This window comes from Coturnix japonica, chromosome 1 (assembly GCF_054131305.1).
Source record: "Coturnix japonica strain WE chromosome 1, WE-NBRP24, whole genome shotgun sequence".
Taxonomy (NCBI): domain Eukaryota; kingdom Metazoa; phylum Chordata; class Aves; order Galliformes; family Phasianidae; genus Coturnix; species Coturnix japonica.
The window spans coordinates 156,767,243-157,055,600 of NC_140663.1; the positions used below are offsets into that span (position 1 = coordinate 156,767,243).

The 288,358-nt window shown below is 40.9% G+C and overlaps 6 protein-coding genes and 2 long non-coding RNA genes across 47 annotated transcripts; 5 read left to right on the forward strand and 3 right to left on the reverse strand.

Annotated features, from left to right (window-relative positions):
* Window positions 1-49,403: 49,403 nt before the first annotated feature.
* Window positions 49,404-78,156, forward strand: SUPT20H (SPT20 homolog, SAGA complex component). Of its 36 annotated transcripts, none has more exons than XM_085554770.1 (23): window positions 49,404-49,576; window positions 51,689-51,786; window positions 53,193-53,228; window positions 54,578-54,636; window positions 54,735-54,801; window positions 56,642-56,771; window positions 57,338-57,441; window positions 57,948-58,064; window positions 58,170-58,223; window positions 59,145-59,284; window positions 60,021-60,177; window positions 60,265-60,321; window positions 61,156-61,227; window positions 61,831-61,988; window positions 63,585-63,617; window positions 64,706-64,823; window positions 66,784-66,892; window positions 68,176-68,343; window positions 70,177-70,489; window positions 71,357-71,511; window positions 73,783-73,838; window positions 76,082-76,187; window positions 77,601-78,156. In XM_085554770.1, exons 2-23 carry the CDS (start codon window positions 51,784-51,786, stop codon window positions 77,705-77,707), a joined length of 2,319 nt encoding a protein of 772 aa, XP_085410896.1. In that variant the 5' UTR covers window positions 49,404-49,576; window positions 51,689-51,783; the 3' UTR covers window positions 77,708-78,156. The 36 variants fall into 36 exon arrangements, with proteins under 36 accessions (XP_085410896.1, XP_085411009.1, XP_085410925.1 ...); XM_085554883.1 differs by having other exon boundaries at window positions 70,420-70,489; window positions 77,604-78,156; XM_085554799.1 differs by having other exon boundaries at window positions 56,645-56,771.
* EXOSC8 (exosome component 8) lies at window positions 78,077-85,043 on the reverse strand. 2 transcript variants are annotated; one of them, XM_015851950.3, is made up of 11 exons: window positions 85,006-85,043; window positions 84,621-84,657; window positions 83,418-83,481; window positions 82,648-82,721; window positions 82,217-82,262; window positions 81,720-81,825; window positions 81,592-81,637; window positions 81,255-81,351; window positions 80,434-80,554; window positions 78,892-78,998; window positions 78,077-78,293 (listed from the first exon to the last, which is right to left on the reverse strand). In XM_015851950.3, exons 1-11 carry the CDS (start codon window positions 85,020-85,022, stop codon window positions 78,178-78,180), a joined length of 831 nt encoding a protein of 276 aa, XP_015707436.3. In that variant the 5' UTR covers window positions 85,023-85,043; the 3' UTR covers window positions 78,077-78,177. The 2 variants fall into 2 exon arrangements, with proteins under 2 accessions (XP_015707436.3, XP_085411095.1); XM_085554969.1 differs by having other exon boundaries at window positions 84,956-85,043.
* Window positions 85,044-85,102: 59 nt separating this feature from the next.
* On the forward strand, window positions 85,103-104,677 carry ALG5 (ALG5 dolichyl-phosphate beta-glucosyltransferase). 2 transcript variants are annotated; one of them, XM_085554952.1, is made up of 10 exons: window positions 85,103-85,246; window positions 85,995-86,166; window positions 87,181-87,227; window positions 88,181-88,249; window positions 89,448-89,540; window positions 91,733-91,846; window positions 94,117-94,176; window positions 96,082-96,233; window positions 102,347-102,432; window positions 103,242-104,677. In XM_085554952.1, the coding sequence occupies exons 1-10, from the start codon at window positions 85,169-85,171 to the stop codon at window positions 103,352-103,354; spliced, it is 984 nt and encodes a 327-aa protein (XP_085411078.1). In that variant the 5' UTR covers window positions 85,103-85,168; the 3' UTR covers window positions 103,355-104,677. The 2 variants fall into 2 exon arrangements, with proteins under 2 accessions (XP_085411078.1, XP_085411081.1); XM_085554955.1 differs by lacking the exon at window positions 94,117-94,176.
* A 15-nt stretch (window positions 104,678-104,692) lies between these two features.
* Window positions 104,693-124,944, forward strand: LOC146762803 (uncharacterized). The gene is made up of 3 exons (XR_014948844.1): window positions 104,693-104,902; window positions 120,203-120,363; window positions 124,515-124,944. It is a non-coding gene; the product is annotated as an uncharacterized LOC146762803 (long non-coding RNA).
* Window positions 124,945-127,869: 2,925 nt separating this feature from the next.
* On the forward strand, window positions 127,870-163,840 carry SMAD9 (SMAD family member 9). Its single transcript, XM_015851952.2, has 7 exons — window positions 127,870-128,006; window positions 142,762-143,384; window positions 148,842-149,099; window positions 152,090-152,227; window positions 153,635-153,856; window positions 158,137-158,393; window positions 162,913-163,840. The coding sequence occupies exons 2-7, from the start codon at window positions 142,973-142,975 to the stop codon at window positions 163,054-163,056; spliced, it is 1,431 nt and encodes a 476-aa protein (XP_015707438.2). The 5' UTR covers window positions 127,870-128,006; window positions 142,762-142,972; the 3' UTR covers window positions 163,057-163,840.
* A 1,657-nt stretch (window positions 163,841-165,497) lies between these two features.
* Window positions 165,498-168,693, forward strand: LOC146762804 (uncharacterized). Its single transcript, XR_014948851.1, has 2 exons — window positions 165,498-165,630; window positions 168,523-168,693. It is a non-coding gene; the product is annotated as an uncharacterized LOC146762804 (long non-coding RNA).
* Window positions 168,694-171,469: 2,776 nt separating this feature from the next.
* On the reverse strand, window positions 171,470-207,937 carry RFXAP (regulatory factor X associated protein). Its single transcript, XM_085538401.1, has 4 exons — window positions 207,882-207,937; window positions 176,231-176,903; window positions 174,907-175,014; window positions 171,470-173,021 (listed from the first exon to the last, which is right to left on the reverse strand). Exons 1-4 carry the CDS (start codon window positions 207,935-207,937, stop codon window positions 172,911-172,913), a joined length of 948 nt encoding a protein of 315 aa, XP_085394527.1. The 3' UTR covers window positions 171,470-172,910.
* A 7,926-nt stretch (window positions 207,938-215,863) lies between these two features.
* On the reverse strand, window positions 215,864-231,389 carry SERTM1 (serine rich and transmembrane domain containing 1). Of its 3 annotated transcripts, none has more exons than XR_014948860.1 (3): window positions 231,207-231,389; window positions 225,122-225,222; window positions 215,864-218,514 (listed from the first exon to the last, which is right to left on the reverse strand). XR_014948860.1 is itself a non-coding variant. In XM_015851957.3 (3 exons), exon 3 carries the CDS (start codon window positions 218,327-218,329, stop codon window positions 218,006-218,008), a length of 324 nt encoding a protein of 107 aa, XP_015707443.1. In that variant the 5' UTR covers window positions 218,330-218,514; window positions 225,122-225,222; window positions 230,835-230,930; the 3' UTR covers window positions 215,864-218,005. The 3 variants fall into 3 exon arrangements, 1 of the variants encoding a protein (XP_015707443.1); XR_014948861.1 differs by lacking the exon at window positions 231,207-231,389 and adding an exon at window positions 225,492-225,625; XM_015851957.3 differs by lacking the exon at window positions 231,207-231,389 and adding an exon at window positions 230,835-230,930.
* Window positions 231,390-288,358: the final 56,969 nt, after the last annotated feature.

A 288,358-nucleotide genomic window follows, 5' to 3' on the forward strand; every position in this document is an offset into this window, starting at 1 on the left:
GAGCAGTACCGAAAAAAGCAAAGGCAAAAACCAAGAGGCATGAAGAAGAGACTGATGATGAGGAGGAAATCACCTATTGTCGACCTCTGAAGCTGACTGAAATCCAAGGCTCAAGAAAGGAGTTCACACGGCGTCAAGATGAAGGTATCCTTGCTTGGTTGCTTCGCTGCTGGGACAACGGGGCCAACAGCTTGTCTCTAGATGGTAATGAAGCTCGCCAACTAGGAAGCATTGCCCAAGATGCAGGTATCGACAGAGGGATTAGCAGATGTTCGGATGGAGCTGCCACTCTCTGGTTGCGGCTGTTAGAAGCCGTGAGAGAAAGGTACCCCTATAAGGATGCTTTGAAGCCTAAATTTGATAGTTGGAATACCGTCCAAAAAGGTATTCAGCGCCTGAGGGAATTGGCCATGGCGAAAATGTTGTACAGCCCTGATCCAAGCGAACTTGACCCTGAGAGAGTGAGGGCCGATCCTGACATGTGGCAGAAAATCACAAGTACAGCACCAGAGAGAATGGCACAGTCATTGGTATCAGGATCTAAAGGGTTCGTGGACAGATGGCCCCGAGTTGTTGAGCTGATTATAATGCTTCAAACCACCGATCAGCAGCTCCCTCAACTGCATGCCGCAGTTTCTGCCATCTCACGGCTAGAAAACCGAGTAGATGAAATGTGCAAGAAATTGTTTCCATCAACTAATCGTAATGATGATCCCGTAATAGTATCAGAAACAACTGATGAAGGTCAATCCTCGTACGGGCCACCAGGTCTAATGAAGGATCTGATCAAAGTATTCCAGTCCTACTCCTCACCTGCATCATCAAAAGTCTCAGCTGTTAAACGCACACGCTTCCCAGCTCGAGCAAAGAACAACAGTACGATTGCACCGCGTGTTTCCATGTGGCGCTACCTACGTGACCGTGGAGAAGACATGAGGAAGTGGCATGATCAGCCCACTTCTGCACTACGAGCACGGGTGAAAGAACTACTAGACATACCAACCACCAGTGGAGTTGCTCCAGTCATCACAGGTAACCAATAGAGGAGCCCTGCCCTCAGTCAGGGGAGGGAAAGGGATAATAGAGTTTATTGGACTGTGTGGATTCGATGGCCTGGCACATCAGAACCACAGGAATATAAGGCGCTGGTGGATACCGGTGCACAGTGCACCCTAATGCCCTCCAGTCATGAAGGGACAGAATCAATCCATATTTCTGGAGTGACTGGGGGCTCTCAAGAATTGACTGTGCTGGAGGCTGAAATAAGCCTCACTGGCAAAGACTGGCAAAAACATCCTATTGTGACTGGCCCAGGGGCTCCATGTATACTGGGTATTGATTACCTCAGAAGGGGGCATTTCAAGGATCCTAAGGGGTATCGATGGGCCTTTGGGATAGCTGCTGTAGATATGGACAACATTAAGCAGCTGTCTGTTTTGCCTGGCCTGTCAGAGGACCCGTCTGTTGTGGGGCTGCTACGAGTAAAAGAGCAGCAGGTACCGATTGCTACAAAGACAGTGCACAGACGGCAGTATCGCACCAACAGGGATTCCTTGCTCCCCATTCATGATTTGATTCGCCAGTTGGAGAATCAGGGAGTGATCAGTAAAACTCACTCACCTTTTAACAGTCCCATATGGCCAGTGCGTAAAGCCAGTGGAGAATGGAGGCTGACAGTAGACTACCGTGGCCTGAATGAGGTCACACCCCCATTGAGCGCTGCTGTGCCGGACATGTTGGAACTCCAGTACGAGCTGGAGTCAAAAGCAGCCAAATGGTATGCCACCATTGACATTGCCAATGCCTTCTTTTCTATTCCTTTGGCCGCAGAATGCAAGCCACAGTTTGCCTTCACCTGGAGGGGCATTCAGTATACTTGGAACCGTTTGCCCCAGGGGTGGAAACACAGCCCAACCATTTGCCATGGGTTGGTCCAAACTGTACTGGAACAAGGTGGTGCTCCTGAACACCTGCAGTACATTGATGACATTGTTGTGTGGGGTGATACAGCAGAAGAGGTTTTCACAAAAGGAGAGCAGATCATCCAAATTCTTCTACAAGCCGGCTTTGCTATTAAGCGAAGCAAAGTAAAAGGACCTGCCCAGGAAATTCAGTTCTTAGGTATAAAGTGGCAGGATGGACGTCGTCACATCCCAACAGATGTGATCGACAAAATCACTGCCATGTCTCCACCAACTAGCAAGAAAGAGACACAATCTTTCCTGGGTGCAGTAGGCTTTTGGAGGATGCACATTCCAAACTACAGCCTCATTGTAAGCCCCCTTTATCAGGTGACGCGGAAGAAGAACGATTTTGCATGGGGCCCTGAGCAGCAGCAGGCTTTTGAACAGATTAAACAAGAGATAGCCCGAGCTGTAGCTCTGGGGCCAGTACGGACTGGACAGGATGTAAAGAACATCCTCTATACTGCTGCTGGAGAGAAAGGCCCCACTTGGAGTTTGTGGCAAAGAGCCTCAGGAGAGACCCGAGGCCGACCCCTGGGATTCTGGAGTCGATCATATAAGGGGTCTGAAGAGTGCTACACTCCAACTGAGAAGGAGATCTTAGCCGCGTATGAGGGGGTTCGGGCTGCTTCCGAAGTAGTCGGGACTGAAACACAGCTCCTTTTGGCACCTCGACTGCCAGTGCTGAACTGGATGTTCAAAGGACAGGTTCCCTCCACCCATCATGCTACCGATGTCACCTGGAGCAAGTGGATTACGCTGATTACACAGCGAGCGCGAATGGGAAACCTCAATCGTCCAGGAATCCTAGAGGTAATCATGGACTGGCCTGAAGATAAAAGGTTTGGAACATCACCAGCAGAAGAGGTATCACGTGCTAAAGAGGCCCCAGCATACAACGAATTACCAGAAAATGAAAAGAAATATGCCCTATTCACAGACGGATCATGTCGCATTGTAGGGAAGCATCGCAAATGGAAAGCTGCTGTGTGGAGCCCCACACGACAGGTTGCAGAGGCCACCGAAGGTAAGGGAGAATCAAGTCAGTTTGCAGAGGTAAAAGCTGTCCAGCTGGCCTTAGATGTTGCTGAACGGGAGAGGTGGCCAATGCTGTATCTTTATACTGACTCATGGATGGTGGCAAATGCCTTATGGGGGTGGTTACAAAGGTGGGAACAAAACAACTGGCAACGGAAGGGTAAATCTGTTTGGGCCGCTGAATTATGGAAGGACATTGCTGCCCGAACAAAGAATATGGTTGTAAAGGTGCGTCATGTGGATGCACATGTGCCCAAAAGTCGGGCTACTGAAGAACAACAAAACAACCATCAGGTAGATAAAGCTGCCAAAATTGAGGTGGCTCAAATTGACTTGGACTGGCAGAATAAGGGTGAATTATTTCTAGCTCGATGGGCTCATGAGACCTCAGGTCATCAAGGAAGAGACGCGACATATAAGTGGGCCAGAGACCGAGGGGTGGACTTAACCATGGACGCTATTGCGCAGATTATTCATGATTGTGAAACATGTGCCATAATTAAACAAGCCAAAAGGATGAAACCTCTCTGGGAGGAAGGGCGGTGGCAAAAGTATAAATATGGGGAGGCGTGGCAGGTTGATTATATCACCTTGCCACGATCTCGCAGTGGTAAGTGTTATGTACTCACCATGGTAGAGGCAACCACTGGGTGGCTTGAAACATACGCAGTACCCCATGCTACTGCTCGAAACACCATATTAGGTCTTGAGAAACAAGTCCTGTGGCGACATGGCACCCCAGAAAGAATTGAATCTGATAATGGGACACATTTTAAAAATTCCCTTATAAATACTTGGGCCAAAGATCATGGCATTGAGTGGATTTATCATATTCCCTACCATGCACCAGCTTCTGGTAAAATTGAACGATATAATGGGTTGTTGAAAACTATGTTGAAAGCAATGGGTGGCGGAACATTTAAGCACTGGGAGAAGAATCTGGCAGAAGCCACTTGGTTGGTGAATACTAGAGGATCTGTCAATCGTGATGGTCCTAGTCAATCTAGCCCCCTACACACTGTAGAAGGAGATAAGGTCCCTGTTGTACATGTAAAGAACATGTTGGGAAAAGCTGTTTGGGTCCTTCCAGCTTCTGGAAAGGGCAAACCTATCCGTGGAACTGTCTTTGCCCAGGGACCTGGGTGCACTTGGTGGGTAATGCAGAAGGATGGGGATGTTCAATGTGTGCCACAAGGGAATTTGATGCTGGGAGAGTGCAGTCAATAATTTTATGTATTTATATGTATATATGTTTGCATGTGTAGTGTATTTTAGTTATTATAGTTGTACATTTAGTTATGTTACATGTAATTCTACTGTTTAGCTATCATAATTTTACATACGTGTATATATATGTATATATATATTTACCATGATGTAATAATGTAGAATAAGGGGTGGAATGTCATGGTTTTGTAATTTTGCTATCAGTATCAGTATTCCACATCATAACATCATGTAAAGTATGGATACTTCTATTGAATGTGCAGTCCACAGAAGAAGACTACATATCCCAGAGAACAACAGGGTTAATGATAAGTCACGGGACCAGGACGCTGTATAATCTCGTTCCCAGGCTGGAGTGCCCTCCTTCTTCTCTTGAACTTCTCGGAGAGTGGGAAGCGTTCCAGCCGTGTCGCCTAGAGTTCACAGTAGGCCTCTCGGTTTTCGGGGACTCTCTCTCTCTGTTTCGTTCAATTTGTTAGCCTCAATTATATTATATTGTGTTATCTTGTATTTCGGTATCATATTTAGTAAAATAAGTTTTTCCTCCTTAGATTGTCGCTGTTTTATCCCACTCCCTTTTTCCCCCTCCTTTCCGGGCCCCGGGAGGGGGGCCCACGGGGTGGCTTTCCCCTGTCACGGGCATAGGTAAATCTAAGTAACCCGTGACACTAGGCATGCTCAGACTATATTTAATGGGTGAGTTTTCACATCTGTTTTCAGTAGGATGAGAAGAGAGCAATGAAAACGTAAGTTTTCCATAACCTACTGTAAAAATACAAAAATTAAAACTAATATATATGTATTAAAGAAAATTATGGCAGATGTTGCATTCTAGAAATAAGACTGTACAGAAGGATGGTAGGATGGAAATTATATTGCATACTGTGGGTTAGTGGTAGTGATGGGCAACAGAGCCATGTGAGTTTCTTACAGCATAATAATGAATATGACAAAGCAGATTGATATGATTAAACCTTTGGCCCCAGCGTGCAGCTGGAAGAAGCAACATGCACTTCTTTGTTCTTTCTCTGAGAACACTCACACCACCCACTTCAAACTGAGCATGAGCATGACAAGGCCCCACTGCTTGGTGTGTGCACTCTGGTCATGAAACTATGCCAACAGCATTACTACAGGATGGTGAGAGGGAACAAGATGTGTCAGGAATGCAAACTGAAGCCAGTAGAGCCAGCAGGATGACAGAAGGAAATCACACATACAGATGAGAGGCTTAGCAACCTGCCTATTTCCAGCAAAACTAAGTAATATCCATGGAAAAGAAAACTCACAGGAACAAGAATAATCACACAATCAGGACAAGGAATTAACACTTGTTATTCAATCTGTTTATGAAGGCTACGTGCATCACATTTTAAAGAATGCTCATAGTTGCTACCTGCTAGTTTTTATGCAGCTACAACACAGAGCCACATCTGAGGCATCCAAGATATTTTTTAAATTCAATATTTCCAGTAATGGGCATCTTACATTTTGCTGGGGAAAGATCTGACCTTTTCCTTATCATAACCATGAATCAGCCTTTCAAGAAGCATCAATTTATAGCCAAAAGATACTGCTTATGCTTTCCCATGATTTACAGTCATTCATTCCTGTAGGCACAAAACATTTCTAACAGTACAAGCCAAAAGGACAAGCAAAACCATAAGAAAGAACCAATATCAATTAACACACTCTAGATTTTTATTTTTATTTTTTTAAGTTTTCTTATTTTCTTTCTTGAGGGAGATTTAGAAAAAATGAAGGAAGGTCTATGCATACTACTCACAATTGCTATAATACACAAATAAGAAAGTGAGTCAATACTAAACCTGTAAAGAAGTAGAAATCATTCCCAATGGGAAAAGAAACTTGTTTGTCTTACATCATTCTCCTGACATCCACTTGACAATGGAGAGCTATCAAACCCAGAATAAGAATTCACGCCATTTTCAGAAATATTACTTGGAGACATGTAGACATTCTTCCAGGCAGAAGTTTTTAATGCAGTCTAGAGAGAGCAATCTTTGTAGAGGCAGATGAAATGAATTAAATACAGAAGAGCTGTTTTGAAGCCGATCAAACTCTAGGAACAGACTCCTGCAAATGAATTCTGTAGAATTGCTTTGTGTGTAGTTTTCCTACAGAACAACAGATTACATTGCAACCTCTTCCGTGATGTACAGACCTGTGCTATTTTTATTACTAATAAAGTAATACTAGGAATTCTTCACATGCAAATTTCTGTAAATGGCTCTGAGCAACCTGATCTACCTGTAGGTGTCCCTGTTCATTGCAGGGGAGTTGGACTAGATGGTCTTTCAGGATCCCTTCCAACCCAAACAACTCTATTGATTCTGAGATATAGGAGGTCTCATTTTAAGTTTTTTGTTTTGTTTTGTAGTCATCTAATTAAAAACCATTAATATACATTATGGTTCTTTATATATATATATATATAAATAATTCTGAAATTGTACAAAAATTACATATGAAATAGATAATATTTTATATAACACAATTACTAGTTGTCACTATTTACTTGATACTCAGGAAGGCTCTGTTTACTCATAAATCTGCGATCTGATATAGCTATTAACTCAAGGTCCTATTCTTTCACAGAGTTTCTGAAAGTTTCTTCATGCTGACACTCTCCTTCTTGCCTTATCACTGCAGTAAACTGACAGCTTCTGGCTTCTCACCTATCCCTGCTCATCCCAGAACAGAACTGGAGAACACTCTGCTCAGACAGGACTTTCTTGGCTGACAGCTGGCACCGTGGATGCTTCCCACATCTCCCCATGGTTGCACAATTTGACCCTGTGAGGCTGACTAGGCTTTGCCAGGGGTCAGCCCTGCACCTTAAGCTGCACATCGTTTTCTTATAATGTTCTGAGACATTACCTGCATTCTTCAGCAACAGTATTCCCAGGAATCTCTGTGATTGCCAGCTGTGAAAATGTTCCCAAGTAGACAAGTCAGTGCAAAGAACTGCCAGAATTGTTCTGCTTTGTAATCCAGAAATACTATGCGGCAAATTGTGGAGCAGGGGTAGGAAAGAGTGGGTTCATTTCCTCAAGATAGGTGAGAGGTATCTCATAACGAATCCTCTCTACTATCTCAGTCATATTTAAGTATTAAAAATCTTTTTCTCATAACTGCTGCCTTTACTTCATCTTGCATGGCAAATGCAGTCCCTTTATTTGTGTTTTTATTCACATGAATACTTACCAACCACCAGCAGATGTCTTCTGCTGAGTGCTCTCCATAATAATACATTCCAAGCTGACAGACAAAATATGTGGTTTCCACAGGGACAAATATAATAAATCAAAGGAAGACATCCTCTGAGAAACCATAATTTCTAAGGAAGTCTTCCTTACTCCATGAAAAAGGAGATTACTCACAGTATGACAAATCTGGAAGAACTGTTAAAGGCTTCACTACTACTTGTCACCAGTAATGGACACTCCGGTTCCAAACATATAACAATTTACCTAAAATTTTCTTGGAAAGACCTTGCCAAAAATGAAAAACTCATTCCCTTCTCTTAAAACATGAAGAATTCAGCACAGTTTCTCATTAGCATTCTTTCACCCTGATGTCAAAGGAACAAGGGCCTTGATCCAATAAAGCACTTACGCACATGCACAACTTCAATGAGATTAATTACCTGTGTAAGATAAACATATCCCTAGGTACTATTAACAGATAAGAGCACATTTGTTCAGATCCATTTCTGAAGTTTGTTTAAATACAACGTAATGCCATTGTACAAAGCAGTGATGTTCCAATTGCTGATGCCTTAAATAAAAGAAAGAAATGTCTCCTCCATGTGATCACATTTCTAATGAATATTCAGAAGCTGTCCACAAAGGAATAAGCCTGGCAGAGAGGAATTAGGAAGAATAAAATGGGCAGGATAAAACTCAGTGAGGCTTTCAAAAGAAACACAACTTCATTGCTTTACATAAGAAATATTACACTACTGGGTAAATTCACCAAGTCACTGCCTCCATAGGTGTACGAATGGGACAAGAGGACAGCAGATTTCTGACTGCAAAGCATGAAACTGATGAGTCAACAGAAAGCAAACAAGATACAGAAACAGAGCTTGTCAGCTACAGATTCATGGAAAACTGCTGCAGTTCAGATGCAACTAACTTGTAAATTATGAATATAGAGGAGAAAAAGGAGCCTAATGGTTCCAGCATACAAGCTGTCCAGGATTAAGTTATGGCATGTCAGTAATGCATCTTCCTGAACACTTCAGCATTATGCCAGAAGCTAGGGCAGGTGCAGGAGGAAATAATCCCTGACTACTCAGCCCCTGTCATTTGAACACCTCTTAATTAGCCTAAACCATAAAACTTCCATGGCCTCTCAGACAATTGCAAGAGCTATTGGAGTTTAAATACAGCATACCAAAACTGCAGGAAGTCCTCCTGGGAAAAAAAGAACTAGGGTAATATTTTATTTGCATAACATACTTTCCTTTTCCCATCCTAGCAGTTCATAAGTGCCTCCAGGAGAAGGGTCAGGAAGATGTTTACAAAACCCCTAAGACTTTCCTTCGAGTCTCTTGCCTTCCCCTTTTGATGGTGAACAATGTCCTAAATAAAGACGAGTTTAAGATTTTTCTCCATTTTTGCAAGTAGTTCATCTCCATCACGATGTATCCGACAGCATATAATCGCAGTTTTATTTCTGGTTATGTCTTCAATAAAACTGTTTTAGAGCACAGATCCCCCAAATCTACTGGAGAATGTTCAACAGACAGTGCAGTACTGATTCCTAAGAGGCACGTTGTTCTCCAATTTATCATAATCTGCTGCCTGAAGACCAGCAAGTGACCACGACTGTCATGATATATGGCACTCTTCTGTACTGTTATATGTGAACATAAAGACTGAAAAGAAAGCAAGACAGAACTCCTAAAGAACAGTGTACTTGGTTTCTCTTTTGAAGAAATTCTCTGGCAGCCACACAGGAAAACTTTGTGCCTGAATCAATACCTGCAGCCTCTGACTCATTCATCAGAACAGAAAATGTCAGAGGTCAAGAGGGGCCAAGATTTGCTAGAGATGGTTGAATAAGGCCTTGCCAAATTCTACTGCAAGCAAATACGTGAAATGGTGAAAAATGATTAATTAAGCACCAGAAAGATACGACAAACCATACAAAAAATGGAGATTCCATGGCACTTAGGGATTTGGAAATGGACTATGACTCCAGATGTAAAGTTAAAAAATAATAATTGTTGCAATTAAAATGAATTTGTGCAAATTGTGCCCAGCCTGGACACCTGCCAAGTGTTAAGATAAACGAAGATGTTTAACACAAGTTAAAATAGGAAAAGGAAATTTTCTACCTACAAACAAGGCAGCTACACACTGGGCTGCAAATTAGAGGTGCTCTGCTAAGTGAGTCTATCAATCTACCTTTGTACATCATAGAATCATAAAATCAAGAATGGCTTAGGTTAGAAGGGCCCTTTAAGATCACCTAGTTCCAACCTCCTGCTGTGGGCAGTGCTGCCACCCACTAGCTCAGGATGTCCAGTGCCCCATCCAACCTGGCTTTCAATGCTTCCAAGCATGAGGCATCTACAACTCCCCCAGGCAACCTGTTCCATTCCCTCACCACCCTCTGAAGAATTTCCACCTAATATCTAACATAAATCTCTTTTACTTAAATAAAAATCTCCCCATGTCTTATAACTATTAGAACGTATAAATGGTTGGTTCCCCTCCTGCTTGTAAGCTCCCTTCAGGTACTGAAAGGTCACAATGAGGTTTCCCCTATGTCTTCTCCAAGCTGAACATGTCCAGCTCAGCATTCTCCATAAGTGATTCAGCCCTCTGATCATCTTTATGGCCTTCCTCTGGACTCACTCCAACATCCCTATATCCTTTCTGTACTAGAAGCTCCAGGCCTGGACACAATAGTCCAGATGGGGCCTCACAAGGGCAGAGTAGAGGGGACAACCACCTCTGTCCTTGCTGTCTGCCACTCTTTTGAGGCAGCCCAGGATGCTGTTTGTCTTCAGGGCTGTAAGAGCACACTGCTGGTTGATGTTCAGCTTTTCATCCATCAGGACTGTTCTCAATGAGTTCTTCTCCCAGTCTGTATGCATATATGGGATTGCCCCAACCCAGGTGTATCACCTTGCACTTGGCCTTGTTAAACCTGATAGATTCTTTTATGCTCACTTTTCAAGCATGCCAATGTGTCTCCAGATAACTTCCCTCCTTTCTATTGTGTCAGCTGCACCACTCAGCTTAGCGTCATCAGTAAATTTGCTGAGGGTACAATCAATCCTATTCTCTAGGTCATTAACAAAGACATTGAAAAGTACCAGTACCAAGATGGACCTCTGAAGTACACCACTTATAACTGTTCTCCACCTGCACATAGAGCCACTGAACACAACCCTCCGGTCACAGTGATCCAAATAATTCTTTATTCATCAAATAGTCCACTTTTCAATCAGTATCTCTCCAATTTAGAGGTAGGAATGTGAGGCACTTTGTCAGCGTAAAGGTAGCTGACATCAGTTGCCTTTCCTTGGCCCACCAATACTGTCGTTCCATCTGAGAAGGCCACCAGATTGGTCTGGCATGATCTACTCTTCATGAAGCCATGCTGGCTGACTTGGATCACCTCCTTGTCTTGCATATACCTTAACACAGCTACCAGGAAGATCTGTTCCATGCTGTTCCCAGATACATAGATGAGGCTTCCCAGCCTGTAGTTCCCTTTGTCACCCTTTCTCCCCTTCTTGAAAATGGGAGTGATCATTCCCTTTTTCCAGTCACCAGGGACTTGCCTATCCCTTCTAAAAAGCTTTTGAAGGGTGTTTTATGTTTTATCCTTGGCTATTGGACACATAACAAATAAACCAGCAAAGCAAAAGGAAAGTAATTTGAGACAGAAAATACACAGAGCTTAAATTGAGAGTGAAAAAAAAAAAAAAACTCAGCAATTTTAGATGCTGTGGCAAATAGCACAAACCAGGAATGGCTCAGCCTCTGCAAAAACAGTCAGATCACAACAGATTACACATCTTGCAAGAATCTGCATGTACCACTGGGATGAGAATAGCATGGGCAAAGAAGATGACAGCAGAAGCCCAAGCAGTGGATGGAAATCCTTTCCTAGTATCAGATGAGCAGGAAGAACCAATATAATTACACCTTTAACCTAGACATATACATGTCAGTCAGTGAGGCACAAAAATGAAATCAAGCAGAGATAGAGGAGGAGAATGTAGAAGGAACAGAAGAAAAATCCCAGACTTAAAGTATCAATTTTGCCTTGATAGAGGAATATAGGAAACATAGGAGGGAGCAAATAGCAAATTGCAATGAATACCATGTGTAATAATATCCCTGAACTGCTAAAAAACATGCTTTGTTTTTGTTGTTGTCCAGAGGAAGTACTAGAGATTGAACAAAGATATGTGAGTAAGAGCTTGACATCTCTAAGAGGTAAGGAAGCTCCCAAAAGAACACAAAATAGAATGGAATAACCCAGTAGCCTCACATAATGTCAAGTGGAAAGTCAAACAATGATAAAAAGTCAAATAAGGTGATTTCTCCAGAAATCATGGTCAAGCATAATTGCCCATAGGGCTTATACTCTCAAATGTTCATGGTAGAAAGTAAATATATGTAAGCGACTATTTAGCATAGACTGTAAAAGATTAAAAAAATACCAAAATATATTTTCCAGTGATGTAGTAAATGTTTAGATATTTTCATTTTTTATGTTGTTATTGATAGGAAAATTTTCCATGAGTGATAAGTCATGAAGGTTCAAAAACAGTGCTTTTGTGCAGTCAGAACATGCTTTGATATATACTCATTCCTTAGACTGTATCTGGTTAATTAAAATACCAGTCTTCTAGAGAAGATAGTAAAGTATAAGTAAATTATGTGAGGAGCAGACAGAAACATGACTGAGTCTTTGTGCTGCTTTCAGAGGACATGTGCCTCTTATTTTTTTAAGGCTATATGAAAGCAAAATCTACAAAGAAAAAAAAAAGGCACAGTAAGTAATGCTGGGCTTGTTGCCCACATTCTATTGATAGGAAACCATTACTTTAGAGAAATAGGATCTCAGGATCTGTAAGTAGTGCATAAGACACAAGAGTAATATGACTGGTCTGTGAAACACGCAAACCAAAGCATACATGTTCTCACCATGTAAAAATGCAAAGTAGAAATGTCTAGTAAATGACCATTAAAAAAACATCAGCTGATTATAAATGAAACCCAGTACACTGTATGAGACGAACAGCAGGATTGTTTTTAAGAAAAATTAGGATACTTCTCATTAAAATAAATAAATAAATATTACAGAATCACAGAATTACCCGGGTTGGAAGGGACCTCAAGGATCATGTAGTTCAAACCCCCCTGCCTAGCAGGGCCACCAAACATACACCTTTACTAGATCAGGTTGCCCAGGGCCCCGTCCAACCTGGTCTTGAACACCTCCAAGGATGGGGCATTAACACAGCATTATCTGAATGCAGCATGAAGTGAAACTTGTATGGAAATTCTGATCAGGAAATATGAAGAATGTCATTCTGCCTTCAGTTTCAGACCTTGGCCAAATCAGCTTCAAAGGACCCTAGAGTCTGTGAAGTGAATAGCCATAAATGTAAAAGACGTTAAAAGAAGAAGCTGAGAGCCAATACAGGTCATGCACTGGCTCTAGATGCTACTGCTCTTCACAGCTGCACACTTTGCTGACTTGTTCATGGTTAAGATAACTCTCTTCAGCATTCTGTGATTATAGAATCGGAGGGTATATAAACCACTAAGCATGGTGAATCAACTGATCGTTCCCTTAATAACATAACATTCAAAATCAGTTGCTGACAGCAGTAGGAACATCATCTGCTGGATGTCCTTTATACTCATATGATGGCCAGTCTTCATCTGACAGTTCTCCCAGATTTCTGATCTACTCTGTATACATGTAAATGTGTTCCAATGAAACCATTGGAGAACCTGCAGAAGCATTTTGATTTATTTAGTTGTTACATATATTTAGTTGTTACATATATTTTAAGGATAACAAAGAGGAAGACACAAGCTTGTGCACAAGGTTCTGTGGTTGTGCCTTTAAATAGTCCACATTTTGAGTCCAGCTGGCCATTTGCAAAACGTTGTGTCGTGCCAGACTCACACGAAACAAAAAGTCTGAAAAGAGAAAATAAAAACTGAGACTAAATGAAATTTCCTTTTATTTTGCCTTCCTGAACAAATGGGGATTTAAAAATCAGTAACTTAAGTGCATTATGTCACACATCATTCACAGGACATGGCATCAGTATCTGTTTATGTGGCTCATATTTTTTATCAGTGCATAAGACTGTTCTTGAAAAATCTGTACTCTCCAAAGGACAACTGACTTATGCAACCAGCCCATAAGGTTACATAAATTGCACAGGGTCCAGCACAATAAATCCAGCGGATATCATGTGTACAAAAGCACTTCAAAATCCATACTTGTTTTTCATAATTTACTGCTGTAACCACAAACAGCTTAAAATAAATAAATAAATAATCTGATTCAGAAGAAAATGGTAATAATAAATAATAATAATTAAAAAGAAAAAACTCAAAGTACAATCCCATACATAAGCAGTCTATGTCATTCTTTTATTTTGTATTTCAAACCTTGGCATCTAAGTGTCAGAATTTGAGAACACCTATAGGCTAACCATTAGAATAATGTACAGAGGCTCAAAAGAGCTGAATGCTCATGTAACCCAAGCTTCACCACTGACTGCTGTGTGAACTTGTCCCAGGCTGTTTGGGGTTTCTATTTCACATTTCTCCCTCTATTTTCACTTTTTGGTTAATGGTCCATATTTGTACTATCAACCTTCTGGGATCCAAGAAAATAGGAAAAATAGATACAATGTTAAGGTGAACTTGAATTCAGTTATATTTTAACAGTCTTTTGGGAAAGACTGGTAAATAGACACCACAATCCAGGAAAATAATGGACTTTAATTCTAAATATTATTGGGGCAATATTGAAAGTAGCAATCAGATTACACATAAATTGGGATAACAAGTGTCCAAGTCCTCAGAATAAAGTTAACTCTTTCTTCTCAGTAATCCCTTTCCTCCTTCAGCTGGATCCTTTGTCCCAGCCTATTCTGCAGCCAGTCTTTGTACTCCAAAAAAGAATGTAGCATGGTGCTTTAACTGTAATACATCTACATGAAACGTCTGGAAGTGTTAGTAGGCTCCTAGTCATGCCTTACCACAAAGGAGAGAAACAGATGCTTCTCTTCCTGATCTCCTTCCAACTCTCCTTTGCACTGATAAGAAACTTGGACACGTTCCTCCAGTAAGAGTTGCAAGGTCTTCCAACGGATGAGTGTGAGTGTGAACTATGTAATCCTCTGCTTAAAATCTCGAGGAATTATGTGTGCTCTTGCTACCCTAAGAGGAAAGAAGATAGAGAAAAGTTGAATCTAGTTCCAGCTTTGATTTCAGTGGGGGGAAGCTCTAAAAAGCAGACTTCAATTGCAGAGATGTTTGTGAGGTTTTTTTTAATAATTCCACATTTCCATAAATAAAGTGTCAGAACTGTATGTCTACCTGTGGTAGGCAGAGCTGGTAGCAGTACTGACGAGAGCTGAAGTCTAATAGAAGTGCAGGACATTCCCAAAACTATCAGTGAAAGCAGTAATTATGAGATCCGTCTATTACTGGCTTTGAATTGACAGGAAAAATTGTGAGACTAAGGAAAATACAGGAGCTCTTTCCCTGGCACTTTGATGGGTGGCCTTTCAAGCTGTTCCAAGAGAACACCCATAATCATTCATCTGTGTCCACTTACACAGGCATAATCACAACTGTGTGTCACCAGATATTAAGCTCCACTTCCCATTGTTAGTTAGGCCAGTCCACATATTAATTTCATATTTGGCTTATCAGGTTGCTAAAGTGGTTATTGTAGCTTTTCTCTTACCTCTTTTTCTTTTTGTCCAAGAACTCCAGGAATTACAGCTCTTCCATTTTTCTGTGTTATATTAACTGAGGCTCCATGGCTCTACACCAACATCTACCACACTCAGCTTTAACAAAGTTATCCAATGGCATCTACAGAAGCAGCCAGAAAGCTAAATCATAAATTATCTTTCATTTCATAGAGTGGAACAAGAATTATTTTATCCTTTTACTGCTACCAGAAGTATTAGATATTTTTAAACACTAACAACAAATAAAGTAGATTTACAAATAAAGGTGTGGAATAGATACTGATTTTGGAAAGACAGAGGAATAACAGAGGAACAGGTAGCACTCCTGAGGCATGGAGATAGAATTCTGCTGGGGAATGGAAGAAAAATAGCCCACTACACATAGTAACTTGTGTGTATTTTCATAGTACTGGAGCAAGTATTGTGAATTCTATTTAGTTCAATACTGACGGAAGAAATAATAAGCAATACATTTCATGAAGATATAATGTAAGCAGTAGAATGGCCTGAAATCCAATTTTGAAAATAATTTGAAATTGAATAATTTGAAAAAAAAGTTCAAATAATTTTTCATCAAAAAATAAATATTTGCTATTTTCTTTGCAGAATAATTGACAGGATCACTTACTTCATACTTTCCATTAGTGAAGCATGAAGTAGAAACACACTGTATTTCCAATCTGCCATTCTAATCCCATTCTATAGTCCTGCCAAGGCTTTAGCTTAAACTCAATGAAATTATTTCACACTCACTCTGCTGCTGCAGAACAGTTCTTAATTTTGACAGTATTGCTGTGCCTTTCTTTATTCCTTTTTCACAGTGCTCCGGCATCAGGCAACTGAACGGGCACTCTTTCAGGCAGCTAAAGTTGTACAGACAGAATGCAGTTCAAATACTTAGGAGGAACTATAAGAAGAAATAAAGAAAAAAAAAGCTGATCACCTTTAGGTTCAGCAGAAGAAAGACGCAAACAATAAACAGTCTAATCACAGTCTAAGGTTTTTCACTACTCAGGCAGCATGGATGTACTGGTCCATTAAAATCAGTAACAATTATAATAAACCTTCAAAGAGTTTTTGAGTTTGTGTGGTAACATCACACAATAGGTGTATATGTACCATGGATGGGCAATGCTCAAACCTCCAAGATTACTTGAAAGCTTATGCCAGATTCCTTTAAATTTATTCCTGCTTTTTATAATACATGCTGGATCACACCTTCCATTGGTCTAAATCAGATTGGTTTCCCTGAAGAATATTAAGAATAAAATAAATTAATCACACATGTGATTAATTAAGTTAAAAATATGACATAAAATGTTAGACTTTCCAAGTTTTTCATGGCATTTAGACTACTAGACAGTGCATCTGTATTGTACACTGTATTACCTCAGTCTATTCTGTTAGATTTGTGTCCTTAGCTCAAGAAGATATTCAGTTTCTGATAACACTGCTGATAAGTCTTAATCTGCAGTTTTAGTCAGGTCCTGCAAAACTTCTCCATGGATTTTCTCCCATTATGAAAAGCCACTCATTCTATAGAAGGCACTTCCACAATCGACAAGAGTCAAAGAAGAAATGTTTTGTTGAGTGCAAGAACATTGAGTGGGCTCCTGCGTATAAATTGGATGCTCTGCTGACTGTAGAGAGCTCCTCTGAAGATTACAGAATCACATAATCATCACATAATCATCACATAATCTAAGAATGGTTTAGGTTGGAAGGGACCCTAAGTTTGTCAAGTGCCAGTCCCCTGCCATGGACAGTGCTACTACCCAGCATCTCAGGCTGTCCAGGATCCCATCCAACCACGCCTTGAACACCTCCAGGGGCATTCACAGCTTCTCTGAGCAGCCTGTGCCAGTGCATCTTTTTAAATAGAGTGGGTAGTTTTGTGTCAGCTCATGTGAGCTCTCCTGGTCACGTTAACACACAGTCATACACACAGTGAGAGCCCAAGGGGACAGAGACAAGTATGTGAGCTTGGCTAACCTAAGCCAACCTAAGCACGTGAGACATGGCCAATAGGTGCTTCACAGGAATGACAGCTTTCCAGTAATCTCAAAAGCCTCTCAGAGGTTCAAAACCTGTAACAGCTTTTCTTATATTAAAAAATGAATGTACCTTCTCTTAGCTAAAATCATCAAGATGACAAAACATAAAAGCAAACAGAATAAAAACAAAACCAAAGATCTCTCCAAGTCAACAGTTCTGAAATTCACACTTTGCCCATAACTATCAGCCTGACCGTGCATATGTCTTTCTTGGATGCTGGCTCTGCCGAGAACTGGATACTGAACTAACAAGCAGCCCTCCTTATCTCACAGATAAATAAAGTGTTCCTGCTATTATCTCCGGTGCTCACAGGTATTTTCCAGAGGCCTCCCAGAAAAATAACATACTTTGACTTACTCCGTACCATGCCATTCCTTGTGGCTCCTGAAGACATTGTGCCTCATGTGGTTTCTCAGTCCATCAGCTGACCCTGGAGGCTCCAGTGAGGTGTCCATAGTGCAGAGCTACAGCAGATGTGATAAAATCAGTCTGCAGGATCTCAGCCTCTTTCTCACCCAAGGACTTGGAGGGAAGGACCCAGCAGAGTGGTCTGAACTTCACAGGTGTTCAGAAGAGCTTCCCAAGATCTGATGGAAACCGAAGTACGCTGCAGAGCAGCAGTATGCCAGAATCATACACACAGGGCCACGTCTGTGCTAAGGAAATGGGTCCAAACCAAAGCCTATTTGCAAACTAGCAGTTATGGAAAAGTAAGCTTCTGTGCTAATGATCCATCTCCTTACCAAAGTCTGTGAATTGGGATTTGAATCAGACACCGTGGGCCGGGTTTATGTTTAAAATTTAGTCATATGGTGCTTACTGTATCACCTCTTGAAGGTCAATGTTGCCTTGGAGAGCTGCTTTTTTTCAGTTGTTCCACATCATGCTGTTGGATAGAAAACAATTTCTATAACGTTAGGATCTCTGATTTCCTATATATATGTATGTATACACATATATTTATCTTTCATTTTGTGAAAAATTAAATTGAACGAACAATAGGTAAAAGAGTATTTTCAATAAGCAAAAAAAAATTAAAATTAAAAATAAAAATAAAAAAATAAAAAATCAAAGCTCTCACTTTCTATTTCCTAAAGGAATAAGAGCCTGGAAGCCTGAAAGATGCAGTCATTACTAACTTAAGCTCCTGAGATCACGGAGAGTACAAACAATTTTCCAGCAAGGGAAGCATTAGGCCTCTCTGTACATGCATGGGCTCTATCCTCCTGAGGAGCTCAAGCTGAAAATGCCAGCACAACTTTCCCAGAAATACACTGTGCTTCACAGCAATGTTCCAGCCTGCAGGAGGGACAACACCAGAAGGCCAAAGGAAAATGAGTTTAATGGCCAAATGATTTATAACATCCACTGAAGGCAGTGTTGTTAAAAATGAGGAAAACGGCTCCACTTTCTCCACTTTCAGCACTCAAGTCGCTTGGTGTGATGTAGTTATGCCAAAGCTTCTCACCTTTGCATGTCGCATTGTCTGCTGCTTTCCCCATTGAGCCTCCCCTGATAACTGAAGGATCCTTAGATATAAAAGCCACTAATGCTGTGAAGTTTGTGCTACTCTTTTCCAGTTTTTAATTGCTTTCAGTACCAATTCAGAAACTCTGTAATGCTGCATTATGAAGAAACTATTCTCTATAAATTTAAATCCTGATGGGTTGCCCAGACTTGTCTCCGGATGAAAAAGCCTACTAATAATTAGCTCCAGAACATGAGTCAGCAGGTTAACTTACATAAACATCATCAGTAAGCCTGGTAAAGAGTCAAGAGAAAGTGTATCAATTCATCATCAAATAATTTTTTTGTAGTGAAAGTGAGTGTCACTGGAGTGCAGAAAGAACAACTCCTGAACTGCTCTTAAATGCCAGCAGAAAATGTGTTACTGCAATTACAAATGTCTTGCAGAGATTTCATGTCACTGATGGAAAATTAGACAATAGCAACTAGAAAGACTCTCAGCTTACATTTCAAAACCTGCAATACTGAAAAGACTGGTGGATAAATATATTTAGGTTGCTCCAAAAGTAGTGCCTTCTGTTTTTTTTCTGTGGAAAATGCAATAAATAAAAAGAGAACAACACTACCTAATAGAGCAAATTCTCAGCTGCAAAGCACTATTTATCAGCATGGTCGCAACCATTAGGTATGCATTTCACCAGCAGTGAACAAGAGCCTGCATGCCATGCTTGTAAAAATCAGCACCAGTGAAGGTGACCTACTGTCTCGGTTGCCGCTGCTGAAATGCTCCACCCACCGCCCTCAGAGCTCACATCCACTCCATACACATTCAGCAAGTGGCAGTGAACGTCAGTGGGGGCCATTTTTTCTGAACGGAGGAGTTCAGTTCCACCCTTTACCTTGAGACACACTTCCATGTGAGACTCCATTCTGTCAGACTGTCCCTCTGTTGCCTTCTGTCACACAGCAACAAAATGTAATGGAATATTGTTGGGAAGGTTCAGTCTCTACAGCCATACCATCTGCCTCTGACACTGTGGGCCAACATAATAAAATGAGAGGCATTACATTCAGAGCAGCCCTCATATATTAATGTATAAATTTGGCTATTCATTGTTTGATATGACACAGAGAAACAGACGCATAAGGTCACCCCGCAAAAGACCTTGCACCCAGTGCTATATATCAGTACTGTGGTAAGCAGAAAGGCCCATTAAAATGCACATTTGGCAAACATGAAAGGACAGCTCAAGTACCAGTGTAGGATAATAACTGCTTCCTCTGGGTATCCTAGAAAGCTCCTGCTGAACCTCAGACTTACATGATGAGAAAAGGAAATAAGACCCATTTCAACCTTCAACTTTTTTGCAAGAGGAAATATTGTTCCAAGCTTTCCCAGAGACCTTGTATTTCCATGAAATCATGTTTTTAAAGAGCAGAAGATGCCAAAGAAGTTCTTGGAGGTGCAAATACACAGTCAAAGTCTCCTGTGATAAGAGATTCCTAGAATGACATCGAGTCAGCAAGTTCAGTTCCCTGGCTAGTTAACTCCTGCTGGTCTACGTTATGTAGATTAGCAAAGACATGGTCTGATTGGTTGGTTGTCTGGTTTTTTTTCAGGGAGACCAATTTCACCTTACCTCAGAAAAAAAGAACAAACATGTTTTATGGAGTTGTGGTCCATCCCTGCCTGTGGATGTCTCAGGAACGTTCTTGCTGGAGAGGTGATTTAATGACAAGAAAACACACTTCTATTCCAACCCAAAGCAAAGAGGCCAAGAGCTGACCAAACTTCAGTCGTAGTGGAGAGGTGTAATGGGGCAATTTTCCCAACCATAACAGACAGAAAGAAATAAATGAATTATATACGTATATATATTTTAATTTAACTGTGGTAGAGATTATCTGCTAACTGCCTTTTCCAAAAGCTCTTTTCAGGGCTGTATGCAAGAAAACAGAGAGTGGTGAGGTGCTGGAACAGGCTGTCTAGAAAGGCTGTGGATGCTCAATCCTTGGCAATGTTCAAGACCAGGTTGGATGGGGCCCTAGACAACTTGGTCTATAACCAGATCTGGAGGGTACTGGAACTTGATGATCCTTGGGGACCCTTCCAGCCAAAGCCATTCTATGATTCTGTGAAAACAATTAACAGTGTTCTGCTTAGCACCATCTTGTGCTGACTCGTCTACTGCCAACAAATGCAGCGCAAGGGAGAGAAGCACACTCAGTCTCATCAAACAAATGCACAATGCACTGAGTAACATGCTCCGGTGTTTAGACTGGGTTGTTAGATTGGTTATCTCAAAATGCTTTCAGAGCATAATCATTCAGAACAGAAATTGTGAGAACAAGTTATTCATTAACCAAAACAACAAAAAGCTGTATCGGCAACAGTGCAATTAAGTGCATTTTGAATAGGAATGAGAGGAATAGCAAAAGTATTATAATCTGTGGTTACATATTGACAAAGTAAACAGATTGCTATGTTCACTATTCTACAGTCTTGCAAAGCTCTTTCCAACCTTAGCCACTGCAGGAAGCAAATACTGAAATTAGAAATGTTGGCTGTGTAAAGTATCTTGAGTTTACTTCAATTATCTGCTTTTGCAAAAATATGAGAGGATAAAAATTTGTGTTTGAAATCCAGCCACCCCAATGGCTGTGAGGCTCTCTATCTCAGCCCCATAGAGTACTATCTGTGATGCCAACAGTCCTGCTCCATATATAGCTTACAGCTACACACTGTTCATCCTCAGCGCACTTCTTTGCAAGTGATGTCCCCTCTCCTTACCCCTAAACAGGCAATATGCCTTACTCCTTGCCCACAGTTGTTATGTAGCACAGGGATGTATGCTATTATTCACACCTTCAGGTGGAATGGCCACCACAAGACACAGGGCTCCATGGCTATGCTTGGACCAACACCTGATGCTAAATTTCATCTTGGACTGAGCTCCTAACACTGTTTCTGTACTCCCAGCTCAGAGTAAAGACTGACAAAACCATAGTAACTTTTTCCATTTGCTTTCCATGGTTCTTGGATTAGAAGCTGTGGGAACAGATGAGGTTTCAAAAAGAAAAACTCTGTATCCTGCCAAAAGCCCTCTCTCACCAGAAAAAAAAAAAATAATAATAAATTATAAAAAACAAAACAAAACAAAATTAAATTAAAAAAACACAGAATTAAACCATTTCAGTGGCTTCCAAGTGTTCTGATCTTCTAATGATTCTAATTTTAGTGAGCAGTCTTTTCAAAGCCTCTGGGTAGTCATGAACTGAAGCAAAGAGCAGCATTTCCCCCTATATTCATTGCAGTCTGAAGCCCAGAGAGAAAGAGACAGGTTTCTCCAATAAACTTTGGTTCTGTCCATAAACAAGTTCCTACAGCACAAGTGGGTTACACAAAGGGCTGGTGACTAAGACAGCTTGTGGTTTTCCCAAAGCCAAACCTCCGCTGTCTGCCTCGACAAGGTGGTGAGGGATTCACATCCACATATGAAAATGCACTCCTGGAATGGGCAGAGATATATGCAAGAAGGGAAAGTATAATGAAATAATCCCCTGGAGAGGATGTGTTTTCCCTGTGCAGATGTGAAGTGAGTGCTGCTATGAGAATGCCTGTGGACATTGTGCAACTTCTGGGGAGGAAATCATTTACAAATGCTACGAAAGAGTCACACAGCAAGTGATCTACTTGAGAATATATCCAAAGAATTTTCATTACAACAACAACAACAACAACAAAAGGTTTTGTGATCAAAAATTATTAAAATAAACATTTCCTGTTGTGTTGGGGTTTTTTTACCACTTAAGTCCTGTCTAGTAAAATATGCAATGATCTGAAAACAGTCTGTGTCAAATGACAGCCAAATAAAGCAAGAAGAAACAGGTAAAGGAAAGATAGATTAGCTTAAAATGAGTTTAAATCAATTCCTCTCTATTAGTTAGAACTGTGTAAGTCAACTACTTCTAACATGCATAAGGCTCCTTAAAGAGAGCTTTGTGAAAACTTTCCTTTAAGGGACTTTATTAATCTTGAGTGTAATTCACAGCACACAGATTTGTTGTCCATTTTACACTTGCAGTTCCCTTAATGTTCAGTACCACCTTCTGGGAAATGACTCAGGCCTCCTAAAATTAGCACCTGATTATTCTGGAACATCAGTGGAAAGAAGCAACATCTCAAGAACTCTGGAGGAATATCCTGCTCCCCTGCTCTGTATTCACTGAAATTGATACCTATATCCACTTCAAATCCAACCTATCTCCCATGTGGGAGTAAAGATTTGGTGGCCACATCTCTCACCTTCTGCAGATGAAAGTGGGAGATGCTTTCTTCATCCAGGAAAGACTCAAACCTTTTAGTAACTGAGCCAATCTTCAGGACTGAAAGTCACTGAGGAAAAATTTCTTAGTAGGATCAAATGATTTTCTGCCTGGATGTTTGAATAAAAAGGCATGTATTTTTAAAAGAGAAATTCCCAGCAGATTTACCTTCCAGTAATTTTCCCACAGCCCACCCAGACTTATTCAACAATGCTGCTCATTTAAGAGTCACCATAGACTTTAGTACTTCAGTGTAAAAGCTACAATTTTTAAGTCAATGATAAGAATTTACATGGCAATTTTCTCTGCTACCTTGTATCAGAAATTTTCACATGGTTTGGAGAAGAGTTGCATTTTTTCGACATCAGTGTGCTGAACCCTTGTTCTGCACATTTCAAACAGCCCTGCAGATTTTTCTGAGCACAACATGCTGTTTGTTACTGGCAAAACATAATCACGTAATGACTTACATTAAAAAACAGTGAAGATTTACTCTATTAAATAGTGTTATTATTGCCTTTGCTTGTCACCCGCTCAGCCGTGAAAATTACCGTATCTGAGGACACAGCTGGATGAGAACAATTGATTCAGCATCCTTCCTGCCACACCTAGGTAGATTTCAAGCTGTCTCTCACTAGCCAAAAACTAGTACTTCTCATTAGATCATGTCTAGACATAGTCTAGACCAGGCCCAGTCCCCACAGACAGGTACTCACCCCAGTCCTCAAACCCACGTGTCCATATGCAATCTTCTCATCCAGATGGGTATGCACCCACCTACACCCCTTTTCCTCCCACATGCCTTGTTATTCTCATAGAAGAAACCTGAATTCCCTGGGCAGAAGCCTTGCCGCCCCTATAAGCTGAAGATATGTGACTGAGAGAAAGGCCAGGACTCTGGGGAGAGCTGATCTGGCCAAGATCAAGGTTACCAAACCAGATTAATGAGATGCAGGGAAAAAGCAAGCCAAACTGATTTAGTTACCTGGTATCTACTGTCATTTTTGATTACTTATAGTACTGAAGACACAAGGCTGACAAATACAACAAGAAGCTATGGATGATCCAGAGTCTCTGACACTCTACTAGATACCTAAACTAAGGCATTCAATGACATATCATAAATGGAGCGAGGTGAAATGTCATCATTTTTTTCCTTTTGAAAACTAGCTAAAAGCTTTGCAGAATGGAAAAGAGTGTGAAGTAGATTATCTCCCCTAATATAAAGACTAATAATGCTCACTCTTGGTTCCTCTGACAAACATGCCCCAAACCTATCAAGAAAATTCTCAGCCCACAGTTTACTGTGATTTATGTGCATGCATGTGCATACACCTTTATTCTTTCCCATTCAGCACCCCAATGCAGCCAGGATCACTTGAATTCACTTCCAGTCAAAACTGTGAAGTATCAATGCCCAGCTAAAGGGCTGTAAGATATGTAAAGTATAGCATTTATGATAGGTAAAATTTAAACCTGTTCCTCTAATACGGACCATGGTAGATTCTGGGACAGAATACACAGTGAAGTTACAGATATTTAGTAGCAGACTTCTGTCTGAGTCAGGCGCTAGCCTTCAGTTCAGTCCTTGCTGATAATGATCTATACTTTGGGAGTACGTAATTCTCTAGCAACTTAAGTATATAAGGGCTGCTCTGAAATTAATGCCCCTTTATTTTATTGCATTGGCCTACAATATCAGAGGCAGATATTGGTATGGCAGTGGAGGTCAGTATCCCATTACATTTTGTTTCTGTGCAGTAAACGGAAGCAGAGGGGCAGTCTAACAAAACTGTGTCTGATGTGGAAGCAAATATGAAGCAAATGAGTGTCACTGAATTCCTCCAAGGAAGAAAAAAAATGTCATTCATTGGTATTCCATCAGTGCTTGCTGAATGTTTATGGAAACCAAACAGTGGATGTGAGCACAGTGAGGCAGTGGGTGGCGCATTTCAGCACTAGGGACAGTGAAAGACAGTTCATGTTCTGACAGACATGCAGTGTTGTCACACCAAGAAATGAAGAGTGCCGTGATCACCTCATCAACATGAATTAGCAGATTATGAACAGGGAACTGTGTGCATAGCTGAATATTGACTTCAGTGAGTTGGAAAAGATGATGGCAACATTGGAATACTGTGAAGTTTGCACCAGGGAAGTTCCACATATGCTCAGAGAGGAACAGGAAGAACACTGTGTGACCATGGAGGACATTGCTAATCTTGGCTGAACTATCTGTATAGTCTGGATTTGGTGCCTTCTGACTTCCATCACTTTTCTAAAACTGTGACTGTCCTTGTTTGAAAGTCTGTTGTAAAGCAGCATCACATGGTTCAGTGCTTACTAGATCAAGCATGTTGAATGCGTACTGAATACATACATGCCTTAGGTTTGAGTTGTCTTTTTATTGTTGTTGTTTTTTCCTAGCAGAAATGGAAACAACTGTGCAACAGTTAGCCAGGCTGGATTATTTCAGGTTCCAATGGTTAAGCTAGAAATTATGATGCAAAAAGGAAAATAGAAGTATGGCTTTTTCTTGAGCCTCTACAGACTCCATTTCTCCCTCCAAGAGATATCAAGGGTTCATTGCTGGAGAGATGCAAGTTTAAGAAAAATACATCCTCAGAGGAAGCTGAAATGATGCAGATTTATGCTTTTGTTTGTTTGCTTGTTTGTTTGTTTTTTTAGCATGTTCATGCATATATCTTCAGATTATTTTAGTTGATGATCTAGCCTGATAACAATAATACCATTCCTTCTACAAACAAAATTAGAGGAGCAAAATAAATTTTGGAAAAGTGAAATAGAAACTTGAGAGATATATTCACAAACAACATGGTAAGAATATAAAAACGGACCATAAGCAGAAGTTAAATGGCTTAGAGAACTGCCACATTAGCATTTTGGGTCTACAGTGGACTGCCAAATGTCTCTGTTGATTCTTCCTTAGAAGGAAAAGAAGGAAAAAAAATAAATAGTTATCGATTGATTGAACATTATGTAATGACTTGTTTTGGCATAAACCATGGCATCCATCCATTTTTATTCTTGCTCTCTTGTGTGATTATTGCAGTACAATCTGAGCTGATTTCACTTGGACAGAAAGAACCGTGCAGTGTTTTGTATTTTTCTCATCAGTTCTCCAGGAGCAGGAAAGAGCAGAGCCAGAAACAGGTCAGTTTTGTCCTATTTGACTTTGGGTTTTACTTAGTTTGACATTTGAATTTTCTTAGGGGGTTGTTTATTTTCATGTTGTATTAGCTTATTCTTTAAAATACATGGTGACGTGTTTATCTTAGAAAATGCTCATTTGAAAGAACAAAATATACTGAGATTGGTAATGATCCTTAGTTCCCCAGTGACTTCTTTCCAAATCTTCAGACTGCCAAGAAAAGTTCATGAGTGCTGCATTGTGCAGAGAAGTACATCATTGACTTAGAGAGTTAGGACAGCTTTTAGCTATCCCTGGCCTGAGTCACTAAGTATTTCAATGAGCTCTTGAAACCAGTGACAAATGACATCAGGAAGCCAGGGTTTGTCTAAAGGACAAGTTTGATCTTGGCCCCTCTATAACTGAGGAGACAAGCGGCAGTAAACTTTATTATTTCAGACATCCTAAGAGCTAAAAAGACTCATGTCCAGATAAGTAACATTGCTGTAGTGAATAAAAAATACAATAAAGTCATGATTAACTGCCTTAACATTCAAACTGCTTGAGCATTATTGCACCATGTAACAAATATGTCTGATTCAGAGAGAGATTTTTTTCCCTGGCATAGCATCCAAGCTGCTAATCAACAATGGTTTAGGATGTACCTGAGCCAAATATCATATTTTGATTATGAATTTTATTAGCTATCTGAGGATTTATCCTCCACAGGCTAGTTAAACTATTTTTTTTTTCCAATGTCTAACTTAGCCTTCTGTCATTTCAAGCATTTTGTGATCTACTTATTCATTATATAAAAAGTGACTTCCTTCTGTTTATCTTGCAGCTACTGCCTATTAAGAAAAATTTAAAAAAGGAAGATACTGTGGCTGGCAATCTGTACAGAGGGTCTGGAGAACTGGTTGATACTCAGCTAAATGTGAGCCATCAGTGTGTCCAGGTGGCCAAGAAGACCAATGGAATCCTGGCTTTTATCGGAAGTAGCACAGCCAGCAGGCGGTGATCATCCTCCTGTTCTCTCAGTCAGAGGTCAGTTCTGAAACTGTGTTCAGTTTTGGGCCCCTTACTACAAGAAGATTATCAAGGCCCTGGAGCGTGTCCAGATTAGGGCAACAAAGCTGTGAGGGTCTGGAGCACAAGATTGATGAGAAGTGGATGAGGAAACAGGGAATGTTCAGACCAAATGCTAGAGCAGTAGCTAGTGCTACTCAGATCATAAGTCTTTCAAAGAACACTAATTGAGACAAGATACCTCATAGTTAGGACTGTCAAAAAGCTTAAGATAGACCTGACAGATTAGCATGAATACCAGTCCTCTGCTCATTATTAGGAAAATTTGTCTGTTTCATTCCACATAGATGGAATCATTTCCATGAGACAAACTGACAATGAGCTAAAAAATAAGCAATTTTTACAAGAATATGAAAACGGTGCTCCGCCAGTTACCCTGTAAAACTGTTGAAGAACAAAGTATGTTATAGAGATTGTCAGACAGCTAGAAATTACATAACTAAGATGGGTTTCTATAGTGTTTTTAGGAGATTCACAGCCCTGTCACTTTTTAATCTTTTGTCAGGCAAAACTTACTAGTTGAAAGAACTTTTGAAGGAGTTCAAGGAAAACCTCTTGCTGGAGTGGCTAAATCATTATAAATTTAAGGCCTTTCCTTTGGATGTGGAATCTTACCTAAGTGAATAGTCCCAAGATAGTATACATATCCATTGTAAGACTAGGAGAATTGTCTTTCTTTTCTAATAAGTCATCTGTAAACCAGGTGGAATATAGTAGATGCAAAACAAGACCTAAATATTCTAAACCTTCTCTTGAGATTCAGTTTAAAGAGATTCTGTGTATCACATTATAAGAAAGGTCTACTTTCAAATTGAAATATGTCCTGATGTCCCAAGCTCCACATTCCACAGTCTTCCATGAAAAGCTGAGGGGAGGTTCCCTGTCTCTTTTGACAGCAAGTTTCCATTATTCTTAACAGCATAGAATTTAAAAAGAACACAGAGGGAGGGAAGATGGGAACAGAGGGAAAAATAAGTTGAAAATATTCCATTCTCATTAGCTTGGATGTCTAGAAAGAGAAGGTAATAAGTTATTGGCAGCAGATAAACTTAACAGGTGGCCGTTAAGGATTCACGTGCAAGTAATGAACATGTTTTGTATTCATCCTACTCACTGCCCTTCTAAGTCAATGCCCGTAGATAAGCATCAGGTTTGCAAATATCTTTGGCATTTTTATTTTACTTTTATAGCTTCTCTGCTTTTTACTCTGCTTCTTCCTTTAAGACTTCTTTTATGTCTGAGGAAAATGAGAACTTTCTGCATGACTCCTTACTTTAATTCTGAAGAATCTATAATTAAAGATGCTGCTGACTACATATTTCAGGTTAGACTTAGTAGATGATGTATAACTCCTGGAAATCAGAAATAATAGAAAGCTTGCCTAAATCTCTTTGGAGATTTTCTGTTGTAAAGCTGGCCATTGGACAGAATTTATGTTTTTATAACTTCCTTGGATCCAGAAGATGAAATGACCCAAGAGGAATTTTATGTGTGAATGAGACAGAGTAGGCTGAGGTGGAAATAGTTATCATGTTGATAAGTGATGAGTACAGCAAGGCAGACTCTTTCTATTTCACAAACATACACAATGCATATCACTATGTGAACAAATAGGGAGGGAGGTCCATCATAATAACACTAGAGAGGTCCATCATAATAAAACTAGAGCTTTACACAGGAAAATACAGCAGGGGCAATGGAGACAAATTCCTGTGTCTAAAATATGAGAAAGGACATCAAAATTGTGGCTGACTTCAAGACTTGATAATTAAATCCATGCATAGAAACATATATATGTGTGTTCACTTTCAAAGAAACTGAAGAGTATCCGTACATTTAAGGACTTACCAAAATGTCAGCGCCCAAACTTGCTTTAAGCAAAGTGGTAGTTCTGACACCTTAGTAAAAGGTTAATGTTGGCTTCGCTGCTATTGTCTGGCCAGGCCCCAAAGTAGTTTGTGTAGTACTGAAGGAGACAGGCAATAACTTTATAAATAGGAATCAAATTTCTTAGTAAGAATTTAGTGTTTTAACGGAAAATGTGGTTTTCTGCTCATAAGAACTGGCATCTGCATTTCTTCTGACATTTAACTTACAATGACCAATTCTTGTATTAAAAAGCTTACTCCCACCCTCATTCCTGATCTCACCACCTTCTCTTTTGCCTGAATTAGTCTTGCAGTCTGACCACCACGAGAAAACAAATATTTTTTTGAATAACTGAAATCATGAGGACTAATTTTTTTTTTTTTAATACCTAGACAGATAAGTATTTTAAGAATGCAGACGTATGCTTTCACTAGCTGGAATTATTTTTAAGGTCATACTGTGCAAAAGAAATCAGGCAAGAAAAAATAATACATAATGAGGATGAGTCACATTACTCTGGAATGGTCTAGAAAGCCATCAAACCTCATTACTCTCCACTGGTAAATATTTTGTAGTATACTTCATATTTGTCTACCACAGTAAATTCAATCTATGAAGCACAATAACTTCTTAATTGTAACTTATTTATCCTGGAATTAGTCAGAATTTTGAACAATTACTTGCTGCAAATATCCCTTAGGGCTATATGAAACTAGTATTTTCCTCCTTTTAGTGAATAAAAATGAATCTTTCAAACACAGACTATTAGTCTATCTGAAAAAACAAAGCAACACATTACAGCATATGTACATCCTTTGCTCACATGATAAAAGCAAAATAGAAAAGGTAGCACATCAATTAAAGCTCTTGTTAGATACAGATCAGTAACTCAGTATATAGCTGCTGCTGCGTGATTCACGTTTATGTATGTATACTCTTTGCATCTGTAACATCATTTTCCCCACAAAAGTAGGTTAGCACCTCCCAGAGAGTCTTCTAGATATGACCGAAACTGGGTCAAAAACCAGTATCCAAAGTCCATGCTGTTGGTTACCACAGAGAACCGGAAGACCAGCATTTGGAAGACATCCTATCCTTAGGGCATATAATCAACCCAAATTTTGCTGGTGAAAGTAGTCATAACTGAGTCAGCTCCACAGAGCAGGGACACTCCCAAGCCCCACACTTTGGCTTGTTCTGAAAATAGACTAATGAGATCTCTTCTCTATTACCCTGTTACGTAGTGCCTTCCTGTAATCATGCACAGATGTTCATTAGCTTGTTATTGTCTGTATTCTCATAATGATCGAAAGTCCCAGGCAACATGCAGGGCCTCTTATGGGAGATAATATATTAATATTCATTATGAGAGAACAATCCAGCTCTGAAGGTCTGAATTAGGATTTAAGCACTGTGATTCCTAAAGGAACACAGCACAAAACAGTACTACTGTCAAAACTTCCACCCCAGAGGTCTACCTTGTCTCCAGCAGAGTGAAAAAGCAGTGCTAAACTCACAAGTCTCCCTCTAAGCTGGTCCAGTAAAGGTTGTGGTATTTCAGGCAGACCAAAGCTAGTGATGCTTTACTTTAAAACATGACTCCACAAATTTTGCCACTTCAACAGCTGGTAAATAACAAGTCCAGCTGTCCTCACTTCAGAGAGGGCGTGAGGAAACAGAGGGCAACCTCATTACCCATTTTGCTTACTGCTCCTTTCTTTATGAATTGAGGCTCAAAGTAGAGCAGACTGACAGGCAATGGAAGGAAAGACAGTTTTCCTGCTTTCACAGCTGGAGTGCGTCAGTAGAGGCAACATTTAGAATCCAGATTTTTAGACTGACATCTCAACTGGTATCAGAGCATCCTTCTAGAGCATGTGGTGTCCTCATGAACATTTAAGTTCTGCTCTGTTTAGAATTATGAATTATGAACACTGATGAATGGTGAACATTCATCTCATTTAACTGTATCTCCCTAGGTAAGTAAGTACATCAGTACTTTGAGTTTCTGTTACAGGCAGTATAATTCTCTTCATGCATTGTTAAACGTGGCTAAACAGGTGCTTTCATGCAACTGAAACCTAAACTGCCACCAAAAGGGTTCTTTCCACATTCCCCCATGCTCCTGCATACCCCTATGGAGACACAAAGGATACTAGACCCTGACCCGGTTCACTCCAGTGGCTGCTAAAAGGGACAAAAGGAGCAATGGAATGAATGAGGCATGAGGGGTCACCTCCTTCAGCAGTAGACAAAAGGTATGCTAACTTAAAGCAGGATTCTACTATGACCTCCACCACTACTCTGCACTGTCTTCCAAGGAAGTTTAAGTAACTAGTTTGTACTAGTTTGTCTGCAAGGCAGAAATTAATCCCTTCTGTTGTAATTAAATGCATTTCATATTAAATCTGATCAATCCATCTGTGCTTCAGCCAGTGGCAAAACCCTGCAATCTTCAGTAGTTTAAAATCATAAGTAAATGCAGGACAAGGGTGGACAATGATAAGACAAGGGGGAATGGTTTTAAACTGCAACAGGGGAGGTGTACATTAGATATTAGGAGGAGGAACAGGTTTCCCAAGGAGGTTGTGGATGCTCCATCCCTGAAGGCACTGAGGGCCAGGCTGGATGTGGCTCTGGGCAGCCTGGTCTGGTGGTTGGTGACCCTGCACATAGGAGGGGGGTTGAAACTAGATGATCTTTGAGGTCCTTTTCAACCCAGACTATTCTATGATACAACAATCAAGTTTTGTGTACCTGCATATAGTTCCAGTGGTGAAAATGTACAAAGAAAAGGTAGAACTGTATTTTTATTTTTGGTTAGATATTGTGGCATAGAAAACTAAACACATAGCATAAGAATAACAAAGAATGTGCAAATTATCAAAAACTATACTAAAACAGCTACACACTGTATTTATGACAATCATATGAGTCACAAAAACTCTCCTAGACGGCATAAGAACAGATTCAGTTCATTTTTAATATGGTGATTTTTCATCTGTTCATTGCTCTAATCACTTCAGCTTTACAGGTACAACTGTACCTGTAATTGCATTTAAGATTTACATATTTAACTCACTGGACATCTGTCAGTTTCTTTCAGTTTAGGTTGTCTGATACACTCATGTAAATGTTTCCATATGTCAATGACTTCATGCTAGTAAACACAGAAACAGAATTACAGTGCCAATGAGTATTGCTAAGCTTCTTCCATAACAAAATTTCTGTAGCACAAAAAAATCAAATATTATAAAAGAATTACTTGGAATCAGTCATAAGAAACAGCTGCATAGTTCCACAGAGCAGATTAAAGCAACATAGCTAATGCTGGAACAACTTGAGCTATGACTCAATGGAGAAGCAGACTGTTTGTGAATGTTCTGACTACTTCTCAGCCTTTGCTTTCAGCATTACACATAGTAGAGTTTATAGCAGCAGCCTTCCATCCTACTGCTCAAAGCAGTTACCTACTGTTGTACATCCAGAAACCCTAGAGAAATACATACACACTCAACATAGTGCAAGGGACACAAGAAACCAATAAGCATTTCCACACTCCAAGGCAAAAAGAGAGCTTAAAACAATCCTGCCATAATTTTCACCACTTCTCTGCCAGAAATATAAACATCTGCATTCACAAAAGTGAAGAGCTGAAGAAGCTATGCAATATCTTCTTGAATACTCAAAATGCTGATTCATCTCAATATTTGGCCATGTCTCAGCCTCTGTCACTATGGATTTTGATATCAGTATGTAGACATTGGATATACGATGTCAACATTAGCTTAGTTTATTGAATGTTGATTTTGTAATAAATGTGAACGTGAAAAATATATACACGGGATCCACTTCACTTACCTTCAGACCTCTATACAGAAACAGTAGGTGGTGAAAAAATAGATATTTCTACAGCATGGTTTATCTGTCATCTTTGATGAACAATCGAAGATGACTGAGTCCTTTTAGGACTGATTTTTTTTATACCATTGAGCAGAGATGTATCTCATTGTCTTCCACCTACTCAAAAATGTACTAATTTGAACTAATCTATGTGAACAGCCAGGTGTCCTCTACATTCAGTGGGGAAAGACTGTACTGGGGCCTGATCCATGTCAAGTAATCCATTGTAACAGTGTTCAGAAAGATTGCTCTAATGGGTGCAATCAGATTCCTCTTCGAAAACCTCTCAGTCCCAGAAACATCTACAGATCCAAACCACCAGCATCCCACAGCTTTCAGAGGCAAGCCCAGAAGGGCCAGTACTTGTTATTTCCTTTATGCAGCGATCAGAGAGAGGCAGATCACAGCCAGTCTCTGAAATACCAAAGGGTAAAAAAATGGAAATTATATGCATATCTTTGTCTCTTGGTTAAACGTTACAGTCTCATCTATTATCAGAGCATCTCACTGCCAAGAGAAAAATAATGGATGGATGGAAAGAAGCTGCCTTTGAGGAAAAAAACATTTGATGGTATGATACAAAGAATTATTTCTAATATATTGTGGTATTGAATCATCAATCATGGTTCTATAATTTCTCTTAAGTAAAGCAGCACAAAACCCAGGACTCATACAGGTCCTTCACTGCTACACAATCTGTATAACAACAAGGAATGTCTCTTGATTCTGTAGCTCGTCAAAGAAACTCAATTTCCATGCAAGAAATCTGTGACACAGTGTCTTGTTTTGCAGCTTTGCTTATATGTTACGCTACTTCAAGCCACTGAACCAATAGCTGTGTGTGGCTGCTGTATGAACAGCCCATTCAAGGAGCTAGAATCAGTTTAATTAATGACAAAACTAAGTATTGCTGTACCACCTCCATGAAGTAAACTCCACTGCTTTCCTGCTTGCTTCTGCCTCAAGACCTGACAGTAACTTTAATGTAAGGCATTATAGAAATAGAACCTGATAGACTCAGTCCAAAATGCAAATGCACAATCTGCAGAAACACAGCAAATGGAAAAATGCCTTTGGGTAGACTGCAGAAAACAGGATTCTTGGTGGTAAGATTGCATGCGTTACAACAAGCTCCAGTTTTCAAACACATTATTAAAAATACATAGCCCTAATTTACTGAAACTTTCACAACAGTGTAAAAAGAAAGAAAAGCAGAACTTAGGTACTGAAGTGGAAAAAACAGGTATGAAAGGAAGAGGGTATGCATTGGTGTATACATCGCTGACACATGCATTAAGAGGCTAAGTATGCTCCCACCAAGAGAAAACCAGGTCTTAGTCTTTTATTAACTACTAGCATATATACTATATTAATTATTAGTTTGCATATTCATTATTTTTATATTTATACTTGTATTAATTAGTTTTTTGATTGGCAGGTTTGTTGCAGGCAGTTCTAGAGATACAGGTGTTGGAAAACTGCAACGTTCAGGTGTAGCAGCTAATTTTATACCCTGTAAATCAACAAAAAGAGCATGGGATCTTCCTGTCCAAATTACAACCTGCAGATTGTCTTCCACATGCTGACAGCTGCTACAGAAACATATGCCCTGCCAATGGCAAGAAGACTAGGTCACAGTTTTAGAATCATAGAATCATTCTGGTTGGAAAAGATCTATAAGGTCATCTAGTCCAACTGTACACCAACACTGCTCATTAAACCATGCCCCTCAGCATCTCATCTACATGTTTCTAAACATTTCCAGGAACAGTGATTCCACCACCTCCCTGGGCAGCCTGTTCCAGTACATCACCACTCTTGCAGAGGACAGGTTTTTCCTAATATCCAACCTGAACCTCCCCCAGTGCAACTTAAAGCCATTCCTTCTTGTCCTATTGCTCTCACCTGGGAGAAGAAGCTGACCCCCACCTCATCACAACCTCCCTTCAAGCAGTTGTAGAGAGCAATAATGTCCTTCCTGAGCCACCTCTTCTCCAGATTAAACAATCCCAGCTCCCTCAGCCACTCCCCATAAGACTTGTGCTCCAGACCCTTCACAGCTTTGTTGCCCACCAGAGCTGAGTACAGGGGTACAATCACCTCCCTGCTCTTGCTGGCTATGCTATTTCTTATACAAGCCAGGATGTTGTTGGCCTTTTGGTCACCTGGGCACAGCACTGGCTCATGTTCAGCCAAGTGCTGACCAATACCCCCAGATCTTTTTGCCCCAGTCAGCTTTCCAGCCACTCTTCCCCAAGCCTGTACTGTTGCATGGCATTGTTGTGACCGAACTGCAGGAATGGCCTGTGTTGCTGAAAAATGATTTTCTTGTGGTCAACCCTCATCTGTTTTTCCTAGTTTTTCACATCATGTTTTTTCATCATACACAGTACACAGAACTATGTCTGATGTAGTTTGGCCTGCAGCCAAAATAACTTCCCACTCAAACATGAACTCACTAGAGGATGAAAAGACAGTGAGAAAGTCATACAGTGATTCAGCAGGAAACACACAATACACAAATGAATGTGAGTCAGACACAGAGGCTTTAGTGACAGGGTTGACTTCTCCCCATCTCTCTGGGACAGATAATCAAAGAGTGTGCTCAGACGCATCCTATTCTCACACTGAAAATATAAAATGAAGAATGACGTTTCATTCATAAGACAATATGCATGGAATTAAAAATGTAATATTACTTAAAACAGTTGCTAACACATCAAAATACCCTAAAAATGAGAACAGTGTAGGCACCTAAGATCGTAAGAACTGCCATTCCAGGTATGGAGGCAACTTCACGTAACCTTCTAACCTCTTTCCATCTTTTCCATCAGCATTTTTAATCCACCTCTTGCTGGGTTTGCAAGATAATTTTAGTTGGAAAATATATCTGTCCAAAGCATAGCTACTGCAGTGAATTAGCAGCAAATTTAAGGAAAACAACAGGAAATGCTTAAGTATAGAGAGGTCTTTTTTTAATAATATTTTCTTTGTTCCCACTGTCAACATTCCAGATATAAGCTGGACCAAAGCTTATATTTAGACCACCACTTCTAAAAGTTAAACAGGACATCCTTCATCCATTTTACTTATGAGGTCTGTTCACTTTAACTCTTTTTGTTTAATGTTAAACTGTGCAAAGTCATTTTGTACTCAACCTCTCTACCAAATGGTATTCAGAAAGCCAAACAGTTAATAACTGGAAATGCCTTTTCCTCTTTTCAGCACTGAATACAACTGACTTAGTAAAGTTCAGAAGTTTCCCTCTGTGTACAGATGTATTTTATTTCTTCTTTCCACTTCTTTTTTGCCATCCTATCGTTTTTCCAGTGAAGATGTTCTAAAACTTACGGAGGAGGAGAAGGAAAATAAAAAATGCATGGAAAAAAATTGCTTCTTCTAAGACCAAAAGGAATAAAGAAAAAATAGTTTTGAATAAAAGAGCCCTGAAGTATTTAATCCACCTCTTGCTGGGTTTGCAAGATAATTCCAGTTGGAAAATTTATCTGTCCAAAGCATATCTACTGCATCTGTTATGCAAGCCATACATTATTTGCACAGTGCTGTTTTCTGGGAGCCAGGAAAGGAAAATTTATCAGAGGCAAATCAGATATATAACAAGCGAACAACTTAATCTGCTTTTTACTGAAACCTCTCCCCTCCTTTCATTAACTTTCGGGCTTTCCATTTAAGTGCTTGGCTAACTTTAATCTTTCTCCACATTTACAGCATGTTTACTGTTCTTATATTGAATTGATTGGAAAGTGATCTTTTTTTCTTGAATACCTACCAGAAATATGAAACAACTGTCCCTTACTGGGTACATTTTCAATTGCTTTTTCTTTTAATTAGAACAACTCCAAAGCAATGATAGTAACAGACAAAATTTACGACTTGATTGAAGGTAATTATATATTGTATGTACTATTGACCAGCTGCAGTAGTCATATTTCTTTTACCTTGTATTTCAGTGTAGTCATTTCAGCATTGCTTAGCTTTAAAAATAAAATGCCTAAAAAAATAGTTAAAAAAAATACAAACAAACAACCTGCTAGCAGGGCAAGAAGTATTAATTTTAGCTAAACTTTTTCTCATCCAGTTACATGGCAATTTTTCTTAACTGTAGCAGTAATAAAATTATTAGAGTACAAAGTCAGTGAAAATTAGAGGAAATATAGAAATAGCAAACCTAATATTCACTAAGCAATACAATAAAGAATATTTTTAAAATCTTCTATAGATAGATACTGTGAAAAAAAAAAGAAAAGAAAAAAAAAAAAAGTGCATTTTACACACAAAAGAAACCAGGAACTGTGTGATGCTGTCTGGATACCACGTGGACAATGGGCTTTCCTCAGCCATAGCTGCAGGAACAACACTTTGAAATGAATACCCCAGTCAGTATAGCAGTGAAGGTGACTTCAACTACAACCTGAGTTGTGATTTACCAGATCATGTCACCATTCATTTTCTGTCAAATTCTTCGTTGCTCTCTCTGCACACAGACCTCTGTGTGAGTGTCCAGCTGTTCAGTGGTTGGTTTACTCCATGTTCACGCTCATGCATTATTTACCATAGGCTATTCAAAGCTATTCTGAAAACATCACTGAATGTTTTTTGGATAATTTTTCATGGCTGTTTAAGGTAACTGAAATTTTATCTGTCTCCTGGGTGTATTAAGCGTTAAGTGACACTTCAAAGGATAGCTCTCTTTGACTTTCATCCAGCCGTGAGTCCTTAGCACTTCTACAAATTTATCTGTAAGATCTCAATCTGGGCAGCAGTATACTGACTGTTTATTGGCCACCAGAAAACGATTTGTCCAGTGGTTTAGCAAAGCCATGACAGATACATAGAGCTCTCCACAACTGAAGTCATACATGCAATCAATAAAAACCTCTTCCTTTTTGGTAATATTTACTGAGAAACCTCCCAATTTCAATAACAAGTTATGAGTCCTTCATGCTCCTGCAAATAAACCTAAATTATTTCCTACATAGGATGGTGAAACACTGCAAAAATAGTGGTATGTAGCATGGATAGCCTGCCCCACTAGACTCTGACAATTAGTTAAATAGAGACTATTGGGACAGTAGTGGGACAGCTAGTGAATAAAGCTTTACTTCTAATGACTTAGCCACAAGATGGCCTTCACTGTGAGAATGGTATCTCTTCAGACTTCTTGTTTGTGCTGTCAACAGTCTTCTTTCAACACCTTGGACTGTAAGCGATTCAGCACTGAGACACTATTTGAGTGTTATCAGATATAGGTCAATGAGCACTGAACTAAATCTTCAGCAAAATGATATTAAATATAAATATGTAAATATAAACATATATATAAAGGTGGCTTTATTTGTCAAGAATTGCAACCCTATATTTAGACACTGAAGCCCAGGACAGCAGCTCTACTACCTGAATAAGAACCAGTTGAGGCATTTCTTTTAGTTGCTTATGTGGCTTTCTCCTCATTATTGTCATAAAATGTATACTTCTTTATATATTCCACAGTAAACTCTGCATTTGAAAGAGGTAGCTGATTGAAATGACATAAAGCTTATTTACTGTAAAAGGCACTGGTTTCAGACAGAAATGACAGTGCCAAAGACTTCTCCAGCTTACATCTGGACCAACTTCAACAACTGATTTTTTTGTCTAGCAATTCAGAATATTCTTTGCTGAGGAGAAGAGTGAGGTATTATAATTAAGACTGTTCATAATGTCTGCAGGAGTGTCTAGTTGCTGTCTACATCAGAATTGCTCAAGTTGCTTAAATAGTGAGAGTCAAATGAAAGGACATCCAGTATTTATAACTCCATCAGACAAATTGCAATGGTGGTAGAATCCTTCTTGAAAGCAAGTAACAATGACATTAATTACACAAGTTTAGAAAGATCCCAAACTGCAAATAAGAATCACTTGTTAATCAACTGAAAGACAACATGGAGTGATACTTTCGATGAAGTATGTTATACTGTTCATAATGCATTTAAAATAGAAGAACATAAAATTATAGAATATACGATTCAACTTTCTAACTAAAAACTTCATTTTTAACATTATATTGTCTGAATACGACCATTAATGTAAAATAGAGTTGTTTGTATGACATCAAGTTTAAAAGGTTGCACAGGACCAGTGCCCAAATTTTGGGCATGACACAAAAATCAAAGTGGATCAACAGAGAGGTGATTAGCAGCAAAATGAAGAGTAAAGGCTGGAATCAATTTCATATTGTAAAGACTACATTTTGGTGTTCCTATATCAGGTCTAGGATAAGATTTAGTGGCCTAAAGAGATTTGCATTGTCATAGACATTCGCACAGTCCTACCAGCTATGTCAAGAAACTTGCAGGAAAGTGTCTATATTCTAAATATTTCGTTCTTGAAGGTACAAATAGAAAAATGCTATATGAAAATACATAAGATTTTCAAACAGAAACAGCATGAGTGGTCTGGAGCTCCATAGAGATTACAAATGCAGTGAAAGATAACAATGGAAGTGGTGTTCTTTTGTATCACATCCACTTCAATGCAGTCATAGGCCAACAAGTCCTAAGCAAGAAATATCCGTTCCTTACACTTATACACACTGGAAGCTATAACACACGTTTTATTTTCCATATTGAATAGGATACTGTTAGTACAGAAGACAAAAACTACCATGACATGTCAAGGGTTTAGACTACAATTAAAAATACCATCCAGTTGAGAAAATACAAATGTGTATAACATGAGACAAAAATATGCTACTCCTCAGACAGCATTTTGCCCTATACATATTGTTTCTTCAGTAAGTCTGCCTGGTCATATAGCATTCCAAGACTGAGCTGAACTCACTATGAAAAAGTCTTTAGAATCATGAGGAGTGTGTGAGAGTATTGATAAGGCACTTATTTTGAAACATAAGAGGAAATTACAAATCAATCACAATGGAACAAATTGGCTTTGGTCGTGTAAGAACTGGCCAAATACTCTTGAATTTAGAATCAGCTCAAGGCTTTGGATTCTTTATCATTTACAGCATACTGTAAACCAATAATAATGAATGAGAGAAAACAAAAAGCCAAATTAAACAGGAAGCAAATTCCCATAAGAAAGCTTTCTGGATTATCTACACAAAAAGAAGATGCCGTGATTGTATTCTAGCTGGAATGCAACAAAAAGAAAATGGCTTTGAATCAATTTTCTTCTTAATAGACACACATGAGGCTCATAAAGCTGAAAAGCAGAAGCTTCCAATGGCTGGAAAGAAGAATATTCTCAATCAAAATTATGAGCTGGTATGTAAGACAAAGATACATCAGAAGGATACTTGGCTTTCTCAACAGGTGATTTTTTCCATGCTATGTCAGTGTAGCAATATTTAATCTGACTTCTTTTCAGAACTACTTAAAAAAAGAATGCACACCAATATTAATCTTACTGAATCAAGTTTGAAATTGACTTAAAACAGGTGTTTTGAAAAAAAATATCATTCTGTGGGACACAAAGAGAATCATAAAATACTGGTTCTTTCCGAGCTTGAGAAAACAAAAGGGTCCTGCTTTCAAGTATCACTGATCATTGATTAATTTTACTGCACTTAAATTTAATAATAAAAATCCAGATTTTCCTTAGGTGCCTGAGTCTCAACTGCTTTTCTAGATGTGTTAATTGGAAGAGAAGCCCAGCAAAATCACCATTCAGCATCTATTCAGTCTGGAGGAGAAAACATGCGTCAGGGCAGCTTTCTGATACCAGAGTTCATCTGATGCCTAGAATGCTCCATCTGGGAATCCTGAGAAGAAATGCAGTCCTGACAGCTATGAGAAGCTCAGCACCTATTTCATGTATAAACCAAATAAGGTGCCTTTCCAATTTCTGGTCTCTCTTCTGTTTTGTTGCGAGGGCTCTACCTTCAAAGCAGTTAATAGGAAGTAATTCTGCTGCACAAAATGTGGGAAGTTACAATTAATGGTACTATTGTTTTCAGTATTTTCAACAACAGAGCAAAGGTGATTTCCCAATCAGTATATCAGCATTCAGGGTAAACAGCTTTAGCTACTCAGATACTTAGCTCTGTTCAATTTGGACTTAACAATATGTTTATACTAGTAAAATGAATATGCCAAAGCACTTGCTCTGCCATCTCCAACAAGCTGGCATAGCATGATGGACTCACCATCTTCTTAAACAGGATGGTCTCATGACAAATACAAAGTAGGTGGCAGAGACCGTGGAATGTAACTTTGAAGTTGCCCATACACCTGTCTAGCATATTCTAAAGGGAACATACCTCTTCATTTGCCCAACATTGCAGACAGCTTCACACTACAGCTGCTCTCTCGTAAGCAGTTATTAAGCACAGTGTGTTTTAGCATACTGCCTTTGGCTGCTTTCATTAAGCCTTCTGATGCTTGTGTTCCCAGTGCTCTTACTGCTTTGAGTTTTTGTTATGTATATTCATAATAGACAGCCTCTTATGCTTTCTCAGGCTGTTTGAGGATTACTTTCTTGGCTGAGGCCAACAGAAATGTTACTCAGCATAGGCTCTATAACACCAGCCTATCATATCTTGTTCTGGGGTTGGCAATGCCCAAAATAAAATGGATATTGAGGCCCAGGCCTCCCTGTCGAGGCCAATAGCAGCAAGGATGGTCCAAGGCTGCTACATGTTACCATTTAGAAGGAAATATCAGGCCAGGGAGACTAATACCTATGGTGACATTATGTAGTGATTGGGATGACCAGCAGTGGTGAGAGGACCATCTTTCTGCAGCTGTCTGCAGAAAATCACCTCTGGATGGCCTGAGACCATCATAATGCATTAGCCCATCCCTGTAGAGAAAAAGATCGCCTTTCTTCCCTCTTTGCAGCATTGTTAACCCAACTCTTGGCAACTAGTGAGTAACAAAAGCACCACCCTTACCTTAGAAGTGTTTTTTCTTACATCTAATCTAAGTCACCTCTCTTTCAGTCTGAAAACATTTCCACTTGCCCTATCACAAAAGTATGCTAAAGAGACTGTTCCCCTTCTTACTTATAGTCCCCCTTTAGATAATGAAAGACTCTTTGGATACAATCTTGCAACCAATTCCTCATCCAACTAACAGTTCACCCATCAAATCCATGTTTCCAGTTTGTGAGAAGGATGTTATGGGCACCGTATCAAAGGCCTTATTGAAGTCCAGATAAAACCAGTGGCTCTCCTCTTGTCCACCAATGCAGTGACACCATCATAGAAGGCCACTAGGCTGATAAAGCAGGACTTGCCCTTGGCAAAGTCATGCTGGTTGTCTTATATCATCTCCCTGTCTTCTTCCCAGTGTCTTAGCACAGCTTTCAGAGGGATCTGTTCCAGGATTCTCTGTGCCAATAGTTACGTGGCCATTGTAATTAACCATTTGTATACAGTTGCCATGAGCACTGGGGCTCTCTTCTACATGAACAAGTATTACCCAAAAGAAATATACCCAAATATTACCCAAAAGAAAACATTAGAGAACAGAAGAAAATAATATTAGCAAAGTGATTGTGTGCTATATTATCTTCATTGATACTAAGACAAAGTAAGTGTTATAACCAGACTGGAGGTCAAACCAAAATGTTATTTCAAAGACCCTGCCTACTCTTTGGATTACAAATCATTTCTATTGTAACCCATTCTTTCAAAACATCACTAAGAATCTAGCCCTTGATCTGAAAAATATTCTTTAAATCTGTCTCAGATCTTCTTTAAGTCTATGCTTTCATTATCAGGGTATAGAATACAAACACAGAGCTAGAAATAAAGCTTCAGTAACATTTAAATAAAATTTTGGGGATATATAGGTTACAAAATATATTATTAATATCCTGTCATTGCAAAATCAGCCTATGTAGCTTCATATTAATGATAGATCTGCTGAAGGAACCTATTTTGCCCATATTTAACATTGACTAAATAGTATGTATAACATTACAAGTATCTAAAATGCAGAAATCACTGACAGAGTTTTCACTTCTGGAAACATCTTGTTAAAGTTCTTGTATCCCCACATTCTTGCTTGCTGATTTTTTAACTATCCACCTCAGCAGTACAGCCCTGACCTCTAGTGGGTTGAGTGAAACAGTTACTGCAGGCAGGATAACTTGTTAATTGGGTTTCATAATAATTTTAATTTAAAGCTAGAATATGTAGGAGTTCCAGCAAAGCCATACAAGGAGCCAAGGGCAATCTATTTTATTAAACAGATGAAAACTAAGCACAGGCCAACAGCAGCACTGTGTTTGCTTTATGGCAAAATCCATCTGATTGATGAAGTGTTTATGAGACTCAGCAGATGAATTTTGATGCCTGCTGGGAGCTCTGTGTTAAATAAAACCCATTATTAGCCTCTTAGTTATCTGCATAGTTTGGTTGACTTATCTTTTTTGCTTATCTTTTGACCAAGAGATATCCAACATTGTATTTAAAAAATAAAAATTAAAAAATAAATAAGAAAACAGACAAGGCAGGTTTGGAATAACCAAATTGCATTTTTTGTATAATCTAACCTTACTTGATACTTGAGAAGTATCATCAATTATGGCATTCAGTGAAAACTGATGGCCCTTAACACTTCCATGATACACAGTAGATTGGGGATCTTTGATCTTTGGTTTACTGCTATTTCTGTCCCACAGTGAAAATTAAATCCAGAGCTCCAAAACGACTGCTGCAATGATTTTCAAGTAAAATATGGGAGATTTCCACATGAAGACTGCAGAAAATATACAAGATACACTATTTTCATACATAAAGCCAAAGAAAGACACAAAGTGATAGGAATGAGGGCAGCCTCTTTGAAATTCTTTGTATCTGGACTTTCTTAACAGGATAGCCACAGCTACTAAACTATGCTCCACCATCTATGTCCTTTAGTCTCCATTACAGTAATGCTAATGAAAGCATCCATGCAGTTAATTCTCTTAGTCACATATCCACATTAATGTAATGTTGCTCCGATTTATCATTAACTAAACAGAAGTGAATCAGACCAAACTAGACAGTGAACAAGTGCATCATGTATAAAAAAATAAAAAGCAAAAGACAAAAAAAACTCTTCCAAAGAGTTACTTATGTGCCACAATTGCACATCTGCATGTGATCAAAATCTAAATATGCAGATATGTTTTCCAGATTCTGACCACTTCAAGAGAAGACCAGAAAATGTGTTGCCAAAGCACTTCATCTAAAAATTAGTTGTGTAGGAATAGTACATTTCTTTGCTTATTTATTACAGAAGCAGTTCAATAAATAATGCATTTTTTTAATCTTTGAAGGAAAACATTATCTTGCTATCATTATTATCAATTAATTATCTCAATATCCATGCTGTTTGTTCATTATAGAAGCATGTATATATATATATATTGACAAACGAAGAATAATTTGATTAAAAAATCAAGGGATTCCTAAGTTTCTTCTACATTTTTTGACTGACAATCTTGCATTCAGACACCATAGCCTTAATTAGAGGATTTCATTTTATTCTCCCAGTGTAGTTTATCATGGCAACCTCATCGTTTAGTAAATCCAAGCTGACCACTGTGATCTGTCATGATGTACTAACTGGTACTGCCCTTTGAAATAGCCAGTGTAAGAGGTGGTTTAAATGTATTCCTACTTTCATGTACTTGTATGCTACCATCTATTACATGAGGTTGGCATTACAGACTTAACCATTTGGCTGTATTTACACTGCCCTGAGTTCTCCTCAAAGTGCCCTAAATGCCAAACTCTGCATCTCTCCACAAGGCTCTTTCTACAGCACAAGCAGACTCAGTCTTACAGTGCACTGGCCCTGAATTGCTTTGCAGCACAACTTCTCAAGCACTGCACACCTCCACCCCAGTGAACTGCTTTTGGACAGAGAAAGACAGCAATCCAACAGCAAGCAAAGTGCTGCCAGGTAGCACGTTTTGGCTTAGAATTCAGACAGAATCCTGGAACTATCAGAAGCACACTTGGTCAGTCATAACTGTTTCTAGGTAAGCATGAAGCAGGAAAAAACTAACAAAGTGGCTTTTCTATATAAAATGCAATCTGAACTGCATAGCTTCCTTACTTTGGCCCCAATTAGCTCTGCCTGCCTGCCTGCCTTCAAATAATTAGGGAGCTGATCTACTCTGACTGTTCTCCATTTTCCACTGCTTTCACCTTCCTTTTCTTAAAAAAACCCAGGAAAACGTACATCCAAAATTCAGTCCTAGTAACCTCAGCCACCAACTCACCTTTCAAAGCTCATCACGTTTCAGATTTACCATTGGTCTGCTGTTAAACCTTCTTGCTTTGTTTATTATCCTGAAAATAATGTTAGCTCCTAAATTCAGACTCTACTATTCACCCTCCTGTGCACAGAAATCCCAGCAGGTCCTTACATATTTCTTTAACAGAAAGTGTAGTGATAGAATGAGGTGTAATGGTTTTAAATTGAAAGAAGGTAGATTTAGATTTGATATTCAGAAATTCAGAGCGTGGAACTGTTGGTCCAGAGAAGCTGTGGATGCTCCATTCCTGGAGGCATTCAAGACTGAATGGGACTTTGAGCAGCTCTGGCTAGTACGAGGTGCTCCTGCCCATGGTAGAAAGGTGGAACTATTTGATCTTTGAGGTCCCTTCCAGCCCAACCCATTCTGTGATTCTATGATTTCAACTCCTATCAAAGTTTGTTCTGTGTCTTCTGAAAGCCACCAAGTTCAAGTAAAGGGAAAGCAATGAAGAAGAGACAGCAGTTAGATATTCTGAAACGGGACTGATTGTCTCCTACTGCTGTGAGACACTGCTAGGAGTGAGACAGTCTTTTGCATCAGACAGTAAAGTAAAATATTAAAGATGCAAATAATTCAGGGCAAGAATAGAACAGAGTGATGACATAGAAGAATTTAAAATGATCGCTATGATAAAGGTTGCCTCCAAATGTCCCAACATATCTGCAGAATTAACATCCTATTCATGCTCCTAAAGCTCCATTGTCCTGCAACACAAAGTAGTCTAGCTTTAAGTAGCTTTACTGCAGCTGCCATCCAAAGAGCAAATTCAAAACAACACATGCAGTTGGAACTGATTGACATCAGCTGGCATATTTTCTTCCAATAGAAATCACAAATAAATCTTCTATAGCCATCAAGTTTGAGATCCAACAAAAAATGCTTAATTAATTGATTGTAAGTCAAAACATTCTGAAAATCACTGTTTTGAAGGTGTCTCTGGCTGAGCTTCTCAAAACTGAGGCACCAGAGCTCTTGGAGAAAGAATGAGTCTGAGATGTAGACAAGAATTTCAGGTGTCTGCATGTGTTGATGCTCACATGGTCTGTGGAGAAGTCCAAGAACATGATTCAGCTGACAGCCACAGACTAACTGAAGAGTCTAGATATTTGTAATCAAGCAACTAAAGCTTACTCATACCTTCTTTAGAGTGAGTTGTACTGATTTCTAGGTTTTATTGAGTATAAAAACACTACATTCCTAGATACCTGATGTGTATTAGTTTTATACTGTACTCCTATCAATAGTCACTTCACAGAATCACACAGAATCACAGAATTGTAGGGGTTGGAAGGGACCTCTAGAGATCATCGAGTCCAACCCCCCTGCCAAAGCAGGCTCCCTACACCACGTCACACAGGTAGGCGTCCAGGCGGGTCTTAAATATCTCCAGAGAAGGAGACTCCATCACCTCCCTGGGCAGCTATTTCATGTTTTCTTCATCTCTGCTGTCTGAAAACAAATATTTCTCTGTATTTTCATGAAGAAAAAAAAAAGTTCAGATAAATTGAAAAGAAACTGAATAAAAAGGTTCATATTTTTTTCCAACTATAAAACTCTGTTTCAACAGCCAAATTACGAATATGTGCTAACAAAAAATAATAGATAATTGTACTTGAAAAGGTGTATCTGACCTTAAAAATAAATAGAAACTGTGGGTCTTCAGCATATCTGCAAATCATTTGAGACTCAAATATTGATGTATATACTCAGGATAGGAAATATTAGCCACAAAGATTTATGAGAGCTCACACAAAAAGTCAGTGACATAACTGATTCAGAATTCAGGAGTTCATGGTTCTTTGCCCTAAGTTTAAGTCACATGCCCAAAGTCTGGCTGACTTGAATAAGAGTTTTCTACTCGTGAGCATGCTGTCATTTCTCTTTTCATCTGTACTCAGATGAGAGGGCCATACTTGAATCACTGTCTCAGCTCTGCCTCAGAGCACATAAATCTGTCTCAGATTGGTATGCCTGCATGTCATTTCATTTTGAAACAGCACGGGAAAATGAAAAACAGCTTTGCAATTTTTGTGCTGGGTCAAGAGCATCACCATGGCTACAATAGTCTGAGACTCCATTCCCATTAATGCATCAAACACACTCAACAAGCAAATCTGTTTGTAGACAGATAAGCATTATTAATGAAGGCATATTGTTGTTGCTATTAAAGAATAATCCGATTTAGACAGATGAATAATGAGACTGACTTCTCAGCTGCACAAACATGTTTAAAACTCTTGCTCTCCAGGAAAGAATCTGGAGTTGCATGTGCAGGAAAGTACCTTCCTGAGTAAATGGGTTACCTTTCCTTCAGACTCAGAAGGCAGAAAAAGATGCATTGCAAATACTTCTTTTGATGTTCACCTTCCACTACAGCCTTGCAGCAGCACAGTCAGTCCCTATTCCTTCTGGGTTTTACAGCTATAGGACCAGATGATTTCAAGGCAAAATTCAGCCAAGAAGAAATACTAAGAGAATTAGAAGTTTTGAGTGTCAAGTGTTAGGTGTCAAATGTCAGGTTCTGTAAGTACAACAGAACAAAACCCATTTTGCAGACCCAAAGCAGAAAATCCATACCACACTACAGTAGAAAGGAATGTGGGAGGAACAGACCTTAAAGGGAAGTCTGTTTAAATATGAGAGCTCAAAAGCAGCAGTAACACAACTGTTATTATCTTTCTGGATTCCAGAAGTGTGATGGATCTACACTGCAGTCATTTATGTAACAAAGCAAATTGGCCTGTAGAAGCACAAAGCAGATGGAATCTAATCAGTTCATCTTTTCTGCTACACCAGACAGAATATTTGACTCAAATAGGTGAAAGTCTGAGGTCTGAAAACGGGATGTTGCTTTAAGAAACTGGGAGACCAAGTTGTGGATGGACAACTCTCATTCTGTTGGATGACAGAACTCAAGTTGCTGTGTTACTAAAGGCTAGGAGAGGGCCTTGTTAGTGCTAAGAAGCCAGCAATATAGTAAATGGTGGGATGCAGGTGTGAGAATACAGATGAATCAGTGCTAAAAGGGTTTATAGGAAATGTTTCATGTAAATGTAGAGTGTTTATTTTCCTCAAGGCCTTCCCTTTAAAGTGTGTAAACGTCAAAGTGAAGCTAGAGGCAAATCTGCAAACAATATGCATGCATTTGAAATGACCCATCCAGAAATACAGTATTGGGTCTGTTCTCAGTTTATGAGTTTTAAAGGATGGCTTTTAAAATGATACGTGGTTCAAAAGAAGTAGGATATGAAGGCTTTATGATCGTTAATGACTTTACGATCGTGACTCCCTAGAAACTCGCAGCTAGGCCAATTACTGAAGTGACACCAAGGTGGTGAGCAGTAAAATGGCGATTTATTGAAGCAAACACACACTTACATAAACTATGCCTTTCATGTATGCCTACTGCATTACATGTCACCGATTCTTCCAGAAATGGGGAAGGGCCTGCCACGTAACATCCCAATAAGCTCCCCATATTTCGCCTAATACAACAGAATAAATCTGAAGACAGACTGAAGTAATTGAAAGGCAGTATAGATGGACTATCAACCCTCAGGACTGGTTTTCCAGTTTTCTCACAGAAAAGCGGATCGATTCTGTACTTCCAGCTTTCTTTGAACACCTAGGTTCAAAATCTTTAGGCTTTTCAACACAGAGAGAACAGAGAGAACACAGAGATAACTGGAAGAAGCTGAATGAAATCAAGAAAACATGGTGCAAGGCAGATGGCAGCCACAAGACACGTTGGGTCAGGATGTAGGTTGGACACGCCTACTCCAGTGTTTATATACATGGTCTGAATGCAAGACTTGAATACTAAGTTTGCAGATGATACTAAAATGGGAGGAGCTGTTGGTTGCTGTGAGGGTAGAGAGGTCCTTATGTATCCCTTCCTTCTCACGATACTCCAGGATCCCGGGATTCTACAACCCCTCCACAATCAGCTGCCACCTTAATCCTAATGGCGTGCCGGCATTTCGTCCCCTCCCACTCCCGAGCCATGGTGACTGTGCCCGCCCCTTCCGACAGCCAAAGGAAGTGGCGGGGCGGAAGCGGCTGTGGTCGCCGCCGTGGGTAGAGAAGGGGGCGAATGAGCGGGCGGCGGGGGTCGCAGTGCGGGGGGCAGAGCCCCGTGGGAGGCCGGCAGGTAATGGAGCGCTGCGCCGCGGGGATCTCAGCGCCGGGACGGGGGTGGCTGAGGTGGGAGGCGGGGCCTTGGCGGACCCCTGCGCCCTGGAGGGAGGGACGGGGCGGGATGGGGCGGTGCCGGGATGGGGTGGGCCGCGGGAGCGGAGGGCTCGGCCTGGCGGCTGGGCTCGGCCTGGCTCTTGCGATCTTTATCTCTGTCCTTTAAAACCATCTAGTTTCAACCCCCTGCTATAGACAGGGACAGCTGCCTTACTTGGTCTTGTTGAACTTCATGAGGTTGGCATGGGCTCACTTCTCAAGTCTGTCTAGGTCCCTCTGGATGGTATCCCTTCCCTCTAGTGTGTCAGCTGCACCACTCAGCTTGTCTGGTCCACAAACTTGCTGAGGTTATGCTCGATCCCACCGTCCATGTTGCTTACAAATAGCACCTATCCCAGCACCAGTCCCTGAGTAACACCACTTGTCACTCATCACCCCTTTAATATTGAACTGTTGACTGCAACGCTCTGAATGCAACCATCCAGCCAATTCCTTATCCAGTATGTGGTCCATCCATTAAATCCATTTTTTCTCCAGTCTGGTGACAAGGGTGTCATGCAGGATGGTGTCAAACACATTGCATAAGTCCATGTAGATGACATCAGTTGCTCTTCCTTTATCTACTGATTCTGTAGCTCCATCATGTAAGGCCACCAAGTTTGTCAAGCATGATTTACCCTTGGTGAAGCCATATTGATTACCACCAATCACCTCTTTATTTTCATTCCCATAGTAGGGACTTAGGAGCATCTCCTCCATGATCTTACCAGGCACAGAGGTGAGACTGACTGACCTGTAGTTTCCTGGATGATATTCTGCTCCTTCCTGAAATGTTTCCCCTTTTCCAGCCAGTGTGAACTTCACCAGACTCCCATGATCTGTCAAATATGATGGATAGTGGTTTGGCATCTTCGTCTGCTGGGTCCCTCTGAAGCTGTGGATGGGTCTTATTGGGTTCTATAGACCTTCAGGTTCTTTAGATGGTCACAAACCTGATTTTCACTTACAGCAGTCAGATATTCCTTCTCCCAGTTCTTACCTTTGCTTTCTGAAGCTTGGATGGTGTGGCTAAAGCACTTGCCAGTGAAGGCTGATGCAAAGAAGCCATCGAGCACCTCAGCTTCCTCAGTATGTGACCAGGTTGTGATCAGGTATCCTTTTTACTTTCAAAAGGGGCTGACATCTTCCGTGACTTTCTTTTTATCACTGATATACCTGTAGAATTTCTTCTTGTTCTCCTTTATGTGCCTGGCTAGATGCAATTCTATCTGAGTTTTAGCTTTCTTAATCTGGTTATCCTCTGAGATAACCTATTCCTGCTTCCACTTCCTGTAGACTTTCTTTTTGTGCAGAAGTAATTCCAGGACCATCTTGTTGAGCCACAGAGGCCTCTGGGCAAATTCTTACCCACCTTCCTCTTCCTCAAGATAAACTGTTTCTGAGCTTGGAGGAAATGGTCCGTGGCCATTTTCGTGGTCCTCTTCTGGACCTGCAACAACAGCTCAGTGTCTTGTTGGGGGCCCCAGAACTGGACACAGTTCTCCAAGTGGGGTCTACTTTCTACTGGTATAAAGTAGAGAAGCAGAATCACCTGTCTCAACCTGCTGGTCACACTTCCCTTGATGCAACCCAGGATATGGTTGGCCTTCCTCAAGCCATTTCCTGCCCAATTTGTATCTGTGCTTGGAATTGCCCTAACTCAGGTGCAGGGCTTTTGCACTTGGCCTTGTTAAACTTCATGAGATAAAAGAAAAAACATAATAGGGTATGCTAAATATTCTGACTAGTTCTAATTAAGTATATGAGCCTTTTGTGCTTCTCTAGTTTTGGTGGTTGGGGTGCCTGTGACAGAAAACTGTACCTGGCTGTTTAATTTCAGTTGTATGAATTCAATTGTGTGAAGGTGTTCAAGGCCAGGTTGGATGGGGCCTGGATCCCTGGGCAGCTTGAACGGATGCTGGATTATTGATTGGCATCCCTGCCTGGGGCTGGGGGGTTGAGATAGTTGATCTTAGAGGTCCCTTCCAAACTAAGCCGTTCTATGTTTTAAAACTTTGTATCTGAACAGAGTTATTATTTAGTTGTGTAGTGGTATTTATCTTTTTTTTCTCCCTCATCTTTCAGTACCCCAGGTGTGACCATAAAATATGATTCTTTGCCTGCTGCACCAAACTTCATAACTACTTATCTCACAACTTAGTCACCTGGCTTCAATTATAATGGTAAGTTATAATAATATATTAAGATAATTTATTTTCCGATCTTTTCACTGGAGTCTGCTAGCTCTGGCTGATGAAGATCAAGTGATTAACGTTTGATCTCCTTAAAAAAATTGGTCTTATTGCTCTTGAGTTCTGTCCTTTTTCTTTTTCATTTTCTTTTTTTCAGTTTTCCTTTGTAGCTCATCTTAGATGCTTAGTCATTGCTCAGAACATTGTGGGAGAATCACATAAAGATAGCAATGTGTTGTCAGTCGTGTGTGACATTAGACAATTGAGTGCAAAGTGCAAGTCCTTTTTCTGCTCTACCTTTTTTAATGCTTTTCTATTTGCAGTTACTCATTTTGTCGTGGATTTTATCTGCTGTCAAGCAGGTTAGAAGCATAGAATCATTAAAGTTAGAAGACACCTCTAGGATCATCTAGTTCAATCATACACCTACCAAATACATACACTTATGTATTGCCTGCTAAACCATGTCCCTAAGTACCACATCTACATGCTTTTGAACACCTCCAGGGACAGTGACGCAGCCACTTACCTGGGCAGCCTGTTCCTGTGCCTCTTTCAAAGAAGATAATGCAGTCTGAACCTCGCTAGTGTAACTTAAGGCAATTTCTTCCTGTCCTATTGCTTCTACTTGAGAGAAGAGGCTGACCTCCACCACATTACTACCTCCTTTTAGGTAGTAGAGAGCAATAAGGTCTCCCTTGTGCCTCCTCCAGCCTGAGCAATCCCAGTTCCCTCAGCTAATCCCTGTAATATTTGTGCTCCAGATCTTACACAAGCCAGGATGTTGTTGGCCTTCTTGGCCACCTGGGTACACTGGCAGGCTCATAGTTCAGGCAGGCACTGATCAACACTCCCAGATTCCTCCATATTTAATACTGTGTCATAAGAAACTTCCCATATTTTTTTGTGTACAGGAATAATGTTCTGAGTGCAGGATCTATGTTCCCTTCTTGTAGAAGAACTACCATTCTTTGGAATTAGTATCTGAATGTTAAATGTTTTCTGCGTGGGCTGTGCTGCTCAGGAAGACTTTGGCTTAATATTGAGTTAGCAGCCAGCTTAAAGGAGTACAGATTTTCTACTCTTTGTGATTGTTTTTATTAATATTTATAATTACCTTTCTGAGGTATAATTTCTGTTTCCACTTTTAACTCTTGTTCTTTGTAATGTAGCCAGAACTTTACAAATGTAGACACTGGGTAAGTGGTATTAATTGTTGTTAATGTACTTACTTGAGGTTTCATTTACAAAGTTTGTTGGGGGCCAAAGAATCTTTGATACCATATTCTATTAATTCATATCAGTAGTAATTGAGGGTTTTTTATGGTGACTTTTATGTACAAAGTTGTTCAAACAGTTAACATGCTTTCTAAAGAAGTGTCTTTATAATCTTGCAGCAGCAAGCTTTAGAGCAGGCATTGGATCGTGCAGAGGTAAGCAATAATGACTTGCTGGAGCACAGTATATTGGGGTCACACTTAAAATATAAGAAATGCAATTGTGGAAGGTAGTGTGGGAAGACAGAGGGTGTGTTCATGTAAGTGTGTGTGTATAAATAATGACCCATACATCTCGCAGTGGATTTGCAATATTCTACAATTGCTAAGCCAGCTGTCTGTCTCTTATCCGTTGTACTGAGAACATCATCTAATGCAATGATTATAGACTTTGCAACAGTTTAGTTTTTCCCTTTTTAAAAGCAGCAAATCTGTGAGCAGTGAAATAAAAAGTTTTAAGATGGTGATTGTGGATAGCAGAAATATATGACAAAGTTGTGGTTAACAGTAGCCCAGTTGGAATGAAAGGACAAGTGCCCTTATATTCATGTTATTTCGTGTTGGTGTAATGGTTTCCTACACAGAATCACAGAATCACAGAATGACCCGGGTTGGAAGGGACCTCAAGGATCATGTAGTTCCAACCCCCCTGCCTGGCAGGGCCTCCAAACATACACCTTTACTAGATCAGGTTGCCCAGGGCCCCGTCCAACCTGGTCTTGAACACCTCCAAGGACGGGGCATCCACAACCTCCCTGGGCAGCCTGTTCCAGGGCCTAACCACTCTCCTAGTGAAGAACTTCCCCCTAACATCCAACCTAAATCTTCCCTCTTTTAACTTAAAACCATTTCCCCGTGTCCTGCTATTGTCAGCCCTTTCGAAGAGTTTAAGTAGTGCTCATGGCAATAATTTTCCCCATAGAAACACATTTTCACTGAAATACTGTTAATCTAAACTATTTTAAGAAATACTTTGGAGAAACATTTAAGCATTTGGATAGAGTTTGTTACAATACTAGTTGCATTTAATGAGATTGTTGTTTAATCTATATTCTTTTCTAATTAAAATCTAACATGAATGCAAGAGACCAGGGTACAATTACATTTCTGTAAGTTGGCTATGTTGGAGAATGCATGATTTATAAACATTGTTGAGCCAGGACACATGAAATTGATTATCTTAGAAAGTTATCTTCAGTATGTTGCTGTGTTAACTTAAACAAATATTTATTACTGTAATTATAAAACATGGATGTAAAATTAAGTCTTGTGTGCAGCTTACACCATAGCTGTGTAATGCTGTATTTCTCTGCTAAAACTTGAGATGGCTTCTTGTTGAGAAACATAGCATATAGTAAATATCCTTTAGTACATTTTTAAACCATTTATTGTTAGTTTCTTACTGTACATTTAGAATAAAGCCCATTAATGACTAAAATCACTTGTTAACTAGAATTCTATTTCTATGTAGGATTTATACTATTTTATTTATTTTTCTCTTCCAGTATATCATTGAAAGTGCTCGTCAGAGACCTCCCAAAAGAAAATATTTATCCAGTGGAAGGTAGTGAAAGTTTCAGACTTAATATCTTTTAAATAGCATTTATTTGATTTTGTTTTGGTTACGATTTAAGGTGTTGTTCTTTTCTTTTTTTATTTCAGAAAATCTGTATTTCAAAAACTCTATGATTTATATATAGAAGAATGTGAAAAAGAGCCCGAGATAAAGGTAAGTGAAAATTTCTCAGCAGATTTCCATTGCTGTCTGAACTGGCAAGTTCGGAATAGAAGTTCAGAGTGGCAAGAAAAGCAGTTATAATAATGGTAAAATCAATTTTTGTGCAACAGTGATGTATTGTGGGGAAGACTAGAATATTAAAGTTAGTGTTTTAATTGTAGCCAAGAATGGGGAAGTAACAAGCATAGCATAGAGCCACTGTGTAAGTCTTGTTAGGCAGAAGTATTCAGTGTTTGTGTGCTCAGGGTGTTTTCAGGATGACAAGGGTGCCACTTTTCTGCAGGTGATGTCAGAGAGGGTTGGAAGTATTAGCTGATGTTTCTGCAGTATGACGTGGTTGTTTTGTGTCCGAGTTCTTGCATTATACTCTGAATGTTTGAGAAATTTAATCCACCTCAATCCACATCTTAAACATAAAAATGTTCCCATACATCTGAGCCTAACATCAGTCCAAAGCTAGCAACTGCAGTAGCCAGCTCAAAGGAGAAAGCTGATTCTGTGGTTACAGACATTTTCATCTTAGTGAGAGGTAACTGCCTGCTTATTGAAATTGCTGTACTTAAAATGCCAGTTTACTCTGATGGCTTGGAGAGGTTTTGTATTTTAAAATGTGCTTAGCATTCATCTGAAGAAGTTTAGCTCACAGATCACAGAATCACAGAATAACCCAGGTTGGAAGGGACCTCAAGGATCATGTAGTTCCAACCCCCCTGCCTGGCAGGGACACCAAACATACACCTTTACTAGATCAGGTTGCCCAGGGCCCCGTCCAACCTGGCCTTGAACACCTCCAAGGACGGGGCATCCACAGCCTCCCTGGGCAGCCTGTTCCAGCTCATATAGATGAAGTGCCAGGAAACTTCCCAGGTGTGTTTGCCCTCTACTCTTTCCTTTCAGTCTTTTCTCATATCCCTCAAAAACAAACAAAAACACCTGCTGAGCTGTAATTGGTTAGCAATTACTGAACAGAAAATAAAAACTGAAAGGTAAACCTAATGTCTTTCCCTGAATAAATTTAAGTCATAGTAAAGCGATTAACTCAATTTAAATACTTCTATAATTGAATCAACATTGTATATGTTACTTACAAGATGTAGTACAGTCATTTTCTTTGAATATATTCAAAACTGGGATGCCTCCTGTACAACCTGCTGTAGGCAACCTGCTTTAGCAGCGGGTTGGACTTGATGATCTCCACAAGTTCTTCCTTTAGGACTAGAGGGGATGGTGTCCATTTGCTCCAGGCAGATTCATGTTGGACAGTAGGAAAAATACCTTCTCTAGAGGAGTGGTCAGGCATTGGAATGGGCTGCACCAGGAGGTGGTGGAGTCACCACCCTTGGAGGTGTTCAAGAAACATTTAGATGTTGTACTGAGGGATGTGGTAAGTGGGGAAATGCTGTAATTCAGTATTTTAATCTGGGAAATGGACACTCTTTCAGAGTAGTAAATACTTTGTTGTTGGTATCAAACAGTGTAAATTGTATTTTATAAGTGCACACAGTAACATTACCAAAGAAAGGCATTGCCATAGATTTATCACATAGTAATTTTTAGCCTAGGGCCATTCTTGCTAACTGTGTTACCTGTGGACTGAAGATTGGTTTTTTTTCTTATTATTGAAATGAGTGATTAAAAAATATGTGTGCAAGTATGTAAAATAATACATAATGACTATAATCTACTGAATACATTCAAATTAAATTTAACTGAGCTTATTTAGATTAATGTCAAAGCATGTATCTTAATAGTATTCTGATTCTGGCAATTGTTTTTAATGCTACTAATTACTTGATAGTATTATGTTCATGAGCAATGTTTACTTTTAAAGCAGAAGCTGAGGCGAAATGTGAATTTACTTGAGAAGCTGGTTATGCAGGAGACGTTGTCATGTCTGGTAGTGAACCTCTATCCGGGAAATGAGGGTTATTCACTTATGCTCAGGGGAAAAAATGGTTCAGGTAATATTACTGCTATTTAATTTTTTAAACTATTCAGAACACTCTATAACTGTGTTTCTATTGCTTATATTTAACTGTTTTGCTTCTAACATTAAAAAACCCCTGTACTTCAAATCTTCTCTAATAGCATAGCATATATCAGTAGATAATGATCTTTCTGATAGCCTATCGCTCTCTTATTTCCCCATAGCTTCATAACTGTTCCCTTTTTCACTTATTTAAGTTTCCTCACTTCAGGTTCCTTCTCTTAAATAATTTGTTTCATTACCTCCTATATCTGCACCTGCTAAAAGTCATCTGCTTTCCATTTTGATTGCACCTTCATGACACCTGGTACTGTGGCATGCAGTAAAAACATGCAGTGTCCAGTGAGATATAAAGAAGCACTGTTTTCTAGCATAATAAGAATAAAATCATTCTCTGGGAACAGAAATGCATATAAAAATTAATATAGTGGAAAAAAAATGGTGATTTTGATAAGCTTCTACCCACCCTGCTTTTGATTTCACTTTGTTAAAGTCTGAATATGAAAGGCAAAAGATAAGCAGTGTTCTGTTTAAATTCAGATTCTGAGACCATTCGACTGCCTTATGAGGAAGGAGAGCTGCTTGAATATTTGGATGCAGAGGAGCTGCCACCTATTTTGGTTGATCTCTTAGAAAAATCTCAGGTTTGAAAGTTTTGTTTTCAAAAAATGAATTGCTTTGTACCTAGATAGACTTTGAAGTGTGAATGCTTCACATAGGTGATGCCAAAAAGAAGGTGTAAAGTGCTTGTGCATTTGAAGCTGATATACTGGATGCCTCAAATAATTTATTGATAACTAAAAAGAAAAAAAAAATAATAGCAATGAGGGAGAACAGGATAGAAGGTTTTGCTGTTATTTCGGCTGACAGGCAACTTAGACTCTGTGCTTAGCAAAACATTCTTTGTTCTTTATTGTAATGAAGTATTTGATATGAGAAGATCTTAAACCTATGTTGCTCACATGTGAAAGAAAACGTTTGAAGCTTTTATATGACATCTGTGGTAACATCCCTGATCTTGACAAAATTGGTATTTTTATCCGTAGTATCAGTAAATACCAAACAATAAGTAACATACTTATTGAGTCTGGGATTGAGTCACATAAACAAATATTTGGGTATTTACAGGGTTGTTCTTTGTTTTTACCAGGTTAATATTTTTCACTGTGGATGTGTCATAGCGGAAATACGTGACTATAGGCAGTCTGGTAACATGAAATCTCCAACATACCAAAGCAAGCACATTCTTTTGCGTCCTACAATGCAGGTAAGAAGCGTTTCATCCATCTCTCACTGTTACGGTAGGTACAGCTCTTACTGAACATATATTAGTAACTCACAAAGCTAACTATAATTATGCCTTTCTCATCAGACTTTAATTTGTGATGTTCATTCTATAACAAGTGACAACCACAAGTGGACACAGGTGAGTCAGCAGTTATGTTAATACTTTGCAGTGATGTGGTGAATAATCTTAGCTTAAAAAAATCTGATGAGCATAACTCACAAAATTTTGGATTTACTCAAACTGACAATGATGTGCATAGAGGTGCATGCTACATGCTCCTCGGAACTGCTGTATTAACTTGTTAATAGTACCTTCCCCTAAGATGTCACAGAAAATAGTAGGAATTGCTAATAGAATCAGATCTTATCTCTTGATAATACAGAATGGCATTATTGGAATTACTCTAACTGGTTTACCTTACTTCAGTAATCTTCAACATACGACTCTGGAGCAGTAATTATAGTCTTATAATACAATTCTCCCTCAGCAGCACATTGCTATTGATGTTATTACAGTAAAGAGAATCTTCAATAATTCTGATTGTATAGTTAAAGTTAGTTAAATGTTGAAAAGCAAGCAACCTCTCATTTGTTTTTCAGAGCCACAGTCTTGCTAAACTACATTTCAGATTGTATTCCAAAGTCCTATGCAGCCCAATGAGGCTGTGGATGCCCCTTCCCTGGAAGCATTCAAGGCCAGGCTGGATGGGGCTTTGAGTTTCCTGGTCTAGTGGAAGGTTGGAACCAGGTGACCTTAAAGGTGCCTTCCAACCCAAAACATTTTGTGATTCTGTAATCCTTATGTCACTGATTGCCAGTCAATCAAGATAAAATTCTTCATTACCACTACTGTGATATAAAAATAAAAACGGAAAGAAAAGAAGCCATGCTACAGTACAGTAAGTTCTCTTTTCCTGTTAGAAACTCCAACCAAAGCTCTGTAATTTTTAATGACTGCTAACATAAATATTGGGTATTTTCTCTCCTTGAGTATAGGTTGGTAATGACTTGATGTTAAAGTCTTCATTTTTACGTTTACTAATAGCTATGTGTATTACAGGAGGACAAACTCCTACTTGAGAGCCAACTTATTTTGGCTACAGCCGAGCCTCTGTGTCTTGATCCGTCAATAGCAGTGACCTGTACTACAAACAGACTCCTGTACAACAAGCAGAAAATGAATACTCGCCCCATGAAACGGTATTTTTTCATTGTGAAACATGTTAAGACTTTTTCAAGTTTTTATGGGTGTGTTCCAAAGAAAACCAAGATGTACTTTACTCAAAAACTTGGCCTTCTGTTATGCAGTGCTCAAATTAATGTCTACTTAAATATCTAGAGTGTAGAGAACAGTTGTGAAATTGGAGATGCATCCACCCTGTGGAACTAAAAAGTACTAATGATCGTTTCAACTTACGGAGCTATATTTAAAACATCCAGTGCTGCTGATTAAATGTAAATAGAGAGATCAGCCAGGTTGCTGTTAAAATTAGAGCATGATGGTCAATGAGTGTTCCATCAGAAGAGTACGCAGGTGTTAAATGAATGTCCAGGATAGCTGAATATGTGCTGAAGGATTGGGTGTGACATAAAGAATGAAGGGTAGTTCCTGTTCTTATAATTTTCTAGATTCACAAGTAGTACATGAATATTTTGGCAGAACTGAAATCTTTGATAGTATGCTAATCTTAAAGTATGGTACTTGTTTCGACAATTTCATTCCATGTTTCAAAACCAACACCATTTTTAGCATGAACAAAATACTGGTAATCTTAAGAATCAGAGATTGAGTTTGAATTATGCTGTATAATCACACAAATGAGTATTTCAAAAACTCTTCTCAATTAGCATTTCACTGCATGTTTTAGTGCTTGTACACTGACAGTGGGGAATTTCGCGTGATGGATTTACAGACTTATCTGTCATCTTTCCATAGGTGTTTCAAAAGGTACTCAAAGTCATCTCTGAACAGGCAGCAGGAAGTAGCTCACTACTCAACTCCACCTCAGCTCAGATTAGTTGACTATGTACAGAAGAAGAAGGAGAAGAAAGTAGCTCAGCAGTATGACCTCAAAATTTCTAAAGCTGGAAATGTGAGTGTTGTAAGACATAGCTGGGTGAACTTCTTTGCTATTAATTTTAAAGATTAGTGCACTAACACCACTTTGTTCATCTTCTAGTGTGTAGATATGTGGAAACAGAACCCTTGCTACTTGACTGCACCTTCTGAAGTGGATGTAAGTTTGGTTGTTACCTTTTGCAATTAGTGGCAATTGTATTCAGTTGTATTATATGAGGGGAAAAAGGAAGCGGCTAAATATTATCCAATCTCAAATAGCAGTAATTTAAAAATTGGCAGTTGAAGTGGAATTCTCCTTAGTTTAGGATAAAAACAAGCTACACTGGGATACGTTGCAACTGCAGTGTGATAGTTTGGATAAGATCAACAGTTCAAACTGATCTTTAATATTATTCATCTGTGGGACAGTCTTCAATTGTCTATTTGAAGTTGTCTTGATAATATATTAAACAAATTAGTAAAGTATTTTAGAAGGAGTTTCTTCTCAGCCTGGTAGAATTTTTCTTTGTAATGTATATGACAGGATGTAGAATTATCTGTTTAAAAAAAATTGAAAATGATATTGAAAATATTAATTGGAAATTCTTCTCATTAGTCTGTACGTATTCAGATCTCAAGGGCATGCCTATTCTTGGCTTTTGGCACTGCATGCTACTAGCATACAGAAGGGGTTGGTAGAGTAGCCAGTATTGTAGCTTTGTGGGCTTAGTAAGGATGGCAGTGCACATCACTTGTCCCATGATGCTATAGTCTTAAGCCACACTTTTGTTAAGTTTAACATAACAAGTGTGGTGTAACAATAAATGTAAGGATTTCCAGTTTAACTTTTCAGAATGCTGAATACAGAGGGTTGTACTCACTTTTTGAAGGCTTTAGTGTTATCCACTCCAAAAGAGGAAACTATGCTAGGCTGACATTAACTCAGGCCCAGTATGATCATTGGTTTGGTGTTATTTTTGTTTCTGGGCTTTTTTTCTATCTCCATTTTAAGGTGGAAAAATACGCCAAAGTGGAAAGTTCTATCAAGCCTGATGACTCGCAACCAACTGTTTGGCCAGCACACGTGAGTAATTTAGGTCTTTGGCCAAGCTCTTCTGTCCCTACTTAAAGTGTCCCTTATTTCAATAAAATCTAAATCAATGTAGGAATAATCTTCTCTCATCCAGTGTAATTAACCTTACATGTACTACACATGTTTGGAAACATTATTACAGAAGATGCAAATTTGGTGCAAATTGCATGATTTGATAAAGAAAGTTCATTTTAACATAATTAGTAGCAAATCAGTTCATTAATTCTTTCTAATTAAAAGCATCTATCAAATGTCTTTTCAGTCTCATAGCAGGAAAAAGTAAAACTTCCTTATAGAGCTTCACTTTCATCTCTGGCATTTTATTTAGAACTCTTTTTTTTGCACTGCTGCTGTTTTTATAATACTTTGTACATACATATACCCAGTCTTCTGTACAATATTGTACATCATTGCTTTAAGATTTGCAGTGTTATGGTATTTATTATTTTCCTCCTAAATGCTGTTTTAGCAAAAACATCCCTTCTCATAATTTGTTTATCTTTTATATTGCATAGGACTGGTTTATTTTACTGGCTCTCTTTTGCTACTGTTTTTGTAATATTTATTTGATCTTTTTTTTTTCCTGTCTTCTAGGAAGTAAAAGATGATTATGTGTTTGAATGTGAAGTTGGTAATCAGCTGCAAAAAACAAAGCTGACCATTTTTCAGTCTCTTGGCAATCCGTTATACTATGGTAAAATCCAGACACTCAAAGGTGATGATGAGAGTGACAGCTTATTAGTTCCACCACAGTAAGTTGTGCTCTTTTAATCTGTGCTATGATCCAACAAATGAGAGGCAACAAACACTACTTAACGTTTTCTGGCATGAGAGCATTTAGGATCTAAAAATCTGATTCAAGAGGTTTTTTTGTTTTGAATATTTCAGTTAATAAACCTCATTTAAAAAAATATGAGGAGGAAAAAAAAGCTTCTATTAACATCGTATGTTAAATGTTCTTTTTTAGTAAGTCTGAATGTTCTTGTGTGTTAAAGGTATGTTTTAAGAAAAATCCCCTGCTGAGAAAATCCTACTTCTCATGCTGCCAGACGTGGTTAGCGTGTGTTTCACAATGGTTATCACAGTTTTGATCATTGTGATGAAATCTGCCAGATGCTGTGAAAACATAAGACTTGGTGATAGGATGAGGCGAAATGGCTTTAAGTTGTGCCAGGGTAACTTAAGGTTGGATATCAGGAAAAACTTCTTTACAGAAAGGCTTGTTAAGGTTGGAACTGGCTCCCCAGGGAGGTGGTTGAGTCACCATCCCTGTTTTTGGATGTGGTGATCAGGGACATGATTTAGTGTAGAGTTGTTAGGGTAGTATGGTTAGATTGAGGTTGGACTTGATGATCTTTAAGGTCTTTTCCAACCTGAGCAAGTCTATGATTCTGTGATTACATTTACCTAATTAAGGCTAAACAAATGAAGGCAGTAAACATGAGCTCCCAAAGTTTAGTCCTCTTTGTAATACTGGTTTGAACCTGCTGTTGTTGGCTTCAGTTCTTAAAAAGGCTCTCAATTCTTAGTTCTTCTTGTTGTATGTGACACTACTTTGCATGGAGAAACCTGTGCAGCAGAGTAGGCAGGGAGCAGTTAGTCTGTGTAAGCTTCAGGTTAATTTAAAAAGAAGGATTTTTATCGTTGTCAGGTATATAATTCCTGTATACAGCTCTTTTTGTTAAAATCTAAGGTTCTTCTCTTTCTGTACTTAATACTGATCTACTTAGAACAACAGATCTAGTTTACAACTGTATGATAACAGTAGGAGTGAGGAGGAGGAGTTGTTTTTTTTCTTAAATTGAAACATTAACAGAGCTAAAAGGTAGTTTGCAAACCAGAAGCATTAAACTAAAGAAAAAAGCTTGATTTTGGAAAATGGTGGGAAACTGAAATTTGGACGTGTGAAATCAAATAATGGAAACCAAAGGTTGAATTCCTACAGATAGGTCTGGTTTTGACATACAGACAAAAGTGCTATATGGGTATTTCTGTATTTCCAGGTTGGTATGTTCATTTATTCTTTTCACAGAAGCAATGCTGTAGTAGTTACTTGCTTCCATTTCTTTTAAAGAAAAAAAGTTCCATATTCTACCTTTTACTTTGTGAGTAATTTGAAGGCCTCTGTATTAGACAACATATGTGTATTGTACCCATGGTTACAAAGCTAAGTTTTTATGTCAGGTACCAAATAATACCCAGTCCATCAAATGAGTGAAGTATCTCTTGTGTCTGAGAGTCTAAAAAGAGAATAGCATCGATATTCTTTCAGGGTTCATAATTATAAAAATCATACTCTTTTCATGCAGTTCAGCACTTAAAATGTTTCTTACCTTTTTGCATTTCAGATTCCTGATTGGTTCCAAGACTGATGCTGAAAGGTAAATTGCATGTACAACAGACATTGTGTATACAACCAGCTGACTTGATGCCAAATAATTAATTTCGTTCTTTCTTGCCATTATAACTGTTTATGTTGTATTTCTGGAAACGTGCAGAACAGATAAACAAAATAAGAATTAATTACTATGAGAATAAGCAGGAGATAGCCTGCAGTCCCCACATTTAATGAGTAAGGAAATATAGAGGAAAACAAGTGTGCAATATGGCTTGTCCCAATACCTAAATTCAAGCATGTTGTTCGTTGTTTGCATGGTTATTCTCAATCACTCAAGTAATGATAAAATTCTGAGAGCTCTAACAAAAATTTCCATGTCAGACAGTGTTCTGTCAGACTTGCCCTTCTGCCATCTGTCACACAGCAAGGAAATATAGTGGAATATCTATTAGAAGGATTAGCCTCTACTGCAATACCACCAACATCTGCCTCTGATGTCATTGGCCAACAACAGAAGTATTACTTTCAGAGCAGCCCTTGTAAAACATATATGATAGCTAATGTACAAATGTAACAAAACTTATTTTAATCTTAAATATTTTGTATAAAAACATTACAAAAAGAGCAACAAAACCAAAACTAGTGGGATATTTGTGAAAGTAATGCGTCAGTCTGGTCCAGTGTAAGCAGTTGCCATTCTTAGTGAGCTCTTAGGGTGTTCATCAGAGACCTTTGAAGTTTTCCTCTTCTTCATCCTTGAAAACAGTCGTTCTCAAATGTATGTACTGACAGAACGCAATGACATGAATAAGGCATGATTGTGAAGGGAGGGATGTGTTTCTTTGGTAAGGCAGGTCTTATAGAAGCTCACGCTTTAAATGGGAAATGGCTTTATCTGGGGAGCTGTAGTTGGCATTGGGGAAAAGAGAGGTTAAAAATTAAAAAGAAAAAATTAACTTCAAAGAAAAAGAACAGAACCCAGAAATCTATGTCTCCATGTGCGTATCTTTTACACAGATGTATATTTGAAGTCCCTGTTATGCATAGTTATATGCTTATGTATCATTTTATTTTATATTATTTTCAAATTATTAATCTTTCAAAATGTTTTTATGTACTTGTTTGTTTCAGGGTGGTGAACCAATATCACGAGTTGGTAAAAAGCGAAGCTAAATGTCCTGTGAAAATGTTTCATAATTCAGGTGGATCAATCAGTCTTAGTCATCTTTCCCCAGGGAAGGAAATGGAAGTGAGTTTATTGAGCTGTATATTTTTTATTTGCACTTGATTATTGAATTATTATAATTCTCATCGTTCACATTTATAAGTAAAATAATGTAAAAATTCAAACTGAATTAATCCTAAACACATTGTCATCATCATTTATGGTGAATATATTGAGAAAGTTAGAGGAAAGCACTTTCAATTTTACTATTCAGTAGTTGTGTGTTTCAGCCATGACTTCTTTTACAGTAATCTATATTAGAGATAGCTCCAGTGGTTTGATATGGCATTTTTCTCTATTCAGATTAACCTTTCTCAGATTAGTATAGTACAGTGCACCTGTATGCTGCGTAATATGCATCAGTAAACGTAAAAGCAGATATAGTCACTAAACGTTTCTTTTACCTTTAAAACTTACTTTCCTCTTAATTTGAAGAGAATAATTTTCAAATAAAACTGTAGGCGCATATGTTCATATGTATGCATCTGTTAGAAATTTCCTACATTCCTAAGTTTTCATGCTTGTTGACATTGCTCTGTGCCTTACTTACTTATGCTTCCTTTCCTGGTGAGATTCAGTAGTGTAGTGGTCAGCTGTATTTAAGATGACCTCTCCAGCTAGTAAATGAATTTGTGTCCATTGTGGCTTTTTGCGTTGCTACATCTTTCTACTCCTCTAAAGTTCCACAACCGTGCTCGGAGAGTTCTTTGTGTCAGCCAGACGAGCTGCAGCACTTATAGAAAAGAATGAGTGTGTGTTAGTGTGTGTGTACACATCTACGTGTAATTGTGTATGTGTACACATCTACACTCAACTCACACATTGTAAAGTCACAGTGTAACATAGGTTGGAAGAGTCTTTCCAAAAGCCATCTTGTCCAGATGCAAAAGCCCCCACTGAAGGGTGGACCAAAGTTACTTAGTTTTCTTTATTTAGTGATCTGTTTTATTTTGAATGGGGCTTTAGTCTTTATTTTCAGAATGGAGAAAGGAGTCTTTAATAATAGAAAAGAAACTAATGCTCGCAGTTTTCCTCAAAATACTTTTTGTTAGAAAGCAATTAGAAATAGGGAGATGTCTCTTTTTGCTGCAAGTCTGTGGAAGCTCAGCTTTCCAGAGGAGTTAATTCTGCATAGTATTGGATGCTCTGGTGCTAATCTAAGTTAGACCTCCAGCACTGAAATATTCTGTTTCCTTTACTCTGAGCTTGATTTTCTAGTTTCAGATTGTTTGTGGATAGTAGTCTTGTTCAGATACCCTTTTTAATTATTGGTACATGCACTGTATTTAGTCTATATATGTGAATGTGTTTCACTGAGTCTTTTGATGATGTCAGCTATTGAAAGTATGGATTTAGGTTCTGTTGTGGGTGACTAGGAACTATATATTTGATTTGATGAAGTTGAATTGCTTTTAAACACCTTGATAAGCATGTTAACAGAGAAAAAACAAAACCCAGCACATTTAATATAAACAGGTTAGGGAAATTCTGATCCCACTGCAGTCAGTGAGACAATGTGTTGATTTGTACGCATTCAGGATTTTCCTGAATGTGCTGAGATCACTGTTCCTAGGAACAGAGATCCTTATTGATTGGAATAGCGAATGTTTAGAGTTGGTGAATGAATGAAATAACACAAGTTTTTAAGTAAGAGTAAACCATCTTTATATTTAAGTGCATCTGTCACTTGTGTTTGTAAAAAGCTCCAAAGACTTCAGATTTGAGAAAAACAAAGTCCTTAATATTTTTTTTCTCAGTTTAATTTTTGCTGGAAGCATAGAGTATCTTTTTGATGGTAAGCTCTTTATGTAAAAAGGGCTTTTTGTAGCTTATTTTCTGAACAAATACAATCCTGAAATGTTTCAAAGATATTCTGTCTTCATTTTGAGACTTCTGTTATCCGTTAACTGACTTATGTTATCTGTCAAATATATGGAAGCTCACATTATCGCTCTGGTAGTGTTAATTTCTCTTTCCTTCCTAGCAGCCCGAAAGTATATCAGGCTCTGTTCAGTCTTCAGTGTTGGGAAAAGGTGTAAAACACCGACCTCCTCCCATCAAATTACCTTCAAGTTCAGGAAGTAGCTCTTCAGGTAATTATTCATCTACTTGAGCATTTCCTTTCTATGTGTTCTGCTTATCATAAAGTCATAGAATCACAAAGTTGGAAAGGACCTACAAGATCATCTGGTCCAACCGTCCTCCCATCACCATTGCTACCACAAGCAGTAAACCAGATCTCATAGCTCCTCATCCAGATGCCTCTTGAAGATTGCCTGCCAGAGATGGTGACTCCACCACCTCCCTGAGCAGCCATTCCAGTGCCTGACCACCCTCTGAGAGAAAAAAATTCCGTCTTAGGTCCAGTCTAAACCTCCACTGATACAACTTGTGGCCATTTCCTTGGGTCCTGTTTATTGTCTGGGAGAAGAGGCTAAACCCCTTCTCATCACAGCCTCCCTTCAGGAAGTTGTAGAGTGCAATGAGGTCTCCCCTGAGCCTTCTCCAGATTAAACAATCCCAGCTCCCTCAGCTGCACCTCATAAGACTTGTGCTGCAGACCCCTCACAAGTTTCATTGCCCTTCTCTGGACATGTTCCAGGGCCTCGATGTCTTTTTTGTAGTGAGGAGCCCAAAACTGAATGCAGTAGTTGAGGTGCGGCCTCACCAGTGCTTAGTACAGAGGGATGATCACCTCTCTTCACCTGCTGGCCACACTATTTTTTATACAGGCCAGGATGCCATTGGCCTTCTTGGCCACTTGGGCACACTGTCGGCTCATGTTCAGCCCAGCATCAACCAACACCCCCAGGTCCCTTTCCTCGTCACAGTCATCCAGCCACTCATCCCCAAGCCTGTAGTGCTGCATGGGGTTATTGTGGCCAAAGTGCAGGACCCAGCACTTGGCCTTGTTGAACCACATCCCATTCAGCCCAGCAATCCAGCTTATCCAGATCTCTCTGAAGGGCATCCCTACCCTCTGGCAGATCAGTACCACCTCCCAGCTTGGTGCCATCTGCAAACTTACTGAGGGTACACTCAATCCCCTCATCTGGGTCATCAATTAAGACATTAAACAAGATGGGCCACAGTACCAACCCCTGAGGGACACCATTTGTAATGGGTCGCCAGCTGGACTTAACACCATTAACCACTACCTGGTGGGCATGACATTCTAGCCAGTAGTGATATGCTGTCCCTTTAGTAAGGTTTTGTATTTTAAAAGTCAATATCTTCTCTGTGAAAAGAGGTTTTTACGTACCACTTTGTTAATTTCTGCTTGTAACATTCTACAGACACGTATCCTAAAAGATATTTGAGTTATCTTGTACTTGTAGAACAACAAGATGTTTTAATTCTGTTTGTTTGTTTTCAGGTAATATCTTTAGTCCACAGCAGTCAAGTGGCCATCTAAAATCCCCAACTCCGCCACCTCCTCCACCTTCTTCTAAGCCACCTGGTCTTTCTCGGAAACAATCTATGGATCTTAACCAAGTTAGCATGCTCTCTCCAGCTGCCATGTCTCCTGCGAGCTCTTCACAAAGTGAGTCACGACCTAAATTCTCCATTAAATCTTAGGCTTTTGCATAAATGCTTCCTGAGATAAAACTTCTTAACCTGTGGAATGATGAAAGTTAAGTGTACAGTGTACCCTAAATTGTATAAGTTATGCAGCCTTAGGCAGGTCTCTTGTTCACTGTATGTATTTTTATGTTTATTGTAACTGTGTTCGTTTTTTCTGTATATATGTATGCACCCTTCGTGTATACGTTTTAATACCTTTTATGCAATTAGTATGATCTCCTCTTCTATGAAAGGCTGGTAGATGATGTGATAAGATGAAGTTCCATAGTGTAGATTTCTCCTCCAGTGTAAAAACAGTATGTTAGATCAGTTTGCCTTGACATAACTGAAGCATCTGATTTTTTTTTAAATGTTATAGGAGCTGATGCAGTTGTATCTCTATGTATGTATATAATCTGATCAGTCCCAAGGTGGTGATACAATAAACTATAAGCTGATTTTTTAAAACACTCCTACACTGTTTTACAAATCATTGCTGATTGCAAGTGTGGTGGTGATGCTGATGATGATAGCACCGTATCCTCAGGTGTTAAAATGTAAATTTCAATAATAAATGACATCCTAGCTTAATTATTTTCATTAACACTGACAGGATCGTTGTAATCGTAGCTACAGACCAAACACCATTTCTAAAAGATGTATGTGTCGTGAGGCATTCTGTGAAAAGATCTGTACAAAGAAACCATAGCTGCAGTTTCAGTTTTAATGAATAACCATGTACTGCACATTCCAGTATCCTGCACAGTGGTATAATATGCATTTTTTTTCATTAAATAATTTAAAATCTCTGTAGCTCATAAGGTGTAACTTTTCTGCCGCCTTGTTTTGCACAAAGAAAAACTAGAAAACTTAGACGAGTTTTCTCCTACCAGATTTACTCAGTGCTTATTTTAGTGCTATGGATTGTAAATCTATTGGTATGGATCTAGTGGTATGGACTGTAGATCTACCACTTGCAGTTGTTACCTTAAGAAGTAAGGCCCTGATCACAACAGCTGGACGTTCACACTTCTTTCCTTTCTTTCTGCAGGACATGAAAGCCTTTTTTCTTTTCTTTTTTCTTTTTGAGAGAGAGAGAAAGAGAAAAACACTGAGCTTTTTGGTTGTTTCTTTTTTGTTTCATTTTCCTGTTGATAAACCGTGCTAACGGCATCCACAACAAATATTCCTATGTGCAAACTACATTTATGTAAAGGCACTGAACAGTACCCCGTAAAGATGCAGTATTATCATCCGGTTCTTATTTTAAAAGAAGCTGTTCGTTTTATTTGATCAGAAGGTGGCAAATGGGAGTTCAGCTGTCTGATGAAATTCAGAGTGACCCCCGTGATGATTTAGTGGCAGTATCTGTTCTTTGTTGAATCTGTTGTTTTCCATGGTACGTTCTTAACATGGTGCTATTGTGCAGGCAGCGCATATAGACTGTGTGTTTAACATCTAAGGACAGAAACATTAATTAGCTTAAACTGATCACTAAGAAATTGTTTCGGTTTGGCTCAGGTATTTCTAAATAGAGTTATGACTTAATGTATGATAAATTATAGGAGGTTCTTAATGTAGGATACAAAACGGTGTTTGGCTTAAAGGACGGAGAATGGGCTTTCTGTGTGATTATACTGCATCCTTAACACTGAGTGCGTGCTGCAACACTCGTGTCATGTAGAAATTAACACTTGCCATTTAAAAAAGTGGGACAAATTTCAGTGCTAAATAAGATTCCATTAACCTTATTATACAGAAAGAACGGGCCTTTTATAACGAACTAGCACTTTTTATTTTTCTCAATGAGCAGGGTCTGGAACTCCTAAACCATCTACTCCTACTCCAACCAACACCCCTTCATCGACCCCACACCCTTCTGATGCTCAGAGCTCAACTCCTATTACCCCTTCCGCCACCCCTACTCCCCAAGAATCAGGCTTCACCCCTCAGCCCACTTTGTTAACCCCGTTTGCTCAGCAGCAGATGTCTCTGAGCCAGGCACTGCCTGTAATGACCATTCCTCTTTCCACCATGGTAACATCCATTACTACAGGAACAACCTCCACCCAGGTCATGGCAAACCCTGCAGGACTTAACTTCATCAATGTAGTGGGCTCTGTGTGGTAAGTTCTTTGTTACGACCATTTCCTAATTTATCTGGTGTGGGTTGGTTGGTGGTGGATTGGGATGGTTTTTTTTTCTCTTTCTTTTATGTTTGGTTTTGGTTCTTTTGCACAAAGCTGTTCAGCGTCCACTAGGACAGGAATTCCTCAATATCTGCAGTACAAAAAGATCATTCACTTTGTAATTATGAAGTGAAAACCCAATGGAAACTATTCATATTTCTGAAATTTAAGGCCTTTACTGTCAAAAATACTGAAAGAATTCAATGAAGAATTCAAAATTGATTCAAAAGAATCAATGAAAAATTGAAGAAAATTTTACTTTCAGCTTTTCCAGATGTATGAAAAGCGTGTAAAACTTAAGAAAAGAGCAAATACATTTTCTGACATTTTAATCAAACACTGAGGTTAAAAGTCTTTAGATCTGTAAAGCCCATTTTGTGGTTTTAACAAATAACGGTGCTGCTGAGAGGAGCTTATGTGGTATAAAGTGAGCTCCTTATAGACTGAATGAAAATACCACGGTCAGTATAGGATGGACAGTGTAAGATACACAATGCTCTTCAAGGCAGGTACTAGGCACTGGAGTTGCTCATCTGAGGTGTTGGCAGTTGATCACTGCTGATCAGCTGAAGAGACTTCATTATGGTGCTAGAGGAAAACATGAGCTGTTTGCTGGAATATGGATTTACACGTTTGTTAGACCCTAGCCATAATGATTTCTTTTATGCTGCCTCGATGCTTCATCCAGAATCTTATTTCCAGCAAACAATTGAATTACTTTCCACAAGACAGAGGGCAAAACCTCAGTTGCTCGAATTTGATTGTACCGCTTGGATTTGATGTGTTGTCTTTCCTCTTCTACAGTGGAGCGCAGACATTGATGAGTGGTTCAAACCCTATGTTGGGGTGCAACACTGGTGCCATAGCCCCTGCAGGTATAAATCTGAGTGGCATTTTACCACCAGGAGGTCTGGTACCAAGTGCACTGCCCGCTACAATGCAGTCTGCCTCTCAAGCAGGTTAGTGTGAATAACTTGAAAAGCCACCTTTCAGAGAGGGACAGTGTGAAAATATCTTGTGAGACCAGTGGGCCAAACTGGCTGTTTGTGAATGGATGGTTATATGATAACTTGAGCTTTGGAACAACATAAATAGTTTTCACATTCTGAGTGGAGGCAGATGACAGATTATTTGACTATTAGAAACGAGGCTGGGGAAATGTACTCTACATCCAGATTACACGTGGTATGCCCAGCAGGATGTTCCAGGTCATACCCAAATTCAGTTATGACTTTGATAATAACTGTGTGGAAATAGACATGACTGAATAGAAAGAGGCCTCCCTTTTCAAATGTGCAGTGTATTCTATTCTATTCTATCTGTCTACTTCATTCTAGATGGACAATGCCATTTTGTTTCTTATCACTTTCAAACATGACTATACAAATAAATCAGGCTGCTTCAACATTTATTAAAACAGTATTTAGTGTTATTTTCCAAAAAATAAAACTAAGACAAAGAACCCTGAAGTATGATTATTGAATCGAGAGGACAGAAGGCACATCAAAATACACATCTCTTACACTGACAATGTCAGATCTGCCTTAACTCATACTGAGCTGTCTGTATCTAATTTATCCATAAATACCTTTGCTGATGAAAGATCCCAGTCCTCCCCACTATCTGTTTAGAGTAGTTTGTTATCTTTATAAAATGTTTTCTTCTAATCACAGCTCCTCTCCTTAATTGCAAGTGAAATTACTTTTTCTCCTGCTCCATGCAGACGTGGAATATAGTTGTTGCCCATTTCTCTTTACCTTCTGTCAGAAACGTGCTGTTGTGTCCCACATTTGTCTTGTCTTTCTGCTAGGTTGTATTTTTCAGACCTTTCATAATCCTGTCACTCTTTTCTAGACTGTCCAATTTGCTCACATCCTTAAAATGTGATACCCAAAACTGGACATAAGCTTGAGCTTGGCTGGTTTACCACTGTGGAGCACAGCAGAATAAACTGCATCTCATCTCTTCCACAGCATTCCTGTTAACATTTCCCCAAGTGAGGTCTGCCTGTTTTTATTTGCATTTTTTGTTGCAATGGCATTGCATTAACCTACGATTGGATGTAGTGGCTTAGGCCAAAAATCCACTCTGTCTCTGACGGTGGGCATTAAAGGATGCTTAGAGAAGAGTTTAAGGTGAAGCAGATGTAAAGCAATACATCCTTTTGTATGTATTGCTATGTATCCTCTGTGACTGTACATCTGGCAGTCTCCAGCTTTAGGGCTTTCTCAGCTGCAGACTGCTTAATAACCAATGGCAGATTTAATTCTGGGAACTTATTTGATTGGTTTTTGAAACCCGTTTGTATATTTGTTACCTGCAGTGTTTTGGGACAGGTTTATAAATGTAAATTGTGTGAAGAAGTTCTTTTCTTCTCTGTGTTCTGTAATTTGTGATACGGATTATTCAGATATACCTGTACCTTCCGTAATGTCTCATTTCTTTGTCTATAGATGCAAAGCTGGTTACTCAGTTTTGTACTTGTTCGTTTGTCCTTTTGAATTCAACGTCACTGATTTTGGACTTTATTTTCCAACTCATTAGGATCACTTCTAATTCCAATCCTGTCCTTTTAGGCATCGTCAACCCTTGCCAGTTTTGTCACAGATTTTTACACTCTACACTGTCATTCGCGTAACAAATGACAGCAGTGAGGTTATCTAAGTCCATGGCAGACCTCAGTGGGGATTCTGTTTGACAGCTACTCAGTTTGGTACCCACCTCACAAATAAACTACTCTTAAACCTTTTTAGCTTGAAAGAGTTCCATGCGGAATTATGTCAAAGGCCCTACAAGTCAGATGAATCTTCTCAGGGGCATTTGGAAGGGAGGACAGCTGCTAAGGTTTTAATCGGTGTTGTATGGTTTTAATGATTGAGAACCAATGGACTTGCTAATTCATTCAGTTCTTGGCCATTAATTTATAGAGCAAACAATAAAATGCTCCAAAGCCAGAAGGAGAATCGCTAAGAAAGAACTGCTGTATTATTCACCACATTCATCTTTGTCCTGTAAGCATACACAAGTTGCAGGTTACGGTGTACAATAATAACTGGGAACATTTCAACTTAATGGAAAATGTAGCATTCATGTTTAAATACAAAACTTAAGCCAGTTTTCCAGCTTCCAAATGTTTACAGATAATCCCAGTGGAAGGGTGTATTGATTGCAATACACGTATATAAGTAAGTGAAGACTTCCTACTAATAAAAAGATGTTTTCTTTAACAGGCAGCCCTTTTGGTTTGAAAAATGCATCAAATCTTCGGCCCTTAAATCTCCTACAGGTAATTGATACACATGGACACATCATTTCTTACATTTCTATAGAGTCGTGCTTAGTGCTGTATACTCTGTTTAGCCTACACGAATCTCTGAAGCCAGTTGATTGGATAACGCATGTACTGCAACTGTGAGTTGTTTTTGTTTTAAGACGTTCAAAATGGGAGGGTAAAGTTACTTCCATAGAGATGTCAGGAGGAAATGATGTTCTCAACTCACAACAAAGCAGCTAGTTTTCAGTATCAATGTAGAAACGCTGACATTTGAATTATCACAGTATCACAGTCTTGTGCGGGTTGGAAGGGACCTTAGAGATCATCGAGTCCAACCCCCTGGGATTCGAGCCTCTGTGTAGCAGAGCGGCACTTCTACCACTTGCGCCACAGGGGGGATTCAAACCTGGGCCTCCGGTGTTGCAATGTGGCATTCCTACCACTGCGCCACCGGAGGCGCCAATTCAAGAGGTTAATCCAAAAATACTGTGTTCGAGTTCTTATTGCAAATGATTTTTTTCTTTAATGTTATGTTTACATGAGAAGCAAAAACCAGTATAGTAATATCAATCAGGGTTATGCATATAAGGCCTAAAAGTGGACCTGAACATGCACAGGTAGGTGTAGTGTTGAATTTAAAGCGCTGCTGGCAATGAAAGTAAGATTTGATGTGGAATAGGCTGTTTGAAAGGTCTTCAAATATTTTGTTTTCTTTAATCGTACATACAGATAGAAACATGAGCGAGAGTCTGAACTCCATTTCTGGGCAGAACAGGGTGTAATTTTTGGATATTCAGATTACTGCAGGGGTGCAGCATCAAAATGCCACAAGGGCTGAATGTGGCTCTGGGCAGCCTGGTCTGGTGGCTGGCAACCCTGCACGTAGCAGGGGGGTTGAAACTGGATGATCATTGTGGACCTTTTCAACCCAGGACATTCTTTGATTCTGTGAAATGTTGCACCATGCTTCAAAAAATTGATACCATTAGGAGAATCATTTAGAATGGGTTAAAGGAGAGGAATCAAGATTCTTATAACAGTTTTTGCATCAGAACTTGCAGGTTCTTAGAAGAATCTACTAAAATTCAGTGGAATATTCAGAATGTGAAATTAATTTGCAGTGCTTTTGAAGGCTAGCCTTTACATTTCTGATGTTGGTATAATGTACTATATTAATTAGAATAATTATATTTTAATTATATTAAAATTATCTGGCTACAGCGAGTGGGGTTGGTCTCTTCTCACAGGTGACAGGATAAGGGGAAATGGCCTCAAGTTGCACCAGTGCTAGTTTAGGTTGGATATTAGGAAACACTTCTTTATAGAAAGGGAAGTTAAGTACAGGAATAGGCTCCCCAGGGAGGTAGTTGAGTCACCATCCCTGGCTGTGTTTAAAAACCACTTGGATGTGGTGCTCAGGGACATGATTTAGCAGAGGGTTGTTAGTTAGGGTAGTATGGTCACGTTGTGGTTGGACTCGATGATCTTTGAGGTCTTTTCCAACCTGAGCAATTCTATGATTCTGTGAGGCTTCCTCACAAACAACAATTGTAAACCAATCCATTTTAAAGGATTATCATTATTTTAATTCTCCAAGGAGTACATCGTTATCAGTGTCATTCATACTAGGATGGGGGGAAACTCATCAGTTTGGTTGAGTTACGTAAGTCTCAAACTGCAATGTTGAAATTGCTGGCAATGCACCAGCTTAAAAAGTTATTGGAGTTTTTCCTCCTCCTTAAAGAAATCGCATGGCTAATGTCTTAAGTCATATGTGTAATACATACTTTATTTTCCTACCTCTTGAACAAATGCATAACTTACGTTCTATGACACAGCACCCTTTCACATCAGCAGACACTGGATCGGGTTCAAGTAATGCCATTTGTATGATTCATGTCAGAGCTATTTTGTTTAGAAAACAGAACTTGAAAAGCAGTACTTGTATTTATCATGAAGTTAAGGCACATGTCACACAGTTCATGCTTACCCTCTTTTGATTACAATTAGGATCTTTTGCATATAGATGGCTTCAGGTGTCCTCTGAAGGCTTTGGGGTGGGGAGCTGGGGCAGAGACATGATACCCTTACAACCATAAACTGTAATCTCTGCTACCTGCTGCATGGGACTTCTGCTGGGTAATGAGCATAATACCATTTCTCCCACACAGCTGTTTGGGGAGCATTAGCATCTGTTTGTTTACGTATTTGTACTAAAGTTTGGTAATAAGGATCAAGCTTTTCATTTTTGCTAGGGGTCTGACCAAGGTCCGTCAAGTCAAGATCAGGCATTGTCTGCCCAACAAGCTGCTGTCATTAACCTGACGGGAGTAGGGAATTTCATGCAGCCTCAAGCCACAGGTATGTGCTTGCTGAGCCTCCTTTTGTATCTGTGTACGTTGATAAATTCACACTGAAATGAAGTTTGGTCTACACTGCACTATGTATTATCGGCATATGAATTGTGCAAGAAATATTTGACTTTCAAAGCATGCACTTCTCTGCTTTGTTTGGCAGTTAAGTGCAGTAAATTTAATATATTGCTGTCACACTTGATCTGAGAACAAGATACAGGAAAATTCCATGCCAGACTTCATTGAGGAATGCTTAACTGTGTACTGAGCATCTAGTATAATAAACCTCTTTGTGTCTCCACAAGCACTTCATAATCTAATTATGTTCTAACTAACCAAGTATGTATATCACGTATATTTTATTATGTACTGTTTCCAATTTTACTCAGACTAATTCTACTGACTCTCCTTTTCTGTTACGTTCTTCCTGCACCTTCCTTTCCCTTCCCTGATAAACTTGACCCGACCTCTTTGACCTGCCTGCTTTCCCCTTCTCCTTTCTTAGTGTTGTCTCAGCTTGGCTCTGCCATGAACAGACCTGGGCAAAGCCTTCCTCAGCAGAGACTCCAGCTCTCTTCTGCCTTACAACAGCAACAACAAGCCTTGCAGCAGCAGCAGCAACAGATACAAGTAATCCAGCAACTTCACTCTGACTGTTTAAAACAAGAAAACAGTAGCACAGTTCTTAGCTCCAAACTCAACAATCTTGTTTTCTGGTTGTTTTTTAACTGTCATTATGGTCTCACAAAGAAACAAACCTCTGAATTTTGGCAGATGATCCCGATGAGACCTGAAAGCTGTGATTCTCTCAGCTTGGAGCACTGAATTTAGTTTTACTCATTTAAGCCATCTACCTTCCCAATTTGATAACATTCAAGGAGTGCTTGTGGCACATTACTAAATAAACTGCCAGGTGCCATTAGGATTCCAAAGCAACAAAACTGTAAGCACCTGCAAGTTCAAATGTAATGCATCAGCATGCGGAAGCAGCTCTGGCAAAGCATTCCTTCAGTATTATCATTCACATGGTCTGTGAAAATATTGAAGTACTTCTGCACAGCCTCCTTGTGAGGTACATAGAAAATAATACGTGCATGGAAGATTCATTATGCTAAAAGCGTGTCACCTTTGTTCGCTGAAGTTGCTGAGTTACTGCAATGGATAGAAAGGGCAAAGAAGCAGCTGTCTGAGAATATGTGTAAAACATGAGACATGCCCTCAGGCTTCTGTGCCACTGGTGCTGCTTGACTGTACTCATTGCCCCTGTACATGATACATTTCTTTTGTTATCCTAGCACTTCTTCCATTTTTGTTTCTCCCCCCCCCCCCCCATTACCACCTTACCTGTCATCCTTTCTGACGTGAACCGAAGTTTTGTAGCTAACACTAACAAGCTTTTTCTCCTCCTCCTTTGTGGCAGCAGTTGCGATTCTTGCAGCATCAAATGGCTATGGCGGCAGCAACAGCAGCAGCACAAGCAGCTCATCTGCGACATCAGCAGCATTCAGGCAGCCACTCAAAAAGTAAAAGGAAAAGAGGCACAACTGCCCCTCCAAAATCCTGAGACTTGCTTTTTTTCTTTCTTCTCCTCAATATAAAAATGATTTGAAGGTGATTTTTTTTCCCCCCTGTTTAAAAAGCTTAAAAACAAATCAGTGTTTTATATAGTACTGTTGGGAAACGGAACTTTTGACGTAACACTGAGAAAAGATGAACTTGTTGGAAGCCAACCCTCCACAGCGCAGTGACTTCATCAATAAAGCAGCTGAGGTCTGGCTTCCTTAAGTCACTTAATTTTTTTAAACAGAATGTTTTATCTTGTATTTTTTACCATTGAGCAGCATTGTACATAGTAAAAGGGTGAAAAGCATTTTAGAAGGAAATGAACTTTGTAAATGTAGTATTAGTATTTGTTTATTGAGTATTAAAAAAAAAGGTTTGTGAACACCGTAACAAATACAATTTTTATAAATCCACTTTTGAAAAGACCTTTTTGTTCACTTGGGCTTTATGCTTTTTATTACTTTGTCTGTCAGCTTCTTTACTTCTCTGTGTCTCGTAATGGCTCTGCTGATGCAGTCCTGAAGCTTGGCTCCTGTCAGAGGGCTTCCACCTAAGAAATGGAGGGGAGAAAAACAAGTGGTTTTCTAGTTGTACTTAAGTTCCATATCCCTAATTGTATTTACCAAATCAAAGTATTAATACAGTAATTCTCCCAGCCAGCAGCTTTCACCTGGGGTGTACAGTGAGGGTGACGGAGCACTGGAACAGGCTGCCCAGGGAGGTGGTGGAGTCTCCTTCTCTGGAGATATTCAAGACCCACCTGGATGCCGACCTGTGTGACATGGTGTAGGGAACCTGCTTTGGCAGGGGGGTTGGACTTGATGATCTCTAGAGGTCCCTTCCAACCCCTACAATTCTGTGATTCTGTGATTCCCCAACTATAACCTCAAGCACAGGAAAGAAACACTAGGGCTAAAATGTAGACATGCTCAAAATCTATCTTTTGCTATGCGTAGGACCAACTATGACTTTTTAACATCAGTCGTGCTGCCTCCTTCAAGACAAATTTTAATAGTAAGTGGTTGAAAGTGTACTTAAGCAATCTGTCACCATAAAGGACCCATATTTTACAAAGAAATGCAGGTACAAGGTAGGTCAAGAAAAGACCATCCTCTTCTTGAGTTCTTGTGTGGTAAGCTTGGAAGTACCTGGTTTGTGGACAGAACAAAGTCTGTCATCTTCATCTGTGACAACAGTGACTGTTCCAGTTGCTAAGTCTTCTTCTTCAGCAGTTGGGTCAACAATGAGTAACGTGCTTTTGAAAGAGAAACATACGCAGGTATTAATGTATGATGTTACTAAAGTTTAGCTGCATCCATAGCACAGAATACTGAAGTGCACGTATCTCAACAAGGAAAACTGTATGTGAAGTTTTCATCAAGTCTCAAACACTGGCACAGCTGCCCAGAAAGCTGTGGGTGCCCCATCCCTGGAGGTGCCCATGGCAGGGGACTGGGACTGGGTGGGCTTTAAGATCCGTTCCAACCCAAACCATTCTATGACCCCATGAACAGCTGTAGAAAAGTAAGTAAGAATTCAGAAACACACACTTATTTAAGAGAAAAAGCGAGACTTCTTAAACAACCTGATGCTACACTCAATTTTAGCGAAGTAATTGAAGACCAAGTGGAAAACTTTCTTCCAGATGCAATTTTGGGTCAACTGGGAAATACGTGCATATAATAACAACTCCTGGCAACTGTCTCCCTGTCACTTTATCCCAACTCCTTCACTTTCAGTCTACATCAAGGTTCAGGTTCAAGAACCAATATTTAAGCCATTAATAAAAGCATTCTAAGTTATTGAGAGCTTTGTACTTTTAAGTTTGGTAATCACTTGGACGACGTTTCAAGCTTAGCACTCCCCTTGTTCCATCTCATGTACCATAAAGCCCCAACTTCTCTTAAATACTTCATCAGTTTTGTAGCACAGTAAATAATAATTGCGGTTTCCTACTTTTATTCTATGGAGCAAAAGAACACATACTTAACATAATGAAGAGCCAATAAACAATTTCAGGTGAGCAATCAAGTTATCAGATGTGATTATTCTGAACTCTCATGTTCCTTACCTGCAGGAACAAGGAGTGCTGACCATACTTCAAGTTGAGTAAATTATGTTTTCATTATCAAGAGATTTTGTTCTAACTAGACTGGTATTTTTTACTTCCTCTGTTGACAAATACTTGATAGAAGCTGTTCAAAAACGACCATCTTTGATATCAGTTATGTACATACACTTCTAAAAGGTTATCAGTGTTCCTAGCATTCTTCTGTCTCTAAGATACTGCATACAATACCTATGCCAGGAACTTCAATCCTAGAGTACTTTCAAGCCTGTCTTAGGCTGGGAAACCATTCTGCTTTAAGTTGTAACTTAAAGCAGTTGTAACTTTAAGTTGCTTTAAGTTGTAAGTAATGTTGTAAGTAATTTTAAGTTGCTTTAAGTTGTAACTTCCTGTAGGAAGAAGCTGGACAGACCTAGCTTCATTCTGCTGCGTGCTCATTCATAACAGAGCTACAGATCAGGACAGGCCTTGGAAGCAAAAGCAAGAGGAACAGGCCTGCCTGAATGTGCCTCACTAGCAGAAGTGGATGAGACGTGCAGAAATGTCATCCTAATCACCTTCTGGTTTTTGCTACTTCTTTTAAACACTCGGCAATTTAAGTACAAAACAGTTACAGACTTACTCATCAAATATAGCAAACGATGTGGCAACTGGATGCTTTCTGATAACCAAGGGATTCTTCTGCTTTAAATTAACTTCGGACAAACCGGTTTCTTCATTTACAGTAACAGATGGCAGTTGTACTGTAGAAATGAAAGCACTGCATTAGTATGATATTAAGCATTGCTGTCTTCAGTAGGCCCAGAGACATCCAAGGCTACTGAAACATTTCAGCTGTTGTTTTACCATATTGGCAAGCCACTGAAAACAGATGAGAATAGAGTTGTGGCTACATTATTGATGCTCCTGTATAAAGCATTTCTTAAATTCAAAGAAAGTGTTTAACCTGAAACTACCTGTTCAAGTAAATATCTAACATTCTTCCTTACACAGAAGCATTTTCTGCTTCCAAAATACCATACGCTTTCAATATCTTTAACAAAAAGCATTATTCCCACCCAATGCAGGTCACACTAAGAAAGCAGGCCTTACTGTAAGCTTCTCTTTACATTGTTTTCTACACATGTTTAACCCACACCTTGTGAAGAATCAATCCATATACTGCGTGCATGAAAACATCTATTCTGTAGGCATGGTAAAGGGAGGACAGTTGGACTAGATGATCTTATAGGTCCTTTCCAACCTTGTGATTCTATGATCTATTTCAAGCTCTAATGCATTAAGCTTGGAATATTCTGTTCTGCCAAATAAGAAAGCCCACAACTTATTATACCTACTCCAAATCGATGAACAAGAGAAGACGAACAAGGTAAGACATTTAAGTTAGTGGCCATTTCTGCCAGCAGCAGTAGTCAGAGTGTTTTACTCCAACAGAAGACTTACCGTTTTTCAGTGCTGCTAACAAAGCAAAGGTACTGGCATCCAAGATGTTCCCATCATAGTCCAGACAGATGATATCACAGTATAACACCCAAGCAAGCTACCAAAAAAGTTTTGCGTATGTGAGGTATCACAGCAGTTAAGTGATGCAATATCTAAGAAAACACTGTCCACTTGAACAAATAGACTTATTTCTTACATGAGAAGGAAATTTTTACACTTTAAACATAAATCAAGCCATATAGACTAAAAAAAACAATTCTACAAGCCCCATATTTTCTTTAAAGTTGTAACACTGATCTTGCTACTACAACCCTCTTCGTCTGGAGACAGAACTTACCTTGCCACCTGCAATACACAGATCTTCTTTTGCTATCATCTGTGAACTAAAATAAAATGAGTGTAAACCAGGGAACAGGAACTCATTTGTAGTGTTTTATATTTTGAATGCAGCACAGTGGCTCTTACTTTTCAATCACATCGGCAATGAATTGACTCGCTGCTTGAGCCTCTTCACCAGGAGGTCCGGAGCGAAACCTCGTTGAGCAGAGAGATGGCAATTCTACATTTGGAACTGGAGAGCAAAGGTCGTTAGTTATAAACTAAAGGGAAATTGCAAATAGAAATAAAACAATATGCACCTCAATACCATTTTATACACTTCAAATGAAAGGTAAGACTAAGACCTTGTCAGTCAAGCCTTCCTACCTCTTATTTTCAACCTGGGCTGGAATCAGGAATGAAAAGAGAGCTTTGCATAGAAAACTCACAAACAAAACAGGGGAGTTCTGGAATTTCTGACACACCACTCCCTGAATGGCAATTTGGAAACTCATTTCAGGGATGGTAATACAGTTCTAGCCATTTTCTTTCTTTTAAGAGACCTTCACAGCACACTCCATCTATCCCATGATTACAGCCCTTTAGCCGAAGGAAAAAGAACTGAATGATACCAAAAATCTTACCGATATATCCCTTATTAGCAGAATCTACTGCAGGTGCAGCAAGTTCCTGGAATAAAAAAGGTAAAAGTAAAGAGCTCAGTTCCATTCAAAAAGATTTTCCTGCCATTTTGTTTATGAAGTATCATTTTCTTGCCAGTTACTACAACAATTAGATTTACAAGAGCTATTTTTAACGAGTTCATTGCAAGTTAATAGGTAGCAAACTGTCTATGATTTATCTATGGGAAAACTCACTGCAGGGGTGTAAAGTGATTTGTCTCAAGGATCATAGCAGACCACCAGCAGAGCTGAGCTGAAGGGGCACTCAACAGTTCAGCCAGCTCATCACCAACCCACTTACTGGCATGTTATTGTAAATCTGTGGGAGAGGCATTCTACAAATGAATGTACAAAGTCAGCTAACAGACAAGTTAAAATAAAACCAACCATACCGCTTTCACCCCACAAATGACTGTAGTATTTCCCAACTTCACCAAGGCAGAACCATCTGCAGTTGTAATTGAACCTGAAGAGAGAAAGTGATGTTCAGTAAATTCTGTTCTTTTCCATCCAAAGGGCCTTAACGTCCCCCTTTTACAGTGTTTATTCTCCATCATTCTAAGCCAAACAGTCCAGTTGCCCCAGTCCAACTAGTGGAAAACTAGTCAGTGCTGACACAGACGCTGCTTTCAGCATCTACAGTGTAAGCTGCTCATCTTTGAGACAGACAGGCTTCCCAGACCCCCTAAATAATGCTTTACACACCAGCCCATGAGCAGCACTAAATAGATCCAAGCATGCTGTTATCTTTAATGCTTGTTGGAACTACAAATAAAAATGCTCTCTCTTGTTTGAAAATGTGACCATCACGAAGAGTGATCAGCAAGTCATTAAGTGTACTGCCTATTATGCGATTAATTCTCACAGAATCACGGAATGACACGGGTTGGAAGGGACCTCAAGGATCATGAAGTTCCAACCCCCCTGCCTGGCAGGGCCACCAAACTTCCATGTTTACTAGATCAGGTTGCCCAGGGCCCCAACCAACCTGGCCTTGAACACCTCCAATTCTACTCCAATTATTATTACAATTATTCATAGAATCATTATAAGTTGGAGATGACAACTAAGCTCAGCTAGACCAACTCTCAACCCGTCACCACTAAACCATGTCCCTAAATAGAAATGTAGAATCATTACAGACACTCCAAAAAGTACTTACCTATGTTGACAGTGGTTGCTCGGAATTCACCTAATTCCCTCCCATCAGGTCGACAGTTCTCTTTCTAAACAAAATTCACGGAGGTCATATTAGAAAACTTATTATGTCAAATAACACACCAAACATAACATATTATATCAAACAACAGAACGACATGTTTATCAAAGTTAAAAATACAGCATTCTCTTTCTGTTAGTAAAGGCCAGAAAAGAGCAACAGAGCTACAATGGGTCTGAAGCACAAGTCTGATGGGGAGAGGCCGAGTGAGCTGGGATCGTTTAGTTGCTCTCTACTAAATGATCAGCCTCTTCTTACAGATAGCAGATCAGATGAGGAGAGGGGTGGTCAGCAGGGATAGGGAGGTGATTGTCCCTCTCTACTCTGCTCTTGTGAGGCCCCATCTGTTGTACTGTGTCCAGGTGTGGAGCCCTCAGTACAAAAAAGACATGGAGATTTTGGAAAGGGTCCAGAGGAGGGCCACAAAGATGATCAGGGGGCTGGAGCACCTCCCCTATGAGGACAGGCTGAGGGAGTTGGGTTTGTTCAGCCTGGAGAAGAGAAGGTTGCGGGGTGACCTCATTGCAGCCTTTCAGTACCTGAAGGGAACTTACACCCAGGAGGGGAGTAAACTCTTCGAAAGGGCTGACAATAGCAGGACATGGGGAAATGGTTTTAAGTTAAAAGAGGGAAGATTTAGGTTGGATGTTAGGGGGAAGTTCTTCACTAGGAGAGTGGTTAGGCCCTGGAACAGGCTGCCCAGGGAGGTTGTGGATGCCCCGTCCTTGGAGGTGTTCAAGACCAGGTTGGACGGGGCCCTGGGCAACCTGATCTAGTAAAGGTGTATGTTTGGTGGCCCTGCCAGGCAGGGGGGTTGGAACTACATGATCCTTGAGGTCCCTTCCAACCCGGGTCATTCTGTGATTCTGTGATAGCAGTGATAGGATGACAGGGGATGGCCTTAAACTGCTCCAGGAGAGGTTCAGGTTGGGTAGCAGAATATTTCTTCTCAGAAAGAGCGCTGAGGTGCCAGAACGGGGCTGCCCAGGACGTGGTGCAGTCACTGACCCCAAAGGCATTCAAGAGACGTGTGGACACATTCAGGGCTCTGAGGAACATGGATGTTTATGATTCTAAGTTTAAAAACCAGAGGCATGCAAAAGAAAACTGCAAGCATCGACGTATACATGATCATCTTTTACTCACCAAAAATCTTCTGTAATATTCCAGCGGTTCCACTGTTCTAAAACAGACAGAAAAGGGGGTTTACATGCAAGCTCCCAAGGAGAGAGCAGGAGGGAACAGCAAGCTGGAAGCCTACAGCAATACATCACTTGAGGAGGAAGGCGGATAGAAAGCTGCTCAGCAGGGCGATCCCTGACAGAGCCGGGAACTCGTGGTCCCACAGAGCTCTACTGCTTTTAACACAGCCACCCACGGGCCCTCACGAAGCCCGGTAACCGATTAACCCCGCACCCGCGGCCTCCAGAAGAAGAGTCCCGCCTTATCCAAAGCGCTGCGGCCCCACAGTACGACTATACCCGGGCCTTCACGGCACAGGAACCGCAAGGACCGCGACGCCCCGACTCACTTGAAAGCCGTCGCCATGGCGCCGCCGCTGTTCTCTATGGCCGTAGTTCCGGCCCTGCGCACAGACCCGGCCCGGAAGCCTGAGCTGGCGGCCCGGTACGGCGGGGCGGAGAAACGGCGGCTTCCGCATCGCTGGAGCTGCGGCTCCTCGCCGCCCCTGGGCTATGGCGATACCGCTGCCCTTGTCCCTGACAGAGCTCGGCGCGGTGCTGGCGGCTCTGGCCGCCCTTCTCCTGCTCATGGTGAGAGCTGCGGGCATCCCGCGAGGGTCCAGCCCGGTGGGGCCCGGTGCGGGGCTGGGGGTCCCGTTGGCAGCGGCTGGAGGATGGGCCGTGCTCGTCCGAGATGCTGTGGGGGGAAAGGGTTCTCACCGCGCCTAACAGTGGGTTCTCACCCACTTCTGTGGCCAGAACCCTGTCGTGCAGTGGCAGCGACTACGTGGGAGGGTTCTGGCCCTCTGTGGTGCAGTGTGTGCGCTGGAACAGGTTGCACAGAGAGGTGGTGGATTCCCCGTTCTTGGCAGCGTTTGTGTTCGGGTTGGACCAGGCTCTGAGCACCTTCACTTGGCTGGTCAATGCAGGGAAGTTGGACTAGATGGCCCTTTCAACTCAAGCGCTCTATAATTCAATGAAAAAATCCTGTACTGATGATGTGTCTTATTAACATAGTATCTTTGGTTGCCCCTTGTGCATTCAGCAGCTAGATAAACCTTTAACAGAATGCTGGGAAGTAAACTTAGGAGGAAGTTTTTTGCTTACATGGTGACACACTGGAACAGGTTGCCCAAGGAGGCTGTGGATGCCCCATCCCTGGAGGCATTCAAGGCCAGGCTGGATGTGGCTCTGGGCAGCCTGGGCTGGAGGTTGGCAGCCCTGCAGGAGGTTGAAACTGGATGATCATTGTGGTCCTTTTCAACCCAGGCCATTCTATGATTGTATTTGGTGATTCTATAAACAGAGTTTGAAGGTTTTCTCTTCTTTTTCATCACAGGTTTGTGTGATTGCTCACATAACTGCAGTAAAAATGCCAACCCTCCAACGACACGCGGAAGAAAAATTCTTTGTCAGTGCTGAAGGCAGGAAAGAACCTGTACCGAGTATCCACGACCCCCCTACAAAGGAACTCTCTGTTGTTGTGCCTTCATACAATGAGGAAGACCGGTGTAAGATTTGTCTTGTTTTGAGTAAAAAGAACTAAAGTCTGTTGTTACTGTGATAACACAGGGGTTGTTTTCTGTTGCTGGTTGTCTTTAACAGGCTGGATTATAATCCTCTACATAGTTTCCAGAAAACTGACCAACTACATTGGATTTCAAAATTAAGATATTGCGTAATTTAATTTCTTATGCTAAAAATAGCATGGAGCTCTTGTAGCAATCTACTTTATTTTAATAAATTGCAGCAGAAAGCTGCTTACTGCCCCAGTAGTTACTGTAAGGCAAGACATAGATACAGACTTCTGAAATTCATTTGAGAGCCTCCCTCTCTGTAAGCAACAGCTGCAGTATTAGACAAACAAGGAAAAGGGTGATCTCTTGGCTCTGATTCTGCTGTTTGGTGTGACTGTAATTATGAGGACAAAATACTAAAGAGTGAGTGCTTTCCTATCTGATAGAAATCATTAGGGCAGCCTAGAACAGGGAGGTTATGGAGTCTCCTTCTCTGGAGATGTTCAAGACCCGCCTGGACGCCTACCTGTGCAACGTGGTGTAGGGAAGCTGCTTTGGCAGTGGGGTTGGACTCAATGATCTCTAGCGTTCCCTTCCAACCCCTACAATTCTGTGATTAAGCTCTAGAGCTGTACTTTTTGTTGATGTGTGGTAGCTGACTTTATTCCTGTTCTTGGTGAGTGAAAGTACTGAGTTGTTCAGGATTCCATTGAGAAAGACGTGGACAGGAGGCACACCTGACCCTTTCTAGAGAAGAGTGCATTCCTCAGTCCTGGTTCTCCATATGTGCTGGAGTGGATAATGGTACTAATGAACCCATGGTTCACTGGGAAAATCCCTTGATGTCTTTGCTTGAACAGGCGAAATCAGCTAGTGTTGTATGAATGAGGCAGTTCGCTCATCTTATCTTTCTGGTTATCATAAGCTTGCTTGTGCAGATGCTTTTTGGTGCCTTTGGTGTTTAGCCGGTTACAACTACTAACTTTATCTTTTTTTTTTCCCCTCTAGTGCCTCTTATGATGGATGAAGCTTTGGATTATCTAGAAAAAAGACAGGTATTTGAATTTTGCATTCAAAAAATGTTATCTTTCTATGTGTTGTGTGTAAGAAGCATGTGATCTATTAACTGTGTGATTTTGGTGTATGTTAAAGCGGCGTAACAGCCTCTTGGAAGTAAAACGTGTCTTATCAGTTCAGTTACCTCTGGATAGAATGCTGTAAGGTTGGATGGTAGGGGGAAGTTCTTTACTAGGAGAGTGGTGAGGTCCTGGAACAGGCTGCCCAGGGATGTTGTGGGTGCCCCATCCTGGAGGTGTTCAAGACCAGGTTGGATGGGGCCATGGGCAACCTGATCTAGTAAACATGGAAGTTTGGTGGCCCTGCCAGGCAGGGGGGTTGGAGCTTCATGATCCTTGAGGTCCCTTCCAACCCAGGACATTCTGTGATTCCATGATTCTTTTAATTAAACGGAATGTGCTACTGTATGACGCATCATATTTCTCCAAGACATAAATGAGGATACATTTAACATTCTAAACTACACATTGGTTGGTCCCAACCAGTTTTTAAACATTGGTTCTTCCTTAGGGTTGGTTATTTGGGTTAAGAAGCCCATTTGGTGTTTTGTTTATCTGTTCTGGCATTAATGTTGCTTTGAGCTTTCATGTTTTTATAAATTAAATTGATTTTTCAATTCTAAATAGTACTTGAGGAAAAATGTGACAACCAATGAAGAGGCAACAAATATGGAGAAATAATTTCAATGAAGTAACTACGTTAGCAAATTTACTGCATCGTATTGAAGCTTGTCTGCACGCGTGAATGAGTTTAAGTCTGCCACAGAGAAAGAATGCTGATGCTTGGAAGACCTAATGAAAGCTTCAGAAATCATAGAATCATAGAATTAGCCAGGTTGGAAAAGACCTTGAAGATCATCAAGTCCAACCGCAGCCTAACCAGTACCCTAACTCTAAAAACTCTACACTAAATTTCTGTTCTTATTTTTAAGAAACGAGACCCTTCCTTCACTTATGAAGTAATAGTGGTCGATGATGGAAGTAAAGATCGGACCACAGAGGTAAGGAAGTAATCAAAGGTATGAGTTTTTACTCTTCAATTGTGAAATATAATAAAGATGTATTTTGGCACTTGAAATACTTGGTTCAAATTCGTATTTCTGAACGTTTTCTGTTATTGCCGTACATGCAGTATGAATATCACACATACATAAGCATACACATAGAATTATTTTTCAGATGCTCATGTTCTTAATTGGCTGATGTGACACTTTCCAGCAGCTGAAATTCTAAATATTCTAACCCTGGCTTCAATAAATGACTTCTGAACTATTCTTCACATGCCAAGTGATGTGAATGTGATCCTGAGAAAGCATAACGTGCCCTTTAAAGTACCTGGTTCATATTGTCATTGACAGGAGAGCTGACATTTTGTCTCTCTCTTTGCCATAACTCTCATGACACTGTGCACTTAAAAATCCCAATGCCAGTAGCAGTGTTTCCCAAATCTGTCTTCTTCGATGAACATCGACTCGCAACAACTGTGAGAGAAGATGAGAGGAAAAAGCTCATGCTTTCTTTCCCCCATAGCATGGAACAAAACAAAACCTGCACATCGCTGCAGTGTGAATGGGATTTTAGGTCACTGAGTTTTTGTTTAAGACCACAGAAAGCTGCAAGACTGGAACAGGCTGCCCAGGGAGGTGGTGGAGTCTCCTTCTCTGGAGATATTCAAGACCCGCCTGGACGCCTTCCTGTGTGATGTGGTGTAGGGAACCTGCTTTGGCAGGGGGGTTGGACTTGATGATCTCTAGACGTCCCTTCCAACCCCTGCAATTCTGTGATTCTGTGAAGACAAGTGAGAAAGTAGGTAAAGACAAGTAAGAGATAGGTAGCAGTAGTAGAAAACTATTTCTCTTTAATTAAATGTTTGCGTTAGTATAAAAGATCTGAAACAGCGCTGTATAAATTATGTTAGGACTGTGAGTCTTCTGGTCTTTAGAATTGCTTGGAGGAATATCCTGTGCTTCCTGAATACGAACACCTCCTTCAGACTTCTTTTGTTGACTGTGAACTACTTCTTATTTTTCCAAACAGACTCCAGCAAACACTGGCAGTGTATTTGTTGAGACTGAAGTGGTTATAGCTCTGTGGTATTAAATGAAAAAAAAAAAAAAAGGAAAGGGTGAGCAATTGTAAACTTCTACCTTGTGTCTTTTTTTCTGTTTTACGCTGTTTTTTTCTTTGTATGTCTATCAGGTTGCAATGAAGTACTGCGAGAAATATGGAAACGACAAAGTGCGAGTGCTTTCTTTGGTAAAAAATCGAGGGAAAGGAGGAGCAGTCAGGATGGTAATGGATACTTTCATCTCCTTATATCTCTGAACTACTTGTGCCCAGATACGCAAAGAACAGAGCCGTGCCGATGCACGTTTTGAATTCAGTATAGTAACAAAGGGGCTCCTAGAAAGCTGAATACAAATTCTGTGGTCCTTTTCAACCCAGGCCATTCTGTGAATTTATGATCATTATTTTTGATTAAAAAAAAGAGAAAAGTACAACGAAGTTTGTACTTTAGTCCCACTGCTTATCACCTCTGTTTCGTAGAATCATAGGATTACCCAGGTTGGAAAAGACCTTGAAGATCATCAAGTCCAACCGCAGCCTAATCAGAACCCTAACTCTAAAAACCCTACACTAAATCATATCCCTGAGCACCACATCCAAACGGCTCTTAAACACAACCAGGGATGGCGATTCAACCACCTCCCTGGGGAGCCTATTCTAGTACCTAACTACCCTTTCTGTAAAGAAGTTCTTCCTAATATCCAACCTAAACTTGCCCTGGCGCAACTTGAGGCCATTTCATCATAGAACGGGCAGAATTTATGCTTTCACATATTAACATTTGCACTTAGATGTTGTCATACAATCACCATATCCTTAAACATAAAATAATTGTTACACGCTAGGAGGGGCATTTTTTTCCTAGTATAATTGACACTGTACTCTTATGGAAAAGGATGTTATCATTTGTGAGCTATCAGAGCTTTTATGAGCCTTTATGGCCTCAAGTTGTATCAGAAGAGGTTTAGGCTGGACATACGAAGGAACTTTTTCTCTCAGAGAATGTTCAGGCACTGGAATGGCTGCCCAGGGAGGTGGTAGAATTGCCATCCCTGGCAGTGTTCAAGAAGCGCCTGGATAGGGAGCTAGGAGATATGGTTTAGGGGGATCCTGTAGGTATGGTAAAGGGAGGACGGTTGGACTAGGTGATCTTATAGGTCCTTTCCAACCTTGTGGTTCTATAATTCTAATGAAAAACTGTAAAATGTAAAGTTAGTTATGATTCCACATATATTTTTACTCGTGCATACTATGTATGCTTATTTTAAGCCAAATCTTTAGCATGTCCAGTTTTTAGGGGTTTTTTTTAGGGAACATTAGTATTTTATATATAGCATATGGAGAAAGCACGATGTCAAGTCATCGAATTCTTGGAAAGGATGCTATTAGTTATTCCAGAAGGGTGCTGACTGTGTATGTGACACAGTTTTGTAGCTCAAAGTGTGGAGTGGGGTCCCTTAATTTCAGTCCCACGTGCTCAGTTATGACCATATATTTGGAAAACCCTCTGCTATATGACAGGCTGAGGGAGCTGGGCTTGTTCAGCCTGGAGAAAAGAAGGCTGAAGGTGACCTCATTTGCAGCCTTTCAGTACCTGAAGGGAACCTATATCCAGGAGGGGAGTAAACTCTTTGAAAGGGCTGATAATACCAGGACAAGGGGAAATGGATTTAAGTTGAAAGAGGGTAGATTTAGGTTGGATGTTAGGGGGAAGTTCTTTACTAGGAAAGTAGTGAGATACTGGAACAGGCTGCCCAGGGAGGTTGTGGGTGCCCCGTCCTTGGAGGTGTTCAAGGCCAGGTTGGACGGGGCCCTGGGCAACCTGATCTAGTAAAGGTGTATGTTTGGTGGCCCTGCTAGGCAGGGGGGTTGGAACTTCATGATCCTTGAGGTCCCTTCCAACCCAGGTCATTCTATGATTCTGTGATTCTATATTTCATGCCCTTCAATAAGCATCAAAGATCTCACTGTCAAGAATGTGGCAAAACAAGCTACAAAACCTGCTGCATCACGGATGTTTTGCGGTGCCACTGGGACTTAAGATTTATTACTTCTCAGAACTAATTTGAGATAATCACTTGAATTTCTTTGAAAATATGTTAGAAGAACATTGAACTGCATCCTCCTTTCCATAGCTGAAATGACAAAGGAAAGCTGTCCAGTGCAGTGGTAACCACTTATTAGTGCTTCGTGTTCTCCTGTGTAGCTGACTGTAGCAACTTGTCTCACCATTTTAGTTGTGAAGCTTTTAGCTTGTAACCTTGTGTAGATGGGAGGGTTGCTTAAGGTCCCATTTTCATGCATTGTCTGTTGTCATGGGATGGTGTGCGGTGTGTGAAGTTTCCAGATGTTATTGCAATATAAATACAAACACTGAATTGGAAGGTACAGACTCTTATTGGCTGTTGTGATTGCAGGGTGTTCTTAGTTCTCGGGGGAAAAAAATTCTTATGGCTGATGCAGACGGTGCTACAAAATTTGCAGACATTGAAAAAGTGGAAGAAGGTCTAAAAAATCTCCAACCGTGGCCTGTGAGTATAAATTCTGTTTTTAAGTTTAATACATACGGACTGATTTTTATAATTCACTTTGAGTTGTTTGGAGTCCAGCTGAAGTTGTAGGTGTAAGTCTGAAAGCATGCTTTGAAGTTGTTATAATGGGCTGTCAGGAGGTAGCTTGCGTGGAGTTCTTACCTCCTTTGCATTCATTGTGCCTATGAAATGTGCAGCACATTATGTTCTACTCATCATTCTTCCTATGAAGTTGTTACAGTCACTATAAATAGCATGTGTTCCTACTCACTTAAAAAGTGTCCTTTATTTTGCTTAGTAAGGGCAGTATTTTATTCTTATCTGATGTCATCTTGTATAGCTAAGGATGCATCTTAATTTCACCCTGCTTTTTAACTCTCTTTCATAGTTGTTAGTGTAATGACAATATTTGGAATACCTTTTGTTGTAAATATAAATTCAAAAACTGTGAAACAAGAACTCTTCCCTGGATAGCCCTTGTCTTGTCATGACCTGAAAGAACTGAGGTTTTGTTTCATTAGCCCAGTGCTTAACCCAGAACAGAGGCTCAAAGAATCATAGAATTACCCAGGTTGGAAAAGACCTTGAAGATCATCAAGTCCAACTGCAGCCTAACCATAGTACCCTAACTCTAACAACCCTCTGCTAAATCATATCCCTGAGCACAACATCCAAATGGCTCTTAAACACATCCAGGGATGGCGATTCAACCACCTCCCTGTGGAACCTATTCCAGTACTTAACTACCTTTTCTGTGAACTGTAAACCCGTTTCTGTAAACCTCACATCTGGTGAGGTTCCCAAAAAGCAAGAAGTGGTGCTCAGCTTTCCACTAGGAGCCCTTTTGGCTGCACCTGTGCAAGAGGTGGCTGCTCCCACTGTCCATCTGTGAGTGTAAGCATGCAAGGGCCGCCGGGTGGCAGCGTTTCTTTCCCTCATGCTCCTCACTACTACTGCAGCTGCTGAGTCTCCGGCATCAGTCCCACATTTGAATACAGCAGGTTTGGGGGTTTTATAGAAAGACTCTGAGAATAAATGTAAAAAATTCTGTTTTGATTGCCTCTTTTGATTTAATTTGAGGTTATATTTATGAGTGATACCATGGTAATTAATTTATTTGAAGATGCATCAGTAGAACATGTGTTTTTAACCTTTTCACAGTGCAGGTTCAAGGGAAAACATATATTATGCTTATCTGTGCAGTTCACTACATTTCATAGAATGTTTTGGGTTGGAAGGGCTCTTTAAGATCATCCAGTTCCAGCCCCCTGTTGTATGCAGGGATACCTCCCTCTAGACCAGGCTGCTCAAAGCCCCATCCAGCCTGGCCTTGAATGCTTCCAAGGAGGAGGCATCCACAGCCTCTCTGGGCAACCTGTTCCAGTGTCTCACCACCCTCACAGTAAAGAATTTCTTCCTAATATCTAATCTAAATATACACTCTTCCAGTTTAACTATTTCCCTTGTCCTGTTGATACTTGCCCTTATTAAAAGTCCCTCCCCAGCTTTCCTGTAGGCCCCCTTCAGGTACTGAAAGGCTGCCATAAGGTGCTGCCCATGCCTTCTCTTCTCTGGTATGAAGAGTCCCAGCTCTCAGTCAGACCTCATAAGGGAGGTGTTCCAGCTCTCTGATCATTTTCATGGCCCTCCTTTAGACCCACTCCAACAGCTCCATGTCCTTGTGCTGGGGGCCTCAGAGCTGAATGCAGTACTCAAGTGGGGCCTCATGTGAGCAGAGTAGAGGGGCAGAGTCACCTTCCTCGACCTGCTGGTCATTATTTTCTTGATGTAACCCAAAATATGGTTGATCTGGGCTGCAAGAACACACTGCTGGTTCATGTTGAGTCTTTCATCAACCTGCACTTCAAAATCTCCTCAGGGCTGCTCTCAAGTCATTCTCTACCCAACCTGTATCTGCTTGGGTTTGCCCTAACCCAGGTGCAAGACCTTGCACATTTATTGTATATGTACTTGAGAGGAACAATGTAAATTGCTTATAGTTGATGGGTATGAATAAACTGCAGCAACTTGTATGCACCATATACACAGTTTATTAGCACTGTTAACTGCAGGAGAGATTTATTTTAGCCTTGGAAACCAGCACCAGATAAAGCGTAGCTACAGAAAGCAGAAAAGTGTATGGCTTTGAAGATTTTATCGTACGGTCCTTATCACTCTTTAAGGTTTCATGTGAAGTCTCAACAGGAGATTCCAGTGATTCAGAAAATGTTAGTTTAACTAATAAGTCTTTAATGTGTATTCTTGTGCAGAACCAGATGGCTATTTCCTGTGGTTCTAGAGCTCATCTGGAAAAGGATTCAATAGCAAAGGTTGGTTTCCCTTTCCTCCTGTGTACGAGTACTCAAAATATTTCCACTATTTCGTTCTGTTATACAGATTTTACAGTTAAATAAACATCTATAAAAGAATGGGAGCTTAAAAATAAGAATTGCCGTGAGTGGATGTTATGCTCCATCACGTTACAGAGGATGTGTTCTGCATTTCAGGCGCCACCAATGTTGAACTGGTTTCAATTAGTGTTCCAGCTGAAGGATGCTGGTTGAGAGCATCTTAGAAGCAGAAGTTCCTGACAATCAGTAGTTAAAGGCCATTTAGGTTTGCTGTTATTAGGAGGTAAAGTTTTAGACACAGTCTGTAGAAGGTAACATTTTGTGACCGATGAGTTAAAGCTTCTACAAGAGCAGTCTCTGTGCAAATGTACATCTTCTGCCAGTACTGGTGCTGGAGTGCAAGGCAACCGATGAGCTCATTTTTATTGATTCTCTTCCAGTGCAGGATCTTGTTGATCTACAAATCTTGAGATCTGTTCAAAATGAGTTAGGGTTAATTAGTAATAAGCTGTTTGAAGGGTATCTTAATCAGTGGGAAAGTACTGTAATTTTTCTGTATTACTCATAGTGAAAGTTTGGAGTTTTGAACACACAGATGGGTACTGTTCAGCGTGTGGCTCTTGTAGAATAAACAGTGCTGCATAGGCACGGTCTTATCTGGCATCTGGTTTTCTGATGTCTTGGCAGACAGTAGTTGACAAAGTGCAGGCATGGAACTTGTATTGCAACAGACGTTGGTGGACTAAATTTCAGCATCATATGGATGTGTTCATCATTTTGAACATTCTCAAGAATGACCTTTTTCAATACTGATGTTTAATACTCAAAAATATTCTCATATATATGCATATATGAGAATATATACATATATATATGAATTATCAAATAGTTGCAGAAGACCAAAAGAAGTTACTTTGGTAATGTAGAAGAAGATCATGTAGCTGATAAACCGTAGCCTGCAAAAATGCTTCATGTTGTGTTCAAGCACAGAATGTACGTACATTTTCTTCAGTGCATTCATATTTCTTAGCACCTTTGAAGGATCTTACTTGTTGACTGGGTGCAAACTGCAGAAATACAGTTTGCAGGGTAGGTGTGTTCCATCCTTGCTTTCAGTTTCTCCCCGTTTTTTACTTTTGGTGTTAACTGAATGACAGTCATGCACAAGTCACCTTGTGTTCTCTGTCACACAGTAGCTCGCCTTCACTGTAATGCTAAAGAATCCTCACCAGATCCACCATTAACCTGGGGCCAGAGCGCTTTTTTAGAGCTGTGAGTTTCCTTAAGCCAGAGACTGTTACATAATAAGCTGAACATCATCTCATTTTGCAATCAAGGTTTGAAATTATTTGCTTTTAAGGCATCTCTTATCACCCAGAGATGTTTAACAGTTAAATTGCTGTCTCCTTTTTGCATGGTATTTAGCTTGTGGTCTTAGATACAATCATCTGAAATTCAACTTAATTCACCAAATTCAGGAGTGAGTTCAAAAGCGATGGATCTGAGTTAGAGTTGTTTAGGAGCTGCCTCAAATGCAGGACTGGCAGTGATTCTGCAAACACAGAATCAGCCTCTGTATTCCATTGACAAACATATCCATATAATATGATGTAAAGAACACAAATGTAACCAAAGGGTAAACTGGGAGAATCACAGACTGTCAGTATCATGAGTTGAAACCCAGGTTTGGGCTTCTGCTGCACCTAATATGGTACTGTCCAGAATGGAAAGCTGCCATGGATTAGGGAAAACAGCAACAAGAATGTGCAGTTTTGATGTCTCTGCATGTATCCTAATCATGAGCTTGACTGGCAGGTCTCTCCTTTTCTGCTGTAGTTTTGTCCACTAAAAGAAACCATCTAACTTTTTCCCTTTTGTTCACAGCGCTCTTACTTTCGAACTCTTCTTATGTACGGCTTCCATTTCCTTGTGTGGTTTCTCTGTGTCAAAAAGATCAGGGATACGCAGTGTGGATTTAAACTTTTAACCAGAGAAGCTGCTTTGCGGACATTCTCAACCCTCCACGTAGAGCGCTGGTAAATTTTCTTTGTTGTTGTTGCTTTTCTTTCTTGTTTGACATGATTTTGGAGAAGGAATTTCCACACTGTAACCACTACGAAGCACAATGTGTTCAAGACAAGGTTGGAGGGGGCCCTGGGCAGCCTGGTCTGGTACCAGATCTGGAGGTTGGTGGACCTGCCAGTGACGGAGGGGTTGGAACTGGATGATCCTTGTGGTCCCTTTCAATCTAAGGCATTCTACAGTAATATTTAAACTAAACATCAATATATGCTCGCTCTCAGTGTTAACATAAAGTGCCTATAAAATTGGTTGTCAAATAAACCTTGCCCTGAATTTTTAAGCTGCTTGTTCAGAGTATAAATATGCACACACAAAGAACAAGATTTTCTTCCATAACATCTAGAGAGTATCTACTTGTCATCTTAGGTGACAGAAGAAGGGATAATTTCAGGATGTAATTCATTTCATCCTGATACAGGGCCAAGTAAGGCATGGTCAACAAGTGCTCATTTCCTGTCATTAACTACAAAGAAACTTCAGTCAACTTGTACAAGAGTTGTCTTTACTGTAGGTGGCTGAAGTTCAGCAGAGTATGTTCCACTCAGTGTAGGAGTAGGAACAAAATGTGTCAGTGGCTTGTGCCTTAGTTGCATCCAAAGGATAAAACCATTCAATAAAAGCCATTTGGACTACTAACCCAAACTTGTATCTAGGGCAGTTCAGTTTCTGGTCCATGTAGGCAATGTCAGTGGTCTCCATAGATTAAAAGCCAAAACAATTCTTCCTTTTTGCTAAATGAATTTAAAAGTGTCTGCACCGCAAAAAGCACAAGTGTTGAATTAGCACTAAGTAGCAGGAGGCTGCACTGAAGTTCTGGATGATGTCAAACGCAGAGCAGTACTTACCCATTAAATAACGCAGGTTTTGTCTGTGTATCTCAGCAGGATGATAACATACCTCACTTAAATAGTGTTAGGAGTACAGGTGCATTTTTGGAAGCTGAACATCTCATGTTCTGTTAATAGATATGCCCATGTAAGCAACATAGCTGTCCTGCTGCCAGGTCAGAGAGAACAAAAGACTGCTAAGTAAGTTTCCACACTTATGGTATTATCAGAAAGACCACAATTAAACGCTTATGGTATTTTTAATATTTCACCAGCACCTCCTGTGAAATGGAGCCTTGTGTTTCCACGTTCACTTTCCGTAGACAAAAATGGGAGTGGGGAGCAATGGGACATGGCATCAGGATCTTCCTATATGTGATCCTCTGTCTGTTTTTGGCAGTTTAAAATATTATTTTAAAGAGAGGGAAATGACTCAATTTCAGCTATAGAAGAAATGAAGAAACAGTTGCTCAGACCTCCAGATTTTTTCTGGTTTTATCGTTCTTCTCCTTCAGCTGACGCTGAGTTGAAAATTACCTCTTTAATGTTAAAAAGCCGAGAAAACTGAAGGCACAGTTATCTTCTTGCTACGCCAAGTTTGATTTATGGGTGCTTATTGTTACGAAATCTTAAAAGGAAACTGAAATATACAGAGAAAGATAATGTTTTTATCTTTAGGGTGATGAGAATCATACAGCAGTTTTTCAAGAGAGACTGAGATACTTCCCAGAATATTTTACTATGCTGAAGTTTAGAAAGCATTTCTAAAATTAATAGATACTGGATATTGTTTATGTTTTTGATACTAAAAAGTCATACTCAAATCCTAAGCAAGTTTTTCTTTTCCCGTTAATGTTCTTATTTACTTTCTGGTGTAACTGTTCCTCCGCAAGCTGGCTGTATATACACCAACAAAACCCAAACATTCTTGAAATTTACTTTCTACACAGCAAAGTTTTGACGTTAGTTTGAAATAAGAGCAACTTTTTGAGCAGAGAGCATATGCTTCATGTTTTAGGTACTGAATCTGATTCCAGCACTAATCTGTTCTACAGAAAAACACGGAGCACGTTTTTTAAATTAAGACTTAAAAGAAAATTAAAGAAGAGGTATTTTAAAAACATGACGAGGACAGTTGGAATTACTCACTTTCAGACCCCAAAAGAAGCTCCATTTCTGCGTCCAGTCTTGGCCTGGAGAAGTGTAATTTTGATGTTAAATTGTAATGAATGGGAAGAAAGCGGGAAAATTAGATTGTCTAAACTGACAGAATTCCCCTATGCAAAATATGATCATTGATTTTTTTTTTTTTAATTCTGACTACAGAAAAATCATCGCAGTTTTCCAGATTGAATCATAGAATTACCCAGGCTGGAAAAGATCTTGAAGATCATCAAGTCCAACTGCAGCCTAACTAGTACCCTAACTCTAAAAACCCTCCACTAAATCATATCACAAGATCATTATTATTATCAAAGAAATAATGATAATTAGTAACAGAAGAACAAAATGTGGCAGCAGATACTTTTCTACCTGGACTATTGATGAAAGGAGTGGGAACTCAGAGCGTAGTTCTTGCCCTGGCTTGATTGACAGTTTGCAAAGAAGCAGTTTGTAATGATATTAAGCAACTTAGCAGATTGTTGGTTAAATAGATTTGCAAGCTTAAAATATTTATAGAGTAAAACTGATGGAACAAATTGTATTGTTTTAGTCTATAAAAGTTGCCTTTTGCACTGGACAGGCCTTTTTTTCACATCTAAAACTCACACGTTTGGCATAAGAGACATCCTATGATTGTTTCTTCTTTCACTAAGCTGTAAATGTGAGTCTTTAAAAATTAAAGGAAAATAAGTAAATATTGCTTATAAAAGCATACAAATATTTATTACATGGATATTTTTCCACTGCTTTGGCACCATAGGCCAACACAAGCAGTGGAATGAATTGTTTTTTCCTGTTTTTGTGCAGGACGAGTAGAATTGTTTATGAACTTCTAATCGCAGAATCACAGAATGGCCTGGGTTGAAAAGGACCACAATGATCATCCAGTTCCAACCCTCTGCTGTGTGCAGGGTCATCAACCACCAGACCAGGCTGCCCAGAGCCACATCCAGCCTGGCCTTGAATGGCTCCAGGGATGGGGCATCCACAGCCTCCTTGGGCAACCTGTTCCAGTGCGTCACCACCCTCTGTGTGAAAAACTTCCTACTAATATCCAACCTAAATTTCCCCTGTCTCAGTTTAAGACCATTCCCCCCTGTCTTATCACTATCCGCCCTCGTAAGCAGGCATTCCCCCTCCTGTTTATTTGCTTCCTTCAAGTATTGGAAGGCCACCATGAGGTCTCCCCAGAGCCATCTCCAGAATCGACACAGAAATATTTTGCTGTTAAAACTATCTCTGTTTTGTCTTGTAGAATTAAAATATCCTGCTCCTGGCAGGTGCACGGGTACTTTCAAAAGCCTGGTTACAGCTGGAGCTTGACACAGTGTTTCATTTTTTGGCCACTGAAAGTTATGTCTCTTGAATAACATATTATCAAAGAAAAGTTATGAATTCCAGTCATAATGGTGTAACAGAAGGCCAAATGTTGTTGGATATTTGATACATTCAGTATTAGATGAGCAAAGAAGAGCCCAACAGCAATTTCAAAACAACTATTAAATTCTCAGGGTACGTCAGTTGCTCCAAAAGTAAGTGTGGTCATTGGTGAGAAGGATCAGTTTCTACTGCTATACCACCAACATTCACCTCTGAAGTTGTGGGACAGCGTAATAAAATGGGAGGCATTACTTTCAGAGCAGCCCTAATGGGTACTTTACAAACTGAAACAAGTTCAGTTTAAAAGGGGTTTGATTTCAGTTGAACACACTGAGTTTTAGCCAGCATAGCTATAACTTGTAACTTAGACAAAAGCATTTAAGCGTAATAAAAAAGTAAATAAAAAGTAATTTAGCGTAAATAGAGCCACGTGGAAAAGTTTTCCAATATTTTATACTTTGTGTTTGTATTAATTAACACGTAATGGAGCCACTACTAGAAATAGATGGGCAAACTTCACACCATATAGTTCTGGATGTCTGACTTGAGGTGCTTAAATTAGAGGCTGAAGTTCCTGCATGATCAAGGCAGTGTTAAGCTTTTCTAGGAACTCATTCAAGCTAGAGCCACACTCAGGTACTCCGAGCTGTGTTCCTTTGCCCAGAGGTTCTTACTTCCACTCTCTGCAGCAGGATCCTCTGAAGTACATGGTGTGAATAATACCCTGCATTTCCTAGCAGGGCTTCTGTCACACAGTAACTGGTTGCAAATGGCTGACGTGCTGCTTCATGTCAAAACACGTGTATTGCATTCACTTATCCACTGGCATTGCTTTGATCTCTTAGAGTTGGCTCCAGCTAAAATACCCACACTTATGTCTTATAACTTTGTACCACCTGGATTTGATGCTCTGCAGCGTGAGGGTCATATTATCATGTATGGAATGCACTGCAAGCTACGTTCCCTGATTAATTGTTGTAGCATACATCTGAAGTGCACAAAAGGTCATGGGGAGCAGAGGATGAACTGCGCCCAAGCCGTGCACTACAGAAGTTGTTCTCCTTCCAGCCTTGAACAGCATTTTGTATATTTCAGGCTATGTTCACTGTTGCACTAATGGCAACCACATGTAACAACGTTAGTGTTCAACCTGATTAATTCCTGTCCTTTTAGTCTTTTACTTTGAGCGCAGTAGTTCTCCAAACTATTTAATGTTGCTGTGCTCTGATGTATATTGCTGACATTCGGGTAATTGGTTGTCCATAGGAATTGTTGCAAATCACCATTAGTTTGCTGGGCTAATACTTTATGGAGTAATATTTTTAGAGCAGTTCATACAGTATAATTCATCAGACAATTATTCTGTCTCTTAAGTTTTTTAGCCAGTTAAGTAGTAAATATTGCAAAATTCTATTTACTGTTTATACACATGACTCATAAACATTCATAGAGGTGAATACGTGGGGTTTTTTGGCTTACAAATGTAAAATGTCAGCAAAATGTCAAATAACATGATTTCAATAAGAGACCCATGGCATAATTATTAAAATCATATTCAGCCCTAATTAAAAATAAACAAAAACAAAAAGAACCCAGCAAAGCGGCAGGGCTGCTTGGCTCAGATTAAGTTGACAGGGGGAAAAGAAAACATCTATAAAACATCTATGTTACATAGAACATGAAACTATTCCTCTGTTTTCATGGCAATTAAAAGGCCTGTGTTCTAATCCAGATTTACGGACCGGTTCTAAATTCTCTAAACAAAATAACTGTAGTCTCACAGAATCACAGAATTGTAGGGGTTGGAAGGGACCTCTAGAGATCATCGAGTCCATCCCCCTGCCAAAGCAGGCTCCCTACACCACGTCACACAGGTAGGCGTCCAGGCGGGTCTTGAATATCTCCAGAGAAGGAGACTCCACCACCTCCCTGGGCAGCCTGTTCCAGTGCTCAAGTGCTCATCAGTCTCAGTTGATAATTTCTGTTTGTGCCACCTCTGCATGTTTTGCTGCTGTGCTCAGTGATGTCAGTAGTTCTGTCACACACATGCATGGTGCAAGTCCAGGTTGATGTATGTTTGAGAACAACCTCACCTTCAGGCCAGTGTGCTGCGGTCTGGGCTTCAGTGTATGTCGATACACGTATGTGTCACACCTGAGTGCATATTTAAAAGTGACTCCTATTGCTGCATTCATTCATAGTACAAGGAAGAGATGCCTGAATGTGTCTGGCCACCGCCTTCAGAATGCCTTTTTGCTTGCTTGCATCTTTTTGTCCCACAGGTGTAGTGTCAAATGGGGTTATTAACACCTTGAATTCAAACAACACTAGAAGCACGATGGAATAATGCTATTTTATTAGATTTCTGCACACATTTTCTCCAGTGGCAGCAGATTTTTTTCCATTTCAAAACGTTGCTTTGGAATTAACTGTGTTGGTGTCAATAGCAGCTACCAGTAGATACAGCATGAGATACGCCTTCAAGAAACAGAGTGCAACCAACTGTTGTTATCTGTATGTTGGCTGTTTTCTTAGTCATTCAGTCAGGAAATTTATTTTCCTTTCATGTGCACTGGATCTGTAGAGAATTGGTATCAACTTTGAAACTGAATGCCAGCCTCTTAAATTAACAGTGCCACCATCTTTCTCCTGGAAATAAATATCACTGAATTTTACTATTTGCTGTTCTGCTGCAGGGCATTTGATGTGGAACTCCTTTATATAGCCCAGCACTTGAGAATACCTATAGCAGAAGTCGCTGTCAACTGGACTGAAATTGAAGGTAAGGAAGCGCTTTTTTTTCTCTCAAGATTCCTTAAGTATCAATCCAGACTAAAATAGCTGAGGATTTTCTCAAAATGTATCATATTTTACCCAATTTCAATAGCACACAGCCTTCTTTCCATACGAATTCAGAATTCTTGCAAGATTCTGTCATAGCAGGGTAATAGAGGAACAGGAGGAGCAGGTGAATGGATAGCAAGGGAGAGAAACTCTCGCTGGAGACAAAGTAGGTAGTTATACTGCTAGGGCTACCAAAGTAGTGGTGGCAAGCAGAGAACATCCTAAGCCGACTTCACGTTAAAAGAGAATGTTTTCTTTTAGGGCAGTTCCAGGTGTATTGCATCTACTATAAATGTTACTATAACTGATGGAACAGGAGTTATGGCGTTCAGTCCTTACATTGTCTGGACATTGGCATGTTCAAATTGCTGTTAGAGAGCAGGAGATGATCATCTTCTACAAAGTCACTCAGAAATCCTTTACTTAGGTGTTGGTGTTCAGGTTCCTACTTACTTGAACAAAGCCCTACTGCAGGGCAGTTTGTGTATCTTGTGGCATACACTGAATTATTGTGCTGCTTCCAAACTATATCTCCCTGCTTACGGTATAATGTAATGACTGTAAGGCAATACATTTTTAATACATATTTTTACAGAATTTGTAATATTTCTCAATTAAAATTAAAGTCGGTGTTGTAGGCCTGAGTGTGCTGAGAATGCAGAGGATCACAAATAGTAAAAGTATGCTTTGCCATTCCTCGTTTTTTTCTAACAGTGTCCTTCTGATTTTCTTCTTCATTAATCACAGGTTCTAAGTTAGTTCCCTTTTGGAGCTGGCTGCAGATGGGGAGGGATCTTCTTTTTATACGACTGCGATATATGACTGGTGCCTGGCAGCTTGAAACAAGAAAATGTAATTAGGTTATTTACATCTTCCAAATGTATTATTATACTTAATGGAACATGAGAACAGTTTCAATCAAGTGAAATGGTGTTGAAAGCTGAGGTAATTCTTTACTGCTCCTGCTGTATGTTTCATTTTTGCAGCATGTATGTGTTTTATAAGAGTCTCAATGAGGAATTGGTACAATGTCCTGTAAAGAGAAAGCATTTCCAAAGATTTTCTTGTCTGGTTGTTGGGTCTTCCTTTTACTAAACAGTTGTGTTACCGTATCATGTAAACTCATATAAAGGCATCTTTGTATCATCGTACATTCAGAATTTCTTCTGGTAATGTTTATACAAATAAAGAGAGTCACTCTTTTCTACAAGGTGCAATACTGGGCTGTGAATGACCACAACCACTTTTCTCCATAGCATCAGGAAAGGTATGGCCATATTACAACTTGAAGGATCGATCTTGATTTGCACTAATGTGTATTTAGATTCAGTGTTATGGGAAACATCCATGGGTTTTACTAATTTATAAAAGCAATGTTCATAAGGCTGTTCTAAGAACTTTCAGTTGTCTCTTGACACTCAGAGCACTGGAACAGGCTGCCCAGGGAGGTGGTGGAGTCTCCTTCTCTGGAGATATTCAAGACCCGCCTGGACGCCTACCTGTGTGACATGGTGTAGGGAGCCTGCTTTGGCAGGGGGGTTGGACTCGATGATCTCTAGAGGTCCCTTCCAACCCCTACAATTCTGTGATTTTGTGATTCTGTGACATTCCAAATGTTCTATACTGCTGTCTGAAGCTAAAACAGTTTGTCTGAAGTCAAACAGCAGATCACTTCCAAACTGCAGAAGTTCCAAGGGAAAGCAACATTTCATTTTAAAATGTCATCATTTATAAATGTTGTTCGTGCATACTAATTAACACTGCATGTTCAAGGCTAGGAGTCCTTGGCACCTCTGAATCTGTAGCGAAAAGGGTACAGAAAACTAATGCAGAAATGAGACCATTTGGGGGCCTGTGCATTAGCCATGCCAGTATGAAGTCCTCACTCTTTGGATGCAATCAGAGGAGAAGGAGCTTGAGTCTTTCTTATAGTGCCATACCTTGTTACAGCACACAGCTGTAGTGCTGTCAGAACAGTTGTGGGCTGCCAACAAACGAAGCCAAATACAAATATTAACAGATTTGAAGGATGAAGGGTAAATGTTTTGTACTTTCACATACTTTTCGACTGATGATTTTTCTTACTCCTTCCACAGTGGCGTACATTAATACCGAGTTCTGCTTCTGTAAGAGTTACCTCAGTTTTCTGTACAATAAACTGCTGGAATAAATTCTTGAAAACATCTTTGATTTCACAGATTTTAATCAGCTGATTTCATACATATCTCTCATTTCTACACAACCAACCACGTGACTGATTGCTGACACCACCTAAGTAAGATACCAGCTTCCCAGCTTTGGTGAGAGAGATCGCCCTGATGAAACCTGGGTCACTGTAACTCTGGCTGTGATTAATGAAGTCAGCCCTCAAATGCAGATTCCTCAGTAAATTTGAGCCCTGGAGAAAGGTCAGTACATATCGAAATGGTCCAGAACCCGTTCTGTGTCTCTGAGGTCTGTAGACATGGCACAGCTCACAGCCATGCGTCTGTGTCCTCCTCAGCTGCCTTTCAGAGCAGGCTTGCCATATTCACGCGCTGTGTTGGAGGTCGTCCTGAGCCTGCACTCACTGCCAAAAGTGGGCCTGAAAAATGTTTTAAGAGCGTGTGACAGCTGAGGGGTCCTGGCACAACTTCGGTTACTTGTATAGGTGTGGCCTGACACATTCCTTTGCAGAGAGGATAAAGTTGAACTAGGATGAAAAAGAAGAGTAAACTGGGACAAAAAGAGCATGGGGAGAAGCTGACAAGGAGGCTGATCTGGGGCTGAGGCTGGAGGGCAGTGAGTGAAATGGGAGACCAGGCAATGAGACTGCATGAGGAATGGGATGGAACAGCACTGGACCTAGCAAGAAAATACAAGAGCAAGGGAATGGCTAAGAAGACAGATCAATTAGGAATGGAAAAAGAAATGTTGCTAATGAGAGAAGGGGAAGCTGAAGGGGCTCACTAAGCCAAGTCCTCAACAAGAATAAGGTTAGGACAGAAATGGCATGGTTTAAAGCAAGTTGGGACTGTGGATACGGCACTATTCAGAGTCTGGGCTGTAACCCAGGATCCCTTTCTAAGTGTTTCTTGGTTGTTATTTAACCTTCACAAAATCCTTTGGCAAATCATATCTCATATTTCTGTGCCAGTCCTTAACTTGCTGCCAGTATCAGTTATTCTTCCAGCCCTGGTCACTGCAGTCTGCTCCAGTTCTGAACAGCATTAAGGAGCAATGGAATCTTTAACAAAGATGCAGGAGAGTTTACAAACCAAGCTTCAGTAAAAGATGGCTTTTCCGAATTAGAAATCCAGGTATGAAGAACACAGGAAACAAAAGTAGCTTTTCTGACATTTCCCCATATTGTGTATATGTGCCTTGAGAGGAAATGTTTGCTTGAATAAGGACAGCTTTTCCTGTAGTCATATTTTTAGCACTTTGGACTGATTTGAGAATTAATAAGTTGTATGGCAAAGGTGTCTTGATTGATTGACTTGTTTATAAATTGGAAGCTTGGATCGCATGTTCATGAGACGAGGATAACAGTGGGGCAGTGCACTCTCCTTCATCAGCTTAAGGTTACAGCAAGACAGGACGATGGTGGTTCTTCCCTCTTGATGAAATGGTCAATGCATTCAAAGGGATATTTAAGGGAATCTGAGCCCACGTGTTAAGTAATGGTGAAAGAATTCCCAAACCATTCTGAAAGTCACTTCAAGAGGGCATGTGGACAGTTCAGTGGTGCAGATGTGGCAATATCTCTGTCTTTCAGCAGATCAGACTTGAGAAAAATGAGTTCCAAGTTTGCTACAGCATGTTCTGGGGTTGAAGCACTTATCAACTGCTTTTCTAATCGTGCTTTGGATTGTTCTCAGGTCCCGAAAAATTTCCTGCCCTTGTTGAAGCAAGTGCTTCAGGCTTTCTTTGCTGCCTCTCCACTGTTGAAGCAGAAGCAACAAAGGATACTGACTTTAGCTGAGAAGAATGGTTAGCTCTGCTGCAGAACTGGAGTTAACAGAGAGAGCTACAGGTAGTAATGTCTTGAGGCTACTTCAAACAGATCCGTCAGTGACAATAGTTAATGTTTCACAATGTTAGTATCCATTAGCAGCCCTGTAGTGCTACAGGGCTGTCATACTTAGTGCTCAGAAGTCTCCCGGGTAGCATCTTCAACTTCTTATATTTGCAGATTAGGAAAGATGCATAGGCTCACAGGTGAGCAGGGCTCCACCAGGCACGGGCTCTAACAGAAGGTTAAACTCATGCTTGGCTTGAGGCTTTTACTTGGTGACCAGCATTCCTCTAACTGTATGTTGGGCAGACATACATAAACATCACAGTCTTGAGGCAAAGATGTTCTTATTTTATAGAACCCAACAAGGAGCTCTTTGCAGAGCAAAGATTCTGAACACTGACAAATTCCAGGCTTGGGTCAGAAGTCACCTGTGCCTTGTGACCCACATCAATACATAACAATGTATTAATAACTTAATCCATGTATTTGCTGAACGGAGAGAAAAAGAAGCACAATGGCAAGTAGGGGCTGAAAAGTACTGAGCAAATATAAAGGATAAGATAGTCGTATCCGATCGTCTCCAAGCTTTTGCCTTAAAAGGAGGAGCTTGTCTTGTGAAACCCATACATTTTTAGATACTTAGTGATGACTCAGTTTAGTGTACTTCCAATATCTGTGTGCAGCTATCATCTGAGCCAATGGGAAGTTTGGAATCATGTATCTTGATCTTCCCATGAAGATCACATCACATGACAGCTTTTGGACAGAATCCAATACATGACTTCAGAAGTTAACCAGCAGGTTCCTGGGTGCCTGACCTTGTGGTTATTGGAATCCAGAATCCTGAACGAGGCACCTTTTACCCATGTGAAGTACTACTTGTCCCAGACCAGCCTGTTGGCTTTAGTCAGCGCTGTCTGACATCAGCCCCTTCAGCAGGCGGGGAGGTCTGTCTGCTCAGTGCACAGACCAGAATAGAAGCCTTTCAGAAAAACAGGTCTGAGCTTTCCCTCAACAGAGACAGAAGCCTGCTTACAATTCAAATCAGTACCTAAGAAATGGGAGAACAAGTGCAAACTCCCACACTGGAGGGAGATCAAACCCATCTGTCCCATGAGATGTTCTCTAAATACCACATTTATCATAGCACTTAGCTGAGGGTGAGGAAGACTTCGATGCCAGCCCTTCTCTTCAGGATATTTACTCTTTTACATCAAAATCAAGGACAGATTTCTTCAAAGTACTACTCTCCTTTGTGTTCTTTCCAGCATAGCATAGTTGGAATCCTTGCACAGCTATCCCAGAAGCGGCAGAAGTTGTTCCTAAGTACCATTTCAGAAGCAGCTGTGCTGGTTTAATTGCACACAACCATAACAAGGAGCGTTCCCTCTACACCTGTTCTGGGGCTGCTTGGAGTCTCTCCACATCCAGTCCCGCTTAGTAGAATGGCAGGATGCCATCTTCCATTTTTGCGTTTCTTCTGAGATAATTTTCTATCATTTCAGTGATTTTAAATGACCGAGTGCTCAGCAAGCAGGCATTAAAAAGCGGCAAAAGGAGAACTTCACCTTTTGACAGTCACAAACTCACTACAAGCTCATAGAATGATTTGTCATCTATGGACTAAGCCATTTTCCTAAAGTAGAAAATGCAAATGTAAATTTCTTCTTTCCTCTTTCAAGCCGAGATGAAAGCTGAAGGTACAGACCTCCAGCAGGGAAGTCCTGGCGCTGTCTCTTCATGTATTCCAAAGCCACCTCTTCCACAAAACAGAATGCAAGGCTCGATTAGGTGAAACACTGATTGACTTGAGTTTGATGTAGTCCTACTTAACCCCAGAGATTCTATAGGGAGCTGAATTGTAAGTAGATTGCTTCCCTGATCACAAAGCCTCTTGTCCAAACAAGGACTATGCCTCGCTTTTCTTCATTCCTCTCTGCACAGGAGGTTTAGGTTAGATGTTAGGAGGAAGTTTTTCACTCAGAGGGTGGTGACGCACTGGAACAAGTTGCCCAAGGAGGTTGTGGATGCCCCATCCCTGGAAGCATTCAACGCCAGGCTGGATGTGGCTCTGGGCAGCCTGGTCTGGTGGCTGACGGCCCTGGGCATAGCAGGGGGGTTGGAACTGCATGATCTTTGAGATCCTTTTCAACCCAGGCCATTCTATGATTCTGTATAGACTTGCAGAGGTACAAACAATGTGTTTGTGTCTCAGTGGAATGTTAATCTTTACTGTTTCCTCCTGTCCTCGCTCTTGCTGGGGCAACCCATTCAGAAACAACACTTTCAGATTACACATGGTCTCCAGCATGATCCATCCACCCAAAGAAACTTCAGAACAAACCAATGTCCCAAACATCCAATGGAAATTAAGAGTACATCTACATGGTAATTCTGTAGCATTTCTATCAGCAGTGATCCTTTCATGCTTTGTGCCTTCAAAAATATTATTTCAATCTTTAAAACATGATCTGGAATAGACGACACCAATCTGAGTGGTGCAGTTGATACAACAAAATGAAAGGGATGCTATCCAGAGGGACCTTGCATCAGAACAGGGGCAGCCAACAGGGAGAGGGAAGAGATCGTCCCTCTCTACTCTGCCCTCATGAACACCCATCTGGAGAACTGCATCCAGTTCTGGGGCCCACAACACAGGAAAGATGTTGAGCTTTTGGAGAGGACCCAGAGGAGAGCCATGAAGATGCACAGAGGGCTGGAGCACCTCTGCAAGCTGAGGGATCTGAGCTTGTTCAGTCTGAAGAAGACAAGGCTGCGAGGAGACCTCATTATGGCCTTCCAATACTTAAAGGCTGATTATGATGACCTCTAAAGGTCCCACCTAATTCAAAGTATTCCATGAGTCTATGATTATAAACAGGAGGGAAATTAGCCTTTTACTTGGGTAGATAGTGATAGGACAAGGGGAATAGTTTTAGCTAAAGGAGAGAAGATTTACATTAGATATTGGGGGAAGTTTTTCACTGTGAAGATGGTGAGAAGCTGAAACAGTCTGTCCATAAATGTTGCAGACGCCCCACTCCTGGAGGTGTTCAAGGCCAAGCTGGATGGAGCCCTGGGCAGCCTGAACAACTTCTTGATACAGCAGTTGGCAATCCTGCCTGTGGCAGGGAGGTTGGAACTTGATGATCCTTGAGGTCCTTCCCAACCCAAGCCATTCTATGATTCTATAATTAACTAGTTTTGGTAACTCTCCAGCATTATCACAAAGCCGGGTAACTCTGAAATGAATAGTAACACAGCTGTATGCACTTTTCAGCCATATAAAGTAAATCAGAAATCTCTACTGTGGATCATAAACAGCCAAGTGCCGAAGACAGCTCCAGCTCATCCAGCTCATCCTGTATCAATAGCAGTGTATCATTTACAACTTTCACAGCTCCTGTGCAGACCAATAATGCAGAGAAGTCCAGGTAAGTGTTTCACCACAGAGAATGAAGTTATATTCATATGTATAAACATACACAGCAAAAACTCAAAGGCACTGCATAGTCCCAGCCAATATATAACTTGAACTCCTCCACTACAGTTCAAGACTCTGGAGACCCATCCACAATTGTTTATGTATCTATTGTCCAAGTGTTCTTTTAGGTTCATAGTCATCATGCTGACTGCGAACTAAAAATAATCTCAATGAAGAGACAGGCAAAGATAGGAGGCTGCAATGATGTTTCTGTATCTCAATGTTTATTACTTAAAATAGCATCTAACCTTATTTATGATCCGTGTATGTTTCTTAGGGATGCAGAGGCACGTCTGCTATAGCTCAAGGGGCATGAATTAAAGTAGTGTTCAAGCACTGCTCAAGACTGCACCCTGCCAACTGAACCATAAGTTATCTACCTCTTCGGGATAGGGATTCAGAGGTTAGGAATTGGAAGCTGCTGTGTCGTGCCTGTTGCGTTAGCCAACAGCACATAAGGGAGTCTCGAGCACACTTGCCCAGGGGGTCACCAAGACTCAGGGGAGAAGCTACAGACAAACCTTTTGTTTCTTGCTAGAAAAAGAGATGGTATTTTTATATGACTGTACTTAAATAATAGTTGTGAGATCATAGCTTGAGATGAGCGGGTTAAATATGATTTCATTTGAAAGATCTATCTGTAGAGAGAGCTAACTAGCCTCCATTTTCCTGGATAATTTTTAAGATTTTCACAGATCCATCCATTTCATAAACCTGTTCAACTGCCTGAACTGCTTAAATAGGGATTTCCCTGGCCTAAAGAAAATAAAAAACCTTTTTTTCCAGTTCCTTCATGTTTGCAGGTGTCTTCCAGGTACCAGCACACTTTTGCAGGTAGCAGTCAATCAGTTTCTAAGTTGACTGTCTGCCAGATTCTTATACTAGATATATATACACACAGCCTTAGTAAATGCACATTCATTATTGCCATGAATAAACCTTATTTCTCTAAAGCAATATGTTCCACATCTCCCATTCTGCAGAAGGAGGTGAGCTCTTGCTGGATGTAATCTACTGGTAGGAGCACTCCATAGCTGGCAAATGTAGGCCACCCATATTAGAAGAAAGAAGCAGCCAGGGCATTTCAAATCAGCAGCCTGGTCAGCACTGAAGCTCTGCAAATGCACAATGGCAGTCATTAGGAGTAATTTGACGTACTTCGAGCATATGGGAGCAGCCAACCTGCAGCAGCACAGGGGTTGCAGTAGCAGGGTGTGTTGCCAACTGCAGTGTAAGCACTCCTACAGCAGGCCCGCAGGGAATGCTTCAAACTGCCCATGAGGAAAGCTACTAATTGGGAGTGTTCCTCCTGGGACTCCTTGCAGCTGCCAGGTATTGCATCAGATCCTCCTCACTCGTACCTTTTCCAAGGACACGTTCTGCCATCACTGAACAGTACTCAGTCATCAGTTCTCTAACAGGCTGTGAGTGGTTATCTTTGTCTACATGCACTCTGCCACACTTCCCAGCACTGCCATACAAGCAGGAAATTATACAACCAACCTCCTCAAGCTCACAGCCTCTTTCCATGTGTTTGTGCAGTACTCAAGAAACAGCAGCAGACCAGACAAGCATCTTCCAGCAATGTCAGCCACAGGTGATCCTTCTTACCTGCTCAGCCTTAAGTCCCTCTCAGGTCCATGACTCCACCAGCCAGGCTCTGCTTTCCTTCTGTCTTCATGTTCTGCTATTGAGAACACTGCCCTCCTTTGAACTATCAATAGTTTATTGTTTTAGTAGAGCGAGCTTCAAAATCTAGATTGAATCCAAGCCGTTGCTGCTGGCATGTTCTATGCAATATTCTTTAAGAATGAGGTGACATTAACTCTGGAATTCCCATCTGTTTTTTTTGCCATGTTCTAATATTTCATCTGGGTTATTCTGAATCTGTATAAGGATCCTGCTGCAAAACAAAGAGAAACACTGAGTGTCAGCTTTTGGACTGGAGATCAGAAGAGCTGTTTGAACCACAGAATGATGAAGAGTCATTCAGTTCTGCAAACAGTTTTGGCAAATCCACTTTGCATGGTCTCTGGAAAGCAGCCTTCCACATGTGGGACAAATCTTTATCTTCCTATCTTTGTTACGCAGTAAGAGGTTTAGCTATGGAAGTCATTCAATTATGTCAAGGACAGGCTGCATCCTGTAGCCACATTGCAAGCTCAATTGCACGGACTGTCATGAGCTATCCTGCCGCATACTCTAAATCATCTGCTGTCAAACCAGGAACTAGGTTAAAACCACAAGGAATTTCTAGCTCTTTTTGGCTGACTGTGTCTGATGCCATTTGAGGTCTCAACAGCAGAACTGCTGATAACTTTTGTACCTTGTTGCCAAAAAACAAAAAACCAACACCATGCTCATGGCCATCTTCCAATCTTTAAGCCAAGTCATAAGTTTTGGAAGTGCTAATCCACTGTGTCAGCTCTTCCTTTGGTTGTTTTACAAGTCTGGCTGTATTCTGCCAGAATATATATGGTAGAAGCTTTTGAGATAATGAAAGCTGAAGAACAGATGAGGCCAGGACAGACTCTACTGTTTTTTAATCAAATTTTGGTCTCAGAAAAAAAAAAAAAAATGTTTTCTGATGTTATGTCTAATTCTATTGCTCTCAATTGATTTACTCAGTAAAATGTTTCATAAGAATAGGAACAGATTAAAAATCAACAGTTTTCAGCAGAAGTGTTGCAATGGGACTGCAAAAAGCACCAGTTACTTCCGTAAAGGAGACAGTAAGTAAGCAAAAAAATATGGACCTTTTCATTTCATTTATCAAAGGAATAATTTTTTAGGAAATTGTTTACCAAAATTAATATATACACCCAAACTACATATTACAGCCATTTATCTATAGCCTTTACTATTACTTACTCTAGCCATTATTTACTGTTTTACTAGCCATTACTTACTATAACCATTTTGTTCTATTCTATTCTGTTCTCTAAGTGGTAGACAAAAAATATGCAATACTGTAACCTGTCAGACCCTACACAAATAACGCAGGATGGAGAAGTAGCCCAGCATTTTGCTTATGTGTGTGATGTCTTTCACCATCCTAAGCTTAATGCTAACCAAGGAAAAGCTAACTTCATATCCTGTACACTGCCTACTCTAGATAAGTGAAGAGGGTCACGATAAAATCCCAAACACAGGGTCACTGCTCAGTTACACCTGTTTGCATCTTTCTTACAATCAGAAAACTGAAAGGACTGGAAGGAAGAAACAATACAAGGTGCACTCCATTCCCCGAATGCATGGATGTTGCACCTCCAGTACTGAAAGAGTTTCAGATAAAGCGGTGAGAGAAGGTTGTTCTTGCTGCATCATTCTCCCTATGAAAGAATTGTTTCAGGAGTGGCTTGAACAGACCTGCATGTTTAAAGGAATCTAATTTTACATGTACTGATTTCTCTGGGTTGTAAAATAATGAAGCATTCTTTCTATTCCTGGCAACTTGTAATTTACGTAAGATTATACAGTACATCCGTCTATCCCTTATCTGGAAGATGGGCATGATAATTTATTTACACTCAAAAAAACCCATCCAACTACTAAATTTTCCATTGTGAGGGCAAAAGATATTAATATGTTGGAATAAAAGCTTCTCACAATGAATATCAAGCATTCACAGGGGGATATGAAGTGATTTCACTGACCCTGTTTACCCTTTCAGCAGGCTGCACTAAAAATCCTGGGGGTTTAGCTCCTTTCTTCTCTATTAATATGAGCATTATGCGTGTAGCTCTGTAGGTGTACAATCAACATCAATCAATTATATTCCCCACTTTAAGGACATATTATTATGTGCTGATTATTTTGGGGAGATTACTTCTGCTACTAAGTGCAATTCTAATGCATACTAAAGTTGTACGTGACTGAGCAATGAGCAAGAGCTTTTATTTTTCCATCAAGCAAGATGTTTTGGGAAAACATTCGCAGAGTGATCATTTATCACAGAATCACAGAATGATCCGGGTTGGAAGGGACCTCAAGGATCATGTAGTTCCAACCCCCTGCCTGGCAGGGCCACCAAACATACACATTTACTAGATCAGGTTGCCCAGGGCCCCGTCCAACCTGGTCTTGAACACCTCCAAGGACGGGGCATCCACAACCTCCCTGGGCAGCCTGTTCCAGGGCCGAACCACTCTCCTAGTGAAGAACTTCCCCATAACATCCAACCTAAATCTTCCCTCTTTCAACTTAAAACCATTTCCCCTTGTCCTGCTATTGTCAGCCCTTTCGAAGAGTTTACTCCCCTAAAGTATAAAGCTATCTCACTCAATCCGATAATCTCAGAGTTAGGAAAAGTTAGCAACCACATGGATTGGCATTCTCAGCTGTACCTAGGCAGTAATGTACCATAGAATCATAGGAAGATGTAGCCATTATTTTAATAAGCCACAAACCTGACATCAAAACATCATGTGACGACACAGCATTGTGTTTGCTAATTGCCATTAAATCAGAGTGTAGAGATCTTCACCTACGTGAAACTCACCACATTCCAGAAGAGGTACCACCAAATGCCCAAAGAGGTGCTTCTTCTATGAGTATTTTGGTTTCTGTTGTGAAGCATTATACATGCACGCTGCATTTCAGATATAGACATCATTTAGCAGATTGATTGTATTAGTGTGAGGCTTCTCAAGTTTTATGGTGCCATGGATTTTTCAACAGCAGGGAACAGTCAGTCTTACAGATCTACTACATTTTTGCCAGAAAGTAAAAGGCTAATGACATGAAATATGAATGCCTCAGTAAGGCATATGATTAATAGCTACTGAGTAATAAAATCATTGCTGACAAAATATGTCCAATGAAAAGTTTAAATCTTTTCCAATGAAAAGTTTAAATATCCTCTTGGGAAGGAGTCCTGGGTCTTGTTTCCAGAGCTGCAGATTGATTTTATTCTATGACTTGACAGGCAAGAGCTGTGAAGCAGTTTCCCAGCACATGGACGACAACCAAGAATTCCCATTCTCAGACACGTCCCTCTGGAGGCTGTGTACTCCTCCACTTAGTCTGTGTCCTCAAGAGTCTTTCACCCTTTGCTGGACAACAGCCCAATTTCAACATGCCCAGGGAGGTTGTGGATGCCCCGTCCTTGGAGGTGTTCAAGGCCAGGTTGGACGGGGCCCTGGGCAACCTGATCTAGTAAATGTGTAAGTTTGGTGGCCCTGCCAGTCAGGGGGGTTGGAACTACATGATCCTTGAGGTCCCTTCCAACCCGGGTCATTCTGTGATTCTGTGTGACCTGATGCTACACCTTCCCATATCTTTCCATAGTATTTTAGGAAGGAAGTACCACGGTTTAAAATGGTAAGCTAAGGAGGACCCAGAGCCCCTCTGCTTCATTTTGCTACAACCTTTATATTACAGCACTAACACAGCCCTCACTTCCTGCCTTCCTCCTTAGATAACGTGGTACTCACCCTCCAAAAGAGAGCTGCAAGTCCTTTGTGAAGCCCTCTTGTCGAATGCTTTTTACAACACACCTCTTAATGTTGATTCCTAGCAGCTGATTCCAAATGGCTTTGCTCCCCCAATATAAAAATTAAAACCGAATTTGCCATACAAAAGCATACAGAACTTCTCTACCATCAATAGAGAGGCACATCACTGTGAAACTGCCCTAGTGCTAAAAGGTGTGATCTTGATCTTGTATTTCCTCATCTCTTCCCTCATGTCACTACTGCACAACCACACATATATCAGCATGTTATCCAGCTGAACACTAATGCATCTGAAGAGTGCTGTGTTTTCTGCTGTTCCTGTTATCCATCAAACTCCCCTCATTCAGACCCAGTTACAAATGCCTGTAGAAAAGAAGGCATAGCCAGGGAAGGTAGGACAGCCTCTGCTGATAGCAGCCCTGTTTTGATCAGCTGAAGACCATCATGGAGCTGTGCACTGACTCCATTATGGGAGCACCCTGTTGTGTTCAGTGCGAAAAGCCCGGCTACCAACCTGGGCCACAGAGTCACAGAATTGCTCAGATTGGAAAAGATCAAGATCATCAAGTCCAAACACAACCTAACCATAGTACCCAAAATCTAACAACCCTCCTCTAAATCACGTCCCCATGCACCGTATCCAAATGGTGAAATTGCCCGATCTGTGACCACATGCCTGCAGACAACAGCTTTCATCAGAAGAGCTGGGGCATCCAGGGAAAATCATGTTAGCTGCCATCAAAGCTTTACCAGAAGGGGATCATATGTTCTTGTTGTAGATATGAGCCCCACTTCCAAACTCTTTATTAAGGCTTAATTAATTGGGAAACTGCTGATTTGTAAGCAACAAACCATTCAGTTTAGAGAAAACCAGATTAGAAGGTTCAAGGAAAAAGCAAACAAGTTGAGCAAGGAAAGTTTTCCCACACATGATCTCATTTCTACCTCCCCTGAAGAACCACTGTGGGGCAGTTTTTATCAGTCAGTGATACACGCTGTCAGGTCTTGCCTTAGCAAGACGCACAGTGCAATTCCCCAAGACGTGGTGCCAGTCCATTGGAACTACCAAATTACATTATGGAAACGTGGAGAGAGGAGTGGCATCAGCCAAGGGCTGAGTGGCAGATTCCAGCTCATGGGGTGAACGACTCCACTGGGAAAGTCCCCTGATGCTGTCAGTGAGCCAGAACACAGACCCCTAAGGTAAAGATCTGGCCTGACACCTAGACACAGGAGTATCTCTACCATGGCCTGGCCCTTGCCCTCACTTCTTTTGTGCCCCAGCATCCCTGGCCTGGTGCCATTCCAGACTAAGCCCAGCTAAATACTGGAGGGGAGGGCAGCATACAGCTCCTTTCCCAAGGCTGTTTTGACCTTTTTGTTTACATGGGTTGGCCTCTCGGACCTGACACAGGGGTAGGAGGAGCACTAAGTGCCTTCCCTTCATCTTCCTTACCCACCTCTCTCTCCAGCAAAGCCCCACAAGTCCACACCTGCCCCACAACTGTCACTGAGTTCAGACCATCCAAATACGAAGTACTTCTGGCTCTGCATTGCTTTCAGTGGATCTGTAACTCTCATTTCTGGGCCAAAACTCACAGCTGATGATCTTCCCACACCAGCATCTCCAAGTCCTTATTTCCCGAGAATGAAGGCTAAGAGGCGGTGCTTTCCACCACAGAGGCTGCAAAGCAAGACAGTGAATACCTCGCACAGGCTGCTGCAGAAAGCCTTCGTTTTATCTCTTTGCTACTCAAATACCAACAGTAGCACAACAGGCCCTTGAGCCATCCATAACAGAAATGCCAAATACAACAAAACTCACCTCCAGCTGGGATATAAATCCCCATGCTGATTCCTTAACACTTGCAACTTAGCTTTCCTACACATCTGGGCTGATGGTGGTTTAATGGCCCCAAATGCCCTATTGCAGGCCCGTGTCCACACAGGCCAACATGCAAACTGAATTAGCCGTGCAGCCATTAGCACAGCAAAGGGTAACAGAGCTGTGGCACTGCTGCAGTACCTACTAAACACAAGGCATTTCCCTGAGACCTTATGCTTTCACACAGAGCTGTGATTCATTATCCACACGTAGACAGAGATGCCCAGGCCGCACCACATTTACTCTCTCTGAGGAGCTTAAGAACGTTGCCTTCCCTAAACGCAAATGGAGAGTCTGAGGAAACGCAAGCCTTTGATGTGTGTGGGGGGAGATGTAATGCATTTAGGCAGAATATTTTAATTACGTGAATTACAACAGGGCAGCCTGCTCTTTTTCTTTTTTTCGTGCTGAGTCATTTCCACTTGGACTCTGCAAACATGGAACCGTGCACTGTGTGTTGGCAAGCCTTAAGCAGAGAAAAAGAAATCAGTCCTATTCTTCTTTATTTCCCCCGGCTCATTAGTGGCTCCTCTGGGAAAGACTGGAGCTAGCTAACACTACCCATTGGAGATAGGCAGTGCCACAGGTCAGTATGCTGACACCATCTCACCCCGTAACCAGCAATGACTTCTGAAATGTCTCTGAGGCCGTCAGTTACCATTTGGTCTCATTTGTATACAGAATATGGAGAGGTGAGCAGGAGTAATTTCTTGTCCTTTATGAGGAAAACCTGATACCTTGTGCACAGCTGTATTTCTATACAGTTTACATACTCGCCACCAACCTTGTTTTATTTCTTAAGTCTTTTGATTTTCTTCGTACAGCAATTGTCCTGCTGAAATCCAGCTAAATTAGGTGTTTATTCAGCATCTGTGCTTTCTAAATATTTACTCATGAAGGACTTTTAAAAACCTTTTCCCCTCAGCCTGCTCACTAGGCAGCCTAACTTAGGCAGCCTAACTTTTTCCATGTCTTTGATCCTGAAGTCCCCCCCTTATTTTTCATTATTCTTCCCTTGGCAGCTGAAGTAAAATGTAGCAATATATACCGAGCCCTTCCCCACCCTTGCAGTTAACAAAGATGCTGGTTGTAGATCAAAGAATCCATCAGAACACACTGCTTCCTATGCAATAAGCCCTCTGTCTCTGGAATACACAAGTTTATCTTCATTGTGCATTCCGATAAGATGTTATTATAGCAGTGACTTTAATTACATTTCTCATTATTGCATTAGTGTGCAGTAACATGGGGTTTCACTGCATCTAAATGTGATAGTTTGTAGAATATGGTGCCTTTAAGTCTTGTGAGGGAGGGAAGTAAATCTTCAAAAGCCACAAAACAAACAAGCAAACAAAAAAGCTTCATTTTATACACATTCAAGCTAAAGGAGTGAGAAAAGTCTATGTAATATGGACTGGGAGATGGAAGAAGATGAAAGCAAATAAAAAGGCAATGTTGTACACACATCTGTATGTCTCTGTGATGCAAAAACAGTAAGATTCTAGAAAATAAGTAATATTGCACAAATTAAGGGGTAGATACCTTTTGTCCTGCCTTCATATAGTGAAATATGTGGATGGATATTTTAGTGGAGCATCCTTACATGTTGATCTATTTTTCTATATAGGAAAACTATTTATTCTATAATAAGATAAGAAGTCTTACAGCTGTGAGACTAATGTGCTGTCTCAAAGTATTTTGTCTTAGGTAATGAGTGGGTTAAAAAATCTTCGCAGTTATAAAATAGTCATTATGGTTTGTGTATTTTGGATGTCTAACAAATATTAGCTGAACTGATATTCAGTGGAACAGATTTTCATATAACTCAGCTTCTCTGATAACTTGATTAAATATGAGGCCTGGTATTTGGTGCCAGGTGATTCCCAGAGGATTGAATTTATCACATGCTTAGTCTTGCAATCTTTACTTAATAAGCGCTTGATCTATAACTTATTGAAGAATGGTGATAGTTCCCATAAACAGAAGTCAACTTTAAATCAAGGTATGAATTATCAAATGCATTTCCCTTTGAGAGGCATAGACCTCAAAACAGACCTTTGCTACTGGTCCTATGGAATTAGAAATAATTTCATGATCTCCAACCGAATTGCTGTTGATGTATTTTCAAGGGGTGGATTGCAGCTCAACAGTTTTCTTCTTGGAGCCTCTAGACAAAATATTCGGTCAGTCCTCAGCTTGTTTTAAAGCAACTACATTGTAAAATCGTTCATTGCTTGACCCCATTGCTTGAAGCAACTGTAAGTTTATGAGGCTTTTTTTAATTCAGCCAGATAGTGAAAATACAGATAGGTCTGATCCATATAAATCAAGTTTTTAATTAAAATACAGTGGGTTTGCTAACACAAATGGCATTTGCCCTTCTATTCACTGTATCCTGCTTTAATGCTGACACTGCACAAATAAGCTGTGCTTATCAGTACAATGTTTTTGTCTGTCAAATATCAATAAGTTGTTTTTTTTCCTCCTTTCATTATACTTTGAGTTTTAAATAGTCTGGTTTGTAGAGATGTCTTTTTCCCTCCTGGAAGGCATATATTCTATCTTTGTTTAAAACATGGGAGTGTTTTAAAATAAAACATTATTATGGAGATGTTTGCCATCAACATTAATTGTGAACATCTTTTCATGTTTTCATCTGGAGAGAGAGGGAAATCTGAGGACACAGTTCAGCGAGGAGAGTTTCAAACAACATTCCAAGATGGTCTTTCATAGAAAATGTAGCATGTCTGCACAGAGATTATCCTTTCTATTCCGAGACATTTTTTAATGAGGTTGTCAGTCCACGAAAGAGGAAGACAGGAAAAAAAAATAAAAGAATGTTACCAACCTGTTGATTTGACTGTTGTTTTTCCGTTTCTACAGCAAGAAAATGAAGAAACCACATGAGCTTCTGAGGATTCAAATAGCCGTACCTTCTAAATAAACACAACACGCAAGGACTTCTTAGGGATCACTGTTCCACTGTGCTGGTTTATGAAGATAAAATGTGGTGAGAACTATCAAGAAGTTCACAGGCTACTGAGGTAATATTTCCATATGTCTTTCTCTTATGATTGTAAAGACAAAAGTATTTTGCATCTATTTTGTAGCAATGCTATGTAGGTGGAACTGGTTCAGATGAGTTTCAAGTGAAACAAACAAACAAAGAAAACAACAACAACAAAAACAAGAGAGGAATAGGTAGGCTATGCTGATCACAATCTTAAATATCTTTCAAAACATGTTGATGAACTTCACAACTAATCTTCATTAAAAACATGGCTAAATGAAAAATGCCTCTACAGCCTCACTTTTAAATATGTACTTCCAGGAGGGGTCATGAGGGATATCCTTTGAGGTCAATGATTGCTTTGAGAAGTTTTGCTAATTAAAGGTGACATTTCTAGCCTCAAAGTGTTTGCATCTAACGTGAAAGGAGTGTGATTAAACTTAGTCTTGACTATTAGAGAGATCTGTCGTTAAGCTAAGGAAAGTGTTGGAGTACAAAGTGTAGTGACTTGGTTGTATTTGTGTTGTGTAGCAGTCCAGACAGCTATACATGTACTATACGTGTACTTAGTAATTTAGAGAAGAAACAAACAAAGAAACAAACAAAAAGCAAAAAGTCAGTCTGGGATAAATCTGAAAACAGTTAAAAGCTAAATGAGCTGAAAAGAAAGAACATAAATAGAAAATGTAATAACAATTAGGAACTGCCTAAAATATTCTAAAAGATTCTCTGAAAACCAGATGAGAGATGTCAGGGGGACAAAAAGAAGAAGAAAAAAAGCACCATCCCAAACAAGGAGGAACAAAGCAAAAGAAATCCATGCCTGCTAGAATTAAAAGTAAGAAAGGAGCAAAGCATCCCATAAATTAGAGTACTTCAATTCATGTCACTGGTAGAAATGATGTTACCAGGTGGAAATGATAGAACTTTGTGAGTAATGAAGCAAACTTTTCAAGATGTATCTGGATAAAAAAAGTGAAACGATACATTATCCATGCTACAAGTTAAAAATTTATTTCTATTTTAACAGTATTGAAGATGATGTTAAAAAGCAAAGTGCAACTTAAGACATCGTGAAATCATCAGGTCCTGATACCTTGATCTCAAGAATTGTAAAGGTGTATGCTCAGGAGCTCTCTGACCCATGCACGTTGTTTCAGTGGGTTTTGGAAGGCTGGTAACATTACATCAGAAGACAGCAAATACAATGTCAGCATATTAAGGAAGATATATAGCATGAATGGTGTAATTAGCAGTCTCTCAGAGCTAAAAACACTTCCAGGTAGAGCAGTGGACAGACCGTACAGGTCTTAGTCAATAAAGAATTAAGGGAGGACTATGTGGGTTAACACCGGTCAACAAAAAATATCTGCTGAAATTAAAACTGAATTAAAAGTTTGGCTGGTAGAAGGAAATGGGTCTGATATTACAGACTTTGCAGAGGTATTCAGCTTCATACTACCTGACATTTTAATTAGGAAATTAATGTAAGCTGTATTGAATTTGTATTACTCTAAACTGATTAAAAACTGGCTAGTTCCTACATCTGAAAATGTCATCGTAAATGGGGAAAATTTTATCAACCTGATGGGTTTTTAATGAGGGCCCAAAGAGATAATTCCTTAACCTTGCAGTATTTAACTATGGTTTTAACAATGACCCAGAACAAACTATGAAGTTGTTTCTGAGAATTCTGCCAATGACACAAATCATGGCAGTGGAAAAAAAAGGGAAGAGGAAAAAAGATCAGGACAGTATAGTCAGACTGCAAATAGGGCAGGTGAGGACTTTAGGACCACTCCATCTTCAAGGAAGGACCAGATGACAGTTAGCTAATATGCTTGTCAGTGAGAAGGAATTCTGCCAATCGATAGAGAATTTATTCCAGTACCTGTTTGTAAGCCAAGTGCTAGAAAATGATGCACGTGTCTACATGCTTGAAAGTAAGCTGATGTACAGAAGCAAGGAATGTTGGCAGACACGTAATAAAATGGAGACTCCGACCTGGAATCTGAAGAGGTCTTGAGCATCATCTCTCCAAGAGATTCTGTGATTATGTGGTAGCCATTTTACTTTACAGGAAGGATAAACCTAACCATGGAACAGATGTGCAAATTGTACAACAGCAAAATCTGTCATGAATTTTCCATCACCAAAGGCTTCAAAATCTTCACATTCTCCAGAAGAGTTGCTCAAGTTCAACCATTGCTATTGGCTTTGAAGCCAAAGTTCTATAACTTCTGGATATATGTGGACAGTGGTTCAGTCTGCCTGTGAATGTTTGTGAGTCTTTACATGCTGTTTCTTTTCGTCCAAGCAAATTTTCAACAGGGAAATCATACAGACTATTGGGATGAAAGATGGAATCAAATGAAGTGGTTCATCTGATTCTTCCCAACATCAGGCATAAAGTTCAGAAGGCGAAGAATTAGCAAGGAATAACACCGGTTATTGAACTGAGACACATAAATATTTCAGCCAGGTCAGACAAAATGCAGGGAAGTGACATATTTCAGCCAGTGCTGGCTAAATGGAAGCAGAATGGAAACAGAATCCTTCTGGATTTCACCTTCTAAGGTCTACTCAGTCATCAACGTTGTTATGCAAAAAGTACAACAGATGCAAAAGTAGGTTGTCTCTGTCCATCCGATCTCATAGTTTTGAGGAGAACAAAAGAGACTGTCGACAGGAAGATCCTGCACTTCCAAGTACTATCAGCGAGTTTGGGGTCTGGCCACATCTTCTGGAATAAAAAGGCATCCCAATGGTCACATTTTTCTAAGCATCTCAGAGTTGTGCTCTCTGCAGCAGAGAACAAATCCAGCACAAATAAGAAGATGGATAGCTGGATCTAAATTCATTAAAGACTTCAGTGGTCTAAAGTCAGGACTTAAAAGGAAAAAAAAGAAAAGAAGGAAAAAAAGGAAATAAAAAGATGGAATATATGGAGCTTTGATATAATAAGACGATGACAACTTTCACTGGAATTACTTCAAATTAATGTTCTTGCAGCTCAGAGTAGAATTTGCCCCTAAAATCTTTAATCATAGGTAATATGACTTCATTCTTATGCAGCTGTTTCAGCAGGTACTTACATACACACCGAAACAAATATCTTTTGCTCAGTTACAATACTGACTAGAAATATCATTCTTCCTAGTTCTAAAAACTGTACAAAGTTTAGTTGCAGCCATTTAAAACTCTTTTCTGAGCTACTTTTGTTTGGCAACTGAAAGTTAACATTCATTTTTCCCCACCCTTGTGCTCATTTGCCTCTTGACACCTTTTTTGAATCTGAATGAAAAACACCATAAAGAGAAACAATGAACTTTGGATCTTACTAGTTATCTAACCACCAAAAGTGATAGAATCCACATTGCGGTGGCAGTACTTGAAGCTACTCAGCATGCTCAACTCAGCATCTCCTAGTATTTCTGTACTACTGCTATACAGTTTTCTCAGGTGCTTCTTACATGTCCATTCTACTGAAGATCCCCTTTTCCCCTTCTCTCCTTTTAGTCATGCATCTCCAAACCTTTCTGCTGCCTCCATCTTCTGCTTCTATGATGCTCTGAATTTATAGCTTTATTTCTAGAGTCTGAAGAAAAGAGTAGTGAGACGAGAGAAATTCTAATTTCTTTCCTATGAGAAAACAAAGAAACCAGCTGCCCAGCACAGTCTCTGTGATTCTGTATTGACCAACTTGTTGCATTAGATAGCAGCTGCTTTTTCCACCTGTTTTTCTTCTGAGAACTTGTATCTTATGCTACAAACATGCAGGAAAATTGATGTGAGCAGCATGAAACATGCCTGTATGGGACAAATGCTTTATTCTGCCTGTGTTGGAAAAGATGTGTGGCAGAGGACACCCTGATTGTTCAAGTGTCTATTGTAAAAGCTGGTACAGATGTGGTCAGACTGCTCAGAGCTATGACTGGATACCAAGATCCCAAACAACCTGTGAATAAGAAGGTAAACTGAGCAATCTCCAAGCTCCTGGACATCGCATGCAACACCAAACTTAGCTAAATCCAAGCATGTGAGACTGGGGTTGATCCAGTCCCATGCTGGGAGGGGGAACAAAAGGAGTAAGAGTGCACATCCAGGCAGGGTTTGGTTTGGTTCATGTACCCACTAAGGGATGCTGATTGCTGCTACTTAAAGTAACATCCTTCCTTTTCACAGCAATGCACACCTGGCTACATTCCCAGTAGCAGAACAGCTCCTGCTTTCCAGAGCTCTGGCGCAGAAGAAGCAGGCAGCAGAACCACAGCTACTTTGCTGTTCCCAAGAATCTGCTGCCAGAGGCAAGTGTCTGCTTTGTCTTTGCCTAGAGAGAGCCCACGAGGAAAATATAACTCACACAGTAAAACCACGATGCTGACCATGCCAGAAAACACTGAGAGGGCTGAGGTATCTCCCTCACAGAGTTCATGACACTGCTGTTATAGCAGTCATTTCTTGGTGGGTGGTGGACAGTGCCAGTACTTCAGTGGAGCACTGCAACAGCACATACACAGAGCAGATATATTTACAGCTCTTAGGAACTTGCAGTCCCTTCCAAGTGGAAAATTCATGTTATTCTATGTATTTTATAGAGTTCCTGTGCTAAAAAAGAGAAAAAAGAAAAAAAGGAAAGAAATAAAAATTAGAACCTGTTCTTCCTTTTCAAAGCTACATCCAATCTGCTGTTTTCTACATATCCCTTGACTCACAGTTTTGTTTACAGAGCTATCCAGCATAAAAAGACAAAAGGCAGACCAAAGAAAGGGGACCATTCTCAGATCAGGTTTTGGTTCATGAGTAAAGAAGGCTGGTCCATGTTTTACAGGATGGGATTTGAGAAGGAAAGCTGTATTGTGTGCAGGCCAAAGTAGGGCATTTTCTCTTACAGGAAACCAGGCTGTCATCAGGGATAACAGCATGTGAGGAATGGAATTAGCAGATCCAAAGCGGTACAGCAACTGACAGGTGGTCACACCAGCAGAAATGAATCCTGAACACGAGAGAACAGGATTTGAAAGCCACACTGACAAGAATTTGGACTTTAGGGAAGGGTCTTAATGAGTGTGTGGAAAAAGGGGGAGAGAGGAGGTGTGATACGTGAACCCCTCTCCTTATCGGTAGGTTAGCAGATGACAGGTAATGCATACACATACAGACAATGTAATAAGACAGCATAACCTGAAAAACAACTGTATTCCACACAGTATCACCTGTAGCATATCAAAGTCTAGAAATCTGTATACCCTCTTGACCACTTAATTAGACTTCTTTCCAAATGGTACACTTAAAATTGGCACCACCACACATGAATGCAATCTACTTGTTTCAAATTTAACTGAGTCTATTTAACCCAAAGATACTATTAAAATAAAGATTCAAGGACTGAATGACAAGTCCAAGCACTGGCTGTCTGCTGCTATCCCCTGCTGGTCACGATAGCTTCAGTAGCAGAACCGATCCACACCACCATTGACAATGAACTGCAGACCACCTTGTTCAGCCACCTCTTTGCTGGCAGCAGCATTTGTGAGCAGAGAAATGAGAAACCAGTGAGTTTAGTACTTGGAGTGGAAGCACTGAGATTCAGTGGAACTCAAGTATGAAAGCCCTCAGATTGGTGATCAAGAATCTCCTCTCATCAACTCTCCTCAGAGAGTTCTATCCCCCACTTCAACCAAGCCATCACAACCATCCATGTGTCTGGCTTTACTCGATGGCCAACATGAGCTAATGCATCTTAGCAATACTTAAGACAAGCAGGGTAGAGGAGTGGACACTGAAGGATATTTTATTTTATTTATTTATTTTGAAAAGGGTTCTGTGTGACGTGCAGGCTGAGGGAGGCCATCCCCATCCATTTGATGCAGTGTGGGACAGCAGCTGCTTGCAGGGGTGAAAGTGAAGGATTTAATAGAGTGGTCCAAGGTGAGAGCTTCACCAATAGCTTTTAGACCTAAATATGCAACTCTGCTATCACAGAACTGTGATGTATTTCATGTAATTATGGCACTTTCCTCATAATCTTTATACAGATTGACATTTTAAGTGGCTAAGTTAAAAATAAACAGCATTGTGGATGTAAAATCTCCAGGCGTGCTGAGTTTGGATGTGTGATTGGCACTTCATAAATGTTTACAGTGATATATAAATAACAGTATCTCCTCTGCCACTCATCTGTCAAGAAGCCTCCTCAAGGAGAAAGGAGACGGCAGTGGGGAAGCAGTGATATTTTAAGATGTTTTGGACCAAAGTGGTGAAGAGAGGAATTCAGGGAGTTATATTACATCCCCCTTCTCCCTCACACACATGCCTTGATGAATTTGTACTGCGGAGCTGTAATTCCATTGTGGCTTTCTGATGTCTACACAAACAACATTAGCTTTTCTGTCATGTTTTACAAGGAAAAGAATTTTGGCGAAAATGTCAGCAGGATGCTATCTTTAATCATACTTATTGATTGACTTCAAAAGCTCAGTTCAATTTAACTGGAACCCTCTATGCAATCTGTCGGGCTCAGCCAGTACCTATTGCATTGCCTCAAGCCCTGCATTCTCAGATACCTCTTACTTCTTAGTGTCCTCTGGTACCAGTGCCTGCAGCAGGGTTCCCTGATAGCTTCCTTTCAGCCTGTCCTTACTACAGGTAATACAGTACATTAGAATTTCGTAAGAAATGGTTACTTGTAGGTAATTCGAGGGTTTAAGGGGTAATACCTAAGGCAGATCATACATCCACTTTTCAACAGCAGTTTACTGTTCTCTGGGCAGTGTCACGGACTGATGGGACCACTCACAACCCTGTGAAGGTATTACAACCCAGTTTGTAACACAATTTATGTTCGAATTACTCTTAGGAGGTAAATGGAAATTCAAAGAGACCGGCTCACAAAACCATTGGGCAGCAAATTCCAGGCACTGCCTGCTGGGCTGGTGGGACCCCAGCAGCTGGATCCCACAGCCTCAAGCACTGATGTGACAGTGGGACGAAGAGGACACCTCCAATACTGACATCCTCGGCGTGTCGTCCAGGCAGAGGATCCTGAGGAGAGCTGGTGGTCCCGCACAGCTCGGGGAGGTACAACCGGAGCCCAGCTCCCTCACAGGGCACTGTCCCAGTGTCCCCTTCACAGCCACCCCGCGGTGCTCGGAGCCATTTGTGAGGGGTCTGGTCACATCCCCGGAGGGACACTCGGGAAGGGAGGGCTGTGCGCTTCTCCTCGCCCCCTCGGGGTGCCCAGGCCCGGCTTCTGCCCCTAGAGAGACGGGGCGGGAAATGGCGGCGCTCGGGGACCGGGATGGGTGCGATGCAGAGAGTGAGCGGGGCGAGCGGCGCGCAGTGGGTGCGGAGGGTGAACTGTATGAGTGTGTCACACTCCATGTAGTGTGTGTGTGTGAGAGAGAGAGAGAGGGAAAAAGAGCGAGTGTGCGCGCGAGGCGGGCGGCGGGGGGAGCGCAGGGGCGGGCCGGCGGCAGCGGCGCTGCTGGCCGCGCTCCAGCCCGGCGCACTAATACAGGCTGGCGGCTCCCGCCTGACTGACGCCGGCCGGGGCTGCTGCTGCCGCTGCCGCTGCCGCGCTGCGCCCTGGCCCCGCCGCCGCCGCGCAGCTGCAGCCCCAGCCCCGCTCCCGCCCGCGGCGCGCCGAGACCCCCACCCAGCCCGCAACGGTGGCAGGTAAGAGCCGGGATCCCGGCCGCGTCCCGGGACGCAGCGCGGTGCCGAAAGTTCGTGCCGGGGTCGGGCGGCGCACCTGGGGCCGGCGGTGCGGGCGGCATCACCACCGGGAGGGAGGCAGGGAGGGAGGCATCCCCCGGGACGGTGCCCATCGGCGGGATGCGGGAGACACGGCGACGCCAGGGCTGAGAGCGAAAAGGAGGAGCGCGGGGAGAAAAGAGCGTTGTTGTGGATGGCTGGAGGCTGACAAGCATTCCCGCTGCGAGGGCTGCTTTCCTTAAGGAAAACAAAACCCACATGACTCGTTCGGAGATAGTTTTTTCCCTTGCAGAGGTTATTTTCTGTTCGAGAAATCCCGGCGCCGGACGCGCTCCCGAATAGAACAGATTTGGGTTTGCGCTCCAGCTGCAGGCGCGGGATCCTTCAGAACCAAACCGAACCGGGGTGACCCGCGATTGGGCCCGTTTGTATCCGATTCCGATCTCGTGTGTCGGCAACTTTGTGTTTTCCCACTTGGATTTATTTGATGGGTGAATTAATTTGATCCTTGCCGGGGCTGCTCGCTAAGGCACGTCAGTGGGAATAAAAATAAATGACACACACATGCGTGCGTACAAACACACGCGTGCTGTTAATTGCTGGCGTTTTACAGATTTGTGAGCGGGGAGGGGGGGAAAAAAAAGCACAGCCCAGAATGGCCAAGTCTTCGGTGAATGAGCTCTGCCTTGGCAGCGGTAGGAAGTGATGTGCACGTCTCTGGAACACGTTCAAGTTTGTGGCTGCCGGGGAAGGACACTGCAGAGAGCACGAGTTTCGGTGCTTTGCATCTCCTGTGTGCAGAGATGTGCGGCTGTATGGGGTGGCGATGCCCTCCTCGGATCCCAAAATATAAGCTTGAGAAAACGCCACTAAAGTCTTCCCGTCAGCCACGGGAGGATGAATGTCATCGCTCACCCAAACGTCATCCAGGCAGACAGCTCCCGTTGTTCAGATTTGATATGTGCCCGCGTCTGCTTGGTTTGGGTTTGTTTCCTTCTAGACTTCAGAGCTGAGGCTTCAGGTGTAATTTTTGTTTCATTTATTTGACATACTGAGTTACTTCGGCCACAAAGTGTGCCACAAAGTATTCTTAAAGTGAATCCTTTCAAGAAACACCCTGTGTTCTTCCTTCTGAGTTCTGCAGTAATTTCTGCTCCTCTCTGCCCTTTATGGTGGAGTTACAAATGTTCTTCCTCACCCTGTTGCAGGCATACAAGCGATAAAGCAATAACCGCAAAAACAAATAAGGGTCACTTGTATTTTATCCCAATTTGATCAGGATTTTTGTTTTCATTGGAGTTGGGGATGGATGCTCTTATTTACGTGCAGAACTAAACTGAACACACACAAAGGTTTGCTCTGAGCTCTCAACTTTGCAGAGCAGTTAAGCATTAATATTTTATCAATGCACTTGTCCCAGGCTGAGAGCACATACACGTATGTCGCATACCTACAGAAGGTGGAGGCGAGGCACTCGGAGCCCTTGCACACAAACTGGTGGTGGTTCCCCATCTGCCTTCACTGGGGACAAGGCAAGGCCCAACCCACTAAAATAGGACCACAGAAATGTTGCTGTAGCGTATCACGTAACATCTGGACAGTTAATCCTCCTTTCTCCCCTTTTATTCTTTTACAGACTTTGTGTATCTCGAGCTTGAATCCTCAGATATCTGCTGTTATCGGCTCGGCAGATAGGGTGTCATGTAATCCTCTGTGCTGAATGCTAAAGTGCTGTAATTCTGATGGCCTGGCTAATCTTTCTCGATAAAGTTTTATTTTTCCATTGTTAAATTCAAAGGACAGTGACTACTAATTACAAGTGACCTCTAACCAAAACACCAGTTAGCATTTATCGCTGGTGCTGATACTCGCTAAGAGTAATTCCAGCATCAGCTCTATGGGGCACCCTGCTTCAGAGAAACCCAAAAGAATAAAGGGAGCTAAAAGGGGAGAAAATACATAAGCTCTGGGTCATTTGTGGTACAAATGTAGTGTGAGTGTCCATAGATTCCATTTGCTCTGCAGTGTGTCTGTTGCAAATAATAACGACATGGATGAGGAAGAAATAATTAAAAATATCATCAATATTTTAACTGAAAACAGCACAGCAAAAATGTACAGAAGGTTGTTATGGTAGGCTGCCTGGTTTCCTGCTGCAGGCTGGTATAAAGAATCATTAGTGTTATTGTACATTAACAGCAAAAGATAGTAATAGCAATGACAATTTGAGAGAATCATTGCTTTCCTATTACTGTCTTTGAGAGCATTTGTTCTAAGAAACATTAGACTGAATACAGTGTAATAAAATTAATTTTTTTCAAAAATATCCCCAATTATTTCCCATCTTACATTCTTTTATATTGTTTGAATGGTAATAGCATAATAGCATGGGAATTTTACAGATGAAGAGGTGAATTAAAGAGTCCAGGGCTCTGCGTATTTATTATGGTAGCTGAAAACCACGCTGTGCTTTTGCAGATGAGTTAGATCTAATAGACTGCGGGATCAGAGCCCAGTCTGAGATCCTGACAAACAGATGTACGCATTTAAAACAAAACAGGTGAAACTTTTTCTGCCCAGGTTTTACTGAAGATACCTGTGATTTTTAGATGAGTTGCTCCGCAGGACCGACAGCAGGATTCTGAAAGAGCTATTGCAGCATCTCAGACAGGTGAAGCAGTTTTACTTTGAAGTTCAGCTCCTCAGGACAAGGACACAACAAGGACACAGTGGAAGTGGAGACAATTTCCCAGTTGATGTGGTTGCCTCTGTGTAAATAGACAAAACAAAACAGAAAGAAAAAATGATAATCTCTATGCTTTTCATTTATTTATCTATTTATTTTTTTGTTTTTAATGGAGACAGCGTGAAGATCCAGGCATGTTTCTCACTGGGAGGAGAAATGCCTTCTCTTTCCTGCATCCTGCTCTCCATCACAGAATCACAGAATCACAGAATGACCCGGGTTGGAAGGGACCTCAAGGATCATGTAGTTCCAACCTCCCTGCCTGGCAGGGCCACCAAACATACACCTTTACTAGATCAGGTTGCCCAGGGCCCCGTCCAACCTGGCCTTGAACACCTCCAAGGACGGGGCATCCACAACCTCCCTGGGCAGCCTGTTCCAGGGCCTAACCACTCTCCTAGTGAAGAACTTCCCCCTAACATCCAACCTAAATCTTCCCTCTTTCAACATAAAACCATTTCCCCTAGTCCTGCCATTGTCAACCCTTTCAAAGAGTTTACTCCCCTCCTCAGAGTAAGTTCCCTTCAGGTATTGAAAGGCTGCAATGAGGTCACCCCGCAACCTTCTCTTCTCTAGGCTGAACATACCCAACTCCCTCAGCCTGTCCTCATAGGGGAGGTGCTCCAGCCCCCTGATCATCTTCATGTCCCTCCTCTGGACCCTTTCCAAAATCTCCATGTCTTTTTTGTACTGAGGGCTCCACACCTGGACACAGTACTCCAGATGGGGCCTCACAGGAGCAGAGTAGAGAGAGTCAATCACCTCCCTATCCCTGCTGACCACCCCTCTCCTGATGGAGCCCAGGATCCCATTTGCTTTCCGGGCTCCATCACCTGTTTCCTTCCCTCTCTTCTTCACTGTCAGGGGCACCGTCATCCTCCCCTCTACCAAACTCAGCATCATCTTTTGACTGCTCTGTTTCCTTACAAGCCGGTACTCCCAGGTGTCTTTTGACATTTTTTTTTGTTGCATGTCTTCTTACATTCCTTCTTCTTTTTGTTTGCAGCTGCCAAAGCATTAGTCCACACTGTGGCAACCATCCAGCTTGATACTGCAACCTCCCCTTTCTCAACAAGCTCTCTTCTTCCACCTACGTTCTGTTCACAGTCAGTGTGACCCCTGCCAAAATCTTCTATCTTCTGCTTTTCTTTCTGAAATGTCTCCATGCTGACTTGTCTTACTGAGTCTTTATATACTTGTAATCTTCATTTAGACCATGATTTTTTCCCTGCTTCCAGAGTTCTCCAGATCCATTGGCCTCAGTCTTGTGGTTAACTGCAAAACTGAGAGGAAGAGGAAGAAAATTAGCAGACCCTTGGGTCATTCCAGTTTGTTCTGCTTCAGGCTTCCTTTCACCCTCATTATGTGGCTACAAAAGGAGCAAGATTGGTCATTGCTTGATAACTGCTACTCTGTGTTTGTTCTGCCTTGTATTGTACTTGGTCAGGCAGCTGTGCTGTGAGAACACAAGATAGTGAGCTGTTGGTGGAGGGACCTTTCCGTAAAGTGGTGTTTGCTAACAGCAGAGCTCCATGTAATTAAGAATACTTTATAATGCAAATAACTGTGTTACTGAGGTCAGTACATTTAAACAATGCTTAATCATTTAACGTTTTCCTGCTATGCCTCTCCATAATGAAAGATCATTTTTTAAGCATTCTTGTGTAGCATTCCTCATCAGGAGATATCAAAGGGCTTTTGCAAAGCAGTCACTGTCAGGATTCCTATGTGATAGATGCAGAAACCTGAGGGAAAATCACTTACCCAGAGGCTTGTGGCAGGATGTGAGCCCACACACTGCCCGGTAGGCTCAGAAGGGACCAAAGGCATGAGGATTTCACATGGATTTCAAGACTCCCCTGTGGTTGCTTGCTGGCGTAGGCTATCCAAACTTACTTGTCTCCATCCAATTGCTGTGGATGTGCCCAGCTGCCAACATGCAGTTTCTTACCCTGCGGCAAAAATGAGGTAGCTAATTTATCTCTTTAATTGAGGGATCTTGGATTACTTCACGGAGGGCACAAGGCCTCCACAGGGACATCTAGAGTAGAGAAACTGAAATTCATTCTGGTGTAAGGCACAGCCTGCAGCTCCCTTGGCTGCATATCCTGCAAGACTTCTTCTGGGACATCGGCTTCTTGGTGGGAACCTGCATGGGACATGGGCAGAGCTGAGTGGTAGGAGGGGAGAGGAAAGGGAGAAACGGAGCTGGAGAGATGAGGTGTTCCCTTCACCTGCAGATGAGCAAGGGAGTGATGCATTCCTTCTAAAGACTCATTGCCCTCTTTCTGCCTTTTGTTTGGTACCCTGCGTTTTCTGAAGCTGACTGTTACCATGGCTTGCCATCTTGCATGTTAAAGAGAATTCAGCCGTCATTTTATGCTCCCAGGCTCAAATGTAGGCATATGGAGGCAGTTTAATCTCATAAACAAGTGTTCTGGTTTGCAGAGCACCCACATCTTCAGCTGAAGTCACTGGGAACGGCCAGCTGTCTCCTCCTTTACACCCCGCAGGAGGGAACTAGATAGACAAGTTCTTGCTCCTCTTGCTCTTAGTCATATTGTTGTGAAATAGCTTCCATACAGAGTCCAAGTATATCCAGATATTCTTGATGGAAATACTTGGGACCATTGTCCGCTTGTCCAAGGCAATTCCATCTACTCAATCAGATCTCTACATAGATAAAACCCATTGTATCAGTGCCTACCTGTCCTTCATAGTCCTTTTGTGCAGATTTCCAGAATGTAAACCCTGTGGATGCTCCCATCCCTCCTCCCCACAGGGTTTCACAAGCTGCTGAGGGCCCAATTAGCACAGACAGCTGCGGCTCTTGGTGCAGGAGAGCCTATATCAATCTTATTGCACTAACAGTTTCCCACAGCAATGTGCAACGAAAGCCTTTTAGGAAAACCAGTTTTGAATGCAGTATGGCTTGAACACAATGAAATGCCATTGTGATTCTGTGGAATACTGCTACCATGAGATATGTTGAAAGTTTTGTGTGTGGACTTTGCCCACAGGGAGAGTTTGTCTCTAGGCCTGCTGTCAGTCCAAGAGGGACCACTTCTGGAAGTTCTTTCTTTTGAGTGTTTTATTGACAGTCTGTGTGATCTATTGTTCTATATTTCACTCGCCAAGCTGTGTGGTGCATTCAGCGATACTAAATCTGCCAAAGATGTCTGCTGCATTAACTCCGTAATGGAGTAAGTAGCCCTTTAGGCAGGCCTCCCTGATGTTTGTCTGGGGCCTTAGGTGTCAGGTATGAAGCCTATGTGCTGGGCTGCAGCCAGGCCTGTGGCTAGAGCTGCCCTGTCACATGGAGTTCATGTAGGCCATGCATATTGTTCTTGTACTTAGCTAACTCTCAGCATCACAGGTTGCCTTTGGTTCTATGACTTGAGATACATGACACAAATAGGCAGAGATCTGCAGATGTCAAAGCATGAGATGCAGATCCCGCGTATCAGGATGAAACCTTGTAGATCTACCTAAGGTAGCCAATCTCCCTTCATTTCTGTGCATCCCAGCAGGAAATGAAGCTATCAGGGACTGTGCGGAGTACCACAGAGCGAGGCCCACACCTCCTGCTGGCGGATGGGATGTGCTACACGATTTGCCTTACGTTTCACATGTATGTGCTGTAAATGTACATCTTGAACTCAAAAAGTGCATTCCTTTCCACCAACTTAACTTGCAGGGTAGCCTCCCCACCAGCCTTGAGCATCAGATCCTAGGTGGAGCAACTGTTCTTTAGAAGTATCCTTATTTAAAACATTCTTAATATCTAACTAAGCAAATCCTTTTCCTAAAATGGGTATTTGGGAATTGCTCCAAGAACACCAGTGATTGATAACAAGGATTACAGTATCTGATTAGTGTGGATATAAACTTCAGGCCAGCAATGAAGCTGAAATTCTTTTCTAGTCCTCTTCTTCCTTTGTGAAGTGTTTGTTCTGGAGGCACTTGGCTGCATGCTTTATATTAGAGACGAGTCAGCGTTTAGTTTAAAAGCAGGAACTCTATTTTTTTTGCGTATTTCCAACTGTTCCATTTTTAGAAACACCGATGGGCTTTGCTACAGTTTCTCTGGGAATGGTGAGTATGTGAAGAATGCAGGACAGACTGTCTATGAAACGGGGAGAACCAGAGCCACGAGAAGAAATGTTGGCTCCCCAAGGCAGGTTGATGCACTTCACCGTCATACCCTGCTGCCTTTTGCCCTCTCCCCACGAATGCATCATCTGAACTTCCCTGTGGCATCCATACTCCTTAGCCTCTTATCTAGGGAAGGTGGAAGGCAGTTGAGAGATGAACACTGTCAGAACTACTGGTCAGAGGAAGCCAGGCCACAGGAAAGGATAAGGGGAATGTGTCTTCTTCCTGCCTGGGGAGAGCAGGGCATGGAGTAGAAGAGAGGGTGTATCCTCTGGGATTGCATCTCGGAGACTTCAGGACGGCCCAGCCAGAGAATATACTTTGGTCAACTCCATATAAACATGGCAGTCGCTGGTTTCCTTTAAAATTTAATACTGAGGAAGGAAACGTGGTCAAAGAGAGATCATAGTGATAAGTTGGTCCAGTTTCATGTTTTTACACAGATCTTGGTTATGGTAATTTTGTGTGGTGCTTTCAAATATTGTGGGAGATTTTCAAAGGCACAAATTAGTGAGAATTTCTAGTCCTGTGTTTTTGGTGAGCATGTTTATCCTGAGCAGTGGAATGCAGGAGCACTGCCCGAGTTGGCCTAGGGCTTGAAACAGTGCAACCATGTTAGCATAGTGCTGCACCTGAAAAGAGAAACTCTTTGGCTTGATCACAATAGAGAGCCGTAGGGCCAGGAGGGTTCTCAGGGGGCTTTCCAGTCAACTCTTCTTCCTTAATGCCAGCACAGTTAAGAAAACCGTGTAAGTCTGGGAAGCTCTGGACTCCCCTCCTTGCTTCAAAAGCCACCTGGATGTGGTCCTGAGCACTCTGCTCTGTGTGTCCCTGCTCAAGCTGGGGTTGGGCCAGGTGTCCTCTAGAGTTTCTTCCCTCTACTGTGTGTGATACTGTAAATTTGCTCTCTCAGACCTCCAGCAGCAGTCCCAACACTTAGCTCTCTAGTATTAGATGCTTTCCTTGTCTCTTCACATGAAAGACAGATTGCTGCTGTCTTACTTGCACATTTTGCACATTTGCAGACTGTTGCCATGTCCGTGACCCTTCCTTCTTCCTGTCTAACACAGCTTCTGGTACTCAAAAGATGAAGTCATTCAGTGTTCAGTCTGCAGCTGTATTGTGTCTTGTGGATGTGCGTGTTCAGAGTGGTCCCGCTGCAGGAATTAGCACATCCCTTCCCAGTTGGGCATCACGGACATAGCAAAAGTGAGTAGGTTACCTACTTTTCTGTTGTGACTGAATCTGTGCCTCTTAAACACAGCCTCAAGTGCTTGCTTATGGAAATTTATGTAACTGTGTTAAGTCGCACGGTTTACATGCCAGAATGTGTCCCTCCTTGTAGCAAATGAATGTGTTATTCCTGACCAGAGAAGCTGGACTATGCCTGGTAGCTGAGGTGATATTTGAGAGGTTCCACAAGCTCAGTGAGATTATTTAGAAGTCACAGATGTTTAGACACTGGCATCAGATTTTGTCTTCATTTTAACCTGGAAGCAGCGAATGTAGTGGAGTCTCCACAGTGCAGAGGAGTGGCCAGAGAGGCACAAAGTGCTGTGGGATTTGCTTTTTAGTATCAATGGCTTCACTTAAAATTCAGTGTAGAAAAGCCTTCAGAACAAAGTTGAAATAAACAAGAAAATAAGTTTCAGAAGTTTGCATTATTCATTGAAGCTTTATAGGAATAAAGAATGAGATATTGCCAGGGCTGTGTGAAACATGGACAAATTTGAGTCTCAAGTACTTTACCTCGTATCATCACAGCTGTTTTCAGTGGAGCACAACAGGGTCAGACCAGGAAGAAATTTAGTTTCTTAATTAAAAAAACAAAAAAAAACCCACCTCCTTTACATCCCATTTAATTAAAACCCTGGGTGTCAGGTTCTGTGGTTGTGGAAGAGCTTGGTAACAATGCGATGAATAATTCATTCACTGTGTTTTGTTGGGTGCAAAACAAGTGGTTTTGGATGGGTTCATAACAACAACCTTGTCTTGCTGGTCCCCGTCACAAGAAGAATGCTGGAGGATCCCAGACTGAGCCTTGGGTGTCACAAGTGGGACAGGAGTCTTTTGAATGTGATTTACGTGTATAAAGAGTAACGTGGGGAAGCTGTTACTGAGCTGTGAGCTGCTTACTAGAACAGCAGAAAGTGTGTGTGTGTGTGTGTGTGTGTAGCTCACATAGGCATTTACATGACACTCTTCAGGAGTAAACACATGGGTAAAAGTCACTGAACATCTGTGCCTGCAAAAGCCTTTGCTAGTGCAGGATTTGTGCTTCAGGGTGTGGGAGCACGCCCAGGGCAAGCTCGGGGAAGTTTCTCATTTGGGACCTGAAGAATTTGTAAACAATATTTAATTTATTTATTTAAAGCCCTTCCCCCTGCTGAGGTGTGGGATATCCATGTTGCAAACAGCAATGATGATGTGACAGAGGAAGATCTTTGCCACCCTGAGCTCTTGATGGATGCTGACTGCTATCAAGTCTCTTATTACAGCAGTAACAGCTCTGAGAAAACCCACAGGCTTTTCTCTTTTGTGATAGGAAGCAATAACTAATTCAGTGCTAGGTAAAAATAACTAATCACATGTGTTCGTAACATTCTTTTTTAACATAATTTGACTAAAATAATTTTCTCCCTTCCAATTCTGTTGTGATTTCGTCACCGAGCTGCAGACTTCCAGTTATAATTGTCTCACTCTTCCATTTTCCAGCTGCGTGCAATCTATAAGAACAGCACAGCTTATGTCTAGACGACCCTCTGAGAAATCTCTCTCCGTGGCCTTACTTAGCTGCTGCAATGACACCGAGACTGATGATGTCAGCCATTTTCGAGACTGATAGCCGTGCCTTTCATGGCTTAGTTAGCTGAGGCAGGGCAGAGTCTTGGAGTTTTTTGCTGAGACCAGATGCATACACACATCTGCATACATACCCATGCACAGATAGTCTTGTGAGGATGATTAGGCACTGTGCTTTTATGTTTTAAGCTTGTTTTCAACAGCATTCCAGTAGTTTTTTTTCTTTTAGGCTCCTGCATGCAGCTTAAAGTAGAATTTAATGAGGACTGATACAATTCCACTGAAATTGAATTAGCAGGAAACTTCAGCAACACAGTGGCCTGCACAGTTGTTCTGCTGGGGGATGATGCAAAGCTTCCCCAACACAGCAAGTCCTTTATAGATTAAGCCAAATCTAAATTTCTCCAAATCTTTCCACAGTGTCAGCATATTGCCATGTGAGGCACAGAGGAGGACATGTTCAATTTCCCTGAGTTCTGCAATCTTTCCTACTGAATTCAGCAGGCCTTCACTCAGGTCAGCTAACAGCAAGCACATAATGACAGTGTTTCTTCTGCTTTTCTCTGAGTATGGTATATCAGTAGTACAGTGGAAGTTACTGTAGAGGAACACGTTTCTCCTGTTGACCCGAGGGCCCAAAGGCAAGTTCTACTCTGGGAGGTGAACAACAGGCTTAGGAGTAGGAGGAAGTATTCCAGTCCCTTCTGCTCTCTGTCAACAGCAGTCGTTCAAATCTACAATGAGACTCATCTCACTAAACATTCATTGTTTGCAGTGCATGATTTTGCTGATTTTTTTCTTAGGTGACAGTGAGGTGGAATATATCATGCCATGTACACACATGATTTTCTGTTACTTATTTAGGGATTTCAGGGTGACTAAGTCAGATCCGAGTGTCAACAATTATGGACATGTTTATATGGCCAAGTGAATTCTACTCCAAGGCCACCTCCAAACTAGTAAATCAAACATGCCAAATACTCTTCTTGGCTGTGAGCACAACTGGGATGGAGATACTTGCTTCTGTGCAGTAACTGTGTTACCCTCCTAAACCAGGTGACTCTCTGCAGACTTTATACTTGGAGTGATTACTGGACCCTTCTAACTAACTCCTGAATCACGCACAAGAAACATTAGAGAGATTGGTATTGGCACAGATCAAAGCCATTTCAGTTACTGTGGGAACAATTTACACTATTTGTCATCAATTTCTCATGCTTTGAAATGTTCCCCAGCACTGTTTAATCTACTAGCATAGACATAGTTAAGGTAGGCACCTGTGCAGGGAGAACAGAACGTGTGAACTAGGCTGAGATGTTTCCAATGCAGTCTTTTCCTGTTCCCTTAGACCACAGACACAGAAGGGTGGGTCCATGTTCACATGGTATGTGTCTTTCGTTTCTTCCATAAAGCACATTTCATAACTTAAGCTAAACTTGATAATGGAAGCATGGACGATTGACTATGTTTGGTCTTCACCAGTCACGTACCAGACAGATAGACAAAGCTTTCCATGTTGCCCCAGAGGAAGGAATCGTGTTAATGAGGTACCCTAAAGGATGTGTAAGTCATCCTCACAGTCATGCCTTGTACAGTTGACAAAGGAAATACAAGCAATCATCATGGTATGGTCCAGGACTTTATATGAATGCTGGGGAGATCGGTCAAAACTGTAAGGCTTCCCTCCATCCTCAAATCAGGAGCATTACGAAATGAAATTGGTCAGCAGCCCAGCAAGTATGTCAAACAGTTTTAAAACATTTCAGCATTGGAAGTTTCCAGTCTGATGGACAAGTTGCCTGGACAAGAGGCATATAGTTTAAACAACTGCTGTTCTAAGAGATCATTAAAATTAAATTGTAGATTAATATCTCTATTTATCTTTACGGACCTGGAACAAAGTGGCTGCCTAGGTATTTCATAATGGAGTATCTAAGCATGGCAGCACGTGGCTTAGCCTGCTGAATTTTTATAAAGTATTAAGTAATGAAATAATATTAAACTGGGTTGTTCTGATTATGATGTTGATTGAAAACTTAAGTATATTTAATGCTACTTGTATATTGAATGTCAGTTTGATTTGGGGAGAAAAAGATTTCAGAAGAAACTAGGGGGAAAATGATAGGAAATTGTGCAATATACTTATCTGAGGCTGCATCACATGGTCTGCAAAGCACTGCTTTTGCTTTTGTACACATACCCTTGGCGACTCTCCCACTAGCAACAATAGTTCTCAGACTCATACTGATGTCACTGTTGAGTTATTTAATTTGACTGAAAGAGATTAATGTGTTTATTTAAAACCTTGGTCAAAATGGAAAAGAAAATCTTGGGACAATACTTTTACGTGAACGTGTATGTTTTCATATCTGATGATTGCAGTGTCGCATTAACTTATCAGAGGCAGTTGTTGACACACACTAACACCCCGGAGACCCCCTCCGATAAGAACTGGGAGCCATTTTCCCCATCAGCCTGGAGCAGAGGCATCCACACTATTGCTGGTGCTGTGGGCTTTCATCCCAGGCTGTCTTCGCTTGCTGCTGCTTCCAGGACTGATCCACAGCCATCCCAGCATTGTTTTATTTTCTCGCGTGAGGATGTGGTTCAGTGCAGCCAAGTAATGACAGCAGCACAGCGGCATGTGGAAGCCAGCAGGTTGTGATGGGGGCAGCAGGGGATAGACATTGCAACTGTGTACAGCCTGCGTAGAAGGTGCTGGGCTCTGTGGGCCGAGCCTCATCTCTCTAAGGCATTAGACTGCCTAAATTTCAACCACATTATGTTATACATCGGTTGCTCCAAAAGTAATGCCTTGTATTTATTTCCATGGAAATGACAATATATTCAAAGAGCACAATAACTCTCTTTCATAGAGGAAATTCTCAATGACAAAACACTTTTTCAACATAGTCACCACCATTAGTTACGTATTTTCTCCAGACATGAACAAGAGCCTCCATGCCGTGCTTGTAAAAATCTGCACCAGCAGAGGTGACCCACTGTCACTGTCACCACTGCTGAAATGCACCACCCACTGCCTCACTGTGCTCTCATCCACTGTTTGGGCTCCATAAACCTTCAGCTAATGTTGATGGATGTCAGTGGGTACCATTTTTTCCACATTGAAGAATTCAGTGACGCAGCTTTGCTTCATACACACTCCCGTATCAGATACCATTTTCTCAGACTGCCCCTATGCTTCCATCTGTCACACGTCAACAAACTGTAATGGGATATTGATGGGAAGGTTCAACCTCTACTGCCGTACCACCAACATTTACCTCTGATGTCCTGGGATAGCATCATAAAATAGGAAGCATTACTTTCAGAGCAGCCCTAGTACGAGCAGATCAACATTACTTTCCTGTAGTAAATAATTCTGAACTTTGTTATTTTTCACTTGTACCATCTAAATGTTTGGAACAGACCTCAGTTTTGATTAAGAGGCATAAGCAGCTCTCCAATTAAATACTCCAGGTCACTGTATGTTTGAAAATACAGAGGGGGAAAGAATGACATGCCAGGGAGTCACCTTTGTGGTAGGCAGTCATTACTCCACAGCAAACATAGCAGGTTGCCTGTGCAGCTCTGGTGCCCAGGCCATGTGTGCATATCCTGAAGTATAGAAATGCAGAACATCCCGAGTTGGAAAGGATCTGCAAAGATCTTCGAGTCCAACTCCTGGCTCCACATAGAACTACCTGAAAATTAAACCATATGTCTGAGAGCGTTGTCCAAGTGCTTCTTGAACTCCAAAGTGTGCTGCGGAGTTGTGCAGTGCTGAGGGTGTCAGACTCTGCCAAAGAACCAGGCTTTGGGATTGGCATCCTGTCTCAACATGTTCTGCCTGTGTCTGCTCTCCGTGTCCCCGTACGCCCTTTGAACTTTTATTATAGCTGTGCATTTAAAAAAGCTGTAGAATAACACTAGCCCTACTACTCCCAGTATCTGTCTATTCAGTGTCTGCAGGAGGGCTGGGAAGGACTCAGGTCCTCTCACAAAGGCAGTTGTGGTGCTGCTTCTGTGGAGGCATCCATTTTAGCTGCCCCCATCTCCTGCTTTAAGTGCTTTGTTCAGCCCTTTGGACTTGATATGTGCAGGGGGTCCATGAAGCGTTTTTAAAGCAGTAAATAGCTTGACATACAAGGACATTTTCCCTCAGACTTTTACTCAGTGGAAATATGTCATTTTCATCTAAAATTAGGCTGGCTCCAGCTACATTAAGGAAAAATTAAAGAAAGAAAGAAAGAAGTGAAATAAAAACAAAGAAAAACCCTCAAGAACTAAACTCTTTCTGTTGGACTCTGTCAGATGTAGCGGCTCCTAGCAGAAATATCCCAGGATCCATCCAGCACAAACTGTGTCCAAAAGCCTGTGATTTTCATCCAAAAAACTTGGAGTTGTTGGAGACAGCCAAACGAACTGGCTGGGCAAACAAGATTTTCTCTTGCATGTGAGACAATGTAAATAAGCTTAGAGAATAGCGATAGATCTTTCAAATGCACTAAATGGGAATTGTTGAATTGAAAAAGAATTTTGCAGTTAATATTGTACATCTCTTGACAAGTAAAATGAGATTGGAGGGACAGAGTGGCAGCTGAATTCAGAAAAATATTCTACTCGTTGCTCCCATACAATTTGTTATTATAAATTTATTTTTTATTTTTTAGAAGATGCTTGAGATGAAGCTACCAACATAAAAAAAAATAAGGTACATTTTCTTTCCTGTTAAATGTAATCCCAACTCTGCAGTAGTTTGCCTAGTGCACTTAATCCAATTGCAAATGAATGTGACTGGATATTTAATGCTTTCTGAGGCTCAAGTCTAAAATGAGTGTGGAGGGTTGTAAGGAGGAGAGACTTGGACCTAAAGTTAACAGCAGAAGAAACAACAGGAATACACTGAAAACTGAATACACATTTTGAATCATTTATCTTTCAACATATTTTACTGAAGCAACAATGAAAGGAGCACGTGAACTTTAACTATGTATTGTGTTGTTATTCCAGGCTTCGGCAGCTTCTTGATGTTTGGAAAGTTCTGAGACCCAGCCTGTTGGACTACTTGTAACCAGCACCTAGGGCTACAGAAACTTAGTGTGGAAGAATCTCTTTCTGAAGGAAGCATCCATCCAATTGTTGCGAAAATTCTATCCAGGCCTTACAAGGCAGGAGAGTGATTTGTGCTTCTGCTGACACTGGTGTGTAATCTCTGCTTCTTATGCACTCCAGCACCCCTATCAGTTCCTTGTTCTCCTTCACCAGCCCTGCAGTGAAACGGCTGCTGGGCTGGAAACAAGGAGATGAAGAGGAAAAGTGGGCAGAAAAAGCTGTTGATTCCTTGGTGAAGAAATTAAAGAAGAAAAAAGGTGCCATGGAAGAACTGGAAAGGGCTCTAAGCTGCCCAGGTCAGCCCAGTAAATGTGTCACGATCCCACGTTCCTTGGATGGGCGGCTGCAGGTGTCTCACCGCAAGGGGCTCCCCCATGTCATATACTGCAGAGTGTGGCGTTGGCCTGATTTACAATCTCACCATGAATTGAAGCCACTGGAATGTTGTGAGTTCCCATTTGGCTCAAAACAGAAAGAAGTGTGCATTAACCCCTACCATTACCGGCGGGTGGAAACTCCAGGTAATTATATCATCTCCAAATGATTCACATCTCTGTTAGTTGTTGTGTTCGCAGTTCTGTACCTGATGCATTCTAATGAGTTCTTTGAGACCTGAAAAGGTATGCTCTGTATGATGATGGAGCACCCTGGCTTTTTCCCTGTCTATCAGCATCACAGATAACAGCTATGAGGAGCAGGATGCTGGCTGGGGTCCTTGCTCCATTTCACCCCCAAGTATCTTGTCCAGGGTGCTGAAAGCAAGGCTCCTCTGTGGACATGGCTTCATGACATTGAGCATAGGCTTGGCACTAGCCTAGTCTTATCACCTCGGCTGGATTTATGCTACACTGTGTGAAACCAAAAAAAAAAACAACAAAACTCATTGATTCACACGAAAAACACATCTCTAGCTCTCTCTGTAAAGATTAGAGTTGCAGCAAGATGGTTTCTGTTGCTATGGATGTGAAACCAGGTTAGTTGATTCTTGTTAAAATGCTTGATGGTCTGAGTTCAGTGGGATTTAATTACCTCAGTGGGTGGTTTATGTGAAAAAAAATCCCCCAACTTCTCATAAAACTTTGAATTCTTCAGTTGATGATTCTCTTTAGACTAGACTTGGCCAGCATTGAAAATTTATGACCTTACTGATGGGTCGTTCAATTGGGCTTTGTATCAGTGAAACAGCTATTAGAGAATTGTAGTGTTCAGTGTTGACTTCCATAGGACTGGCAGGGGTCTCAAGTGGTCATCTTGTTCCTCTCTCCCCCTACTCTCAAACCAAAACAAATTGCCAGGTACATTCCTGACAGATGTTTTCCTAATTAGCACTAAAAATCCCATGTGATAGAGGTTCCACAACCTCCCCAGGCAAGTGAATCTATTGCTTTGCTATCTTTACAGTTCAGAGTGATTTCTAATGCCTAACCTTGCTCTCTTTGCTGCCAAAAATCACAGTAATTTAATTTACTAATGGATATGGTTGGTAAGTGTATACTTATAATTCTGTGATTACTCTTTGTCTGGCATGAACTTTACTCTGAGGTGACATTAGCATCAGATAAGCGAATTGTGGGATGTTTCTTTTCTTGCAGATATAATAAGGGAAAGACATTTGTTAACATTTGTTGAATGGGGCTGTTCCCCTTCCTTATAGTCCTTCCACACCAGCAGAGCTGTCATTTTGAAGTTACATCTGAACCGCTGTAAACATTGTCAGGACTAAAAATTTTGCAGCTGCAGGGAGTAGTGCATGTTGTCAACAGTTTTCAGTGGAAAGAGCCGATCTTCTGCCTTTCTAAAGTAAACTCTGCAAGAATCTAAGAAAAGATGCTCATAAAATATCCCATTTTGTGTATCTTTCTCTGCTAAGGCTGTAGTCTCTGGTGCTTTCTCATTTCTTTTGTTGTACCTCTGGTGTAGTTAATGGAGTCTCCTCAGTGCAGTTGCTGACAGCTCTGCACAGGTCTGTTTTAAACTCTTGTCTTCTGATCTGTTCTATAAAGGCTAGTAACCAGCAGCTAGTTACAAATAGTACAGATAGCTAGTACAAATGCTGTGTTAACCAGCAGCTGCTAAATGGCTTCCAGAACTTCCTCCAGTCATGAAGCTCTGGCTTCAGCTGTGGATATGTCTCTATTATTTAGCCTGACTGGCTAAATGCAGGCTGGCTATGTCTATACTATTAACTGAAACATGGCTAGGCTACAGACTGAGAATTGCTGAAATGCCTGTGTGCTCCGTAGCACAGCTGTGATTTGTGCAGACTATCACATATTAGCGATTCTCAGGGTGCAGAGCTCAGTCCACATAAGGTGCTTTTGGGAAACTTGGACATGACCACCTTCTTTTGTAGGGGGAAAAGCACAGCTGGAAAGACTCATGCTGTGTTGTTTGCTACAGGATCGAGGAGCTGTTCTTGTATTCCACCCTGTCACACTTTTCTTGGGGACAGCTGAGACGCTGAGGCTCCCAAGAGAGTTACCTCCCTGATAAAGATGAGGAGCAGCAAGGAGCATAACCTACTCAAATGTGCTGGGGCAGCAGGAGGAGAAATAACTTGAAGCACTGCAAGTGGTAGTAATGTAGCTCTGACCCGCAGTCAGAAAGCAGTGCTGTGAAGAGATAGGGTTGAAGGAAGAGAACAAATGAGCTTGATGGGGAAATGGTAGCAGGGGGGTCACCACAAAATAGGCTGGGAGCAATTGATCCAGGTGCCAGTCTGTTCAAATAAGTGGCTTCTTTTAGCTAAAGGAAATCTTCTATATCTAGGCTGTCAGAAAACTTAGGGTTATATAGGATTCTCTGAACCTCATCCTCTTGAGTTACAGAATCCACCTGTTAGTGATTTAGCAGTACATTTCTTTACACTCCAGAAGCCAGTATTATTTTAACACAAATGTCCATCCTTTTGGGGCTCACTTTCATTATTCTAATCTGTCTCACTGAATCAACAACTCTGTGGCCTGATCCATTAACTTTTATCCAGCATGGGCGAGGGACTTGCTCTTTCTCTTGTGACCTGGCAGATTCCTAGGCCTATGTTATCAGAGAGCAGCTTGTGTCCTCATACTAACCCAGACACATCATAGTCTGTGTTGACCAGCAGTGCCTGGATTGTGTGTAGCATTCCTTGCTACTGCAAGTGTCTCCAGTGGAGCTCCTCTTTGCAGGTCTGCTATGCAACTGGTGCCATTTAGAAAAATAAACAAACAAAAAAACCACTACAACAACAAACCACAATTATTTCCTCTATTTGTGCAACTTGACAGCACAGCTAGGACCTAGGCTACCTAGCATAAAGGAGATAGATCCCACACAGTGGTGGCAATGCAGTTTAATTGTGAAGACCCGGTGCACTCGATCATTCAGTTTCATGCCTCTGGTTGCAGTTCCTTCAAGACTGTTGAGCCTTGGAGAACAGCATCTGCTACCAACAGAACAAGAACAGAGCCCTTAAGGGATTTTTTTTAGCCACAAACAAAAAAACCTCTGTATTCGTCACCACCACAGAAGCTTTAGCCCTCTGGGCAGCCAGTGGAAAGACTGACTGAGGTGGCAAAAACTGTGCAGCAGCACTGAAATTAAAAGAGTAGCCTGGTCAGAGCTGGGAATGAGTTCAAGGCCTTGCAAGGCTAGAAAATTCCTCTTGCTGACTCACTCAGGGCAAGTCAAAGGCTTTCCCTGGCAAGTGCTGTTGACACATCTCAGTTCTCAGCTTTCATTTAGAAAAGGAGTCGTGCTGAGTTCTCACAGGGTTGGACTAAATTACTTTCCTAGCAGTGGGGCCTGCAGTGAGGTGCCTACCCCCCAGCCCTGCACAGCCTTACTCAGCACCACTGCTGGGTGCAAAGGGATCCCCATAGTTTTCTATGGCTACTGGTCAGAGCTGGCCAGGCAGCAGTGAAGCTGGCAAGCATCACATCAGTTCCATGGAGCAGCAAGGGGGAACTCCAGAAGCAGCAGCTCACAGCCTGGAGCTGTTCTCACAGCCTGGAGCTGCTTTCAGGATGATGAATTGGGAGGGATTTAACTGACCAAAACCACATCTGCAGTGGTGGTAGTGCCTTGTCCCTGTACAGAGCAAAAGAATCAAGTACTGAAGGAGTCTGTTTCTCTCCAGTGTCTATGAAGGAGTAACAGGCTGAGATGTGAATGCCTGTATTTCCTGAATGAGTCCTCTAAAACATGAGGGAGAAGTGAAGAGGCAGAAATAGCTTTCTGCACCAAAAGGCAACAAAAACATCACCACGCAGATAAGTGGCAGTTCATTGGTGACTGTCAGGGCCCAAATGGTGTGTGCCAGTAGTGGGACAGGAGCGTGGCTTAGCCCTGCAGCAGCATGGTGCCACAAGGAGCTGGACACATGTCATGGGCCTTTCTGTTTCCACTGCCCCAGCTCAGCCAGTGGTGTGGTACATTGATCTCTAAGGAATGCATCCCTTCTCATGCACACGTTTTGCATTATTTCTGTATTATTTGCTTTGTAGCAATTATTCCACTCTTTCATTACACTGTATAAATGAAAGCTCACTGTAATTAGAAGGTGCTAGCTACCTAAAAAGAATTAGCCTTACCTTGACAGAGCTTTTGGGCCTAAACAATATGTTAAAACATGTTCAAACAATATATTTGTGTCAGCATTTATAACTAAAAGTGCACATCTCTATCCTTTTCCGTAAGTTAGTAAGGAGAGACTGAAGGATTATTTGCTGCTAGGTTTTAGGCCAGAGGAACTCTAGACACCAGGTCAATCAATATGAGCTCACTGGATTGTTCCAGTTGTTGGGACAATTCATCCTTGTCACAATAGAGCAGATTGCGGATATCTTCTTTTGTGGCATTTAGATCTTGGGGATTCATTCCCCATGCCTATGTTTAAGGGCTTAGCAAAGACAATCAGGTGCTAAGTGAGCTAGTGACTAAGGGAACTCTCGGACTACATGAATTGCACCTTGTAGGTGCTATTCCCTCCACACCAACTACAGAGGGACCCAGTCAAAACCTAAACTTGAACTCCCATATGCAGAAATATTTAGCAAGCTTCTTTGTGTTCCAGTCTCAGGGCAACATCTTTCTAAGTAACTCAGATTGTACTGTCTGTAGAAGTTCTTTGACTCCACTTCTGTTCTTATTCCTGGTAAGTCAACATTGAAAATCGAAAACCACTTGGGTGAACTTTGGGTTTTTCAGTGCAGTAATACTGTTACAGCACTGACAGTGTAAGAGGTAAGTGAAGGGGCCTGGTGAGGAAGGATTATTTCTTCTAGTAGACCAGTTTTTGCATGGATGAATTTGAATTTCAGTTTTCTTGCATTTTTCATGTCTTAACTATCAACTATTTACATTTATCTCTTCATGCTAGATCTTTTCTAACTATATTGCAAGAACTAGATTAATATTGCTGCAATATTTCTATTGCCATTTATAATTCCTTTTAAAAATCCCACTGTCTGTCTGGCAGCATTTTCAAGTACCTGAAAACCTTTTAAATATAGTGTTTAGCTTCTGGTTTGTGCTTCTGTTTGCCAATCTGGTGGTAAAATAATGCATTGTATTGCTGAGCACTGTTAATTGTTATTAAGCTTGGCTTTGATTTTGGAAAAAAATTGATGATAATACTTAGCAAACCCCTGATTTAGTCATTATTTCAGGAAGGAAGAGAGAGATATGCCATTTGTATTTCTGTAAGAAGGCTTTGTGCACATGCTGTACATGCGAATTTTATGGTACCTTGCTTACATTAGGAATGACACCTTATTTTGCGCATGCATATGTGGAAACTGGTTGTAAATCTTGGAAGATGGTCAGATATCTGGTTCTGATTCTTGTTTTTGGACAGATTTGTTGCTACTCAATGACTTGTATATACAGATTGATATAAGTAGCAAGGAATACAGTTCTTTATTTACTGACAAAGATGTACACTTTCAAGAGTGCAATTCTGAACAGATTTTTTCTGTTCTTGTTTTTATTTTCAGTCCTACCTCCTGTACTTGTTCCAAGACACAGCGAGTTCAACCCTCACCTCAGCCTTCTCGCCAAATTTCGAAACACTTCTCTGCACAGTGAGCCACTGATGCCTCACAATGCCACCTATCCTGATTCTTTCCAGCATCCTCCATGCACACCTTTTCCACCATCACCCAGCCACATGTTCTCCCAGTCGCCTAACAGCATCAGCTACCCCAACTCACCAGGAAGCTCTTCTGGACCTGGAAGTCCGTATCAGCTTACGGGTAAGAATGAGCTTCAGAAATTCCATCTGAGGCAGTCAAAGTTCTTGCTAGGGCTTGGGATCAGGAGCCAATTTTCTGTTCTCCCCCCAGGCTGTAGCTGCAAATTGAAATGTTGGACAGGGTGGATTTAGAATGGGATTTCTTGGGACCGTTTCTTAGTATTGTCTCCCAGTGCTTCTGATGGCTACCCAAGGAGCTAAGAAAGAGCTGTAATCATTCCACTCCTAGAATGCATGAATGAACTTTCCATGATTACTGTAGTGGAAGAGTTCAGGATTAGGTGTGCCAAGACACCTTCTTCCCAGGGCTGCCCACCCAAGTTAGGCACCTTTAACAGAAGTGGTGAGGATGGGACCTTTATAAACTCCACACGAGAGACAGAAGAAAATGGGGAAATTTATATTTTTTAATACATGATGATCCCATTGACTATAAACTTCAGTAAGTTGTTTAATAATTCGGTCCAAAACTTGGTGAAGACAATAGGCAAATTCCCATGAATCTGGAATATGTTTCATCTGCTCCACAATTCTATACTCAAGAGGGTTAAGTCATTCAGGTCGTTTGTGTTTTGAACTCCGTACCTGGTACTCCTCTAATTACTGAAAATTAAACTAAATATACCAAGAAGGTATCATACAACACAGCTGAGAGCTAGCTTTAATATCAAAGCAGTTTCACTTCTGCACTTTGTTGTCACTCTGAAATAATATCAGTGAACTCAGCTTTTTCAAAAGGATGAATTCAGGGCAGAATCCTGCAGATTAATGTTTTAATATATCAACTACAAAGTATTCGAATTCATACATTTAATGATATGCCAATTGTGTTTTTAAGTACAAGAAAGATGTTTAGTTTTACAAGGTATTTGTAGTATTTGAACTTCCTTTTAAGCCGGACACTTTTAACACGTTTTCTCTTCCTTGTACATTCAATTAATTATTGTTCATTTCTTCTCTAGATCTGTAGTTCAGATTAACTCACACTTAGCAACATCCAAGCATGTTCATGAGCAGTAGGACTTGTTTGTCTTCTCCCATTTCTTTCTTTCACCTCACTGTAACCACGCTTGATTTAGTGGAGCTGGTCCTGACAGGTAAATCAGGACCATTGCAAAGTATATAATGGCTCTGACTCGCGTAATTTAACTGAACTTGGGACCTTGCAAAGCTACTTAAAAATTTAAGTGGCTCAGCTGGAACTTCATCGTATCACAGCACTGGGAATGCTGATAAACATCATTTGCCTGTATAACAATCAGGGTTGAACAACTATCTAAAGCAAGTTAGGATTGTATCAGGAACCTTGAGTGGGATTGGTGACACCAAACAGAGATGTCAGCAATGCAAATTTCTACATCTGATGCAATTGTTTATTTGCTCTCTGCTCTGCAGTCAGTAGAGAAAAATAGGCACTCCTAGAATAAGATTTATTTCGTCTTGTGGTATATTCGTCTCTTTTCAGTAGTGCGTGGGGATAGGACTAGGGGTAATGGGATGAAAGTACAGCATCGGAAGTTCCACACGAATGTGCGGAAGAACTTCTTTACAGTGAGGGTGACGGAGCACTGGAACAGGCTGCCCAGGGAGGTGGTGGAGTCTCCTTCTCTGGAGATATTCAAGACCCGCCTGGACGCCTACCTGTGTGATGTGGTGTAGGGAGCCTGCTTTGGCAGGGGGGTCGGACTCGATGATCTCTAGAGGTCCCTTCCAACCCCTACAATTCTGTGATTCTGTGATTCTGTGATATGTTTAAAGTTGCTGAGTTGCATCGTGTATAAAGTGAGCATATGGAACACTTATAGTGACTAGGGGAAGTGTAGACAGCAAAAATACTTGTATAACTTCATTATTTCCTTTCTGTAACTTAACGTTATCGTCTTCCATTGCTTCTTTATTTTGTTTTACTATTTTAGCGTGCTGCATTTTTGTGGGATGGTTATTGTGTAGTGTATGAGATTCCTATCTCATGAATACTACTTAAATAGAATAATTAATAACACTACTGTGCAATATGTACTTGGAAGGTTCAGTGGTTATCTTATGAGACAGGCCACATTTATCCACTCTGGATGAATTTGTGTTGTCTCAAGGGCCAACCAACGGCCCATACACAAGTGGAAACTTCAGCCTGAAACTGGGATAAACTTCTTAAAGAGACACATAGCCATACAAGTTCAGTTATCACTGTAACTTACACATAGGCCCATGAAGTTTGTGGTCAAAGTTTGTGTTTAACACTGAATGTTTAACACTGATATTTTCTGATGTAAAAACAAAATCACTTTTTCTTTGGCTTTCTAAAGCCTACTGTCCTTGAGAATCCTCACTACAGAGAACCACCTTCCATTTTCTATCTTACTATGACATGAAGGAAACAAACCAGGAGCTAGGCACGCTGTGGGTCAGTACTTTTTCTTCATTCACTGCTATACAATGGAATATCATATAGCTAGGACAGAAGTAAAAAGGACAAATCTGGAGGGAGTTTTGCCAAGTCTCACTTTAGAATAAAAAACTTTCCACAGGCTTTCTTTATAGTCTGTGAAGAAAGAGAACTTTCTTCCTGAGGGGAAATTAAAGTTAGTTTCTGCTGTTAAATCATCCTCTGCAAGGATTTTAACATTTAGGAGAGAAGCCTGGAACCAAAGGATCAAACAGCTTTGCTTTCTCAGTGTAACAGCTCTTACTATCAGAAAACTTGGCATGATGGTGGTCTGAGCCTGTGGCCATCCTCTGACTGTCCCTCCTTCAGTCAAGTGTACAGAATCCAACATGACTGCCCTTCCTTACCATTCCTCCTGAACATGTGATGGTCTTACTTTGGAGGCTGAGATCAGATTCAGATTTGTGCTTTGATTCAAACCCTTCTGTAGCTAAACAGTGCCGAAGAAGTAGTATATGTACTCACTAGGAAAGGCTGGGTAGAATTTACCAAGGTAATGATTTAGATGTCCTTTATTCTTTCCTTTCTTTCCTTCTCTCTAATAGTGGAAACTCCGCCCCCACCCTACCACGCAAGAGAAACTCCAGGAAGCCACAATGGGCGGTCAATGGATGCAATAGCTGAAAGCCAACTAGTACTGTCTTTGCCCAACGGAGGTAAATCTGCCGATGGAGAAGCTGAAAGTAAGTAACTATTTATACTATTTTTCAATGAAAAATTGTTAAGCAATAAATTAGTATTTGAACAACATTGTTCAGTGATCTGTTATAATAGGTTTCAGACAGCTTTGAGGGTTAGGCTGTGTATTAAATCCATCCATTATCTATGAGAATAAGATGATCTAAGAATTCAGTGACTAACGTGTGAAGTTAGAGAGATTAGACCCTACTTGAAGCCGTGAACTACTACAGTTAGAAAGTTGTTAATGAAAGCAAACTCTGTTATCTACTTTGTAAACACAAAGATATGAAATCAAGGATGGGGAGTAATACAACACAAAAGAACATTATCTAAATAAAAATGTTCTTTTTTATCACCATCAGTTCTAGGTTTCATGTACTTTAAAGTCTTATGTTTGGAAACTTTCTTATTACCTTCTTTGCATTAATGTTACATTACTGGCTGGCTGGGATATAGAAGGACATTCTAGTGAAGCACAGCTTTCTGGAACAGTGAGGAACATGTCTGTATCAGAACTGGAGGAGAAGGAAGTTGAGGTTGGTAGTGTTAATAACAGATGAGTACACAGAATGGCTAAGTAATTACTAGCTATCAGACACCAATGTTTTTAAATAAATTATTGAGACTTTAACCTCCTAAGCATAATTTTCCTTCCCTGATCACAGCCCTCATGAATCTTGGTTGGAAGTTTACTAGAGGTTATGGGCAAAGGTGCTCTGGGGCAGGAGGTCTCATATACCTGTGGTAGGCAAGCAGGATAAAGTTTCCCAATAATTCCTGTACGACAAGTGAGGGTTCAGAGATTCTCTTATGTTTTTGAGTCTTTTTCTGTCTCTGAGTTAGTAAACCTGGGTAGGGGTAGATCTGAAAGAAGTGACCTTGATAACATTTCTACTCACAGACCCACCCACATGGAAGTGGAAGGCCTCAAAACGTGCTAAGAAAGAAGGGTAGAGGGGAGGAAATGATTACTTCTGAACTCCAGCACTTGGTACTAGACTTAAGGCCTGCATCAGTTTTGACTTACTTTGAGCCCATCTGTCATCACTAGCTCCTGCTGGTGTGCAGAGTGGATGTATCCCGTACTGTTTTCATTGTAGAGATTGGTCCTCAGTTCATCAAGGAATGTGCTTAATTTAATGCAGTAGGGTTCCCATTTTTTTAAGAACAAATAGGACTCCTCAATGACTCATAGTTAACTAACCTGGTGCACCAGCCCTTGCACTTTTGGGGGTTTGGTAGTAACATTAAGAAGCAGAAGCTGCTGTTGAGATTATGTGACATAAATGACTGTTTAGATGAAGAGCTGGGAGTGTTGAAGAGACAGAAGGGTGGAAATGAGACAGAGAACGATTGTCTGAAAAAATGTTACTAAGACCCCAGCAGCTAATTCATTTTGTTTCCTGCAGATTTTCGGCCTGTTTGCTATGAGGAACCACAACACTGGTGCTCAGTTGCCTACTATGAACTCAACAACAGGGTAGGAGAGACTTTCCAGGCTTCCTCTCGAAGTATCCTTATAGATGGATTTACAGATCCCTCGAATAACAAAAACAGGTTCTGCCTGGGACTGCTGTCAAATGTAAACCGCAATTCTACTATAGAAAACACCAGGAGGCACATAGGAAAAGGTAAGAGCAAATTCCTTCTCCTTTGGAATACTCAGAGCTCGGAAGAACCGTACACTGCATTAACAATTCTAGCTGATTTGTCAGATGTGCTTGTCTTAAAACCAAAGCTGAGATTACTTCTGAAACAGAAGGAGTTGATTCTTTTCTGTCTGAGTAACAATCAGCAGAGTATCTCCTTACAAAAGCTATTTACTTGGCCAGCAAAGAGAAAAATGTTGTTTATAGTTGTAAGTTCTAATTTAGCAGTATGTATTTTCATTTTATTTATTAGAGCTTCTGGCAACTGGGAATATTGCCATTGAAATGCCACTAAAAGGATAATTGCTGGTGCCTCAGGGCTGGTTCTTCTACCACCAAATAACAAAGGGAGATGGATGAAACACTTAGCAGTTGAGTTATTTAGTGGAAGAACTCTACGAGAGTTGCCTTTATAGATTTTTTTCCCTTAGCAATGTAAGGAAATCAGTCCAATCTGATTCCCTGCCATGTCAACTTCTCACTAGTAAAATGAAGTCTTGGGCTCTGCCTCCAGCAGTTCTCCTTTTATGCTTCACTTCTGGAGTATGCATATCCTGTGCAGACGAGATCATCTGCTATTGGTGACAAGCAGGATGAGGCCACACCTGGATACACATGGCCACACTCACTCCATCCCAGGTTGCTAGGGTAGGGTAGGGCTTGATATTCTAGTAGTATTTATTGCTGTTTGTGGCAGTGAGACAGAAGCCCTGCACTGGCCACTTCTCTGCAAATGGAGCTTTGCCTCTTCTAGTAGATCCAGTCTAGACTCATTATCTTGCCCATCCAGCCTCTCACCAGTAGCTTCCTGGGAATGGATTCCCTACTGGGCTAATTAACTCTTAATTGTTTCACTCCTATTATCTTGTCAACCTCACCTCATTTCCCAGGCCTAAAGCAATATTTTAATTGACTCTTGATAGCCTGGTGTTGAATGATCGATTATGAGGAAGGTCTGAGACAAATGTGACATAGTTTTTACAAACAACAGTGAACCTGAAGGCTGAAAGATGTTGTACTCAGCTATCACACTTTTCTCCAGAAGAAAAAAAAGTACCTGTGTTACAGATGTACTGTGTGAAGGGGGTGTGATGCTACAAGCGTCTTTCTCAGTGGAAATGAATCGTACATCTAGATTTAACTTAGTCAGAAAACGGGGCAAAGCTTCTCTACCAGCATAAGCTGTCAAATAGATCAAAGCTGAGCCTGGCCTTAAAAGAACAACAAAAAATCCCAGTCAGAGCTGTTATTTGGGGATCTTAAAGCCTGTGAATTCCTGCCCCAGAATACAAAGAGACAGAACAGGATGAATATGAGGTAAATGCTAATAGTCTATGTCCTTTCAAATCTGAAGATGTGTCTTCATTGATTAAAAGTTCTTTTAAGTCTTACACTAGGAATCTGCCCAAGGGAAGGGAGCAGGTTGCTTAGAGAGGAGCTTAGTATATCTGAGATCCTTAATGCTAATATTCTCTGTTTATGCAAATCTTAAAAAACCCCACGTTTAAGTGGAATAGAAGTTGCACCAGTACAGGCCTGCAAAGAGCGCAGAGCAACTCTAAAAGTGTGTAGTTCAAAGGCACACTGGACAGATGAAAGCTGCTGAAATTGATACAATTGTCACATGCTAACAAGGGAGAAAAAAGAGTGAGTAAACAAGATTAGCTCAGTAGGATAAGGATACACGATTGAATTGTCATCTAGTGTATCAGCGTGAAACGGTTTCCTGGAAATACCACATCAAAGCTAAAAACAATCCAGAACACAATGCAACATCTACTAGCAATTGGACCTGTTTCAGCAGTCAGACTTCAAGGGCAAAAAGAGACTCCTGATCAGAGCGTCAAAAAGAAGTGGATGCTTGGAAGCTGCTGAATCTCCAGTTTCTGCAGAGGGCAATGAAATCCCGCTAAAACACATGGACCTTGAATTTGGTCTTTTATAAACATGCATTCAGCTTGGTTGGCTTCTTCAGGGTGCTTGTCTCCAGTGAGTGAATAGCAGAAGCATGGAAATATTCACAAACATTTCATTACTGCTGTATTTATTGCTTTTTAAGAGTCCACAAGGAAAAAGAAAATTAGAACCACTTTCAAAAGAGACTCTGGTGTTTTTGTTATTGTAGTTTGGGTAATGCCTTTGAAAGCATTCTTTTTTTTCTTCTTTTTCTTCTTTTTTTTTTCGGAAGTTGGGTATTCAGTGTGAAAAGTCAGCCTTTAAAGCTTTGCACTTTAGCACCCAGAAGTGCAGTCGCCCTAAAGCAGTCGTCACACCTGAAGGAGGTGCCCTTATTCTTCCCTTCCTTCCCTGTGTTCTCAGTATATTTCAGGAATTTACCTGGACCCCGTCAGTGTCAGCCAAGACCTTTATAATTTTAGTATCTACGTCCTTCCTTTTTATCCCCCTTCTAAAGAATGGAAAGGAGACACTGGTGAAATCATAGCAGTCACAAAGTGCATCTCAGCCTGCATCTGGACTGAAGCTTCTGACTGGTCGGTCTAATGGAGCTGTGGTCTCACCTGTGTTCTCAGTGAAGCACCAGCTTGTGCTGTGAGCCACACCCCCTGCCACTCACATTTAATTTGAGATCTCATGGATGCATAGAAGTAGAATTCAAGTGATGGCTTGAAGACAGACTAAGGTTCTTGTCTGAGTCACACTGGAAGTCTCTGGGAGAGTGTATTTTTCCCAGATCCTTTTCCCACTCAACCTGCTTTTCCCCAAGCCTTTCCCACTCCTCTTCAGAGGCTGTTTTTATTTTAAGGATGTACCTCTGTCCCTTGCTGTCACGACCACAGAATCAGGAACAGAGACTGGGAATATGTAGCCAGTCATTTTTGTACGAAAGAAAACAGGAATAAAGCAAATTACAACTGAATTAATAAAGCAAAGTTATCACTAGCTTTGCAGATATTACACTTAGACTCTGTGAACATTTGTATGTAAAGGTGTGAATGCCATCTCTGGGAGAAGAAAGGAGAATTTTATTTTTATTTAGTGGTGGTTTTTGTGAGAATAAAGAACAGAGTTCTTCCACCTCTCTTGCTCATGGGAGAGGTTAATCTTCCCTAATCTAGCCATGGGAAGGTCGAACGTCTAGGTGTCTTCACAGGATGACTCGGTCCCTTTCAGGGTGTGGTTTCATGCTCTCATTTAAGTTGTCTAGTTCCTCGTTGCCATGCTGGCACTCAAGAAGATCTTACTGCAAATAGATCTTTGTTGTTGTTTTGTTCTGTTTGTTTTTAAGTTTATTGGTTTCCATTGGGTTCAGTTCCCTGACCTGGGTGTCTGCCTGGTCTCCAGACACTGCTGCAGCTTGAAGGCAGGTAGAAGTAGTAAGGGCAGGGGAAGAGCAAGCCTTTACTGCACCAGCACAGACTTCCATCATTTTGAGTTGGCTGTGAACCTGCACTCTGTGGTGGATGGAGTGAATCCACTGGTGACAGTGCCTCTCATCTATCAGATAAGAGAAAAATGCTTACACCAGTTTATATATATTTTCATGCAAGCAGACACCCTGGGTGGATAAGAGTCCTTGAATGGGTGGAAGCGCTTCCATCTTCCTTTTTCCAAGACATAGTAAAAGTTTGAGAGTTTATGTTGGTAAGTCACTTGGACACTGAGAAGTTCACTTAATCAACCGTTTTCTTGCTAAAGTTTGCTTTTAACAGGAAGGATTTGGTGAGTAAGTCAGGATCGTGCAAATGTAAACACATGGTTCTGTATGACTTCTTTAAGTGCACACCATGTGTGTTTGAACGGTGTGTGGCAAGACCTTATAGTAAAGCATAGCGTGCAATGAAGTGGGTCCTGGTCAGCATGCATGTGCTCAGTGGTGAAAACAGAGTTGGATGTGTAATGTGTAACAGATTTGTCAGTTCTTCAACAGATTTGATCCATACTTTAATATGGCTGGCATATGTTTGACATTTGTGTGTGTGTATGTGCATGTGTGTGTCATAAAGTACAATGCTATTGAATTAAAGAATTAAACCAGGCTTAACTGGGAGCAAAAGAATTTTACTCCTATACTCATACCTTGAAATACTGTTTTCTTAATGCTGATGGGTCCCTTGTACAGACATAGGGATACAGACAAAGTTTTCTGTCCTTTAAATGGCGCTAAGTTCCTGGAGTGATGTAGGCTTACATGCCCACGCCAGTTAAACAGTTAAAGAATTCACAGAGCCAAACCAAGTTACAGATATAAAATGTGTTGTGAACAATGGAGAAATAATATCTGTCTTGTTTTCTCTTTCTAGGCGTTCATCTTTATTATGTTGGTGGGGAAGTGTATGCTGAATGTGTCAGTGACAGCAGTATTTTCGTGCAAAGTCGCAATTGTAACTATCAGCATGGTTTCCACCCAGCCACTGTCTGCAAGATCCCCAGTGGCTGCAGCCTCAAGATCTTCAACAACCAGCTCTTCGCCCAGCTGCTTGCCCAATCAGTCAATCACGGTTTTGAAGTGGTATATGAGCTGACGAAGATGTGCACAATTCGAATGAGCTTTGTTAAAGTAAGGCTTCTTTGTTTTCTCTTGCCTTTATGAAAAGGAGAATCCCATCACTTGCTAGCTTTAGTGCAAAACTAGACCATATCAAATCCTTCCCAAGTAGAGATAGGCATGCAAGCTGCAAATTGCAATCCAGACTTCTTGTTCTCCAGTGTTGCCTTAAACTGGTAGGTGCTAAAATCAGTAAATTCTATGATCAACCTAAGAACTTCATGGACTCCAGAAATAAAATATATCACGGATTCATACGAAAAACAAGTAGAGACTGAATGGTGGTGTTCCTCCATTAGGAATTCATCTTGGGTGGTCTTAGCCACCATAGCACTTAGGCAGTTGTGATCTCTCCCATTGTTACGGCTTTACAATTGAGTTTGATAGAGTCACACATCTGAAAAAATGTCTTTATGTCTCTAGACAAATTTACAGTCTCACCATTACTATAAACTCACATATATGTGGTCAGTCAAGAAATACTAGGTCCTCCCACTGAACTTGTTGGGAATTGTCACTGTTTGCCACCTGTCTGATCCCTGCCTCGAGATTATCTTAATTCCTGATGGCATTCACACTGGCAGTCACACAAACAGAAGGGGAAGAGCTTCTTGTGAGCAGCATACAGTGCCCAAAAGAACAACTGATCTTCCCCTGATTAGAAGAGATAGTAGGCAACCAAAGCCTTTGCTGTTTCCATGTCTTTGAAATCTGAACTTTGCAATGTGACTGCTCTGTGTGCAATGTATTGGTCTTTGTGGGAGTTTCTTGAATCTTCTGAATGGCCTTCTTACTGGACTCTTGACCCTTTTTACTCTTTTTACTCTTGACCCTTTTTAGTATTTAGGATTTACTTTGGTGTCTGTTGTAGCACTTAAACCTTGGAGAATAGTGTATGCTTCAAGACTATGGATGTACTAGACTGTGACTTCCCGTAGTGCTGCTGGGAAGAGCTGGCAACAGTGTTCAGCCTGCGAACTAGGGAAGGTGCACCATTAGAAGCAAGTTGGTCCTATTAAACACCAAAAGAAGTGGCTTGAGTGTGTGTCCATTTGTCAAGCAGATTTGGTTCCAAACAAATGAGTGAGTCAAGCCAATTGAATTCACAAAGATGTAACACAACTGCTTGAGGCTCTAGCCCAGTTCTTCCATATTCTGAAAAGCAGATGAGTTGAGTCCTGCACAGCTTTCTGGTTCTGATTCTTTCCAGTCATCCTTAGGGATCCCTCTGCATAATTCTGAGAGCATTAAGAATGCCCTGTAACTTTTCCTAAGAGTCCAAACCACAATCTCCATGCCTGTGACCATGGCGCTGCTTTGTTCTGGGGAAGGGACTGACATCTTGTTCACACGCAAGCATTAGGGGAAAAAAAAAGAAAGCAAGAAACCCAACAAGCAGCCTTTTCTTTAATGGAAGACATGAATGGGCATGTTGTTTGTAAAGGCAGTATAGCCAGTTACTCAATATTTCTATTATCTCAGCAGCTCAGGGGCAGTCTCTTTGATGTGTTATCTGCCTCCAAGCCCAACATGGCAGCAAAAAGTGGTGGCACTGATGCACTAAATAATACTGCTGCTATATTATCACCTTGCTTTGTTGAAACAATAGCAGCCACTATAGAGCCTCAGGCACCAGAAGACTGGTATACAGAGTTACTTTGAACCTTTTCCCATGACCTTTGGAACGCGGCTATGTGAATGTCAACTAGACTCTTCCTAGCCCTTAAAAACCCTTTCCTGTACTCATTCTTCTCAAATGATTTATTTTCCAAGGCGTGAGTCTTGGCGTATTCAATTCTGGGTCATAAATACTCTTGAGCATTGGGTATGCAGTGGGCAGAGGAACATGTTGTCTGTCCCAGGCTCCTACACCACCAATGCTTGAGCTGGGAGGAAGATCTGGGTAGACACCAGATCATGAGAAGCTTGCCAGGACTGTGTCACTGTCTAGAGGCAGGACATGAGACAGAGGAGAGGGGAATTGAAGCTCCTCTCCTCTATGATACCCCTAGCATGCCCATGGAGCAGCTGGGAGGAGGTCAACTCTCAGGCACATGTGCAGGTATCACCAGGAAGAGCAGGTAATAATTGCAATCTACACGGTGCTGCTGATAAACCCAACAAAACAAGGTTGGCTGTTGTCCCTTCTCCACAGATGAGGCATCTGATGCGCAAAGCCAAGAGTCAAGAGTTCTCCACTGAACTGAGGACTGAATGCAGTGCCCTCTTGCCCACATTGCTCCAAGTTATGGGGATGAGGGGGTGACCCAGAGGGCTTGGTCTTACACTCCCATACAAGGCTGGAGCTGGAGCTGCCAGAGGGTAAAACCACAGAATCACAAAATAGAATAGAATAATTAAGGTTGGAAAAGACCACTAAGATCATCTATGCCAACCATTAACCCATCACCACCATATCCACTAAGCTATGTCCCTCAGTGCCACACCTGCACAATTCTTGAACACCTCCAGTGACGGTGACTCCACCACATCTGTGGGCAGCCTGTTCCAGTACCTCACCACTTATTCTGAGGAGCAAAACAACACCACAGCTCTGTGAGTCGTTCTCATTTTATTCCATCCTTAGAAAAGCTCCACCAATGAGTTCATGCTGGCCCTGAGGCTGACCTACACCCCGGGAGGCCTTGTTATCTGTGGGAGCACAGGGGAGTCCTCCTCCAAGGCATTTTACCCTCTGACAGCCCCTGTCCCAGCCCAGGAAGGCAGCACGGGCAGTAGGAAGGAGGCTGGAAGTGTTTGGGAACTGCCAGCAGAGGGAGATGCCCAGTCATTTACACAGACTGCCAAACTCACAGTCAGACAGGTTGTGTTTGCAACCTGTAATTACTGATCCTACCTAGGTTTTCCATCCTGCTAGTCAGATGAGATGCAGCATCTCCTTTGACACTTACCCTTTGGCCATGTATCTTCAGTGCAGCTGAGCAATTAAGACTCTTAACAAAGTCAGAAGCGTGACAGCACTTGAAGAGTGGCATTTTATACAAACATTTCCAGAACACTTATCTGAGGCGCCTATGAATACAGGCACCTTCTAGCTTGATAAATGTCCCGAAGGCCAGAAAAAAATGCTTCTTGATTAAAAGCACTTTTTGGGCTTTGTTAGATTCACATCTTCATCTGTTCTCTACCTCTTTTCTTCATTAAGTACAAATGGATTTTATCTAGGCCACTTACAGCATCTAAGTGGTGTTGATCCTAGTTTTCCAGTTGGTTTTCTAGAGAACTGGCTTCTAGCAGCCTCAGTACTTTGAAGCATTCAGCACTCCACACTTTAGGTACACTTAGGTTTAGGTAGCATTAAGGCAAGCGTCAGTCTCCATGTCCCCTTTCCAAGCCAAAATTATTACACAAATTGAGGCCCACAAATTAAGAGCCTCATCCTGTAGTGGGACTGCATTTGCATGTTGACCTGTGGAGATCTGAGCTCTGTTTTGTCAGTGATGCAGCCAGTTAACTGTAAGACTTTGTGCTCTCTTTTGGACTCCTTTGCATTGCTGTAACCACAGAGAGTGGTACTATGCATAAGCATCACAACTCAAAGCTAATGCATTTGGGCTGAAAAGAAGCAAGAAGTAACTCTCTGGGGCTGGATGCTGAATGTTATGACTTCTTTTTTGTATGTCTATGCTCATCAAAGCTCCTGGTCGAGTCCAGCTACACTTTGTTAACCCCATCACACTGTTTTAGGAATTCACATAGGTGGCTAAAATCAATGTATCTAGCTCAAACCTTGGCAGAATGGCTGCCAGCTTAACAAGCAGACACTGTGCCCACTTGAAGTGAGGCACTCCTGTTTCTGTTTTCTCCCTGCCTACACTACATGCCCATCTTCTGACAAGCTCCACGTTCCTTGTCTCCCATAAAGATCTGGAGAAGTTACTGCAGGATTTCCTGTGGCAGACAGACAGGAATTCCCTTGGGAAAAGAGGACACGTTCAAGGATAGAAAACCTATGGAAAATGTCCATGCATTAATTAAATTAAAAGTAAAGAGGACAAGGGAACGTTGCTGGAAGTTTCCAAAGACTTAGAGAAATACGTACAACTTCAGAGTGCAGGGTGCATCTCTGCCCATGAATGAAGCAGTGCCCAGGAACATTACCAGTCCTGCTGAAGTGTTATGACAGGGCCTGGCCTGTTTTTTTGTCTGTGCAGACAAGAGCCTGGCAGACTTTCCTGGCCATGTCTTTGGCATGCAAACAGTGGGGACCATTCCCTGTGGGCTGTTTGCAGGCAGCCAGACTCAGAAACAGCCCATTCCTCGCCAGCTGGAAGTGTGGAGAGGCATTTTTAATCCAATAGTACAGAGTTCCTGGTAACTATGATAGTAATAAACATTAAAAGGAGTGCATTTTTTAAAGAAAATTATCCCTAGGACAGAGCATTAAGTCTTGGTGAGCTGGGCTGTGGGCTACCTGTAGCTATCCTAGACCAACAGCACTGGATTTATGATTTACTGATGTACTTTGTTTTGTAAAGTCTCACTTTTTGGTCCTCTGGTGCTTTTGTAGGGCTGGGGAGCAGAGTATCATCGCCAAGATGTTACAAGCACGCCCTGCTGGATTGAGATCCACCTGCACGGACCATTGCAATGGCTGGATAAGGTTCTGACACAGATGGGCTCACCTCATAACCCCATCTCTTCTGTCTCTTAAGAATCATCTCTAGAATTCCCTTAGGATGGATGCTATTGCAGGCAGTGGCTTATAGGATTTCCAGTGAACAGAAGCTTCTATATGTAGATGTATGCAGTTGTAAATATATCTATACATAGTCTACTCTCCTATTATTATTTTTTTTTCATGCTATGTTTTGTGGTTTCTAGTTACTCTGATGCCAGTACAATAATTATAAGAATTCAGGTATAGCATATCTGTTCTCAAAATAAGCCAAGTTCCTGCAAAAGTGTCAAGCAGTTCCCGTGAGCACCTTCATTCCCCAGCCAAGCCAGTAAACAGTGCAAGTTCGAAGCACTTTCACATGGATTCAGAAACCTGGCTGTAGCTGTTCCTAGTAGGTGAAATTCACCCTTCTGCAGGCAACAAAAGTCAGATATTGGCACCATTTCTCTTCATTTTACATCCTAACTTCAGATCTAAGAGAGGACTTTGGATGGTGCACAGGATGTAAGCATAGAGATGACTTTTCTCCAGTGAACTGAAGGATTAAACAGCAATTCCAGTCTGTCTCCGTACTGCAAAGCGCTGTGGGACAACAGATCCTGTGAGGAGCCGAAACCCCTGGGTTTGGCAGGAGGAGAGAGCCCTTGAGGAGGGATGCCTTTGGCTCTGGCGCCTTATCAGAGCCTTCTGAACACATCTGAGTAGTCCGATACACTTAACACAGTAGTTTATGGTACTGCTGCACTGAAAAGCAACAAGCTCCTAAGAAAAAAAAAAAAAGAAAAATTGAAGTATATGCCTAGAAGTTTAAAATCTAATTAACTTCCAGTGCTTTTTTTTTTTTTTTTTTTTTTTTTGCAAAGTACGTACATGCTTACATATGTATCTGGCATGTAAATCCTATCCATTATACAGTATTGATGTTGTTTGTTTTGAAGTTAGGACTATCTGTAGTTAGACTACTGTGCTGATACCGAGGGTACGTCTAAAAGGGACTTGAACTGTGATTCAGGAAAAGGAAATGAAGTGTGCATCGAAGAACTGAGAAATGAAACCATCATTCAGCTCAGGACAGTCTGTGTCGGGCATGGGAAGGGCCATGCTCACCAGATACAGTGAGGAGGAGGTGAGAGGCAGTCAGGCTGGGCCCTGCGCTGTGCCGATCCTCAAACCGACTGCAGTGCCCTGCTTTGGCAGAGGGGCTCCTGGCATTTTGTTAATGCGCACGGATGGTTTCTTATCTTGGATATAGGCTTCAGCATTTGCGGTGTTGTGGCCTTGCCTGCACAGGATGATGAGGCAGCATAAGCCATAAGCAAGAGAAGAGTGAGTCTACGTGTAAAGATTACTTAACAGTTCCTTGTCTGCGATACTGTAAGCAGGAGGAATTATGATCCGCACTGTAATCCCCAGAGCCAGCCTTTCCAAGTGCTGTTCTTTACTGGGGAGCCATGGGAAGCAGTACCACATTTTGATGGTCCCCTTTACCTTGCTGAAAGGGTAAAGGATTATTTCCCTGCAAGCGTAACAGGCCCCTGAAAACTGCTTTGTATTAAGGGTCAACAAGAGTGGTAACTTCTCAAATCTCACACACTAGCGTTACACTGAGAAAAATATGTTCTATGTAATATTTCTTTTCTTCTCACACAGTATCTGGTGCTACACAATTTACTGCTTAACTGCAAGAGAACGAGTGAAATCTTCAGGTACATCACATATGCAAAGCAAGTGATATTCACTGGAAAGACTTTCAGTGTCTTTTAGATGCTATGTAATACCTGTTACAAGGTGGCAGCTGTGAGCGGAGCAGAAGGATGCATAAAACAGAGGGGTTACTTCCTCTAAACACACAGTCAGCTGCCTCCGGTGTTGGCAGGGCACAGGAGGAACAGATGGTTGTTAAGTTTGATCAGAATTGTGGGTTTATAGGAAGTTCATAAATATGAAGAACTCAATTCTGTCACCATTTGCCATCAACACCATCAGTGTGAAGTAGGAAAAGCATGACCTGTGGCGGTGATTCCAGTATGAAGGTCCCAGATGTGCCATTTTACTGCTTAGCAGAATGAAGAAAGATGGGTTTGGAAACAGACCTTCTCCTCAGCTCCCTTGGTCTTCAGTGTTACTGTATTTAGCTGTTGATACCATTGTTTTCAGGGTGTCTGTTGTGCCATTTCCACAGTTGTCCTTTTCATATTGCTTATCCCTTTTATTTAGCAGCTAAGGACAGGGAAATCAGCTCCCCTGTCCTAAATTCTTCCTTGCCTCTTAGGCTGAAACTGCCTCCCCTCCTCACACAAAGAGAAGCCTAGGTGATGCTTCTAGACATCGCCAGCATTGTCTTCTCTCTCCCAGAGAGCAAAGGGGGCTGTGCTAAGGTGCACTGCTCTTGGGCAGCTCCAGACCCCAGTTTCCTGCTGATGCTGCAGAGGAAGAATTGCAGACAGTGAAGAGGAGCAGTTTTTCTGAGGCATCGTTCATCTCATCACGAGGTCTTTCAGGTGGATCAGATACACTGCAGCCTGAGCGTTCTTCTGTCTGCCTACTGTGTGTAAGGGGAACACATGGTCGGAGATGGACCGCTACACTGGATGCATCCAAAAGGAGGTGAGGTGAGCCCGTGGGGAGGTGATGTTACAGCTTGGTAATGATGCCTCCTCAGTGAGCGTCTGTGCTGTTTAAGTGCAAGTTGGTAAATTCAGAGCAGGTTTTCTTTGCTGTATTCCTGCTCTTGCGGCAGTTCTCACACAGGTAGCCCTTTTGGCCTCTGTGCAGTCCATGTGTGCATTGCATTAAAGGCTGTCACCTTAATGTGCCCGTCCTCCTAACAGAAAGAAACAGGCATTTCTGGAGCGTGCTTCTTCTGACCAACTTAAATGCCTACAGTAAGATCAGTCAAATCATTTAAATATTTGCTGAAAGACCCTCAGAATCTTCTCTAGAATGTGCATTAAAAATTGAGATTTCTCCTAATTTACAGCAAAGTACCTTTGTATTCCTCTGTATTTCTCTGTAATGCCTCCCCATTTTGGAAGATCTTATGTGCTGTAAGGTCCTCACGAACCCATCACCCCATGTATTCAATTTATAGCCTTCAAAGGCATTCATTAATACCCAGGCTTTTGAGATGGATTTCCTGAGGGATTTAAAACCACTTACAGGGAGACTGCTTAGCTGAAGGCAGATTTTTTTTAATGTCTTTTGAGCCATCAGCATCAAACCTCGTTGAAGGTTTCTGTGGAGAAGTACTGTGCATCAGCGGGCAGCGATGGGAGTTTGGTCAGGCTGTGGCATACAGAACATCTATCATGGTACTCAGACCTCTTGTTTTCTTAGTAAGTAGTTGAGAAGAGACTGTCTAATTGCTGCCAGTTCATCAGCAGCACCAGCATTAACGTGCTGTTCACATCCAGAGGGGTCTGACGTAGGTCTTACGCTGCCTGAAGCCATTCCAATGGCACTGCTGCTCTGCTTGGGTCTAAACCTTGGACTACAACAGACAATCAGTACAGTGGCTGGAGCACTCAGAAGTGCAGCACAGGCATTGCTTCCCTTCAGATCCCTCTCTACAGAGAACTCAGCCAGCAAGCACCATGATAAGCCTTCCTACAGCCTGAGCAGCCTCCTTGAAGAGGTCTCTGCCCCTAGCAGGGCATGAGAGTGGGTGCCCCACGGAGATCCCTTCTAGTTTACATTGTTTTATGGCTCTGTGTAGATGTTCAGCGGTAACTGGTTGTCACAGGCAGGAGCTCTCTGTTAGTGGAGACAGTGTCAAGATGAAGCATATTTATTTACCCTTAGCTATTTCTGCATGAGTTCAGTGCAGGACGAAGTTGTTAGATATTAATGTTTCATGAGTATAAAACCAGCACTGGAAACGTCTCTCATTGTAAACATCATCCCATTACATAGCTCTTAAAATGGAGCAAATCAGGCATTTGTGACTACAGCTTTGTCTAATTCACCCGTGTTCCTCCTTGCTCCTGGCAGGCATCCCTGGCTGGTAAGTGCTCCAAGTCAAAGGCTGCGGTTGGACTTGATGATCTTCAAGGTCATTTCCAACCTGGGTAATTCTATGGGTAATTCTAAAGTTTCAGCAGTACTGCACAAACCTCAGAGGCTGCTCAGGCAGACATGTCAGCTCCTTGGTTGGATGCAAACAATCAAGGAACTTGATAGGCCTTAGTAGACTTCAAAGGGGTCTCAAGTACATGGTTCCTTATTGACTTCTCTGGTGCTGAAAGCCTGAGTGGGCATTTAGTCTTTGTTCAGTGGAGAGAAACTGCTCAGTGTCCCTAGTGCACACACTATGCACCAGCATAAGATACAGCCTTTAGTTTGTGACCATCATTTACTCATAGGAGCTCCAGAGTGGCCAAGATTGACCAGAATTCTGTTGCCTGTTTCACTACAGGGCTTCCCAGCCAGCTTGCTTGGGTGTGCTTCATGTTGCATTGCCATACTGCTGTCACACTTACCTGCTAGGGAGGTGAGGTGTGAGTCCAACCAAGAGCACAGCTCCACTTGCACCTGGGCTGGGCTTGCACAGTTTGGTCTCGTGGTTGGCGACCCTGCCCATGGCAGGGAGATTGGAACTAGATAATCTTTCAGGTCCTTTTCAACCCAGGCCATTCTATGATTCTATGATAGGTAATGAGGCTGAATTGCAGGGCATGTCTATTCTGCGAGACAAAAATAACCACTATGTCCTCCAGTCAGCTACTCTTCCAGTATAGCCAATGTGAACATTTGCAGCCAATTGTGAACAGTTTTTAGATATTCAGTCATAGTGTTTTTATTATCCATGAATGCTGCTATTTTATAGTCTGTGTTAATCTCCAAATTATACTGCATATGAATATAGCATAGGAAGAGATAGACCAACCCGACAGTAATTTTAAATACAGACCTCATCAGCAAAGAAAAGCTAGGAAAAAAAAACTGGTAAAGTCTGTCCCATTGCACTTCCACTGTAGGGAGCACATCAAGTGTTTGATGCTGAGGTGTGTGTTATGTCTTACTATTCAGTTATGTCCAACAGATGCTTTGCGAACAAGAGAGCGAGGGAACAAACACAATGGTAAGCAGAGAGGAGGCACCTCTAGATAATTTTTTTCACTTATTCAAGCAACCAGATTTCAGTTTTTAATTCTTTATAGTACTGTATGAGTACAGGGTAAGCATATCACAGCGTGTTTTCTTCAGACAGTTCAGTGTTAGCACTTTAATCCATCATTTCATTGTCACCTCTGCGATTTAAATTAGGTTGAGAAATGCGACAAGAAAGCGAAGGCCTTGGTGTGGATTAATGAAGCCATAATCCTGCAGTGTTGTGTGCAGCCAAGGGGCCATAATGGTGGATTTGAGCAAGGCGTGGGTTATTTGTGTAAAGCAGTAGCTGTCACAGCCTGGTGCAGAAAAGAGCTGTGAAAAACATCAAGATTTAATGGTACCACTTCTGTCTACAAACAATTCTGCCCTCTCTCTTTTCCATCACAGTCGAGGCAAAACTTCTTCACCACCTAGAAGGAAGTAAGTAGTATTCACGGTTTGTGAGATTCTATAAGACCAATTTGGATCACTGCGTAAATAATGCCACCTGTACCTCTCGAGAACAAAAAATCTCAGAGACCTGCTTAGTTTCAGGAGCCTGAAGCATTGGGGCAGCTCAGTGTCCTCTATCAGCCCCGTGCCCTGACACAAAAATACAAGCACTGCTAATCAAGTGGATGTTCTCCCAAGCATTCCTCCTGTTGCGTCTGATTTGAGGCATCCTGAGGTCAACATATTTAGCCTGATATTTGAACAGTACACTTCTCAACACACTCCATTTTCTTCAGCTGGAACTATTCTATTGTAAAAGGGATTATTCACGTCTTGTGTTTTACTGTTAATAAAGTTATTTCTGATTTAAGAACTCTGCCTTCTTCCTTCCTGTTTTCTTATTTGAAAGCGATTGGCTTCGGAAAGCTGTAGGTCCCCACCTGACTTTGGAAACTGGAGCTTTTAGAAAGCCTTTATTCATACAAGAGGAGCAGTGGGACGTCCCAGCAAATGAGATGTTAATATATGAACATACGATGGATTGAAAATTGTAACAGCATAAAATCTGCCTGGTATAAAGTATATGCATCCCTCATTAGCTTCTGCTGTGGGAGATTTGAAGATTCAAGGGAATGGTTCATCTTAAATGAGAAGAGGCCGACCTGATCAGATAGATTTGCAGTTGTGCAGGTTGAAGGAAAAATGTAGGTAAATGTTCTTTGTCATACAAGTCAGGTTTTAATTTTCCTAAAATCCATTATTTATGTTCTGCAACAGCAGAAACAAGAACAGATGATGGTCTATGAAACCATGTTGACACGGGAACAAAGGCCATTAGTAGGTTCTTACCTGCCAGGCTGCAGCAAGACAGGCTGCGCCCCAAGGCATATTGAATTCAGCTACCAACTAGGAAATGCAGGCCTGCCATAACATTAAGAATTGCAAATGTCCAAAGCATGCAGTGCCTCTGCCACTGCCCTAAGGAAATATTAGGGGGGATAAAAGAAGTGTAAGCACTTTGTTCAACCTCATTTGGAAGCAATCTAGGAAAGGACTGAGAGGGGATCTGATTAGTGTTTATAGATATCTAAAGGGAGGCAGGGTTGGAAGGGACCTCTAGAGATCGAGTCCAACCCCCCTGCCAAAGCAGGTTCCCTACACCAGGTCGCACAGGTAGGCATCCAGGCGGGTCTTGAATATCTCCACAGGAGACTCCACAACCCCCCTGGGCAGCCTGTTCCAGTGCTCCGTCACCCTCATCATAAAGAAGTTCTTGCACACATTCGTGAGGAACTTCCAATGCTCCAGTTTCTGGTTGTTTCCCCTTGTCCTGTCTCCACACGCTGCTGAAAAGAGTCCGGCCTCACCACTTTGCCCCCCATACCTCAGATATTTATAGACCTGGATCAGGTCCCCTCCTCTCAGTCTTCTTTTCTCAAGGCTAAACAGACCCAGTTCACTTCGCCTTTCTTCATAGAGGAGATGCTCCAGGCCCTTCACCATCTTAGTGGCCCTCTGCTGGACTCTTTCCAATAGATCCCTGTCTTTTTTGTACTGGGTACACCCTGTAATAACCTACTCAAACTACTGATGTATGGGCTGGAGAAATGAGTGCTAAATTGAGTTAAAAAAAAACCACGTCCAATTGTTTTGTTTAAAAGCTTTGAAGGTGATCAAACACCATTGACAGAAGCTGTAAAACCTACTGGAGATATTCAAAACCCAACTGGGTGAGGCCACTCCAGGCTCATCTTACGTAACTCAGTGTTCTATAGATTTTAAAGTGGGTTACGCCATTCATTCTAGAAGCTCCCATGTTTGGAAAATGTAGAAATATACAAGAAGAAAAAACCCACAACCCCAAATTCACCTTAAATGGCCCTCCACGTCAGGTTATTGACACTGGGTTGGTTTTGATGCAAGAAGAATGTTCCTTTCTTCAGAAGAAGGCTTTCTGTCAGTGGTACAGCACATCTTCCTATCTGCTGAAGCAACTGTATTACATAAAACAAAAAGGGCGTGTGTTTTTATCCTTCTGTTGGTGTAAAAAGAAATGTTGAGCACTTTTTCCAAGTTATCAGTCCCTAAGAAATGCAGAGAGAAGTGCAGAAAGTGAACAAAAAAAACCTCCACACATTAAATAGAACAGAGATACAATTACAATGAAAGAAATCACAAGTAAGGACTCCAACTACTACAAGACCATATGCAGAAATATCTGTAAAGCTGAGAGTGTGGTGTCTCCAAAAATACAATATATGTGGTACAAAGAATAATATATAATGAAGAATACAAGAGTACAGGCTGCCCAGGGAGGTTGTGGATGCCCCGTCCTTGGAGGTGTTCAAGACCAGGTTGGACAGGGCCCTGGGCAACCTGATCTAGTAAATGTGTATGTTTGGTGGCCCTGCCAGGCAGGGGGGTTGGAACTACATGATCCTTGAGGTCCCTTCCAACCCGGGTCATTCTGTGATTCTGTGAAGAATTAACAGGTATTGAATAGAGACACCACCAACTAAAATGTCTGAAATCATCTCATTACAATCACTCTTGTTCGTCCAGTAAAAGCAAATGGTCTTAGAGCATGTTTTACACATCAGGTCTTCCTTGAAAAATAACTGCAACAAATCCCTTCAGAATTTAATAATGGCAAATAACACGATAAAAACCAGAAATGGGAAAGCAGGAGAGGGAGGAAAAATAACCATCAGTGAAACTGGCAAAGGCCAAGTTGGGTACCTGGGATTACTTCACTTTTTAGAAGCATCCCAACAGAGCCATTGGCCTCAATGCTTTCCTAAGACGACAATCTGAAACAAGAGAACAAATGCTTCCTTGTAATTGGCTGAAATAACACTTGTCACAAGTATTCTAAAATAACTTTAGAGTGGGAACACAACAGTTTTCATGTGACCTAGTCAGAGCTGGCCATTTTAATACAGAAAAAAAGCCCCCACAAAGCAACATACAAATGTAACCAAACAACATCAAACAAGAAATCAAATAAAACAACACAGATTTACTCAAACACTTGTTGGTCCAGAACAGTCAGTACAAAGTTTTTGGATTTCTTTTTTTTTTTCTTTAAAAGAACAACTTACACAATGTTGAATACAAAAATCCCTACTGAACAGTTTTTATACATACAAAAAACACAGCTTATAAAAAACCCATAAGACGTACAAATACTCCTGAACAGGTATTATTCAGTGGATCAAACTGCTGCAGTATCAAAGTTGTACTTCAGTAAGCACCTCCACCATTCAGATAGATTCCATTAGGAAACAAGGTTTTAATACAAAACTTGGAATTCATTACTTAGATAATAAAGCGTTTGGATTCTTAACCAAATCAACTGCAAGTTTGTCTGAACTGGCTGTAAACCTGAGAAGTCCAGCACTTGTACTGGTTTGCTATGCGTGCTCTTACTAACATAACTTTAACTACACCTTTTTGGAAGAGAAAGGACAACAAATGCACAACCCCGTTTTACATTTTGGATGCATTTGCTGTTAAAAACCTTAAGCCATTTGAGTTAAAAGCTTGAACTTATTCACTCACAAAAGAGGATTCCACATGTTACAAGTTGGGCCTCCAAAATGACTTCACAAAACGGTCCAACCCTCCACTGTGTACATTACATCTCTAACTCTTCTCGAAAGCACTTTTCTATTTCTCCCATTTGGAGACTTTCAACAAATATTCCTTAATGTTCCTTAGCACAGACAGTGAAGCATTTCAAACCTACTCAACTTGCATATAATGAATACAAAGCAGGAGGATCACCTGATTTACACTTTTCTGAGCCACTGGTTGACTTCTTGATGGCGCGTTGTCTTTAGCCTTTAGTGCAAGGTTATACTGGATATAAGCTTCTCATATCCCTGAGGAATTGCTGTTAAGTCATGCCACCGGACTGGCTCAGATTGGACTCTATCTCACAACTTCCATAGAAAGTAACTGACTTCCTTCAATGATTGTCATCAAAGAGTGACTTGTGTAACAGTAAATCTTCATATAGAAAAATGTTAATTTAGTGGAAGACTTTGGTAGGAAAAGGGTGTACAGCTAAACGTTACTGACATAAATTTCCATTAAAAAAGAAAAATCAAACTAAGTTTTAAAAAGAATCAAAAAGATACTCCTCCAGATTTGCTCACAAGTTTGCAGACACCCAAGCAGCTCAAAACATCAAAGTGCAAACAAGAACCAAGTAAAATACACGACAGCAGCTTTACTTTTCCTTTAAACATTTACATTTTCTTTTTCTTATATTTGAAGAAAATATACATCCCATTCCTCCTTCAGCACTAGACTCATCTGCAGGTCATGGTCTGTTCTCATTACCCAGGTGCTCCTTGAAACTGCTGCTGCCGTTGTTCCAAAGCCTGCTGACTTAACAGCTGCTGTTGTTTCTGTAGAAACTGCACAACTTCTGGACTTCTGAGCAGGGACTGCAAGGCAAGAAAACAGACACGACTTTAAAGGCATCAGAAAATTGAAATATCATCCTTAGTGATAGGACTTCACTAGGAGAGTGGTTAGGCCCTGGAACAGGCTGCCCAGGGTGGTTGTGGATGCCCCGTCCTTGGAGGTGTTCAAGACCAGGTTGGACGGGGCCCTGGGCAACCTGATCTAGTAAATGTGTATGTTTGGTGGCCCTGCCAGGCAGGGGGGTTGGAACTACATGATCCTTGAGGTCCCTTCCAATCCGGGTCATTCTGTGATTCTGTGATGAATTACAAAACACATTCACAATAGTATTTAAAGCTGCTGCAAGAAATCAGCAAGTAACTACAACCAGCGTTAAAGGATATTCTATAACCAGACTCAAACACATACAGAGCATTAAAAACATACATAGTGAGCACACACAGCATGCAATGTGACATACTGAAAATGAACACATTCCAATTGTGCTTTAGTTTTTGAGCCAATTTCCATGTTCCCTGATGTACGTAATACTTTAGAGCTGTAATAAATTAAATCAGAGTAGTAAACCTCATCATTCAATGAGCATTCCGTAATTTCCCAACGTTCTCAAAAAAGTACTACAGCCACAAGGAATGCATTAGAAAAACCTCTGCTTGCAGTCAAAAGATGAGAGTATTGAAACCTGTTTGCATCTTAGCCTCTAACCTAGAACGGGAGAACCAATTAGGAGCTTATTAGATGAATACATCTTAAGAAATTCCACTGCTGCTCATGAAGCCAATTATCACTAGACATGACATTTTTAAGACTGAACTCCCTTTAAGTCAGCTTAGATGGAAGGGAATCAGAGAATTACCCAGGTTGGAAAAGACCTTGAAGATCATCGAGTCCAACCGCAGCCTAACCAGAACCCTAACTCTAACAACCCTCTGCTAAATCATATCCCTGAGTACCACATCCAAACGGCTCTTAAACACAACCAGGGATGGCAATTCAACCACCTCCCTGGGCAGCCTATTCCAGTACCTAACTACCCTTTCTGTAAAGAAGTTCTTCCTAATATCCAACCTGAACTTGCCCTGGCGCAACTTGAGGCCATTTCCCCTCGTCCTGTCACTTGTCACTAGTGAGAAGAGACCTGCCCTGCTCTCACTGTAAGAACCTTCCAGGTACTGGAAGAGGGCGATAAGGTCTCCCCTCAGCCTCCTTTTCCCGAGACTAAACAGCCCCAGCTTTCTTAGCCTCTCGTTGTAGGGCTATGAATGAACAGAAGTTTGCTGAAACAAGGGGAAGGAGAGAAACAAGGCTAAAACTGCACATGGATACTTGGAAAGAGCACTGCTTAACCCTTTCCGAACAGTTACAGTCTGCCATTCCAATGCCCTTTCTGAGAAGTAATACTTCCTAATGTCCAGCCTGAATCTCCCCTGGCGCAGCTTAAAACCATTCCCTCTAGTTCTATCACTGAGGTTTTATGGCATTTCAATGAACTCTTCCCCATTTTACTACCCCTGACTGCTGCAGCCTCTGATACAAAACATCAGCACCTCCAGCCACAGCTATGGATGGAGTAGTCAAGAAAATAAATCTGTATATTTAAGATTTCTCTGATGTTTCCTTAAGATTTCTGAATGAGGGCTGCAGGGATTGTAAAGCTGCTTTGCATGGCTAACAGAAAGCAGGCAGACAGTTCTATTAGCTTCTGGTGGAAGGAGACTGTAAGAAAACCAATGAAGTAGAAAGAACTGCAATGGAAAAGCTCAAACAATAGGTAAGTACTGAATTATTCCCCTTCATTAGGCACAATTCCTTAAGAAGACTTACAGAAACAACAGAAGTGTGACAGTAAAACATTGCTACGCCACCTCTGTGTATCTGAATTCAGACCTCTGGGACATAACTTACCAGCCTCTTTTTATTCAATACTTGTTCTAAAAGAGTCGGTCTTGCTGGGCGATCTCCAATGGAGCCTGTTCTCTGTTTTGTAGCAGAAACTGAACCTTCAACACAATCCTGAACATTAAAGACAAAACAAAATACAGAAGTGAGACTATGAAGCCAGGTATCATACATTTACATTTTACTGCTGAAGGATCTATTCATCTTATTGATGAGGAGAGGAAAATAACAGTGACAGAATGCAACTGTATTTATTCAACACCTGGACTCTTTTCCTTTCCATGTTATCTTCAGTGTTCCATCAGTCACATAGAATGCTCCAGCAATACAGACGAGTCAGTCTTTACACTTCAGAAAGTTCAAACCAATTTCGGTGCTCAATTAACAGTTAATGTTATAGCGAGAAACACGGTTTAGTGGGAAATACTGGTGATAGGTTTTTTTCTTCCTGTCAGCTGAGAAAGTAATACAATCAGAATGGCTCAGGTTGGAAGGGAACTCAAAGATCATCACGTTCCAACCCCTCTGCTGTGGGCAGGGTTGCCAGCTACTAAATTGAGCACTGGATCAGGCTGCCCAGCATACAAACCAGCCAGGCCTTGAACACCTACAGGGATGGGGCACCCACAGCCTCTCTGGGCAGCTGTGGCAGCTCTTTACCACCCTGCCAAGGAAAAGTTTCCTTCGATATCTAATTTAAGTCTCCCATCCTTTGGCTTAAAGTTGCTTCCTCTTGTCTTATCGCTATGTACCCACGTTAAAGCTTCATTTCTCTCCCACTCATTAGGTCATTAGGGAGTAAACTCTTCAAAAGGGCTGACAACAGCAGGACTAGGGGAAATGGTTTTAAGTTAAACGAGCGAAGATTTAGGTTGGATGTTAGGGGGAAGTTCTTCACTAGGAGAGTGGTTAGGCCCTGGAACAGGCTGCCCAGGGAGGTTGTGGATGACCCGTCCTTGGAGGTGTTCAAGACCAGGTTGGACAGGGCCCTGGGCAACCTGATCTAGTAAAGGTGTATGTTTGGTGGGGGGTTGGAACTACATGATCCTTGAGGTCCCTTCCAACCCGGGTCATTCTGTGATTCTGTCTCTTTAAGTACTGGAAGGCTGCAACGATGCCTCACTGAAGCCTTCTGCTCTACAGGCTGAGTAGCAACTAGAGCTGGAGACACTCCACAGATGACAAAGGGGAAGCAGACAGAAGCACACGAGTTCCCGCAGCAAAGCAAAAGCAATGGGTGAAGCTCAAAGCAGGCACTACTCGCACAGCTAAAACCACTTTTCCACCCACAACGTTCCGTAGCCGAGCTGCCCGCCGCCCCCCGCCTCACCTCAGCCCTGGGGCCGCCCCCCGCGTTGGCCGCCGCAGCGCCGCCTCCGCCCATGGCCTGGTCGCTCTTCTTGCGCTTGTACTTGTCCTTGTACATCTTATTGCGGTGCCGCTTGCACATCCACGGCTTGCGCTGCTTCGCCACCTGCGTGGTGGTCTCGCTGCAGCCCTGGTACGTGCAGCTCTTGCAGCCTCCGCCCGCCGCCGTTTCTCCGCTGGAGGCCGCCGCCTGCTCCTCCTCCTCCAGCTCCTCGGGGCTGGCCGTGCTCTCGCCGCCCGCCCCCGCCGCCGCCGTCTCCTCTTCCCCGGTCTCTGCCTCGCCGTCGGCGGGGCCCAGCTCGTAGAACAGCATCAGGCCGCCCGCTGCGGACGGCGGCAGCGGCGCATCGGGGACCGGCAGCACTCCGCCTCCCGCCGCCGCCGCCTCCTCCTCGCCGCCGCACGGCTGCATCACGAGCAGCGCCAGCTGCGGCGGCGAGGAGGAGGAGGAGGCGGACGAGGAGGCGGAGGACGGGGGAGCGACGGCGGGGCTGGCCCGCAGGACGCCGGTCACCGAGCCCGCCGCGGCCGACGGCGCCTCAGCCCGCAGCTGCCTCAGCGCGCAGGCGCTGCCGCCCCGCGCTCTCCGCGCATGCACCGCAGGGCGCCATGTTGGTCGCTGGTTGAAGGCGGTCCTTCATGGCAGGGATTCCGAGTAACGCCTTGAGTTTTGTTTTGTGCCTCTCTGATGATGAGCCACCTCCGAGTTCTGTTACAGCAACTGGTGTGCGCTGGTTTCCTTGCTGCGGGCCCCACTGGCGTGCATGTGGGACCCTGGGCAACCTCATGTATGGTTGCCCAGGCATCCAGGTTGTGGATGCCTCGTCCTTGGAGGTGTTCAAGACCAGGTTGGACGGGGCCCTGGGCAACCTGATCTAGTAAAGGTGTATGTTTGGTGGCCCTGCCAGGCAGGGGGGTTGGAACTACGTGATCCTTGAGGTCCCTTCCAACCCGGGTCATTCTGTGATTCTTAGTTGTGGCTGTCTGCACACACGCCGTCCTGATGAGTTTCTGCATGTGCACCGTCCCTTGGCTGTGCTTGTAGCCACTGCGAGTGGGAAAGGGGTACCCAAGCATGCTTCTCTGCTTCCCCTTAGCCTCCTTATGAATCATGGAATGGTTTGGGTTGGAATGGACTCCAAGGATCATGGAGCTTCAGCCACCCTACCACAGGCAGGGCTACCAGCCCCCAGAACTGGTACTACACCAGGTTGCCTAGGGCCCCATCCAACTTGGCCTTGAACACCTCCGGGGATGGGGCATCCACAACCTTTCTGAGCAGCCTGTTTCAGCACCTCCCCACTCTGTAAAGAACTTCCCTGACATCGAGTCTAAACCTTCCCTGCTTGACCTTAAAACCATCCCACCTTGTTCTATCACTGTCTACCCAAGTAAAACATTGATTCCCCTCCTGTTTATAAGCCCCTTTTAAATACTGGAAGGCTGCAGCATTTTCTCTTCGCAGCCTTCTCCAGGCTGAATAAGCCCAGATCCCTCAGCCTGTCTTTGTAGGGGAGGTCTCCAGCCCTCTGATCATCTTTGCAGCCTTCTTCTGGACCATCTCCAACAGCTCCACATCTTTCCTGGGCTGGGGACCCCAGGCCTTGATGCACCAGATGGGGTTGATATATGTTGGTTTGTTTAGCAGTGGGGATTAGTAAATTAGTTTAGCAAAAGGAATCCGTAAGTGATAGTCTAAAACTTTCATCTTTAGGGAGTGAACAGTCTTGTTTTTCCTCAATAATTTTGCATTAGGGATGTAATAGAATACTTTTATCTTCTACCTCAATAATTTTGCCTCATGAGAAGTAGTGGAGTCACAATAGAATACTTCTGTCTTTTGCCTCAAAACATGCAAGGATGTTTTCCTCCGATTCTATGTACATTGTTTTTAAAAAGTAGCTCACTGTGGCCTAATAAGCAACGGACATCTTCCAAACTGGGGAAAAGTGGGTAGAAGTGGGTCAAAGGCTTAAGTGATGAAGCTGATGGTGAAAAAAAGGGGAAGAAGTAGGTGTGCACTTATCACCCTAGATACCACTGAGCATCCCCAAAGGAACCTATGAGCCATGTAAAAGAATGAATGTATGCCAGTGTACTGCATATGTATGTCTTAATGGTTTAAATGTTCTGATCTCTGAGAGGGTGTGCTTGCTTGTCATGTTGCCTGGTATGTATCTTGAGGAATAAAGGAATGCTGCTTTCTAACACCACACTGGAGTTATAGAGTTTTCCTCCCAGATTTCAGATGGCAGGGCATTATGAGGATGGAGTAGAATGGATAACAACTTCCACCTTTCTCACCTTTCCTGTTGTTAGTTTGTGCATGGATTATCACTTCGGCTCACTTCAGCATTGCCTGTGGATTCTTTTAGCTATTACAAGACTCATCTGAGCAGCTGAGACCATGTTCACCCAATCTGTACCTTTACAAATAGTTTTTAAGTAAACTACTCTAATATGATTGGATGGCTGGAGCACCTCTCCTATGAAGAAAGGCTGAGGGAATTGGGCTTGTTTAGCTTGGAGAAGCTCCCAGGAGACCCTACTGCAGCCTTGCAGTAACTGAAGGAGCTTACAGGCAGTTGGAGGACTGTCTTCTTACAAGATCTGATAGTGACAGGACAAGGGGGAATGGCTTTAAACTAAAAGAGGGAGGATTTAATTTAGTTGTTAGGAAGCTGTGGGTGTCCCATCCCTGGAGGCACTCAGAGCCAGGTTGGGAGGAAAGAGGGAAAGAGGGAAAGAGGGAAAGAGGGAAAGAGGGAAAGAGGGAAAGAGGGAAAGGGGGAAGGGAAGAGGGAAAGGGGGAAGGGGAGGGGAGTGACCTCGGTAGAGAGTATCAGTATATGTTTTGTTTTGTTTTTTTGTATTATAGCTCAATTGAAATCATTTTTGTTCATTCTTTCAAGTTTGAACACAGCTTGAAAGAACGCCTACTTAAAATTGTAAGTGTCCCTGACATGAACTAAAATAAATTCAAAATCCAAATAAAAGCATTTTTTTCCACCCACACTCACTTCACGCATCCACCATAATTATAATTAAAATGCAAATAAGAAGTTGGAGGCTGATAGCCATGATATTCAAGGAAGAAGTGCCACTGCTTTTTTCTAACCAAACTGAGACAACTGGTTTTTGGCTCAGGCCAGTAAGACCAGCAGATTTAAACAGCTTGAAGCTAAAGTAGAAAACTGTTTCCAGTGTGAAGGTTTCCATGCAAATGCTCTTCTGGAAAAGCCCTGTCTTTCTGAACCAGTTGGATTCTGCCTCAGACACCCTGGTAACACTTGGGGATCTGATTGGAGAGTGTTTCTAGAAGCGTATTTCCATTCCCTAGTTCTTATTTTTTCATCTGACGGAAAAAATAAATCAGAAAACTAACAGCGCCTTACAAAAATCCTGAGGGGGTTAATTAATTAGCAAATCGATTTGATATTTAGGGAGCATGTTATTGAACTGTTATGTAAGGTATTTTCCAATTCTCATTACTCCAGTACCTTGTCCTTTGCTTGCCTGAGGGCATAAAAACATAAACAGAAAATAAATTAGGAACTACTAACAAATAAATCCCTTCTTAAAAAGCTGTCATTGATGCTTTTTTTCTTTTCCTTTTTTTCTCCTGCCTGGAGATAAAATTCAGGAGAATAATCAACAAATCTGGGTTTTGGGGAAGCCAGTGCTACCTGAAACCAATGACAAGCAGACTGGCAAGGAATAAGGTTTATTCCAAAGATTTATTCTAAAGATTAACCACCTATTTAAAAAATACAAGGTGTCATTATATCAAACTTTCAGTGCCTGACTGCAATGACTGGAGAGCCTGAGCTGTCCTACTTACAGGCCGAAATAGTGCTAAGGAGTTCAGCTGTAATACCTTCAGATTTTGGAAGCCATGCCCACATTTTCCTATGAGTGGTGGTATGAATTCTGTTCACTCAATTGCTGCATATTTTACACTGAAGTGCATTTGCCTTTATCTTGAAGAGCACAGGCCACATTAAGAACTTCAGTGAGAAGTGGGACTGTGAAATTCATACATCCAATGGTGTGATGGCCCTACAAAGAAAACATAATCTAAATGCAAATTATCTTGTAACCTTATTGCTCAGTTATAAAATGAAAAGGTCAAGTCAAGGAGAGCACTTGGATTTTTAAAACAGTTTTGAAAGGTACTTGAAAGATACAAGGGAATGAGGAGTGGTGGAGAAATGTGAGAAGTAATTATTTTTAAAGCACGTATCTTTAGAAACACTTCATTTGATCATCAAAACGCAGCATATCGGTAACAGATTTTCTTTCTTTATTCTACCTCTTACTGCTTAGCAGTCCCCCCATTTATTACTCCCACCTGCTCTTGGATTCTTGTCGTGGTACAGTCATGGAAAGGCACAAAGACCTCAGAAACTTCAAAACAGATATTCCCTCAAAGGAAGGCAAAGCGCAGATATCAATATGTTCGCTGATACTTTGATACTTGGTTTCTTTCCTCAGACCCTTCTCATCTTTACCTTTCTCTTCTGAGAGCAGATAAATAAACCTGCTGAAAGCAACTCTCCCCTTTCATTTATTTATTTTTAATTAAATGTAAGTTAACCAGCTTATATATCACAGAATCACAAGGTAGTTGACATTGGCAGGGACTTCTGGAGTACCTGTGGCTAAACTCCTGTCCCAGCAGGGACACCCAGACCAGTGTAGTGTACTCATGGCCATATCCAGTTGGCCTTAGAAGATCCCCAGGGAAGAGATCCCACAGCCTCTGGGCAGCCCGCTCCAGTGCTCCATTATCCACACAGAACAGAAGTGCTCCTGGTGTTGAGAGAACCTCCTGTGCTCCACTTTGTGTCCATGGACTCTGGTCTTGCTATTGGGCATCACTATCTGAGGCCTGGCTCCATCCTCTTGGTATTTGGCCATTTATGGACATGGATGAGATCTTCCTGAATGTTGCCTTCTCCATGTGAACATTCCCAGCTCTCTCAGCCTTTCCCAAATGGAGAAGCTCTCCAGAACGTGGCTGTGGTAACTGTCCACTGGATTCTCTTCAGTATATCTGTTATAACATTCTCTGTTATACATGGGAGCCTGGAACTGGACACAACACACCAGATGTGGCCTCACCAGTGCTGAGCAGAAGGGAAAGATCACTTGTCTTGATTTGCTGGCAAAGGCACAGTGCAGTGCTAACTCAAGTCATAGCAAATAGTTTTATGTATTTTGAGCATTGGCTCATTTGTGAACAATGAAAAATACGCACTGTGCTTTCTTTCTTGGTAAAGGAATTTGAGAATAGGCTTCAGGAGTGCCAAAAAAAGCCATGACATTTTTTGTATATTTGCAATTCCATTTTTAGGTGACATAGATACATTTCCTACAGGTTTTCAAATGGAATGTGCAGTTGCAATCACATATTCAACTAAGATTTCCCACTAGTTTTCTGTTGTTCTCGCTCCTGTTTTTTACTGTTTTAATAAAAGTGTTTATTAACAAAGAAGTTTTGTTGCTTCTACACGTTAACTGTATTATGTATTTTATGTGCAGCCCAAGGCAATTTCTCTATGCTCATTGAGGCCCAGGCAAACCAAAAGGTTGAAAACCCATGATTTTAAATCTCTTACAGGAATTTATTAGGCCCTATGATCTCAACAGCTTCAATTACTTCAACATTTCTAAATTGCAGAGCAGCATTTCATTGATGATGTTTTCAGTTGCTGAAGCAGACCTTATCTAGAGGCCATTTTATTAGTCTAGATGATTTCCACTTGTTGTTTATGGATAGAAGAGCATTGCTTTTAGCACATAAGCAAATCAGTTTCATTCTGCATACTCCCCTGCCCTGCAGGACCAGCATCCCTGAATGTTCTTGTATCCATGCGAGTCTGAATGTTTGTGATTCAGAGCAGGTATTTTGTTGATAGAGGTCAGTATCTGCTAATTCTATTTAGAATTACAGAATCACAGAACACTAAAGTTGGAAAATACCTTTAAGGTCATCTGGTTCAACCATGCACCTACCACCAATACTGGCCACTAAGCCACATCCTTAAGTGCCACATCTTCACATTTCCTGAACACTTCGGGGACAGTGCCTCTACCTCCTCCCTGAGCAGCCTGTTCCAATGCCTAACCACTCTTTCCAATAACAAAATTTTCATTTTTCCTAATACCCAGCTCAAATTGCTCAAGGGGAGCATCAGGTTGTCTAACTTCTCCTATCACTGTTATCGGAGAGAAGAGGCTGACTCCCACCTCACCACAGCCTTATTTCAGGGAGTTACGGAATAACTGAATCACAGAATCACCAAGGTTGGAAAAGTCCTCCAAGACCATTCAGTCCAACCATTCCCCTATCACCAATACTTCCCTGCTAAACCATATCCCTCAGTACAGCATCTAAATGGCTCTTGAACACCTCCCTTCTCAATCTAAATCATTTGATCCAGGACTGTTTTAAAACGACATGCAGGAAAATCTCTGTGTACCAAGAAAGAGTGGATAACTGAGAAAAAAAAATTACACTAGTAAAAATAAGCATAGTCACTCTGCTTAATGAAGCAGTAAACATAAATAATGGGATAGCTGAACAAAAATAAGAACAAATAAATGCAATATGCTCAATTTTTCACTGTGAAACATTATCTTCCAGTACAAATAGGGAGATCCTCACTTATTAAGAAAGTTAAAACTAGAGGGAAGCAAAGCTCTAGATAAGGGAAGCAATTTTCTACTGGCAGGAGATAGATCTGATCAGCTGCACTGTCCATTGCTAACATCTGCGACTGACAAGTGTAAGAAACACATGTCTATGTCTGAATTTCAGCATCTTTTCTTTCTATAATGTTTGGTAATGTTGCTAACATTTTATTTTACCTTCATACTGATATTGTTTCATGATCTGAAAGATCTTGGGGTCGCTCCCAGCTTAGAGCTACTCACGCACATTTTCTCCTGAGGAATCTTTTTATACTTTAATCAAGCCACAAAGTATTTCCTGAGTAGTTCTCTTAATAAGGTTTTACATGTCATTCCACATAGCTGAAAGATGCAGTTCTGGCAGTTATCTTTGCAGCAAAATTTGTAATTTCTATTTTTGGCTTAATGCCACACATTTCTTACATACAAGTTCTTGCTTTCTGAAAGCTTTATTTCACACTTCAGAGTCCCCTTCATGGATGGTTCTAACCCATTCACAGAAAGTTCTTCACTTGGACTGAAGTTATTTTTACACAGTTTTCTGTCACTTTGTTGAAGCTGTGAAATAGCAACTTCGCAAATTCTTCTATGCAGTCACAGAAGTTCTGCTGCCTTGTTTCTTAATAAGAAGTTAGAAATTATATTTCTTGGATTTCTTCTGTTTAAGCTACTGCTCTCAAAAAGTGAGAGCGTAACAATTCTTGTCTATTTTACTGCAGTGTAAGAGAAAGCACCCATTTCTGAAGAAAGAGAGTGACAAAAGTGTAGGATGTTCTTGGTAAAGGAAAGACAACATGCCCTGATTTATAAAGTAACATGTTAATAACAATCAGTTAATAAGATTTGTGTGCTCCTGATTTATTCCCATTCTCTTTGAGATGTCTGACAAACACACGTACAAAAGAAAATTACAGACAGGGACTTCATAATGATCAAATTTAAACAAAATGTTTTAATTTTTTTGCAGGGGAAAAGGAAGGAATTAGCACTCTACAGAACTGAAGCACAGCTTCAGAATGTAAGTAACCTGTGCCTAAGAAATTATTTCTTCTGAACAGGTTGCCCAAGGAGGTTGTGGATGCCCCATCCCTGCAGGCATTCAAGGCCAGGCTGGATGTGGCTCTGGGCAGCCTGGTCTGGTGGTTGGTGACCCTGCACATAGCAGGGGGTTGAAACTGGATGATCATTGTGGTCCTTTTCATCCCAGGCCATTCTATGATTCTATGACTTGTATATTCTGGAACAGGAATAACATTTTCTTGTCAACTATGCTCTCTTTGTGCATACAGCTATTTTCTGTCTTTCATCCTGACATGCAAAAACATTTCTAATTTGGATCTGAATGCTTGCCTGCAAACCTCTAGAGCTGAGAGACTGTTGGAAAGTCCATTTGAATCTGTCTTTAAATCAGAGCCCAGACTTCCAGCTGGATCAATTTGGCTCAAAATCCAAGAACATGACCAAGATAAGCTCTTGGACAGCTCAAAATTGGGCTGTTAATGAGCAATTGGAGCACTGCATAGGTTTTTGCTTCTCTCTCTGAATTCTAATTGCCTTTATCCACTTTCTCTTTGAGACATCTAGGACTGACTCCTTGGTTAGTTACTAGACGGTTTGAGGCTGCTGATACTTCGAACACTTTAAGACACTGAGGTCCCATCATGCAACTGCACCTGTATTTATAGTCTTTATAACATACTGGCATTTGCAGCTACATACACCTGATGCAAGTATTTCTGGAAGCATATGACAAGCTTTTTTGCACTTGAGCATTAACAGCTATTTCCAGGCAAAAGAGCTCCATGTATTATTTCAGGACATTTTTGCAAACTCCCTTGTAGCCTGCCAACCCATTTGGCTGAAACACATCTATTTCTGCATAATTCCTAGCCATTACAGACAGAGGGATAAAGGTTGTGATTCACTGGATGAAATTCTCCCAGCTGGGATCAATGGCTTCTACTATTCAGTAGATATTCAGCCTCTGGATCCTGGTTATTATTTTAGAAGCAGCTACTGGTATACAGAATGCTAAAAGTTAATTTGGTCACTGAAAACTGAATGGCTGTGCTGAATCACACTCCTGGATTCATGTGCTGGTACAGAAAAATTAGAGAAGATTATTCGGCTTTGTACATATGAGATGGTCATCTGCAGATCCATAGTTTTCCCAAGAAGCAGTTAGTTTTTAAAACAGTATTAATAATGTGAACCAATGTTTACATATATTTATTTATTATCTATTATGGAAGATTAACAGCTGCCAAATTCAGCTGTGATTTAAAGCCTGAGCGACCATAGTGAAATTGGTAAGAACAAAGTCAACCCTGCCAATTCCTACATATCTATGGCAAATTGCACTTCAAGCAGAATTTGGACCTACAAGCTATTTATTTGTTGACAATGCCTTCTGCAGCTCCAGCCTTCATCCAAAGAAAGTTGCAATGCTTTTTTTGTTTATTCATGTGAGACTGTGTGATCTATTTTGCTTACAGAAAGAAATGAAGAGGAGCATTAATATGAAAATTATTCACCACTACTGACTACTCTGATATTTGTGAAGGCTGGTAATTTCTTTCACTGAGTTTAGTCTTTCTAGTTTGCCCATGACCCGGATCTGTTGTTTCAGAGGTTAGTGTGTCACATGCTAGCATTGACTTGATGAGCTGCAGATATATTTGACCTATTTCCCCTGGCATTAAATATGAACTTAGTGATAATATCCTTAATTTCTCAGAAGCTTGCTGACAGACAAGACAGCTAGCACTACTAAGTGCATTAATGTAATCCATGAGAGTTGCTCTTTAACCTATCTCTTGCATTATTAGTCTTATCTGCTTCTTTATTCCCATATAATAACTTAGAGTAATGGTCTTTCAAGCATGTCCTTGTCAAGCAGATCAACAGTCAATGCTATAACAGATACATCATCCTATTAGATTGAAAGTAGAGAACCTATGAGCGGTTCAGGCCACCAATGTGAAGATATTGTTAAGCTTTCTAAAAATGCAAGGCAGTAATTTTCTTACATGAGTGATGCTACAGCAAACAGAGGGTGAGTGTTTTGTGCTCGATTATGTTAGACAACAAGTAATTACTGACTGGAAAATTCGTGGTTACGTGTAGGCCAGTAACCAAGACTAACTGCAGTCACTGTGGAAAAATAGACTTTCCATTAAATAGTAATTTAAAAAACGTACTGTACAACGACATGCACAGAATGTATATTAGATTTAGGACTTAAAATTAAAAAATATATACAAAATTATAAAGTAAAAAAAAATAAAATAATGAAAATGGCTGTTTTAAGAGCAGAATGGATTCTATAGTTGCAGTAGTTCCAATCTATCAAAAGGGACAGCTTTGGCTTAGAGCCAGTCTTGTCACCATAATGAAGACAGAATAGGATTTATAATTAAAAAGCATGTAATGAAACATATGGCAGGAGCTATCTCTAGCAATTAATGCATAGTCACGAAATGTAGAATAATTGCTACAGAATGCAAGCATCACATAGAATGAAATGAGAAGATGAAGAGTACTAGAAAATAAATCCTGCTTAGGCTCACTACTAAATGGAGATGATAAAGTTAATAGGGAAGAAAACAACAATTTAATAAATATTTATGTTAACTGATTCTAAAAGTATGATACTTTTCTTCTAACAGAAGAAGAAATGAAATGTATTTTATAGTTTAATAGCAACTAAGGACGATATTAAACATCTGCTGAAGAAAACTTTTCTCAAGTCGACAGACCTATGTAATTTGTACCCAGAGGCTTAAGGAGTTGACCAGATAGATCTCTTGCCTGCTGAAATTTAGTTTTAATAAATCTTGGAGCATCTCCAGCTATTCCATGAGACAGGAAGGCTGTTAGTGCTGTAACAATATTCCAAAGGCAGGGAGGATGGCTCAAATCAGTGTTTACAGGATAGTCACAGATAGATAGATAAATCTTAATAGTGAATACTGGATGTGAGTTATAGCTGTTAAGAAATAGGATAGCAAACAGAAAAAGGAATAGGTCATCAATAGGAAATAAGGTTGTTGGTTTTTTGTTTTGTTTTGTTTTGTTTCGAGCGAGTCTGAGTTTCAAATTATATTTTTAGGATAGTATATGTTTCTTTGATTAAAAATACAAAGCTTACTTAGGTTTTGGTAGAAGAAAAATTGGCAGTATACTGGTGCATTCTGATAGAAATCTGTATTGCATATGAATTTGAAAGGAATAGCAAAGAAAATAGTCTGGAAACTGATACCTTAATCAGATGTGAGTGATGAATTGTTCTCATGGAATCCACAGCTGAAAATGTGGTGGGGTTGTACTAATCCTTATGTTTTTCAACATTTGAATTAATGATCTGGAAGTAAATACAAACTCACAGCTGATGAAATTTGCAGACCATTTCCAGATGCATGGTATGTTAAATTGTAGTGAGGCTTTGGCTGTGTCCTTGGCACCCTCAATCAGGATAGTCATTATCACAGCCAAATGCAAAGCTGAGAACATGAAATTCAAGCCAAGCTTAAAAAGTGCTGAACCTTTACTAGAACAGTGTGGTTCTGAAAATGATTTAAAGGTCACAGTGTGCAATTATCTCACTAAAAACTCACAGCGATGCTCTGGTAAAAAAATGTCACTTTCAATATTTACAGTTAGGAAGACAAGGTTACTTTCCTGTAGAACACCACTGAAAGTCAAATACAAGTAGCAAATCCAGCTTCTTTATTAAAAATAAATAAGTATAAAAGAGTAAATGTGAAAAACCTTCACAAAAGGGTTTGAGACCTAGAGGAGCATGCAGGGATAGCTTTAGAATGAGATACAAAATATGTTCTCTGAATAATAAGACTCGAGACATGATACCATTGCAAGTACCCTTATGAAGTGAGAATAATAGTAAGGAACTTGAATTAAAGAAAGAAAATGTTAGGGAAAAAAGGGGACGTGGAGGGGTTTAGGATACTTTACTCATACAGATTCAGATGGAACATTTGGCAGTTTTTTAAGTGAAGATGAATAGCCACTGGATTAATCTAATAAAGTGGTGGTGGATTCTTGAGCTTTCTGTTTCTTGGACTCAGGCCTTACTAAGCTGGTGGAAAATGTGTTTAACCAGACACAAGGGAACCAGATGATGCACCTGTGAAATGGTCCATGGAACACTAGTGGTCTAAATCAGATAATCTAATACCCCCTTCTTGTTTTAAACTCTGTAAAGCAACTTCAGCTTAACTTCAGGTACCATTAATTACTTTTAATAGTACTAAGGTTATTAATATTAAGGATCACAGAGACCATTCATACTAGCTAGAATAGTTTGCAAATCTTTTTCATGTTTAAATATAACAAATGAGCCAAATTCTCAAAACACAGTAAGTGATAGAAGGCAAATTTCATTATTGTGAAGTCTGGAGTGCTGTCAATGAAATAAGAAATTCTAATTTAGAGAAGGAATTTAGATTTGTCCTCATGCAATTCCTTGTGATTCTCCAGTACTTAACATGGAAGTGTTTCCATTCTGAAGAAGGTCTAAAATAGTGAGTACTGTAGGATCCTGGTGGGGATGGGATAAATTAGAAGTTTAGTGAGTTTAAATGTTTAAATGCATGTGAATATGGGAAAGTACTGTCCAGTCTTTTAATTTTTTCAATTTTCTCTTCAACAGCTCTGCTCTATAGATAAGGCTTAACAGCTGAAAGTCTTTCTACTTTAGCAGCTTTACTACTTCTGCACTTGGTAAGTCAAGATCAGTCCATAATTGGTGGTAAGTGATGACTTAGAATATTTCACTGTTATTTCTTATATTTTAAATCGTTCTGTCTTTAACTTTACATCATGAGAGTAATTTGCTCTCTAGATGCATTAAGCTTGCAAATGTCCAGCTTGATCAGAAAGAAGAAAATTAATGATGGTGTATGAACCTTGAAAGGCTTACTGAAGTCTTTTGAAACTGTTGTTTTAGTTACTAATGGAAATGCTTTTAAAACTCTTAAGAGTCATCTAGTCCATCCTCTGATCCAAATCATAATTTACCATATAGTAGACATGAATACGGATAGCCTAACTAGTTCTAAAATTACTCTTAAGAGGCAGATCTGGACCATCTCTAGACAATCTGCATCCATGATTTACTTACCACTGGAAACTGAGTCAGTGTTTTAACCTGAATCTTCTTTGCTGGAAATGTCATCCCTTACCATTTCTCTCGAGGGATCAGTTGAAATTCAATGTGAATAAAAGAAAAGGAGCGCAGCTGGAAAAAATAATCCAAACATTAAAAATTAAGCTCAACTGCAGGAACAAAGTCCCAAAGCATGATCTTGGAGAAAATTCACTGTGCAAAAGGCAACAGGTGTGTTCAAAATTGCAAGAAAGCAGAAGCAAACTAAGCATAAAATAATAAGCACAGTGTGCTTCTAGGTAGTGTTCAGTACAGTTCTGGTTATTCTATCTCAGGTCAGACAGCAAAATTGGAAATGGTAGAGATGAGTGATGAAGATGATCAAAACTATGGAACTGCTAAATAATAAAAAGAAAAGGGAATATTTTTACAGAGAGATAACTGAGAAGGTAGAAAAGTCTGTGAAAATGAGTGGTGAGAAAAGATGATTATAAATAGTTATTGTCTCCCTCTCCCAGCACAAAAGCAAGAGAGCGTTGAATAAAACTAGCAAGTAACTAGATAAGAGCAAACAAAGGATGTGAATTTTCATACAGTATTTCAGCTAAGCCATGGAAGTCTTCACTGCAGAAATGTATGAATTCAACAAGTTTACATAGTTCAAATGGGGAATGGAAAAATTCATGAAAGAAAACTACACCCAAAGTAAGACATGAATGTGTTGTTTTATATGCAGTGGTGCCACATGGAACTGTTTGTGGTGTACAACAAAATGATATAATATGATTTTAATAAACATAATAATATCTTCAATTCAAAAAGTCCTCTCATAATTATTGGCAGAAGTACTACTGTGAGCATACTCTTATTACCTCTGTCAAGCATACTGACATCTGTTTTTCTTGAGATTTTTGTTTTCCTATTTTTTTTTCTTTTTTTTCCCCTTCAACAAAGGTAGTTCTAACTGCATGGCATGTTTAAAACTGCTCTCTGAAGTGTTTTACCAAATATCCATTGACTATAGTGGCCTCATCATCCACTCCATCTGCCTTTGAGATTGTGCTGGTGCCACAGGCACAAAAGTTGCTAAATTCTTGCTCTACTCCACTGAATGATGCTATTTTTTTCAGTGAGTGGGAGAAATGGAATTAAAAAGTGGGATGTGCTTGGGTTTCATAGAGTTTCTGCACCACATCTGGAAAAGGACAAGGGCCAGCCTTAGTACTTGTAGAGGATGCAGTGAAAGACAGCGATGCCTGCGGTGTAGCGGAGGGACCACCTGAAGCCTCCTGCGTGTGATGAGGCTTGAAGCTTGAGGCTTGAACTTCCCTCTTGACATAACTCCATGGATGTCCTGAACTTGGCCTTCTCCCTAATGACTTGATTCTGAAAGATTCAGTGGAAAAACAAGATAAAAATGGAGACACTGGTACAAGACCAACTTTTCTCATAATTCATTTATGGCATCCTATCCCATTTTTTGTTCCATATTTTTAAACAACTCAAGGAAATGAATATTTTTCTGTTAACAATCATACAAAAGACTCCACTTGTGACTGAGGCAAATATCATTAAGATCCCAATACAACAGCATACAAATGATGTCCATGCTTGTTTCTGTGTGCAAAAAGGAATGAATGACATTGTACCTGCAGTAGATGCTAAATACATTTGTCATTATGTTTTAAAACTTGGCCATCTCTATTTGCAGGCTGCTGTTGCCTCCATTAAGAACACATTTAACCTCTATCTATCAGTTTGTGAAATGTCTTGGAAGAGTAGCCATCTGATGCAGTCCCTAATATTTGGTGCTGTCTCTAATATGAAAGATTTTAGATGAGCAGAAAGTGTCTGCCATTGACTTTTAGGCTTGAAGTCTATTCTGTTTGTCAAAATAGTATGTGAAGATTTCTATCTGCAAACAATCTGCAGAAGAGGTTGTTATTATTACAGGAAAGTTTAAAGAGAGCTGCATAGTTGAGGCATAAGCAGTACTTGGGGAGGCAACACAAAGGCCAAATACTGTGTGGGATACCTGAAGACTTCAGGGTTTTATGTGGAGTTGGGTCCAACACAGTGAACCAAAAATTGTCTGTTATGGTCAGTGCTGTCTCACCTGAACTACCACATGGCAGGCAATTTTAGCTTCCAAAATAGGTTTTCTAGATAAAGGCTGTCCTGCACCACAGAACAAGCATTATCAGTTATAGTAAATATTAGCAGGGTCTAAATCATAGTTGAGATGTAAGAACCATTAATGAGATAGAACAGAACATGTGAAAACATCCAAGTTTAAATACTGGAATTAGGACTACAAGTGTTTACTATAAGCTGCAGATTTCCATTCAGCTCTGAGCACCAGATCTTCCTGCACAGGAATGTACACACTTGTGTATGGCCTTTACTGGGCCTGCACTGGGAAAAAGTGCCAACTGACTGTGTCAATCTATTACTCAACCAGGAAGAATGAAATCTATCCCAGGAATCCTAATTGCTTGTAACTCACCGTAACTCTTAACAGGATTAATGTGTCTTTAAAACCGTAAATAGGCAGCTAATTGTGTGCAGCATTTGGCTTCTTATGAGTCACAATTGACTCATACTTCTCTTGTAGATGCAGATAGCCTCAGCCCCAGAAGAGGTGATGGGGATGAGAAATCAAGAATTTTGGCATCATGTAATAGGATTAGTAATCATTTTTAAATCTGGGTAACAGAATTTTTATAGACCTATAGCTGAGATCCAAGCAGCAGTTAAATATCTGTCTTATATTGGCATTTACAGAAATTAGAACAATTTCAACTGGGAATTTGGGCTGAAGTTGATTAGCCTGATCACTACAGTGAACAAGACTACTATTTTTATGTTACTTTAAAAAAGATCCACAACACCTGCTGGTTTGCCTCCCACACAGGTATTATAACTAAGAAGTGGCCCTTCAACCTCAGCGGATGAGCTATAATATATGAGTTACTAGCCAAGGGACAGTGTGAGGAGTAAAAGCACAGTGCTTGTCATGAAGCAATGCAGGGGTGTGAGCTAACACCATCTTTAGAGTGAGGTGGTGCCACAGTCCAGCATCATTCTCTGCCTGTACTGTGCATTGTTTGAAAGTGTTCCTTGCCAGTCACTGCAAAATCCTGGTAGCTTTCACTTTATGGAGATGTATATAAAAGCATCTAGGGAGGAGGGCACACTGAGAAGAAGAAAAGTTTCTTAGTATGGGATCCTGGATAATGTTGCCATGGGAGCAGGGGCTTTGGGATGACCCTTTGATGTACTTTTCAAGCTTTAGATTCAAATGTAAAAAAGCATATATAATGAGTATTCTCAGCCATCTGAGATCACTGTCAGTAGACAATTTGAGGTTCTTTTGTGGTCTCTGGGGAGAGAGAATTGTTACACTCTTCAACTTCTTGTTTTGCTGTGTGTTAGCTAGTTCAACACAGATAAAAGCTGGATTTGAAGGGAAGGTATGGTTCTTCTTGCAAATAAAGATAATTATTCCAAATTAGGAAGGAAGTAGCTAAAGAAAAAAAAAAAAAAAAAAAAAAAAAGAAGCCTGAGGAAATTTCAATAATTTTACTGTACTATTAATGCCTGTTAATGTAGCTGCTTACGTAAGACCACATTTCCTTATTAAGTGGCAGCAACGATCGCTCAGAGAGATGGCCCAGATGATGATAAGGACTGAATAACAGCAAGGTAACAAGAGTCTATTTCAAGTGAAGATGAGGAGGAGGAAGAACCAATAGTTTATTGAACTCGCTGTTCTATAATAAATTTAAGGATGCTGAAGGTTGGCAATAAACTGAGCTTATTTTCCATTGCCACCCCACCATGTACATCACCCTGTGCTGTTCTGAGAATGGAGGCATCAGTATTGGGTCTGTAACAGAGCTGATGGCATGTTCCCTTTCTCATCACACATTCATACAGCAGCACATAGATGGTGTGGATCATGATGATGATGTCAGACAGCAGTGGGGAGAGAGAAAAAATTTCCTTCAACTTCAGAAAGTTCCTTGTCAGCTGAATGCAGCCTTCAAGTCTTCAGTCCATGTCAGAGGTTCTGTACGTGTGGTAGTTTTTTGTGGTGCTTGATAGTGCACATCAGAGGCATTTTGTTGGAGCCCTCTTAGAAGTGTGGCAGTTGTGTGATTGAGTGCTCTGAGTTCAGTGATTATACCACTGCAGGCTTTCAAGGAACCAAGCCATCAGAAATGATTTACAGCCAACTCTCTCTCTTTGCTGCCAAGTTTTGCCTCTGATGAGATCCAGAATCCCTGAGGGCCTGGTCTTATACTATGTTAGAAAATAAAGCTTTGAAAAATAGGTACTTTTAAAAGTCTGTTTAAGTGATAACACTACCCAGTCACCTTCCAAGCTTCCTTGACTGTCCTACATCTCTCATCCTGATTTAAAACGGATTTTGTTCTTCAAGAGTATTCAGTAATTCCCAGTGGTGATTGTTACTGATAGCTTCTAATGGAGCTCAGCTGTGTTATTCCTGGATTTCTAATCAGCTTAGCAATGATAAAACTTCTGTCAGAGAATTGCAGAGAATTTCATATTCAAAACTAGATGAGCGAAAAAACACCACACAAAATGCTTTGACATAATTTAAAAAGAGCTGGTCGCTTTTCACCTTTGGGACTAATCCTTGAAGTGACTAATCCAGAAATGAATACATGAATGAGTTTCCAAAAGGAAAGTTTACACTATGGCGGCTATTCTGATGGGAACATTTTCATTCTTACAGCAAGTGTGAGTTAGAATCATAGAGTGGTTTGTGTTGAAAGTGTCCTTTACGAACATCCAGTTCCAACCCCCTGCTATAGGCAGGGACACCTCCCTCCAGACCAGGTTGTTCACAGCCTCGTCCAGCCTGGCCTTAAATGCTTCCATGGAGGGGGCATCCACAACCTCTCTGGGCAACTTGTTCCAGTGTCTCACCATCCTCACAGTAAAAATTTCTTTCTAATATCTAGTCTAAATCTTCCCTCTTCCAGTTCAAAACTCTTTATCTCCCCTCATCCTGTCACTTAGTTATCTTAGCTTGTTTATGCCAAAGTCAAGCCAGTTGATACTTAACCACTACCTACAGAATAGTCAGTGCAGAATGACAAATACTTGGCAAAACTACAACTTCTTTTGCCCATTAGTAAGTCGTTTGCATAGCTGCAAAGAAGCGGCAAGGTTCCCATCAAAGCTGTCTCCTCAGGGTTCCTAAATAACTCTATGTGGAAGTCAGAAGCAGTGTTCGGTTCTAGATTTGGACTCATATTCACTTGATTCAAATTCCTTTTCTGTAATGGTCACAGGCTTCCTGGTGACCTTTAGCAAATCACTGGTTCTAATCCTCGGAAATAATTAGTCCCACACTTGCACTGCATTTGTGATTAATCACGCTTGAGGATCTGGGATTAGTCCTTCATTTCCTCAACTGAAGAACAAAAGCAGAAGGCATTAATAGTCCACTTTACCCTTTTTGCATATATAGCTTGTGGATTTTCTGAGTGTAAGCTGTCATTATTACTGTAACTACAATGTAGTATAGCTACATTACATTGCTTCAAAAAAAGCCAGTTTGTTTTTTTCTTCCTTAAGTTTTTTCTCCATGTTGAGAGAGCATGCAACCAGGTTTTGTAGAGATACTGAGTGTGTTTCCTCTCTGTTGTATGTCAGTTTGAAATGTAACCAACTCATTTTGAATTGGTAAAAAATGCCAGCTATTGATTATCACATTCATGTGTATATTCAGCTGTTCAACCCAGACAGCTCGTCTACCACTTTTGGTCAGCTTTCAGTAAAGAATGAAGCTCTCTGTGATGCTGATTTTGGATGATCATGAATAAAATAATGAACTTACATCTGCTGAATGGAATGTGCAGCTACCCTGAAAGAATCCAACCTTCTTTTCATTCTGGGCACAGTATTAATACCTCAAACCACTTAACATTTGTAAATCAGTGCGAAGATTCATTTAAAGCCTGAACTGGATGCAGCTTTTCTGCCTGTAATTTCTATAATGAGACACCAAATTGCATTTCAGCATGACAGATTGGTTTCATTTGAGACAATTATCTATATAGGGCTGAAATAACTTCTGTTGTTGTTGTTTCTTTTTTCTCTCTGAAAAAGTCACTAACCTTTTTTAAAATAAAATTCCTGAATGTTACATAAAAGCCTTCACAAAGAGACAAAGAGGGAGCTGGCTGCTTTCTGTATGTTTCCTTTCAACACTTTGCTTCTATACTCTCAGTGAACCTCATTCTCTCCCTCCTTTTTCTTCTATTTTATAATTTTTAGCACTTTTCTGCAGTGAGAAGTATCCTGTGTTGAGACTGGAGGTGTCTGAAGAGTACCTGTGAAGATGCAATAGGTAGTGCTTGGGATATTTATATCTGCCTTCTTAGGCTTCCCTTTCAGTCAGCAAAGCGAATAAGTGAATTCAGTGTGAAGTAGGTAGCTAAAAGCTTCTGACCATCGTGCCTGCTCTTCGTGTGCCTGTGTTTTATCACTGGTCTGAGATGCTCTGAAGTAGGTACTTAGTGTCCAAGGTAAATGAGAAATGATCTACTTCACAAGTTTGGATGACAGGAATGAGTATTTTCTAATAATCCAGCACTGTTTTTGGTATTTCTAAGCCTTCTTGCACTCTTGGGCATTGCAGCTTTAGTAACAACAAAACTATTTGCTTCTCCTGCTGGCTTTCATGCTGTTCTCAACATCACCCCTCCCTGGAGGTGTTCCAGTCACTCAGGCTGATGAAGGAAAGAGCATATTATAAGGAGTTGCTGTTTTGTTTGAGCGTATTTATTGGGAAGATAGGCTTGCTTCTCTGGTTCCCATCTCTACTTTCAAAGCTTAGAAAGCAATATGACCAACTACAGAAGAGAAAGCAGCAAATCTTTTTTTTTTCCCTCATAAGAGAAGGGAAGGTTCTTGCTGCAGATGCATTTATTTCAATGTACTGATTTCCAGGCGTGGGATATTTTAGAAAAGATTAATTATTTTAGGGGCATGTTGCTTCCTTGTTAAGCAAAAGGAATAAACATTTTAATTGGTGTAAAGATGAATGTATTTTGCATGCAAAAGCACATAAGGCCTCCTAAATTTTACTGTTTTATATCGCAATCACCAAAAACAGAGCTTAATATACTATCAGGGTGACAAATAATGTAACTAATCTCAAGCACTTACAAGAGTGTAGAACAGAGATGGATGTTATGACTCACTGTGGCATACCTGTGCTATCTTCCAAGTGTTTCTGGGTATTAGCAGACCTGACATACTTTATCTGACCTTCTTTTCAAACAGTCTGCTGGTGTTGCTGGGCTGCTGGCTTGGCTGCATCCTTCCTAGAAGGGTCATCCTTCTGAGAAGGAACACTGACCACCCATCTAAATGCCACCACAGATACCATTCTGTGTCTTGCACTGATGGAGGAGAGCCTCATCATGGGCACAGGTTAAGGTGTGTGCTGTTGCTGTGCAATGTGTTGTAGCAGTAATAAGTTGTAATAACAGTTCTCAGCAGATGATTGACTGGACAAAAAAGCAAGTTGCTTTCTGCCAGAGTGGTGAGCACAGTGAGACAGCTATGGAGCAGGACATTCTGCAAGAGATGAGAAGCCAGGAGCCAGGGGTGATGAGAGAGCTGGTAGGGCAAAGACCCCACAGCCCCAAAGGGAAAGTGAGTGGAACAGGTCTTCTGGAGGTAATTGCCTGTACCCAGGAGCCCAGAGCATCAGCCAAAGGAATAATACTGAGGCACAGCCTGAGGTGAAGCCAGAAGCGTGGACTATGGCCTTGTGGGTGAGAAGCCCTGCCAGACTTAGGCTTGGCTGCAGTACAGTTCTAGTAAGGAACAAGGCCAGCAGCCTCACTTAAAAGCCTCTCCTGAGTGATGGGTGAGTAATCCCAAAGAGTTAGCTTGCAACTCTTTCTCACAGCTCTTGAAGGCCAGGCAGCTGGCCACAAACACAGGCAGCCATAGCCCTAAAAGTGGGGTGAAGGTGGTGATGTATGTGAATGCCTTTGTGCAGGTGCAGCACATGTAAGAGAGAGAATCCAAATCTCTCCCTTTCTGCAGCAAAATGCTGTGTGGAGCCCACCATAGTATTTGATTTCACCTCCAAATTTTCATGCTGACATCAGTGTGATTCTGATTCTGTTCTCCAAGTACTGCTGGTAATTCTACCTACTAAAATTAAATGGAATTACTAAGCCTTGATTCTCTACAATGTGCAATGCAAATTTAAAGATGCTTTATTCAATACCAAAGTATTCCTTGGACCAAGGATCCTGTCTTCATCAGAGGAGCACTGAAGCATAGACAGAGCTCACTGTCTGCTATCAGGCGAGGCTGGCAGACTGAAGAATACGCATGGTAGTTTATAGCCAGATTTAAGTCTTCGACCAGCTTACTCTTATATCACCTGGCAAAAGATTCACACCACTGTAAGACACAGAAGCAGAGATACTTTCAGGAAATGAATTTCCATGATGGGTTTGTGTTAACTTTGATTACTTGATCTGTATAGTCTCCTTTCTAACGCTTGTCAGTGCCAATTTATTCAAGAAGATAGGCTGGCTTCGGACTTCATTTTTGTTGATGATATCATAAGAAAAATCGAGTGACAAAAAAATTCAGTACCCTGCTCTGTAACTTGAGGGATGAGTAAATAATAAACTGCCTGTTTTGAATGGTCTTTTTAAATGCAAATATGAGGCTGTCACAAAGACTTGTGAAAATCATGTGCTAATTTTTTTTTTTACTCAGTTTTTTTTTTCTTCTTCTTTTTCTTCTTTTTTTCTTTCTTTCTTTTCACTGAAATCAGTTTAATGAAATAGGAGTTATCAGCCCATCTACTATAGGTTGTATTACCTAAGGACAAGGTATTCCTTGTCAGGATGCTGTTTTTTTTCCCACTGGTGGCAAGTCAGCATGAAACCTGTTATGGGCAGATAATTCAGGCCAAATAATTCATACGTATATATATTCACATTTTTGACATTTCTCATTTTGTTGCACAAAGAGAAATTACAAGAGAGTGAAAATTGAAAGGGTTTCAAGTGCCTGCCTGATAAATGGTAATCTCAAAGTAGCTTCAAACTTACTATATTGTACCAAATTGTACTTGTAATATAACGTACCAAATTAGCATTTTGTTAAATTCAACAGAACTATGTCCTCCTGGCACAGATTCAGAAGACTTTCTTTGATGCAAATCTGTTTAGGACCCCTCTATGTTATCCTATTAAAAACATACCATGCCAGTCTTTTACATGCTCCTTTCTCCTTACATATCTGAGCAAAAAGAAGCTGTGTTTCATGCCCTGGAGATATAAATTTTTTTTCAAAAACCATCATGAATATCTGAGACCTCAGCTTCAAAGATCTGTCCTGATTTCCATTAGCTGTGTGTCTGGATCTTATGTCATCCACACACTGACAACATCACAAGATATCAGAGGCAGGCTGTGAATTTGAAGTTTGGCTCACACTGAACCGCCTCTCGTGTAGTTTTAGCAGGAAGAACTGGGTAACAAAGAGTTATTGAGAATGTGCCTGGGATCACACTTTCAGTAGCTGTGGTACTGTAACCTCCATAGCAGAAGCTGGCAACTTTCCACCCAAGGGGAGGTGTTGACAACCTTCATCAATGGTGATCCATTGCTTCCTCACTAGCCCATAACTAACTCCACTTCTCTTTAGTGACAGGTTCCTCATCTCTATTAGTTACACAGTTGATAAGAGTGGTTATACTGAATTCTAAAATGTTTTACAATTCTGCAAGGTAAAGGAACCTTGTTTTTTCTGCCCTACCATTATAGAAGTCAAAAAGAAATGTAGAAAAAATGAGTTGATGTGCCATAGATCTTTTATCACTGCATTCCTGTGATTTCAGAATTTCTCATTTTTGTTGCCAGCAAGTAAAAAATAACAAGATATTGGTATTGTTGACTTGCCAATGTTTTCTCATCTTCGCAGCTGGAAGAACTGTTAAATGATAAGACTGAAGGGAACTTATTAACACATTCTTACATTGTGTGAATGTGATTAACTGTTTTTTTCCATCTCACCAGCTGTTTCTCATAACCCTAAAAAACCCTTATAAATATAAAGCTTAGAGTGCAAAAGTGTTTGAAAGTATTAGACTGAACATCTTTGAAAGTATTGGGTTTTTGTTTCCACTTACTCTGATTTCCCTACCATCAACTTAGATGCAAGGATTTTTCTTACTTAGCAGTGAGCAGTATGGCCATTCTTCTCCTTCATTCTCATTTAGAGAGCTCTACACAAGGCTACTAGTATATGTTGTACATATTCCTGCTTCAGTCAGTACAAGAATGGTATTAGAGAATACCTGGAAACATATTCAGTCTTGACAAAGTCAATAGGCAAATTTGAAGCTGAGTATCTATGAAGGATTGACTCAAAATTAATGCATAAAGCTGCGGAATTATGAAGGGTTATATGTAACAGCACTCTGCAAGAAAAATAGTCTGGCTTCTATGCCTTTTCTGAAGATAACAGAGTGATTTATTTTCTCTTAGGTTCAAATATCAAACCCAAAGTGGCTATAATTCCTCCTGATAGAATGCATTAATGATATATGACAATTTTCTTTCTATTTGGTGTCTTTTGGTAGGAATTGACAAAGGGTTTAAAAACTTCTGGAGGTAAACTGACAGAGTATGAACAAGCTTAGAGTTTCAGCTACCATGTGCTCCAGAAAGATCTTAGCTCTGGTTCTCACTGAACCTATGTAGGATTTACCTTCTCCGCTCATGTAGTTTCAGAAATAATTAACCAATAATAAGTCTCATGAGGACTCAGAAAGTGAAATGAGATGATTCCCCATTTAGAAAGGAATTTATTGATTCAGGAAGGTAAAATCAACATTGTTTCCTGGATTTAAGAGATCCAACAAAAACTGAATATGTCCTTTAATTTATTCACAGTGTGAGCAAGACGTCTTCTCAGCAGCTAATTCATTCCTGAGATCAAAAAACGGCTGCAACATATACACTTGAGTCTCCATTAAATAGATAAAGTGACTTCCATGGTAGCTGGTGTTTTAAGAAGCAGGTCACAGCAAACAGCTCAGTTTTGCAGGTGTACCCAGTGATTCCTTGAGCAGAATAATTTGGTCTCTTTCTATAAAAGATCTGCCACCATTTATTACTTATCTTACAAGTGTATTGCATTATTTTTGTTAACTTGTATTTCATTGACTTATGGATCACTTTTCTCCAAAGACCTTGAGACTCTACTTCTGCTACCAGGAGAATGGACAAATTCGTGCTTTAAAGAGCTGATTCTATAATGGAGCACTCACTGAGGACTGAACAGCCAGGTGCTGCTGCTCTACCTACCATTACTATGGCATTATTAATTTTACAGAATGCATTAGAGTACATTATTCTCCTGTATTGTCAAAAATAATTATACTGTGGTCATACTCTGAAAACAGATATGTGAGAATGCCATCTTCTTACTCAGCAAAACAATTCCTTGATTCTTGTATTCAGACCTGCCTGTTTTATAGCAGAAATAGATTTTGTATTGCAGTTCAACAAACATCCTATATACATAATATCATTAAAATTGAATGTGTAGAATCCCTCAAGGCCATTTTCAACATGGAAATCGTCAGATCTGGGGTCAGCTGTGTACGTTTTCTTTTTTTTAAAGAAAGCATAGTTGAAAGATCTTAGGTTTGATGAATCTGAAATGAACTCACAGCTTGATTTTATAGGCACTGAAAAGAGAAGGGGAGCTACTCTGGGTTTTAGAAAGCAGCAGTCAGGCTTTCCAGGGCTGGCAGAGCACATCTGTTATTGATAAAGGAAACATGTTCAGTCTGTAAGTAATCAAAATGCAAAAAAACATAGAATCCCGGAATGCTGTTTTACATCGCTTTTTGTTTTGAAAATGCACTGTGAAATTAAGTCATAGATCTTCATTTTATTGTGCAAGAGCCTTGTTTTGGCAGTGCTACTTTCTTAATTGTGTTACTTCATTTCTTTTTTAATTCATATAACCTTATAATTTTCAGTGTTAACTATGGATATAATACAGTTATCCTTATTAGGTTTACAGGCCAACTGCAACTCCAACAAATATGAAAATATATGAAATTTCAGTTTTATAATGAAACATTGTTACGCAATAGTTCATAAATCAGTTTCCCCTTCTAAAAAAAATCATGTGCTGGACAATTTCTTAGAAGCCAATAAACATCATCACCTCAGCTGACATTTCTGCTTAGCCATATGCACTTCAGACATAGAGATGTGACAAAAAGCAATCACAGTCTCTGTGTATCTGTTAACTGTAGAAATCTCATGCAGGAGAGAAAGCAGAATCTGGTTTCACTTGTATCTTTCAAGATGGATATTTTCCTAAATTGCAGTGGCAGGGCAACGCTGTTGTGCATTGCCCTGCCAAGAGCTGAGACAGATGAAGACCTGCTTGCTATGTGAAGATTTGTGACACGTCTTTTTTGCTTGTCCTGGTCTTAGGCTTACCTACAGCTGTTGCTAAGGTTTGGCTTGAATTCTCTTACTCAGTATCCAATTGAGCATCTGTGCTTTGTAGTACACTTGGTTTTCCATACACTAGTCTCTGTATACCTAAGTAACGTTTCTTTTCAGGCCCAAAACCACTTTAGTTTCGAGGTGCTTATTTACTAGATGCCTAACTGACACCAAAATTCAACTGGGAACTGTTATAAGCAAAGATAAGGTTCAAAAACACCTGAGTCACCTGACTTTTTGTAAGTCTATGGATCCCTACAGGATGATGAGTCCCAGAGTCCTGAGGGAACTGGCTGACATAGTTGCCAAGCTACTCTTGATCATGTTTTAAAATCATGGCAGTCAGGTGAAGTTCTGATGACTGGAAAAAAGGGCAATATAGCACCTGTCTTTATGAAGGGCAGAAAGGACAACCTGGGTAATTACCAGCCTTTCAGTACCACTTCAGTACCACCCCAGCTCCAAGGAAGGTCATGGAGCAGATCTTCCCAGAAGCTATGCTAAGGCACATGTAAGAGATAGTATGGGGTAAACAGCATGACTTCATCAAGGACAGTTCCTGCCTGACCAAAATTGTTGCTTTTTATGATGGTGTAACTATGTCAGCGGGCAAGGGAAGAGCCCCTGATATAATCTCCTTGGACTTCAGAAAGGCCTTTGGCATGATCCCCCACAACATCCTTCTCTCAAAATTGTAAAGATAAGGATTTGATGGGTGGACTGTTCAATGGACAAGGAACTGGTTGCAATACTGTGCCCAGAAAGTGGTGGTCAATGGGTCAATGTCCAGATGGAGCTTAATGACAAGAGGTGTCCCTCAGGGATGGGTGGTGTTACTGATACTCTCTGACATCATCACCAATGACACTGACAGTAGGATCAAGTAAACCCTTGGGAAGTTTGCACATGACACCAAGCTATGTGGTGTAGTCAACATGCTGGAGAGATGGGATGCCATCCAGAGAGAGGTGTTCTGCTCCATGGATCATTTTGGTGGCTCTTTTCTGGACACACTCCAACTGGTCCTTGTTTCTCCTGTCCTGAGGACTCCACAACTGGATGCAGTTCTTTAATACTCACCAGCCTATACTTGATTAAGCTCTTTCCAGATCCCAGACCGTATGTTATATGTCATATGTTGTATGCTTTGTGTTATATCTTACATATTACCAATAGTTTAGTGACTGGGCATGGTAACATTTGTTTTTTCCTGTATGATTATCAGAAGCTATGATGTGCTACCTTTAATTAACTGTCAGTGCTGCTGATTGCTTTTTAATGAATAACAAGTTTACAGACGAATACACATTTTCAGACACCCACAAAAGCATCAAACTAAACCACAAACTACATGAAGCAATCAAAAATAACAAGGAAGGGATAAATATTCACAACACTTCTAAAATAACTATGTGAGGTTACTCACACAGCCACCCTTGGCAAATGGCCTGCATAAAAATGCGTGTAAGATGAAGATTGTGAGTGTAAATGGTGCATGTGTGTACTGAATGCACAAAACTGTCTGAAAGATATTTTCCCAAAATTGATCATATCAAAGAGGAAGAAAACCATCAGCTCCCCAAATGGTGGTGTTAAAGGAGAAGAGAGACCATCGGTGGTTTAAACAGTAACCAGGGAAACTCATGAGGGTGTTGAAATAGAAAAGGAGTCAACCTGAAAATAAGTATGAAAGGAGAGTGAAAATAGGTAGTAAGAGGAGACACTTTGGAGGGTAACCAGCAATAATCACACCTGCTAGAAGCTACCCTGACAGCTCTGCAACCTCTGCCTTCATCAGGTGGAACATGTCCTGTGGAGCCCGTGGTCATGGGTAGCGCATGATGTTATGAGGTGAAGCAAGTGATCATCTGGAGGGATGGACCATCCATCTGATGCAGGAGATGTGGTTAATCTGTTGTATTGTTGATACTGATCTTGAATGTGTTGTGGCGAATTATGTATTGTTAACAAATTTGAGTGGTGTATCTGCTTAAATCCTTACTTGGCTTAAATTATGAGAACTAATTGCTTTTCTCCTTCTGTGTACCTTGGAAAGTAAAACAAAAACAATCTTTCCATTGGAAATTGCTGCTTTGCTGATGAGGTGTGTTATTTTCAACTATCTAATGGCTAATTTCCAGTTTATATGAAAATAATGAAACTTGTTCCAGCAAACAGCCATTGATAAAGGAGCAGTAGAATGAGTGTCTGCACCGTTTTTTTTTTTTACTATCATGCAAGAAAGTCATTGTTAGGAGGATGTCCAGGAAAACAAGATGAAGAAACAGTGATCTAAAACTAGTTAGTGATAGTTCAGCAAGCAGGGCATTCAGAGAGTAGGTGTGTCTCTCTCAGGTAAAGCTCTGCAGTGGAAAGATCTGAACTGCTCACTCTAGTCTCCATGATTGTCAACGATCAGTTCTACACCACAAAATGCATCATCAGTCTTTGGTTGCCTGAAACAGGTCAGATGCTTTGGATCTTGGGAGGCTTTGTTCCCTTAACTGTTTTCCTCCATTCATTGCTATGGGAGTCTGGAGTAGGTACTTCGAGAGTGGATGCCTGCATTGTAGATAACTAAGGTGGGATTCTGCTTTCATGTAAGATACCATCTACATCTGGGCATTTACAGACAATTTCAGAGTCTTGGCATCCATTCAAGCAAGCCAAAATCTGTTCAGTGCTGCTGATGAAGCCTGGAAAGTTACTCAGCTGGCCTTATGCAGAACTATTTGTCTTTTGATGGATAGATACACAGTCTGTATTTGCATATATGTCTCCTTTCTGGTATGTGATGCTTATTCTCTCTGGGTTAACTAGCAGTTAGTAACAAAACCAACATAATGAAAAGATAATGAAAAGTAAAGCATTTCAATGTCATTATGATAGTGGAAGTCCCCAGTGTGAGCCTCTTTTTATACTGTAAATTTTTGTCACATTTTATCAGCTGATAAGTAAAAGAGATGAGCACTTAGCACTGACTGTATGCTTAACAGTTTTTGTTTGCTGTGTTAGAGAGAAGTTTGAGAGACACAAAGTGTATCTACCCTCTAATTGAATATTCAAAGACCTTTCCATGTCAGACCCTGGCCAAATATTTGAGTTGCTGAGGTCCAACTCATGTTATTTGTTGTTTACCTTTGGTATAACTTTGTCAAAAGCTGTTAACTTCCTGCGTGAAAGACCTAACCTGTCCATCTGTGAAAGAGAGAAGTAACTGTGGTTTTCTTTGTTTCCTTTCTGTGTTTGGACAGGGCATTCTCAAGGATATATCTGTTGAAATGCATTACAAAGATATTCTTGTCTGGCACCTGGTCTTATAGTAAGTCTGACCACTGCTCCTGAAAGCCAGTGACTTCCATTGCTGAACATGGTGGCTTGGAAAGGTGCATGATGGTTGCATGGCCTGATTGCAGATAAAAGGAACTTGAATGCTATGTAAACATCATAGAATCAAAGAGCCACATAATCCTTTTAGTTGACCATTAAAGGTCATCTAGTCTAACTCCCCTGAAATGAACAGGGACATCCAGAGCTTTCATGCCCTATAAACGTCTATTTTAGAAATACTCAAACATTCTATGTTACAAAGAATTCTGTTAAAACCTTTGTCCTTATAACTAAGAGCAAAAGACATTACTACCATGTTCACCTATCTTACGGAGCATAGTATCTTGTAGTAAGATAAATCTCTCTGAATTGACAAAAGGCTTCAACATGTTTATATTTATCTGGCTGAGCAGAAATTTATTCATTCAAACCTTCACTGTTAATATAGGTAGTACTAGAATTTACTGTGGCAAATTAATCTAACACCAGACAAAGTGATAGGATGAAAAGTTAAATTAGTTTGACTTTCACAGGTTTTCAATCATTTAATAGCAGTTTCAGCAAATACCCCCTTTGAATAAAGGCTGAGGTGTGCACTGTGTGCCAATGCTGACGTGGTTGGAGTTTGAATGCCGCTGACTGGGATTCTGAGAGTTTTCAGAAGTCAGGGATGATCTTGCTCATAGGACTGTAAAGAATTTATAGCAGAATGCACAGTTCCTTTTATTTTTAATTTCCTGTTCAAGACTGAGATGCCAGGAATGCTTTTTAATTGTCATCCAACTCACCATCCTTGTCTTTAAGTTTAGACTAATGGGCTGCACAGAAAAAACTGAGATTATAAACACTTGCAATAATAAAAGAAAAGCAAAAAATAGAATCAGCTAAGACTCTTAAGTAAAAGGCATAAGTAGAAAAGCTGATAGAATGAAGTTGGAAATGATCAAAGAACGAACAAAAACTATAAAAAGGCTGCTTCTTGTCTGAAAAAGACTGCCTTAATGGAAGCTGGTCAGGAGGCTGAATTCACACCAGAAGAGTTTTATCTTTGATTCTTAACAGGTCATATCTATAATGAGAAAAAGAACTGCATTTAGGAAATGAAAGAGATCTAATAAGAGACCTGTTAAATGTAAACCAGACATGGACTCCTGGAAAATATAAACATAAAATTATCAGTGAATTCAGGTCATATGGCAGATGTGATATTTATGCAGCAAACAGGGTTTAATAAGGAGTGAACACATTACCAGTTCCCTCAGAGCCCAAGAGAGGTAAGATGATGTCTGCGAGAAGCCATCAATACATGGTTGCTTCAGTGATGCTCCCAGAGCTGGAGGAAGACCTAACTGGGTTTCCCAGATCATGAGACAGTGCAGAAAAGGCAGAGTTTGCTAGAGACTTTCAACAGGTGATTATGGTTTAAACCAGGAAGAAGTGGATGTAGAGTAATGAAGGAAACCCTGTAAATCCATGCATCGTGTGTGATGAGGAAGGTCTACCAGACTGTCAGTTAATTGATGGAGTTGAAGAGCAAGGCAGTTCATACTCTAAGACGTACAGGAACAAGAAGAGAAAATCAAATGTAGTTTGATTTCACTGGAAGGGAGGAATGACTCAGTAGCTGCATTTGGATGAGAATGAGCTCCTGTCCTACATCAAATAATGGAGCAAATATTGAGGGAGGAAAACCCCACAGGTCTCTGAAAGGTAAGCAGAAACCAGAGAGGACAGTACTGTAGAGTATGCCCATGCAGAGTAGCAGTCTGTATCGTTCCCTCCAGTGCTTTCTCCATAGTACTTCATGGCTCAGTGCACTGTTCCAGGCTCTCCCTTTGTTATTAAGCCTTGGTGCTGCCTCACATCGGCAAATTAGGATGTTAAGCAGTGGTCTTCTGCAAGTATAACATACCTAGTTCTGCTGATAGTTCTGACAGTTTGCACCCATATAATTATGTTTTAGCATGTACTTGGTAGAGTTAGTTAAGAAATATTTCTCTCGTAATTGTCTTGATGGCTACTTTGATTTGGATGAAAACTCCCTGAATTGTAAACAAAGGGTAATAATGAATATTAGTGTACCAACTTGGTGCTTGATTGCTTACTGCTCAGACTAGTATTGAATTCAGACATATTTAATATCTTAGTTACTGATGTGGAGGAAAGAGTAAACAGAGTATTAAAAGAAATCTCATCTTGTCAAGCTGGAACAAGTTGAGCACAGGGGAGACAAGGAACTGGTGAAGTGTTATTAAGGTTGGCTTATGGCTTAATGGTTTTGGGATTAATGGAATGGACCAGTCTTTTCTGATTATACTATGCACATATTCCCTCTGCCCAGGCTTTCACAGGTTCTAATTGGATTCAGACTCTAATGTACTTTGGAGGATAGGGATAACTGTTTCTCTGTATGTTACCAGTGGCTTAACCCACAGACATGTAACTGCGCTTACTTCCTCCAGTGTTACTTAAACTTGACTTAAATATTGAATCTAACACAGCGAGGTCCCCCAGCAATCTCTTTTGTGTCCAAACAACACCACTGGTAAGTATACAGCAATGATTTATGAAAAACTTAAGAAGAAAATAATAATAGTTTTGAACTGGAAAAAGGTGAGACACTGTTTGTGGGTAAGCTCAACTGTGTGACATACGCACAAGCATGCAAATATGTAGATTTGTGCATGAGAGTGAAAGAAAGTAAAACCAACTCCTTTGGATTATTAACAAGCATTGCCAGGATGTCAGGTAAATCTGTATTTCACACACGTATTCTTCAGACAGTCTGTATTTTCCATACATTTGTGTTGATGGTGATGCAGGAAGTTGGTGGTAAATTTGAATATATCCCTACATGGGAGGTTGGGGAATGATATAAACCTTCCCATCTCTCATGTTACATGTCTTACCTTGATGTGTCTGTGAGCAGACAGGTGTGTCTGTCCCCACACTCCTCCCGGGCCATGTTTCCATTGCATGATGCAAAAGACAAAGCTGTCTCAAAGCAACACAAGGTCACCTTCTCTTCTTTTCTACTTGGACCATACACAACGCAAAGGAGGAACAATACAGAGTGGCCTGGTGAAGTGTCTGACATGACATAGTTTTCACAAGTGCTCACTGCAGAAATCTTTGTTTTAGCACACCTTAACTTGTGAGGCTTTATCTTCTGGCTCTTCTTTGGATGAGGAATCTTTACTGAAAACAATATTTGTAGCATTGGACTACACTTGCTGCAGGTACACATTTCTGGGGACCCTACAGAAATTGTGAACCCTGGACTCAACAGCTTTACAGTACCAAAAGAGAGAGGCTAAAAGGAAGAGAAACTGATGTCATCTACCAAGACTTGTGCAAAGTGGTTGATACTGTCCTGCATGATATTCTTGTCCCTAAAATGTAGAGACACGAATTCAATAGAATCACTTGATGTATGCATTCGGAGTTCCAGTCAAAATCTTAAATGTCCAAGTGGAGAACAACAACAAGTGGTGTCCCTCAGGTGTCTGTATCGGGACAAGTATTATTTAATGTCTTTACTGCTGACACAGAGAGTGGGATTGAGTACACCCACAATAAACTTGTGGACAACACCAAGCTAAGTGGTACCAGAGGGAAGGGATGCCATCCAGAGGGACCTTGACAGGCTTGAGAGGTGGGCCAGTACAAATCTTCTGAAGCTCAAAAAGGCCAACTGCAAGGTCCTGCATCTGGGCAGGGGCAATCCCAAGCAAATATACAGGGTGGGTAAGGACTGGTTTGCGAGCATCACTGCTGAGAAGAACTTGAAGTACTGCTGGATGAAAATCACAACATAACATATTAGGATTTAGGATTCAGCTCTGCAAAACTCCAGATCTCTGGGGACACACAGAAAACCAGGATGCAGTGGAATGGAGGTTTAACTGTTCCAGTGGAGAGTTATGAAAGCAAAATAGAAAGTGTCTTAAATAAATTTGAAAATGTTTTCAGAATGCATATTAGAGAATAATACCAAGTGCTGTTGTAAGAGCAAATAATAAATCACCCCAAAGGTGATCCTTCTGGATAAACCCTGGCTTCTAAGAATTCATTTACATCACAAAATGTATTAATATATATTCAAGAACATTTGGTGAAACCACACCATGAAACAAAATCTTTGCTTCTTTGTGCATTTACAACCTATTAAAATTCATGGACATCCTTCTGCACTGAATGAGTTTGTCTTTGAAGTGATTACTTGACAATTCCTTTACTGGGTGTTAGCCCAGAGACACCACTTATTCAGAACTGGACTATCAGATTATGGATGCAGAAATTTCATATGCATCACTGACATGTTTCTTGTATTACATCTGTGGACAGTAGAAGAGTCTCAATAAGCTTAATGCCCTCAAGGGTCCAAGGCTACTGCTTCCACAAGAGTTAACTTATGGTAAGCATACCCCAATATTTTAAGTTTGACTGTTAGTCATTTTATGATACTATATTTTATTAGAATGATGTTATAAAACTTGAATGAAGATGCATCTGATATAGCACCCCATTGTCATTTATGCAAATACCCATATTTTCTATTCTCACATCCTGTTTACACTTACTTCTGGATTGCTGGTTTATATTCCTTTGGGCTGAAAGTTCCCTACCAGTTGTCTGACTAAGAAAACATTATGTTTAATGTTTCTAAGGAAAGAAACAAACACATTCCTAGAAATGAAAACAGGGAAACCACTTCCAGATGTAAGTTCTGAACAATTTAGAGTAGGAAAAAGTAGTGAGTAGTGTCTTCTCTGCACGCTGGCACAGGTTGTCCAGCATTTAGGGAAGGGGAAAAGGGATTATGCCACACCATCCATCCCCATGTCTCCCAGTGTGAGCAGTCATCTGCCTCCTTCTGAGGATCCCATATGTAATCATATTTCCTTCCTTGTGCCTGCATATAGGAGAAGAGACACCTAATTCAAGGCTGAGGGTTTTTTCTGCATAGGAGCCACCCTAAGAAATATAGAAATATAGTTGTCTTTTCTAACAATTAATGCAGAAATGAAGAAATGAAGAGGCCCCAGTGAATGGCAATAGGCCATGCAGTGATGAGAGTATTTTCATAAAGAAAACTGTAAAGGATTGCTGCAACTCTACCTTTGAGCACCAAAACCATTTTATTTTTCATCTTACAGAGGAAGTGTATTGTCCCAGATTGCATTTATTGGCACATCCTTTAAAAGGGACCTTTCACTCTTCATGCTCGTCGGGTAGGCACAGTGAATTTACCAGGACTCAGAAGATACTTGGAGATGCAAGGATTTCATTACTGTTACAAATCCCAAACCCAAAGAAATGCTGCATATTGATGTCAAGATGAGAGGCGTGTGGCTAAGAATACATCTTGTCAGCTCTGATTTTTGTGACATACCCATTCCACTCAAAACTGTCTACAAGCACCCAGGATGAGCAGAGTCTGCCTGCAGAAGTACCTCTCTGCCCTTTTGCTCCCAAGCAGATGTTACTTGTTATCAGCAGAAGGCCTCTGTTGCATACTAAACAAAGCTGGTAGTACTGAACAAAGGGCAGTGGTAAGGATATGCTTTTGAAGTCACTGTTGCGTGGTTTCAATTGAAAAAAAAAACCACACACAACAGTATAATTCCAGTGTGTCATTGCTGACTATTCTGAGTCATTTCCTCCCCACCTCCAGGCTGAATTAATGAATAATGTAATTAGATCCACCTTGTGGCCAACTCACAATCACTGTCCTTAACCAAGATAATGTCATTTTCCTCTTCACAGCTCCGGAGGTCTCCGTATGATGACTACACGTATCTGTGTTGACACCCAGTTTCTCAAAACAGATGTTTTACACGTTTTCAGGGATGTGGTTTCCTGAATGCAAATTAGTTGAAGTGACAACGGAAATGGAAATTGGTGGTATTTGTAGCTCAGATGAAAACATTCACATTTACCAATTGCTCTGTTTCTGGAGCTCTAATCCTGTTACCCATTTTTCCTATCTGATTATATTCTCATTCCAGCATACATTTCTTTTTCACATTAAAAATCAGTAACTTGGGCTTTAAACAGTGGAAAAACTGAACACCAATTATAGCAATTAGAAAAACACTAATTTTGTCTGCTGAGTCTGGTTCTGCTTTCCCTTTAGATGCGTAACTTCCATGGAGGTCAACAGGAGGTCTGCATTCAAACTTGCATTAGGTCCAATTCATGAACAAAAATTAAATTAAGGTTTTTAAATTAAGGTTTCATGAAAAACTGACTTCTTGTTTTCCCAGATGAATGAAATAATTGAACAAAAATTAATCCCAGGTCAATCCGTGACCATGACTATGCTTTTGAAAAAAATCTACTACAGTGGGCTTGAAACTAGATGATCATTATGACCCTTTTCAACCAAGACCATCCTGTCATTCTACGATTTAGATGTTAAAAAGTTATTCCATTTCATATGTACAGGCATGCTTTTAATAACTCCTTTAATTTCAGAAGGACTTAAATATATTCAGAATAGTGCTTGTTTCAGAATTATCATAATCACAGAACCATAGAATCAGCAAGGTTGGAAAAGACCTCCAAAATCATCCAATCCAAACATGCATGTACCACCAATATTTCCCCTCTAAACCATGTCCCTCAGTACAACATCTAAATGTTTCTTGAACATTTGCAGGGATGGTGACTCAATCACTTCCCTGTAATAAAACATTTCAGTTTATACAATGTTTTATTCAACTCAAACAGTGATACGTAGCCTATATTTCTCAGGGAACATGAAGATGAAAAAGAGAAGAAATATCTGCATGGGACTCTGCCACAGGTGTGACTGCTTGTTGGTTAATTCTAGTAAAATTATTGACTACTTCCTGCACATCATTTGTTTCAGGAATACAACAACGAAAATTTGAGTTTTTTTCTTTTCTGCTGAAACCAGTACCTTATACCCTGCTTCCTAAGCGGGTTCATTGTTTTAATCATAGCTACTTTAAATTGCCTTCTGCTCCAGGGGGCTTGTAGAATAAAATAAGATGAACCATGCTGAATAATGATAGGATCTTTTGATGGGAATAATGACCAAAAGACAGTACCTACTGATGAATTTTAAATGGAGTTGAGATAGGAGCATGATATAAGTGAAAATGATCTTGACTGAAGTGATGTGGAGATAGGCAGAGCCCCATCCTTGTGTTTCAGGATGTCCTTTGTAGTGAGGTATCACTCACCTTGAGTACTACTGTAATATAACTTACACGGGGCATCAAAGCTAAAGAAAACTAATCATGTTACTGGGAAAAAAAGGTCAATTAAAGTCATGTTTTAGTATTGTTTTCTCATCTCTTTTCACTTGTAATGTGCAGAGACACAATCTAGTTTGGTACAACTCTCGCAAAACATCTATTGGAAATCAGAGCAAGCAAACTGGTAGTATATGGCAGACTGAACTGGTATCCTACCTGAGAAACCAGGTTGTGTTGGAACACCAAAAATCACTCCAGCACTTGTAGGAATGGTGCTAATTTCAGGCCAATGATAATCAGGGTTCCAGCTATGATGGTGGTCTCCTTCACACTCTTGGAGCCATCATTTCCTGCGCTTTCTATGTGTTGAACTAGAACAACTTCTGCTTTCAGCAGGGCTTTTAAAACATTATGAGATGAGGTACTCATTTGCACACCTACTTAAGTATTTGTGGGTTTTTTAGTGTAAAACTTCTTTGCTTTTTGCTTTTCTCTTTACTGGGATCTGTCTTTGGGGAAACAAAGCAAAAGAGAAGATTCCAGCCCTCGAAGACTCTCCCAGCAGTTACTTTAAGAGGACATCTATTTAAATTATGACATCGGAGAGGGCAGAGGCAGAGCTTTGCCTTTTTGATATCAATTTTGAACAACTCTGGATGATGGAAGCTAGACAGACACAAGCTGAGCAAAGACATTTATTGGCAAGTCCATCTGAATATTGTAGTAACTATTTTTTCCACTTTTTTTCTCAGTAACCACACTTGTATCATGAAACTGCAATCATTTTTGTAATGCAAAATCTTGCAAAGCTGTTTTTTTCCTGGCTCACTTCTACTTTGGAGGAAGTACTCTGACTCTAGTACCTAGCTAATTGCTTTTGATGTTGCTGAAGTTCACGTTGCTGTATCTGGTATCCTTCATCACAGCAGCCTACATTTCCACTTAATGAATACTGATGAGATAGATGCTGGAAAGTGCCTTTGGTCAAAGAGCTTGTCTTGTTCAGAATTCTCAGTAGATCCAAGCAATTATAAATCTGTCAACCCAATCTTCTTTAACTCCAGCGTGAGACACGGTGTTTTCTAATTCAATGGAGAGTTTACTGCTATGTTGTTCTGAAGGGTTTTCTGCAGAGTGGGACTGGTTATATTACAAACCACTGCCAGGTCCCATGTCAACACGTACTTGTGGCTTGAGATAGAGACTAGTTTCAGAGTGCATCAATAAATAACATTTTTATTTACTTTTAATAGTCTTTATTATATGGAAAACAAAGTTCTGCTTCATAGATGAAAAATAAACCAAACACACAAAACAACAGAGATTCAACAGGAGATGGCAGATGGCAGCATCCTTTGGTCTGTAACACCTGACCCTATACTGCAGTCACAGCAAAACACTGTCGTTGGGCTGACGGATGTGTACTGCAGGTGCAGATATGACAGGAGGATGTGGCATTTCTCTTGTCACTAGTTGTGTGTCTCCAGAAATTGTGTCTGCCTGCGTGTAATGCATCTAACCCAGCCTTTAACCTTTGTCTGAGGTCAGACTTTGGTCTTACCCTTTTTCCCTGAAGGGCTGAAATTGCATATCTGGCCATTTCTTTGTCAATATAACTGGGGGTTATAATCAGGAATAGCGTGCTTGGAAATTCCACAAATACAGAATCATCACAGAATTATAGAATCACAGAACAGCCTGAGTTGGAAAGGACCACAACGATCATCCTGTTCCAACCTCCCTGCTATGTGCAGGGTCACCAACCACCAGACCAGGCTGCCCAGAGCCACATCCAGCCTGGCCTTGAATGCCTCCAGGGATGGGGCATCCACAACCAACCTGGGCAACCTGTTCCAGTGCATCACCACCCTCTGAGTGAAAAACTTCCTCCTAATATCTAACCTAAACCTTCCCTGCCTCAGTTTAAAACCATTCCCCCTTATTTTATCACTATCAACCTATGTAAACAGTTGTATAGAGAAGTTAAGGAATGAAAATAATCCCTGCAGAAATACAATAGACATTTACTTACTTAGGGGTTATTTTCCAAACAAAACCTCTTAAAGCATAGAAGTAATTATGCATAACATAAGAGTAAATAACCATTATAAGAGTGGGATATATTGAATATGAAGCAGCTTATATGCAGCTTAGATGCTTTTCTGTCCCTGCTGCCCATGTCTCTCTGGAGTGCTCCTTTTCTACTTTGTTTCTGTCTCAGACATTACTCTGCATATTTTTCAGGCTGCATCTCATTTTGCTTCCAGCCACGCTTCTGTTGGCATTATTTCTCTGCCCTGCCAGGTGTTTGCAGCTCAGCCTGGTTTAGTATCATCTGTGAGTCTCAGTGTTTGCTTCCACCTTCTGAATCCTGATGAAGCTGTTAGGTTGAAGGGGCCAGCAAGGATTTAATCCATTTTATAAGATTGGCATAGAAAGGACATTTCTGAAACAACCACCTGAAGCTCTACGAGACGTGAGAAATGCTTATTTCTCACAAGCAACTGCTGGGCCCAGGCTCAAGACAGAGCCCAGCAAATGTGTTGTTGGTGAGATCTCCCAGAGGTTCCCTTTAACCCCCAATATTCTGTGGTTCCATGACCCTAGACATGCTGATAACCACCTGCTGGGACTTTCAGACTTAAGCTGAGCGCTCAGCTTGCTCCAATCTAAAGCAAAGAAATAACTCAAACAAGTGACAAATAGCTTATCACACCTGGTCCTGCCTGGAAATTCCCAAAGTTATACAAAGTGATTACCTGTCCCCAAAAGCAAAGAAACAGCAGGGTGATGTGCTTTTTTTGCTCCAGAATATTGTGCTGGGATCCACCCTGAAAGCATTTTCATGTGGCATCTGCAAAGTGTCCTTGGCCTAGTTCCAGCCTGGGGCAGGGTCTTGGGCCTGCTGATTTCAGGTTGGACTGGATGATCTTTAAGGGTCCCTTCTAACTCAGGTGACTCTGTGATTAGTCTGTGAATGCAGACTGGATGCATCCCATAGTTCAGTTAGAGCACAGGAGCTTAAAGCTTGCTCTATAGTATGCCAAGGACCTAGGTAAGGACAAGCCCATGTTTATTAGAGTGTCCAAGCATGCAAGCATGAGAAGAGCATTCAGCTCTGGGCACAGCTGGGCTGTGCTTGTGTTTAGGCAACTGTGACAGATGCAGCCAAAATAGTCCCACCACAGAGAATGGGAGGTGCATGGGCTCTTTAAATAACCTTCCCACACAGATGTCTTTCCCAGTGGTCTCACTGAAAAGAAGACTCTGAAGGGAAAAAAGATCAATTGCAGAGCACTGTGATGCTTCATAGGCATAATCCTCACCAGAGCACCACAGGGTCAGAAGGCAAGAGAGATAATAACATGTTGTGTGGAAGGAGGATAAGAATCATTTCCAAGTTAAAAGGTATTTGTAGGAAAATTAGGCAATAGTTTAAGTTTACAGAGAAAAATTAGGCAAATCTTTCAGGGCACTGCTGAGATGCTCCTGGCTCCCCATCTTTCCATTCCTGGGCCTTCTCTTTTCCAGGTGAACAGTCCCAGCTCTTTCAACCCCTCCTCATAGGAGGTGCTTCAATTAAAAGCCTGGTTTTGTTTCAGTGCCTGCATTTGCAGTAAAGGAAGCAACAGTTTTACAACTCTGTAGGTAACAGATGATTGTTTGGGTTTAAAGTTCATTTATTTTTATCTCCAAGGCAACACACAAATACATTCTGTTACAGATTTGGGATTTTTGAACAGTTTTCAGAATGGCAATAATCTTTGCTGATCACTTTTCAATACTACAGTCTTTTTCCCAGGCCTCCAATCAAATACAGTGAAAATTAACCTACAAGAAATTTTGGTCCAAATAAAACATTTGAGAGCCAAAATTTATAAAAACAGTTTGTCTCAGAGCTTCTGTGGCCTTAATTTATCTCTTGGTCAGTAAGTTCATTGTCCTTTGTAAGGAGCTAATCAATGCCATCATCAATTAACAATTACCCACATACTGCAGGTTCACCTTGAAAAGCCAACTCTTAACATCATCTGCACATTGTTTGACACTGAACAGCTGTGTTTTTAATGACTATATTTACACTGAATTTTCCAAATTTCTCTTCCAAAGACTGTGGATGGCACAATGTATCTTGTTGATGACCCAGAGCTATACAAGCTCTTATCCCAGTAACAGATACAGCAGTGGTATTTCCATAGCCTTCTTCCCATCTCTCCAGTGACTGTAGTGGCACCATCAGAGGATCATTTGCATGTATCTGAGTGGCAGAACTGGGCTATCCTCACACACAGCCATCAGGACAGCAACGAGCAGCACAGCATGGGACTGCAATCATGGTAGATCACACTTGGCATTTTGAGTCATTTTTCTGATCATTTGATTTAATTCACAGCTGGCCCTAGGCTCTTGTTCACAATAATGCTCTTTGTCTTACTGCAGAAATTGAGTGCTAATGTATATTGCAGGCAAGGGGAGTCATAACACGGGCTACAGGGTTATGTGGCTCTGGGCAGTCTGGTCTGGTGAATGGTGACCATGAACATAGCATGGGGGTTGAAACCAGATGATCATTGTGGCCCTTTTCAACCCAGGCCATTCTGTGATTCTACAATTCTACAGCATAGCAAAAAGGAGCAGAGTTGGGAAAGGTCATGCATCTCTGGCCTGTCCTTATGCTCATGGAGAAAAGGAGCAGAGCCTCTGCCTTTCTTCTCCCTAACTCTTTCCACCTTCTGCAAGGACATGATGCACCTCCTTAGTGTCAAAGCATGTCTGCCTATGAATGGAACATCTCCTTGTGTCCCCCCTCCACCCCAGTGTGCATATATGAAATACAAGGCAAAGTCCACCCCAGTGGGTCCTTACCAGTCCAAGTAATTTCCATTCCTGCTGGCTTTGCAAACATCTTGTGCTTAAAGGATAGTTCCAGGAGCTATTCAGCTACTAGCCACAGCCACAGTACATGGATCTTCTAAAAGAAACCACTGGTTTGTACTGGAACCCAGTACCAATAGGCTGCACAGTCAGCACAGGAGTTGTGTGAGATGTGTGATTCAGCAGCAAAAGCTGCCCCCCAGAGGAACACGTTGTTAGGCAAATTATTTGCAGCGTAATCCAAAAATACCTCTACACATTCAGCAATGACCATAGTTATTGTAGTTGCTTTACTAATTTAACCAAAGATCTCAGAGATTCAAAAACTGAAATACAGACAACATACCCAGAATGATTTGGAAGTACAAATAAACAAATGTAACATTCTTCAGGAGGTGGATTTTAGTTGCATTTAATAAACACCAATAAATACTGAAGACAAGAGAAATGAAAAAAAGAAACAATGTAAATAGCTTTAAATTGTCCTATGAACTATACCGATAATTTAAGCTCATTTTTTGTTACTTTTGCAATAGAGATTTCATCCTTTCCTAATTAAAAAAGGAAAAACAGCATATTATTGATACAAAACCAGGGAAGGGGCCACAACTAGAGCAGAAAAAAATGACACATCTATTTAGAACCATATTACAGTTTGGCAGGAATACTCCTAATGTACACCACATACGTGTGAGAAAAAGACAGCATCACAGTTACAAGCATGAAACAATGATTAAGAGTCATTATCCAAAATGAAAATCAACATTAGTAAAAGGGAAAATGAAGACTAGAAAAGGAAAGAAAAAACTAAGTAAACTTTAAATGCCACCTTTTCATCATTGTCTCCTAAGGCAAATGTTGCATGCACTACCTCCCCTAGAAACTAGACAAAGCTTCTTCATGCCCTATATATTCCCTTTCATTTAGTTTCATGAAGAAAGGTTTGAAAGAGCAGACCGCTGGGAAGAAATACTACAGACTTCTAAATTAGTGAAGGAACTTCCAGCATCGCTGTTATATTCTGGGTATGAGGAACTGGAAGAAATTATGTTTTTCAGCCTCTGAAGTGCAATGATCAATAGCAAAAGGAGGAAAGCTAAGAGACTGAGGAATATAGAAACGTAGACGTAGACGTTGGATAAACGGCCAGGTGATGAATCCACAGATGTTGAAAGCGACGTGGGATATAGCTCCAGAAAAGTCCCATTTTCCATGTTTCCTACAAAACCAGATGAAGGGTCGGGTTCCGACATTTTGGGTTTTGTGTTTTCACAATCACCACAGATCTCGTATTCAAAGGCAGTTTTAGCAGCATAACAGAGGGCTTGTTTTAGATGAGCACTTCTCCATCACAGCGAAGAAGTAACAAGTCAGCCAGCGATCAGATCTACCCTTTACTGCCCAAGCCCAGGGCAAAGGAATAGCGTGTTCTTCAGAACTGCAAGGAAAAAAAACAAATGAGTATGATTAATTTACTGGTTAATGTTATTTAATGTGTACCCGCGGCAATCCAGTTCTTAAGAGCTGTGATTCTTGAGGCATTACTTAACTACTGTCTCTATTTGCCAAAATGCAAGAATAAAGATCAATCCTATAAAATTGATTCTTCCCAAGGATTTCTTTGACTGCAGAGCAGACCAATAAGAGTAGCTTTGTACTTTATATGGGACAGCCATACTAGAATCCAAACTCACCTTGTGGATAAAAGCTAATCAATGAATGAAAAATCCCTCTCAAGACATCAGTTTGTCAGCCTAGAGGATGGCTCTACAACACCACTGGGGGTGACAAATCCACCACCTTCAGTCACTTATTCCATAATGTCTTACCTGAGGTGACCAGAATGGGAAAATCCGGCAGACCCGACTTACTTATGAAACAAATCGGATGGTTTCAAAGATCAAAATGCACCTCACACTCGTAGCCCCAGCAGCTCAGGAACAAAGAGAGGACTACCCAAGAGCAGGAGAGCTTTGCCTTCAGCCACTTTGTGTTTAAACCTGGAAACTGTGGTGATCAAGTTCAGAGTTGAACAAGAGGAGCAGACTGAGGTCTGCTCAGTCTTTTTATTTTAAAACCAATGTGGTCAATTCCCATGTGCAGCCCAGAAGAGCATGAGAAGGCTTGCTGGCAGAGGATTGCTTGTTAAAAGCTGACACGCTCCAGCTTAATTAAACACAGTAAGTTATTGCCTACTTACAGAATAAATCATGCAAGGTGTAAGTGTGGAGGAAATGAAGCTCATTTTCTCTATGTAATTTTCTACATACAGTCTTTCTGTCCATCTGTTATACAGTCACAGAATTATAGAATTGGAATGCACCCATAAAGGTCAGCTGGTCCAAATCCCCTGCAATGAACAGGGACACCTCCAGCTCCATCAGGTGCTCAGAGCTCCATCCAGGCTGATCTTGAGTGTCTCCAGAGATGGGGCATCCATCGCCTCTCTGGTCAACCTGTGCCAGTGCCTCACCACCCTTACTGTAAAAATCTTCTTCCTTATATCCGATCTATATCTCCCACTCTTTCAGTCTGAAACCATTTCTGCTGTCTGTGGTCAACCTCTCATTGCAGATACTTGGACACAGCAAGGAAAGGAACTGAGATTTCCTCCCCACTAGGAAGGCAATATCCATACAACCCTAAGTTCCTAGCATGGTTCCTCTCATCTTGACCTTACTTTAGGCCTTGTTCTGTGGTCTCAGCTTAATAAAAAGACTGAAAAATACTGTGCATATACTGAAGTTATTTGCACAGTTACTCGTGGTATTTTTGCACTGTAAATTACATTTAGGAGGTTATGCCCCATGCCTCAGCAGACAAAGACAATATTAAACAAATGGCAGAATCCAATCCTATTTTTTTTTTTAATCCTAATTTATTTTATATACCTCAGGACCGTGTCTATACTACTAAACAGAACAAGTCAGGTCTATTCTTTCATGCTGAAAACAACTTGCATGGCACACTGCACAAAGATGGCTGAACTCTCTTTATGTCCATGGAGGGGATGGCCAACTTACAGCTGCCCCTGGGAGTGAATGATGGCCATTGCTAACCTCACATATGTCCAGGCATATCTTGTAGAGGGCTAACTGGCTGAAACCATGCCAGGAAGTGTGCTACTAATTCAACACAAGAGCTAATGACAGGCGTATGGCCTGGCCTGGATTAATTTACTAATATATTCACATCCATAATGTTTTGATGGACAAAAGCTTACATTCCAGATGTTTTATTGCAGAGCTTCTGGTAACCCTAATCAAGTATCCCAAAAGCCTACAAGATATACAGGAGTATGAAACTGCATCTGCAAATACCAGATAAAAATATTCCTACCTTTGCGGTATGTAACTCATACCGACATCTAAAATATATTTAAAATAAATGATTTATAAAACAGTAATAATATTTATCCCAACAAGAAGCAGTATTTATTACAAGCACCTTATGAAATGAATCACAACAGACTGAATAGAGAGATCCTTATGAGATTATAGTCCTTTTGAACTAGCTCCCATTTAGTGATCCAAAATTAACTAACAGAACAACACATGTTCATTTCATGTTCTGGAAGTAGTTAAGCATCTTACAGCTAATTTATCCTTTTTAAAAGATAAGCTTTGATATAGAAGATGTTTATCCTTGATTACTGTCATAATGAAAAGCAGATCCATTAATAATTGAATTTCCCTATAATAACTTAAGGAATTAATTCACATAAATTCTTTAAAATGGCAGATGTTAAAAGCCTTTAAATTCTTCACAAATTTGAAATCTGCTGTGTTCTACTTTTACCATTAATGGTTTTGGTTCTGATACAAGGAAGAACTTTGGCACAAGACTGCCTTTGAAGCAAGTAAAGATTTATAGTCATAAACAGGACTAACCAGAAGCTTACAGTTAAGCAGAGATGTGAGTGCTTTGTTAGATCAGAGCCCTTATAGGTCTTACAATACCAGCTGGGCTATTTTTAACTGAGTATTTTGTGGTGAGATCAGAGGCACAATCAATTTAGATTCCAAATGACTATGGCCCACATCCCAGCTGCCTCAGTCACACTGCACGGGGATGTAACATGTAACTGTAGCTCATCATACATCTTCAGCTAAAATGACTCTTTAGTTAATCTTTTTAGAAGAAAAAAAACAAAGCAAATTGTGTTGTTTTAATCACACATTTAAAAAATACACACCTAAAACGCTGGGTCTTTCTCAGCCTTAAAGGATCAGTACCCAACTGAAATAAGTTACCAGCAGTGCCCTGTGAGAGCGTGACCATATCATCTCTTAACATCTGAACAGCGTTCATAGGAAAGGCTTATGGAAATAAAACAGATCCAGCGCTGATCCCTGATGAAGTTCCCTGATGCAATCCCTGCACTGCAGAAAGAGCTAGAAATCAGACAGAGCCAGCTCAGCTGGTGACTGTCAGGTGGAAGTGCAGTTCTGGACTGAATGCAACTATACAGCCCTGGGAGTGCACAAACCTCCTCCACAAGGCAAACCAGACCTTCTGGCTTCAAAGAACAGCTCTATCCTGTGCACTACAGCTACCACCTTGGATCAGGTTCCTGCTCCTTCTGAAATGAGGAGGTAAGTAGTGCAACAATTTGTCTCTCTTCTCTAGTCCTCCCAAAGGAATAACTTTCAGTAAAGCCAGATGTTGGCTTCACCTTCTTCCTCTGTAAATCAGTTTGTGCATTTCTGAAAACTATGCAGAATAACTACAGACCAAACTTGGTCCCAGCAAAATGATTACGAAGTTTGTCACTGACTTCAAAGTATAATGAGAAAACTGGAAGTGGCTAACTTCAATAAACCCACAGTCTTCTGAGACCTGCAAACTGATCAAGGCATTCAACTTCTGCAGTGGTCCATACTTTTCCCTTGTCTACTGCTGGAAAAGGTTTTTTCTCCTTAAACTAAAGACTAAGTTTAAAGTACTGTTGCTGAATGATTGGAAATGAACTCTTGATCTGAAAGCAGGAGACTGTGTTCCTCTTGTTTTTCGTTACCCCAGGAGAACTGAGACTTGTCTGCAGGAAGACTCGGTATCTCTGATGTAGTTGGATTCAGATGACTTTCTCAGAGGCAACTCTGTAATCCCAGGACACAGATGTGCAACCTGAAGAGCCTTCATGAATCACTGAGTCCAATCCCACTGCTGCACCATGTCATACATACTGTCCTTCCAATCTGGCTGAGTTTCCACCCTGCTATTACCCCACCGTTACACCGCTTTGCTGCTCTGAAGCACAGACTTCAGCTCCACTCTCTGCTGGCTTTAGATACAAAAGAGAGGAAAGTCTTATTCTACTACTTCAACACCCAAATATGAGGGCCAGCAGACAAGGCTTTGCTAGATACACAGTGTCCTTTATACACACTTTTCAAACAGACCATTATGCAGGTATTGTTCTCCATTTGTGCACCGTCCTCTGTATAAATCACTTTTCAAAGCTGTTGATACTCACTCTTTCTTATTCTGAGAGCAGGGCTACGTGACAGATACTTCAAGAAGCCCCAGTTGCCTTGTCATCTTTTGTTCTATTCTATGGTAAGTAAGAGATAGACAAACTGACCTTCACAGAAAGCAAGATAAAGTGGGGAGGTGAAGATTAAGAAACTGCCTCTATGTTAGAGCTAAATCACAGTTGCCATGCAGTAGCATGTCTGTGAAAGTGTGTCAAAGCTACCAACTGCTCACATCTCTGATGGCACCTATCATAAAAACTCCTTCTGAAAACTGCAGTGTGGTCAGGGGTGGAGGTCATTAGTTAGCGTATGTCCATGGAGCCCAGCTATGTGTAACACATGCAATTTAATCTTGAACATCACTGAGACATCAGTCATCTCCCTGTTCAATCTAAGGTGAATTTTAAATGAGGCTGCAGTGCTATCCAAGAAGTCATGAAGTAAACAGAGAGCTTTTACATTTCCCAACGTCATAAATCCTTTACCATGCAGCTGGCTGTGCTGTGTGTCTCTGAATACCTTGATGCAACAACTCTGTTTCTCCAGACACAGTGAAATGTAAGTTAATGGCACATACTCTCTTACACTGAGTGCCTAACAATGAGGAACAGGAAGGAAAGATAAGTCTGGTAGATTCATTTTCTTTGGAGTTTATCAGCCAAAGATAAGCACTTTGTTTTCTTGGCTCTTCCAGGCTTTTCGTGACTACAGGCTGAGAAACACACTGGTTATTTCATAGGCTTCAAAGTGTTTAAGCATACAAACAGACATCAAGGGAAATCAGTGTTTTTAATTTTGTGTAAATAATACTTTTGTCATGATCTTCCATCAGTTCCTTTTCATGTAAGAAGGTATCTTAAAAAGTCATTACTGTATTGTAAGCAACTCCTAACAGTGCAGAACTTAATTTGCTTTTACAGCTGTTACAACAATAAGCTTCCTTTCCCCTTCAGAGATCAATACAGGATTCATCTGCCTTCCTTTCCTAAAAACTTCAGGCCATTTCGACTGACTTCAGCCCAAAGGCAGAGGATAAATCATGGAATGGCTTGGGTTGGAAGGGACCTTAGAGATCAGGCAGCTTCAACCTTACTGCTCCGGGCAATGCTGCAATTAAAAAATTAGGTTTCCGCAATCTTCTTCAAAACAGATGGCTCTGGGGATGATAGGGACCTTTCACTGAGCCAAAGAAGGACTGGTGAAGCTCACCCAGAGGTATCTGTCCACATGGCCTCAGTGCACCAGGCTTCATTCCCTCCATGTACACTGTCCTTCCACAGATCCAGCTCCCCTGCTAGCACATACGTGTGTCCTGAGGGACACAGAGGAGCAGATGGAAGAAGCACACATGCAGTGATCATGTGCGTGAAGCAGATGAAAGCACAGAGGGAGTGAGGGATGGGGTTGCTCCCTGTACTGCTCACAGATGTGTTCTCTGCTCTCTTTTGTCCTTCTGGTAAGTCAGAACCAGGAGTGAGTGGATAATGATATCATCCCTTCATGACCTGGAAAAAAACTCCCTCTCCTTTGTTCAGCATCAGAGCAGACCTGACAGGAGAGTAATTGTGCAGACTCCCAGAAGACAGACAAGGTGATGCCAGTTCTAGTATGAAAACTCCTGATGCTTAAAGATGCCTCCATCCTCAGTCCTATTATTATGGTGTTATTACTGCCTCCAAAAGCTGGCAGCAAGTTTTCACTAGATCTGTGAAAGAGATTAAGACTTCTCACAACCCTTGTCAATTTGATATAGATGTGAAGGCCAGACAGCTTCTTGTTTAATGTGTCTATCTTCTGTCCCACCACCTTTGTTTTATGCATTCGTTTCCTTTTCCATATAGGATTATTTCACCACAAATGAACAACTCACTACACAAAGCATTTAATGCCATTAAAATACCTTTACATGCTCATGCCAAAGTACTGATTGAACTTTACGTACAGGGAACCACCCAGCCTTGAAAAGTAGTGATCCTTAATTCTTCCTATCCTTTCATAAATGTCTTTGGCAATTGAAAAACCACAAGTACATAAGAAGATCTTGTTTCTTCATGTCTCTGGACTCTCCAGGAGCACAGAATCCCTTTACCACTCTGCCTGAGAAACAGGATCAATCATCTACTTACTCAGTATAAAAGTGTACACAAGGAAAAGGAAAATCCATTTCCTGCCACAAGAAAAGTCTTTCCTTTAATTTATGATCTAATTTAATCTTTTATTATGATCTAATATGATTTAAATTTATGATTTAAAAAATCTATGAGGACAACAGCCCAGATGGCTTGGTTGCAGGTCAAAATCAAGTTATATTTTGTTTGGGGTTTGGGGGCTGGGAAAAGGAACCCCTCAGAGCTATAAGGATACTCAATTAATTCAGGTAGGCTCAAAATGCCTTTATCATTTACATTTCCCGTGCACCTGCGCATTATAGTTATTTACATCAGTGCAAAGCAAAGACATTGTGACCTCACATTGTGACCTGAGATTAGACCTAAAGCTTCCACCCCTTCAGTCACTGTCAGTTGAACGTGCTCCTTAAAAATATAAGCAAAAGGAAGGAATACTTACAAGCAGGATAACAGAAGAATGCAAGCCAGAAATCCAATGTGCCGGATGAGGTTGGTTATCGCACCCAAATCTAAAGGGACTGCATGCTGAGAAAAGCCTCTCTAAAAAAGCAAACAAACAAAAGATGAAGAATTCAGTAATAAACACATTAATTAAACAAATAAACAAACAAACAAGAAAGGAAAATGATGGAAGAGAAGTACTGAATTTTGATTCTTTTCAGCGCCAGAAATTTCAGAGGAAAACAAAGCGAATGGAGTCTTGGCATGTTTTCCATTTCTGCTAGCCACATTTCTGCTAGCTGTCCACCTACAGCACTGCATATATAATACAACAATCACACTTATGTCCTGCTCTGTGCTTTACAGACCTGTTTCAGTAATACCCTTCCCCTCTTCTTTTGCAAGGTGCTCCTGGACCAAGACAGCCTGCTGTCCCCTGGCACTGCTATAAGCACTGGAGCTGTGTATCTCTGTTTATTTCACATCATCATCTGAAGACTCCTGCCAGAAATAAGGTCTTTCTATGTTATACACCATCACTTATTTTCCTCTTTATTTCAGACAATTTGCAGTTTAAATTCACTTACCTGAAATCCCCAAACTGAATATTGTACGTACACATGGAGAGCTAGTAGATTTTTGCATTCTAAATTCATTCAATACTTCAAATGAAAACCTGGCCCCTGAACTGCCTTTAATAAAGCAAAGTAAATTGATTTTATATTTGAAAAACAATCCCAGACAGCACAGATTAAAACAAAGTATGGCCACTTTCAAGAAGATACTCCCCTCCAGGAAAGAAAAGATGGTCACAGTCATTATACATCTCAAAGCACTACCCTTTCAGCACATTTGGTTTGAACTGCATTAGAGAAGCAGATCTCTGGGGATGAATGTTAATGCATTGTCATGTTGCTTTCATCCCTTCCATCACTGAATCACTTATGGCTTAAGCCTGTCCAAGTTCAATAAAGAAAATTATCTAGTGCAGCTGTTAAAAGTCAGCATAATTGAAATGCAAATGTTTTGCTAACACTGTATTTGATAACAGTGACTGTGTCATGATGTTCCACCTAGAGAGAGGCAGACAGCTTCCTGACCATCTCCTCGTCTAGGAGAAGAGCTGTGAGGCTGCAGTTAAAGCCTCAGGTTGGCATACCCAGGGCTGGACCCAGCTCCTGCTTGGGTGTGAGGGTAGTGAGTGCTTCTCTCTGGGTGGTGGAGCATGCAGGCTGAGGCAGGTGCTGCTGTTAGGATGGAGAAAGGGACGCAACAATCCAATGCAAAGCTCTTCTTTCACAAATCTGCCCTGTAATTTCATCTAACCACAACAGAGAACCTTTCTCTTCCCTTTGTTTCTTTCTGCTATGGGGAAAGAGGCACAAATCTCTGCAGCAGAGATTTTAAACACAGCAAATATAAATGGTTTTGCTTCTTTTCTAGCTTTCCTTTGGCTCTGCAGGAGGCATCTCCCCTGACATGCACTGAGCACTGCTGTTGCCCATCCAACCCTTCACATGATACAAAAGCCCGGTCTCCAATGAGGTGAAAGGAACAGAGCCTACAAAACCTCGAGCTGATAAAACACACCAGAGATGCAGTATGAAGCTTAATACCATTCCCTCAGGCCCAGTCGCTGTCACACAGAGCAGAGCTCAGCGCTGCCCTTCTGCTTTCTGTGAGGAGCTGCAGCTGCCATCAGGCCTCCCCTCAGCTCCTCTGCTCTGCGCTGAGCAAACCAGGGGCCTCAACTGCTCCCTATATGCCTTGCTCTCTAGATTCTCCATCTTTGTAGCCCTCCTTTAGGTGTTCTCCAACCATTTCATGTCTTTCTTATATTGTTTTTTCTCCTGTTGGTCACCTGCCAAATTCAACCAAATGTCAAAGGCATTCAAGCTCTGAAAGCTCAGTGACACCAGATGAACAGGAAGAGGAGACACCGCGGTTCAAACAGCCATTTGTTTCCCCCTAATGGCTTTAGATCTCACTACTTGCCCTTTTTACTCTCCCATTCCTGCCGCCCCTCTTTGCAGAGGTTGCAAATAGATCTGCAGAGGATCCCATCCGGAGCACAGAGCCAACCAGTATTAGTGCCAGGGGTGATAAAATTGATCTCAGAGCAAACAGAAGTTAATTAAACTTTTTTAGCTGGTGCCTAGTTCTTAGCAGTAGCTCCCAAACACCAGCTTTTGTACTTGTAGCATGTGGACTGGTGTGGGGCTCCATGATTGTGGCCAAAGACTTGGGGCAGCAGAGGGCAAGCAGCTCCCCCTGAAGCTGTGTGGGCTCCCGGTGGGACAGATCCTCAGCATTTATTCAGAGAAAAACCTGTCATATATAACATCCAGCCCCAGGGCAAGCAGTCCTGATTTTCAAGGCTGGCTTTCATTCTCCACTGCACTCACCTGTGAAGCTAACACCTTGCAGGGTTCTGCTTTGCATCACTCCTGGGAAAGGGGAAAAAAACCTTCAGAAATACCAGGCCCCAGCCCTGTCACCTACCAGGTAGATAGCCTAAGGGCTAAATATGGATCATCGGAAGGAGAATGGATTTCAGGTCTCTGTTAACCCCAGCAGTGCTGCAGCACTATACCATGCTGAACAGTATGTGGCCCTGAACCAAGTCAAGGGGGTTATCAGCCCTTAATTAGTGACACAGTTATGCAGAAAGTAGTGTCCACAGTAAAAAGAGAACATTTTCCTACTGTAAAATTCAGCTGATACACTGGTAGCAATATATTTTATAAAAACAATCTGAGTACATGGCCTGCACGAAGCCCTCTAATATCAAGCAGACTTCACGTAAACCTTAGAAATCCTGGTACAATACAAAGCTGGGACAGAAATTGAATGATATATTTAACAGAACTCTGTTAATACACCATTTTGGTTCAGAATTTCTTCTCCTCAGAAAAACAGATTCACTACTGACAATGTTCTGTGGTTCACAGCTTGAATGCCCGTGAATTTGGGCACAGATGTACCATCACAGCAACTCTGCTCGCTGTAACTCTGTTTCTGGACTCAACGTTCCTGCTTTGATTCTCCGTCTCCTCTCAGCTGTATAATGGAAAAGATCTCCATCCTTATCCTACCAACACAGGCGGCATGCCCTCCCTTGACAAAGAGACTGTGGCATTACCATCTCTATAGGTGTGTGTGTAGCATTTACATATTTTCATTGCTTGCAAAGCGGTGTGCAGTAACTGACACCACGATAAAACTGTTGCAAAAGGCATTGCAGAGAACCAAGCTGTGATGTGTAAGCATAAGGGGGCAGGGTTGCACCTGAAATGTCAAAAGGAGCAAGTGCAGAGAGCTAACGCTAATCACAGAGCATGGAAGGACACTGCTGCTGGTGCCAGATAGAGTTATCTGTGCAACACTGCCTGTCAGGTGTCCCAGCCTTAGAGGACAGCATTGTGCTCAAATCCAGCCCCAGACTGATTCCAGTGACAGGGATGTGTGGCAGTGCAGTGAGGGCTTCTCTCTGCATCAGACAGCTACAGAAGGCATCAAAAGTGGACGTGTTTGGATGTATCAAGGAAATTAATGACGTGTCAGACAGGGCACCCATATGACAAGGAAGCGCAAGGCAAAGCTTGGGGAAATACAGAGGTGATAGGAAGGAAGATGGATGCTAAGAACACAGGGTGATTGAAGCTCAGGGGCTATATCTTGGAAAAGCAGGAGAGCTGGGATGTCACGTATAGGACCCCAGACAGGATTCTGAATGCGAAGCCTGCAGCTGATGTGTCCAATGGAGCAGGGAAAGGGCAACAGACAGCAGGATGACAGAGAGGGGAGATGCAGCCAAGGCTTGGAGGTGGCTTTTTGCAACAGCAATGCAGACAGGCTGTGCCGTAACAGGATTTCCTCTGTGCAAATCAGGAAAGGGAGGCAACTGCAGTTATGAAGACACAAGGGCAGGAGTGCTTGCAGGAGGGTGTTAGAGAAAGAGAGATGAAAATGTCACAACTTCTCAATATTTAAATTGCAAGCCTCAAACCCATCAGGAACATCAGTAACTTCTAGACGTGCTCTACGGCTGAGCTAATTCCTCTTACGCTTCTGCGTCGATGGGGCGCCAGGAGGAGAACTGCGCTGCTTCCTGCTTCTGATGGGGAATTCACAGAACACCATTTATAATTTGCAGTGCACCACTAAGACCCAATTATGAACCAAGACATTTGGCAGACACCAGCTACCCCAGCCAGCCTTTTACGTTTGAAAAGGTTAACGAAATGCAAATAGCAAGAACTTCTTATGCCAAATATTACCATACATGCACACCCACCAAATGGGTGATGATATTAGAGTACACTTAGATGCTGAAGTAGCCCAGGACCCTTTCCTCATCAGCTCCAGGTGCAAGAGCATTTCTCTTGCTGACTGCAGTGAAAGCATCCTGGACATGACAAGCAGCAGCTTGCAGGCAGGCATGCCTGCACACTAGAACAGACACACAGTGATAGCCAACAGCACCATCCCTAACAGGGACAGGCCCTTCTAGTCAATACAGCAGAGAAAAGGAGACTGCTTTCAGACTGTCCATCATTTCAGACTGTTCAGGCTCAGAAAACTCAGCACAGGGTCAAAATGACCGCAGAAAAGCAAAACAATACAGCAACAGATATCCATCCTTCAGCTGGATCCTTTATTGGAGTAAAGCTGCCAGCACCATGTACCTGCTCTAGCCTCCAGATTTCATACACTTCTTTTATTTATCTTTGTTCCAATCTGCTATAAATATCTACAAATTACATTTAATAACACTAACTATACCTTCCTAATTTTCTTTACTTACATACATGCTAAGAAGGCTGGCACATGCCCAGGCTTTAAGCAATATTTTCATCATCTCCCTGTCACTACTACTTAAACATCTGCAAGGATGGGCAGAGTTCACTTTGCTTCCTCTGTCCCAAACTTTGTTACCCCCACTGAAATGATACTGTGACAGCTCAGAGCTCATAGCTGGACACAAAGTCTCTGGATGGGGCGCATTTCTGTGCATCCCTCCAGGTTTATTTTTCCGCACTGTGTAATCTAAGCTCTGTTCATCACCCAGCCCACAGGACAGACGCCTTAGAATTCATTCGCAGAGGGAGCGGTTCCTTTGCTGTTGTCTTCCCACAAACAGTGCAAACGAGCACACGTTTGGCAACCACTCCTTGTGCCCAGAGAGTCACCGAGGCGATGCCCCAACGCTCTGCACCACCAGAGCTCCCAGCTGCAGCGTCCCTGCGATGGAGAAAGCAACCTGTGCATCCCTGCCTGCCTCCAGCCAAAGCCATTCCTCTGATAAAAGAAAGTGCTCCATCCAAACACTCAGACAACGCGCGGACTCGGGAAGGACAAAACCGGGTTCTTGCCAAAGCACCTTTGGGACACAACCAAACGCGAGGTCAAACGCTTGTGAAAGCCGATCGCTCTGGGTTCCGACAGGAGGGCACTGGCTGACCCGTGGCAGCAGAATCGGGGCAACCCGCGCAGCTCCGAGCATCAACACCAGCGGCACGGCCCCGCCAGCAATCGGAACGAAAAACAACCAAACCCAAAAACAAAACACCAAAACAACCCCACAACCAATAAAACGAAACCCAAGCCAAGTGCTAACCTCCCTTAAAAGAACAAAACAAACCACAAAGCCCTCAGGGACAGGACCAGACCCGGGCTCCGAGGACCCCCCTCCCTCTAGCTCCGCTCACCGCGCCCGGCTCCGCTCTGCTCCGCTTCCGTCGCGGCCACCCCTGCCCAGCTCCAGCTCCGCTGCCGCCGCCGTCCCGCGCGGCCCCGCATGCAGCACCGCCCCTTGCCCGCCCCTCGCCCGTCCCCTGCCCGCGGGCGGCCCCCGGCCCCGGGGCGGTGCGGTGGAACCGGAGGAGGGGAGCGCCCGCCTCGGCCCCGGCTCCCGGGGGAGGTGGGTGCGGTGCGATGCGGGGTCCCCTCGCAGATTGCCCGAAATCCTTCTGTTGCGCTGGTTTTTGGATATAAGTCATCACTAATGCCATCATACGTGCCCGTCCTAACGGCTGGCACAGCATCCCATGGTAGCCCTGTAACACGCAGCTGACACGCACCGCTCTCCATCTCTCGAGGCTGGTCCTTGCCCAAAGCGCATCGAAGCGGGCAGGCAGCCCATGGGAAATGCCACGGGGTCTCCGTGGAGGAATTATCTGCACAGCATTGCAGCCAGGAGCTGGGCCCCCACAGAAAGCAGGGAGGTGAACACAATCTTGTAAGTGTCCTTCTGAACACTGCTCCGAGTTCTCAAAGCAGCTGCTGAGACCCTCAGGGATGCTTTGCCATCGTTGACACAAGAGTAAAGGAATAGTTGAGCCCAGAGCAACCGAGACACTGCCTAAAAAGTGTCATAAATGAGAACAAAATCTGGCTTCGCTGGTTTGTTTGGAGAGTGGCGTAGCTGCAGGTATCACGTACTCTGGAATCATAAATATTGGGCAATTTTTCCTGGCTAGAACATATTCCTGCCTGGGGACAGTGGGAGAAAAGGCTCAGCTGGTTTCTGGTGCACTCATCTGAGCCACGACGATTTGTTTTGGGCCAAATGACTTTACTGTGGGTTATAAATCAGCAGTGAGCGGCATGAAGAGCAGATGGGGAGTTTAATGCAACCTCTGCAGCTCAGTCTTGTGTCTGGCTAATGTCCATGTGGAGTTCTGAAAAGGTTGTTGGGAAAGGTTGTTCTTTGTTTTAAATTGCTTTCTGGGAGCCACACAGCTTATGATGTACTGTGGAGGTACTGCTGTGAGTTGGGTTTTTGTTCATACAGACTGCAAGAGAGGAGCAGATTGGGATGCCATGACACGGAGCTGGTTTTGTGTGGAACAACGTGCTTGAATAAGTAAATACAAGAGAAATTATAAAGGGAAAATCATTCACAATGAATGAATGAATGAAGCAAATTTCTCCTTGATGTCAGTGGCACACAAAGGAGATGGGTTTGACTTATAAGCAGCAAAAATTCCATTTCTGCATTTCACCAAGAGAAAGGAAGTCGGAGGTTTTGATTGGTTGATTGGGTGGTGTTTAGGGTTGGGCTGCTCGAGGGGATGTCTGTGGTGCAGGAACATAAAAAGACCAGAGAATCAGAACTGTGTTGGATGCCCCATTCCTAGAGACATTTAAGGTTGGTCTGGATGGGCTCTGAGCATCCTGATCAAGCTGCAGGGGTCCCTGTTCATTGCAAAGGGGGTTGGACTCAATTCAGTGACTCTGTGGCTCTATGCTCTGGTATCCCCAGCCTTGAAGGCAGACCTCTGGCTCAGCTCAATGTGCAGCAGCTGCCGAAAAGGTCACATTTCCCAGTGGGCTGATTGATTACATGAGCTACTGAGGCAATAACACACTAAACCTGTTGAAACTGTAAGGAAATAAATATTGAGGACACCTACTGCCCTTTTAGCAATGATTGGATTATGGAGGTGAAGAATCCTGCCATAACCATTTTAACAAAAACACTGAGAACTTGCAATATCCTTTCTTGTTTGTGTACTCTGACTCCTTCAAGCAGTGCTGAAGGAGTGCTGGATGTCACTCGCTGTAAACAGAAAGAGACGATGATTGAAATTCTCATATTGATTTGTCATATAAACTGGGGCCCAGGCATAATGCTCCGAGACATGGGAGAAGCAAAAGAAGTAAAGTAAAATGTTTGCTACTCAAAAAGAGAAAAAAGCAAGAGTTGTAAAATTGTTTGAGTTGAAAGGGACCTTTAAAGGTCATCTAGTCTGACTCCCCTGCAATGAACAGGGACACCTACAGCTCAATCAGCTGCTCAGGGCCCCATCTAGACTGACTCTGAATGTTCAGGGATGTGCTGTCCACCACATTTCTGGGCAGCCTGTTCCAGTGCCTCAGCACCCTTATTGTAAAATATCTCTTCCTTATATCCAATCCAAACCTTCTGTCTTTTAGTTAGAAATCATTTTCCCTTGAATTACCACAACAAACCCTGCTGTCCCTTTCCTTCTTATAGCCTCTCATCAGATACTTAAATGCTGCTCTCAGGTCACCTCAGGGCCTTCTCTTCTCCAGGCTGAACAGCCCCAGCTCTTTCAGCCTGTCCTCATAGGAGAGGTGTTCCATCCCTTGGATCATTTTTGTGGGCCTCCTCTGGATGCACTCCATGTCTCTCCTGTATGTACTGAGGATTCCACATCTGGACACAGTACTCCAGGTGGGGTCTCACAGCTCAGAGCAGAAGGGCAGGATCACCTCCCTCACCCTGCTGGCCACGCTGCTTTGGTTGCAGCCCAGGATATGATTGGCTTTGGAAATGATTCTTCTCATTACAGCTCAATTATTCCAGCAGTGTAATTACAAACTGGGACAGACAGCAAGAATTTTCCCCTGAGGTCAAGCAGGAGAAAGAAGAGAGAAAAAAGACAAATGGAACAGCAGTGAAGTGTCTGCTGAGCCAGGCATGCAGTTGCTAGCACTGACCAAAGTGTCGGTGCTTTGTAAAGAAAACAAATGGTGATACCTTGGTCTTTTTTCACTCCAGAGAATTAGAGTTGAAACCTTAATCCACTGGGGAGTGAGGAGAATCCTAAATGCTGGTGAATGCATCAAGCTGGTGATCATCCTGGACTTTGGGGGAAGCTCAGAAGTCAGGTGCACGCCTACTCAGGTTATCTCACAATGCGTGCTAGGACACACCATCCTAGCTTGTAAAGCTACACAAAGTGCCAGGGCAGAAAGGTGCTTCTCATTGACATTTCTGGATGTCTTTTTGCATGGGTTACATCACTGATGTCCTATTGCTCATTGTGTTCATGTGCTGTGAACAGCTCAATGCCATCACTTAAAGCAGCCCCAGGGGACTTGTCAGCAAGATACAGCTTTGGCAGTGCATCAGGACCTCACACAGGAGGCTGGTGGTGGGAAGCACTGCTGCTCGGCAGTAATTAACTCATGGTTCTATTGCTCTTCCTCCTTCTCTCCTTCTGAGCAAAGAGCACAGAGTGAGCTGGCCCTTCCTTAGGACAGGCTTTTATGAATAATGGATCTCAAAATGCTTTGCAAAGCCAAATGTTTGGTTGCGGCATTAAACGGGGAGAAAGAAACAGGAAGGCACAAAAGATATTCTCAGAGAAGCTTTGAAAAATGGATGAAGGAGCAGCAAAGCAGAAAAACATGTGGGTATCTTCCAAGTGATAAGAGCACAAAAAAAGTCCTTTTAAAGCCACTATAAATATATATTTTTTTCATGCTACAGTCAGCAATGCACTGATTTTGCCTTCAAGTCCAGAGCAGCCGGTTGGAGAACTGGAGAACACTTTGTGTGGGGGTGGGGAACTCTGGAAAAGGCATAGTGATAAGATCTGGATTGATCACTGCTTAGTCCACCTGGGCTCTGTGTCACCATAACTGCCCTTGGGCTTCCCATTAGACACTTTGTCTGGAGAGGACTCTCTACCACAGAGTACAAGAAATTTGTTGTTATTATTATTGTTGTTTCTGCTTTAAGAGTTCTTGATACATTTCCCTATACCTGCTCTGAGGCTGCAAGTGGTGCAGTAAGCAAGCAGCAGTATGATTCTCCTGCATTACTGCCGACAGAATTCCTGCATCACTCATCACTATGTTTAGGAGTTGCTCTCTGCTTGTTTCACCTCCTGAACGTGGTTTGCAGTTGTGCCACAGTCTGGGGGACTTAGACTGAAGAATATGATGTAATCCCAACCTCCTTTGGGATTTTACAGTGCAAGACTCTGAACTTTTCCCGTTGTCATAAAATCGATCAACACAGAAATGTTTTGTCCAAATTTCTCCTTTTATCTTCCTGGTTAGGAACTATATCTGGTTCTTTTTGCCTTCACCAAGGCATTGTAATGTACACGCTGAAGCACTTGGTTGGATGTTGCTCACCAAATTGCACATCAGAGTCAATAGGATTAGGCTTTCTGGAGTGTTGAAACTTAGCTGTCAATGGAAAGAGGTAGATGACTATGAAATCCTCCAGAGGGAGTTCTTATACATAGAAGTCTATGTACATGAGTTCAGTTTCTGATAGCCTTAAATCCATTCACTTTTCTCAATTTGAATGTCTGGGAAATCTAAGAAATAGCTCAGAAAGGGCTGCCTCATTGCACTCGTAAGACAGAGGCACACAGCAGTTAAATGAACTAAATCCTTGCTTGAAGTATCAGATCCTTAGCTGTCCAGCTGAGATGTACATTGTAAACGTTTACATATAGAGAACTCAGGTCTGGTAAGAGCTAAGATAAAAATAAAACTCTTTGCAATTTGGACAGATAGTTCTTTCCTAATAAACACTGTCACCTCCATTAAGTAGCTGCTCCTTCCCAAACATGACCATGTTCTCCTAGCACCTGAATTTGTCCTCAGCTTGTAGCACTGTGTTCAGCATATATTTTATCTTGAGGCTGAAAGCTAATGAGTTTGCAGGGGAACACTGTTGGATACCGAACAGGCTTCTGCGCTACAATTTGCATAAACATTGCAGTTTGATAATGGCCAACACTGCATGTAGGAAAAGACTTTAAAGACCTTATGAGCCAATATTTAACTTCTAATTCCTCCGTCACAAAGAAGCTACTTATTAACGCAGGCGCAAGCTAATATCCTAAATGATTTTTAAAGCTCAATTGACTCCGTCTTTAGATGTTTTTAAAATACTTTTAGGCCACTATTAGACCTGGAATACTCCCGACACCTATAGTCTTTTTAATTACCTTCAGTCTCCGCTAAAAGTAGTCACCACAACGCTCATCCATTCCCTCAGTGCTTCCTACCGATCCACTTAGGAACTTTGCCATCAGGCAGTCTAAGGAAGGGTTATCTTTAATGAGAGTCCTGCAGTATAATGGGCAGCTCATTTCCCTAAATGTCATTTGTATAATATAAATCAATTGAGATGCTAATAAAAGGACAAGCATCTCACAGACTGTGGAATGAAGCTCTGGCGTGGAGCAGCTTTGTCTGTTAATAGTTAACATCTATCATGGCATCTCTTCAGTGTTTCTCAGTCAGCTTTTTGTGTAGGATATGTCTGCAGTGAGGTGTGTTGGGTACACACATAATGTCCAAGGTCAGCCAATGCTGTCTTCTGGTGTCCAGCTTCTGGGAACAGATGCAGGAACAACCAACAAAGCCCGATGGGGAGGTTGCAATGAACTCCGTACAAACTGTGTGATAAGTGGTGTGTGTGATTTTAGTGATTTCTATTTTGTGTAAGGATTGGCAAAATCAGATTAAACTCATAATTTGTGGCATGTTGTGCCTAACTCCATTGCCCACAGAGAGGCATCCATGATGTTTTAGATGTCAGAGGCATTGTACAGTGATTGTAGATAAGAAAATTTGTACATTTCTCAGCTGGTAACTGGGAAACAAGTGGGATGCAAAGGGATATCTCCAATGACATTGGCATACAATTGGGCTGAGTCCAGGTACTCCATTGTCTGCAGTGGGATCTTGGGCACTCAGCTCCCACAAGATACCTGTGAATATGTGCACTCTAACAGCCAAATCCTGCCCTTTTTTTCTTTGATGACTTAAGTCAGAGCACTGAAATGCAATCTGGGCAGGGTTCTGTGCCTGCATTGATCTCAGCATAGGGACAGAAGAGCTTTAAGTGCCAAACCAGGATTTCCAAATTCCAGCTTGTCCCAAATGTACTCCACAGCCCCTATTTTCAATGGGGTGTGAGTCTGTGGGGTCCTTTTGACCCCTGTCATGGAACTAGGCCAAACTGGGCTGAACCATGTCTGTACTCAAATAGTTATCCATTTACATATACCTATATATACCTGTGGCCCTTACTGATACAGGCAGTTGATTGTTGTTTGATTATATGCATGTGCCTTTTTCCATGAGTAGCTGAGCATGGCCTCCAAACATTACAGCACAGTCTCGGCTGCACAGTGTGCTTCCTCAGTTTCATGACTGTATTCACAAAAATAATGAGCCAATGCTATTCTCTCTAATAGTTTCTGATACATTTCCAGCTCAGAGCATCTCTCCTTACAGTGTCCTTCTAGACATAATTCTGTATTAGTTCTTTCCACAGACACACTTGGCTGCTGTGGCAACTACATCCATTGATGAGCACTGCATATACCCTGGACAGAGGTACTCTGCAGTCTTTACCTCTAATGTCTTCATGTTGATGCCATTTTCAAAGACAACAATGTAGTTGTTAGCTAATCAGAACCCAGGAAGTCTGATCCTCATGCGCTCTACAGCCAATTTATATCACTCTGTCAGAGCAGAAGTGCTTTAGAGTGAGTACAAATGTGGTCTGAGATGATTTTAATGCCCCATTACACTGCCAGAGCATTCCAAAGTGGCCAAAACATAAATGAAATCCAGGACCTCCACCACAGAGAGTAAATCCAGTAAAAAGATGAATCTTCTGCTCACAAAATAGTAAAGCAGTGATTGCAGAGACAAATCTCATTGGGGCCTCGTGTCTGAAACCTACACAGCTTGCTGAGGAGCAGACAGAGGAAGGGAAATAAAACCAAAGCACAAGACATGTCTCACGTGGATATGCTTTTTACCCAAAGGATGAAGCACAGCTACAGCATCCCATCTCCTTATATGTGTCAGATGAAGTGTTCCCAAAGGGGTCTGGTCTTTTTAGAAGACACTTCTTTTTTTTTCCTCTCTTTTTATTTTTTATTTTAAAACAGTAATAGGTTTGAAGCTGAGGGAAATGTAGAGCTATCTAAGGAAAGAGGGTTCATTATCATTCAGAGAAGTGAGAGGTTTTTTTGATAATTTTAATATCTCAAAGGTCAGTGCCCACTGCTTCTTTTTGTCTCCAAAGGGTAACACCACTGTATCCAGCAGTGCCCTGGCTTCATCAAAATCAGAGGAGATCTGTGAACTGTGGGATGACCCCAGCTAATTATTCAGAGAGTGGTAACATAAAATGCTCTGGCATCAGCACTGAAATAGAACAATTCTAATAATGTACCAATTCCTGAGCGTGCACCCAAACAAGGCAGCCTGTGTGCTGAGGAAATTAGCTTTTCATCTCAACCCTGTAATGAAATGCAGTTTCTGTCACCAACCAAGAGTGAAGAAATAACAGCTGTTCCTTCCTCTTTTTGTTATTCAAATTCAACACTTTGGCGTAAATAAAAACTGCATTTCTTACCAGTTCAGAATCTGGTAATACCAAAGGTAAAGAATCTGAGGTTAACTTGGACCTTTCTTCCCAAAGGTTTGCCAATAGCAAGCACAGTTTTCAGAGCTTTTTAAAATTATTATTATTTTGAGACAATGTCTAAATAAATTCTGAGAAAGACAGAAAATGCACTTCATAACACAGGAGGAGGGTCCTCCATTGCCTTTGGCATCTCTTGACTATCTGTTTTTTCACAGATTTATTGTTCTACTGTTTTTTCATGATGCACCTATTTGTGTTTGCTGCCTTTAAATGTGCATGGATGCATTGTAAGATGCTGGTTTTCTTGGTCTGCAATCTTAATTATCAGTATAAACTAAATTTGCTTGCCTGCTTGTAATCACATGAGCTGTGGAGGACTTGACATTTGGAAGCAAGAGAACATTAACGAGTACTATTTAGCCAGCCTTTCAAGTTTTAGACATATTGGAATGTTATGGATGCAAAACCGTCAGCAAATAACATCACAGATGAAGGAAAGGTCTGATTTAGTGTTTTTATTTTATCCTCAAGCTGAAGTAACTGCTTTTAAACCATATAAATTGGTAAATGACAACAAATGAGTTACTATTATGTGTCACTACAGAATTCTCACAAAAGGAGTTGAATATATGAGTACGATTTTTTTCCTATTTTTTCTTTATTTTTCGAATAGAAAAGCATGGAAAAGTAGTTCTCAAAATTTAGGGGCTGCCAATGGAAGGCATTCACTGGAGCCTTTCCCCCAGGGCCACTTACTCACACTTTGCTCAGCTCAGTGAAGACCGAAGTATACGGTTTTACCACTTTCTGGTTATTTGCTGGCCCATTTGAAAGAAAACTGATTTTCTCACTTCATCAGCCACGCTGTGAGATGGATTAGCATGGTGCTTTTCATGTGAAATCAAAGGTAACAGTATTAAATGCACTCGATAGCTCTAAACTCTACCAGTGTACTTTCGGAATGCTGCTAGCCTACATGCTTGATTGACTGCTCTGACATGTTTGTATGAATGCCAGAGACACAGCTTCACAAAAATGTGTATCAAAATCAAAGTTATCACTTGAATTTAAACGGACATCACACTTTCCTCGCAGATAAATCCCTATTAAACTTGTGTTGCTATTTTTTCTAAGGAAAGTTGCGATACTACTGCTCTTGGCTTTCTGTTCACTTAAGTGTACAGTGTTACTAGCTGATACCAGAATAATATGGTTTTAATTTTTCTTCAGTTTACTTCAGTAATGTATGATGATATATGTAGGAAATAGCAATTCGGTGGTGAGTGGGAGGTCAGAGGTTTAAATCTAGAGTAAATATTAAAAAATACAGTATGTATTTACAAAATGTTTACCATGCTAGTTATATTGACATTTCAAACTAATTCTAACACCATCCTATGTTGATACCTTTATTTTCCTGTTTCTTACCCTGAGCTGTAGGTGTATGTATTTCCTCTTACCCTGGTGGATGGAACTACTTACTGCTCAGCAAGCACTTGGTATTCACTGAGGTGAGTGAGCTTTGGATCCTCGAGCCAGGAGAGGCAGAGAGTCCTGTCCACCTTGCCCGCATCAAACCATAACATCCTCATCAACAGATTTATTTATTAATTTTTTCCTTCTGAAGCCCCTTAATTGTAATCTGAACACATAAGTTAATGCTGTGTTGGAAATGCAATAATTCCCTTTGCGCTTCTCTGTCTGAACCCCGCCAAGTCCGGGGCTTGGACTTTGAGCACCTTGTTCACTAAGGGGCTGCTTACTGCAATGCTACATGGGCAGTCTGCAGACAGTGTTCATGTATCTAGGGGAAGGGGAAGAAGCCAAGACAATCAGCCCAGCTATTTTGCTTCTCTTCCAGGTAGTCCTGTGGCTCACCACAGTGCTATAGCCACAAGACCCTTAAGGCAGGTCTGGTAGCAGTCTCTGCTCCTTATACTGATGTTCTTTCTTCTGAACTACTCCATCTCTTGCTTTAATTATCCCCTTTCAGGTACTTGCCAGACACAGCACAGCTTCTGAAGCTGAACAAGCAACTTTGCCAACTTAGATAGCAATCTTGGTCGCACATCAGCAGAGTTGATTCCAAGGGCATGGGAAGGGGACCAAGGCTTTACACCTCACTGCATGCTGTTGTGAGCATGGTTTTTTCACATGGGAACACAGAGGGGTGCTGACCATGACTATCTTTCCCTTTCCCACTCAACAGAATGTCTGACAGCTGTGGGAATCAAGAATGAAAAGCAGATCATTTTTCCTAAGCTCTGCTGTTGCAAAAGATGCCCTAGTCTATGCTTTACACCAGAGGAAGCATTGGACCACAGCCATTCAATTTCCTGGACCTTAGTTCTGCTAAAGGGGGACAAATATGTTTTCCTTCAGTAGAAAAAAAGAGCTCTAGGCGTTGCTATAGCACCCAGATATGCAGGACCCTAATCCTAGACACAGTTCCAGGGGGCTGTTATAAAACCACTAACAAGGTAAGCAAGCATCAGGCTGAGTTTGCTCTTTAGGTTGCTGAACTTTAGAGAAAGCAGTGCTGCTAGATGGGATGTGAAGTCACAGGTTGGTATATAGTCACATAGTGGCTAGAGCAGAGAGAGCCTACATGTTGATGGAGGTCTATCAGACCTCAAGGAACAAGAAGTTCTGCTTCCTTTGCCCCCATCCTTTCAGTTTTACTCCCACTATATCTAACAGTGGGATTGTAAGGCCAGAGTTTGTTACCATGAACTAGACCAGGATACTTGAGGTTCTGTTGCGTATCACTACTCTTAGCTTGGGAAATAATTTAAAGCTGCTATCTGTAGCTAAGATCATTACCAATATGGAGCCCAAATTTGTTTGATTCTATACAAATACTACAGTGATGTATGAATGTGCCTTTTCTCCTCATTTATCTCTCCCAGCTGTGCTATTTTATGTGCTCAAAATCTTCTTTCATCCATTTAATCTTATTCTGGGAGATGCCAAAGCATTTCCAAGAGGGCACTTAATTTCATTAGCTTTACTAAAAACCTAAGCACAGCATGAACACCTAAGTAGAAAAATTAAATTACCAGTTGCAAGTCACAGGAGGGAAATGCCCTGATACCAGCTCTACAGGCTGCAAACTCTTAAAACTCATCACTCTGGCAACTGAAGTACATGAAGGAGCAAGACAGGGTGACTGACTGCTGTAGTAGTTTATGTGTGTCAGGAGAACAAGGGTATATCTGAAAGTAAAAGGACTATCCAAGCATACTCATATGGTTCTTTTGTATTGAGCAGTTCTGCTGTAATATTGAACATTGTTCCTCTCTGGGGTATATTTTGTCTCCTTTCTTCTAAAAGATGCCCCAAAAGCTGTGGCTTCACAGGAGTTCATTTTCTTTGTGAGATGCTGACAATCCTGAGGTTGAAATATTTGCTTCTGGATATAGCTGAAACAATTGGATGCTATTTGTCCTCTGAATAACATTAAAAGACAGCCAGATACATGCAAGTTTCAAGAAACTTTGCATGAATTACATGAATTTTGATTTTATAGATATTTAAAGGATGCATCTTTTTGCTTTAGCTGGTGGGAATTCATCACCAAGTTCTTGTAATTCAACGAAAATAAGTTCTTTCCGAATCTATAAAGCAGCAGCAGTGGTTGACATCCACAACACCTCAGCTGAAAGCAAATGAAACAGTCTGACACCGCATCAGTTACAAAATTAAAAACCTTACTCAATAAACCTTACATGAAAAAATAATAAAATCTTCTCATAGATGCTTCTCTGCTTTCAACATTATTGCTTAATTTTCACCCACAAATTGCTGACATTCATCAGTTGCTCAAGTAAAATGTGTTTACACAAGCAGAGTAGATTCTTGGATGGGTAACATAAGATTTGCATATAAATAGAGGATATAGCATGTAAAGTGTTGTGTGACTGCTGCACAAGATGGGAGTAAAATAACCTGGTAGAAGGGAAGGTAAGACATAGAGAAATAGTAGACATCGTGTTGGCTTTAGGCTTCTGTCACTGTTTCTAAGTTTGGAAGCAATATAAAGCCTGATTGTAGGATTATTCAGTGTAATCTTATGCTAGGCAGGATGGTAACTAGTTATAAAATTACCATTCATGTAACGAACCTTTCACTCAGCCATGAATTTAAAGGGAGTTGAAAGGATAAGTCCCCATTCATCCAAAGGGAATCAAAGGAAGCATGTCTGATTCTTCTCCAGTCAGCTGAGTTCTGTATTTCAGTGAAAAAATTCACAGAAAAATATGTTGGATTTTTGTCCTTCTTTGGGTCTTCTGGGTTGGTTTGTCACATTTGATGATCATGATTGTTAATAATATGAGAATCATCAGAAATGACAACAGGATAGCAGTAGTTAAACACAAACTCCATCTTTTAAAATTTGAAGTCTAATATATAAGTAATATATTCTTGAAGGTAATATAGTAAGTAATATATTCTTGAAGGTAAATTGCACCAAGAGTTTTGCATACAGAAGTACAGGAAAATATTGTTCTACCCATTACAGTTTTCCATAGATGATAACTTTGTGTATTAGCAGACCACATACAGGAGCAGCATAGGACATGGGACATGTCCCCAGGACACTGGGACTGCTGTCCTGGTGCCCCACACCACAACCATGAAGACATGTGGTCAGCAAAGAGGGGTGGTGGTAGTTGAGGGCTGAGGATGCAGAGGTGAACCCTTGGGTACCTTATGGATCTCTGTGTTGTAGGGAGCAGACATATCTGAGTACAGCCACCTCACATGAATTATTTCTACATGTCAAAGAAAGAAGTGAGCCAAATGGGCTACTTCAGGTTGGGTTCAGAAACAGTTTGCTCAGAGTATGAAATAAAGGATGCGCTGTAATAGACTTTGTATTATATCTATTCTGTATGCATTCTATATATATATAAAATAATCTTGTAATGCATTTAACATACACCAGACAATTAATGCTACGTAGCGCTTTTAAAAGGTGTAAGTGCAGGAGCTAAGGACTATTACTGTAATGAATGTCTCATTTTTGTATTATTATTTTTTTTAACAAAAGACATATAGCAGACAGTTATAAAACAATATCCTGAAAGGCAAACAGCAATTATTAATTTGATGGCAACAAATAAATAATGAATAGCCACTTTGGAAGCTTTCAAAGCTTTTCTTCTTTGAGAAGTGTTACTTACTCCTTGATTTATTACTTCTTTACCCAAGACACACGTGGCTCTTTGCAGATCTGAGTAGAGTGGTTAACAGCAGAGAGTGATGGAGAGGAAGTGAAGGAGGAAGCTGAAGTGCAACAGCTCTATTTGAAAAAGGAAAGGGGAATGTATCAGCTCTTTATGTTCATTGTCAGAATTTTCCCAGTGCTGTTGGGTCCCTGTGGTTTGGAAGGAAGCACAATACCATACCAGCCCCAGTGATGGAGAATTCCTCATCAGTGAGGTGGTGTTTGAGCAAGAGGCAGAATTTCCCCACAGGTGGTAGCACTGATCTCTGCAGGTGGTTGATGGGGCAAGTAGCATGTACTTCGTTTGCCACCTGGAAAAGGGGAAGGGACATCTGACATTAGTGAGACTAGTAGTAATGGCCAGACTGCCTTGTAGTAGTGAATATTATATTCTCTCTTTCATCTGATTCCCATAAACTTCAGTCCATAATGTTGATTTCCTGAACCCTTCCATATGTGCTAATTGTGGTAGTAATGGTAATGGGAGGACGGTTGAACTAGACGATCTTGTAGGTCCTTTCCAGCCTTTTGATTCTATGATTCTATGATATCCTTTAAGGATGCCTTGGCAGGGACAAGGCTGTAGACATGAGGATCTTGATTTAGGAGTCTGAGATTCCTATATAATATAAAGAGGAACCAGAGTGGAAAACATCATTTTTGTTCTGCAAAGTTCTTTATGTCCATTTACAAAGAATCTAACTGTTCCCCCATTAGATCATCAAGGGAAATACCAAGACTTTTTAAACCACATCTTTCTTTTCAGTTCCCTTTTTATCGAAGACCCAGAAGCACAAGGATGCAAAGAGCTAAATTTTAGGAGCACGGAGCATTTAGTTGCCGTAGGGTGTTGGGTGATGTTGACAGCACACAGTGCCATGGTGGATCCAGTGCTCAGCAATAGCATCCCACCTGACCAGTGCCATGCAGGGAAAGTGGCCCTACGTGACATTCTCTAGGAGACGGTGTGGGCTTAATGTCAGATGGAGTTATTGATGGGTACTTGTGCCTGAGAGCACTGATTTAGCATTATGATTAACATTTAAGAGTTGAGCAGAAATAGTGGTAACTCGGGTAGCAGGCAGGAAAAGTCAAGCTCAGATTCACAAAAGACATTTCTGTCAGTTGTTTGGGACTTAATAAGATGAAACTGAGTTTTAAATCTATCTAGAGAATGAACCCCAGGATACCATCTCTATCTAAGTGGGCCTTTCCCTTTCTTCCCAATGTTTTTATTCTGCGATGACACTCAAAGTATTTTCATATGAGGGTACATGGGAATCTTTAGAGTGACTGGGTTGATTCAGATATTCTCTTGTTTTTTCTTTTTTTTCTCAGGCCTTCCTATCCTTAAAACTGATATATTAATAATTATCTGATAGGAGAAAATCTGTTAAATAATCCTCAGGCACAAGTTTACAGTGCTTTTAAATTCAAAGAGAAACTAGTTCTCCCATCATTTGCCAGGGCTTGTAATCTATGTTCCACTAATTAAAACAGTGTTTGAATTATACATTAGCTCCTACTTCTCCTGCTGCAGAGCATACATTGCATTAGCTTTTGCCTTTAAGCCACTGGACCCTGGAAGTCAGGGTGAGGATCTTACGTGGGACACCCTTGGGCTGGCTGGGGTGATGACCTCTCTGTCCATGCTGCTTTCAGCTGCACTCAAACAAATGGATCCAAAGCAATATGTCTATACAAAAAATTTTTCTTTTTTTCCTTTATTTTTTCCTCTTAGGCTGGTTTGTGCTGCTCTCACATAGTAAGCAAAGTAGGCAAAGGGGAAAAGGGGTGTCTGTGCCCATCTCATCCAACAGTGACTGCTTCCAGAGTTTTAATGGTCTATCACCATTCTGCAGGCAGTACATATCATCTACATCTCTTGCAGGTAACACTGCCTCCTTTCAGCAGCACCCTCCAGATATACAGCCATGGGAACAGCAGGTTGTGTGCCACATAGAAGTGGGAAATCACAGCCTGACAGATAGGTGTCAAATCCTGACAGACACTAAGCAGGGCTTCAGGCAAGCTTAAAGGGACTTTTTTGGTCTTCTCTGGATTGATGGTGTGATTTGTATTTGGACCATTACTATGCTTTCCGTTAAAAAAAATAATGTATTAGTGTTAGTTAATAATGTCTGATCTGTGAGTACTTGCACTTTAATATATATTTCTGGGTCCAAGTGCACATATGTATATATACTCATAACTTTTGCACATTTGTTGTGCTAGAAAAGCTCTGTGTACATGAATATGAACATATATGCATATGTGAATACACCATTACAGCTCTTATTAAGGTATTTTGGTGCTTATTTTTTTAATCCAGAAAACTTTTGATTTTAACCAGAAAAAAGAGGTTCCATACAGAGACATTTTTCTGTGGCTGTGTTTGTATATGCACGCATACACTTGGCAGAAGTATTAGTCTTAGTTTTTTATTATTTGAAATAGAGTCATGTTTTATTTTATTCATTTGTAATGATTTGTGTTCATATTTTCTGCTGATGATGGAGGTTTTCTAATTACTTTTTTTTTTTATTGCTGAAAATCAAGCCTCTTCCAGTGTTTTCAATCAACTGAATATGGGAAAGAGACATTAACTTTGCTCAAAAGCAAAATATTTCTGTAATGTATCCTATACATCTTCTTAATTGGTGACAGAGAAAATCGTGCCAACAGCTTCAACGGATGTAAGAATCTCTTCAGACCTTCAGTAACTTTTGCTCTCTGAGAGCCTGACCAAATGCTCGGCTTGCTGCTCTTCTCAGCTGAAGTTCTCCTTTGTGAAGGAGAATTTTGTAATGTTCACTTCTTTTGATTATTTTCAGATTGTTTTCTCTTCTGACAGTTTTCATTCTCTTTTCTAATTCTTATTGACAGATTTCATTAGCACACCTTGCATTCTTTACTTTCATAGAACATCATTAGTGATATTAAAATGATAGATGAAGTAGAGATGTGCAATCTCAGCCTGTATTTGTGTTACAAAAGTGCAGCTTATCTAAAAATGCAGGTAAGAACTTTGTTACATTAGGTATTTGCAAGTCTAGGGTCTAATGTGTCAATAGTTTTGTGTCACAATGAGGTAGATGCCTGCTGAAGCAGTGGCTGCCTCTTCAAGATCTAGTTGCATCTATAGCACGAAACCAATTTGCCATCTTCATCTATATGGCTTCTTTCCCTGTGTGTTCTGCAGTATCTGATAATATGACTGAGCTCATCCCGCAGCCTTTCCATTAACTGATTGGAATTTGCTCCCTCCATCACCGTGCTAGCTTGCATGAAATTAATGGGATTTAATAACTTTGGGATTTTTCACATCTTGGTAAAATTTGAGTGGAAATAGCTAATGCTGAAAAGATATAAAGAGGCATAAAGTTGTACATGGGTGAGACAGTCAAGATTGTAGAAAGACATTATCAGCTCCACTTCCATACCAAGTCATGAATGTTTATCTGTAAAACTCACTTTCTTGTAGCTTTATTGCTGTAAATTCTAATAGGAAAAAAGCAATTCCCATTTCATCCTACTTGCCTCTGCTCATTAGGGGATTAATGAATTTCTTGCATAACCAGGGAGACTGAAGAAGCAGAATTCTGCAGAACTGAGATCTTGAAATTAAAATTAATATAGGGTATATTTCTTCACTTCCCTTAGGAAGGAAATTTATCTTGATTATAGCAATAACGCAGGGCCCTGCTATGTGGTCACTGTGAAAATGAGTGTCCCTTACTTTTATGAATACTGTGCTCACAGTTGGGCTTTATTTTTTATTATGTCCTTGCAAAGCTATTCCATACCTCAAAACATCAAACCTATTTCTGGACCAGACACGTATTTCTTCCCAAATGCTGTTAGGAAGAAAATTACTCCTGACCACAAATTTCTTTTGGGAAGAGATGATGGGATGGGTTTTGTGACAGAAGCGTCACACCAGATGAAAATACACATAAAAATATCTGAATTCACCTAAAACTCTAATTGTATAAAACACAATTACTAGTATGCAACTGGATCTTTGTGATGCAAATAGCAATTTTCAGAGGTCATAGGGAATAAATAGCATTTTTTTGTCTAGAACAGGGGTATTCCTCTGAGGATAATGTGATGTCTTCTTTTATGACTCTTAGTTACCTGAATTCAAGTAAAAAATTATCTGATACCAAAAACTTTCAGTTCCATCAACAAAAGGGGATCAGTAATATGTCAGATAAACATTGTGAGTGAGTGATATCTAATAGATTTCAACAGAATAAATTAGTCCAATACCCATCATCAGTAGGATGGGTGAATTAGAGTTGTTTTGCATTCATCCAGTACTCCCACTATCATTTTTATTTGTTTTAATTGAATAAGATACTTCTTTATTGTCTCACAGATCTCACCCACCTTTTTGCCATCTTAATTTATCCCTAATGGTTCAGATTTTGGCAAACCTTCAAAGGTCCTTGTGCTAATTGTACCTACCATAGTGTTCCTGCAGAGGAAAACTCTCATGTCTGCACCAGAGGAAAACTTCTCTTATATCTGCTGAGTCTATTTGTGCAATGAACTGAGAATCCAGCAATGATCCGAAGGTGTAGATCAGGCTTTTGACTTGCTGTGATAACTGCGGACAGAAAGGGATACTAAACTTGTTCTACTTCATGCATCAACTGACAGTTTCCCTGTAAAATGTTTTCCCTGGTCCAATTTCACTTTGACAAATTGACTTCTGTGGACCCGTTTTTCCAATATACCAATGACGAGTAGTAATTTCAGTTCATACTAAAGCAGCTTCATTTTGGATGGAAGAATGAGTTCATTGTAATCAATACTTACAATACAAACTCACAGGGAAAATTAAGTCTAGGTGTATTAGGTAAGGCTTTTTACATCCAGACCTTTCTCACACTTCAGGAAGGGAGATATCCATGGCATATCTCTGCTTATTAGTTAAAAGTTATTTCTGTCAGTGGTTAATCATGAAATTCAGGTGACTTCTACAGGGCTACCAGAAATTATGTTAAGAACTAGTATGTGGAATTACAAGTGTTTTCAATTTCTGGCTAACTGCATAATTTAAAAATACTTTTAATTTGTCATAATAATTATCACTGTCCTTTCTGTTACATGGATTTTGTTTAACCAGAACTAAGCTTGCTTGCAAATATTTTGAGCCTATTAAACGAACTGGCAGAGCAGACTACCCTCTGTTATTTCTATAAAGTGTAAAAAAGAGCATGAATTAGATAACTTGGGGATTGCTATGTGATACATTGCAGCTAAGAAGCTTGTGTGAGGCTATGTTGGAATTCCAGTTTGATGACTACCCTGTGTACAGGCTACAGTGCAATTACTTTTTACACCTGATGGTTTCAAGGCATGAGCTTCAGCCACTCAGCCTGAAAGCTGCAGTCTAGTTCCTGCAGTTGGGAAGAGCATCATTAAGAACATTCAGATTCTGAAGCCTTGCCAACCCTTTTCCTAAATATTAAGGGTGGGATTGGTAAAGCCAAACATAGGCATCTGCAGTGCAGACTGCGAATCAGGCTCTCTTAGTCAAGAAGCAGGAACAGGCACTTGTAGATGGTGATCCACCTCATCAGAAAATGCTCATCCAGACTATCTTAGGCAACTAAGCTGTGTTAGGGTCACTCCTGAGAGAGATCCTCTGCTTACCGACAGAAGTATCCAAAACCCCAGTACCAGTAGTACTCTGCCTTCATTTTAGTCTCTGCAGTACTCTCTTCAGTTCTTTTACCATTTGAATACAGAACCACCATGCCCTAACAAATATTTCCCACATTTCAAGAAGTTTCACATTTCAACAGCTTTCTCCAGGTTTCAGTTTAAAATCACTGCTACTTTGCAGATGCTGTAAATTTTTATCTGCTGGGTCACAGCCTTTTTATTTTAATTGTACTGGAAAAAGTAATTGTCCACTAAAAGTTATTCTCCAGATAGCGTTTATTTATTTCACCTACCATCTAATTACCATTAAAAACTCTCACTTTTTCCCCAAGGCAATGTTTCCAGCCAAGAAAGTGTACTCAAGCAACTTTCCACTTTTATGAGTAACATAAAATGATGGAATACCATCCAATATAAGTTTTTGTGCAGGCAGTGAGGTTATTTTCTTTTTGAAATGGTTTTAAAAGCAGACTATGAGAGACCAGTTACTCTGACAAAAACAGGTGTTATTCTCAAAGAATATTCACAGCCCTTGATTTATCTTTAACACTTTTTGTGAGTCAATTTAAAGAAATGAAAAATAGTGTTCCATACCTTTCCAGTTGACAAGCAAGGTAGGATCTAATTTTCTTCACAGAATAGTTATTGGAGGCTGGAGTGATTAATTGGTGAATGAGTATTCACCATAAATTCACTGAAAGTCATACTTTATGCAGACACAGCTCACTGGCAGGTAGTAGCCAAATTATGATGAGTTATGAGATAAAATAGTTTAAGTGGATATTGAGCCATATCCTGAATTGTGATTCAGATGTTGGAGTTTAGCCAGGTAACACTTTTTGCATCTTGACAGAGAGAAAAGTCAGTTAGACCATGGTGAAAACAACTGTCATTCTCTGTTACATTGCTAGGGTGTGTATATTCATCCAGACCTATGTCTGTTTTTGGCACGTGAGGTTAAGGGGCAAACAAGTAGGCTGACTCAGTCCAACTCTGTATTTTATATAGAATATATATAAAAGATAGTTGGGAAAATTTGCTTGGAAAAACTCACCATGTTATCAGTTTATCTATTGGGCAATGAGCATATCTGAAGTTTGTTCATCTTTAAATATCCATAGCTTGTGTTAAATATGTCCTTTAGCAAAGAAAGTTGTAGGACTCTGATTTTCAGATATTTCCAGAAACTTGGGAGCCAACAATTGCTATCACAGAATCACAGAATCACAGAATGACCCGGGTTGGAAGGGACCTTAAGGATCATGTGGTTCCAACCCCCCTGCCTGGCAGGGCCACCAAACATACACATTTACTAGATCAGGTTGCCCAGGGCCCTGTCCAACCTGGTCTTGAACACCGCCAAGGTCGGGGCATCCACAACCTCCCTGGGCAGCCTGTTCCAGGGCCTAACCACGCTCCTAGTGAAGAACTTCCCCCTAACATCCAACTTATATCTTCCATCTTTTAACTTAAAATCATTTCCCCGTGTCCTGCTATTGTCAGCCCTTTCGAAGAGTTTACTCCCCTCCTCAGAGTAAGTTCCCTTCAGGTATTGAAAGGCTGCAATGAGGTCACCCCGCAACCTTCTCTTCTCCAGGCTGAACAAACCCAACTCCCTCAGCCTGTCCTCATATGGAAGGTGCTTCAGCCCCCTGATCATTTTTGTGTCCCTCCTCTGGACCCTTTCCAAAATCTCTCTGTCTTTCTTGTACTGAGGGCTCCACACCTGGACACAGTACTCCAGATGGGGCCTCACAAGAGCAGAGTAGAGAGGGACAATCACCTCCCTATCCCTGCTGACCACCCCTCTCCTGATGGAGCCCAGGATCCCATCTGCTTTCCGGGCTGCCAGAGCACACTGCTCTGTGAAGAGTAAAGAAGGAATTAGCACTGTATAGTCATAACATCCATCCTAGACCTATGAACTTGTTGGTAGCTGTAGAAGCATGGGAGGAAAGTATCTGGATTCCTGTTATTGGGTATCTGAGGAATATACTATGGGTGTAATCCTTCCTTTAGCAGAGAGTAATTCAGCTCTATTTCTCACTTGTCTTTGCTAATCAGGTGAGAAAGTGATAAAATCACAGCTGCTGGTTTAGGATGTGCTTAATGTGAGCGATGTGGTCTGATGAGCCACTTGGGAACTTGGCTGGTGCTTTATGTACTCATGAGTTCACCGGGCCCCTGATTATTTTTTTACTGCAGAAATTCTGTACTATAAATAAATGTATGCTTAACCAGTGGAATGAGGTATTCCAAATGCCCTGTGAAACATATGACCACAGAGAAATAAATATTAAAATGATATAATATGTGCTGTAAAATAATATATCAGTGGACTGATTCTTTGGTAGTCTCCCAGGTACCTTCAAGGTCTGTTAGATATACTGTTCTGATAGGTCAAGAAAGGCAAATTGGAGGGGGATGGCAAGCAGTTACCTATTAAAGCACTGTCTCAAAGGCCAGTAGTCAAGAATGCTACTTTTGTCTCCTGACTTTTTGTGGTATATCATAGCTAATGGCCAGAACCTGAGGTCTCACAAAGTGAAAGTCTGAAAATCACTTGAAAGACAATGCAGTCATCAGTCATAACCAACATGGCTTCATGAGAGAAAAGTCCTAGATGACCAAGGGAAGCCAGCTGGCGTAATTGTTTTGGATTTCATATTTCAGTACTGTTTCTCATAGTATCCTTCTGAACAAAATAGCCAGAATACAGCTTGAGAAAAACTGAATGTGTGGGTGAATAACCGGCTAAGCTGAGCTCAGAGCAGCATAGTAAGTGGGGTTTTCATACATGAATTGAGTCCAGGACTTGAAGGTATACTGAGTTTGCAGACTATATTAAATTAGAAGAAGCTGCCAACTCCCTCCAGGGTAGAGAGGCCTTGCAGAGAGATCTTGACAGATTAGTATGCTGAGCAATCACCAACCACATGGAACTGAACAAGAGCAAGCTCTGGATTCTGCACCTGGGAAGGGGTAACCTCATCTATACTTATACACTGGGAGATGCTGGGGTGGCCCCACCTCAAGCATAGTTTGGCAGCTACAATATAATAAGGATATAAAACTGTTCTGTGATTCAATGAAAAGTGGTAACGGGCTTCCATAGTCTCAGTCTAGACTGAGCAAGAACAGTAACGTGGTCTGGGCTATAATAACTATAAAACCACAGACTTTTGATAAAATACCTATAGATGTCCAAGAGTATGAATTACAGTTTTATCACACAGCTTTTCAACTCTAGCACAAGAAAAAGGACATTATGCGGAGAGCAGAGTACAACAAATACACTGAATCAGTTGCCAGTTATCTAATTAGAAAACATAATTGTGGATGGAAATTTGGAGAATCCAGGTATAGTTGGCATTTACCTATGGGACAGTTGGCACTTCCCTATGAGTATTTATTTCAGATGGAGATCATATTGGACATGTTTCTTGGCACAAATGGTGTCCTTGTGTACTCTCAGATGAAAGGCTTCAGTTCAGACAAGAACAGAGTAATGGTGGGCAGGATGAAACAGATGTGTCAACATGAGTGTGGTTTTCCTTTACTTCTAATCATGTGAGAGTCAAGGGAGAAAGACGATGCTTATTGAAACATTAGATCCTCCTGTCTGCAGCCCAGCTGGACAAACCAGCCTTATTTGAGTCTCTCCTCTAAGCTGAGGAAGCCCAGCCAACTATTTTTGACCAGAAACAATCTTTTAGAAGTTCGGTTAAAAGGCAAAAGGCTCACTTATACCTTTTTCTCAAGTAAAGATTGCTGAAGGAAACACACTCTATAGCTCTTTTTTGTTTACAGTACATGGCTGTGTAATTACTTCCTACACTTCTGATCCGTAATTTATCAACCTACATCTGAAATTTGCTAAAAACTAGAATTATGCTCCTATGTGTAGGTAGCTCAAGAGCCATTCAACAGTACTGAATCAGTAGTGAGCCCACTGGCAGGCAGACACCCTGAGACAACTGTATTAGCCCAGCTGAAAATCCTTAGTGCTCCTTCATAGTATGGGTGAACTTCAGTGTTCTGACCATGACTGGGATTTAAAAACAAGCATACAAACAAAGCAAAACAATAGAAAACAACTTTAAATCTTACTTATACAATTATCTATATTCTTCCTTACATTGAAAGGTCGCAGTGAAATAAATGAAGCTGATAGCATTTTCAACACATTTATAAGGACTGTGGAAGTTTTCCTAAAAGCCTAGAGAAGTCAAGTGACACTAATGTAGGTAATTATAACATAAAGTAGATATTTAATACCCTTGAGCTGATGTTTTTAAGCCATGTATATAGCAGATTTCTGTTCTTCCCTGAGTTTTCAGGTCACACTTCAGCAAAGCACAAAAGGCTCTAAACAGGACAGGACTCATTTTGAGGTTATTAATAAGCTCTTTAAAAAGCTTAGAAAGACTATAATTTTCTAATATGTATGCTAGGATATTTTCTCTGTGTTTTTTCTCCTAACAGTACTTTGTTCTCTTTAGCACATTGATGAATTTATCTACTTCAGTTTTTAAATCCCTTGAAATAACTTTCTTCATTTGTCCTGCTTTCTCGTTTTCCAGAAAGTGAAAAGCAGCTCTCTATGGCATAAAGTCACGATTTGCAAAGAGCTTCAGACCAAATTCTACCGATCACAGATAAACTCAGACGGTAGTTCATGTATTTAAACATTAGAACTGACTAATACCATCAGGCTGTTGATTTTTTTTTCCCTAAGTCAATGAATCTTATTTACTGGGTGAGAGTTTGGAGTTCCACAATTTGGAACTTCTCAGAGATTGCCTCTAGCTCTGTAAGGTAAAGTGATAGAAATATAGAAGCAATGTCAAAGCTTTGGATTTCATTTTTTATCTGGGTTTTCACATTTGCATAGAGAGTAGCTTCCTGTGCTTCATATTTCATCATTTGCTTCTGGGGTTACTCAAAGATGTGAGAATTTTGCTATGATTTAGCAATAGAGCTGTTATTTACAGCTCTTTGCATGTTCTGAGATTGCAGTAGAAGCAAATAAAATATAAAAATAGGAATTTTATGCACAAAGTAAGGAAAATGAGGAAAGTAATGAACTGAGGAAAAAGAACCATATGAGATATAGAAGTCAAGATAGACAGCAAAAGGTAAATAACTGTGGTGTTCAATGCTTCCCATGATTTGCTGTGGGAAGGTATGACTTCTTTGTGGACGGGCTCAGCAGTGCTTGGAATTCCACTGCAAAGTTACTGCTACAAGGGAAGCAAGCAGGATATTTCATAGACATCAGTTACTGCCAAAAAGAGGATTATTTCTTGGATTTCATCCCCCCCCACAAACACACACGATATTAGCACCTCTTTATTACTGGCTCCAAACATCAGTTGGCCAAGGAGGAAGTGTGCTAATACCTTTGCCTTTCTAACTCTCATTCAAAGCAAAAGTTCACATCTCTGAGCTTAGCAGGCATAAAACCAAAGAAAGATGAAAAAAGGAAGGAAAATGCTGTCATCTCTTCTTCCACCTCCCCAGGCCAGGTTTTTGTTGCCATTTTGGCTGATCTGAAAAGGTGGCTCTGGCTTTTCCAACCTGAAAGGACCACATTTCCACTGGTGGGAGATGACAGACTCTGTCTGCTGAAATACACCCCCATCAGAAGTCTGTCTTGTCACCAGCTCTTAAGCTTTATGCAGAACATATTTCTTTGGACAAGGTTTCCTAACATAACCTTGACAGCTGGCTGACCATCTCTTGCGCTTTCAGAAAGCCTTATGCAACACTGAAACCGTGCCTTGCATAGTAACAGCTTTTTTTGCCTTTGGTCATAAAATATGAAAACAGTGATCAGATGTGATAGTGGTAAAAGCATTTAAACAAAAAACAACATAGTGACCCTGATGATTTTTTGGTGGTAGATTTTCTATTATTTATATTGTTCTAATCTCTATCTGAACCACACTGTCCAACTTCTTCTGAGCTATTTCATCAGAAATAAGCATAAAATAATTATGATAAATGTTATGATTAACTGCTATAGGAAAAACAGTGCATATTAAGAGAAGATGAACATTCTGCAGACCAAGAAATGTGACGTTCAACCCCTCGTCCTTTGAACAAATCTAAAAATGCCACAAATAATATTTTAATACCACTATAAGTAAAAAGGCATCGATTTTACATGAGAAAGTAAATTTCTACAGGGTAAGCCCCAAACGAGAAAAGCCAAATGTCACATTGAGGTCAAACAATAAAGAAGAAAGGATTGGTTACAGGGGGCTGAATCGATTGTGTAACTGATTTCCTGCCTGTGTTACCTATAGGAAGTGGAACTATACAACTTTCAGGATGTACACGGCAGTCACATCTGCTGCTTACCAGTTTGTGTGTCCAGAGGATTATTCTCTGAAAGTTACAGCCATTTATCCTTGCCTGTCATTTAAAAGAGAAAAAAAAAAGAGGTGCATTTCCATTCCCCAAAGGTGACTCAGAAGGGGTGAAGAAACAGAGAGCATTTGTTTTGTAGCCATTTTTGAAGTAATTTTTATTTAAGGAGCAGCCCCTGCTCCCTAAAACTACCTGGATCCCTTCTGCAGCCTGGAGGCAGCTCCCACTAGAGCTGTCTGCCAGTGCTGCCTGTCCTCATGGCTCTCTTCCCCCAGAATCCTCCCACTGCTGAAGCCCATAGGGAGGAACCTCAGCGTGCAGAGCTGTAAGTGCACACCTGGCAAAAACATACCCTGGAGCAGCTCAACTGGAATCAAGTAAAGAGAGCCAGAGGCCAGAAACAGGAAAAAAAAGCAACAACACAAATCCATTCTTTAAACAGTGCAAAAGATGGTTAAGACACATTGAAACCCATTTTTATACCACTTAAGCCCCACAGTTGCTCTCCATTTCCCATTCTTCCTTACTCTTCCTGAGCTTTTTATATTTGGGGGCTAGACTTGCTTTCCTTCCCCTTGCTTGGAGTTTGCCTTTGTCTTTGTGAGTTAAAACCTACATACAAGATTGGAGACAGGCAGAAGGGAATTCTCCTTTCACTCCTTTCTACAAGCTATTTCCTCTCCTGTGTTTTAGTGCTTGGGACATTTCTCTCCACTGTGTTGGTCCCCCCCATTGGTGTTCTGCTGGATGTGGTCCCTGGCATTCAGTATCCTGCAGGAGTGCTCACCAACACTTGCTTTTCTTACAGAAAGCTCAGCCTTGATTTTTTCTTCCTCTAATTAACGTCAGAAATATTGTATTGTCAGGCACCCTTTATCCCAGCATTCCTCTAATTAGCTCACCATGTTATTCAGTGTGCATTTGAGACTGCTCAGTGCTAATGAGCCTGTCAGTCACAGTCTTCAAAGACTATATCTTCGGAGAAGCAGGAGATGGAAAGGACCTATTAGAGACAGTTAGTTCCTGCCTCAGAAAGCAGGAGGCCTCCAGGGCTGGTTTAACGGCTTGTAAAATTGGCAATGCTGCTTTCAGGCTTTGAGGGTGGCATATGTGCTTTTTTCAGCTCAGCAGTTTGGTCAAGGCAAACCTTGCATACCAAAATGTAAAGTTACCACTATGTGTCAAAGGCTGTGTGGAAGGATTATGCCTAGTTTGCAAATACTCTGCCTGCTGGTCTTCTTTTCACTGTGTAATTATGCTGAAACTGCTTTTTATGTAAATCAAATCCTTTCTGAGCTGGCTGAGGTAGGAACATCCCCTTAGATGGCAGTCCAATAACCAGTGAATATGCCAAGCCCCAAACAAAATGTTTCTAAACAATCCACACTGACCCTACGATGTTACAGCAGGCCTGGTCCCACCACTTGGGCCACCTCTTTGGTTCATACCTCCTGCATGTCTCCTGAGTCAGATCATAACAGCTGGTTTCCAACCCTCACTGAGCCACAGCTCCATAGAGCCACCTTTTGCTTTCCTAACAAATCTTTCTAGCTTATCTGAATGTTTTGGAGACTCCACCCCTTGGAAGGGTGGCTGGGTGATTTCTGTGCCTTCCTCACCTGATTGCTGCACCATCCATGCTCAGAGCCCTTTGCTTGAGCTGCTGATCTCACTGTCTGCTCTATGTGTGGTTCCACTGGCTAAGCTGAGTTGGCAAGGCTGAACTACAATAATCAGAGTTAAAATTCAGCAGCAGCATTTCATGACAAGGGCCTATTTCCATGCAGCATGTGATTTGACCGCATAGATATTTCACAAAATCTGTAAGCGCTCCTTGCTTTTTTTCACCTCTCTCTGTCCTTGTAGCACATTCATGATAGATGAGAAAAGCAATTGCAAGGCCTTTACAGAGACTTGTTTCAGTGGGATTGTTTATGGGAGCTGCTTGGATTCACTCCTATGCTTGGGGCAAAAGCTTCAGTGCACTAGAGAGCGCATAGGAATCTCCACCCTGATTCCACCTCACATGTGGAAGATCTTTGGATAGTCATCTGTGCTCTGTCTCATGCCTAGGCACCAGCTTTCCCTCTGCAGGCTAATCAATCCCTATTCATTTAGAATTATAGAATCATAGAATTGTTAAGGTTGAAAAGACTAGTGAGATTGAGTCCAACCATAAACCTATGCCTGTGGTGGTGACTCCACCACCTCCTTGGGCAACCTGTTCCAATACCTCACTACTCTTTCTGAGAATAGATGTTTCCTAATTACCCAATCTGAACCTCCCCTGGTGCAAATTAAGGCCATTACTTCTCATCCTAATACTACTTACTCGGAAGAACTCACCACAGCCTCCTTTCAGGCAGTTCTAGAGAGCCATAATGTCTCCCCCAAGCCTCTTCTTCTCCAGAAGATTAGTCCTTATTATCCATATCCCCCCTGACTTTCCCTGGCCACTTTATTTGCTTTCTTCAGCACCAAATATTGGTCACAACTTCAGAGCCAACGTTTCATAGGTGAGAGCAGCAGACAATTCCCTGCCTCATTTGCAGGCTATCTTCCTGCGTAGGGATGGTGTTTGCCCTCTTTCCTTTTCCAAATCATGCAATTTCAGTCTCATATTCAACTACCAGCAGTAACACAACCAATCTTCTGCCAAACTTTCTTTGGAACGGGACATGTCTTCCTAAGGAATCTCAGCAAACCTGTAAGAGTCAAACTCACCAGGCTTTCTTCTAAGTGCTCCCACAGTGCTTGCTAGTTGCATAATCTTTCTGCAGGAATTCTTCAGGAATTGTCTGTCACTACTCTGCCCTTTCACCTAGTCTCAGTACTATCTATCTCTGCCTTTTACAGTCTCTAATGAGCTCACTTCTCACCCAGCTCCCCATGTCCCTGTGCTTGCTGCAACTGTGATGTCCTAAGGTACATCTTGCCCTGTCACAGCTGTGAAATGATTAGTCAATTGATTGCAGTTAACCTTTTTACTAAGGGAAGCAAAAAAGCCATTTAGCACTGATGCAGGCAAAAAGCATTAAGTATAATCAGTTAATAGCTTTCCTCCTCTACCGATAATGGATTACACATTTCCTGTTTATCTGCTTATTATTGCTGTTCCTACTGAAGCTAACATGAAATTATGCTATGACCAGAGATAGAAAGCACCACACTTTCTTTTCCTGCCTTTCTTTCTTTTTCTGAGTCCCCTATTCATGTTTTAGACTTGCACTCAGCAATCACTTCTCATTTCTTTCTGTGTGCCCCCTTGAGTCTGGGTCAGTGAGAAGCTTGGTAATTAGCAAAGCTCACCTCTTACTAAACTTCTATCTCTTCCCCTCTGGGACAGTTGGCAGGCATGCACTTTAGAGTACCTCTGTAAAGAAATAGACGTATTCCATTCTCAGTCTGATTACCTCCCCTGAGACCTTACTGCTCAGCTGCCCCAATCTACTGAAATTCACTTCTTCAAAACCCACTTTATCTTGTTCCCTCCTCCTGATGTGAGGCAATTCCTATGTGGTGTGACCCCTTGCATCCTGTCCTCTCAACTGGCTTGAAACAAAGGAGAGCCTTCCCCTTGTAACTACCTAACTACCTTATGTATTGAAAGTAGGTCCTGTGGATTTCACAGCTTGCATGAACAGTCTGTGCTTCACTGTATCTCTTTGGGATTTGCTACATTCTGTCTCTTTTCAGCTTAAAATTTGGCTTTTTATCCTTGCCAACCAATTTCTCATTCATCTCAAGCCTCGCTGCTGAACCTTTAGTTAATTCACATACTCAAGTCACTCATGATTAGATGTAATTACTCCTGAAAAATTCATGCTCAAGCAACGAATCGAATTGGAAGCAGTACAGTGACTGTGATTGAAGTGGTTGTTAAATGTATCGTGAGCAAGGTCACAGACAGTCATTGCTTGTCCTCATCAATAGATACAGACAGGACCTCTCCTTTGCGGCTTGTGTGATGGGATTATTCAATTCCCAGAGCTAGCTAGCAGCTTGGAAAAATAGAAGAGAAGGGCATGCTCAAGTCTTTCTGCACCTTTCAGTAACTTGGAGAGGAGTGTGCTTGTGTAGCTGTTTACCTTTTTGTGTAATGTGTAGCTGTTGGTGAAGAAAAGACGGTCCTGTTTTCATGAAGCATGAAAGTTTCCTGGCACTACAGTGACTGCACTCCATCTGACCACACATGAACAAGCTGTTCAAAAGTGAAACCCAGACCTTAGGCTGCCTTTAACCTGGCATTAACTAGACTGTCCCTCTAGAAGCAAAAGAGCTCAGCTTGGTAGATCCCAGACACCAGAGCCACATTTCTGACTTCACACTTCCTCCATGAAGTATCAGTAGGCATTGGTTGATTGGATGTAATCAAATTCTGCTCAGAGTCCTGTAGGAGGGCTGTCCCAATGGACTGCTGTCCACATCCAACAGATGAGGAAGGCCTTTCCTGTTTTTACTAAATGTCCAACAAGTATAGCAGTCATCTGGGCTGTGACATTTTTCATGTGATAACAACAGACTTTATGCAGGGCCAGCGGGACACAGATCTATGCCAAAAAGCAGCAACCACAAATAGCAACAGGAACTGAAGCAGAAAGTAATATTAGAAAAAGCAAAGGAAAGGTACCAAAACCTCCACTTGCTCCTTCTGAGCTCAGACTCTCAGTTTGAGAGTCACTGGTTCTAACACAGTTTTATATATAAATATATATATATTTGAGGAGGCAGAGAGAGAGGGATAAGATGGTGCAAGGTAATAGCAGTAAACATGTTATATGACCTTGGCTGCTATATCTTACCAAAAGACCTTAGTAGAACCTACTTGAAGATCACAGAAGCTCTGATTACTGGCATACCATCTAGCCTTCCTTATTAAATACCCAGCAGCAAGGACATCAAAAGCTAAATTTTAAATATTGACTGTAAAGGAGAAAATCACTGAGTGCTTTTCACACTTTTCAGAGAAAAACTATCAGGCATGTTGGGATGAGCTCTGATTTTGAATCTCCATAAGTGTAATCTGAGTGCACTGCCAAAGCTGGGTTCAGCTTTAGCTGGAGCAGCAGTGTTTCAACTCACTGGATGCTTACTCCCCAAGGAATATTGAAGGATAAACAACCCAAGCCATTAGGAAGCAGTAAACTTACTTCCAGTAACTCTACATGCTATGGTAAGCTCACCTAGCTTCCCACCAGTGCATTAGTCCTGGATGCAGAGGGGGATGTAAGGCCACGGGGGAGAGCAGCAGACTGTGGGGGGAATGAGCTGCAGTGCAAACCCAGTGCTGCTCACTTCCTGCCCCACCACAGACAGGCTGCCTGTGCCAACACTGACAGGCTGCCTAAGCTCTTTGCACTTTAGTTCTCTGCTGGAAATACAGCTAATGTGATTTCCCTGAATTGCAGGAGGGAGTTTTGCTGCTAATTAAATGGAAGCATATGAGGCTCACAGGTACTGCAATACCAAGGCCACCCTTAGTACTTTCAGAGAATGACAGATATAGCAAACATGGTGAGAAATATGCCTACAAGCCACAAAATATAGACTTTTATTTTATTTTTATTTATATTTATATTTTTTATTTTATATATATATATATATTTTGCAATTAGGAGCTGTCCACCAATACAGTGCATTTTTTTTCTCTGTGCTTCTGTCTTCTCTGAAGTTTCCTAACTGAAGTCTTTTTCCCATAGAGCATGTCAGCAGATGATAACATTATTCCCAAGTGGAAGAAACCTTATGAATTTGAAAGGATAAAAATACATGTAGTGTTTCTTTCAAAGCTTTATTCACCACTTCAATCCTTCCTTTGAGCTCAGACTGTACCAACAATATCTAAACCATACATTCATAGAGAACCATTTATCTGGTCTGTATTGTAACACAGCTACAGTTTGTGAAGCATTCATTAAACAATTAATAGTACTATTAAATAATAATTAAGAATTAAAAGTATGAATTCATCTTGATTTCTGCTTTACCATTATCCTTTCATATCCCAGACTTACTCACAAAGTTAAGTTGCTCTGCTGTTGCATTCAGTTGGAATTTGATGAATTCCTATACTCTGCTGGGTATTTGTGATATAAGTGGAAGAAAAGGGAGTGAAATTGATGCTTTTGGTGATGCATATACTAGAATATCAGAGCATTAACTGTAGGTTAGCTACCACTGTTTTTGGTTTTTCTTTACGTTTCCATTTGTTCTTCTATAGCCAAGTAAAATCTCTCTAATTCCTCTAGAGCTACTGACCAGCCATCCGATGTCCCATTCCTCCAGAAGTGAGCATTTTTCAAAGCCTATTTTTTCTTTCCATAACTGACATTGAAATTCCCAAACCTGTCCATATCCCTTCTGCCACTCACTGGCCTTCTTGTTGGCATCTGTACTCGTGCACAATAAGAGAAGGCCCAAAGCACCAGCTCAACAAAAAGGTGTGCTTCTCCCTGCAAGATCCATCTGTTAGTGGCCTGTAGTATCTACACAGGAATAGAAGATCTTTGTCTTCATTTCCTGACCTTTAATCATTTACAGCCTTCCAATAGAACCGCTTCCTACATAATGCCCCGCAAGGCAATGAATAAAGCAATTGTCAAACTAAAAGAGATAAAGAAAGCTTCCTCAGTGGTGGCTTCTTTAGCACATTCATCTTCTAAACAGGAAATGCTGTGGAGTGGGGACCATGTTGCCGTTGAATTTTTTATGAGCAATCATAAGGATCTCTCCAACAGGTAGAATCATCTCTCATCTTATTGACCATAAATGCTTCCCAAATCACCAGTGGTTTTCTTTTTTCTTTTCTTTTTCTTTTTCTTTTTCTTTTTCTTTTTCTTTTTCTTTTTCTTTTTCTTTTTCTTTTTCTTTTTCTTTTTCTTTTTCTTTTTCCTTTTCCTTTTCTTTTTCTTTTTCCTTTTTCTTTTTCTTTTTCTTTTTCTTTTTCTTTTTCTTTTTCTTTTTCTTTTTCTTTTTCTCTTTCTTTTTCTTTTTCCTTTTTCTTTTTCTTTTTTTTTTTTTTCCTAATTACAAATTCAACCATCTTTTTTTAATGAGTGATTCATAACTGTCAGTTTCAAGAGCTGCATTTCTCTTTTTTAATCCCCCAAGCCACTATCTGTTATCCTTCCAGCTCTCATCTCCTCCTGCATTTGTGGTAACCCAGTACTGTTGGGCAATTCCCACCATCTGCATCAACCACAACAAACAGTCTTGTTTGCACTTCCCATTCTGCTTGAAAATTACATGACCTACAAGTACCGTGGCCAAAGAACTGTTCCTGTCTCAGCCACAGAAATCCATGCCAGATTACTAAAAACCAAGGAACACTTTCTTACAGCAGTGCAATGAAGCTCCCCAGTGCCTTGGCCTTCTTTCCTTTTGTACAGTACACAAGAGGAGCACAAAATGCATGCAGTCTGTAGGTGTTAATCTTTGTAATTTGTGTGCATCGAAAGGATGCAGCTAATGATCATAGTGCCAGTATAAGGTTAAAAAAACAAGGGGAAATTAAAGATTCGGTTATGTTTGTTCAGCAGTGTTAAAAAAATAAGAAGATGGAAGAAGTCTATTTCATAGTACTACTCTATAAATGTTTAAACCAAAGACTTTGTTTGCTAAAACTGGCTGCTTAAAGTCACAAGACGTTTCTGTGGTAACGCTCCTGTAGCAGAAAGAGCAGATCTTTGAAAAACAAAGTTCCATGCTGTCAGCTTCAAACATGGAAACATGGGGCTTCCAGGTATTTGAACATTTGAAACTATTTTTAGAGGACACATAAATTATGGGTCAGATTGAGATTCTGGACTGCCACCTGCTTGCCAGTGCCCTGTCTTCATCCTACAAACTCCATCTTACTTGAACCAACACCATCTGGCTTCAGCAGCCATCTCTTTCCTTGAGCAGCATGGCTCTGTATTTCTGATTTGGTCCATCAGAGCCAGGAGCAAAGCTAGGATTAGGGTTTGGATTCAATCCTGTCTCCCACCATTTGCAGGACTGTTTTTCAGTTTGGATACAAAAAAACCACAACAGCTACATTTCTGCTGTCCTTTCAGGTAAACTCCCCTTCGTACCAGGTTTAACTTACAACAGGTAGTGTGAGAGACGCGGCCTTGAGCAGCAGTGTGCGTTTCTCAGAGAAATCCTGAGGAGCTAAGTTTTCACTGCAAGTCTGAAGAATTTTCCAAGGTAAAGTAGTGTATTTTCTTCCCTACAGCCAGAATGTTCATTATTTGAAAATATATTCATTAGGCTCTCAGCTGATAGTAACCCATGCAGCTCTCCTGAAGGAGTTAGTCAATTATAGAGACCTGAAATACAAATACAACTGAAGTAATAGACTGATTTTCTATCAAGCTCTTGCAGTCCATTCTAGTTACCTTTAAGACTTTAAGTTTGTTAAGACAGACCCCCTCCTGGGACTTTGCAAAGCATTGATTACATAAAGCAAAAATCTGAAAATGCAACCCAGAAGTTCTATCCCTAATAAGGGCATTTGAATTGCAAGTGTCTGAGCATCTATTACTTCTCTTGCCTTCAGAAGCACACAGCATTTTTCAAACTTGAATAATTTACAGATATTTGAGTTTAGAAATTTTTATTATCATTCAATTGTTACTCAGCAAATGACAACTACTAAAACTAAGTTTACAAATAGAGATTGCCAGATTGCACCAATTTAGACTATCAGCAATAAGATAGCAAGACATTATATTAACCAAAGCAGAATTGCATCCTGTATGTTAAAAATGCATGTAGGATATCTCGTTGGTCCTTATTCCAGTGTCATCTCAGCTGGTTTGGATCCCAGGTGAGAAGTGATGGAATAATTGAGTCTTTCTTTTCCTAGACTATTCTAGAAGAGCTGACTGGATCACACCTTTTGCTAGTGGAATTTTACCTGTAATATGTAGACTTGGCATGATGCTGTCTATTGCTTTTGTTTGACCCAAGACTTTGACAAGAAAAATCTTGCTGCAAAATGCAGTGCAGTGTGTTGTCAATAATTAAACTTCACAAGCTCATTTCTAAAGTAAAATTTTAATATATTTGTTCATCCCGACAAATAGTGGTTTAAAAAAGCTCTTCAAGTTATTTTCCCCCTTCCTTTTATTACATTATTTTACAAATCATTTTAGTGTCCTCCTCAATAATAATAAAAAAAAAAAAAAAAAAAAAAAGCTATATTCTTTTCAGAATTCTGCTCCCCTTTCAATCTGCATTGTTTGGAAATGTTTGCCTCTTCTTTAAATTCCTGCTCAGAGGAAGTAACCCCAAATCAATACCTGTACTACAAGCACAATATTCCTGCATTTTCCAACTTCCCTGTTTTCATTTCAACTGCTAGGCTGCAATAACCCTTCCTGCAATGGACTGAATGCCAAATGAATGCCCAGTATTTCTGTGGGTTAAAACTGAGACTCTCACCTCACAGTTTTGAACCTTAAAATGCTCTTTCTTTCCCTTGAGAAAAGCTAAGCAAAAAGGTTATTTTAAAAGTACCATCCATAGCAACTACTTGAAACTTGTGCTGGCAACCAAAAAGAGGGTGAATGCTGATGTAAAAATAGAGCACAAAGAACAAAAGCTTTGTCAGAAAACTGTGGCAAGAGCTGTGCTAAATAAAATAGATCTTTCTATCTTGTGCCTGAAGCAGGTTGTATTATTAAAATGCCTCCAAATTTCATCTCCATCCTGCTATCTTTACTTGTAATGCCAGCACTTATTGTCAGGCTGCAAATTCAAAGCGCAAGCAGAGGTGAAATTTTGGCTGCATGTCCTACTTCTCTTCCCCTCACTGTATCTCACTTTAAAGAATCTTGACAGTTAAATGAGAAAATAAGCTTAAGTTCATTAATTAGGCTAAGGCACAAAAAGAAATGTAACAACTGAGGTGCTTTTAGAGCCTTTTGGATTTGCAGTGCTTACTGGAAGAAGTGGGCTGCCCCATGGTGAAGATTTGACATCTTAGGGCATCTCTAAATTGAGCAAATTGCATTTATAGAGGTTGCTGTGGATTTAAGAGCCTGAGAAGTTGTCCTAGAGAAGTTTTGAAGGCCCTCCTATGCAATTAGTAAGCAGCCATTAGCAACAGCAGCATTTCTCACACACCACACATTTCTTACTTGGATTCTGAATCAGCACAAAAACATATCTATATTACTGAATACCACTACAGAACAAAATGTGGAAGAAAGCCTGACATTTGCAGCTTGGTTCCCTGTACACTGCAAGCCTAGAGCAGGGTTTAGTTACTGTGTTAGAAATGGCCTTATTTTCAGGACTGCTGATGAGGTATAGCTTCTTCTGATTCCCATGTCCAGAAGACCTGCAAACCCAGCACCTTTTATTTTAGCGTCTCAGAATGGGTTTAACAACCCACTTTATTCAACTATGTCTGAAGGCTTTGGCTCTCCTAATGATAAAGCAGAGCAGAGCTATGACAAATCTTCTCTCCCTTTCTTTATCAAGCACAGGGAGGCAGATTGATCCCTCCTGTGGAGGGCTGCACTGAAGGATTGTTACTGGAGCTGGAGGCAGCTCTTGTGCTGTAAGACATAATGTATCACGTCAATGGGCATCTAAGCCTTCTAAATACAGAGAGGAAAAGACACATTGGAGCCAGAGCATTCCTGAGTGGTCATTAAGTCATGCAGCTCCTGCCATAAAGAGAGCAGAAGAAAATCTCCCACTGTGGTTCCCACTGTTATGGCAGTTGCCTCCCTGAAGGATGAGTGACAGATTCCTTCATAAACTCTGCACACCACCAGGAGTTCTCAGAAGACATGAAAATCTAGAGAGAGTAATTACTTTCACATTGCTAATGAGAATGAACCAGGAACCAGGCTTGAACAGCAGACCCTGACTGACCACACTGCTTAATTATTAGTTCATTCCCTACTGGCTTTTGGGCCTTGTCACTCAGTTCTATCCTAGGTAAAATTACAAGCAAAAAAGCTCCTCAAAGACATTGTGGATGAGGCCGCTCCAGGTTGGCTCTATGTGTCCCAAATAGTCCTCTAACACTACCCCACCTTCCTATGCACATTCAAGCACTCTCATATGCCCTTCTGCCCCATGCCAAGCTATACGAAGCACATCTGCATTTGCTACAGAAGCGGTATTTTTGTGACATGCAACTACGGTGTAATGTAGTCTGAAAAGGAAAAAAATGCATCTGTAGATATCCATAATGGACTTAAAATAAACCAGCAAGCCCTGAGAAGACCCCATTCCTGTGCTCAGCAGTTTGTTGATGCTCAACAGTTTCAATCTTTTGAGTTTCAGACTGCAGTGGGCATCACAAGACACTATAAGTAGTGCAGTGCAGACATCATATGATAAGAGGACTGACGACGAAGGCTCTGCAATGAGAATGCAAACACAACCTACTTTGGCTGCTAAAGCAAATAGAAACAATTTTCTGCGAGTAGTAACCTGGACAGGGATTTAACCTGTGTTATGATAAGTCCCATATCTTCTCAGCAAGTTTCTGAATAATTCAGTGTTCCACTTCGTTCTGGCATTTCTCATAAGATATTTAGCTTTTGTGGGTTACAGATATCAGAAACTCAGATTTCATTTCAAAGATGTTACATTCTTTTCTGAAATGAAAGTGAATGAGAAACCAAGCAAGTATATCTGAAGGATCTTTTCTGAGTGTTAATGCTGTATTTATAGGACTCCCACGGGCAGCTGCATGTGACTCAGAAAGATGCCCAGATGTTCACTTGGAGAGCAAAGTAAAGAATAAAGGTACTGGATAGAAGATTTCCTTTGCAAGCACAAGGTCTTTTTGTTATCAAGTATTAATTTGTTTCACGTTTAGGCCAGTTGATTGATGCTGGTGTCCCACAGGTGCCAAAGGAAAAAGAGAAATGGCTTACAGTCAGTGACTATTTCTCTGTGGATTGATTAGGGATGTGTATCAGGATGCACATACAATTATTAATACAGAAAATCAGAAAGCAGATTTCTGAGAGAAAAGAAGAGCAACACTTCAGCTCAGCTGGTGAGCCAACAAAGCAGACAGCAGGCACCCACCCAGCAGGTCAGCTCTCCTCATCAAAGCATCTGGGAGCAGCAGCAACCTGTTTTTCAGAAGCAATTAAGCAGTATCCAAAATGTCTCTCAATCAGAAAAACACCTTTTGATTTCAGAGCAGTGAGAATCACCTGGCTGTTCTCAGCCCTCCTGTTTGTTGCTTGCTTTCTTCTGCTGAATGACAGCTCAGCTGGTTTCAAAGACCAAAGAGAAGCAGAAAGGGAAGGTGCGGTGTCAGCAATTAGAGAGCAAGAATTTTGAGTCTGTAACTCCTAAGAGGTGGGGAACAAGAGATAAAGAAACACTTCAGAGCACAGTGAGAAATCCATCAGGCACAGATTTTGCTTCAAGTCCTGCACTGAGTTGGCAAGTGTTCTCAAACACACTAGCTTTAGGCCACAGCTATTCTGTATGCTGTTTGATGGAAACCACTACAGGAGAGTCTGGAACTGGATGGTACCCATATTTCTGCAGGATAATGGAAGACAAAACTCAGAAGCATATATATGTGCATAAATATGCACATATCTACACAGAAATAACACATCTCTGATTTGAAAAGCTTTTCTCTGGGAGCAGAAAGACTCAATGAAAGAGTTAAAACCTTACAGATTCACTGGACGTGAAAACCTGACCTTTTCTCATCTTATTGATTCAGAGATGATTTCTGATTCCAGGTAAAATGAAAAAGAAAAAAAAAGAAAAAAAAAAAGAAAAAAAAGAAAATAATTCCATTTCAATATACAGCCAGAAAATATGAGTTTCAATCTATATCTTCACAACAGAGAAGGGGAGGAAGAAACAAATGATGAAAACAGAATGCTGTGATGCTCTCTGGAGATGGAAAGTTGAAATCTGTCCCCAGTAGACATACATCAAATTTCTCCTACCGGACACAATCCATGTGATGGCCTGTTTAAAATGCTGGTATCCTGAAAGTGAGTGCAGGTGGGATTTGCAGGGTGTCTCTCACCCTCAGAGAGGACATTTGCCTTTGCTTGAGGAGCCCTTTATACTTGGTGCTTAGAATCCACCAAATCCATCATTAGTGATAGGACCAGAGGGAATGGTTTCAAGCTACCGCAGGGGAGATTCAAGCTGGACATTAGAAAGTATTACTTCTCAGAAAGGGTGGTCAGGCACTGCACTGCACTGCCCAGGGAGGGGTGGAGTCACCAACCCTGGGGGTATTCAAGGAACGACTGGATGTTGTGTTGAGGGACATGGTTTAGTAGGAGCTATTGGTAATAGGTGAACGGTTGGATTGGATGATCTTTTAGGTCTTTTCCAACCTTGGTGATTCTATGATTCATAGCACAGTGCAGGTGTACGCAATGTAATGTGTGAGCAAGAGTCCTGTAAACCTTTCTCAGAAGCCTTTCCTGACTTCTTTGTAGGACATCAAGGTGAATTTTATTGGAACAGGCTGCCCGGGGAGGTGGTGGAGTCACCATTCCTGGAAGTGTTTGAGAAACATGTAGATGTGGCAGTGAGGAACATGGTCAGTGGACACGATGGGGTTGGGCTGATGGCTGGTCTGGATGATATTAGTGGTCTTTTCCAACCTTAATGATCCTATGATTATATTATTTCAAGACTTCCTTCCCCAGCAGTCTGTAATGTTAGACAACAGCCACATGTACATAATGGCAAATTAAAGATTTACTGAAATGGTTGTTGAGCTCAGGGAAATCCCAAGTGGAGACATGACTCTGCCAGAGTGATCTATCAGAGTAATGAATCCCAAGACATTGCTTACATTATTTTCTCCAGCTATCTGAGCTTCGATGTAAATTTGCCTTGCAACAGTCATAGGCTGATGAAGATGAATTTATTTTGCAAAACAGGATTTAGTTTAGTAAACAGTAAGTAAGTCTTTAAATAATAATATTTTTTCCCCTGATATCACATTTGTCTGATTCATTTCTTATTCTCCTGGAAATGTTCCTTGAATGGCAACATGAAAGACCATATTCAGCCTTCAGTCAAAGCTGCGGCCGTCAGAAGTGTAAACTGACATCTACCGAACAGATTTGTTCCATGTATCTGACACTGTTGAGCACGCTCCTTCAGATGCCTCTTGATAAGCAGACTCCAGCTAAGGCTGCAGCCAGTTCTTCTCTTTGAACAGAAAAACGCTACTTAGTAGGAAGACAACTGCAATATCGGCTCCTCTCTGCTCATGGGCCTTACCATCAATTGTCTCTTCAGTTTTTAATGATTATCTACGTTCTTCCTCTGTGCTGATTCCTCTGACAAATATCCAATGGGCAAAGTTTTCTCTATTAGTTATGGGACAAAAAATAAAAATCTAAGAACCAGAACAAGAAAATAATTGCTAATTGTGAACTTAAATGCTGTCAATTCTGCCCTGTGAATGAGGAACAGCTCTGCCCATAGTGGCACTCAGGCGGATGCTGCTGAGTGGCAAAGTCACATTTAGCTCATTTACTGTGAGTCAGTTTTGAAGGGTTTATTGAAAAAATCATATCAGCTGAGACTTGGAAATAAAACAAGGATATGACTGCTAGTTTTACTGCCAATTACTGCCTTCAGTATCTCAGTAATGCATCTGTCGGGTCATGCTTAGGGCTGACTGCTGTGGATGAAAAGGAGCAGAGGAACAGCAGCAATTGAAATCCCATAACCTGGCAGTGCAAAGGTGGTAACGGTCACAACCACCCCTGAGTGTCCGAGGTGGCTGAGCAGCCTCAGGACATGGTTCATGGAAGAGGCTTTGCCCCATCACCCTGCCCATGGGGTTCACTAGCTCTGAGGGCTCAATGAGAGGTCCAAATTCCAGGTAGACTGAGGGATGGAGATGCTAGCAGACAGAATAACTGACTAGAACTGGCTGCTGGAAGGATCTGTACTGGGTGTTAGTATACATGTGTATGTATTCCATGGAGAACTTCAGTCCAGATGGGCAGAAGAGAAGAAGTAGGACTAGGTCGTTTGTGCCATTGATGGTTTGTGAGTGATGGAAGTCTTTGGTCTGTACTGATCTGTGTAGACAGCCATACATATGACTATGTATGTGTTCCCTTCATTGCCTCCAAAAATGCTCAGCCTTGCTGCCATCTGGACCTAGGGACACAGTGCTGCAGCAGGCCCACACATATCCGATTAACTAATTCACCAGTGTCTACCAGATTCTATTATCAGCACATAAGGCTTCTTGATCTGGTCTTTTTTGGGTGCTAGAGAAAGGATCGTGGCTGTGACAAACACTTTCTCTCCTTGCTCTGCCAGGCAGGACTGCACTGACCTGGCAGGTGGGGTTTTGGTGTCCATTTCACTTTGGTGGCTGTGCAGATACTGATGTCCTCCATACCCTTCAGGGCAGATTCTCCAGAAAGGCAGCTCCTAGAGTTTCAATGATGTCTCAGCCTCTGAGAACACTTAATGCTCTGTTTATACAGCTGCAGGTGTGTGGTCATCTCAAGGTAGCACGCTTAAACATGAACACAAACATACACACACACACACACACAGAAGGGCTTCTTCCTGAAGCTGTCCGACTTCCAGTGTGTCAGCAGAGCTTGTGGTTTGTTCCTGATTTTTCTTAATAATACACTGTTACATATTCTTGTGCTAATTAGTACATTTTTACTTAGTAATTAGCAACAGCAGATCAAAACAACCTTCGCAAATATTCCTTCAATTTTCAAAACAAATGGATTTTAGCTTCCCTCGCTGGCTTGCCTTTTAGCAATCTTTTGGTGAGGAGTTTGTGTGCAGGATGATTAACGACACAACTTGCTTTTTGGCCACGTACAGAATTCAAGAATTCAGTCATCAGAAGTTTCAGGCTGCACCAAAAGAGTTTGATCGAAAGAGTTGCAGCCAATTTACTTCCATTATGGAAAGGTACTAAATCACACATGCAAAGCCATCCCGATTCAGAAGAGCACTTACTTATGATGAACGAAGTTTGATTCAATCACTTCTGCTGTCAAGGGTAGAAACATACAGGACGATTAAGCTTCCAACCATCATAACTCAGAATTCAAATGGCTTCAATGAACCTTCTTGAGAATGAATTATTCCTGAAAATTATTTGCATAAATTTTTGAGTGAATATTTATGAATGGCAATTATACCTGGAAGAGTTGGGCTTTGTTGGCAGAGAAATCCTGAGTAAAAAGGGCACCCTACTCAAGTATAAACAGTGAAATCATTAAAAAATTATTAACCTGAAATATAATTAGCAAATTAGCAACAACAGAAGCACATTGTGCACATATATATCATGTACATATAAAACAGATGGGATGAGAGCACGTAAGTATCCATTTTGTTTTGCCTTAGTGAACAAATGTAATTCAAACAGTTATATTTAGAAAGCCAAAAGAATAAATGCAAATGTTTTGTTTGTAGGGATCGGTTCCTCATCTGGCCAAAATAACAATATTTTAAAGGCAGGCCTTGAAGATATCATACTTTCTTAATCTGCTTAATCTTTAGTGAATTTGTCTTTCACCATCAGAATATTTGTGACATTTATCCTAAAGATTTATTACCTTTCACATTTGCCTGTGTGGAGATTTGAAAGATCTTCGTATGACAGAAATTACCAGCTGCAGAAGTTATTTTATTGGATTTTTTTTCACTGAGTCTAGGCCAATGGAGTCTACTTGAAGAATAAAACATTTCTTCAATAAGAAGAAATGAAGCAGTATAACTCTGGCTACCTCTGATCATCTCATGAAAACATGGAACCTTGCAACAAAGGTACAAGGTGATAAAAACTGAAATAAATGGAAATTATTTGCTTGTTGCAAAGCATGTGGTTTCATAAAATACTAGACTTGGCAAGGAACAGGACCTCACAAATACCTTCTTTCATCTCTCCATCTCTATTGCTTCCAAGCTAATCTGTCCCACATGTCAGTATAAACTCATGGAACTGATGATCTGGGTAAAAAGTAAGAACTCCCCTTTGAGTTTCAATTTAAATGATGAGTTAAATATTTATAAATAGTATTGGCTTACAGACTCCATTTGGGGAGTAAATTGGCAGATACCTGAAGCCCCAAGGAGTAGAAGGGTAGAACAACTGGGTCCTTGGGTAGCTACAAGGACTCAGGCTTGGCAGGATGATGTCTGCTCATGGACAGCAGTTGCTCAAGGGACTCATTCTGCTTTGGGCTTATGGGAGTGTTTCAGAAAAGATCATCAATTTCTCAGAAAAACAAAATGGCTGTGGAAAAACTCCCTGAGAGGTTTGAGTCAGACAGAAATGAAAGATCTCTTGTGGAGCAGATTGAAGTGGAAAGCCCTCCAAGATTATTATTATTATACTGTCCATGTGAATAGAAGACATAAAAGATTTGATTACTGACCCTCTTATATTCCCTCATTAAGAAATGATAGATGGACTTAGACACCACTGGAAGATCACCAATATTGCTATTCCACAGAGAAAAGGCCAAATAAAACACATTCTCTGACACTTTGGAAGATTTATGACCTCCATTAAGTATAAAGTTTGCATGGCTTTAAGATGAGTGGTTGCTTCATTAGTATGCAGAACAATTTTATAAAGTATATTTTCATCGTGGCACCAGCAATGAAAAAAATCTCCACTGGGAACAGCTTTTCTTCCTAAGACAAATGCAATATGTGGTTGAAGTGTTGCAGTTTAGTTAAGACTTGGCCTGTCTAAAGCAGACTATTCTAATTTTGGTCTGAGAACTAAGTTCTCATAACTTAGTTGATGAGACACTTCATGCTAATAGGAGACATTCAGCAAGATCTCTGCTACAACTCGAAGCCCAACAGCCCCTCCTGCTTCTTCAAGTCTCTCTTCTGTCAATGTGTGGCCCACAAATGCCTGTTTCAGTGCTGCATCCATATTGGGTGGGATGGCTAATATGGATATGGGATAATATAATATGGGATGGGTTAGAGAAGAGCTGAGACCTGACAAAAACTTGACAGGTTAAATATCTGTCTGTCTGCATGGTTTAATAGAGACTTTTTTTTTTTTTTTTTTTTTTTTTTAATGCTAGCATTTCTATATTTAAAGAAATGAGAACGTTCTGTGACAGTTTTTGGTTCTGATTATACATTTGTTCTAATGCTTCTTGATTATTTTATTCACGTGCCGATGACAATATGGGTTAGAAGTGGTAGCAGCTCACCGTAAACAGGCAACTGCCATTATAAACATGAAACTCTAAAGATGAGCCAATGGAAACTTTAAGTGAAAAAAAAAAAGAAAAGAAAAAAAAAGAAAAAAAAAGAAAAAAAAAAGAAAAAAAAACATACATAATTCACCAACTTTGGGAGATGCGGTGCCACACAACTTCAGGATGCATATTACAGTCCTACAAGGTGACGGCTGCCAGCATGTTCCAGTTCTTGATGTTGGCAGAAATCTACAGGAAGCTGATATATTTGAATGAAGCACTTACGGATCACCAAAATGTCACTGCAGCTTTAGAGTGAAATATGAGAGCTCCTCTAAAAGTAATGCCTCCTATTTTATTATGTTGGCCCATTACATCAGAGGTGGATGTTGGTGGTACAGCAGTAGGAGTTGAACCTTTCCACCAATATTCCATTCCATTTTGTTGCTGTGTAGCAGACGGAAGCAGAGAGGTAGACTGACAGAATGACATCTGTCATGGAAGTGCATGTGAAGCAAAGGTGTGCCGCTAAATTCCTCCATGTGGAAGAACGGCACCCACTGACATTCATCAATACTTTCTGGATGTTTGTGCAGCTCAGACAGTGGATGTGAGCACAGTGAGGCACTGCGTGGTCTGTTTCAGCAGTGATGATAGCAACATGAAACTCAAACCACATTCCAGACAGCCCTGCACAGCTGTTACCTCCAGTTGTGCAGATTTTTATGAGCGCAGCATACAGGCTCTTGTTCATCATCTGCAAAAATGCATAGCTGATGATGATGACTGTGTCAAAAAACAGTGTTTTGTAGCTGAGAATAACACTGCCAAATAGTGTTATTGTGCTCTTTAGATCTGTTGTAGTTTCCATGGGAATAAATAGGAGACACTACTTTCACAGCGACCTATGTAGATTAAGACCAGCACTTTGCCAAGAAAGAAAGACAGCAGTGACTCAGGCAGAGAAGAAATTTCTAGGAAAAGTTTGAGAAATCTAACTGATAGAGCAACATGTATCTTTGAACAGAAAAAAAGAAAAGCCCAGAAGTGTTTCTCAGGATAGAGAAGCAGAGTAATGCTGGATATACAGAATTATAAACATAAAATCTTGCAGCAAAGAAAATGGACACGGAGATGGGCATTGCCATCGTCAGGAGAAAGATTCTGAATGAGGAAGCTCATTTTCATTAATTTTCTTACTGTTATATTTTCAGAAATAAAATTACAACAATAACTGAGTAAAAACATACAGGGTGGACAAGTCAGATACTGCATACTTTTTGGTTAGATGGTGTGTTAGTTAGAAGGCTTCTCTGATTTCTCTGGAAGTAATCTCTGCAAAAACTGGTAATAAGGAGTGACTTTATTGTTAGGCCCAGCTTCATTTCTGAAGCCATGTGGGAGCCAGTAAAGTAAAAGATTCAGCCAATAGATGCATGCACCATAAAGTTGGGGTGGAATTTGGACAGGTACTACACATCATCCACAGTGACAAAGCGACATATAACATCTAACTAACAGGAAGACAGCCTGTTAATGGATAAGCCTGCCATACGTAATACAGTGCTAATGACAGCACTGAGAGCAACTAGATCAAAAGCAACAGATGGTGCAAGAGATTGTGAGTAGAGAAGCTTTACCAGTGAGAGAGGACATCAAAGTACTAGGTGTGGATGAGTCATGGCTTCCTCTCTTCACAACCTGTATCAAAGTTCAGTGTAGCAGCTTTTGTTGTAGGAAGATTTTCTCACAGTGTTAGTAAATGAAAAAGGCTTTATACAAATTGTGTGTTGCCTGAAGGAATCCATCAGCTGTTCTACCCTGGATGATAAGATTAAGTAAGTCCTCTTTTTTTCTAAGACATTGGGTAGTCATGTATAGAAAAAAAAAATCTCAAGACAAGGTTAACTAGAATTTGTTATGAAATCATTAATGATTAATGTGGATCTTATTTAAATGCTAAGTAGATTAAGATATTTTCTGTCTTATGAAATAACAGAAGGGACTGGTAGGCTGTTACATCAATAAACTGTGATCAAAAACCAAGGTCTTATGCTACCAGTCAGCATCTGTCACTTTCAGGGTATCTTGTATTCTAACTATTCTAGATATTTATTTTATATGATCAGAACTGCATCCTGGAAGTGTTTAGGGTCCATATAAAATAAAACTGTATAAGAAATATATACAGTTAGTTCAGATGTAAATGTTTTCCTTAGCCGTTTGAATTTGATTTGAGGCAGGTATGGTATCAGCTGAGGAGACAAAATCAGATTAGAAATATATTACTGCATAAATGGGATAATTGTGTAATCTTTCCTATTTCCTAGAGTCATGAAAAGCAAGCAAGTAAAACAATTTATATCAAGTCATTGGTTCTGTCAAGACTTCCATGTCAGGGAAAGCATTAGGCTTCCCACACCAGCAGTTCAGGAGGATGACAGTATAAGAACAACATGCAGAGCAAATAGTCTTGCCTGAATGCTTACCTGCTTAGGGCTAACATTTACAATTACATTACAGTGGTACTTCTGGGTTGAATTGTGCTAAATAGTCTGATCCTCATGATGTCCTAATAAATAGCATTAACATAGGTTAATTTAAAATTATTATCATCTCTTCTGAAACAAAACACATTTGTCACTATTAGCACATTACATCAGGCACTGAATACCACATGAATAGTGGCCCTACCAAACATTGCTGAAACATACAACCAAGATCTGTATTGCAAAAGCAACACCAAAGCAAACCAAAACAAAAATACACAATGGAACACACTGTGTTCTAAATATTATTTAACTGTTGAGAAATGTTTCCATGATGGAGATTGGTAAGAAATACTAGGTCACTCCAAAAGTAATGCCTTTTTGCTATTACTCAGAAAGATGAAGATGGTCTTCGTGATATGAATCTGCTGGGTTTTAATTCAGAGTCTGGGCTGACAACAAATGCAGAAAGGAATTTGTCACTGGGAAAGTGACTCAGGCCCCAGGAACCAAAGCTTTTCTGAAGCTCAGAAAAGCAATCATGTCTTTCCCTGACATCACTGAATGCATCTACTAGTAACACAGCTGAGGGCAAAGAGATCTACAAGCTAGAGATCCTTACAAGCTAGAACTGACATGATGTAGAGGAAGATTGACATGATGTAGAGGAAGATTGTTTGTTTTAGTGAAGATTTCGAGGAAAAGGGAAGGAATTTTGTAGTTAATATCATGCATGTTGTGGAAAAGAAAGTGAGAAGGGTAAGACCCAAACACAAGAAAATGTGTATTTCTGGATTTTTTTACAACCTGGATAGTTCTGGAGGGGGATTCATTTTGTCCTAAAAGAGTTATCCAAAACAGACCTCATGAAATATGTCCCATAAGTTCTTCATTCCTTGCTGCCCCATGGGAAGCCAAAAATGTCAAGCTCAGCTGTAGATAACTATACTGTATCTATCTAACTAGGCAGGAATGAGGATGTTCTCTCACCTAAAAATATTTTGCATCTTTGTCAAAGGAAAATGTTGCATTGTTTGCTTGTGATATTTTGTGAGAGGACATTTTCTTACTGATATTAAGATTTGATTTTGACTGAGAAGTATTTAAAGTTTTGGCATTGCTATTATTTCCATTAGTCATCAAAAGGGAGTTTTCCATCATTTAGAGGATAATTGCTGCAAGCTACAATTTGTGGTCTCTGCAAAGGCTTCATCTCTAAATGTTGCAGTTTGCCAAATTAGTTAATGCGAATTTTGGAAATTTAAAGAAAAAAAAATGTATTTTTGCACTGAGAGCTCTTCTAATAGCATTCAGGAACCTCTGGACCTCCTCCGACAGCTCTGCATCTCTCTTGTACTGGGAGCCACATGCCTGGATACAGTACTCCATATGAGGCCTCAGAAGCACAGAGTAAAAAGAGCTAACTACACTTGTACTAAATGTACAATTTTTGTAAGGCATTTGAGGACCAGAGAAATGTTTTACAGTGAAAACTTGGCAATATCAGACTATTTAATGTGTCACAGAGTAGAATAACTAATGACTTGCTCACTTTGTCTCAGCACATTCACAGGGAGAAAAGTCTGAGTACCCAGTGGTTTTAAAATCTAGTGAAGAAAAGCATGGTCAGAAGAGTTAATAGATGTACTGGAAGCTGATGCTGTGCACATATTGATAACAAAATTATAGACTTATGTTTAAAAGTAAGGACTATTTCCCACTGCAATGGATAGCCAAGAAAGGAGTGAGATCCTCCACGTTTTGCTGCTTTTCAAATTCAGACTAGTTAACTATTCTGACAGACATACTTTAGTCAGACAAGGTCTTTTCATACATGGATGGTTCATGAAATGCAATAGCTTAGGAGACTGGTTAGGTCCAATGATGCAGAACTCTTTCTTGTCCTTATATGTTATGAGTGTAGGAAGTTATTCGTTTGTGCAAAGCTGCAGCATATTATTTCTACAAGGCAAGGTTAACCATCCCTTCATGTAGCCTTCTAAAACCCCATTCAGATAGGGTACGATAGAGAGCAATTTTTCAATTTCTTCTCAGGAATATTGTATTTATCTAAGAGCAAGTTGCTAACTTCAAATTTTCTGCCTCCTTGCTGCTTATTATTTATTGAAAAATACTTCGTAGAACTTTTTATTAAGACATTATCTCTTAGCCCTAGGAGATAGTCAGGTATCATTGCTTCACTTTACAGTTCAAGGAATGCAGAAAGATGAGCTGTCACTTGCATTAGGGCTGGGAACGAGCTGGGAATCTCTAATATGGATGACTCAGGTCCTACTTATTAACTCAGCTGTGTTACAGCAGGATAACAACCATCCCAGCCATCCTTTCTGTGATCCTCTCTGTTCTTTCAGAAAATATAGGACTTCTCATCTTGAGCATCTTTCTGCTGACTACTAACAGCAATAGATGTCAAGTATCCCTTCAGCATAAGGCACAAGTTAGTAAATACAATCAATTTTGCATTTCAGTGGGTAGAGATTTGTGCTGCTGGTGGTGCCCCTTCAAAATTGTCATTGTTTCCACTCATCACAATTTCTGCTGTTTCAGGCTTTTTCTTTTAAATATTTTATATAATTTATATTTATTATTTTTAATATAATTTATATATATAATTTATATAAATATAAATAATAGAAATAAAGAAGTATTAGTGTAACACTTATGTAAGTTATGATAAAATATGGTTGTTCCAAGCATCACGTACAGACAGTAATTGCTTGTATTTCAAGCATCTAGGCATGATGGGTGAGACGTGCTGTTGTATGGGCCCTTGAGCTGATGCATGCTGGCCAAGAGCCATCTCTCTGACAGCACCAGCCACAAATGTCCCCTGTACTGAGCAGCTCGTGGTGCAAATTAGAAGGATAGGACTTCAGCAAGACCCCAGTGTGTGGGCTTGTGCTCTGCTCGTGTTGCATGTCCCTGGCTTTTGTTTTCACAGCAGTCTGCTTTCATCTGCAGTCTCAAACTACCTTAGTGGAAAAAAGTGCTGCAAATCTTAAACCCTAAACCTGGGAGACTTGGGTGTGCAACCAGGCTGATGTTTAAGCAGGTGTGTCACTGTGCACACACAGATCACGCTGCAGTCCAAACCACCTCCCAGAGCAGATCCTAAGAAGATCCACAAATATTTCCAGTTCTGAGATGGAAAAATGACTTCAGTGAACTGAAATAATTAAATTGTTATAATGTTCTGTCCTCAAAATTGAAGGAATCAGCAAAAAGAGGAAGTGGTAAATAGGACCAGTGGAGTTCTTATACCTTCTTTGGGGTAGTCCACCTTTACTGCAGCATTTTTTATCAGTCTCAGGTTAGAGACAGAATTCCAACAAGCAAATGAACAAGGGGAGAAAAGAATAAATGCACCCTCCACAAGAAGTACAAAATAGAACTGGGAAAAAAAACAAAACAAAACAGAAAGCCTCTTTGTCTGAAGAGGCCACCTGCATTTTTCCAATGCTTACAATCCATCCCGGCAGGAAACACTTCAGTATGAATCACAACTGTCAGTCTTTTGGTTGATGCTGCTGTGTCTGTTCCCCTCCATGGGCTGAATTTAGAGATTTGCAAGCTGCAGAAGATGACCTGCTCAGCGTGAATGATGCCAACAGACAGTCCCGTAAGCGCTCAATTTCCTCATCTCCTGTAGGGTTTGGTAGGAGCTGGGACTTTTCCCTGTGGCATCTAATTTGGCCAAAGCACATCCAAGTAAAGAATGCTGTGAAGCCACCAGTGTTCAAATGGCTATTGTTAGTCCTGCTCCTCCTTACTCCTAGTTGACAGCAACCTGGCACTCAGTTCACTTTTGTTGGTAAGGATCACAATGCAATTGATCATTAACTTTAGCAATGGCCATAGAGAATAAAACATTACAATATTCATCTGATATTCAAGTATCATCCAGTGCAAGAAAGGTTTCTAGCAACAGACCATCTCAGAATCTGTCTCAAAATGCACACTAAGGGAGCAGAAATAAGATTGGACTCAATGTGCTGGTGGTCCTTGGCATTGCTGAGAGAGCACCAGAGCAGATGGGTAGGTGAACGGCTACAAGAGGGGCCATGATGGCCTCAATTGACTGCCCAGGGAGGTGGTGGAGTCACCAACCCTGGGGGTGTTCAAGGAAAGACTGGATGTTGTGTTGAGGGACATGATTTAGGGGGAGCTATTGGTAATAGGTGAATGGTTGGACTGGATGATCTTTTAGATCTTTTCCAACCTTGGTGATTCAATGATTCTATGATTCATTTCCAGAGCAGGAACTGCAGAATGGGAAAACTACAGCTGCAAAAGAAAGCTGTGAGGACACAAATGTGGAGTGTGCTCCAGGGGAATTCTGTCATGAAACATGGATGCATTCAGTGGCCTGAGCCAGCTCTGTGGGCTGTGCTACCACGTCCACCAACAGGTGACTGTCAGAAGAAGGCTGTGTAGGAATCTGTAGGCAGTCACACCTCCTCCATCCTCTGGGAACAAATCCTAGGAGGTGGCCTGGAAATGTACCCAAGAACTTGATTCTGTGAGGAAAAAAGCAATTCCTATGAACTTCAGGCACTTTACACTTGGCAGCTATAACTATGTAGTGACATTGCCAAATATGTGCCTTATAAAAATGTGAGAGCATCCTCAAGGGTCCCAGAGGAAACAGACGTTGAGATTTGTACAAGGAATTTTTAATGACTAATTTATATTAATTTATCTGTAGGTCACGCTCCCAAATGTCAATACTGTGATATTTTTATCCTTTCAGCCACCTCAGCATTGCCTGGTGCTTGGTTTACTCTCTCTGTTTTCTCTCTGAAGGTCACTGGTACTGCCCAAATCAAAGCAAAGCACCTTACTTCATCATTGAGCAGGTTCAGCAGCAGTGCTGCTGCCCAGCAACAGCTTGACAGTATTACATAACAATGAGCTTATCAGTCAGCAGAGCCTTGAGCATCTCAGCTACAAACTACTCACTGTGGCCCACAACTGGCATGGAACTCAGGTGTCTTTTTGAGATGAGATTATGGGTTGTTTTTAAAAAGACCTCCTAGGATATGTTCCTACTAATAGAACAAGTTTGGTGGGCATATTATACTCCTAACTACCCTGGTCACAGCCTTGTCTTTTAACAATCATTTTCAAGTCTTCCAAACAAATTCAAAGAGTAAACTAAACGCCAACATGCAAATTCTCCCCCAGCTTCTTTGCTGGTGGAGACACTGGGGACTGCATCATTAGGTGGGGTTCAACTAGCAGAGCTGCCCTAATGTGCATTGCTGATATCCAGACCCAGCTGTCTGATTAGCTTTAACTAATAGGTTTACACTGAACCTAGAAACAGCAAGTAAGCACTGTGCAGCTTCCCTGGGAATAAAAAAATAAATAAGGAAAGCACTCAAGTAGTGGCAGTGGATGAGTCAGTATGATTAGTGATTCATAAATATTTTAAACATCAGTCACCCTAAATGAGGCAAAACTTAGGTCTGCTTTTGTATGACATGGTGAGTTTGTCTGAAGCAAGCCGAAAGGCTCCCTCCCTTGTATAAGCAGCAACTGCAGGAGATGCTTCTGAAGTACTTATTTATGGGGATACGTTTGGAAGGATCAATGATGAGCTGGTTCTGCACAAAATCCCAGGGGCTTCCAGGCTGTATAATGGGAAAGGGAAGAAAGAGAAAGTGAGATCAGTCTCGAAGCCACCTCACGCCATACAGAAGATGAAATGCTATGGTTTTTGTGAAACGGGTGGCCAACTGTAAGCGCTATAAATTTATCACTACTACTAATTATCAGAGATCAAGATAGCATAAAAAGGCTTCTGCCTAATAAAATTCTTACTGACATCATCTGGAATGGAAAGCTAAGCCAGTATCTTTGCAGTGTACTTCGAAATTTGAACTATCTTTTCATATTGCAGATTAAATTTTCATATTCATTACGTGAATCTTTCTTTTCTGCTGTCCAGTTCAGTAATTTTCTTCTCTCATTTTCATTTGAAAATTCCTTGGATTTAAACAGACTTTTCAGATCATGTTAATAGTATTTTAGAAGTCAGCTCTTTCCTTCAGACCTCCAGGCACTTCACAGAATCCTTGTTCCATTTCATAGAAACATGATGAGCACAGGTACTATTCATGGTTATACAAGAGAGGCAGAGGAACTGGACAAGGCTGGAGGATGAATTGAGTAAACACCAAGGCATGCATGCTCAAAGTGTGTCTTGTTACATGTATATTTCATATTTCAGGGTAACAAGCATGGAAATTGCCGCCATTTTGTTTTAGTTGGATATTTAGTTTAGTGGAGGCAATTCATAGGCACTGGAGAAAGATGGGAAGATGTAGCAGGTGGAAAAATAATTTCTCTCTATTTCTATCTTGTGAGGCTCATCCAGGGATATTAGGCTGGATGCAACGTCTTTCAACAGCACAGCTTTGATAAGGTGAATCTTATCTTTTTTATTTCCTAAAACAGCTTCTGTTCGGAGGGCCCCAGCTTTCTCACACTAAGATCTCAAGATCTTAGAATTTACATCTCTTAAGATGTAAACCAAAGATGTTGCTTCTGATGCTTCCAATGCCATCACCTTCAGGTTGGAAGCAGATTCCTGTCAAATATGTAGAAAGCCTATGCAAATATCTTCATGGTAATAATGCAGAAAGATTCTGACTTCCCCTTCTGCCTTCTGCTGCACATGGAGACTAAGCCATATACCGTGTCTTGGAAAATCTTAGCTGGAATGCATGGGTACCAGTGGCAGATTTTTCATTTCCTAAAATGGAAGAAAGAATAAGTTTTTACAGACTGGAGGTATTAAACTCTTTAACATATCCAATTAATTTCAGAAAGTTCTTGCATGACAGGTGAAGGAATATAGTAAATTAAATAATTGAATAATACATATTGAGCGACAATCTTATTTCTTTCCCTCATTATGCACTGTGAAGTATTTTGTCTATTTTTGTGTTAACTAATTTGAAGCACTGAGTAGGAGTATATTTGTGTCCTGTACTTAGTCTCGCCTATGGTAGTCCTTCAGTTGAAAACAATGTCTAAAAAGCATTTTAGATTTTGACACTGTATTCACTCTTTTATGCCAGTGAGCCTTGCTAGCTCTTCCCCAAGGACCCTCTTCCCTCTTTGAGACAGAACAAACCTGTGTGGTATCTGAAAGCTTGATGCCGTTTGCCACTCCTTTGTATAAAATACCACAAAGCTTTGATCACGGAATCAGCCTCAAAGCCAAGTGTTTATAGATAAGATACTTCTCTTTGTTTCAGGGTCTTTGTTCACTACAGACAGCAGAAAACAGAAGATAGTAAAAGGAGTCTGGTCCTTGGGCAGAGAGAATAAGTGTCGTTATTCGGTAACAAAACATTTCCTCAATACAAGAACTATAACATTGTTCTTCAGAAGTTCAGAAGTGAGATCATCGCCTTTATTATTTGGCTGCTTCATGACTCAGCTAGGATCTCCCTTTGACACCACAAAATATCACCAGTCAGGAAAAAAACTGCACATCTTCCACAGTTTTCCTAGTCTAATAGGGATCTAACACATCTGATCTACAGTGACTTACCCATTCTGTCGTCTTTTCCTTGGGCCTATGTTTCCTCCCTCCTTTGTTTCTCTTCCAAGTTTTGTATTTTCTAACTGGTGCAAAGCTTGGAAAGAAAGTTGTGTTTTTTCCATTAGAACTAATTTAGGTGGAAAAACTAATGATTTTTTAGGCACACAAGAAATTCCCCAGAACACACAAGAACTTCTTCAGCGGAAACAGCACAATTTTAAATTGCAGATGGGGAGCAATAGTAAAGTTTTTAACTATTAGATTTGTACAAGACACAGATACTTCAAGCAAATAGGCTGCCTATGCCTGTTGAGCAGAGCAAAATGTTAGCAAGGGGAGAGATGATAAAATCATTAACATTTGTGAGACAGCAGAAGAGACAAATATTTTCCCTCTGTAGTATAATAATGATTTAATATGAGAAGGGATGTGAGAAAATTCCTGTGCTGCAAAACTGCTAGTTCTTCTGAGTCCATGTCCTTCATCTGTTAGAATTTTCTCCTTTGATTCCATCCTCATAGAATCATAGAAAAAGACTCCAAAGATCATCTAGTTTCAACCCCCCTGCTATGTGCAGGGTCACCAACCACCAGACCAGGCTGCCCAGAGCCACATCCAGCCTGGCCTTGAATGCCTCCACAGATGGGGCACCCACAACCTCCTTGGGCAACCTGTTCCAGTGCGTCACCACCCTCTGAGTGAAAAATTCCTCCTAATACCTAACCTAAACCTCCCCTGTCTCAGTTTAAAACCATTCCCCCTTGTCCCTATCACTATTATGCTTTGAAAGTTTGTAGATCCTAAAACTTGAACATAATAGTAAGAGATTAATTAATAGTTGATTATTTTGCAAGAGATCATTACAGCTTTTGTGGTGATTCTTGTGCTTATACATCCATGTTCAATAAATTTTAGTGTCACTAGAAGTATCCTTTGTATATAGATCATAATAAATTCATACTTTACGTTCTTTTCAGAATATATTAGTTATTGTACCATGTCCACACCACCTCATCACAAAAGAATAAGAACATATATAATATAGTCTATAAAAGTCCACACCTTCCAGTCTTTTTTGGAATAGGTTCTTCCTCAAGTGGAGAAAATTTCTATATATATAAAAGCTCTCAACAGATGTCTATCTCAAATTCTTTATATTTCCTTTTGAACTCTTTAAACTTGTAGCTTTCATGCAGCCTGTCCATAATCTTGTTCCAAAGTCTCCCTGCACATTTGGTGAGGAATCCACCCTTTTTGTCAGTTCTCTGTAGGGACAAAATCCAACACAATAATGGTAGACTTGACAGCCACTGGACTTTCCCTTGATTACCCCCCACCTCCATTCATGTCAGCTCTGGGGCTTTGGCTGTGACAACATCCATCAACCTGCTACAAGAGATCTGTGCTATAAATCTGGTGGGCAGCTCCTGACAAGGACAACACACCAACAAGCTATGTGGAATCTCAGGTGATTAGCTTAAAAACAGTGGCATACTAAAACGAGGCAAAGGTCTTTCAGTTTGTTGTGATTAGGCTGCTGAAGTTAGAATGAAGAAATCATTGCAATTTGATCTCTCTTCATTGACTTCAGAGTATCAGTGCCTCCTGCAGACAGCAACCTGGAATCCCTGGGCATCGTTATGACACTGTAGTTAATGATTCATTTTCCTCATTATTTTTCTTACTCGTGTTGTGTTTTTTCCTTCCTTCCATTAATTCCCTTTTACTAATCCCTTTGTTACTGCAGAGAGTGCAGTATCTCAGAGCCACTGCTTCTTATTATCCTTTTGTAATTCCATTGTACAATCTAACCAGCATCTGCATTTCTCTTAACCCTAAACTGAAAAATGAGTCTAGCCAATATTACAACATGTTCAAAGACTAGCAGTAACGATGAAAGGTGTTTAGAGTGATGAGTGAGTAAAGAACCACAGATTATTAACCTAAAGGAAGAAAATAAGAAGCAGGTTTGGCACATGAAAGAATATGCAATATAAAGAAGAAAATTAGATTCTCCTATTACCTTCTCTCAAGGGACCATCCATGAAACTCAAAGGCAGAAGTAATTTTTAAACATACAATTAGCCACGGGAAGTATTGCCTCAAACATAACCAAGGAAAGAACTTTGCAGTATCTTATAGAGAAATTGGACAATTGAAAGAGGTATAAGTAGTGGGAAATCCACAATCCTCAACAATCCAATAACAGTTATGTGAGTTGGTGGAGGTGAAGGAGTGGGTAGAAATTATACAAACAGGTAAGTATCCAATTATCTAGCACTGTGGTTTGGCCTCTTAGATCAAAGCCTGAGTTCTATGAAAGAAAATCTACTGGGCCAGCAAGGTGTCTGCTCCAATTTAATGTAGTGGTTCCAACATATTATATGAATTTTTAATGCCTTTTCACCACACACACTGGACCCACACAGTCCCCTATTTCTTCTGAACAAATCAATGTGGAAAGATAGGCTGTAAGAGAAGAAATCAAGAGCAGGATCTTGTATAAAAAATTGAAGTTGGCTTCTGTCTCTACCTGTGATAACAGCTTGCATCCAGGGGTGACTATACAGTGGAAGCAAGTTATTAGGTAATTGCAAAGGCAGGTGCTTACATTTGAATTGCAGGCAAAATCACTCTCTTGGGTGATTTAACACAGAGATCTTCTCACCACAAGGTTTTACTTAGTTAAAGTGAAAATGTCAATTTCACTAATAATTCACTTTCAAAACAATTAAGCAGTAACATGTTCTGAGGCATTTATTAATGTTTAACAATGTGTGGCACAAAGCAGTATAATTTTGGTTCTTATTTGCTCTTGGTAACCTTCCTAATTCTCCATCCTATCCTGGATCTGCTTTCTTTTTTTTTTTTTTTCTTCAAAATGCCTTTAAAAGTGCAGACTTCAGTGTAACATGTAAATTATTATAAACCCAAGACCACGATTGAGTTGCAAAGCTTTGAGTACACACATATATTTTATGAAAAGTACACACTTGTGCTTCAGCTGTAAAAACCTGAGGCCAGTTGGTTTCTTTGCCCCAGAATGAATCCTAGCCCAGCAAGCTTTAATTGGATCTCTGTGGGAGGCAGTTTGTTTGTTGAACTTCTCGCTCTTCCTAATTTATTTACATGGGTGTATTTATGAACTGGAAAAGAGAGCTTCTGATTCCAACAGATGAATGAAAGTCTTCTAAAAACATAAAAAAAGGAAATTAAAAATTGAATGGTTTTGTTCTGATATATAAACTTCCGAAGCTGTGAATAGAAATGGGTAGTGTTGCTACTTGTTACATGTGAGATGATCCAAAATCTCAAGTCAGTAGGCACTGGAGAAAAGTGTATCATCTGGAGGATGGCTTTCATTTTTCAGACTGAACTGGATGGCAGGTAAGACCTCTGGTAATGCTGTTTTCTGTAGGAAACCTACTGCACATCATGTTTCCCATTTGTCTCTCTTCTTGCAGAATTCAAGTTATTAGGTGGTCATTTCTCATCTCTAGGAGACCTGAAGGCTGCAGATCAATACTGCAAGTGAGTGATTAGTAGATATCAAGCATCAGGGTTTGCAATTATCTAATCCAAAGGTGAGAGAAAGCAAGTGGCTGCAAGAATAGTTACATAATTCTTGTAATGTGAAGTATATATAATTGCCAAGAAATATTAAATGGCAGAACTGAAAGTATTAAGTATGCACTTCAAATACTGCAGACTATCAGATTCATAAGATCAGACACTACTCTGATTGAAACCACTGACAAAAGATAGAAGTGAAAAGCAATGAATTTATTAGCCTGCATGTTAAATATATGTATTCTATCACCATGATTAACACCCAAATATATGTGCCTCCGTAGGTTAAATCCTTGTACCAGGCCTCATACTGTTCTTTACTTGTGGGTAGCTCTGTTACCTCGGTGGCTTTGGCTTGGATGACTTCTCGGTTTTGTTTGGTGCATTGGTGCTGATAGCAGGTAAATATGGAGAGAGAGCAAGAAATGCATTTCAGTTCTCTGCTAACTTCCAATGGAGGAAAAAGAGCGTTTTGGAGACTGAATAAAGACGTCTGCATCACATGTAATTTTGCAGGTTTCTTGCCATAGGAAGGCTGTGTGAAAGAAAGGAACTAAATGCCAGTGTCAAGTAAGGCAGTTACCCAAGCATGTGAAATTACTCCAAAAAAACTACCCTATTTTGGAGGGGGAAAAAGCAGCTCTCTCAATTAATGTTATTGATTCCCCATATGAACAGAGAACCACAGAACACTGAGCCAAATTTGTAATTGCATATTGTTAATTTAAACCAGAAAGTATTGACTGAAAGAGACAAACTCCTTTTGCTGAGGCACAGCACAGGGCAGGGTTGTGAGCTCTCCTCTAGAAAGGATACAAACCACCTACTTTTCTGCATGCCATAGTTCTTCAGGAGACCATTGCACACTCCAGACTGAGGGAACAAAGTGTGTCACTGAGGCTAAGAGTTAGCAAAACTCCCACATCATAAACACATTTCTGGAAACTGTCCAGCTGATCCCTTACTTAA

What these genes read in the sequence shown, in the direction of transcription:
- SUPT20H (XM_085554770.1), top strand. An exon ending in AAAAAGAGCCCGAGATAAAG is followed by an intron (nt 54,802 to 56,641) that starts GTAAGTGAAAAT and finishes TTACTTTTAAAG; the next exon opens with CAGAAGCTGAGGCGAAATGT. An exon ending in CAACTGTTTGGCCAGCACAC is followed by an intron (nt 61,228 to 61,830) that starts GTGAGTAATTTA and finishes CCTGTCTTCTAG; the next exon opens with GAAGTAAAAGATGATTATGT.
- EXOSC8 (XM_015851950.3), bottom strand. An exon ending in TGCTAATAAGGGATATATCG is followed by an intron (nt 81,826 to 82,216) that starts GTAAGATTTTTG and finishes TTTGCTCTCCAG; the next exon opens with TTCCAAATGTAGAATTGCCA. An exon ending in GTTAGCAGCACTGAAAAACG is followed by an intron (nt 80,555 to 81,254) that starts GTAAGTCTTCTG and finishes TCATTTCTACAG; the next exon opens with TACAACTGCCATCTGTTACT.
- ALG5 (XM_085554952.1), top strand. Translation starts at nt 85,169, where the DNA reads ATGGCGATACCGCTGCCCTTGTCCCTGACAGAGCTCGGCGCGGTGCTG. An exon ending in AAAAGGATTCAATAGCAAAG is followed by an intron (nt 94,177 to 96,081) that starts GTTGGTTTCCCT and finishes TTTTGTTCACAG; the next exon opens with CGCTCTTACTTTCGAACTCT. An exon ending in ACCCTCCACGTAGAGCGCTG is followed by an intron (nt 96,234 to 102,346) that starts GTAAATTTTCTT and finishes GTTCTGCTGCAG; the next exon opens with GGCATTTGATGTGGAACTCC.
- SMAD9 (XM_015851952.2), top strand. Translation starts at nt 142,973, where the DNA reads ATGCACTCCAGCACCCCTATCAGTTCCTTGTTCTCCTTCACCAGCCCT. An exon ending in CCGGCGGGTGGAAACTCCAG is followed by an intron (nt 143,385 to 148,841) that starts GTAATTATATCA and finishes TTTTATTTTCAG; the next exon opens with TCCTACCTCCTGTACTTGTT. An exon ending in AAGTCCGTATCAGCTTACGG is followed by an intron (nt 149,100 to 152,089) that starts GTAAGAATGAGC and finishes TCTCTCTAATAG; the next exon opens with TGGAAACTCCGCCCCCACCC.
- RFXAP (XM_085538401.1), bottom strand. Translation starts at nt 207,937, where the DNA reads ATGGCCCGGGAGGAGTGTGGGGACAGACACACCTGTCTGCTCACAGAC. An exon ending in GGGGCGGCCCCAGGGCTGAG is followed by an intron (nt 175,015 to 176,230) that starts GTGAGGCGGGGG and finishes TTTAATGTTCAG; the next exon opens with GATTGTGTTGAAGGTTCAGT. An exon ending in TATTGAATAAAAAGAGGCTG is followed by an intron (nt 173,022 to 174,906) that starts GTAAGTTATGTC and finishes CTTGCCTTGCAG; the next exon opens with TCCCTGCTCAGAAGTCCAGA.
- SERTM1 (XM_015851957.3), bottom strand. Translation starts at nt 218,329, where the DNA reads ATGTCGGAACCCGACCCTTCATCTGGTTTTGTAGGAAACATGGAAAAT.